This window comes from Canis lupus, chromosome 13, assembly GCF_048164855.1.
Source record: "Canis lupus baileyi chromosome 13, mCanLup2.hap1, whole genome shotgun sequence".
Lineage (NCBI taxonomy): Eukaryota > Metazoa > Chordata > Mammalia > Carnivora > Canidae > Canis > Canis lupus.
Genome location: NC_132850.1, coordinates 13,998,368 through 14,282,373, shown reverse-complemented (window position 1 = coordinate 14,282,373; position 284,006 = coordinate 13,998,368). Strand labels below are relative to the sequence as shown.

Below are 284,006 nucleotides of genomic sequence, written 5' to 3'. Positions count from 1 at the left end.
CTCCAGAGCGGCACGCAGAGAAAATAAACCGTTCCTCCCATCCGTGGCAGGCCTGCCATCCTCAGGGGCTCCCCGTCATGCACGCGGAAACCCTGTAAAAGGACCCAGTGTTTCCTTTTCCACTCCCCGAAAGGATGCGTGCTGAGCCCTGGGAGCACTGCCGGGGCTGGGTGACAGTGCTCCATCCCGGCAGTGGCAGTGAGCTGCCTGCCAGCCCCCTCCCGCTGGGACGAGCCCCCCAGCTCTCTGGGTTGCGTGGGACGGCTGGGAAACAGGAGTGAGAACGCCTCCCTCGAGCTCCGTTTTGTGTGTGCCTGATGGTGGAAGGAGGCCACACGTGAACGCACCTGGCCTGCAGTAGGTGCTGCCTCAACCTTTTCCTGCCTCTATAACCTAAAGCAAGTCTCAGCTCCTCCCAGAGCCTCCGGTCCCTCCTCTGCGAAGCGGGGCTCCCGCCCCCCAGGTTCCGGGAGGCGCACAGAGGCTCTCCAGCCCTGGTTTCTTCCTTGCTCCTGTCTTCTCATCCACCCTCCTCCCCTCTGGGTCTCGGGAGCACCTCTTGGCCCATGCGACCCGGCGGTGCCCCTACAGGTGGAGATGCCGCAGCCTCGCTGGGCCACAGAACCACAGGACAGGCTAGGGCTCAAAACACTTCAGTAAACAGCAGAGAACACAAGGATCAGAGTGTCCCAGGGACATTAGAACCAACCTCACGCTCAGGCCTGGGCTCATCGGGTGTGACGGTTCGGGCAGGAATGGTAGGGGCCTTGAGAGAGGTGGGCCCTTGTCACCTCTTGGCACCCAGGAGGGCTTCCTGGAGGAGTGCTCTGTCCAGCTCTGTGGAGCTGAGTCTTTGTAGCCAGGTCTAGTTTGTTGCAAATGCTTGAGGCCCAGACTGGGCTCCCATGAAGTTGTGAGATAGCCCCAGAAGTGCTCTCCTTTTCCCATCTAGGCTTTTCAGAGCTAGGAGAAGACAGACCTAGGACCAAGAGGTGGTCAAATGTAAGAGCAGATCCCAGCTGTCTCCGGAGGGAGTGAGCTCCCTGTCACAGCACATGAGTGGCTGGAAGGCCCCCGGACGGCGCAAAAGGGGGACTGCGCCCAGGGGTGAGAGGTGGGAATATCCAAGAGGCTTTGGAGTCAGGCACACCTGGGCTTCAGTGCCGGCTTTACCACTCACCCCTGTGCGACCTTGGGTTAGTCTCCTAAACTTTGTAAAATCCCAGTTTCCTCCTATGTAAATAGGGAGTGATTCCTACTTCAAAGAGTTGTTTGTTTAAACTGGAGAGTAAATGAGGGAATGCATGTAAAGCATTTAGCACAGTCAGAAACATGTGGGTTCCCCTGTCCCAGTTGAGAGTCTAAGCTCAGACAGGATGAAGTTTGTAGGGGCTTAAGATCCTGTACTTGGAAGATTCCGAAACTGTAGGAGATGGAACACTTCGTGTCAAATACTTTCTTAGGGGCTTTACAAATACTCACTTGCTTAATTTTTTAAAAAAGATTTTATTCTATTTATTTGAAGGGGGGAAAGAGAGAGAGAATGAGTGGGGGTGGAGGGCAGAGGAAGAGGGAGAAGCAGACTCCCCGCTGAGCAGGGAGCCCAACACAGGGCTCCATCCCAGCATCAGGGGATCATGACCTGAGCTGAAGGCAGATGCTTAAAGCAACGGAGCCATCCGGGCACCCCTGACTTGCTTAATCTTTGCAAGAACCCTATACGCTCCACAATCTACAGATGAAGGAATGTAGACAGAGAGAAAGGTAAGTGGCCTGGCCGCAGTCACACATCTGAGGAAGTCGGGGAGCTGAGACTGGAGTCTGGTTCCACAGTCGGTGCACATGAGATCCTAAGATCACAAGATCCTAAAACCACTCCATGTTCCTAGGAGCCAGGGAATTCGATATTATGGAGCTTTTATTAGTAATAATGAATGTCCAGGATGAGAAGGTTCTAGAGCAGGAGTGGGCAAACTTACTCTGTGCAGGGCCAGTCAGTCGATATCTTGGGCTCTGCAACCCTGAAGTCTCTGTCAAGGCTACCCACCTCTGCTGGCTGGGCGTGGCTGTGTCTCAATAAAACTTTATTCCTAAAAACAGGTAGCAGGTGGATTTGGCCTATAGGCTGTTGTTTGCTGACTACTGTTCTCAAGATGCAGGTTGTGCATCTTCTGCTCTGCTGAGCATCCTGCTGAGGGTTCCGCTTGGGGCTGATCCTCAGGAGAGCCCCGCTCTCCCCTGTTTTGGAGAGGCAGAGGGGCCTGGGACGGCCAGGGTGGCTCCCCGGGGCGTGGGTGCCTCTGAGTGTGGCTCTCTGTCTCCGTCCTAGAGAGGCTGTTGAAAAGGCTCCTCTCTCCAGCCACGGAGCCTCATTACTCACGGGCTGGAAAACAATGTTAATTTTCCCCAAGCGGGAAGCAGCTGCACTTGTAGCCAGGGCTCATTTTGCTGTATGAATATTTATGGCATGTCCCCTAATTAAGCCCAGAAATAAAATTTACCCTGCTCACAGGGGCAGTGGAAGAGTGGGAGGCCATGTCAGGAACCAGCCTCTTGTGCCTGGAAAGTTGGGTTGTCAACGAAAAATTTGTGTCCAGAGCCACTTGGCCTGGGCCAGTGTCCATGGGGGGCGGGGGGTTGCTTTCCCAGAGAGGGCAAGCACCCTTGGTCTGGTCACAGGCTGGCGTAGGGGGACATTCGGGCCACCTCGCTGAGCCCTGGTGGGTGACTACTCTCCCAGATGTGCATGGGGGGACACAGAGGTGCCTCGAGGCGAGGGCCCTAGCAATATTATTTTTCTTTGGTCAGGATGACTCAGATATTTTGTGAACGGACTTCAAAGGTCATGCTAGTGGCAGCAGCTCAGGGAGGAAAGCCCCGGCTAGGAGCTGGGTCTGAGCGCCTCCTCTGACATAGATTCTGTAGGACCTGGGCTGATCCAGCAGCAACCCCAGCCTCAGGTCCCCCATCATCTCAGTGCAGGAGGAAGCCCCCAGGACTAGGCAGCTTGGAGCTCCTGCTGGGAACCATGGGGGGGTGTCATTGTGGGGAACGGTTCCCACCGCAGTTCTGGGGTTTCCTTTACCTCTAGGCTCTCCTCTCAAACCTGGAAGCGGAGGACAGCTGGCTCGGCCTGGCCTTGAGTAACCTTGAGGGTTTCCGGAAACCATAAATCTTAGATTTCCTCTAGGGGTCCTATCTCCAGAGAACTGCTTGGGCCTCATATCCGCTTCCGAGGAGCCAATAAACCAAGCAAATACCATAAAGCTTCTCACTGCGGCCCGAGCTCCGAAGGTTGGAGTCAGACCTGGAGCGCAGAAGCCAGAGTTTCAGCATACGGCCATCAGGTTGACCAGGAGTCCTGCCCCTTTCCTTCCCAGAATGCAGCTTGCCTTTGAGGTCTCCCTTCGGTCACCTTTTCAATTATTTCCCCCTTACAATTGTTCGGAGCACCGGAGAGATCCCGTCGTGTGTGTGCCCGCCTCCACCCCAGGCCTCCGGTGAGCGTGGAGCAAGGAGGATGCTTTCCTAAGGTGGGTCCCGGTGTGTAACCGTCCCGGGGCCTTGACAATTGGCACACCTTGTAAATCCCAAAGTCAACAAGACAGGGAAGCAGGGGAGACCGCCAGGCCGGGGACGTGGCAGGTTAGTGCCCTCCACCTCCCACACGAGGAGCTCTCACTCTCCACCATCCTGAGCGCTGCTCTGGTTGCAACAGCCCAGACCTGAAAGGGACCTGAGAGGCCTCTTATCTCACACCTTCTCACCACAGGTGGGGAGGCTGCCAGTGTAGAGGGGGCCTTGCCCAGGTCAGCATCAGGGCAGGTCAGGCGGCAAGGACGCTGGGCTGGGGTCAGGATGACTGGACTCAGGTTCTTGTCTAGGCTGCACCCCAATCCTAGTCACACGCTGAGCCCGGATCCTCACACTGCTGAGCCCCGACCCAGCTGCAGAATGTTGCCTCAGCCTGTGACCCACGGTCACAAGAAAGTAGGAGGAAAGATCACAGCTTCCTATGGCCCCGGGCAACTGCAGGAACCTCTTACTGCATTTCACAGCCAGGACGCTGACCTCAGGTGCCCTCTTACTGGTGCGGAGGTTTAAGCAGAACCCTTAAACAGAGGCGTGGCTTCGGGAAAAATCACTCTACTTCTCTGGGCTTCAGTTCTCTCATCTTTAAAATGGGAATGATAATTCTCATCCCACCTCTCCCCTCAGCTTCAAATGAGACAATGATTATGAAGGCGCTTCGTTAGCCAAATGCATGTGAAGAATAAGCATTAAAGTTATCCTGATTGTCGTTCTTGCGCGTTTACTCTCCTTCCTGCCTATCCTGGGGGTCTCCCCTGTAAACCTAAGCCCGGCGAACAAATTCCCTTGGTCGGGGGCCAAGAGGAGGCCCGGGTGCCCAGAAGACTTGAGAAGCTGCAGAGTTAGAGGCTGAGCACCCTCTGTCCTGTGGCCCCCACGTGGTTGACACCCCTTCATTTAGTGCTAATACAGGCTCCCTCGGGAGCTCAAGCACCCTGGGTGCCCAGGCTTGGGCTCTGCCTCCTCCTCACTTCCATGGAGCCCCCACTCCTCCGGGGAGGACCCAGGAGGTTCTGGTGAGTCTGGACCCCCAGCTCTCCTTCCCTCTCCCGATTTTCACCAGCTCTTGTATTGGGGGAGGGGAATGTGGTCCACACACCTTGGTTCATTTGCGTTAAGGCTATCCCAGAGCTTTCTTCTTTTAAGATTGTATTTATTTATTCATGAGAGACACACACACATACAGAGGCAGAGACACAGGCAGAGGGAGAGGCAGGCTCCCTGCAGGGAGCCCCATGTGGGACTTGATCCGGGGACTCTGGGATCACACCCTGGGCCCAAGGCAGATGCTCAACCGCTGAGCCACCCAGGTGGCCCTATCCCAGAGCTTTTTTTTTTTTTTTAATAATAAATTTATTTTTTTATTGGTGTTCCATTTGCCAACATACAGAATAACACCCAGTGCTCATCCAGTCAAGTGCCCCCCTCGGTGCCTGTCACCCATTCACCCCCACCCTATCCTATCCCTCCTCCTATCCCAGACCTTTGTAAGAGCCGGACGTGCTGGTGTGTCCTGTTGGAGAGTCATAAGCATCTTTTGAAGGCTTTTGTCTCCTCTTCGGGGGTGGTGGTGGGGGACAGGGAACCTATTGCACGAGGAGCAACCAACTTGAAACCTCCGGTGCTTCCTTGCCCATCCTCTGCCCTGGAAAAGGCCCAAGTCAGTCTCCCCTGGAGCCCAGCAAGCCCTTAGGCCTGGCGGTCAAAGCCTCCGTGATTTGCCCTAAGCGGACTGGACAGCAAGAGCCCCTGGCTTCCTACCATGCAGGACCCTTTGCAGTCAGGACCCACCGGGCTGCGAAGTTTCTCGCAGCTTCTGTTGACGCCGTTCCCTCCTCTCCCGGACTACATTTCCTTCCCGCCAGTCCTGGAGTCTTACCCGTTCTTCGAGATTCAGCTCCAGTCCAACCTCAGCCTGCCCTTGATCATCGCCAACGAAGGCATTTCTAGCCACGGATTTGGTCCTGAGCGCGATCAGTACGTGTTTCCTGAAGGATGAACAGAAGAAGGGATGCGGGCCGGGCTCAGGCCCACTCTTGGCTCTCTATGTTCCTTTATCTTCTCTGTCTCCTCACATGTGCCAGGCTGAGGTTGTGGCCCACGCAGAGGTTCGACCGCACACCAAGGCATGAAGGGGTGTGCGGCGAAGGAGGGGGTACGGGCATGCGGGCACGGGGCGCGTGCCGTGGGCCAGGCGCCGATGTCAGCCCTGCCCGCGATGCGCTTTCTGCCCCCTGCCCTGTCCTTGTGGCTGAGAAGCCAGCCTAACAGACAGTGGCACCCCCAGTACTTACTTCGTTACTCTGGTGATAAAATGCCACGAGAGAGGGAAATTAATAAGTGAGTAAGTGAGTGTGTGAGGAGTGAGTGAAGACAGGGGTAAGCAAATAGAATAAGAGGGAATGAACGTGCAAATGAATGCGGAGGCGCATGGATGAGGGAGCGGAGGAATGATGGAGGCAGCTTAGTCCCAGGGCTGAGGCCTGGAGGCCAGGAGGCCCGGGTGGGCCTCGTCAGCCACCGTCAGCCGGTGCAGCCTCCCTGGGGCAGGGCAGCAGGTGGTGAGGGAGGGAGCCAGGCCCTCCGTGCGGAGCTCAGCGCACCTCCGGAATGGAAAGTCCGCCTGGGAAAGGGCTGCAGACTCTGCCTCGGACAATCTCAGCGCCTTCAGGGCCTGACCCTGGCTGAGCCCCAGGAACAAGGCTCAGACCAGGCGGGGCTGCCCTAGGCACACCCTCCGGGTGCCCACTCCAGGCACACCTCTGACCTTGCCTCACCCCCTCTCCAGGGCCCCCTCCAGCCCCCCTCCCTGCTCCTGGTGCCTGTGGGAAGCCTCAGCTCTGAGCTTTTGGGCTCCGCGTCTCTCTGCAGGGGGTGCGTCTCTCTGCAGGGGGTGCGTGGCCACACACCTGTAGGCTGGACTCGCACTTCCTCAGGCCTCGAAACCTGTAATTCTATCCCTGGCTGTTTCCTTCCCTTGCTGGGGTTTTTCTTTACACACTCATCCTCATCTAACACACTGTACGGTTTTCTTATTTATTTTGTTTAGTATCCATTTCTCCACCAGGAGGGCAAAGATTTTCATTGCTTTGCTCACCCCTGGATCCCAGCGGCAGGAGTAGGGCTGCCACTATTTAGTGGGTAAACCAAGCAGAGGCTCGCATCCAGCCTCGCCTCTCCTTCCAAAGGCCGTAGGCACTGTCTTTTCTTGCCTGGACACTGCAGCGGCCTCCTCCCTGACCCTTAGCTCCCTCTTTGGCCCAGAGTGATCTTTCCTCTGTGATAAACATGAACATATGAATCCCCTTCTGGAAATTCTTTACTGTTCCCCTCTTGTCTTTCTCTTGACTCTGTCTTTCCTGACCTTATAAACTAAAGATCTAACATAATACAGGAGGAGCATCTGACACAGAGCGCATAGTAAGTGGTGGTTACCGTTACCTCCGAAGACAGGGGCATCCAGGTGGAAGGTGCGATGAGGTGGGAGTGGGCTGTTGCAAGGTGTAGCGGTGTGTCGAACAGCATGGACCAGCTCATGGGAATGGCAGCAGCGTGTTGCAGGAAACGGGGGGTAGGCTAGGGTTGTGGGCACACTGATTTCAGTGGGAGAATTGGTTGGGTCAGATCCCAGAAGGTATTGACTGAAAAACTCAGGAGCTCTGCTTTATCCTGCAGGCTGTAGGAAGCCTCTGTGACCTCCTTCAGCAAAATTCAACTCGTAGTCCAGCACTGAGTAGGGGTCAAGTGCTACAGTGGGCACTTTCACATGCAGGCTTCAGTGGATTCCTTTTAACTATACTGTGAAATCTGTATCATTGTCCCCATTGTACATATGGGAAAACCAAAACATGGAAAGGTTGAATAACTTTCCCAAGGTAACCTGCGGCAGAGATTTGAACCCAGGCCTAGGTGACCCGAAATCCTCGAAATCCTTTTTTTTTTTTTTTTTAAGATTTATTTATTTATTTATGAGACACACACAGAGAGGCAGAGACATAGGCAGAGGGAAAAGCAGGGTCCATGCAGGGAGCCCAATGTGGGACTCGATCCCGGATCCTGGGATCACGCCCTGAGCCAAAGGCAGACGCTCAACTGCTGAGCCACCCTGGTGTCCTGATCTGAAATCTTAGTATCTGTTTATCACCCAGAGGCCTATTGTTTGTTGGTTGAGTGCAAGCCTTGCCACAGAGAGACCCCAATAACCTGGGGGCTGATGATACTTAAACCCACCAGCCTTCCTCGTTCCCAGAACACTCTCCATAGCTCCACACGCTGCGAACCGGGCCTTCACACAGCCTTTTGTGGACTTGGAAGTCAAGAAGAGAATTCACAGTACTTTGGAAAACACAGTTTCTTTTAAAGAAGAATTTTTTGTTTTCATTTCAAACAGCCCTGGCTGGTGATGAGTGGTGAGGAGAGGTGCCCTGTTTTCCATCCTAACACCTATTTCCAGGTGGGGGCAGGGAGGGCTCCAGCCCGAAATGTTATTTCAAAACCTTTCCGGGCCTTGCAGCTCCATTTCCAGGCCACATGCTGCAAAGAAAAGCACGATTTCCCATTACGTCGTGTTGCCCTTTCTGGTTTGAGCACCTTTCAAAGTGGGAAGACCCAGTCTGCTCCAGCACAGCCCCTCCTGTCCCCATAAATAAAGTCTCACCACTTGATGTGGGGCTGAAATAAATAGCCTTGCCAGGTACCCGATGGCCACACTCCTGATAGGCACGCTTGCCAAGAGCAGCAAACTCGGCCTGCAGCTCCCAGCCCTTCGAGAGATAGAGAGAAGCCGAGGCCGGCGTGACATGTCGCTCCCTGCCCGCTTTCTGCCATCGGAGGCACATTCCGAAGGAAGCAGGCCAGCGACGTCTTGTCTTCTGACGGGGTGCCGACAGAGATGGATGTCGCACTCCTGCCAGGGGAGGCCACGTTCAGACGCCCCCCGATAGCCAGCTGCCACTTTATTAACAGCAAATATCCCCATCTGAACCAGGCTGGGAAAGAAAATATTTATGCTTGCCTGTCAGGAAGACCTTCATTTTTCTTCCGAGGGAGCCAGCCAGGGTGCTGGTCCAGAGCTGAAAGAATGTGACATGTCTGTGGGCCCTTCTGCCACACAGGCTCGGGGAAGGTTCCAGGACACCCTCAGGACAGCTCCGGACAGGCCCGAGGGGCTTGAGGAGAGAGGGACGGGGAGCCCAGCAGAGGAGGGGCCCCACCGACCTGGGCATATGGGAACCTGGGTGACAGTAGGGGGGGGCTGCCGTTAGTGATCACGTCCCCACGCACCCTTAAATGATCTCATTATTAATTCAAAACACGTAGCTGTATCAATATGAAAAGTGACTTTGTACTGAGCATAAAATAATCTTGTATTTCAAAAAATGCCAACACTGAAACTAAGCCTTGTCCTTTAGCGGGGCATATATTGAAGTCAGTTAATGTTATTACTGTACGATGGTCATTTTTTTTAAAGATTTTATTTATTTATTAATGAGAGATACAGAGACACAGGCAGAGGGAGAAGCAGGCCCCATGCAGGGAACCTGACGTGGGACTTGATCCCAGGTCTCCAGGATCACGTCCTGGGCTGAAGGCGGCGCCAAACCGCTGAGCCACCCAGGCGTCCCAGGATGGTCATTATTTTGAACAAAAGTCACAAGCCAGTTCTTCACTGGCTTCAGGGACGCCTGTCCCTCCGCTCCGGGAGCCAGCTGTACCCAATTATGGTAATTGGGTTACAAGGTGCAAGGCTGAACAAGTCAGGTGGCCCCGGGGAATGGAAGCTTTGGTCTCATGGGCACCACAGGACTGTTCTCCCAGGACCTTGGAGAGACTTCCCTTCCCCAGCTTTGGGTCTGGGTCTCTATTATCCCTACAGAGCCTGCACAGTGCAGCCGGGAGACCTGGGTTCAAATCCTGACCCAAGTTGCAGTTGTGCAACCCTGAGCATGTTATTCGAGATGTAATCTTTTAGAGAAAATGGAGCCAATCCATGTGTCCCTCTCGGGACCATCTTGACAATAAGGTAAGGTAAGGTCTGTAAAAACACTCAGCACAGCGATAAGCAGCAGGAATGGTGGGAATGGTGGGAATGGCACACATGACTTTACTCTCTCTCTAGGAGTATGTCAATAATTTGTATTCACATGTGAGTCAATATTTGCAAATGTGTGCAAGTATAACTCCTGTATTAGCCTGCTTGGCCACCGTAACAAAATACCACAGACTGGATGGCTTAAACAACAGACTTTATTTTCTCATAGTTCTGGAGGCTGAGCAATCCAAGATCAAAGTGCTGGCAGATTTGGTTCCTGGTGAGGGCCCTTTTCCTAGTTTGCGTGTGACCACCTTCCCACCATGTCCTCATGTGGCAGAGAAAGGGGAGGAGCTCTGTTCTCTCTTCCTTTTCTTATAAGGACACTAATTCCATTCAGAGGACCTAAACCTAATTATTTCCCAAAGGTCCCACCTCCTAATACCAACACGTGGGAGGTTAGGGCTTCAACGTATATGTAGGAGTACTGACAATACTGACTCCATCTTTGGCTCTCCATCTTGTTCATATTTGCTCAATAGCCTCTCTTGCAGCTATGTGTTCCAGCCCCCCTAAGAGATTAACATACATGCCTTAGATGTGCCCATCAAGGCCAGGATTGGGGAGACTTGCTTTGGCCTTCCTGATGCACAGGTGGTTCCACAAGATCTAACTAAAGGCTGGCTGTCAATTTGGTGTATACAAATCTTTTGAGATGCACGTCAGACCTGACGTGTACAAGAGAGCCTAGCACGGGTTAAAGTCATGGGCTTAGGCTGCAAGCGTGAGTGTATCCATGTGTAGCATGTGCATACATATGTGTGTACAAGTGTGGGCAGGGCATGACTCCAACCACAGTAGGCAGCTGTCCCTCGGCCCAGCCTGGCGGGGCTCCTGTTCCCACCAGCCCACAGCAGCTGCTGGAGGGACCTGGGGAGAGGGGCTCTGAGGCTCTCTGGGATGGGGGATCTGGTGAGCCTGGATCCTCAGCTGCATGTACTGGAGGTTGTGTTCTATGTTGCAGAGGAGCCCCAGCTTCTGAGAGCAGTTTTCCTGGCGAGGGGATATGGAACCTGTCCTTGATGTTGTGGGGAACTTTATTAGCTCATCTTCATCCAGCCTGGGACCCATCTTCATCTATTCAAATGGATCATTTATCTCATTTATAGCCTTCCGAGCTTCAGCCCAAATGACATTTGCTTAGCAATTGGCCTGTTTGAAAAAGCCGATGTATTAGAGCAAAACACTGCACCATCTTTCTGAGCTGGGAGTGCAGGGACACAGCCCCAGGGGAGAGGGTAGGAGGGAGGTGGGGGGCATTCAGGTGGTCAAGGATCCCACGGAAACAGGCAAACACATTATCCACTCCAACACAGGCAATTTTTTCCCCAGGGTGGCTAATTAGCAGGTGGCTGCCCAGGCTTTCTACTTGACTTACTGAATTAAAATGCTCAGCACAGAGATGTGTGTTGATGCTCAAAATCTGTTGTTCCTCTTCTCCAACCAGGAGAGGAGCTCTGGCTGTTAGCTCTGGAGCCTGGAGACTGCTCAACTGGCATTTCGGGGGCCTGGATGGAAGGCCTTCTCCATAGAAACTTCTGCCCTGTTGCAGGCCTCAGAAAATAGCAGGCTCATCAGTGCAGGCACCCAGGACATGTCTGCAAACGGACATGAATATCTCCCCTCTTACATAAACATGACCAAGGTCACAGGCACACAAATTCGCCCAGTGGTACAGGCACCCACCCTCGGAGACCCACACATGTGAACAGAGTTGCAGGTCCTCACCCAGCACAACCACTCACACAAATACCCTGAGACCCCCAGAGACACGTAGAGATCGTACATGCCTACAGTAGCCCACACAGCCTCCACAGCCTCCCTGGAACGGGCGTGTAAGAGCACACATGGCGAGTGAAGGCATCTGGCAAGATGGAGCCAGAGAAACTCTCAAACGAATCTAGAGAAACAAAAATTCTCAGAACCCAGCCTCGGTGATTCCCAGTCACAGTCTCCCATCAGAATCGGATGTGAGAATGATATATCAGATATCTGCTATCAGATTCAGAAATCATATGCAAATCAGAATTCTCGGGTTAGAATCATCAGTGTAAACCCTCATACTGGGTTCCCCCAGAATCTGATAAGCCATCGGTAAGGCCTGTAGTAGAGTGGCTGCCGGGAGAGTTGGGAAAGCCTCCCTTGTATAATGAACACAGGACCATTTCATGAACAAAAATAAAAGTAAAAATAAATGGCTTATGGCTGATTATTAGGAGGAAGAATAATTTGATTGGGTGAGAACTCTTAGGACTTTTTAAAATGGCTTTTTTTTGTTTTGTTGTTTCAAGAACACAGAATAACTGGGAGCCAGCTTTTTCCCGGTTGGCTTTCTTGTATCTTCATTAAACAGATAGGAACAATGACAACACACACACCATGTCCAGATTTTCATTCAATCACAGATGTTTCAGACTATCTAAACTGGAAGGTCCCACCCCTTCTTGCCATGGAGAGGGAAACTGAGGCCCAGGGAGGGCATCCTATTGCTGAAAGTCATATAGCTGTTAGTGATTTCTTTGGGCACACAGCAAGAGCTCCATAAGTGCTCTCTGCCATATTATTATGATTATTGTTCTATCATTAGTCATTCTCATTAGCCGAGCAAGGCTAAGAATCCAGGTCTTCCTCCCATCTGGTTTCTGGTCAGGGTTGCCTTCCCAGTTGAGAAGACACTGAGGCAGTAGAAATCTGGGCACCCCGCCCAGTCCCATCTTCTCTAATTATGTCCTGATTCCAATTCTTCCACTTTCCAGGGAAGGGAGCAAAGGGAGATTTCTGAGAGTGGACAGGGTGGTGGTAGGATGGACTTGGAGGGGGAGGGGAGTGCCCCCTCTTATGAGGCGCTTCAGAGGACAGCATCCTCCTTCTACCTCTGGGGGGTGGGGGCCTTCAAAGGCACAACTTTGATTAGCCTCTGGCAGGATAGAGCAGTTGCAGGTACTGGGACTGGGAGCGCCCTTTCTGCGGCAGCTCCCAGGAGAGTCTCTGCAGGCCAAGGGAAGCTTTGTTTTAACCACTTCTACTGAGCCAGGGTTGCTGGGTGGTCTCGGGCAGGAGGGCAGAGTGGGGGTGGGGCAGGGCAAGGCCAGGAGTATGGGGTCGAAGGCTGGGTGTGTGTGTGGGGGGGGGGTGAAGAGGGCAGAATCTGCCCTAGGGTTGGGGTGGGCTGGTGCAGAGGGAGAGTTGGGGTCAGCATAGGGAGGTTTAGGGGCACTGAAGGAATAGGAGGGACCAGCAGATGCCAGAACCACTGGGAGGGTCCTTGAGAGTGAGGGCATCGACAAAACCCCTTCCCCAGACCCTGCGCCCCAGGTGGCTAGTGGGAGGGGTCCACCGCGGGCCCTGAGCCCCCTACACTTTGTGTCTGGGGACCCAGAACATGTGGCCGCACGCCCCCCACCCCCTTCCACCCCCGCCGAAGGACTGCCATTTGGAACGCATTTGCAGACACATGGATTGTTTTTAAGTTAATGCTTTTTAATTCACTCTGTTTCCCAGTTGTCGTTTTTTATTGAAAAGGCGGATTCTGCTGGTGTGTGTTCCTTTGCGGGGGCGGCGGAGGGGGGGTGGGTTGTGTGCTTCGCAGGCCGATATCCGAGGAGAGGCAGAGACAGGGGCAAAGGCTCAGCCAGACCCGGGGACTGAGTAAACTGAGTCAGAGAGCGAGTGAGGGATGCCCCAAAGGCGGGGACTGAGAGACACCCAGAACTCTGGAGGGGGAGGGGAGCGACACAGGCCCTAGAGGCAGGGCGTGGGTGCTGGGGGGCCCCGGAGGACACCCCACTCCAACTAAGGCCCCTGGGGTGCGCGCTGAGTCGCATCGGCGCGGACAAGGCTCAACTGGCCACAGGGAGCGGGACGGAGGGACGCGGCGGCGGCGGCGGCCGGTGCGCAGGAGCGGGGAGGCCGAGGGCTAGGGGTGCGAGATCCCAGAGAGGGGGCCCGGGGGCAGGGGCGCCCCCCTCCCCGTCCCCGCAGGCCTCGGGGTTCCCAGCGCAGCGAGTGGGGGCCTGCCGCCGCCTGCAGCCGGCGTTAACCTCTCTGGGCCCCGTAGCCACCTGTGGGAGGGGCGCGGGGGGCGGCGGGGGGGGGGACCTGGCGGCGGGGAACCGAGCTCCGTGACGCCTCGGCCCGCGGTCGCCGCGAGTCCCGGGGGTTTTTCGGCCGCGCCGCTCCCCGGGGGGCTCCTGTCCACGCGGAACACGGCGCCCAGGCGAGCGGAGGAGCGCTCCGGCTCCTGAGCACCGCCACGAGCACCCCCGCAGCCCCTCCCCCGCAGCCCCCCAAAGTCCCTCCACCGCCCCTCCCTCGCAGCCCCCCTCCGCCCCGCAACCCCTCCCCGCAGCTTCCCCGCAGCCACCGCCGCCCCACCCCGCCCCCTCCGCGCCGGCTCCTGCGCTCCCTCCCCTGGCCCCCCGACGCGCCCCGCGGAAGCAGAGCCGCCCATGTGCCCGCACGTGGTGGCGGTGAGCGGGGATGGGGGGCGCCCACCGACCCACGATGCGAGGTGCTGGGGGCGCGGGCGGGCGCGGCGCTGGCGCGGAGGGGCAGTGGCCACACGGCCGAGGTCCCGGCGGCTCTCCCGCGACCTGGGTGCCGCTGGTGACGGGGTGCGCACCGCCGGCCGCCGGGGGCGCGGGTGCGGGTGCGGGTGCGGGTGCGGGGGGGGGCACCTCGCGGCCTGAGCCCGCCCCCCGCCCCAGGGGAGGGGCTTCGCCGCGCGGCGCGGCCTGGGGCGCACAGGGGCGCACGGAGGGGCCTCGGCCTCCGGCGCGGTTGGTCCCGGGGGCCCGGGGCTGTGGGGGCGCCGCCGGCTCAGAAGCCGGGCCCAGAACTGGGTCCGAGCACCCGTGACCTCGGCTGGGGGGCCCGGGGGATGGGTCCGAGCATCTGGGCCCTTGGGCTTCTCTGGTGGCGGCGCCTCCGTGGCGTCCCTGTCTCCGTGGCAGATTCGGGGCGGCTCTCGGCACTCCGTCCCCGGGCTCGGAGCCCCCGGTGCCTGCGGGGCGGGAAAGCCGTGGGGCCGGTGCTGGCCTCGGGGACCCGCCGGCCCTCCCCGGAGGAGCCACCGGCCCGGCAAGAGCGGCCTCCCTGAGCCCTCCTGTGCGCGCCCGCAGCCGGGAGGGGCCTCGGATGGATGCGCAGGCCGGGGGGACGGAGAAGGGGTCCCTCCTGGGTGACCGGGCCACTCCCCGCGGGCTCCCGTTGTAGCTTTGGGTTGGGTGGCCGACTGGGGTGGAGTGGCGAAGGGGAGGGAATTTTATTTCTAGATTCATAGGTGAAGCTCAGAGAGGCCGAATGTTTCATGAGCGGTCACGCAGCGGGGCGACGCAGCCGGTTTTCCGGACGTGGGCTGGCGGGTTCAGCCTCTGCGCGCCCGCGGCACCGCGCCCGGCGCCCCTGGGGCCCGGGCACCTCCGGCGCTGCGCGGAGCCGGCCGCGGAGCCGCGTGCAGATCGCCGACAGCTGTCGCCGGCTGCGGTGGCGCGGCCCGGCTCGCGTGGGCCCCTGGCGCCTCCTTGCGCTCGAGGCCGGAGGCGCACCTGCCGGGGCCTGGCCGGGCCCCGCCGTCCTGCGCGACCGCTGCTGAGGCGTCGGATTCCTCTGCTTCGGTTGCCTCGCGGGAGAGGGTGACGGGAGGGCGGGAGGGATGCGCTGCGGAGCCGTGAAGCACGGTGCGCGCCAGGCCCCAGGGGCGGGACTCCACGGTTCCCCTGCACTTCCCGTCCTTTCTAGGAGTCCCGGGAGCCTGGCAGGCGGGAATCCTTATTCCCCGCACACAGATGGGGCAGCCGAGCCACACCCGGGGCCACTCACTGGCCAGAACGGGAGTCCGCACCCGGACACGACCTGCCCTCCGTCCCCGCGGGGACCCTCTCCGAGGCCAAGGGATAGGGCTTTGGAGTCACGCATGTACTCAGATACTCCGTCTCGTGCTGGCTGTGGGACCTCAAGCAAACCACAGAACCTCTCTGGGCCTCAGTTGTGAATCTGGAAAACCGGAGCGATGGCACCCTTCAAGATTGTTGGGGGAGGGGTGGGTTAATGGGGCTCAGGGGGTGTATGTACAGAGAATGGAGGACGGTGACCCGTGCTGGCGCGGTTGGTGCCTTCATCAGGGGGGTGGCAATTGCTGCGACTGGGAGGGTCAGGGCTTGGAGGATTGTACCTTTCCTGGGGCCACCATAAGCCTAGCATCTCAGGGGGCTGGCAGCTGCTGGCACTTGAGCAGCAGCTTGTTGCCTATGCCCACAGCCCTGAAATCCAGTGACAGTGTCCAGGACCCCAGGGAGGCCTCCTCCTCCTTATGGGGGGGGACATACAGCCCTGAGACAGCAGCCACTTCCCCAGGGCCACAGGAAAGATTTGGGCCTTGCTCTAGAGACCTGGGGTGCAGGGAGGGCTGAGGCTATGAGGGGCTAGGTCTTGGGGGTGAAAGGAGGAGGTACCAGGTAGGATCCTTGCTTTAAAGAGATAAGACTCGAGAACCTTGCAGGGAGGCAGGGTCCCAAGGGCACTTAGAGGGGACCCTGTGGAAGGGCCAAGGACAGGAGGCCTATCTGCGGCAGAGTGATGAGAACAGGAAAGAAAGCTGTAACCCCTCCGCCTCTGCACGACTGCGATCAGGGGCAGGAGCCCTACTCAGGGTGAACCAAAACCTGTTTGGTGCAGGTAGGGCTTCCTGAGACCTGGCTGGGGAGACAGGGCCCTGGGTGCAAGTGCAAGGAGATAGTGCAGTTTGAGCCCAGTGGTTCTGGAGCATCAGAGTCACCTGGAGGGCTTGCTGAAGCGTGGGTTGGTGCCTCCCCTCCCCCCGGGGTTTCTGAGGCCTGTTTGGGGTTAGAAGTAGCATTTCTAACAAGTTCCCAGGTGGTGCTGACGTTGCAGGTCTGAGGACCAAACTTTGAGAATCACTGCTCTAATGCTTCAGAGAACTCCCTGGAAGTTCTCACCAGCTCCACATCTTAATAGCACAGCTGTCCGGGTCACTCTTACTCTGGTCAAGTTCAGGGAGCACGTCCTGGCCTTGCCCTCAACAGCAGAGGTGCAACGTGATGGGCCCTCCAAGCCCTTCTCTGGGTCCCTTCACTCCAATGGCTCAAAGAAGAGTAAGTTCTCTGTCTGCCGGTTGGGGCAGTCAGGCAGGCTCCCTGGAAGAGGCAGACTGAACTTGAAGGACTGCTGGAGGGGAGTTTGGCAACAGCTGGCCAGAGGCTAAAGGGTGGGGATGGAGATAGAGTACGACCCTTCAATGGCTGTGTGTGACATGGGAGGGACTCGGGGGCCTCCTCTGAGTACCCGCTCCCCCCACCCCACCCCGCCCCACGACAGAGAGGGGGGCCGCAGGAAGCACTCAGATGAACGAAAACCAATGTCCCGTCGCCAGGTGGTCTGGCCGTGGCAGCCCGGGTGGCCGCAGAGTCCTTCGGATGGTGGTGCCACCAGGGGCGGGCCGCAATGCGCTCAGCGGCTGCCCTGCCTGCCTTGGTTTCTCCATCTGAGGAACGCGTCACGTGTTTGCCGGTTCCCTGACCTTCCCAAGCTGCCGGCAGGATAATATATGGAAATTGCTTTGACCTCCTGAGAAAAGAGGGTCTCCAGGAATAGAAAGTTCAGCCACTAATCCCGTCCCTCCAGACTTCCCACTAATTCCTGCTTCCGATGTCAGCCTGGCAGGTTGAATTTAGCAAAAGAAAGAACAACTTAGAGGGATGATGGTTTTTCTAATGGCCCCAGTTCTCCAAACACATCCACACACAATACACATGCACACACAGCCTGGTCACAGGCCCACCCTCACGCACAGCCCTTCTCTCCTCTGGCGCACACACACGCCTCCCACAGAGCAGTCATAATTGTGGGGAATAATTAGAACTAACATTTGCGCAGTGCCTTGCCACTGACAGAGCAGTTCCACCATGCCCTGACGCTGAGTCCTCACGACAACCCGAGAGGCAGAGATGATTGCTATTATTAAGAGAGGCTCGGAGGGGTTAAGTGACTTGCCCAAGGTCACTCAGCTAGTAAGTGAGGCATGCTCCAGTTTGGGTCTCCTGACTCTAAATGCTGTCCTCCCTCTGCCGCCCCATGCTCCTTCCTCCATGCAGTTACGTGCATTCCTTTGTTCACTCATTCATTCATTCGTTTTTTTAAAAGATTTTATTTATTTATTCATGAGAGACAGAGAGAGAGAGGCAGAGACACAGGCAGAGGGAGAAGCAGGCTCCACGCAGGGAGCCTGATGTGGGACTTGATCCCTAGTCTCCAGGATCACACCCTTGGCTGAAGGAGGCGCTAAACCGCTGAGCCACCTGGGCTGCCCTCATTCATTCATTCATGTATTCACTCCACAGATATCTATTGGGCATCAGTCACAGGCCAGACCTGTGCTAGGTGCTACCTGCTGACTGCACCTTCCTGCCTCACTCTCCTGACAGACTGATGAGCTGGGCACTTTTCCCATCCCCATTTTACAGTAGAGGAGATGAGGACAGACCAAGTGACAGAGTTGAGATCTGAGTCCACAGTATGACTCGAGAGCTCCAGCCCCATGCTATCCTGCTCCGGTGCGCGCACGCCCGGATTCACACACACCTCTGTGTGCTGCGGGCGTGCACTCCTCCAGCCCCTACTCTCCTCGGCAGGGGCCCAAGCAGTGAGCGACCTACCCAGGCCCCACATATCAGAGCCCCCAGCCTGTCCCTGTCACCCAGACATTTCAGCTGAACAGGCCCAGAAAATCAAGGATAGGATTTTCTCCAAAATGCCATTGGCATCTCTTGGGACTGAGTCACATTTTCCTACTGATTACACAACACCGTAGCATTTACAATAGTCACTCCGTCCGTCAATACTGGTTGGAGGTGGTAAGAAACGTCTCCCCCACCCCCAACCCTCTGCCGACCCAGGCTGAGAGCAAAGGCAGGATGCGGGGAAGAGGGGACATGGCCCCTGCCCTTCTCAGAACCCAGGGATAAAGGAGAGATGTACCCCCCTCGGGGATGGCCTGGGGGTTACTGTTACTAATACCCGTGGACCTTAGAGTCGCACAGACTTAGATTCTGATCCAGGCTTTGTGCTCTCTAGCCACGTGACTGGCGAAATTTAATTACTTCTTTTTTATGAGCCTCAGTTTCCTTGAGTGCAAAATGGGGACAATGACACTGCCATCACAGAGCTACCTGTGCAAACTGAAGGGGGTGCAGTTTGAGCACTGAGGGAGTGGGAAGATGTAGGCTGGTGGACCTGAGCAGAGACACAGTCTCAGACTCCGTCCTGTCCTCTCTTGGAAGGACAAGCCCCATTTCCCAATGGGATTGCCTGGTGTCTCCTCTGCTCTGTACTCCAAAAGAGGGTCTAAGTGAAGGCCAGTGATGACGTGGTTGACGTCTGCGGTGTGCCTCTCATGCCAGTACGAGGCCAGGTGTGCTTGGAAGTCTGAGTCCAGAGGCCTTTCTTCTCCTGACACTGAATCTGTGGGTCAGAAGGTGCATGAATCCATGACCTCATCCAGGCAACCCCAGGGAGCAGAGATGGGATAAGACTTCAAAAAACAAGTGGCCTATGGCACAGGAGCCATGCGTGCGTGCACATGCACCAGTGTGTGGGTATGTGTATCATTGTGGAAAGAACGTGGTTTCTGAGGCTTGGGTTTCTCTCCTCATTTATTTAGTACACGTATATTGAGCACCTACTACGTGCTAGGGTTGTTCTAGATGCTGGGGTTGAAACCATGAACAAGATGGGCAAAATAGCAAACCTCATGGAGGCTGGATTCTAGTTAGGGAGACAGACAACGTTCACGTGAACAAAAAAATCATGAATCCTAGCTCTGCTGTGGGTCTCTGAGCAAGCTACTTGGCCTCTCTGAGCATGAGCATCTCCATTTGGGATATTACATAAGGACTCCTGCCTCACAGTACATTTCTGAGAGAATATATATAGACTGAAAATGTGTAGCAAACTCGAAAGCCCAGTGCTCATGTGCATTACTCTGGGTGTGTGTAAACATTTGTGCTTGCCAGCACCTGTTTTCCTTGGCTCGGTGAATATAGCACCTGTGGGACTCCGGAACTGGTCCCGAATTCCATAAAACCCACAACTCCTCCCACCAGAAACGAAGGGAGGAAACCACATGGCTCTGACACACTGACTTTGGGTTTGGTTTTGCCTAGAGACAACACACCCTGCAAGTTTCTCTGCTGAGAGTGTGTTTCTCAAGCCCCTTGTGCTAACAGGTCTCATTTTAAGGAGGGCAGAGTACGGGGAGCTGAACTCTGGGAGTGCCCTGTGCCTGGGGAGAGGGGATGCGAGGCCGGTCCCAGGCGGTGGAGAGAGAGCCCAGCGAGGGGCATGGAAAGAGCAAACTGACCTCCTCCAAGCGTTCCTTCCCTATCACTGGCTTTGAAAAACCTCGCACTCCACTGGACACAAAGGGCTTGGCACTGGCATCTGAGCATCGGCGTCATAGTGGCTCCCAGTGCAAATCACCCAGCTCCGTCCAACCCCTGCCCACACCGCCCAGCCCAGCTCAGTGTGGCTCCACCACACATTCCAAACCTTCCAACTCAACCCAGTCCAACCCCTCTCCCCAATGCCGGCCAACCTCGCCCATCCCACTCATTCCAGCCCCTCCCGGCCTAGCCCAGTGGTGGCAGATACTGCAGACTGGCTCCTTCAGCCTGGGGTCCCCTCTCCGTCCAGTGTGCCTTCTTGTCCCACAGCAGCTGAGGAGCTAAAATGTACATTTCCCAGACTTCCCTGCGGCTAGAGGACTGGACGTGAAGCAGGTTTCACCAAATGCCACGCACTCAGGAATGAAGCAAATGGACAGAAAGTCAGGAAATGAGATATCCACTCAAAACGGTATTTGCCAAAACAGCATATGCAAAACCAGAGAGGACAGCGTGGTGAACCCTACGTCCCTGTCACCCGGCTTCAACAATTGTGAACGTTTTCTCACTTTCGTTGTTATCTTCCTGAAGAATTTTCCCAATCACATTTTTTTTTTTTTTTCTGAAGACAGAACCTGTCTATGCTTTCATACTGAGGTGTGCATTTAGCTGGTCTGGACATACAGAGGAGCGTGTTTCTGGAGCCAGAAGCTCAACGGGCGGCTTCCTGGCTTGGCAGATGGCTTCCTGATGGTTGTAAAAGGAGCGGCTGCCTTGGTGGTCCGGTTCTGCAGCATTGCTTTGGGAGTTGGTCCTGAAGATGCAGCCTAGAATCTGTTTCTCCAGCTCTTCAAGCAGTTCTGTAAGCCATTAAAAACCCATTCATACATTTATTTCTGCTGAAACTATGCAGAGCGGAGTCTGTCTCTGCAACTAATCACCAAGCAATCCCCGACCTACCCTACCCTACCCTACCCTACCCTACCCTAACCTAGTCCATCCCCAAACCATTCCAACCCACCCAAGACTCTTCAATCCGCCTGACCCTGATCTGTGTGGCCCAGCTGAACTCAGCCTTTACCCATGTGCACCCCCCTCACTTCCTTCCACCTCGGCCCATCTAGATACCATGCAACCTGTCCCGGTCAGTCTATGCTAACTCGCTTCAGTCATTTATTTCCAACTCGGTCAGTATGGTCCCAAATTCATCCCAACTGAGTCCTTCTGAGTCCTAATCCAACCTATCCAGTGACTCTCAACCCATTCCATGTGAATTGGGCAGCACAGCCCTTTACCTTCACACATGTTTACTGAGTCTCCTCTGGGAGCCACCACAAGGGAACAGAGTGAACCTGAACTTCCCTACAGATATAAGGCTGCATTCTCTAGCATTTCTGTTCTGTCTCCCTCTTCCCTATTTCTCCCCCATTCACACTCCCCACCACAGACCCTGCCTCCTTGTCTGTCCATCCACTTTGGCCACCCAGTGGTCCCACAGTACTTTCTGGGTGTTCTAGGCCTCCCAGGGAAGCCTCTCCATCCCAGTCTCACCCTCCTGGAGAGGGCCCTTAGGACCTCTACTTCTACAAAGCCTACGCTCTGGAGTAGGCAGGATTTCTACAATGGCTTTCCAGAGATGTCCTGTCCTAATCCTAGAACTTGGGAATATGATGAGATGTGACTCCTGTGATCGTACTATGTCGTATAGGTCAGTCAGCCTTGGATTGGGGAAGTTATCCTGGATTAGCTGGGTGGCCCCACTGAAATCACACGAACCCTTAAAAGCAGTGATTTTTTTTCCACCAGAGAGTAGAAGAGTGGAAGTTAGAGGTGATGGGAGCATGAGAATTGCCTTGCAGCTGCTGGCCTCACAAATGGGGGAGGCCATGTGAAAATGATGCATTTGACCTTTAGGGAGATGAAGTCAGCAAGGAGACAGGTCATACTTTCAAGAACCTGGATTTTGCCCACAATCTGGAGGTACATTTTTTCCAGAGCCTCCCTGTAAGACCCCAGCCAGCTGACACCTTGGTTTTGGCCTTGTGAGGTCCTGCCCAGAGGACCCAGATGAGCCCATTAGGATTTCTGGTCTACAGAGTGCGAGGTAATGAAAGCTTGTTGCTTTAAGTTGCTAGGTGTGTGGTAATGTGTTACATAGCAACAGAAAACAAGTGTGCTCATCTTACTTCCAAGCTCTCAGAATTTTCATGACTTTTTTCCTAGTCAAGCTGAAGAATAAATTCCTGTAGATTTGGAGAATAGAATATTGGACACAAATACACCTGCGTTCCAGTTCTGGCTCAGGCCCCTGCAAGCCACATGACTTCAGCTAAGTGATGAAACTCTTCTCAGGAGAACTTGACTTATCAGCAAAACGTAAAGATGATGACTTTCCCAGTCAGTTTGCTTGGAACGCTAAGTATAATACACATTACATGCATAGCACATAGTAGGGTTTAACTTTTGGTTTGGGATAGCAATAAGCTAATATGAAGAATTGGTTCATAGGTTTTAGAATAAGTGAAGTTATTTATTATTTATTTATTTAGTGTGTGTGTATGAAGCTGGTTTTTTTGTTTTGTTTTGTTTTGTTTTTCCCCCACCATCACTAAGAGTAGGACAATTTTACTACAAGACCATCTGCTTAACACAGTGGAAGAGCCAATGGTGGAGTTTAGGGCACTCTGATGGGGAGGGTACTCCGCAAAGATCACCAGCTCTGCCTGTGTTTGAATCTGGGCCTCGGAGTAGTTGCCTGGAAAGCACTGGAAGACCAGGCCACAGGAGGAAGGAAATGCAGAGAAAAGGACCAGCGTGAAACAGAAATAAATCCGTGCAGTACTCACCAAGTCCCCACCTGGTCCCCCTGTCTGGTCGGGGGCGCAGCTGAGCCTAGCCCTGGTTCTCTTCCCTCAGGGACTGCGAAGCAAGCAGAATCAAGCTCACAGCAGAGTCTTGTAATAATCAGGGAGGTTACTAGGGACCATTTCCCTCCCCGCCCCACCACGTCTGAACTCTCGGAGTCATCGCTAGTACGCAGACTGCACACCGAGCAACCCTTGCTCTGGAGAAGGATGGGTAGGCTAAGGCCAAAGGCCATCTGTGCTTCAAAAGGAGCATGAGAAGAATCCTGCGGAGTCTCCAGGGGACATCGCCGGGGGTTCCGCCTTTGGGCCCCACCCTTCGTGGGACCCCTGCCCACCCCACGGTCCACCCCACGGTCCACCCCACGATCCACCCCACCACCACCGAGTGCAGAGCTGCTTGGCGCCCGCGCCCCTGTGCCCAGAGGACTCGCAGTCCAGCCCCACTATTCGGTGGCCTCACTTTGGGAGCTGGAAGTCGGCCACGGCCGGTCTCTACTCCACAGGAATGGGCAGAGGCTGCGCCTGGGGCTTTATCCTGCCTGGAGCTGGTGTAAAACATTCACCAACACTGACGCTTCTAGCTTTGGTGGCCTGGGGGCTTGGGGTGCCCACCCCTTTCTTGCCCTTACTTCCCTCCTTAGTCAAGTTTGGGCTGCCTTAGCTACCTTCTACCGGACTCCTTCCTTCCTCCCTCCCTCCCTCCCTCCCTTCCTACCTTCCCTCTCTCCTCCTTCCTTCCTCATTCTCTCTCTCCTTCCCTCTCTCCTTCCTTCTTTCCCTCTCTCTCTCCTTCCTTCCTTTCTCTTTCTCCCTCTCTTTCTTTCTTTCTTTCTTTCTTTCTTTCTTTCTTTCTTTCTTTCTTTCTTTCTTCTTTCTTTCTTTCTTTCTCTCTCTCTCTCTCTCTCTCTCTCTCTCTCTCTCTCTCTCCCTCTCTCTCTTTTTCTTTTTCATTAGACACCAAGGGAAAGAGAGGAAGTGCCGATAACAAAATTACTGTTTTTGTGGTTAACGCTTCAACAACAAAATTCATGCTCATAGTAATCACATCCAGGAAGCACTTTGTCTGTGCGAGACTCCATGCTCCATACTTTATCTCAGTCCTCTGTCTCATTTCAGCCACACACGTATCTTATTCAATTAGCCAGGAAGCTACTTGGGGCAGAGAACATTTTTCCCCCTTGGCTCTGAAATTTGAGTATCCAGATATAAATCTGGTCTATACCTCTTCCTAAGTGACTTTGACTAAGGCACTTAATTTCTCTGTTTCCTGATTTGTAAAATGGGAATAATAATAACAGTTTCTACTTCTTAGGGTTGTTATGGTGAGAAAATCTATGTAAAATGCTCGGGCCGGTGCTAGTCACATGGTAGCACTAAATTAGTGTTAAATATCACCATCCTTGTACCTGTAGGGCCCACACAGGCCCGGGCCATGGCAGGTGGCCCATCGGTGTGGGAATAGGAAAAGATAGCAGATGACAGAGAGGAATCCTTTACCTGTACTTCCCTCCATCTTCTGTTTATTTTTACTTACTTATCTCAGTCTCTAGCTCTCATACGGACTCTAGAAAGAGTTCGAAATTCATTCATTGAGTCACTCATTGAACCTTCCGGTGCCAGGCCCTGGTTTGATGCTCAGGAATGAGCTCCGGGTTTCACCCATGAGTCGGGGAGGCCTCCAGACTTCCAGTGGGGGTGCAGTGAGCCCCCAGACCTGCCAGAGGGCACGAGCTTGGCACTTCCTGGGAACGGGGTGGCAGCAAGTTGAGAGGGTGGGATGCCCACCTCCGGGAACCGCTGTGTTCCTGCTGCCACCTGCCGCCGTGGGCCCGAGAGTCAGGTGGCCCTTGGTTTGAACCTTGGCTCTGCTGCCAGAGGTGCTTGTGCTCCTGGACCACGTTCTAAGCCACGGTTCCTTCGTTGGTCAGAAGGAGCAAACCACCTGCCGTGCGAGTCTCTGTGTCCATCCTCTGGGCCTCCTGTGAACTGTGCACTTGAGTGAGGTAAGGATTTAATCCCTCCACGATCTACTTGGTCGGTCCCCCATTTTGCAGATAAACTGAGGCCCAGAGAGGGGAGGAAACACCCCAGGTTCTCAGGTTGGCCTACTGTGAGTCGTGGGGAGCAGGATTCCAGCCCGGCTCTGGAGTCCAGGCTCTGCCCCGGGGAGCGGCACCCCCACCCCCAACCACCCAGGATGGAGGAGGGGCCACAGGGGACCTCTGGTTGGAGGAGGCCACCTGTCTGCTCGGCCCAGGCAGGCCCCAGGCAGGGAAGCCTCAGCTGTGAGATTCAGCTGACCCCACACAAATAAACCCTGGTGTGGGGCCGGCCTGGGGCTCGTGGGGATGGCTCTAGGGCAGCGCTTGAGTTTCACTTTGTGCCGGGCTCAGATGGAGAGTGACAGGGCTGGGGGCCTCCAAAGGTCCAAAAGGTTATATGGCTGGAGGTCGTGGCTCGCCTAAGATGTGGTTCCCTGTGCCCTTAGCTGGGAAAACGTGTGCAGGCTGCTCCCCGCTCCGGGTATCCTGCTCCCCTCCTCTTGTGGCTCGCCTGCAGTGCTGCGGGAGGGGACCCTGGGGACCCCCTGAACCTGCCTCCAGGCCCTCCTCCTGCAGGAAGTCCACCTGGCACTCTCCTGCCCCCACCAAGCCCCTCCTGCCCCTTCACTGACTTCAGTGAGCACTTACTGTATGCGGGGCCCTGGGCCGGGCACCGCTGATGCTGGGTCCAGGGTCATACTCTGTCGGGTAAGATCACTCATGGGCTGGGCAGGAGCAACAGACAAAGTCAGATAAAGTCAGGACAACACGGCCCAAGCTAAGATGGCAACTTCTATTTCATGAGTCCTTATTACAAGCCACAGGTTTTATTTTTATTTATTTTTATTCTTTTTAAGAGATTTTATTTATCTATTCATGAGAGAGACAGAGAGAGGGAGAGACATATGCAGAGGGAGAAGCAGGCTCCCTGCGGGGAGCCCGATGGGAGACTTGATCCCAGAACCCTGGGATCATGCCCTGAGCCAAAGGCAGAGAGATGCTCAACCACTGAGCCACTCAGGGGCCTCAAGCCACGGGTTTTCTTTTTTTTCTTTTTTAGATTTTATTTATTTGTTCATGAGAGACACAGAGAGGCAGAGACACAGGCAGAGAGAGAAGCAGGCTCCATGCATACAGCCTGATGTGGGACTTGATCCCGGGACCCCAGGATCACACCCTGGGCCGGAGGCAGGCGCTCCACCGCTGAGCCACCCAGGCATCCCTTCCAGGCCTTTACCCCTATCCTGCTTCTTATTCCACTCAACCCCCTTTCCCTACAAGGCCTCACCATGCCCCCAGCTTCAGCTGCCATTTCTCTGACAAAGACATGTCTCTCCACTCAGCCAAGAGCCATGCACCTTACTGCCCACTTGACCTCTTCATTTAAGGGTCATGAAGGGACTTGAAATGCAAATGGGCCCCAAACACAAGGCCCGTTCCAGGGCTCCATCTCAGTGCCCAGCCCCAGCAGCCAGCCAGCGGCCCATCCCCAGGACGGTCAGCCTGACACGTTCCCCGTCACCTCCCAGCCTCGCTGTCACCAAAGCCTGTGTATCCTCTCTGCACCCGCGTTGCCGTCTGCAGCCCTCCACCTTGTGTACCATCGTGGTATCCCATTGGAACACCAGCCGCCTCGCTGGGTGCCCTCTCCGCTCCTGCTCACGGTACACCCCCTCCCAGCACAGTCACCAACGGGCTTCTTTAAAACCACAGGCCATGCTGTTGCTTAATCCGTGGCTTGCTATTGCTTTCAGGATAAGATTCCAGTTCTTTCTCGTGGCTCTCAGGATCTGCTGACTTCTCCAGGTTTACCTTTCACCCTGGGACCCCTGGGACCACCACACGGACCATCAGATGGATGGGGTGCTTTCTAGTTCTGTGAATGGCCCGCCTGCCTCCCACCCAAGAGCCCCCGAGTGCACAGATTCTTCTGTTGGGAAGGCCACTCCGAGTCACAGCTGGTCCCCGTGGAGGGAGTGCCTGGTTTCGCCAGGTTCCATCCCAGACGGTACCACCTCAGGAAGCGTCCCCAACCCTCAGAGTCCATCGCCGTGGCCTGTTAGATGCGCTCATTGTCCCCTGGACTTCCCTTGGTAGCACTTATCCGTTTGTGATTACATATTCAATTCAAAATGACATTGTTTCTCCAGGAGACAGACCCTTGCCTGTTGCTGGCCACCGGCCTGTCCCCAGTGCCTGCACAGTAACTCTTTTTTCAGTCGAGTCCGTCTTCTTTCTGGTCATGTTCTCTCCCCTGTTAGACTGCTGGCTCCTCGGGCAGGGCCATGTGGGGTTCGTCTCTGTCCTGCTCGCAGTGTCCAGCCCAGCCCAGGCCGGGGGCCAGCAGCTGCCAGGGCAGACCCCCGGGATCTGGTATGGTTTGGAGGTGTGACTGTGGGTGCAGGCTGAGGCTGAGATTAGCGGGAGGTGCTAAACCCACCTGAGAACAGCCCTGCATCTGTCACTGACCCTTATATCTCAGAGTAGACACACTCAGGCCTCCCCACTGGCTTTCCTGTGTCAAGAGCTCTCTGTGCCTTAAATCACTCAGGGGATTGGACTCATGACCGTGTTCTTCAGCCTATGACTCCAAACTGAAAAGCTGCATGGTGCTGGTGGCAAAGGGGTTGGGTTAGAAGCCTCTGGAGAGGCTAGAATGATTTTGAGGTTGTGGGAGACGTGGGCGCTCAGGGCCCAAGGGGCTCCTGCTTCTGCTCCCACTGCACATGGGAAGGCAGCCAGCAGTCGACCTTCCCTTCCACCCTCTTCTCCACGACTGCTAGCACTCACCCACACACCTCCAAGGTCACGTTAGGACAGAGGATGTTACATCTTGTGTTAAAAGGTTCACAGTGGTGACAGATGGGGACCTTGGTCCCCCAGAGAGGTGAGCACTGCTACTAACGTGCCTGTATTTTTATCTCAGGTAGCTGGTTTATCGTCTTTGTTTTACAGTTGGGTAAACTGAGGCCTAGAGAGGGTAATTGTTACTCTAGGGTCACACAGCCAGGCGAAGATGAGAGAGCTGGGACTGGCCATCTGATGGCAATGTTCAGGAAGCTGCTGGTTGGTAAGTCAGGCCCGTTGGTGCCTGGGGGCAGGTACTCTGGACAGAGACCCGGGCAGAGAGTCAGGATCCCTGGTTCTAGATCCATGGACTCAGGTTTGTGACTTGGCAAGTCAACCTGCTTCTCTGGGCCCTGATGGGAAGAAAGCAAAGGGTCAGGACCAGATGGCAGAGCAGGTGAGAGTGTTGGTGGTGAACTCTCAGCTCCCAGAGTTCTGACTCTGGGTGTGGTGGGCCTTCTGCGTGGCACGGCCTTGCCATGGTGACCGATGGGGCTCATGGCCAAGCCCCTTTCCTGCATGCTCAGACATTTGTCACTCATTTACCAGGGCGGAGGTATCATGGGAACAGGCCTGGGCCTCTTAGATCTTATCTAATCAAGATAGCAGAGGCTAGGGGTAGAGGGAGGAGTGGAAGGAAGGAGGCCACCCCCTTCTTTGAAGGCCACCCACTTCCCTGACTCCTCAGAACCTCTGGTCAACTCCTTCTGGACAAGGCTGGCATTTGGTGTAGGCAGGTCTCTCATGCAGGACATTAGCATCCCAGGGTCATCCACATGTGGCAAAATGTCCCCATACATTCCCCTAATGCCCCCGAGGGTGGAATGCAAACACTTCTGGCCCACCCCATCACCTCTTCTGCTCAGCACCCAGGAGTCCGTGTGCTTGGTGTACTGCTTAGGGATTGGGCCACAAAGGAGCCAGGGTCTTGTGCAAGGGAGAGCAAGGCACACATTTCCCAGTGGGGAGACTGGTCTCTTTCCCCTCCAGTCCCCTCCCCTGTCACACCCACTCTAATGGTGTCCCGTAGGACACAGGCCATAGGCAGCCAGGCAGTGGGCAAGAAGCACACCGCTGGGGCCCAGCCGCTCACGTGTTTATTTATTTATTTAATTTATTTTTATTCTTATTTTTTTTGCTCAAGTGTTTAATTCCTACTCTGATGCTAATTTGCTGAAGGAGCCCAGGCCTTTCCCTCTCGGAGCCTCTGTGCTCCGCTGCCAGGTGGGAGATAAACAGGAGCTCAAAAGGGGTCAGCCGACTTTACCGGAGGGGGGTTCACACAGCATTCCCATCACCCCCTACCTGCTGTGGATGTGGCATTTTAGGCTACCTGTTTCCAGAGGGCCGGCAGCAGCCGCAGGGCGTGGTGGGGGGAGCATGGTTTGAACCCCAGTCCTCCACTTCCTGACTTTGAGATTCTGGTCAAGGGACTTGCTTCCCCTCTCTGTGCCTCAGTTTCCTCATTTGTAAAAAGCGGAGAAAAGGATAGATGTGGGGATGAATGTGATCTCTGCAGCACTGGACACTTCCAGGCAGTCATTAAATGTGCTCTCTGGCAAGTGTCCTCATGGTGCAGGTGGAGTGGACAGGTGGGAATAGGCCGAGGAGCCAGGCGGGCGGCAGGACGAGCTGCAGAGCCCCCGCCCCGGGGATTCCCAGCCGGGAACTGCCCCGATTTACTCGGACCTGCGCTGGGCACGTGTGGCAGGCACGCCTGGGGCACTGGGTCCAGGCGCGCAGCCCTGAGCAGTGAGAACGCAGCCCCGCGGGCCCGAACCGGCTCCCCGGGGCCACTGCTCCCGAGATGAGGCTGAGGCTCGGCCGGCACAGGGCAGGGACACAACCGGAGCTGCAGGGAGCTCCCGCGGCCCGGGGGCGAGGGGGCACCCCGGGCACCCCGCAGGCAGACCTCGCATTCAGGGGGGGGGCCCTGGGGCGCAGAGGCCTGGCGCCGTGGCCCTGCGTCCCGGGGCCGCGCAGGGGGCCCCAGCACCCCGCCCCCGCCCCCTCGGGCCGCAGCGGCCTCGGCCTCCCTGAGCCGGGGCGCGCGGGGCGGGCGGGGACGCGCATTATGCGGGCGCATGGCCGGCCGCGCCGGGGCGCAGAGCAAACTTAACCTTCATTTGGGAGCGGCGGCGGCCGGAGCGCGCGCAGCCATCGATCGCGGCTAATGGCCTCGTCTAAATGCGGAGCCGCTGCCTCCGCCCCGCGGGTCAGGCCGCCCCCGCCCCGGCCCGCGCTCCCTGCAAAATGGTGTTTACCAAAGTCAATATTGGCCGCGGCGCCCGGCCGGGGCGCGGGGGACCCCTGGCCTCCCCGAGCCCGGGGCGCGAACGGGCTGCCACGGCCTCGTCCTTGCGGTCCCAGCTGCCCCGGCCCGCGCGGGCCTCGCCCAAGGGCGCCCAGGGTCGCGGAGGAGCAGGGGCTCTGGCCTGGGATCCCCGGGGTGACGCCTGGCTCCGTCTCTGTACCTGCGCGCGCATCCCTTCACCTTTCTGAGCCCCCGGAGTTGGCACCTTTATTTTATTTTAAAGGTTTTATTTATTTATTCATGACACACGCGCACGCACAGAGGCAGAGACCCAGGCCGAGGGAGAAGCAGGCTCCATGCAGGGAGCCCGACGCGGGACTCGATCCCGGGTCTCCAGGACCAGGCCCTGGGCTGCAGGCGGCGCTAAGCCTCTGGGCCACCCTGGCTGCCCGAGTTGGCACCCTTAAACGCCTCCCCAAAGGGCTGTTGAAAGGGTGGCAGTAGAGACGGTGTGAGGCAGGGCCCAGCACACAGCGACTGGCAGGGGCGGTTGCCCGGTGGCTGGGCCGGCCCGGGTGGTGAGGTGTCTGCTTCCCCCGCAGCCCTCCCCCCCCAGCCTGTTTCTGCTTATGGACCAGCACGCTCTGGAAGGTTCTGCAACTGAGTCCTGGCCTCGCCACAGAAGAAGCTGAGACAAATCCTTGACCCCTTAGATCCTCTGCTCTGTGTCCTATAAATGTGGCAATGATCATTCTTGCCCTCCCAAGCCGAGGGATGTCCGAACTGGGGTGGGGGGGCGGGCAGTGAAGACCGCACAGCTTCCAGACAGCCCAGAAGCTGGGAACATGTGGCCTCGGCGGGGTACGGCTCCCTGGCTGCAGTTACACCTTTCCAGCCTGTGCCATTAGGTGTTTATATGGCATTGTATTAAGCTCATTTGACAATAAAACCACCTCCCTGCTCAGGTCCCCTTTCATTCTTGCGCTGTGGATCTTTGGATTGATAAGAAGCACGTAGTAATCGCAATTTCTCCTCCCTCGCCTTTCACTCTGTTCCCATCAGAGAAAGACATTTTTTTAAAGGGAGAGATTCCCCAGAAGACGGGTTCTGGTCCCACCGCTGAGCTTGGGCCTGGCGGGTTTCCGCGGGGACCTGTAACCCGAGCCCGCCATCTGGTGGCCGCAGCTAGGCTCACAGCCCTGCGCCCGAAAGGATGGAGGAGCCCCAGTCCCTGGGAATTAGACTCCGGCTCAACCTCTGAAGAGTCACAGATTTAAAATCACAAGACAGTATTAGGATTGGGGAATTCTAGATGCCTGGGTATTGCATGCATGGGGTTTTAGAACGGCAATAATAACTGCCAGGCAGGTTGCTCTGTGCCAGAAATTACAGTAAATTGTCTTTCTTTCCATCCTCTCCACAGCATCATCCCATGGCAACAGTCATGTCCTCATTACGTGGGTGAGAAAAATGAGATCTTCCTTAAGCAGTTTGTCCAAAATCACACTATGGTCAGCAGTGGGTTAAAATGTGAACCCCGGGTCTCTAGGCTCCACGCCCAGGCCGTTAACCACCATATCTTACCATTGAGCCTTAAGATAGTCTAGTCTAAGATTTCACAGTCTTAGTGTCAGAGAATCAGAGGGTATTAGGATCTTGGGGAATCTTACGATTTTGGAATCATGAAATCCTGGGAAGAGGGCAGCGTAGACTTGTGGCCTGAGGAACTGTGCGTGGGTAGGAACAGGGGAGGGTCCTTGGTCCATGGGGGTCCCTCTGGTAGGGCAGGCTGCTGGCTGGCTGTGCAGGACAGAGTGGGAAGTGTGGGCTTCCTACCTCCTGACCCAGCATTCTTTCCACCTTGGGTTTCTCAATCAAGGCTTTTCCAATCATGTTCTTTTATAGCCACTGCAATAAAGCTGTGGACTTTTGCTCCAGAAAGCACATAAAATATCCCATTATTTGCCTCTTAACCCAGGCTTCTGTTTTACATCTTAAGTCTAAAGTGTAAGCCTCATAAAAGGTAATCATCTAAGGCCCGTTCAAAGAGAAGCCATAAATTGGCCATTTAGCCTGATGGGTCATGATTGCGTTCCTCCGGGCACCCAACCAGTACGAGCCTGTGCCCCGCTGAGAGGACAGGGGAGCACAAATGTCCATCCCTGATAATGTGCTGCTTAGCTTTCCTTTGGGGAAGAGCGCGCAGATGCTGAGTCAGTGCAAGACACATAAGTGGCCCTGGGGATGCCATTCCACGCTGGATGCAGCGACGGGAGGGGCCGGCGTGGGCCGCGAGGGAGTGAAAGCAGAAGGGGGGCTTGTGCGTGTGCGCACGTGTGTGTGCCCGCGCAGGTGTGTGCTGCTGATCGTTAAGTAATTAGTACACACTGGACACTGCGCTGTGTATGGGAGGCATGTTCTCACACGGAACCTCACGTAATTTTATGGGGCGGACGTATGAGCAAAGCAAGGCTCAGAGGGGTGAGTTTGGCCAAAGTCGCAGAGCTGCTCCATTCTGGAGGTGATTTGGACTGAGGTCTCTCTGACTCCAAAGCCATTGCTTTTAATCTCTATGTGCCACTGCTTTGGGGTTGGGCCTTAGGTAACCGCAGTGTAGACCTTTGAGGAACGGAGGCCGCGTGGATTCTGTGGATGTGCAAGGCCGGGCGGCCCGAGGAAGATGGGCCGTACTGGAAAACGCCTCCCCTCTGCGGGCTCACCCGGCTCTTTCCAGGCTCGTTCTTAGCTTCGGAGGCTGATCAAGGCAACTGGTCTTCTTCTAGGCCCGGTGACTCAGAATTCAGCTCTATCCTTAGGCTGTCTTGGCCTGGGCAGCCCAGACTCCTGTGAGCCGCCTCTCTGTTCCAAATCTCATCACTAGAGGCTCCTCTGGTGCTGCCTCCCCTCTCTCCCACCCACCACCCACCCCCAACTCTCTCCACAGCCCACATGCGTGTAGGAGAGCCCAGGGTAGGGGTCCTGCTGCCTCTCTAACAGGGGTTGTCACCATCTTCCTGAAGGCATGTCCGGCATAGGCATGGGCTTTGCCTGTGACCGGGGGACCCCTGGCTCGGAGGCTCTTCCTGGCTTCACTCTCTCCCTCATACTTAAAGGTCACCTGCTTCCTTCCTCCTTAATCACTCCCCCCAACCACAATTCTCACCCTAACGCCATTTCCCATTCAGCCCTTACCCAGGCCTCATTATTTCATACCTAGAAGAGGGCACAGGTCTCCTCACTGGTGTCCTGTCTCCTTTACCTTCTCTCTACACACAAATGCGGGCAGTGTGTAACTGAGAACCCTTCCTTTGCTCTCAGGACAGCTTCCAGTCCCTTTTGGGGGTGAGAAGGCCCCTCTTACCCACATCTATTGGCCTCTTAGGTTTCCCTCTCTTCTGGTTCCTTTGCAGATAGAGTAAGCCTGGACTAGAATCTTAACCTCACTGCTATGAGCAGAATGGTCTTGGTCAAGTTACTCAACCTGTAAATCTACAAATTGGAGACAATAACAGAAGCATCTTTGTAGGATTGCTGCAAAGATTCAATAACCAGCCCTCCAAACATGCACAAGTAAAATGCTTTTAATGCTGCCTGGCACAGAGTGAGCGCTCAGTAAATACTACTTTACCATCACCATCATCACCTGACACCGTAATCCTTCTCTATGAAGCTACATGCCATTCTCTTAACTCACTCGGCAGTTTCACAGTCTCCTGAATATTTAATGGTCAAGGTAGATTCAAAATGGCTATAGGTTCTTTGGTCCTACTTCTTTGAAGAGATGGAGTCTGTATTCCCTCTTCTTCAGGGTGGTGTGGACTGTGACTACTTTGATCAAGAGGCAGAAGTGATGCTTTTCTGGTGTCCCGCCTGCCTTTAAAGAATCACTTTTGTCTTAGGGAGCCTTGGCCCACGCTGTGGCAAGTTCGACTATCTTGTTGGAGAGATCATGTAGAGAGACCCCGAGACCTCATGAAGGGGGTCCAGATCTCCAGCCGTGCCCACCAAGACACTAGGCATCTGAGTGAGTGTGCCTAGGCATCAGCCAAAAACTACTAAGTGGCCCAGTTGACACTGTGTGGAGCAGAAAACATGTCCTGCTAAGCCCTGCCTGAATTCCTGACCCATGAAATCAAAGAGATATAATAATAAAATAATTGTCGGTTGAAGCCACTAAAAGTTTGGGGACCATTTGTATGTAGCATTAGATAACTGAATTAAAAAAAAAAAAGATAACTGAATTAATGACCAAGGGGTGTTTGGGTTTGCAGAGAAAGACCTCTACTACTGGTATTTTAAAAATATTTGATAATATTTTTAATAATATTTGATTTTAGTAATTACATCTAATAGTAAGATGTCAAAGTTTTCTCAAATATTTAAATGTTATATGTAAACTTAAATATATTGCTTTATGTAGTTTAAACTACAAGTACAAATTTTATTTTATTTTATTTTATTTTTTTACAAGTACACATTTTATAATGTGCTTTTGAATCCTCCAAATTCATGAAACAAATAGGCAAAACATACAAAACAGAATTATTAAAACTCAAGACTATGTTGACATTTATACTTATCCTAAGCATCTTGTCTTTGGGTTATTTCTTCATTATTTTTATACCTTCTTTGTTTCTTGGATTTTTTTAAAGATTTTATTTATTTATTCATGAGACACAGAGAGAGAGGCAGAGACACAGGCAGAGAGAGAAGCAGGCTCCATGCAGGGAGCCCGACGTGGGACTCGATCCTGGGACTCCAGGATCAGGCCCTGGGCTGAAGGCGGCACTAAATCGCTGAGCCACCAGGGTTGCCCTTGATTTTTTTTTTTAATACTCAGCTAGGGTTGCAATAACTTTCCAAATTGAAAAGAAAAGTGAGTGACTCACACCAAGATCTGGGTTACAGTCATTTGGTTCTTGGTTGGACATGGAACGTGATTGTCTCTCCCAAGGGCTTCCAACAAGAGCTGTTGGTCAACAGACTGAACTACCTTTCTTTTCTTTTTCTTTTTTTTTCTTTTTTGGCTTAATCTTCACATGTTACATCACTAAAATTTGTAAGTCCAGGCCTTTCACACAATTATTAGTTTTATAGCAGCCTCGGTGTCTCTCCCCCAAACTTTATGCATTGCCAATTTTACTTGATCACTGTCATGTAACCCATTGTCCTGCCATTGTGACATATGGATCTGGTCCAGGAGCATTATTTAAGACTTCTAGATACCTAATTGTCTTATAATTAGTGAGGTCATCTAGAGGTTTGATAGGAGCTGAAGGATTGGGGCTGTGTCAGTTTTCTCCTCCTTGAGACATTCAGCTGATCCATCACCGTGGGACCCCTGGTGAAATGCCCTCTCTACCTTTACCTTTTACACTTACCTTTTAATGACAACCACCTTTTTGCATGCTTCATATTGACTTAAAAAAAGATTTTATTTATTTATTCATGATATATATATATATATATATATATATATATATATAGAGAGAGAGAGAGAGAGAGAGAGAGAGAGACTCAAGCAGAGGGAGAAGCAGGCTCCATGCAAGGAGCCTGATGTGGGACTCGATCCTGGGACTCCAGGATCACGCCCTGGGCTGAAGGCAGGTGCTAAACCACTGAGCCACCCAGGGATCCCCAACTTTTTTTTTAAGTGTTACAAAGTGGCAGTCTTTCATTAATTTACTTTGTCTAATAAACCATCATTTTTCCTGTCCTCCTCCTTGTCTTCCTTCTTTTTTTTTATTTTTTTATTTTTTATTTTTATTTTTTTGTCTTCCTTCTTTTTGATGTTCAGATGATCACAACTTTGCCAGTAGAAGGTGCTTTAAACTGCCCTCTCCACCTTTTAATACACTGATATCCTAAAGGTACTGTTGTTTTCTGGGAACAGCAGGATGCCCCATATCCATCTGTAATTTTCCTCTATGTCCTCCGGGACGTAGAACCACCTGTCCTCTAAAACATACTGATTCGTTTCCATGGAGAATGGTATCAGAGACCCTGGTGTGGGCTCTAGGCGGGCAGACATAGTCTTGATGCTGTGGCTCTAGCTTTTCCTTTTGGGTCTCATGTGATGCTCCCACGAAAGGACCAGAAGTGGTCATGCTTCAGACCCACAGGGCTCTGTTAGGATGTGCCGTTGGCCTTGGGAAGTGGTGGACACTGCTCTCCCCTCCACCGTGCTGTCCTAGCCTCCCCTTAATTTCTCCAGAAGAGCAGACCCAGTCTACTTCCTTTGATTGGAAGGCTCAGAGACAAGGGAGTGGCATTTAGTAGAGAATAAACCATCACTACTATTTGTGGCTTCCTTAAGAGCCCTAACATCTAAATCCACTCTAAGATCTCTTTCAGAGCATTCTCTGCCTCCCTCCCAGCCTGTCCCTGCAGGGGACACCCACCCCTGTCCCAGCCAGGAATCCACGGAGGATGTCTCCATCAGAATTTCAGACCAACTGCCAGCAGGACTAATGAGAAGGAATTTCCTCTCATTCCCAGGGAAGGTCCACTTTTCCCAGGATCTGGATTGACAGCTGCCTGGAGGGTGGGCAATAGGAATGTGACGTCCTGATCCTTACTCACAAGAATGAGACTTTGTCCTAAGTGCCCCAATGACTACCATGCTGGAAAGCAACAACTGAACATCCAGTGGCATCTCTCCAGAGTCCAGGTCACATAGCTGAAGTGGCCTGTGCAGGACTGTAGGACATCCAGGACTGACCTCAGTTGAGCTCTGTCCAGTCCGGCCCAGCCGGTTGTTACCAGTGGTCCTTCAAGGATCATGCTTGGACCTCGTTCTAGGTTCTTAGCTCAGACCACGCGGTGGACTAGTTATAAATAAAAATCATGTGCGCACATACAAGTACAAGGAAGTCTAACTCCTACAGAGCAAAGAAGTATTTATTACTTTTCCTTTGTAAAAAATTTATTTTATTTTTTGTTTTAAATTTTTTTTTAGAGGGGGCCAGGAGAAAGGGAGAGGCAAGAGGAGGGGCAGAGGGAGAGGGAAAGAATCCATAGCAGGCTCTGTGATAGCGTGGAGCCCAGCGCCGGGCTCAACATCATGACCCTGAGATCATGATCTGAGATGAAATCACGACCTGGGTGCTTAACTGACTGAGCCACCCAGGCATCCCCCTTTCTGTTTTAAAAAAGGACAAAATCTACAGAAACACAGCACTCACCACAACTACATGTGCCAATTTACGTGGCCAAATATCTGCTTCAAGCTATTCAGACATTCCCCCCACGAGGAATTGGATGGGACTTGCTTTATAAGATGTGACTAAAGGGCCGGGTCTAGTGCTTTTCCAAAATAAATGGTATCCTTTCCCCAAAATATCATATGTAGATTTAAAAAATGTAATGCATTCTCACAACTCCAACTTCAGAAATTACAAAGGATACACAATGAAAAGTCTCCAACCTGCCACCCCACCTCCTGCTGCCCCAGGATCCAATGCCACCAATTTCTTATACCCCTTCCCTCTTTCAAAAAATGCATGTTTTATGCATTTGCAAATAAATGTGCTACATGGTCTTCTTCCACTCCTTTAAAAAAAACATGAATGAGAGCACACTACACACTGTGTTCTGCATCTCATTTTTTTTCACCTAAAAATGTATCTTGCAGATCATTCCACAGCACCTCATAAAGATGTTCTTATTCTTTTCTGAGCCAGAGAACCACGGTGAACATACCTCAGTATGTTTAACCACGTCCCCTGTTGATGAACACTTCGTTTCTAATTCTTTGTTAGAAATTATGCTACATTTACCAATTTCTGTACATACATCATGTAGCTCGGGTATTGTTGTATTATTGCATCTGCAGCATAAACTCCTAGAGGTGGAGACCCAGGGTACGTGCAGGGGACTTTGACATTGCCAACTGCCATCCAAGGGACTCAAGCCAGTTTGCGATGTGGGCTGTTGCCTTCCGTGTGTGTATCCTTGCCAACAGAGTATAATGTCATGATCAGTCTGGTCGATGAAAAAAAGGATCTTAGAAAGTCTTAATTTGCATTTCTTTTATTACAATTCTGAGCATCTTTTCGCGTGTTTAAGAGCTATTTGTATCTCCTTTTCTCTGAATTATTTGTTTTATATCCTTCGCTAATTTTGGAGGGTGGAGTGGAGTGTTAATCTCTTTAGTTGGTTTTCCACCCTTATATATATATTTTTAAAGGTCTTATTTATTTATTCATGAGAGATACGTAGAGAGAAGCAGAGACATAGAGGGAGAGAGAAGCAGGCTCCCCACAGGGGAAGCCTGGTGTGGGACTCGATCCCAGGACTCCACTGGGATCATGACCTGAGCCAAAGGCAGACACTCAACCACTGAGCCCCCCAGGGCACCCCCATGCTTATATTTTAAAGGAAATTTACTTTTGCCTGTGATATAAGTTGAAAGTATTTTTCGCAGCCCATGATTTATCCTTCATTATATTATGAATATTTTTTGTTTATTTACTTTTCAATGTGAACTCTAGAGTTTGTATAGTTCTGCACCCCGCCATTCTATAGATATTTCTATTGAGTGTTTCTTGCCATGAGTAAAATTTGTATTTTTTATAGTCAAATTATTCAGTTTCCTTCATTTGTGGCTTCTTAGCGTTATCGTTATCGTATTTAGACAGGCCATCCCCGTCATGAGACTATAACATTATTTTCTTTCCATGTTTCTTATAGTACTTTAAGTTTTTATATTCAGACCTTTGATCCATTTAGACGCTATCTCGGGTGTTGCCTCCTGTGTCTGCCTTGCTCCTCTCAGTAGACTGTGGTGCCATGTGGCAGGCACAGTGGCTAAGATACAGTCCCCGCCACAAAGATTGAACCACCCAGAATATGTGCACAGCTGCTAAACACCTGGAGATGCAATGGACAGACTGGCTTGTGTTTCTTGACTTTAAATCAGGTGGGTCTCAGAAGACCCCAGAACTCTGTGGGAAAGAAATAGTCTAGAGATTTCCCAGCCTCTGGTGAGGAGTCTTGTAGACTATTTGAGAACAATTTTTATCCAGGTTTTCCTATTTTTAATTTTTTCTCAGATTATTCTGGTAATTTGGGGGCTAATTCTAATATTTCATTGTAAAATAAAAATCAAGGTCTTTACAAATATTTTAGGAAATAGAGAAAAGGAAAAAAGTAATCTCCTGGAACAACCACAAAAGATCTTTGGGTCTTCTCTTGTAATCTCTCCCCACTTGTATTTGTATTTTATGTGATTGAGATCACTCCTATACAAGCTATAACCTGTTTTCTACCCCACAATAGCTTACAAGTATGTCCTCACGTTACGAGAAAGCATTGGTGTGCACTATTTTTGGTGGCTGCATACTATGCAAACAAGAGGATGTGCCATACTTAGCCGGTTTTCTATTGTTGGGCAGGTGGGTTGTTTCTGCATATTTGCCATTACGTACAGTGTTGCACCCAGAATCCTGGACATAAAGCTCTGTACACATGATAGAATAACTGGAACAATTTTAAAGGCAGTTGGTCCAAACTTCCAGAGTGAAGCCCATGTCTTTAGAGACAAAGAAATGATAGCTAAGACTAAGTGTAAGACTTGCTTCCATTCACATGGTTACCTCAGTAGCTCTGCAAATTCCTATTGTTGTTACTCATAGACTCCTTTTTTTTTTTTTTTGGACTCATGGACTGTTTGATGCATTGTTATACCGATTGGAATCACAGCTAATGTTCGATAATGAGCCACAGAGCTGGGAAGAGGAGGGGAAAGGCAGGGAGACCAAGGGATAGAGGAAGCTCCCACCTTGACCCACATTGACGGCCCTTGCTGTCTGCTGTAGTTGTCTCTCTTAAAGTCTCCACTAGACACTTAGAGGGTTGTAGAAATGGTGAGGTCTCGAGGCCAGGAAAGCCAGGTGTGAGGACCCAGAGATGTGCCCAGAACACACGGTAGCGCTGGGCTGGGCCGGGCTGGGCAGGGCTGGACAGCGGCCCACTGCTCTAGGTTGGCCCATCTCAGAGGTGGACTCTAGGTGGCGCCGTGGCTGCAAAAGTTTTGGGCTGAGAAATTTTGGCCAAGCTGTCAGGACTCCAGGAGGGAGAAAGGAAGCCAGAGGAGCAAAGAGGGAGCAAGAGTGTGCCGGAGGGAAGGGGAGTAGGGGGGAGTGGAAGGAGTTGGGGGGATCAGGAGAGAGAGAGAGAGAGAGAGAGAGAGAGAGAGAGAGAGAACAGTTAGAGAAGGACAGAAAGGGGGAAAGAGATGCTCCAGGTGTGCTTGGTCCCCAAGAGATGAAATAAGCCGAGGACCCATTCATTCCCGCCACGAGCCCTGACCCTCGCCCAGCCTGTGCCTGGCACTGGGGTAGGAAATGGGGATGGACGTGGGCTGAACAGCTTCATTCCCAAGTCCTGTTGCATATGAAAAGTGAGAGCCACCAACATTAATCAAACCACCGTGAGTAAATAGTGGCACACGTGCGTGGGCCCCGAGGAAGGGAACCAGGACCTAGGAAGGCCTGTGATGGCCTGCGTTGTGGGCGCCCCGGGAGGAGGTACGGAGGCAGTACTGCAGGTGGCCCGGAGTGAAGGAGGGGAGAGAGGAGAAGGAGGGAACTTCTGGGCAGAGAAGACAACATGTGCACAAGCTTGTGGCCGGAGGACATAGTGTGTCTGAGGCACTGGGAGGAGAATCAAGGCCAAACCAGGCCGAGGGAGACAGGCTGTGAGGGGCGCTGGAGGGGGGACGGCGGTCCGGGCCATCCAGCACCTTCTTCCCCGTGGAGATTCGGGTTTGGGCAGGGGTGCGTGTGAGTGAGTGTGAGTGGGTGGGGGTGTGTGCAATCTTCAAGATTTTCTACATGGAGGGACACGTGTGTGGCTCAGTGGTTGAGCGTCTACTTTCGGCCCGGGGCGTGATCCTGGGGCCCTGGGGTCGAGTCCTGCATCGGGCTCCCTCTGCCTGCCTCTGCCTCTCTCTCTGTGTCTCTCATGAATAAATAAATAAAATACATATTTTTAAAAAGATGGTAGATCATGTTGTCCATAATCAGAGATAATTTTACTTTTTCCTTTCCAGTTTGGATGCTTTTTTATTTTGCTTATTTTATTTTACTGCTTTGCTTAATTGCTGTGGCTCCGACTTCTAGGACTATGTTGAATACAAGTGGCCAGACTGGACACCCTGATCTTGTTCCTGATCTTAGGGGAAACGAGTTCAGTCCTTCGCCATCGAGTATGGTGTTAGCTGCGGGTGTCCCATATATGGCCTTTGCTTTGATGAGGCACTTTGCTTCTATCCCTAGTTTGTCCGAGTAGTTTTGTTTTGTTTTTTCTTCTTTTCCATTTTGCTTGCCCCCTGCTCCCTACTCTGGCAACACTGATCTGTTCTCTGTACCATGACTTCAGTTTGTTTTTCTTTTTTTAAAGATTTCATATATAAGTGAGATCATACAGTGTTTTTCTTTGTCTGTCTGAGTTACTTCACTTAGCATCGTGCCCTCGAGGTCCACCCATATTGTTGCAAATGGCAGGATTTCCTTCTTTTTAATGGTTGAAATATACATACACACACCATATTTTCTGTATCCGTTCATCCGCCGGTAGACACTTGGGTTGTTCTCACGCCTTGGCTATTGTAAATAATGCTGCAACAAACCTGGGGGGTGCAGGTATCTTTTAAAAATAGTGATTTCATTTCCCTCGGATAAATACCCAGAAATAAAATTGCTGGATCACGAGGTGGTTCTATTTTTAATTTTTTTGAAGAAACTCCAGACCGTTCTCTGCAGTGGCCCACTTTACACTCCCACCAACAGTGCACGAGGGTTCCTTTTCTCCACATCCTTGCCAATACTTGTTATTTCTTGTCTTTTTGATAATAACCATTATCAGATGTGAGGGGATATCTCATTGTAGTACACATTTTCCTGACGATGAATGATGTTGAGTACTTTTCATGTACCTCTTGGCTATTTGTGAGTTTTTTGGAAATATGTCTGTTTGGATTCTCTGCCCATTTCTAAATGGGATTGCTTTTGTTGTTCTTGTTTTTGCCAATATTGAATTGAATTGTATGAGTTCTTTATAAACATTTTTCCTTTCTTTTTAAGTTAACGCTTTTTTTAATTAAATTTTTTTCCTTCGTTCTGTGAATGTGGTATATTATACTAATTAATTTTCATATGTTGAATCACCTTGCATTTTAAAAATAAATCCCGTTTGGTTATAGTTTCCATTTGCTGGTATTTTGTTGAGGGTTTTTGCATTAATATTCATCAGGGATATTGGTCTGTAGTTTTCTTTTCTTGCAGTATCTTTGGCTTTGGTATCAGAGCAATGATGGTCTCATAGAATAAGGTTGGAAGTGTTCTTTCCTATTTTATTTTTTGGGAAGAGTTTGAGGGATATTGGTGTTATTTTTTATGCTATATCCTTTTGCAGTGAGGGGAACATACTTTCTTCACACTGACATTGGATTTGTTTATGTGACTTGATTTGGCCTGTGGCAAGTTGGTGACTATGACAGCAGAGTACTTACAGGAGCTGGGCTTCTGGTGATTGCCATGAGAAGAACAGGCCTAGAGAGCCACCTTCAGACTGCCCCAAAGTGAACACACATGGACTAGACCTGAACCTAACCTTGTAGCCTGATGCTCACCTGGATGGCCGTCAGCCTGAGCAAATCTACACAGCTGAACCTAGACTAGAAAAGCAAAGCTGAAGCTGACCTGCAGTCTCACAGGCAGGGTAATAAATATCTATTACTCTAAGCCATTATGTTTCGGGCAGTTTGGTATATAGAATATTTGTAGCAGTTACTGACTGATATAGGACCGGATCTTGTGCTAAGTGCTGACTTGAATTAAAGAGATGAATCAGACACCATCTCAGTTCCCTGAAGCTCACAGTTTAGTGGGGGTGGGGGTGGTATAACTTGAGATAATTTTTAAATTAAATTCTAATTCCTAAAATTCCTATCTCAATCAAAGAGGCAAATACAAATTTTCTAAATGTGTTTTTTACGGACAGCCTTAGACTATTCTTGAAAGGCAAAGTCAACAGGTTAAAAAAAAAATGCTGCCGAATCCATACAGCGTACCAATGGCAGGATCTAATTCATGATTGCAAGAGGCATCCAAGCTGGGAAGGCGCCTTTATTGAATGACACCATCCAACAACACATTTAATGGACTCAAACAACTGATTTAATGAATGAGGTTAACTTGACTCTTTACCCTTGAGTTGTATGAAAACATGGATGTTAATGATTTGGCCATTTTTCTTTTTTATTTGTTTTGTTTTGCTCAGTGTATAATGATGATGTCTATGAAAACATGTTAAAACGTGCTTGGAGCACTTTTCAGCCAAATATGAGGTTTTGGGAGGGTTGAGTCCACTGGACAAATACAGAGCTGTGTGAGTGGGGCAGTCGGGGAGCGAGAGCCTGTATCCAGGCCACTGCATGTGCTCACTCACTGAGAACACCTCACCTCAGTGAGTGCCTCCCAATGTTGATGGTGCCTTCCACAGGGGAGCCCAAAAGACAAATTTTATTAAGATATATGAGTAGTGACTTTAATACTCAATGCCAAAAGTAAATTTTTTTTATGAAGTCAGAATTGGCTATGAAAGCACAGATGCGCTTTGGAGGACTCAGAAGATGCTTGATAAAGTTTTCAACATCTTAGGGTCAAGTTGTTTTATTTATTATCCTTGATGGCTTGAAGGGGGTGGTGTTATGGGGTGGAAGGCATTTCACCTTTGTTTTATTCTGAAGGAAAGAGCCAAAGAAGAGGTAGAGTCTGAAGATGAAGGAAAGAGGGTCAACTGAAGTGTCGAGGCCCTGGAGGAGGTGAGGGAGAAGGTAGGGTGTTGTGTATGAGAGGAGGGGCCAGCCTTGCAAAGGAAGAGGGATCTAGCTGAGACTGGGGGTGATGACGTGGAAACAGTTTGGCTGGCATATTGGGGTTGGCAGGGCAGAAGGTTGAGGAATTTCCAACCAAACGTCTTAGTGAAGTAGGAGGCAAAGGTCTGCCCTTGTGAGTGGAGGCCACAGCAGTGGGAGAGAATGGTGAGGGGAAGGGCAGCAGAACGAGAAGACTGTCCAGGGACCAGGGCTGACAGAGGCTCAGGGGTAGGAGGTGGGGTGGATGGGCGGTGGGGGTGGGTGTCCTGTGTCCTGATGCTGCTGACTGAATTTGTACCTTCCTGTCTGCTCAACTGTGTGACTTTGTCTTTCACAAATGCTCTTCTGGGGGCACCTGGTGGCTCAGTCAGTTAAACATCTGCCTTCAGCTCAGGTCATGATCCCAGGGTCCTGGGATGGAGCCCCACGTCAAGCTATCTGCTCAGGGGGAGCCTGTGACTCCCTTTCTCTGCCACTCCCCCTGCTTGTGCTCTCTTTCTGTCAAATAAATAAATATCTTTTTTTTTTTTTTTTTTTTTATGAAATGCTCTTCTTCATGATTTTACTCATATAGTACTTCTTCAGGAAGCCTTTCTTAATTCTACTCTGTTTGCCCAGGCTAAGTGGGGCCCCTCTTGGGTGCTCTGGAAGCCCTGAGGGGTTCTCTCTGCTGGGAGCCTTCCCTGAGTTTGCAGCCTTCCTTCTTTGTATCCTCAGACCATGTAGGACATACCATACATGTGGGGTCTGTCCGGGGCTCTTGATAATTAAGATGAGGAGGCTGAGGTCATAAGCTTCCCCTTCCCCCAGTCAGACTCAGGCTAAATGACTGACCCAGGGCCAGTCCTCCTTTCCTGCCTGTCACCCCCTCTCTGCCCTAACTCCCGGTGGCCCTGTCTCTTCCTTCTCTTCTTACCTTGAATCTCTCCTGGGCCTTCTGAGGAAGTGAGTTCCGTCACTCCTGAGAGGAGCCCATGGGCTTCCTCTACCCTCCCTCTGGGATTTAATTTTCCCATCTGTAACACAGGATAGTAACACATCCTATTTAGGATTATGGGGAGATTAGAGGCCTTCCAAGTGGAGCACAAAACCCAGAGCCCGGCACAAATAAATGGAGGTCCCCCTCTGCCAACTTTGGCCTTCTCTCATTCCCCTTACCAAGGTGTGGTTCTCTGACGCTGTCACTGATTTGCACGAAGTTTCCCTCTCTGGCCCTCAGTCTTCCCATGTGGAAATCACCAATACTGAGCACAGAGCTGAGCCTAGAGGTGAACTCCATCGATGTCAGTTTTCATGGCTGCTATTACTGTTTCTGTGGTGGCTCCTGTCACTATAACCCAGAGCTGTGCCCTTAATAGTGCAAAGGTGGGGTGGTAGTCCCTGGTTAAGAAGCCCTCCTATGGGGGCGCCAGGGTGGCTCAGTCAGTTGGACATCTGGCTCTTGGTTTTGGTTCAGGTCATGATCTCGGGTTCTGAGACTAAGCCCCATGTGGGACTCAGTCCCTTATCCCCTCAGCATGGAGCCTGTTCCAGATTCTCTTTTTCTCTCTCCCTCTGCCCTCCCTCTGCTCCCCCTCAAATAAATAAATAAATCTTAAAAAAAAAAAAAAGAAAAGAAAAGAAAAGAGGGAGTCCAAAATGGTGGAGGAGTAGGAGACCTTAGTTTCATCTGGTCTCAGGAATTCAGCTAGATAGCTATTAAATCACTCTAAACACCTGCACACTCAACCTGAGATCTAAGAAAAGAGTAGCTGTAACCCTACAAATAGAAAAGTGACCACTTTCTGCAAGGTAGGCAGATCGGAGATATCACGAGCACCGGGTGTTATACAAGACTGATGAATCACTGACCTCTACCTCTGAAACCAATAATACATTATATGTTAATTAATTGAATAAAAAAAAAAAAAAGAACACACACCCCAGGACTGGCACCGTGCCAGAGGTTGGCTAAGATAGAAACATCTGCTTTCTAAATATCAGGAAATGTAAGTTTCCTAATTAATGTTATGAATTTCAAAAAAAAATGGGATTTCATTGATAAATGTTGAGGTTTAGCATTCACCTAATGGATGTTAAAAATGTGTACTCAATGTGGAAAATTAGAAATATTGATTGACAGAAACCTTCTAGATGCCGTCCTTACTCTTCCCCTCCACAAAAAAAAACATGGTAAATCTTCTTATAGTCTGTATACTCAGCACAGAACCTGAGACTTGATTCCCAAAGAGTCAGTGGCTAACCAGTGATTCAGAAGAGTCTTGTGTAAGTATGCAGACCCTGAGTCCTACATCCCACCCCAAGAACGCTGTCTTGATGCCTTGAGCGAAACTTTTGTAAAGAAAGTCAGATCACCTAAGTGGACAGAGATTTGGGACTTCTGTAAGCTCAGCAAACACCATGTAGGAACTTACTACTACTGCTTGTAAATATGTGCTAGATTTTGATCTAAAAGCTGCTTTTGTTAAAACTTACTAGTGAGTTAGGGACGCCCGGATGGCTCAGTGATTGATCATCTGCTTTTGGTTCAGGTCATGAGCCTGTGGTCCCGGGATCGAGTCCCACGTCGGGCTCCCCGCAGGGAGCCTGCTTCTCCCTCTGCCTGTGTCTCTGCCTCTCTGTGTGTGTCTGTCATCAATCAATAAATAAAATCTTAAAAAAACCTTACGAGTGAGTTTATCAGGGGCTAGCTTATGCATCCAAAAGCACATAAGATGTGCCTGATGTAACTGATCAAATTCACTTTGCTTGTGTCACCACAGGTACCTTATTTAAAATTTAATAACTGCTGTGTCTTGGAGCAGTTTTGTATATTATTATGTACACTGTGTATCCAATTTAAAGCATGAATAAACTATTCACTAAAAGTGAAAAAAAGAAAGGAAACCCTATTGTTAACGGATGGGCCCTCACAAGGGGCCAGAGAGAAAGTTGTTTGCCTCAGACTCTAGTCCTATCCCAAGGAGTATGTGGGTCCCTGGGGTCCACCAGGAACAGACGGGAGCATGCATCTGAGATCCGGCCAATGGATCAGTCCCTGAGTTGAGGTCTGGAGTGAGACCTCCAATTTGCCTGTAATTATATGCCTCTCGTTAAAATATGTAACTCTAATTTCACCACAAACAGAACTTTTCAACATTCACTCCACAAATATTTTTTGAGCACGAGCTCTGAGTCAACCAGTGGAGACGGGGTAGGGAGTGCACAGAGAAGGTGTGAGCTGTGGGGGCTCTAGTTCTGGGTCTCGAGGAGCCAGTCAGTGGGCCCATCAAGCACATACGGAAACCTGAACTAGAATGACAGGCGGTAGGCAGTGGTATGAGGAAAATGAGTACTCCAGGATGGTGGGTAGAGAGCCGTAGGGAAATACTTCATACAGATGACCAGGGGGGCTTCTCTGGGAAGGTGGCATGTAAGCTGAGAGGTGAAGGGGGCGAGGGGAAGTCAACAAAGATATGGGGGAAGAACATTCTGGGCCAGAAGAACAGCAAGCACTAAGTCCTAACACTTAAAGGTGTTACCAGTCTTCAAGGAGCAGTATGGTTAGCTTGGAGCAAGCAAGAAGAGGGTGGGGGGTGGTGCGGGGCCCAGGCCGGGAGGCCCGGTTGGCTGGGGTAAGCAACTGTGATTTCACAGAAGAGTCTGATGAGAGAGCTTGGGGATTCAGGGCTGGGGACTGCCATGATCTCGTTTACATTGAAAAGGATCGTATGACCTTGTGGAGTGTAGACGAGGGTCGGCAGCAACAGGGAAGCTGGTTGGGAGGCTAGAGAGATGAGGGAGGCACAGCCCAGGGTAGTAGTGGGGGTGAGAGTCTTTTTCTGCATATATTCTGATGGTAACAGGATGGAAAGCATATAGGGGATGAGGGGAAGAGCAATCATGGTCACCTCCGCAGTGTGTGCTCTGAGGGACCATGGGAACCGTGGCACCGTACACTGAGTGGGACGTGGAGGGAGGAATGGGATTAGGGGCCGAAATCACAAGTTTTGCTTTGAATGTTGAGACGTGGAGATGCTTTCTGACATCCAAGAGCAGAGGTTTCGGTATTAGCTGGATGTCAGGGCGGAGGACAGGCTGGTGTGTAGCTTTGGGACCCATCACAGATTATTTCGAGCCGTGGCACTGGCTGAGGTCACCAAGGGAGTGAGCGGAGACAGAGAAGAGGTCTGGAGCAGAGGGAGCCATTTAAAAAAATAGCTGGCTACCTACGAATGTGATTACATACGTCAGAGTGACGTGGGCCGTAGGGGCAAGCGGCGTAGTGTGATGGGGGTCACAGGGGCAGGACGCTTCTGCCTGGAAATCCAGGGACAGTTCTCTGAAAGATGGGGTCAGGCCAGGGGCCAGGAGTGAGTAAGACGAGGGCATGACCGAGCTGGAGTCTCCAAAAGGCAGGGGCTGAGGCTGCACCAGACTGACGTAGGGTGTTGGAAAAGCTCAGACTTAGAGTCTTATGGGCCTTAATTCTTATTCTTGCCGCCACTTCCCAGCTGTGAGGTCCCAGAAGAGTTCCCTCATCTTTCCAAACCTCAGGGTCCACGCCTATAGAACAGGGCTGGCCGCACTGACTTCTCAGAGCCCCAGCAGGCCGAGCGCGGGAGACGGTCACGTCCAGCGCCCGTGTGGGAACGCCCAGAAAACGAGGCCCCGACGTAATGGTTGGATGGTTGATACTGGCCTTTTGCAGGAGAGACAGGAGCTTGAGCACCACGGTTGTGAGTCCAGATCCCGTTTCAGGCCAGAGGAGACATTGTCAAGGGTCTCAGGCGAAGGGTCCTTTGAGCCGATGCTTCACCACGAGGTGGTGCCTCTGGGTGATGCCTTGGTTCTCTCAGGGGGGCTCCAGAACCTGGACTCTAACCCTGTTTGGATGTGTCCACACAGTCAAATCTCTAGGAGTTCAAAAAAAATCTATAGCGTGGACTCTCATTTTGAGAAAGTTTGAACCTATCCTGAGATGAAGATGATACACGGCCCGTTGACACAATCATAGTTGGATCTACTGGCTCTGAAGCCCACGGGAGTGGCTTCTGATATGGGGCCCCCATGCCCTTTGACAAATGAACATGTGAGCCGGTTACCAGGGCGGCCGGGAGCCGACTCCGCGATGGTCTGGTTTGGATTCTTGTTCACCTTGTGCTGCCTGATGCTGCGCACTCGGCCAACTCCACTGGCCTGGTTTCCAAATATAACCTGCTTGATCTGCTTGGGCTCTGTGGGGTTCAGAGAGAGAACAACTTTAATTTCTTTTCCCCAACCACTCCCTTCAGCTGGCTGTGTGGCCCCCCACCGCCCCTGGATCACATCCTGCGGGGATCCAATAGCGCTCCCAACACCCATTAGATGGGTCTCCTTTTCTGGTATTAAAAACTCTCATCTGATCAAAACCAGTCTAAAGTTCTCACAAATTCAAAGTGTGTGCCTCCCTCCTCCTTCCAATCTTGGCCGCAGCGCCGCTCAGAGTAAGCCCAGTCACCCGCTTGCATCATGGGAGGCTGCCCACGGCTGCTGCCAGGCCGGGCAGGATGGTGAGATGAAGAAAAAGAGGGAGCAGTGCCCTCCGGGAGGCAGATGTCCAAATGCTGGCCGTTCCTGGGGTTGGGGACGTATGTGTGGGCGTCTTCAGGGACACCGGGCCCTTCCCTGCTGCGGGCGAAGGCCTCCCTGGCTGGTGTATCCACTGCCTCCGCAGCTCCCACCCTGTTGATCTGCTCCTCCGGCCTCACCCCTCCTGTGTGCTGGGTGACTGGTGTGCGGGTGTTTCCCACCCTTGGTGCATCCTGCAGGGCTGCTCTGGTTTCCTTCTTCCGAGCGGGGCCACGCTGTGTTTATCCTTGGGACCTGGCCTGTGGCTTGGAGACGCCAGGAAAAGTCCGAGCAACACTGGGTCAGACTCCAGCTCTGTCCCCTCCACTGCGCAACTTGGGTCTCAAACACAGTGCGGGTTCTGGGGTTCAGCATTGGCTAGCTGACCACGGCCAAATAACCTGACCTCTTGGAAACCCCGTTCCCTGGTTTGTCTCGCAGGGACGATGGTCTTTACTCTCAGGGACACTGTGGAGACTGGACTGTTGCCCCTGCGTCAGGTGGCCTGGAGCGAGCCGCGTGGACAGGAGGGATCATCCGGGGAGTTTGGAACCGTCCTTGGGTCCTGCCCGGGTGCGGGGCCCGCGGGGCTCTCTCGGTGAGTGCCGAGCCCACCTGGAGCCCACCTGGAGCCCCAGCACCCTAGTCACACCTCAAGGGCCCTGCAGGACCCTGATGTTGTCATCGTCACTCCCATGCACAAGGAACACAACAGACTCAACCCAGGCTTGTCTGGTCCCTCACTTCACCTCCCTGGCCTTCTTGCTCGTGCCCCTGTGTCAACGGCTCTTCTTCACTCTGGACCTAACGGGGCATCACTTTGAGTGAAGTCACTTCCGGCCCGGAGTGACCCCGGAAATGGTCCCCCCCCCCCCCCCCCCCCCGCTCCACCAAATGACGCTTCCCAAGTTGCAGCTGTCACAGGCAGGGTCGTCTCCATCCACAGTCTGCCTGCCAGTACGTAAGCTTGCATTTTCATGAAAAGTGTCCGGTTAGCACTGACTCAGCATCAACCTCGGATCCAACGTTGGATGAGTCATGAAGGGTCATTTGTTTTCTGATTTTATGCCTCAAATCCATTTAGAGAGATAAGAGATATATGTGTGTGTAAAATTGCCAGCGAGGCTAAGATGCGTGTAGCGGGTGAAGGCACACAAGGGCTGCCCCCCTAGGAGCTCAAAGGCAAGAGCAGGCCGGGGGCTGGCGGCTGGAGAGGTTAGAGGTCGTAAGAGGTTGCCCGGGAGAACCTGGGCGGGTGCTGAGCCCTGAAAACCAGGTGCGATTTGGACAGGTGCGGGGGAAGACAGCATGCTTGGTGTGTTGGCGGCCAAGGGGATGTGGGTGCCTGGAGCGGCAGGCACCCAGCAAGGGTGCAGGGACTCGTTCTTCCAAAGGAGCCTCTCTTTTACGACCATGAGCCTCTTTGCTCCCTGCTTGGGGGATTTTTATGACCCCATCCATCTGTTTGCAGTCAGGTTTGCTTTGAAATTCAAAAGCTGAAAGGGAAGTGCTATATTGGAGCCAGAGCGGGGCTGGGCAGCTGTCTCTAGAAGGAGGGAGCGGCTTCGTGGAGCATAACCCACAGCAGGCAGGGCACCTCTTCTCGTTGGCCTGCGTCCCCGGGAAGCTTGGGACGCGGGGTGCTCGAAGAGGTGGCGGGCGATGAGCTCCCTGGAGGCTCTTCTTGTGGGTCTGAGCTGGCAACCCCTTGCCCAGCAGCGGCCCCCCGAAGGCGGAGGCCAACAGTGCACACTCGGGGTTCCTTCAGTGGGGGCTTCGTGCCTGCTCCAGATCCGGCGGCCTGTGTTTGTTCCTCCTTCCCGCTCCTTCCTGCTCCGGCTGACGGGCCCAGGCCCGCTGTGAGCGTCGCTCAGCCCTCCAAGCCTCCTGAATTCCCTGGCCCAGCTACCCCCGCTGCATTCCTCACGAGCCTCCGTATCCCAGAGAGACAAGATTTTTTCCATCTTCTTGGATAAAAGACTTTTAGTGACAGTTGTTGATCATACCCAAAATCCACAGCAGGGACTTCCAAATAGTGCTCCAGGCCCCTGTCGTCCCTCAGCCCCATGTCCCCTAAGACCGCCCCTTAGCTGATGGCCTTTACTGGGGCCAGATCCATCCCCTAGCACATTCCCCATGCCCTCCTTCCCTGCCATGTACACAGCCAGCAGAGGTCTGGACCCATCTCTCTGGGAAAATCCTTCCTACCGGCTCCTTCTTGCCCACCCTATCCACGTCTCATGCTCCCATGGCTGCTCTCCCTGCCCCCATTTCAACACCCCTCGAGGCCTTTCTCCAGGCCACCACCGACCACATACCTGGGTGTGTCTTTGGATCTCTGTTTAAAGATGGGTGCTGCTCAAATGTGTTTGGAGTGGCAGCTGAGGCTTCTGTGGGAGGGCAAAGACTACTAGCTAGGAGGTGTTTTATTTTTTATTTTTAAAGATTTTATGTTTTTATTTGAGAGAGAGGGACAGTGAGAGAGCGAGGATGAGTGAGGGGGAGGGGCAAAGGAAAAGGGAGAAGCAGACTCCCCATTGAGCAGGGAGCTCAACAGGGGGCTCGATCCCAGGACCCTGAGATCATGACCTGAGCCAAAGGCAGATGCTTAACTGACTGAGCCACCCAGGCACCCCGAGGAGGTGGTCTTAAGGACGTGGGGCTGAGGGAGGTCAGGGGGCTGTAGCACAACCTGGAATTCCTTCCTGTGCATTTTGGATTTGATCGACATGGAGCTCGAGCTCCTGCTGCCCTGGAGAGGCCAATGGCCCTTTTACAAGACAGTCAGGCTGCTGCACTATAAGCCGCAAGGCTCTGAGTTTTAGCATGTGGCGCAAACCGACATTTTTGAGCGGGTGTTTCAAAGCCTCGAAGCTGAGTTAAGAGCTTGGAGGGTGGAGAAAGATTTCGACATCCCAGCCTGTAAAAGCTAGGAGATTCTTTAAAGATCATCTGCTCCAAGTCCTGCTTTTTTCAAATGGGGAAACGGAACTTCAGAAAGGAGGTGTCATTGGCCTAGTGTTATGATGGAGTCAGTGGCAAAGCAGGCCTGGAACCCACTTTGGGGCTTGAATTAGCCATAATCTTCTACTCATACCACTTGAAGGCCCCAGGAGAAGACTGGGGGGTTGGGGAAATTCAGGGCACAAGCCCTTTTCCTCAACAACCGTAATAATGTGCGTTGATGTTGACTTTGCAGAAACGAAGCACTTCTGGCCCACGGTCTCAGTCACCATTACAGACTATAAAGTAAGTTATCCTGGTGCCCATTCCCCAGATGAGGAAAGAGGGGACGAGGGTTAAGTGACATGCACAACCAAAGGTGACCAGTAAGGAGCCAAAGAGAATGTTGTGCCCAGGCCTGTTGCTCTTGGCAATAATACATCCCTCAGCACCCCCATTCCTTGGAAGGTGCTATTCTCTTTTGGAAAATCAGGCATTAAAGGCTGGAGGAGAAAATAAGCTACAAGGACTGTAGCTACAGATCCTGGGATCTCATGTAGTATCTTTTTTCAAGGTTGAAAGATACATGTAGAGCAGGGTCTCTTAACCCTTCCAGGTCCAAAGTCTCACTTTATTATAAATATATATTTTTTTATTTTTATTTTATTTTTTAAAGATTTTATTTATTCATGGGAGACACACAGGGAGAGAGAGAGAGAGAGAGAGAGAGGTAGAGACACAGGTGGAGGGAGAAGCAGGCTCATGTAGGGAGCCCGATGCGGGACTCGCTCTTGGGACCCCAGGATCATGCCCCGGGCCGAACGCAGGTGCTAAACCACTGAGCCACCCAGAGATCCCCCAATTAAAAATATTTTATAACGTCCCTTTCTAGACTGATATGCCCTGAGTCTTCACAGTAACTCTGTGGGTTCAGGGCTGTCCCCTCCCATCAGGGCTGTGCTGAAGGGGAAACTGAGAGTCGGTGGGAAGAAGAAATTGGGCCCAGGGCACCAAGCTTTTGTGCTACTTCACCCCACTTTGTAGTCAGCTGTCTGGGGCTCCCCGCTACCCGCAGGGCAAGTCCGGTGTCTCAACCGGTAGGCGACAGCCCGTCACACCTGAGCCCAGCCTCCTGCTGGAAACCTCCCTGCATGCTCTAGGCCTGAAGTCAGTCGGGGTTCAGATCCCTGTGACAAAGGGCACGTCTCCTCCACCCCCACCTCTCCCGAGAACTCAGACTCAGAATGAGTATTGGGCCCAGCCAGCCGCCTGAAAATCATCTCCGGAGAGCCCACCACCTTGGCCTGCTCCCCTCCAGGCTGAGGCATCTTCAGGCTCCCAGCTGCCACCTCCAGGGTGCCAATGACAGTTCCCTGGGTGCTGGGACTTGTTTGCAAAGCTTTTTTTTTTTTTTTTTTTTTTTAGATTTTATTATTTATTTATTCATGAGAGACACAGAGATAACGAGAGAGAGAGAGAGAGAGAGAGAGAGGCACAGGCAGAGGGAGAAGCAGGCTCCATGCAGGGAGCCCGACATGGGACTCCATCCCGGGACCCCAGGATCACGCCCTGGGCCGAAGGCAGTGCTAAACCGCTGAGCCACCCGGGCTGCCCATGCAAAGCGTTTTTAACTGCGTATCTCATGAGACCTCCATTACCAGCTGTGCCAGAAATATTTTTATTAACCCCACTAAAGAGAAGAGGAAAAAGACTCAGGGAAGAAGAGAGCAGTACCTGGTGCCCAGCCCGTGACCCTGGCAGAGCCTGCACCACTTCTGTGCAGGGAGTGGCGGGGGCGGGGGGTGACCTGTCCCTAGAGGCCCGCACATCCTCCCCCCACCCCGCACCCCAGCCTCTGTCTCAGCGCCAGGCTCCTCGGAGACCCTGCTGTCTTCCATCTCGGGGACCCCACCTGACCGTCTGCCTCTACCTTCTCTCTCACCGCTTGCTCATTCTCCTTGCTGTGTGTCTCTGGCACCGTCTGTCTGTCCGTCTCCCCGTGGCCCCTGGCTCCGTCCTTCTGCATATTGCTGTCTTTCCAGCTCCTCCTGCACCCGCCACCCCTCGTGGCCACCCCGCTCAGCCCCTTCCACCCTTCCAGGGTCTCGGGGGCGGGGGGACGGGGGGTGGGAGCCGAGCAGGTGCTTGCCTGGCAGCTTGTGTCTCCAGGTCGGAGATGTCATTGTCCTTTTCTTGTGACTGGTCAGGGAGGAAGAAATGGAAAGGAGGATAAAAGAAACCATGGGAGCTGTTTGGTCAGCCCAGAGCCGCCAGGTTAACAGGGTTTTATGACCATTTTCTGCAAAGAATCTCTTTTTATGGTGCTGTAACTGGCGGCCCAGCTTGCCCGGCCCTGGTCAGCGGGTCAGGGTGGCCTCCCGCCGTGGCAGCCCTGGAGGGCTGGTGTGGGCCCGGCTGGCCCGGCCGGCTCGTGAGCCCGGAGCTCCCATACCCTGAAGGTCTGCGGCCGCGTGTGCCTCAGTGACCTGCTCCGGCACAGCAGGTTCGGAGGGCCTGGCCAGCCAGCCATGGGGCAGAGGCCCAAGCCCTCCCGGAGTCGTGAAGTCCCCGGGGCCCCTCACTCCCTCGTGTGTGTGTGTGTGTGTGTGTGTGTGTGTGTGTGAGATGGTGTGTGTGTGTGTGTGTGTGTGATGGTGCGTGTGTGTGTGACTGTGGGCGAGGGTGCACACCATCATCTTGGCCTCCAGCTCCCTGCCATTGACCTTGCCACGTCTGCTTCCCACCATGCTGACCTGGCCACGCAGACCAGCCCCGTCGTGCCCCTTGACCCCGCACCTCACACCCCGCATCCCAGACTTTCCTAAGCACTGGGGCCAGGCCTGGGGCCAGGCAGGGCCATCGGGGGCAGGTCCCCACCGCAGCCGGCAAGCGCCCACTGTCTGCAGGGTTTCTCCCCACCGAGGAGTACCCCACCTGTCCTAGGGCCTCCCCATCTTCCCAGCTCCTCACCTTCCTTCCTTCCTTCTCATGAGTCCTTCCTTCTCTTGCCCTCCTTTTCAGGAACAAAGTGACAAAAGGCCTCCATTGGTCAGGAGTATCTTCCCTCGGGCCCCCAGGAGGAGGGAGAGGGTGGTGGCCCCTGCTACTCCAAGCCCCCACGGAGGCCGTCTTCCAAAGACACTGCTCTTCCTCACAGGGAATCAGCGAATGCAGCTTGCTCCTCCTTTTGTGCAAATAAGGAGCCTGAGGTCCAGAGGGGAGAGCTTGGCCCAGGCCACACCACGGTCCAGGGCAGGGCCGGCTGGAGCTCAAGGCTGTGGTCCTCTTGCGGCGGAGGATGGGGTGGGCATGTGCCCAGCACGCTGTCTGATGCTGCTCTGTGGGGTTGGGCGGTAAGGGTTCGGGGTGAGAAGGAGGGCATCAAGGAGCATAGAAAGAGGGAGAAGGAGGAGGGGCGCCGAGGTATGAGAGAGCAACAGAGACAGAGGGCGATAGATGGCCAGTTGGCCAGCCCCTACCATGTGGCGGGGATCTCTTGTCCCCTGGGCTACCCCGTCACACAGCTCCCCTGTCAGGGAACCTACTACCTCCTCAGCAGTGTGACCTGCTGGGGGTGGGGGTTGGGGTGGGGCAGGGTGTACAGGCCACTCGGGCCACTCCCGGGAGCTGGAAACTTCCTCACTCCCCTGTGGCTGTCCCTGTGGGCTCAGCTCTGAGCTTTTTTTTTTTTTTTTTTTTTTTTTTCAGCTCTGAGCTTTGTATCCGTGCAGAGAAGCCTCCGGTCCGGGGCAGCCCTACAGAGATTTGGGATCCCCTGGAATCTAATGACCGACCATCAGGCAGGGCTCCAGTGTCTCTCGGTAGAGCACCACAGTGGGAGCCCGCTCAGAGCAAGGGACCGGATCTGCCCGGGCAGGAGGGGGCAGGGCTCCCAGTTAGGAGCTGCAGGCACTCCAGTGTACCAGGTACAAACACCTGAGTGTTCCCTCTTGCCCTCATCCATTCCATCACGTCTCAGACCCTGTTCCTGGCCGTAGCTTCTCTCCAGGGACCACTTGAACTGAGGACTGCATCTCCCAAGGAAGGGCCAGGGCTCACTCTCACTGAGCTTCTAGAAAGGGAGATGACAAGAGCCTTTTTTCTTGAAAACAGCTGGTGCGTGAGGGGCAGAGAACACCGGGGTCACAGGCCACAACAGGACTTCCCAGACCATTGGAGTCAGCCGTCTAAGACCAATGTGGCGGTGCGGGGCGGGGGACAGGCACCTCCATGCAGTGTCGAGTGGGTGGGACAGAGGTCTGGGCAGGCTCCTTGACATGGAAGAGGCTCATTTCCCTGGGCCATGGCTGGGTACTGACCTAGCCTACCTGGCCTGTGACATGGGGATGGGATGGGGACACCTCCTTGCCCTCCTCACAGGCCACAGCCCACGCACGGCCGCATAGCCAAGTAAAGGTTAAGAGAGTCATCCTGGAGTGTAGCTACTTGGCTTTCCGTCCTGGCTCTAGCATCTACAAGCTATGGTTGTGGTCAAGTCAACCTGTGCGCATGTCAGTTGCTTCATCTGGAAAATAGAGATGGGGAAGAGGAGCCTTGAGGGTGACATCGGTCAGGCTCGCAAAGGCTCAGAACGTTGTGTGTGCATCCTTAGTGCTCACTCTGCGCACGCTTGTCTGGAGGCAGGCCCGCCACGGGCAGCCCACGTCAGTCTGGATGGGAGCCACCAAGAACCCGTCAACCATGGCCAACAAATCGCCTCTGGTGAAGGCTTTGTGGCCTCAGAACCAGGGAGGCCTCGCCTACTCCCAACCCCTCAGCGACCTGCCCCCTCCCCCAAGTCCTAGGAGCCTGGGCTTCATGGAGCAGATGCCATGGGGGCTGGGTCACGGGGGCTGGGTCACGGGGGTGTAGGGGCCCCACAGAGCGGGAAGCAAGGAGGGGAGAGACGGGAAGACGGTCAGTGCTGGGAGCAGCAGGTGCAGAGACGGCGGGTGAAGGGTGGGAGGCCTAAGGAAGCATCGAGGCAGGCGGTAATGGGAGTGCTGGGTATGAGAAGAGGAGCTGGAAAACCGGGAACCTCATGCTGGAGATCCTTCTTGCTGGGAAGGAGCCGGGCTGCAGAGAGCTTTGTGTGACCTTGACCTTTGCCCTGGGAATAGTGGGGACGCGCTGATGGAATTTCAAAGCAGAGGAGATACAGGGCCATTTGGTGGTTTACAGAACTCGCTTTGGCCGCGGGGGTGGGACAGGGAGGGAAGTGGGGGGCACAGCTGCAGGTGGCCGTGGTTCAGACGAGGAGGCCTCGACCGGGGCAGGAGCAATGGCGATGGAGAGAAGTGGAAGGTGGGTAAAGAAGAATTAGTTGGTCCTGGTGAGGAAGGAGGCTCTGACGGTGACCCCAGATGCCAGCTCATTCTGGCTGGCCAGGCCTGTCTGGATCCCCACTGGCATGACGCCTCTCCAGTCGCTGGACCCCTGCCTAAGCCACTCCCCACCCCCCCAATCCACCCACACTTTCGCATGGAAAATGGGCCCCGTCCAGTTCCTCCAAACCACTGCGTCGGTCGTGGACCTCCCAGCAAAGGCGATTTCCCCAAATGTTCCCTGGCAGGGGAGGGGGAGCCATCAGGACACAGAGCCACCGTCCCATGGAATTCATAATGTCTTTTATTAATATATTATGCTACAAAAATATTTTTGGCAAAATAACATTAATAGCATCTTTCTTTGTCTTCTATATTCTTAAAGGACTCTTCCTGATAATTCACAGAGGTGAAGGGAGGAGGTGGTTAAACGAACAACGTCACCAATATCTTTCAAATACATTAAGATCTGAAGCTTGTGTCACATAATGAGAGTCAACTGGGGACCTTCTGCAATCTCTTTGAGGCCCAGGAATGGGGCAGGAGCTCCAGCTGCCCCTGCTCTGGCCTAGAACCTCCCCTGGCCAAGGGTCAGCCCCCGCTGCCTGGGCCACTGGGGCCCAAGATGCCACAGGGCCTCACCGATGTCCTAGACTCGGGCTCTGCCAAAGCCCACTTTCCCTGCAGCAGGTCTGGGATGGAGCAACCTTGAAGGCTTGCCCGTCTGTCACCTTCCCTGTCTGCCACATGCTCCGAACCCCGGGGAAGTCTCCCGGCCTGGGAGGAAAGCCGAGCACTGAGCCCGAAGAGGGGTGGTGCCTCACCTCTACAGAGCCCTGCGATTGCACATGCCATTCCTCCAGCCCCCAGCTCAGCTCACGCAGGAAACAAGGTCTCCATTTAACAGATGAGGAAGTGGAGGCTCAGGAAGGAGCAGGGGCTTGCCCAAGGTCACCCAGCAAAGTGAAGGAGTATCCAGAGCGCCTCTGGAGAGGAGGAGCCAACAGCTGGAAACAGCATGAGGAGATCGGAGGGTATGCTGATACTCCCGGAAAGGGCCAGGAGGGGGGCTGATCAGTCCTCGTGACCCCTCCCTACCGGCCCCCAAGGTCAGGGGCACGGGGGAAGGAGTCCTGGGCTGGGGCCGGGGGCCCTGGGTTCTATTCCAGCCCTCCCCCAGCACCCAGAGGCCCCCTTGCCTCAGGGTAGCAGGCAAGCCTGCCAACTGACGTCAGGCCTGGCTGGGCCGTTGAAGAACGGGGGTGTGAGGCTGGAGAGATTCCTGAACCCTACTGTTGAGACAGCCAGCCCGGGTGATGTTTTTGGCTGCATAGATGAATTTTTGTTAAAATAACAATGTTCAAAGAACCTGAGCATTACGGAGCCAGGAGGGACCCTCGATGTCATCTACACCAGTCCCCTGCCAAGACTTCAGCTCTCATACCACATCTCCAGCCAGCGGGCCTACTGCCCTGCTCACACCTCCTGCGACAGGAAACTCACCACCTGCAGGGGACAGCTTTGGCTTTGCAGGGAGTATTCCACTAGCAGAGCTAAGGTCTTGGTCTCTCCTTTCCGCTCTCCAGTTCTTTCTTCTTCCTTCCCTCTCTACACGTCTATTGAGTGTATCAAATGAGGATACGAAGACGAATTTACATGACCCCTGCCACCCAGGACCTCACGGTCCGATAGGAGGGAAGATATGCTATTACAGTCCCAACACTGGTCAGTGGGTGCTGTGATAGATGTTAAAGAAGCAAAAAAAAAAAAAAAAAAAAAAAAAGAATCACAGGGGCCTCCCTGGAGGAAGTGCTATATGAGTTAATCTTCAAAAAATGAGGACTTGGGGAAAGAGAAGGGAGTTTCCAAGTCCAGGGAGTAGAAACATCCTATCTATTCTAGAAATGACAGGATTTAGTCTGGTCAGGCACAGAGTGGGAGATGGGAGATGGGCTGGCAAAGTCAGCAGGGCCCGATCACGGAGGGTCTGAGGACTTCTGTTCTTATCCCACAGGCACTGGAACACTATCAGCAGCCCCAGCTCTGCTCTCTCCACCCAGGATGCCATCAGGGCTGCAGTTCCAGGCAGAACTGCCCTTGTCCTACATGGTGGTGTGCATAGACTTTCCTTTCGATGGAGGACCATTCTTTGGGATCCACTGTGATGAGGGCACCAGGCTGGAGACTGGGCAGGTGGAATCAGGGTCCCGAGCCCTGGGGCTTGCCCAGGCCTAGCTGAGGCGAGGCAGTAGACAGCAGAGCATTTCGTATGAGAAAAACCAGCTCATGGTTATTTGGCGTCGAGGCAAATTTGCCAGTCAGTGCAAGTTTCCACGCGTCATTGGCTCTGGACCTTGGCATCTCAGCTGGAGGGGACCTTGTTCTGCTGCTGCAGAACAGCCTGGAGGAAGACTAGAAGGACGTGACCATATTGGCAGCTTCTAGAATGTCCCTGGGTCATTGGGTCAGTGTTCCTGAGACAGGAGACCTAGGGCCACCACTAACATGAGGCCTAACCTCAGGCAGGTCACTCAGCCTGCTGGGTCTCATCCTTCTATCTTGTCTGCCACCTGAAGGTCTAACATGAAAGCCCTAAGAAAAGTACACGATGCTCTCAGAGCCACAGGGGCGTTTTATGAGGCCAGGCATATAGAACATGCTGGAAAATATGTCAGCAGTGGTGGAGAGATCATCCAAAGGGTGTAAGTGGGAATGGATGGTGTGGTGGTTCCCTGGCTCAGGATGAGAGGATTCAGCGCCCCGGCCCTGCAGGTTTCCACTGACGTGCCGCTGGTCTTCTGGGACGTGAACCAGCAAGCTCCGTTGTTTCCGGCCCCGGCCAGTGAGGGGGCCGTAGGGGTCACCGAACCCAGGCTGCCGATGTCTGATCCACATGGCTCAGGCCGTCCCCTCGGACATGCCTACCTGATGAACCGGCCCAGCCACCTGCAGCCTTCCATCTTTCTTTAAACACTTGAGCGCTTGCTGGAGGGGAACTTTGGAATCTCTCAGTCTATCCAGAGGAGGGATCTGGGGAAGACGAGGGCTGAATCTGTGGTCAGGGGCCTGGGTAGGAGAACCTCTAAGGTTCCTTCCAGGAACCTGCGATTGGGCTGCTTGTTCCACCTCGATGACGAGGAGTTCCTCCCGGCCAGCAATGGTGCGTGGATGAGGCCTCAACACAGAGCCTGGCACCGCGGGTGCTCAAGAGGCACACACCATGTTGCTTTACCTCTCTGGCCCCGTGCCTGGCACAGATCTGGGCATGCAGTCAGGTACCTGGGCTGTTCACCCAAATGCTTCAATTTTAATTAACCTCAGCTTGGTCTGAGTGCATCTCATGCCACACTCTGCCCCGAACAGAGAGAAATCTGGCCTGTGCGCTTCTAATTCCTCGACACTTATCTCATCCGCAGAGTGCTCCACACGATCTGTTTGATGTCCAACAGGCCTTCTGAGCCTGCTTTATAAGTCAGCTAAGCCCCTTCCCACTCAGAAATAGGAAGTCACATCTCTGCCAAAGATAAACGGACTCCAGCCCTGGTGGGGGTCAAGTTCAGTTTACAACGTGATGCCCATGGGGCTGGCTGGACCCTCTGAACAGATCTCAGGGCTCCTGCCAGGTCTCAAGCTCAAACATGTCCGTCCAGGGCTGTGATGAAAAGAATTTAGCTGCCGGCCAAGATGCTCACAGGACCTCTGACCATCCAGAGCCGCTCAGAGTTCTGTCTCAGAAGGGAGACAGCTGCTGGGCTGGGCACAGTGGCATTGGGTCCAATCAGCCAGTGCCAGGCCTGCCAGGGAAACCCACGGCGTGCTGATGCTGTGGAGCACTGGGCTGGGAGTCAGCAGACCTGCCCAGCTGTGTGGCCTTGGGGAGGTGCCTCCCCTTTCTGGGCCTCATTATTTCTCTTACTGTCATTATCTGTCAAATGAGGGGCCCTTTTGACTGTTGGGTTCCAAAACTCTGTGACTGATGAGCTGCCAGCTAGTGAGGATTTAGGGCCAGGAGGCAGCCAGCCGGGACTCTCTGCTTTCTCAGCTATGGCCTTGGAGGCGGAGGAGTAGGGTCAGTCTCTCTGAGTCTCAGTTGCCTGCCTGCCTCCGTTTGGCTGCTCTGCCTCCCCAGCTGCCCCAGCTGCCAGCCACTGATTTGATAAGAAAGCCTCTCATCGGCTCCGAGATAGACAAGTTGGGGCGTGGGACTATGTGGCACAGGCTGCTGGCTGAGCCCTTCGTTCATAGGGACCAACATGAGGGACTGTGGCCCAGTGGCCTCTTGGGCTGGAGCAAGGAGGCTGTGCTGGTCCATTCGGGTGAGATCTGCCTCCCTGGAGCTTCCCAGGTGGAGAGAACATGGGAAAACATGGTCCAGGGGACGAGCATCGCTTCTGAATCACACTGACCTGGGGCCGCGTCCCAGCTAGGTAACCTTGAACAAGTCCATTTATCTATTTGGGGTGGGGGGCTCAGTTCCTCATCTGTGAAATGGGGACACATCTCACAGAACGTCATGAGGATCAGTGATAAAGTGAGTGTGCAAAGTGCCTGCCACGCTGCAGGCTTTGGACTAGCGGTGGCTTACATTAAGATTATTACCATGCGACTCCTAGAGCCCCTGTCCCTAAAATTGTCCTTCTGTGCCCACTCCTGTCCTTTGGCCCAGCTCACTCTGTTTGGCCGTGACTTCAACAAGCTCTTTGATAAGCCATGCTTATAGAAGATTAATGAAGCCAGAACAGAGGGGTCTGGATTCACACCCGGGGTCTCCCACTTGCTGCATGACCTTGGGCAACCACATTCCTCTCTTTGGATCTCAACTTAACCATCTGTCACCGAGGGCTGGGGGATGACCTCCCTCAGTACCAGCCGCGCCCCCTACCCCCATACTTTGGTCCAAACACTTACCAAGAGCTCTGGAGGGCCAGTTCACAGACACTCCGGGTTTTCGAAATAGCAGCATTCTTTCCTAAAGTATCTTCCCGCCCTCAGATGCACCCAGGGGAAGGAAGGATCGTCCGTTCACATCTCTGGCTCCCAGATCCAGCTTCACAAAAGCTAAGCCTGTCTGCCTGCCCCTGTCTCTGAGGTCCCGTGGTGGGAGAAGCCAAACCCAGACACGGAGGCTTCTGCTGGTCTAGGAGCAAGCCAGCTCCAAGCCACAGTCTGCCTGAGGCTGCAGGCGTCCTGGCAGCCTGGGTTCACTCCCTGGGTTGGCGTTGGGGCTAATTAAAGGGTTAACATAGGCCACATAAAAATAGTTTTATCGGTAGAATAAATACATTTTTCTTTTTTAATATGGACACGTATTTTACAAAAGAGCCCCATAGCACTATGGGAAATTAAGATCCTTCTACAAAAAAGAAGATGTAACCTGGGTACAGTAAAGCTCTACCGTTCTAAGGATCCCGCCTGGACCGCCCGCGAGGGCCGGGCACCCGGCGGTGGCAGCGGGGCCAGTGGGGGCGGCTGCGGTCCCCTGCGGTCCCCTGCGGCTCCTGCGGCTCCTGGGCTCCTGGGCTCCTCGGCGGCGGGTCAGGAAGGCCCGAGGCTGTGCAGCAGGAGGGGGGCGGCGACGCCGGCCAGGACGGCGCGGAGGAGGCCCGGGGCTCGCTGCAGGCGGCCGGGCGCTGAGCGGCTGGTGGGCGCCGGCTCCTCCCGCGGCTGGAGCGGCTCCGAGGGCTGCGGGGGCCCGGCCGGGCGGGCGCTGGGCGTGGGCGGCGGGGGCGGCGGGGGCGGCGACGCGGCGGTGCTGCGGGGACACAGAGGGCGGCCGGTGACGGGGGGACAGAGGGCGGCCGGGTGACCGAGAGACAGAGGGCAGCCGGTGACGGGGGGGACAGAGGGTGGCCGGTGACGGGGGACAGAGGGCAGCCGGGTGACCGAGAGACAGAGGGTGGCCAGGTGACGGGGGGCCAGAGGGTGGATGGGTGACGGGGGGACAGAGGGCGGCCGGTGACGGGGGGACAGAGGGCAGCCGGGTGACGGGGGGACAGAGGGCAGCCAGGTGACCGAGAGACAGAGGGCGGCCAGGTGACGGGGGGACAGAGGGCGGCCGGGTGACGGGGGACAGAGGGCGGCCGGGTGACGGGGGGACAGAGGGCGGCCGGTGACGGGGGGACAGAGGGCGGCCAGGTGACGGGGGGACAGAGGGCGGCCGGGTGACAGGGGGCTAGAGGGTGGATGGGTGAGGGGAGACAGAGGGCGGCCGGTGACGGGGGGACAGAGGGCGGCCGGGTGACGCCCACAGCCTGGCCCTGGGCTCGGGCCTGAGGCTCAAGGAGGCCTTAGGGGATCTGTGTGCCTATAAACCGGGGTGGAGACAGGGAGCTGGGCACGGAAGCCAGCGGCCCCCAGCCTCGCAGCCGCCCACTGTGCCCCCGAGGCCAGGCGCCCGTGTTACCGCGCACACAGGCCCCAGGGGCAGGAATACCTAGGGCGCCGTGGAGGAGCTGGCCCGGTCACCCCCGGGCAGTCAGGGCCGTGGAAGAACTGGACCTGGGTCACCCCTGTGGCAGTCGGCTGCACCTGTGTGCGCAGGTGCTCCCCTGCCATCCCTCATCCCCGCCCCGCCCCAGCCCGAATCCACAGGAAACAAACTACACAGCCACCTCCACTGTCCCCTCCCTCCTGATCACGGCTCCCAGGTACCGTCGTCTCTCTGACCTCAAAACAAACCTTCACAGTGGGTCTCATCACCCCCTTCCCCAGACGAGAGAGCCGGGGCTCAGGGAGGCTAAATGCCCCAGGTCCCGGGAGGCCCGGGACAGCCACCCTTTACGTGAGCACAGGGAGGCTGAGAGAAAGCCACGATGAACTTATAATAGAAGAGTCCGGTTTTGGAGGGAATGGATGGTTGGCTCAAGAGAACCTATGAAAGAGAGAAAGAGGGAGGGAGAGACAGAGAAGTAGGGAGATTGAGTGCAGGAGAGCCTGCTGGCTGAGCACAGCACCCAGCGCCATGGAGAGCTGCAGAGGGTGGGGCCAGGTGGGGTGCAGGACCCAGTGACCGGCTCAAGTCCTGGAAAGAGAGAAGGGCATGATCAACAAAGAGAGGGTCAGGGACTGAAGAAGAGGGGGTAAGGACAGACAAGGACAGAGGAATAACCCAAAGAGGCCTCGGGGGTAGAAGGCTCCAGGAGGGTGCTGGGCCCCACGGGCTCTCATAGAGCCCTGGGCGGGGGAGGCAGATGGAGATGCAGACAGAGCACCTGACAAGTCCCATCAGAGCAGAGGGGCAAAGGTGGGAGGGGAAGTCGGGCAGGGGGCACACAGAGGGGCCCCTGTTCAGGGCAGGGCCGGGAAGGCCTCCTGGAAGAGGTGACAAAGCAGTCAGCCTGAAGACAGAGTGTACCTTGCACGTGCTGAGAGTGCTCCTGGTGGCCAGAGAAGTAGCAGACCCAGCCTGCGGCAGCTCTGCACCAACACGTAGTAGATGTTAACCCCTCGTCCTCATGGCAACACTATGAGGCAGGTCTGCCTCTTATGCCCATTTTACTGATGAGGAAACCAAGGCAGGAAGAGGTGGAGTAACTTGCTCTAGGACTCAGGAAGGCTGGGATCTGAACCAGGCACACAGAGGTGTTGGCTAGCAGCTGCTGCACGGGCACGAACTCGTCCCTCCCTGGGTGCTGTGCTTGGGCAGCCTCTTCCATGTGGGACACAGCCCTCCCCAGTAGGTGGCTCCCTCGCTGGGTTCCTGGAGGCCCCCCTCTACCTTGGGCCACACTTGCATGTGCTAGGCACAGGGTCTCAACAATGGCCACAACCCGTGGGAGCTCTGTACTCATCACCACCAAGGTCCAGCCCCTTGACATCGTGGCCAGACACCTCGCACACAGCCCGGCTCAGCCTCAGGCTGGGAGGGTATACGGGGGAGCCTGGGGTCTCCATGCACACCCCTGCCTCCAAGCAGGCTGGGACCTCTGCTCTGCGAGTGGGTGTCCAAACGCCCCAGTCAGGGAGAAGCTCCTTGCTCCTTGGCCTGTCCCTCGTTCTCTACTCCTGGTCATGCTCCAGCCACAAGAACCTGCCACACGCGAGGTTCTTCTCAACCTGGCACCTACACTTGCCATGTACTGGGTTCCTCTATCTTTAGAAGCAGCGATCAGGAGAGGGAGCATGTCACGCGCCATGGACAGAGGGAGGATGCTCCTGGGGGGGACACTGTGCCTGCGGAACAGAAGCCACCAGGTGGCTGGTACTGCGCCCGATGAGCCACAGCGCCCGGCAGATGACGCCCCACCCTGTACCAGCCTGTGGAGCACCGGGACCCCCCACAGCCTGGGGCCGGCCGGCCTCACCTCTCCTGGCTCTGCCCGCACACACCACCCTGTCCAGTCACACTGCCGGTCCTGCTGCCATTTCCAATCCGCCTTTGAAGGCCTGGCTCAGCGTCTCCTCGCTTGGAGGCCTCTTTGCTGGGTCCCCCTCCCCCAGGGCCTCCAGGGAGAATTAAGGTTCCCACAAACCCTGTACGTGTGTCCCTGATGGAGCTGCATCATACCTATTTCTGCATCCGAGGCTTGAATGGGCTCCTGCGTGGGAAGTGCTGAGAGCAGTGCCCGGCCCGGCAGCAAGCCCTGCAGGCTTTGGCTCTCTCCAGCATCACTGTTTGTCCGTGTCTCTCCCACTAACCGCCTCCTGGGAGCCAGCAGACATTGCTCCTGTACCTGTCACCTCATTCTCCCCATTTCTGGGATGAAGGGACAGGTGCAGGGGCTCAGGCTACAGATGTATACCCGTCAGAGGGCACCGGGGTGCAGCCTGGCGCTTCCTGCTGAGACCTGGAAAACCTGTGTGTGGAGGCTCCCCAGGGTGGGAGGCGAGGCCCACTTGGCTGCAGGGGCGGGGGGGGGGGGGCGTTCCTGTGCCCATGCCTCTGCCTGAGCCCCTTCCCTGCCTTTCTCTTCTAACGATGAGAGACATTCCAAACTCTACACAAAGAGTCCATGACGGACCCTTCCCAGCGGCTGCCCTGTCCTTCCAGCCTGAGAGTCCAGGAGGCTGGGGGCCCCGGCCTCAAGAGAGAGGCAACGGCCGCCTGGGGTGCCCGGAGCGGGGACCCAGGCTGGCTCAGCCAGCCCCGCCATCAGAGGGACCATCAAGTTGGACTTATGAAAATTATGTCTCGCACAGAGCCCCAAGGCTTTTGCTTTCACACTTTGAAAACCAAAGATGCTCACCAACCCCCCCTTGGAGCCTGAGCGGGGGTTTTATTGCTTGGAAGGGGTCCCAGGGAAATGGGGTGGGGTGGGAAGAAAGCCCTCCCAAGTGGCCCCCCTCCCGGCCCCCTCTGCTCACAAAGCTCAGTCCCCGGGTCCAGATTGCCCGCTCGCCCCCAGGCGCATACGGGGGAAACCGTCTCCTGGCGAAGCGGCCTCAAAGCCAAAGCAAACACTGAGTGTTCCCAGGCTCCGCGGGCGGCTGGCACCTCGGGCCGAGTCTGCGCCCAGCCCGCCGGGCCCCTCGCACGGGGACGAGCCTCGCCGCCTGGGTGGAAGGCTGGAGCCCCGTTCTAGCATGCCCTGTGTCCCTGTTTGCCGTGCCTTTGGGGCGAGTCCTGCCTTCTCGGCCTCGGTTTCCCCGCCTGTACGAGGAAGGAGCAGAAGCAGACCCCTGCATTTTAAAATGTTTTCTGGCAGCCGAAGCCAGAGGGAGATCTCAGGCAGAGGCCCAAGGTGTACGGCCTGGGGAAGGCAGGCTGGGGCTTGACACAGTGTCGGCCGTCAGCCCACTGAGGCCCTCCAGGGGCTTCCTGGAGCCCGCAGGCCGCTCTGCACCTAGAAGGTCTCCAGCAGCTGGGTGCCCGGGGTCGCGGAGGATGGAGTGGAGAGGGGGCTTTGGCGTGCAGGGCCCGGCTGGCGGGTGGTCCTGCTGCCCGGGGTGCAGCTCTCGGTGCGGTCGGCTGGAGGAGACCCGCTGTGGGTCTGGTCTGGCCTCGGCCTCTCTGAGCCAAGCGGGCCAGAGGCCGCAGAGATCTGAGGCGACAGGCCCGCCTGCAGCCCGATGTCCCCATGTCCGAGGCCCACGCCTGCCTCTGCCTTTGGCCTCACGGCCTTCTCTGCCGGAGAGGCCCTCCCGATCCCCGCAGCCCTGGCTGACCGATTCCTTCGAAGGCACGGGAACGCTGGCTGGGGCTCCAGGGCTCCTCCAGCCACACCGGGCCGGGGAGCTGTCTCTGCCTGGCCATGATCTAGGCCTCTCAGGCTCTGTCCCCCCGGCTCTCACCGTGGGACCCAGAAGCCCTCCCTCCCCAGTGGCTCATTCAAGGCTCGAAGCCTAAGACAGGCTAAGGGCCCATGAGCAGCACCAGCAAGGCGGGGGCAGGGGCGGGGGCGGGGGCAGGGGGACAGCATCTCAGACCAGAGCAAGACTCCCCAGCAACTCTGGAGACCACGGCCACCGAGGGTCACCAGGGCCACCTACCAGTGCAGCACTGTGTGTGCACCCTCGTTTACTCTCCAGGCATCAGAGTGAGCACCAGGGAGGGCTGGGGTCTGAGGCCCACTCTGCCTGCATGCTGTGCTTTCATTCTCGGAGCAGTCCTGTTTCCCATGTCTCACGGGGTATCGTCTAGCTCTGTCTCAGGGCATTCTGGCCTCACACAGAGATGCTGAGCACGCCGGGCCCTTCTAGAAGGTCTGGCTCTGCCAGGAGAAACGAGCTGGGGAGCCTCAGGCAGGATGAACAGGCCAGCGAGAGGTGTGCAGAGCTCACACGGGGGCCCAGGGGGTGGAACGTGGTGTTTCTTCCCCTTCGAGGGGGCCCCGGACATCTGCTCAAACCTCGGGGAACGGGAGGTCTGGAGGACAACGACACACTGTGTGTGTGCCGCCCTCCCTCCTCTGCACGGAGCACCCACAAGGCCCGGGGTCTGTCTAGACTGACGCCAACCTATGCCTTGCTGCCGGCCACGCCCAGCCCTCGGAAGGAGCTCACTTCCTGCACCTGCCTCCTCGAGACTGTTTCTGTCCTGCTGGCCCAGCACGCTGCTCCCCCGTCTCTCCAGCCCTCCGCCCCCATCACATGCTCACACACCCCAGCTGTGCTCTGAGAGAGCAGCAGGGCTGGCGTGACCTTCAGAGACCGGGCAAGGCCCTAACTGCACAAAAAGAGAGACAGAGGATGGTCATAAGTCCCACATCTCGTGACCTGGGAAGGAACCCTGTCCTGCCACCCCCGCTCCTGGCCCTCAGATGTGGGGCTCCCTGAGAGCTCTGTGCCGTTGCTACACAGCCGTCTGCGGACACACGCTTGGCCCTTTCCACGGGTCCTCATAAATCACCCTGCCAACGGGCTGCTGCTTCTCTAAGCTTCCTCTGTGTTTCTGTCTTGGGTAATGAGGGGCAAAGGGAGGCCGGCTTGTTCCAGGCGGTGTCCTGGCCAGGCGCTTGTGGCCTCCACCCCAGTGCTCTCCTGCCTTGTCTCACTCATGCATGCGGTCAGCAAACCCTCAGCGAGGCCCCTGGCAGCCAGAGAAGCCCAACCCAGATCTGGTGCCCAGAGCCTCCAGGCTTTGGAACACAAGTGAGGAACTGTGCTAAGACAGGAGCACTGGCTGGGGGCTGGGGGGTGTAGGAGAGAGAGAAGGGGCACAGCCAGTGAGGATGCAGGGGACCCTTGGAGGCAGGGGCGGGAGGGGCATCTGTGTGGCCACGGGTGACTGTGACCCTCAGCATTAGTCAGACCTGGGTGGGGGCTCTGACTCCAGAGCTCACTTGCTGTGTGGTCTTGGACAAGTTACCTGACCTTGCTGGGCCTCAGTTTCCTTGTTTGTCAAACAAAGCTTACTTCTGAGACTATTGACAGGCCCTGGGGCATGAGGGACGTAAGAGCCTGCTGCGGTGCCTGGCACAGAGTGGGGGCTCAGCCATGTGCTCTCATGCCCACCCTCGGCAGAGGGAAAAGCAAGAATGAAAGTGGGAGGTGGGCCAGGCATGGCCGGTGGAGGCGCAGCACACAGCCTGGCGAGGACCGGGCCTGCAGGAGGGGCAGCCTCAGGCAGGAGGAGAGGCCGCGGCTCTGCATCCAGGCTGAGCAGCGGGACGCTCACTGGCGGGGGCAGGGAGCAGTGAAGAGTCTCAAGCTGCTAGGGGCAGGTGCGCTTGGGGCTGCGCCGGCTGCAGGGTCACAGGGGGAGGATGAGCCGGAGAGGTGATGGATGGCTGCGGCAGGATTTGGGGGCAAGGAAACGAGAAAACTTGGAGTGGAATCATGGCTCCAAGGCTAGAGGGGCCACAAATGGGCCTTGGGTTGCTCCTCGGAGAGCTCTCCTCTGCTCCCTCTCAGAGAACCAAAACTTGGGAAACCCCAGGGGGGCAGGTGAGTCCCCCCAGAATGACAGAAGCTGTGCCCTCCCTAGGCCTCTCGAGGAGCTCAGGGCCTGCTTCCCTGAGAAACATCGAGAACTCAGACAGGGTGCCCATCCGTGGAAGCTTCCTTCTCCAACCCAACCAGATGGAAGAAAGCCATCCAACCACAATTTACCTGTTAGGTTGGAGAAAGAGCTCCCTCTTGTCAAAGAAAAGCTATTTTCTTCTCCTGAAGCCAGGCTCTGTTTCAGAGCTACGTGTTCTGAAAAGGAAACTGCTTGGAGTCGTTTGACAAAATTTATCTTTCAGAAGTGGTTAGGGCTGGGAGTCCGCTGCTGGAGTCCACAGCCAGCCTCCCGTCACCTCATGGGCCAGGCCCACCGCTGGCTGAGGCTCATGGTTGTCCCATCAGGTTGACGAGGGTCCTGAGTGACCCTCCTGGGGCTCTTCACGGGCTGCCAGTGCCTCCATGTGCCCCGCTCCCCCCGCAGCCCGCAGGCCCTCCCCAGCGCTGAAGTGGCTCTCTGACGTGACTGCATGCCTCTGCTCCCGGCTTGGAGGGGGCGGCCCGTGCTGGGCATGGGACCCAAATATGTCACAGCTCAGGTAGCTACGGCGGTGCCTCTGCCTTGGGCCGGCCAGGCTGGCCTGGGCTCCACAGAAGTCCATTTCCCGGGAACCCAAGTCAGATGCTTTGAAACCAAAGCCCAAAGGAGCAATGGGCTCTACTCCTACTTGCTGGAAGTCTTTTTAGAATAGCACACATCCCAAACCTTAGGAGAGTGGACTGCACTATGTCAGCTTTTTGTCATTGACTCAGAGACCTGGCTGCAGGAGGACCATGAAATCCATGGGGCAGGAGGCAGCCCCTGGTGGCTTGAGTGACCCTGGACAGACACTCCCACCCCCCCAGCCCGTAAACGCAGAACTGGCTTCACATCTCCCAAAGCCACTGAGACGACTCTCCAGTGCACATTCAACCCAAGGGCGGACTCAACACACGGCTTCCCAGGCCCGTGCAGGGCAGGGTCACATTTACAAGGTCTGCAGTGGGGCCTGGCCGCTCGTTTACAAGTACCCCAGATGATTCTTTCTGGGGATGCTGACGAAAACCCAGATGATAATATTCAGGGTTCTGACTCTGAGTTTCCACAGGCCTACTGCTGGGACACGAGGTCACTCCCTGGGACACCCTGGCTGTTCTGGTGACACTGTTCACTAAGCGCGGGGATTCCTACCCTGAAGTGGAATTGAGGGAGACTGTTCTGTATGATGGCCCTGCCGGCGGAAGCTGGGAGATGGCATCCTGGTTACAGCAGGAGCTTTGGTGACAGACAGGTTGAGAGGGTGGCACAAGGGGTGGCAGGTGCACATAGAAAGGGGACGGACAGGTATTGGCACAGTAGGATGATCTCTGCACATGCCCACTCTCAACATCGCTCACCGTAGATCCCCCACGCGCTGCTGAGGTGAGGCCCAAGCATGAAGGTCATCACCGGCCTTCTTTCTGCACCCTCCCTGCCCGGGTGTCAGCCACTCAGACCTCTGGAGACAGGGAGCTCACACCCTTCCGATGCAGCCAGCCTGCTCTGTGCTCTCCTAGTGCCACCTTCTGGCCCCGGGGCGGGGGGGCAGACACAGGCTGCTTTGCCCCCCAGGTGCATCCAGGGAAGCTAAAGGCAAAGTAGACTTTTGTCTAGTGCACCTGAGCGAACTTTCTATTCTCTTACCTTTCGAAATGGAAAAAAATGTACTTGCTCTCATTTTGAGAAAAAAAATGAAAAATCAGACGCGAGCATGCTCTGCAAACCCTGCAGGAGGAACGGGAGGGGCCTTTGTGAAGGGATGCGGTCAAGCTATGCTGGAAGTTTCTGCTCAAGTACCCAGCTGGCCCACTTCCCCTGGAGCTAGGCCCACGGAGGGCAGGGGGCCCGGGCCCGGCGGGGGGCGGCTGGGAGAGGCCTCCAGCCCTGACAGGCAGCGCCGTGCCCGCTCACCTGTCCTCGAGGCGGACCCACAGGTCATTGAACTGCCGCGGCCGCTGCTGCTTGTTCTGCCTCTTGTGCCACTTCTTCTGCCGCCCAAACTCCTCCAGCTGGCTGAGGCTGTCAGGGAGCAGGAGGTGTGGGGACAGGGCCGGGTCCTCCTCCTCGGGCGGGACAGTGGGGGTCGTTGATGGCGCGGTGGGGACGGCGGCGGCGGCGGGGGTGGCTGGGGCCGGGCTGGCCGAGGTCCCCTCGGGTGGGGGTGCAGGGCTCCGGGTGGCGGGGCTGGGGAGGAACAAGAGCACGTGAGGTGGACTGTGGGCTGGGCACTCACGCGTGACATGGATGCCACCCAGTGGGAAGGCTGTCGCCGCAGGAGAGGGTGCCGGGAGCCCCAGGAAAATCAAGTCGGGTGTCGAGAGATGGAGGTCTGAGTCCTCCCACTGAGGGACTCCAGGCGCCGGGCACTCTTCTAGCAATTGGGCAAAAGCAGTAACCAAACCAGGTCCCTGTCCTCAGAAGTGGAAGATGGACAGTAAGAGTGGCAGATGCTGAGAGCCCCTGCGGAGGGCAGGAGAGGCAGGAGAGGGAGTGTGGGGGTGCAGGGTGCCAGGCAGGGGGGGGTCTGGTCACTACCGGGTGACATTCGTGCCCAGACTCTGGGAGGGGAGGGAGCGAGCCGCAGGCAGGTCTCTGGGGGGACATATCTGACCTCCGTCAGGGTCTTTCACCCCACACACTGGCTGAGCAACTTGGGGCAAGTGACCTAACTGTGTGTGCCTCCCTCCTGCTCTGCAAAATGGGGATGCCACAGCCTGCACTTCCGGGGGGCATCAGGAGCGTTTCCTGAGTTACCACACGCAAAGCCCTTGACACAGTGACCGGAGAACAGTCAGCAGCCGAAATGTTTTAGGAACTTACATCACTCATTCAATATCATTAAGTATGGATGTGGTCGCGTGTATCATTCATCCAACCACCACCCATCCATGCGTTCAACATCAACTTCCTGAACACCTCTCTGGGGAGGCCAGGCAGCGTGAAGCCCGTGAGAGCTCCGGGGGGATGTAGATGGACGTGGGTTCGCATCCTGGCTCCGCAGCTTGCAGGCTGCATGGCCCAGGGCAGGTGCCATGGTCGCCCCGAGTAACAGGAAGCTCGACGCCGGCGGTAGTCATACCACCACCTACTTCATAAGCTTGTCACGAGGATGAAGGACACGAGGTCTTAACACAGTGCCTGGCACATAGTGAGCATTTCTTTAACGTCAGCCGGCAAATAAAGGGACTTGGCTGGGTGGGCACGGAAGCACTGATTAGGTGTGTGTTTGTGCAATTCACGTTCCATACAGCGCCATGTACACAGGTCTCCTGGCCTGGGGACATCCTCTGCTCCTGTCCCTCTTCTTCTTTCCTCTCTGTGGCCCGGACACACTTTCCCTGGAGGACATGAGACCCCGAGGAAGGCTGGACGTGGTGCGGGGAACCACACAGGTGCGGTGGCACCCGAGGCGGCATGCAGCCAGTCCTCCTCCTCCTCCACTCCCGTGTGCACATGGGGTGAGGGGCTTCTCTCTCCTTGAAGGAGGGAAGGCCATCAGCTGAGCCTGCCCGTCCCCAGCCCCCACAGCAACCCCAGATTCCCAGGGTCCAGGAGATGTTGCAGCTGCTAGGGAGATAATTCAAAACAGGCAGACAAAAAGATGGATCCAGGAAGCACCTGTGGCCGATGATGGCTTTTATTGTTGGGGCCTCCTCAGCATCCCTGCCCCTGGCCCCACCCGCAGGATTTCAGCGTGTGCTGGAGGCTCGGGCTGAGAGCTCTCAGAGCAGGGCCGGGCAGGGGGGCGGCCTTCCTCTGAGATGAATAGGAGCCCAGGCAGCCTCACCTGCCCGTCTGCCCACCCCGCCTGGCCTGGACAGACACAATGGGCTTCGAGATGAAGTCCTTGGGGCCGTGAAGGGGAGCGTGAGGAATGCCCTTGTCCCCGATGCTGCCTTGGGTCCCTCACTCCTCCAACACACCCCTGCTCTGGCCCAGGGTGGACTGCTTTGTGCTGCACTCCAATATTCAGGAAGAATGGTCTCATCAGGTTGACTCAGAAGAGGAAAGAGTCCAATGTGAGGGAGCTTTAAGTTCCTCTAGAAGCGCCACGGAGACAGCGGAGAGCAATGGCCCAGGGCTAGGAGACCAGAGGCTCCAAGCTCCTGGCAGGCATGGGGGGCAAGCCTCATCTCTGCAGAGCAAGGAGCAAAGCCTCAGTGTTCCTGAGCACGCACGCCCCCAGCCCACCTCCAGTCCCCAGAGAGGGGGCGGGGACTGGTTAGGGCTTAAGGACGCTCTAGGGCCAGACCGCCATATACGTGAGCTGTGTGTCCTTCTGCAAGTGACTTTACCTCTCTGGGCCTCAAGTTCGTCAATTTTCAGATGGGGACACTCATAGTTCCCACCTCATGGAGCTGTTGTGAGGATCTAACGAGCTAAAAATGCTTAGAGCCTGGAGTACGGTGAACCATCAGTGAATATTCGCTGTGATTGTTCAAGCTTCTTTCTGACTCTGGCTCATTTTAATGTCAGAGACAAGGGCTGAAACTGCACTGTGGTCACCTCTGTGGGCTAGTGAAGGAGAGTCTTGCCTTACGGTTGGAGCGCGGGCTGCATGGAACCCCCACATTCGAGGACCCTGCCATTACCCCCCTCCCGGAGCTGCCCAGCATGTGCTGACACCCTGTCATGCCTGCCCTGGCACTGTGGACCCAGCTGGGCCCTGCCCTCAGGGCACCCCCAGCCCAGGTGGGTCCACAGTGGGAAAGCAGGGTAGGAGGGCCCAGCCAGGAGGTGTGGTCAGAGAAAGGTGAGGACCAGGTATGGGAGGGGCTGGGCGTCCTCCCCCCCCCCCCCCCCCCCCCCCCGTTCTCTGGGCACTGGGCAGCACCCCAGGTGTCCTGCAGAGCCCTCCCACCCCACCCGCTCACTAGGCTCTACATCCTGAGCATCTCTCAGAATCTGACGACCCTCCCATTCCCACGGCCCCAACCCCCAACCAAGAACGCAGGGCAGCTTCCTTCCTGGGCCCCTTACCTCCAGCCCAGCCCCTCCACTCCCAGCCGCCTGGGCAAAGCCGGTCCCTACAGGGCTTCTTCATAACGCACCCTGCAGGCCCGAGCAGGAAGACAGGGTGCAGCCCAGCCATGCAGCACGGGGTCAGGTGTGGTTCGTGGATGGTGGCAGCAGGTGAGCCAGGCCCGTGGCCCCAGCTGCCCAGCTGCTTACCTGTGGATGGTCTGCCCCGCAGGTGTGTGCTCCACCTCCAGCCCTGCCTGCCGAAGGACGTCGATGACTGTGTTGTTTCCCAGAAAATGACCTGGAACACAAGAGACGGAGAGGGCTCAGCCACATGCCAAGCCACCAGTGGCTGGGGACAGCTTTGGTGACCCATACCGAAGGCAGTGCAAAATGTATCTGGAAGCCATCCTGCTGCTCCCTGCGTAGGCTCTGCTGCCTACCCATCATCCCTCCCCTGGCCCCAGTTTGTGCGTCCCCTTCCCCTCTGTGAAGTGGGAATGATGGTAGTGGCAGCCTATGGGGCTGTGAGGACCGCGGGGACGGCGGCTGGCCTTGTGGCAAAGGTTCACAAGTGTTTCAGGTGGCATCACTGTGGCTTGTACCGTTAGGCTGACCCAGCCCCAGACTGTGATGACCCGCAGCACAGTCTCTCCGGCTGGGCCACACGCAGTTTTATACCAGAAAAATGAAGTGAATTAAGACAAACAAACAACAAAAAGAAACAGTCAACAGGGGTCATGCAAGGCCCAGCTCTGAGAAAACCTCCTCCAAGAAGCCCTCCAGCCCTCAAGAGCTTTGTGGCTCATCTCGCCACAGCTCGAGGCTCCCTTCCTTAGCACGGGGCTGGGTTCTGGTGTCCACGTCTGTCTCCCCACTAGGCCCCACAAGGCAGAGACCACTACCCTGTACACGCCGGCTGGACCTGGGCCTTCATGGATTCATTTGTTCACCTTCTATCCAATGTGTATGGACCACACATAACAACCCAGGCCCCTGGGTGGCTCGGGAAGATCCGTGAGCTGTACGATTCCGGGGAAGGAGAGAGCAGCGCATGGTTGTGCCGGCTGCAGGGTCCAGCAGACAGCAGCAGTGACCCAGAGGAGATGTGAAGCCAGAGCTGCACAGACAGGGGTGGCCCCTGCTGGGGGGCCGGTCTTCATCTCACCCCGAGCCATCAATCATTCATTCAACACATGTTTATGATGCACTCGCTCTGTGGCCGCCCTGTGCTGGTGGCTCAGACTGCAGAGAGGCACAGCCCCAGACGATCCCAGAAATCACCGTCCTTCAGCAGGACGTAGGCCTGAGGTCTGGGAACACAGCGGAGGCCCTCCAGGGCTCTGGGCAGGAGGAGTCTCCGGAGGCAGGACCTGCTGGGGGGCCGCAGCCTGGCAAGCCCTCGCTAGGCCTCGGTCTCCCCACCTGTAGGCTGCAGGCAGAGTGGCAGGGGCCGCTGGTGGCCTCCTAGCCGCCTGCCACCCTGCGACCCCCCCTTGCTCAGACGGCCGTTCCCCTCGGCGCCCCATCCATCCCAGAACCTGGGGGAAAATCCCGTCCTGTTACTCTAATCGCCTATGACAGGTGGTGACAGGTGGGGGGCCACAAGGTCAGCACGCTGACAGCCCCAGGGAGGTCTGAGGAGAACGGAGGGTGGACAAGCTGTGTGGGAACTAGAGGTTCCAGCCTGGGCGGGGGTGAGGCTGGGAGGCAGGGGGAGCCCGGGGTCGGAGGGCGGGGCCTGCAGCACCCCTGGGCCCCCTGCATACCTCTGGGCTGGCTTGGGCTCCCTTACACTGCCTGGCCACGGCCTGACTCCACCTGGGGATCACTGTGGAAGGCCGTGGGCCTGGGAATGAGAGACCCGGGTTCTAGTCCAAGGCCCACCCGGCAAGCCCATGAGGTTCAAATGCTCTTGATGTCTCTGTACAAGGAAGGGATCCATGGCTTTTGTTTGACTCCAAAGACCCCTTCGAAGATGTACTCTCCGCCCTGCTTCCCTTTCTCCCTTTCTGTACCTATTCAGTTCAGTCATCTGACAGAGGCCAAACGAGTGCCCATCCCGCGCGAGCCAGTGGTGAAGCGACAGGGGCAGGTTCCAGGCACTCAGTCTCAGAATCAAGGTCTTGATCTGGGCTAAGTAAGGACGTTGCCAAGGGAAACATAACCTCAAGTAGGGAAGACTTCCTGGAGGAGGCAGTGATAGCTGAAGGGTGGGGTGAGAATCAGCCCCGTGACAATGAGAGTTGGGTACATGGTGGGTGGTGTTGCGACACGGGAGCGCCAGGGGGAGGGCTAGGGGATACGCGAGGCTCATTTGGGAAGCTGACTGCAGGAGACACCCACGCCCTCCCAGGGCTCTGGCCTCCACCGGGTCCTGGTGGGGATAGAGGCCCAAGCTCCTGCCATGGCTGTGATCCTGCTGAGCGAGTGGCTTCCCTGCCCCCAGCCCCAGTTTTCCTGAGTGTCACATGGGCATCCATCCCTTTGGAGGGCCGTAGGGTCCTAACAAGGCAGGGGGAGTGGCTGTCCTTTGGAAAAGCCCAGTGTGCACTCGGGTGACGAGCTAAGCCAGTCTTCGGCCAGGAGGGACCGCAGAGCCCTGCCTGGAGTGTGACGAGCTGGGGGGGACCCGGGCACACAGGTGGCAGGAGCGCCCTGCTGGCCGTTCTTGGAACTCAGTCCTGGCAGCCAAGGCAGTTCCTTCCCTGCCTCCCTGGAGACCCTGCACAGGCAGCGGCATCTGCCTGCAGATCTCAGGAGCCCCCGGGGGGATGGAGGGGGCAGCGCACGAGCCGCAGTGTCTGTTTGCTGAGGCTGTGCGACTACTCTGCAAGGAAGGTTCCCGATGCTCTGGAGGCACTGTGTGGAAGGGCCCAGCCGCCAGAGCTCCAGCTGGGTCCCAGCGCTGCTGGACAGCCATCCGGAGGCCCCTCGGCGCCCATCGTGTCCTCAGCCTCAGCAGCTCCGGGTTCTAACTGTGCAGCTCAGGACCCCGAACAGAAGACTTGAGATGCTTCGAGAAGTTGGAAGGGATCAGAAGGGTTTTCTCAGGCCCCAGCTGTCCTGGTCTTCACCCACCTTCACTGCCTTGCCTGTGGGCAGGGAGAGGCCATCGGGGCAGACGGGGCTCCTGCCTGGCTGGGGGGCGCCCTCCCCTGCAGCCCATGCCCCAGGACGGCCTGAGCGCATGTCCCCGCCCAGCCCCCCTCCTGCACAGGCCCCCACGACCCTGTGCTGTCCCGCTTCTCTTTGTAGCCCTCTCACTGGCCCAAGGCCCCTTCTTGGTGGGTTCCTCCTTCTGCCCTGTGAACGTGGGGCCCCCAGAACCCTGTCCATAGCCTTCTGTTCCCTCACAAGCTGTGGACAAACTGTCTATCCATGTGGCTTCAATTACCATACAGCACGGACCACTCTGGAGCTACTGCCCCGGCCCAGACCTTTTGTCGGGCAGCCCATTGGACGTCTCCACCTGACATCCTCCAGAGCCTACAGAATCCAGCTCACCCTCCCCTCCTAGCATGTGTCTCAACTGGCTTGGTTATCCAAGTCAGATGGGCCCTGTCTTGTCTCTCCCCTCCTCCTCGCCCAATCAGTGACCGAAGGCCCCGATTTCTCCCCCTAACCATGCTTGACCAGCCCAGGGCACCATCAGCTTCTGAGTCACTGCACACACGCTCTTCCCTGTTTTCTCTCTGCAGCGAGAATGATCTTCCTACCCCCGAGATGCCCGTCAGGATGTTCCCAACAAGCCATTCGAGGGGAGGAGCCCCGTCTGATTCATCCTTGGCCCCATGTCTGGCACACAGCGGTGGCTTAGTATGTTTGTTGAATGAATGAGTGACAAGACCTGTTACTCCACATCCTTGCCGTGATCTCATCCTATCCCCAGAAGGCTTGTGCTAGCAGATCCGCTTCCCTTGTAGCCCCCACCCCGCCTCCTGGTGATGCTCCTGCAGATTCCACTGATCCCGGAGCTTGGGCCTCGCACCAGCCCGAGTCAGGGCCCGGTGCATGCTGTCCCCAGGGGCTGGCAGACAGGGCCTAGGCTTGCCTCCAAGGTCACAAATCCTGAAAAAGTCACCACGCCCATCCTGGAGCCTGGAGGAAAGGGATGGAAAGTTTCCAGAGGGGCCCCACAGTGTTGGGGCTTAGCCTGCAGGCTTGCCCAGGCTCCTGGGGTCTCCTGGCCACTGCGCAGCACCTCCTTTCCAGTACTGACGGCTGTTTTCTGGCCAGCTCTCTGCAGGAAGGCACGTTCCATTTCATCTGCTGAGGCTACATGCATGGGGAGAGGAGGGCGGAGAGGGAGGAGAGCGAGGGGCAGGGCGCACAGAGCCACAGGGACAGAGAGTAGAGGAGACGGGACAACAGAGGGCCCAAGAGAGAAGAGGGACACTCCCAGGGAGAGCCAGGCAGAGGAAGAGAACGCCAGGACACAGAGAAACAGAGAGAAGACAGACAGAGGTGAGGGGGGGAGAAGGGCTGGGAGACACAGAGATGGCAGGAGGGAGAGAGGGGAGGGGAGAGACACTGAAACACAAAGCGAGAAATAGGAAAAGACAAAAACAGAGCAGAGATACGAAGCGACAGAGATAGAGAGGGAAGGAGAGAGAAAGAAAGAGGAGAGAAGAGACAAAGAACCCAGAAATGAAAACTGGGGCACAGCAGCAGAAAGACCAGTCTACCGAGGATATCATGGAAGGCTTCCTAGAGGAGGGCCTCGTGTAGCCAGGACTCCCAGGACGGGTGGGGTCGGGCAGGCCGGGAGGAGGGGGATTATTGGTCTTACAAATGGTGGGACTGGTTTGCTGGTTGTCTCCCGCCCCACAAGCCAGGGTACCACTTAAGGACATTCCTATGCAAACGGGAGGTGTCCTGTGCTGAGTGGGCACAGCCTCCTGATGTCCCGGTGCAGAGACAAGGCTCCCCTTCTTCCAGGTGTAAGCAGCCGTGCGCCAGGGCAACGGGCCCACAGAAGAGCAGAGGCTGGAGCTAGCCTCTACCCATCAGCTGGCCATAGCACCCTCCCCGTGGAGGCAGGGGAGGGCGGAGCGCGGAACCCTATTCTGGGTTCAGGACCGAGAACCTGGCTCAACAGCCACCTGGCTGTGTGACCTCCGGCAGTTTCCTTCACCTCTCTGTGCCTCAGTTGGTCTCATGGGCCTTCCCACCTCTAGGAGTCCATCACCGGATCACCTCAACACAAGCTCTGGGAATCTCCTGGGTACGCGGTGCTCCTCACATGTCATCCCACTTCATCCTCGTGGCACCACACTTTACAGACCAGGCACTAGAGCTCAGAGGGCGGAAAGGCCGTGGGTGGGTGGCACTGCTGGCAGGAAGCTCCGAGTCCTCTCCAGCAATGTCCTAGGTCACCGCTCGCTCTGGTACATTTGCTCTGAAGTCTTAGCGTCTGCGAAGGATCCTGAGTTCACACTCGGGGGGCAGGGAACTGTCAGCAACGTGTGTCCTTTCAGCCTTCACCAGATTGGAGAGAGGGGCGCGTGAGTGCTCAACAAGGAGAATGCGACAATTAACAGGGTAACATCAAGGTAGTGTTGGGGGGCCGGGCGGAGGGGGAACCAGATGTTCCCACAAAGGCTCCAAAGTCCCACGGGCTCCCCTCGGCCAGCGCACGTGTTTTCTCTCCAGTGGGCCCGCTGGGTTTCCAGTGTTCTCTCCTGGAAGGGGAATCCCAAGCTCATATTTATGTTCTGTCTGAAATTAATGCACAGGGAAACTTTCAAATGCTAATCTAGCTGCCAGGATTAGCCGGCCGGATGTGAAGGGACAGAGGTGTTTGTTTTCCTGAGGAAGTGACAGGAGAAGGCTGCGTGGGGGGGATCTGGGGGTGCAGGGGCACCTGGGGGCACCAGGCGGCTTCTGGTGGCCCAAGGAAGGTCCGCCTGGGAAACTGGCAGGGCTGGGCTTCCTCCCTTCTGTCTTGCCAGCCAGGCCGGGGCAGGGCGGGGGCATTTTTAGGTCAGTGAGGACTGAGAGGACGCCTCCCCTGCACCCGGACTTGTGCCAGGAGCTGAGACACCTGGCCCGCGCCCCAGAGGAGATGGCCGAGGGGTGGGCTGGGGGCGGCAGGCACGCAAACCCTTCCAGGGCGGCGAGGGCCCTGCAGGGAGGGAGGGCCGCCAGGGGCTGTGCGGCTAAAGGAAGGCCTTTCCCGAAGGAGGACTTAGCGCTTGCGGGGGGCATGATGGAAAAGAGGGTGTGGGTGTGGTTCCGGGTGGTTGGAATATGAAGTGAAAGGGGAGGTGGGCTGTGGTGAGGGTCAGGGCAGTGGGACAAGCCAGGGAACTCTGAACCGTGGCAGGACGAGTCTAAGGGGGCAGGTCTCAGCTGGGCCAAAGAACACTGTCCCGGGCTACTGTCCAGCTCTGTAAGGGGGTGGGGGCCCCGTCCCTGGAGGAGTGCAGGCAGAGAGTCAAGGAGTGCTTGTCAGGCCCACGCATCCGAGATTCAGATACCCTCCAGGGAGCTGGGCATATCTGGCTGGAACCTGATTCTCCCCCTTAGCCATCTGCTCTGCTCCGGACGCTGCCAGAACCCAGGACGTCAGAAGCTAAGAGCCCTGAGCCTTCAGCTCAGCTCTGCTGTTAAATAACAGGAGGATGGATACAAATACCAAGAAAAGCAACCCCACCCTCCATTTCTCCAGAACTCAGCCTGAAGTGGACACTGATTCCTAGTGTCACTTGATGCCACTATGATGCTTCCGAGGCCAGAACTCCCCAGTGTCACACAGGTGGAAGGCAGCAGAACTGGGGCTCGCCTGAGCCCCTTCAGGGCTTGGAGTGTGTGTGTTTAAAGGGCATTTCATGGGGGCAGCTGCTGAGGTGGGGGCTCCCTGGACACCGGGCAGCCCTCCCCCTCTGGGGCTGGAGCTGCTTCTGGGCCTCTGACACCTGTCCGAGGGTTGCCCAGCTTGGGGGCCCGCTCGGGACCTCCCCCAGTTGTGCACTTCCTCTTAGAAGCATGCCCCTACCTCCTCGCTCCAGGCCCATCCCTCTACACCAATCCTGTTGGTTCTTCTAAAATCCCCAGGGTTTGAGCCTTTTCATTCTCTTTGGACCAGATCCTCTTTCAATTATTACCGGTTAGAGGTGAGGAGGCCTCCCCCTTGCACCCCACCCTATCGGTGGGACAGAAGCCCTGGGGTTTGGGCCAGTCTGCACCCTGAGGGCTGGAGCCAGGAGAGGCTCCTCCGCGAACTGTTAGGGACCTCCTACCCGGCAGGCACGTGCCAGGCCCTGGGGACGCTGAGACTGGCCAGACACAGTGGCCTTTCCTCCTGGGGCCTGACACTACTCGGGACCCACGCGATCATCAGGCAGAGTGGTTCAAGGTCATGGCAAGGCGCCGGGGGGGAGCCCCAGAGACAGAGCCTGTGATGGGTTCTGTGACCCAGGGGGTGGTGCCCAGCCCAGGGCTCACCGCTCTACAACATCCAGATGCTCCTTTCCTAGATTTATAGCACCCGGGACCCCAGGAGAGCTCCCTGCTGGCCAACATGCTCCTGAGCCTCACTGTCACTTGGAGCTGAGGCCAGCTCTGGGGTCTCCGTGTAGTGACCTTGCCGTCCTTGGGGGACTGTGGGCTCTGAGGGGCCAGGACTCGGAAGTATTTAGGACACCAAGAGCTCACATTTATCCAGGGACGGCGCTGCCCTGGGGCCTGAGCGAGGCCAGTGCCAGCCCCCCCGACTCTCAGGCTCCTTGTCCAGAGGAGGAACCTGATGGCAGAGAAGCCAAGTACCTGGTCTGCCCAGGCCATTTCCTCTAAGGAGAAGCACCAGGTTTCCAACTCAGGCGGTCTGGCTCCAAAGCCCATGCTCGGAATCTAGACTACTCTCTTCTCCGGCCTTTGTTCACGGCCCAGCAAGAGTGCCGAGCCCATGGCCGATGGTCCATAAATCCTGGCTCACAGATGCAGCCTAGAACATGGCCCTCCATCCTCCACTGTCCCCCACCCACAGGGCAGGGTTGGCTCCAGTGGGGGACAAGCCAGCAGATGGGATGTTCCTCTGGCTGGCTGGCTGCTCTGGGCTGAAAAAGGAAGGGTGACTCTGGCCAGGGATCACAGCCCGGAGCAGCGTGCCAGCTGCCAGATGTGAACATGGTGGGAAGCAGGGCCCTTTGAAGCTCCGTTGGAAATTCTGAAGCACTTCCGGACGCTGTGGCCTCATGTTCCAGCGTGGGGAGTGTGGCAGGCCATGGGCGTTCCCCCGGGAGAGGAGAAGGCAGCTGGGTGTGGGCTGCCTGCTTGCTGGGTCCCTCATTTCTAAGGTTCAAAGGCCCCACGTGGGACATGGCTGCTCTTCTGTGCTCAGCTGTGAGCTCTGCCCCTGAGGCTACCGAGTGGAGAAGCCAGGTGGGAGGGAGGTGGGTGTGAGTATTGTCCTGAGGACCATGGGCATGGTGAGGAACCAGAAGGCAGCTGGACCAGCATCAGGAAAAAATGTAACTGGTTTCCACCTCCTCCAGGAAGCCTTCTCTGACTTACCTTCCCTCCTAGAATGGGGACGACAAATGTGCTCGGCACAAGCAGGGCTGTGATAGGGAAATCCTGCAGGGCTGTGGGAGCGTAGAGAGGAGGTGATGGAAAGCCCAGGCAGGAGAGGAAAAGGGTACCATCAGCAGAACAGAGGGCCCAAGTGGCAGCTGGATTTTTTTGGGGGGAGGGAACTGGCCACCAGTAAGAAGGGCCTATCAACGTGACCATCGTTCCACTCCAGTTCCATTTCTCTCACTTGCCATCTGCCTCTTGATGTCCCCGTCTGCCAAATGGAATAATAAATACCACCCCGCCTCCTCCAAGAGGACTCGAGGACACAAGGGTCATATGGACGTCCTTCAGGCAGGAGATGCCACTGGCAGGGAGCTGTGGCCGCTGCTATTAACATGAAAGATGTTACGGTGGTCGGTAGGCTGGGCTTCTAGCCCTTCTCTCAAGCAGAGGTCTTCAGCTCAATCGGCCTGTGTCCCGGCCCCCGGCGTGCTTCTGAGTGTGAGCCTGTGGCCCTGGGTGATGCTGGGTGAGCTGGATGTGCGGGCACTTGGTGGCAGTTGGGGCACCTCTCTCTGCTGCCCACACAGCCCGCCTGAGGGCTCTTCGAATCCCACTCCCCATCTGGACCTCTGTTCCTGGTGGGGCAGGTGGCAGCAGCCCCGCAGGGAGGGATCTTAGCTCCCACACCCTCCCACGAATCTAAGGGTGACTGAAGCAAACTACACTAGAACGGGAGAAGCCCAGATGATAGGCTGCTGGGGTGTTAGCGCCACCCCACCCGAGAAAAACAGGATCAAAGGGCTTTGGAAGGTCAGAAGGTAGAACCATATTCAGATTGTAGCACTTCAGGGTTCTGGAAAGTACGGTAACTATCGGCTCTAGCGTTTGAAGTGAATGGGGCAATGGGGCCTAGTGATTACATGGTCCACCTTCGGGTCTGGTTTGCATCTCCAGCCCAGCTCTGCCAACTTCTACATCACTTAGTCCATTCCAGATTCTGGGATAGCTGACAAGTAAACACATCTCAAGAAGGCCCAGTTCCCTGGAGCTAGGGACAAAATTACAATTTTCTTTTAGTGCCCGGGACACAGACTTCCTTCCCCGCTTCTGCGGGGCCCAGGCGATACCGTGTGACTACACCTAATGAACTTGATTCGGATTCTGGGCCATTTGGTCTTTGTAGAACGTCTCCTGGGTGTTGGCGATTCTGCGAAGGCGTGGGCCCTGCCGTGGGGTAGCTCACACACAGTGGGATGCTCACTGAGCAGGGGGTGCTGGCCAAAATCAGGAGAAGGCCCGGGGCACAGCATTCACATTTACAACCTGGCCGTTCGGTGTTGCTGTGACTGGAGCCCCCACAGGTTGGCGGGCCCTCGCTGCCGGTCAGCGTCTGTGCTCCTAGCGGTCGGAGCAGATCTCGGGGCCCAGGGCCGACATCACTAGTCAATCAAGACCTTTTCTGTGCTGAGCCCGGATGTGGCTTTATTATCCTCTATGCCACCAGGCTCCAGGCAGCCACCACGCATCGATCGCAGTCGGCCCAGAGACCTGTTTAACTTCCTGTCCATGCCAGTTCTTACGGCCGGTCTCGCTTGCATTTACGCCAATGTTCTCTTTTTAAACCGAGAACCCTCCTCCACTTGCTTCCTCATTCTCTGCAGATGACTCCCCCTCCGCCCCCCCTAGAAAGTGGAGCTCTGATTAGAGAGCCATCGGGTGACTTTCCCACTAGCAAGTACCAGTCTGCCGGCCTCCTTCCTGCTTCGATTGCAGGTAAGGAGGTGGCCTTTACCCGTGGCCAGACCCTCTACTTGAGCTCTGGCCCCACTCTTCCTGCCTCCTTGGAAGCCTGGGTGAGTATTTTTCCCCGCTGAGCAGCCTCACCCCTCCTATGGCATTCTTTCCATCACATTTCAGGCATGCTCAGTTCTGTCCCATGGTAAGAAAAGGGGGTAGGCAGGGGGGACAGTACAGTTACCAACTTTTTCTTTGGTCAAGTAAGGCCTCTGAAAGCTCCCTTTGCTTTATATTACCATGTTTTGTTTTGTTTTTAAAGCAAAAGATGTTTAACTTCAAACATGGTAGAAAGGAGATAATTTCAGAATATTAGATGAGCTTGTAAATTGAAGACATTTAGCTAATAAAAACTCATTATCTCATACCTATTTTTCTGCTACTTACAGAGGAACAGAAATCCAAGAACCTGCACAAGATCTCTGGGGGCCCGGCAGGCTCAGCTTGTCCTTGAGCCTGAGAGTGGAGAATCAGGCCTTCCCTCCCCCGGGGCGTGCACTCCTTTCCATGGCCGTGGTCTAGGTCGCTCCAGAACATCTGGGTTTGCACACTGGCCGCAGCCACCTCCTGGAGTGGCAGGGCTTCCGTCTGGGTCCCTAGATGTCACCCAGGACTGCTGAGAACTATCACCCATGTTCACACCCCAGGTGCCCCTGAACCCACTGAATAACCTTCAATAGGGGTCATATAGAGCCTTGCTACAGAAACATCACTGACACCACCGACACTGACATCACTGACACTACTCTTCTGTGGGATGTGCCAGATAAAAAGATGCCCTTCCCACAATTGTGACCATTTCTGGAATTCTAGAGCAAGGGCCCCATGCATGGAGGAAACCGCGAGGACTGGGACCCTAAAACCAGGGCTCAGGTTGAAAGTCCGCCTGCGTGGCCTTGAGGAAGCCGTTCTTCCTCTCTGGGACTTAAGCTTCCATCTGCAAAGGGAGTATCATAAACCTCACCTCATGGAGTCATTGCGGGGATCCAAGGTAAGATACCCCATGAGCGTGGAGTGGTGGCTGGCTTGCAGGAGGAGTTTTTATTTATAAAGATCCCTCCACCGTGGCTGAGAATTTTAACCTGTGATCTATAATGAACATATTGAGCACAATCTGATGAGGCAGGTATCTTCATTTTGCAGATGAAGACACTGAGGCCCTCGGAGGCGAAATGGCTTTCCCGGGGTCTCTTAGCTGACAGTGGTGGAGGCACACTTTACACCCAGGCATCCTGACACCAAACCTCCTACTCTTTGTCCCAAATGTCTCCATAGAGCAGAACAGAGAAGGAGTGGCCGACTGCCATCAGCACTGGAAACCCCAGTCTGTGCCCCTGGGCATTCAGGAAGGATTCTGGAGCAGCGGTGGGCTGGGGAAGGGTCTGGACGGGCACTGTGGGAGGGGAGGGCAGACAGGGGAGGCTCTCCAGAGCCGCAGAGCCCGAGGCTGGCCTCTAAGGCTGGTCTGTCAGAGAATAGCAGAAGCTCAGCAGGGGCCTGGTTCAGCATCACGTTTCTGTTTTCTGACATTTTTCCTAGAGACACCATGAACCTGGATCTGAGAGGCCTTTGCACGAGCAGCCACGTCCGGGGGATGGGTAGGCCTGTTTCCAGGGGCAGAGGCCCTCCCCTGCTTCTCATAGCCTTGGGGGATCCGGGCCTTGTTTGAGGACCAGACAGAGAATGTGGAGTAAGGGTCAGTGCCCGATGGTCTAGGGGTGCCGGGGATGGGACTGATGGGACTCCCAGACAGGAGCGTGTAGAGGACTGGAGTACCTGCAGCTTGTCTGCAGGCTGCATGCTGTCCAAGATGCTCATCCTGGCGGGGCACGTAAATCTTCGGCTGGGCATAGGATGTGGGATGTGGGAGCCACATGGCCGTAAGAACGCCATGAGGCAGGTGTGGGCTTTTCTGGCTGCAGGCCGTGTGAACGTGTCCCATGCCAATACAGTGGCTGTCACACGTCTGCACAGCTGGCTCCCTGACGACACCTAAGCTGGCTCCCTGACGACAGAACCCCCTGGATCAGAGCTCCTGGGCCTGGGCTCCAGTCTGGCCTCTGACCCTGACTTGCCAGGAGCTTCCCCCATATCTTGGCCTGTAGGGACCTCAGCGTGTCCCGGGCTTGGAAGAGGTGGGCAGGCTTGAGTTTGGAGGCTGCATCCAGCTTTGAAATTCTCAGGTTGAGGGTAGATGTGCAGCGCAGTGTAAACCATTGTTTCTGGGGCGGCTGGGCCTCCAGTGGCAGCTGCCGGCAAGATCTGTGCAGGGATCTGGGCTTATTATTGGACAGCAGGCCTCTGAGAGCCGAGGCAGGGCTCACATTGCCCTGACCTGTGCACCAGGCCCAGCTGAGACCAGGAGGAGAGGATCTGGTCCATATTCATTCACTTGTTCGTCCTTCCACTCATTCATTCTTTCATACACTCATCAAGCTTGAAACCTATTACATGCTACTAGAGACACAGGGTGAGTACGTGGCATGTGCCCTCCCAGAGCTCAAGGCGGGGTGGGAGACGGAGCCAGCAGGGGTCACCGGCTATGTTGTGGGGAGCAGCCTACAGGCAACGAAGGCTGGGCTGGGGCTGATGGAGGCTTGGATGGGGACAGTGGCCCTGGGGATGGACAGAGTAGATGGATATGAGCCTTTTCAGGGGTCTGTCAACTGGACCAGCCAGGGACCAGCTGGATTTCAAAGATGGGGAAGAAAGTGGAGGTGGGCATGGTCCCTGAGTGGACATTTGTGTCTCCACGGATGTGAGTTTCAGGAGAAGCAGGCCGGTGCCCAGAGCCCACACTGCTGTGATTTTCATCTCCAGGCTCTCCTGTTTCCTCACCCGCAGGGAAGAGCTAGCCTCGGACCCTGGTGGCTCTGGTCTCGGGCCCTGGGACAGGTGGGGCATGTGCAATGCTGGATCTCTTGCTGGCCTCCCTCAAGGACAAGGTTCACCAGGGGCCCCTCTTACACTTGGAGAGAAGCCTGGCGGCTGGCTTGGCTCAGAATGCCTCCCTTTTTATAGTCAGTGAGGGGCCATTCGGAGCAGGAGCACTGCCCAGATGCCCATGGAGGGAGGCAGCTGGATGCTGACCGGGTGTGTTGGGGAGCACTTACTCTCCTCACCATCCACAAAGCTGTCCTAACTCACGCCTTGTCCCCAGGATGTGTCCTGCACCTGGAGAGTAGCCTTGCCCTCTCCATCAGCCAAGGTCCTGCTCCTGCTGGCTTCTCCGGACACCCATACGGGAACCCCTCTCTTCTCTGAAAACTGTTTAAATAGCTGCTGGAATCACTAATGGCCCAAGTGCTTTCTGAATCCTTCTGTTCAGATGAGGAAACTGAGGCTGCCAGAGGGGACAGGAGGCCATGGCAGTGCTCTCACACAATCTGGGAGTCTTCTGGTCCAGCTGCAGATGTGGCTTCACAGAGGCTGTCCCACGAGCCTCTCCTGTGCTGAGGGCCCCCCAGGAGGGAAGACAGGCACAGGCTCTGGCTCTCCCCTCGAAAGTGTATGAGGTTGAATGCAGAGCGGGGGAGGCAGGCCTCACTCAGTGGACATGCCCACTGCAGAATTAGCACGGTCCTGGGCTACAGAGACGCGCGGCCTGAGTGGGCAGGCAGGGGAGGGAGGGCGGAGAGGCAGCGGCCGTGAGGGCTCAGCCCCAGCACCCCAGGCACGGCCCCTCTCCCTTCATTGTCAGGCAGCAGGAGGTGGATGGCGCCCACGTGAGCAAGAGATCCATTTCTATGCTGTGGCTCTGCAGCCAAAGCTGACCGACAGAGGAGGCAAATGCGATCCCCTGGTCCCATGGTAGACATCGCTGTCATCACGGGAGACAGCACAGGGAAAGGAAGGAGTGAGGGAGGAGAGGGAGGAAGAGACCGGAGGGCCAACAAGCCTTGCACCTGGACATCGCGCTTCCCTTTGCACAAAGAAGCCAGAGGAGAAGCACCAGGCTCATGGCCCGCGGCGGGGTGATCAAGCTTGTAGTGACTCAGGGTGCTGACGATGACGGTGAGGGAGCCCCAGCCTGAGTCCCTACCATTAGGTAATTGAAATGTTGCCGCTAATCTAACGCTTCCCCAGATAGCGGTTTTCAATTCGTCAGATGATCATTGCTATCACCGCCCACGCACGGAAGAGGGGCCTGAGCCCTCGCATGTACCGGGCAAGGTCACGCGGCCCGAGCGGGCCGGGCCGGGCCACAGGTCGGGGTGTGGGGCATCGGAGCTCGCAGGCGTGGCCCGGCTCCACCGGGTGGGCTCGAGGCTGGGCTGCCAGGGGCCCCGGCTCCCGTCTGAGCCCTCCGCACGGCCTCCTGGGGCGTGAGGGGCTCCCGAAGGCGCCCGGCCCTGGCTCGGCCCCTCCTCCGGCCCGCGGGGCCTAATGCGGCAGAAGCCTTGGCTGGAAACCGCGGAGTGGGCCGCGTGGCTTGCCCTGCTCCGTCCGGCCTGCGCCTCCTCCTGCATGAAGGACAGACCAGGACAGGGTCTACGAACCTCCCAGCCCCCCAGGATTCTGCAAGCAGGCCCTTCCCCACGCCGGCCCAAACCTGCTCCGAAGGCGAAGAAGCAGATCTTGTCCTCGTTCTCCTGCAGAAGCGCCATGACCCTCTTCCCCATCCGCTCGTTCCTCTTGTAGATGAGCTCGTGGCGGAAGTAGCTGTCGATCTCCTGGGCCGTCACCTGCTCGTGCGGCGGGAGGGTGGTGTTGATGAAGCTGGGCAGCTGCAAAGGCAAGACAGAGGCGCCCTCAGTGCTGCCGGGCCAGGGTGGCCGGGGCTTTACGCAAACGCGCCCCGGCAGCGGAGCCTAAGTGCCCCTGCGGCGGGCTACACGTTTGGTCTGGGTTTTTCATCAATTCCAAAAACGCTTTGAGAGGAGTGTGGTCATTCCAGTTTTACAGATGAAGAAAGCAAGAGTGGAAAGATCCAGAGACTGAGCAAGGTCACACAGCCACTGAGGTAGCAGCGCGGGGAGGAGAGCCCGGCTGCCGCCTCGCACGTACGGCTCCCGCGTCTCTGCCCTGTGGACTCTCAGCTTCCCGACGCCAGGGTCCGCAAGGCAGGACGGCTCTCAGCTCCTTCGCTGTCCTCCCGTCAGCCGCCAGCCTGGAGTGCAAGGAATTCGGGTCAGCAAGCGGGTGTGGAGGGTCAGCGGAGCTGCCTGGCGGGGCAGAAAGGCCGCAGGTGACAGGGGCAGGCCCACCTGGACTCAGGCCCGGTTCTGACGCTCTGCGACTTCGGCCAAGTTACTTAACTTTCCTGGGCTCTAGTTTCCTCGTGTGTGAGACGGGGATTATGTGAGAGCTACGCCCAGGGCACCCTACAGAGATGACAGGAGAGGTCACAGGCTAGTCCCCCAGTGCCGGAGCCCCGGCAGCCACCACCTCCCCTCCCCAGGCCCTTGGCTCCCAGGGGAACCCTTCCATCCCTCCTTAAACACTGCAGCTCCGGGCCCACGGCCGCCTCCCGTTATGATGGTTGAGTCTACAACCTGGCTAGAACTTTCCCCATTTCTCAGCTCCAGGCCCACTGTCCACGCCCAGTTCTGTGGCCGGGGGCAGGTGTGGGGGCAGCATCACTGACACGTTGTTGAATTAGGCAGAGAGCTCCCTGAGTCCAGGGACAGAGCTCTTGCCCTTCCTGGCCCCCGGGCCCCACACAGGGCAGCTGCCCAGCAAGGCTTCTGGAACCATGAACATAAAGTCGTGCTGTCCTTCCCCACTGCACTGCCTCCTCCTGGGCTCTTCCATTCCCAACATTTTGTCTTCCTGGCCTGGATGTCAGGCCCAGTGGTTCTGGCACCCTGGCCTCCAATGGTGGATGGGGCCTGAGAAGAAGCCACGGGGCCACAGGGGAGACTGAGGCATGAGTCAGAACATACTCTTTATTTCCCGCAACCCCTCACTGTCATTCCACCTTCCGAGCTCTTGTCCACAGGATGTCTTGCATCTGGAGTCTCTTCTTCCATCTCTCTCTCTGTCAACTCAGGCCAATGCACAGAACGGGAGGCCTCTCTGACGGATGGGCTAGCTAGGTGGAGCATCTGGCAAGAGACAAGGTCCTGCAGGGCTTAGCTCCCAAGGGTCATGTGACCCAGCCACATGGCTTTTAGAGCCACTGACAAGTTGTCAACACTCTTTCTGAGGAAAATGGAGACGTCAGCAGAGGCTGAACCTTCAAGGATTTGGACGGGGCCAGGACATCTGTCTCTGATATCTGTTGGGACATCTGTCTCTGATATCTACTGGCCAGGCACCAGGGTGCTCCCCAGAGTGGGAGGGGAGGGGCTTTTCCACCACAAACTCCTGATTCACTGTTCTGGGATGACAAGGCAATGATATGACTGATGAAACCTAAACTTGTTCAGTGCACAACCCGAGTGGCTGTGTGCAGCAGCCCTGCCAGTGCCCAATCAGAGATTGGTGCCCAATCAAAGTTGGGGTTTGTTTGGTAAACAGATAATGGAGGAATAGAGCTTCCACCAGTGACGGGGAGGGATGATTGGCAGCCCCGACAAAGCAGGCCACATTTGGGCTTGATGCAGCTCCAGGAGAGGCTCCTGAATGGGGGAAGAGTTGTGGCTTAGAGGGTTATTTCTAGAAATGTGGTCCTCTCTGTTCCTCAGGCCTCAGGCAGGGGAGAGAATGTGGATGATGGTGTACCGAGAAATAGACATTTATTCAATCGGTGAACAAGTGCGTGAGGGAATGAGCTGAGAGGCAGTCGGTGGTTATGGACGCGGGTTCTGGAGTCAGACAGCCAGCGTAACCTGGGACGGGGTCCCTCCTTTCCCAGTTACCAGTTGGGTTGCCTGTCTGTAACTAGCAAGTTCCTTGTGCTGTCTGAGACTCCGTGTCCAAATTGGTGACATGGGAGTAATATATGTTGTTGTAGGAATTAAATACAGTCAGTTTTGGAAAGTGCTTATTAGCACAGCACACAGCACAAAGAAGGTCTTGACTACACGGCAGCTTTCTACACCTCGCCTGGGGGACGGAGCGGGCTTCGTCACCTTTCCCCCACGATGGCAGAGGCTACAGTGAAGGGTGGCCTTGGGCAGAGGGTAGAGGCAGGTCCAACAAGTAGAAGCCTTCAGAATCATCAGAGAGCCATGAAGGAAGCATCCTGCTTTCCTTCCCTCCCACCAAGTGTCCCGGCAGAGGCTCTTCCTCCTCTGATTCTTGACCATGAATGTGCATTTGTGGAAAGACAAATCTCCATTTGTTCCTTAGGGAGCTAAAGACATTTAACGAGGACAAGAACCAGAAAGGTCGATGTCAAAGCCACGACGGAGTTAGGCTAGCCACCAGGGTTTCCGGGGCTGCCCGGCAGCTGGTGGCCATTCTCTGCACGTTTCAGGCTGACGGGCCCTGGCTCCATGCCAAGGATGGAACTTGGGTTTGGGCCCAGGCTGGGATGGAAACAAATTAGTGATGTCATTAGACTTGTCAGGAGCCTTAAATCTCCTGCGACAAGTTTTAAGTGCAGGATGTACCATAAAGGACATGTCAGGTCCCTGGGGTGCTAGAGCCGTGAGCTGGAGGTGGTGTGATGAGATAGGGCAGGGCGGGGGGTGGGGAGTGACTGCAGTGTAGGCTCCCCGGGCACACAACCAGGACAGGGTCAGGCCTGGTGGTCAAGTGCTCCGGTCTACTGATGTCATTGACCTCGATGGTCTCACCCCTGCTCTTTGGCCCATCCACCCAAAGCCACTTTCCATGAACTTCCATGGGTCTAGCTAGGCCCGTGTCAGGCCAGGGGTCACAGAGCACCCTCAGCCTGGGTCTGCTGCCCTGGATGAGGCTCACAGCCCAGAGAGGAGTCCGAGCACTGTGGGATCCGTGCTTTGAGAGGGATGTGGGAGCTTGGAGCCTGGCCCCTGACAGACAACCATGTGTCTGCTTTGTTCAGGACGGTCCAGTTTCATGGCTAGGCTAGACTGCCCCATGCCTGTTACTTATTCTGACCCCTAATTATATTTGACCTTTCACTCTCCAAAGTGTCTGGGTATGGATGGCAAGTATATGGCTACTGTACACCTAACACAGGCTGAGGGCTCAGACAGGGCCTCCTGGGGAAGCGGCCTTCGGGTCCCTGCTGATGATGGGCCATTGATGGTGCAAGGGACCTGGGAGCTTTGGAAGGCTGGGGCACGAGCCATTTCTGAAGGTGAGATGGAGGGGTGGGGAGGCAAGAGAGATCGTGGCTGAGGTGCACCCAGCCCCTGCCCCCATCCTGGACCCTGCACCTGTACCTTTGTCCTGCTTCAAGTCTGGACACCGCCAGGGGACCCAGTGCAGTTCACCTGCCAGGGGCAAATCAGGCTCAAAGGAAACCTGAGCTTGCTATCTGCTGAGGTCATCCCATTCCTCCGCCTCTCAGCTCAGTGTCAGCCCCGGCCCCGGCAGGGCCCTGTCCTGCACACTCCTGCCCCCAGCCCGGTTACTTCATGCCCAGGCTACCCTGAGTGTTGACCGGGTCCCCTCGGCCACAGAGCTCACCAGCCTCTCCCCCGGCGAATGACACAGGGCGGGGCTCTGGCCCAGAGCTCTCAGACAGGTACATCAGAGTCAGAGCTCTCAGAGTCCTGGGCCTCCTCTGCAGGGTCTCCAGATCCTTCCTTCACTGTCTACACTGCATGGAGCATGGAGCACACCCACATGGCATCCTGGATAGCCGTTCCCTGATCCTCCCTCTGTCCCAGCAGGAGGGAGCAGCAGGGCAGCAGGACAGAGAAAGGTGCAGGGTGTACAGGGCAGCATGCACGCTCAGCCTGGTCCCCGGTTACACCTCCAGCCCAAACCCACCTCCTCCCCTGTTCCCTCTTGCCTCTGCTGGAACATGCCTCCTCCTCCTGTCCGTGGCCAAGTGGGGTTCTTCCCTGACCTCTCACCTTGCAGGCATCCTTCCTTTTTGTCCCAAGTCCATATAAACTCTTGCTCCTGCCACAGGCCCCAGCTGCACCCCGTACTCTCTCTCGGAGCAAAGGTCACACTTGGGTGCCTTTGCTTGGGGAATGTCCCGTTCTCTCCTAGGAGACTGGGAGCCCCACAAGGGCCGCTTTCTCCGGCTGCCTTGCCCCTCACGGCCCCAGATCCCTTCTCACAGCACTGTGCCTGGTATTTACCAACAGTTTCATTCATTCCTTCAGCACCTATTTACCGAGTCCTGCTCTGAGCCAGGCACTGGCCCAGCCAGTCAGATTACAGATGAATAAAACAGACCAAATCCCTGTCCCTAGGGAGCTTATGCTCTAGTGGGGAGGACAAACAATAAATAATCACTTATCGATGAATCAAAATACGAAAGTATGTGAGAAGATGATAGAGACCTCAGCAGGGAAGCAGAGCCTAATAAAGAAGTTGAGGGTGTGGGAGCAGGGGCCAGGCTGCAATTCTCCATCAGAGAGTTGGGGCCCACCTCCCTTGGATGACGGTGTCTGGGTTAAGATGGGGGTGAGCCCTGCTGATACCTGGGAAAGGGCAAAAGTGAAGCACCCCCAGGAGGCCCATGGAACAGCTCGGAGGCCCACACCCTCGAGTGGTGCATGTGAGGGGAGGGCAGAGGACATGGGGCTGGGGGTGGGGGAACACCCAGGGCCCACACAGGTCATTACATAGACTGGCTTTTACCCTGAGAAACGTGGGGAGCCACTGAACTGTCCTGAGCAAGGAAGTGATCTATTCTATCTCAACTGCTTCTTAAATAAGTGGTTAACCAAGCATCATGACGGAAGGCACAGGGACCTGGAGAGGCCTGGGGGGAGCATCTAACTCCATCCAGGGTATCTGGGGGGGCTTCTCGGAGGAAGTAACAATGGGCCATGGCCAAGCAGGAGGAAAAGAGGAGGGAGGAGCCTGAACAGAGGCACAGCGGCATCAACGTGTGAATGGCGTGGGGGAGGCTACAGGTGGCACAGGTCAGCAGAGCAAGGTGCACGCGGCAGGGCACCTGGGCCAGGACATGGTCAGCAGAGGGCGAGGTGGATGCCTGGCAGAGTCATGCTCAGCTCTTCGGGGTGCTCCTCACTCTCTGCCCCACCTGTGGGTGGCTTGACTCAAGGCAGAACACCTTCAGCTGGACTCCAGCCCAAGCTCTAACCACGAGCGTCTCCTCAAGGCCTCTAATTTCCCCAGAGGCTGACCTGAATCAGAGGCCTCCCTGCTCTTACAAGGCTAAGCTCCTTAAGCCCACACACGCCAGACTCAAGTGCTGCTCTGGATAACTTGGGAACTCAACAATTAAGTGGTGTGGGCTTGCACAAGTCTCTTTGTGTCTTTGAGCCTCAGTTTCCCCGACTGTAAAATGGAATACCTGCGGAGAGAAGATTGCCTGCACCTGGCACAACATCGTAGGTGTCTAATAAATGCCATGTGGGTTCATACGGGCCGGGCCTGTGGAGCTGGGGACCTAAAGGCTCTCTGGGTGGGAGGAGGGGAGTCTCACCTGGGCTGTGTCGTGGTTGAAGATGACAGCGTTGAGATCCCCACAGTTGTAGTGCTTGATGAGGTCCTCCGTGGTGTAGGGCGCCTGCAGGCTCCCCGCCCGCACGCTCTCGTGCTGCAGCAGGGTCTGGTTCAGGGCAAACAGCACCTGCGCAGAGGAAAGAGCGAGGAACGAGGGCTGTGATTCTAGATCAGCCGAGGGCCCTGACACCTCCAGGCCCGGCTGGCCTCACTCTGCACTTTGGGGCAGCGGACCCTGAAACGGAGACGGTGCGTGGGGCCTAGGCCTGAGTGGTGCAGCCCGAAAGCCTCCGCTGGCCTCTGTTCTCATCTGCAGCCCTTTGCCCACGCAGGCCTCCACATCCGATCTCATAATGTGGCAAAATGAGAACCTAGCTGTGTCTGGGTTTTGGAATGATGGGTGAGTTGGTCTTTTGACTAAATTTGTCTTATTCCTGTGCTAGGGAAGCTCTCGAGTGAGCACAGACTAATTCTGTATTCAGGAGCATGGCAAACAAAGCAAGACAAACGAACAAAACAGAGAACCACTTAGATGTCAAGGCCCCCACCAAGACCACTTTTCGCAGGGTCCCCCTCACCCCCAGGCGAGGCCTGAGGAGCCAGGCCTCTCTGAACCATCCCCATGCTGGCGCCTGGCACGTTCCCTCAAGCTCCTCCACTCTGGGCCGCTCTGCGGGGCCCTGGGAACACAGCTGCACCCTCTCCAAGCCTGCCTGGCATGGGGATCACGTAGAGCACCGGACACAGTATCAGATGCCCTGTCCCCACGCCCGGGACCGGAATCTCCGAGGGGGAGCCCAGGATGTGTACTTTTAACAGGCTCCCTGGGAACAATGTTAGTGGTCTGATTGCTTCTGGAATGAGGACCACCGCTCTAATGGAACACGGCCTGCCCCAGGTATGAGGGCCCTGAGAGATGATCCCAAATGTCCCATTTTAGATGGGGAAACTGAGGCTCCTGAGAGGAAGGGACTTGTTCAATTCTGCACACCTGGGGCTGGAACTATCCCAGACCCCTCTGGCCGACCAATGGGAGGAGTCTGACCATGATGTCGATTCTTCAGCACAGGTGCAGGAAAGGCTGCTGCGGGTCTGGGCAGAAGGTCGGAGGCAGTCTCAAGCCACCTGTCCTTGTCATCGCCTGGCCACCAGCGTGCCAGTCCTCAGGCCTTGCTCGTGCTGTTTGCACGTCATCATCTGTTTGCCATCTTGGACCACAGTCCCGGGCGGGCCTCTCACCGCCAGTTCAGTCCTGAGCATCTCCCACTGGGCCCAGTGCAACCTGTCCCACTTGCCCCGTCCCATAGTCATCTGCCACAGTCACCTTTCGAAAGCACAAATCTGATCGTCTTCCTTCCTTCTTTTTTTTTACCCCCTCAAAACTTTCCCAGGTGCCTCCTGCCCTCCAAATAAAGGCCTAGCTGTTCAGTAGAGCCTGCAAGGCGGTGACCTGGCCCCTGCTGTGGTGATGACCTCACTTCCTACCCAGCCCTCCGTGCCTCCAAATACCCAACTACTCAGCACTCTTCCGTCTCTGGGCTGCTTCTACGGTGTTCTCTGTGCACGAGAACCTCCCGCCTCTGCGCTCCACTTGCAAATTCAGACTTGGCCTTCCAGGCTCTGCTCAAATGTCTTCTCTGGGAAGCAGCTTCTCTGAGCACCTGGGGGCTGAGTCAGGCCTCTCCCTGGGGTCCCCCACAGTCTCCTTGTGTGGCAGACTGACCTAGTAGTGGCTCCAAACTTTAACCTGTCCACGTATCCATGCCCTTGGCCGTGGAACTCTGGCTCCCTCTCATTCTGACTCTGGGTATAAGTAACCATGACGCACAAGCACAGAGGCCAGGGCTGCTGCTGTCTCTTGTACCTCTGGGGCCCTGACAGCAGCCTGTGCTAGCCCACCAGGAGTGGGCAGAGCCGAATTGCCTCAGTTGTCCCACCAAGGCCATCCCAGTCCAGCCAGCAGTGGACTCCCAGACTATGTGAGTCAGGACAGCTGAGCCCAGCGGGGGCCCCCTGCCACCGGGTTCAGATACCTGAGCACATGCTCAGTGCTGGTGCTGCCCAGCACAGCTGAGGTGATGGACGAGTGACCCGCCATGCTTTTGTCCGCCCCGTGTGAACATGACATTGTGCCTGCTATTTAGCCGCCTGGCTCTTCCGTTAGGCTCTGAGCTTCTTGAAGATCAGACTGGCATCTCACTCATTTTTTATCTGCAGCTCTCTGCACAGGGAAGAGAGGAGGCACTCTATCCTTTCCCTAGCACCTTAGTGCCACCTAGTGCCACCTGCTGTGGTCAGTCACTTCAGGTTTCAAGGCTCCTCATTAAGCCCCTCAGACTAGACCCCAGAACTTTGGCACTCTGCATTTGGGGCATGCTGCTTCCACGTGGCATAAGTTTCCACCAGTGGCATCAGCCACATGATTCCAGAACACACGATCTGAACAGAAAAGCTCAGGTAATAAGGGGCGTACTGAGGTGGGCAACGGGGCCCTTGGGAGGTCCCCTCTGCCCATCCTCCCCACACTTTTGTTTCTGGTAGGCAGAGAGCTGGATAGGGCTGGGGTGCAGCAGCCCAGGCTGCACCCTGTAATGAGCTGGCTGGAGATAGGTCAGACCCCACCTCTGAGCCTTCTCCTAGCTCTGGCGAGCACCCTGAAATTCAATCCATGACCACCTGGTGCAGGGTGTCAATGGCAGCTTGGTGGCTGGGATGAATCACAGTAGGCTGTGGCCCGTTGCTGTGCACATCACTAAGGCAACAGGCACTTCCTCCCACACAGAACACGCCTCGCATGAAAGCATCCACGTCAAGCTGGGGTGCTCCACTTCTCCTGGGGGCGGGGGCCGGGATGCACAGGTTTCCTGTGACCACACCCTGCCACTGCATACACCTGCTGCTCTTCAGTGTCAGCACCACCTGGCCTTGGTGAGGTCATCTGTTCAAGTGCCCAGAAGACCCCACTGGAGGGGAAATGGCTCCCCTGGGCCTTTCTAGACACACAGAGTCACTTCTGCAGTCATGTGGCTTTCGTGGAGCTAGGAGGTGTTCCCAGGAGTTGGGTTACAATCTGTAGGGTGCTAGGAACGGCCCTGGCGTGTAGTCAGAGAATGCTTGGTCAATAATAAGACTTGAACTTTCCCAGATTGGACCTGGAAGGACCCCTGTAGGTCATCTGGTCCAGTGTTTTTTTTTTTTTTTCTTTTTAATGTTTCTTGGCCACAGAATCCTTTTTTACTGTTACTGTTTTCCAAAGGACTTAGAACTCCATATGTGGAGCAGATTAAAAAAAAAAAAAAAGTGGAACTTTTTGTGACTGATGGGAGGAGACCTGCAGCAGAGACCCCAAGCCTCCTTTGTGGAACCCATGGGTCTCCTGGAGCCCAGTCTGAGAACCACTGATCTCATCCTGTGCCCCCATCATGTAAAAGAGACAGGAGACAGAAGCCCAAAGTGGGCAAGAGAGAACTCATCCAGGCCCACGCAGCAAAGCTGGGGGCAGAGCAGACTCAAAGCCAAGTCTGACGCCCAGCCCAGCACCCTTTGTGGAGCTACAGATTGGGGCTGGATGTCTGGATATTCACTGGCACAGCCCAGGTTCATCCCACACACGTCTTTCCTCTGGAGCCTTATGATACAGCCAGAAATAGCCACAGAGTATTTATTATTAGCGTGTTGCATATAGAAAACTGAGACCAGATCATTTAAGAGGCATTCCCAGTGTGGCACAGGCAGTGTGGTGGGGCGTGGGTGGAAACCCACGCCTATCATTCTGGACTCTCGTGACCCCTGGGTGAGGTCTATGCCTCCCACCCCTGGTCTTGGCACTTACCCCTTTAAGTGTCCATCTCAAGTGATTCCCTGTTCCCTGCCTGTATAGACCAAAAGCTTGGTAAGGGCAGGAAGCCTGCCTCTCTGTTCATGGGTCACTGCTGGAGCAAAACAGATTTTTCGGGAACCGTTCTGGAAGGCAGACTGTGGACTCCGAGTCACATGCCCTTTCCCTACAGCTCTCACCTCCTAGCCATCCTTTGGAACTCATAAAGAGGTCCTCAGCGGTTCATTATAGGGTTGTCATGTTTTTTGAGCACTTACTCTATGTCAGGCATCTTCTAAGCTCATGTTATTTAATCTTTACAGCAACTCTGAGGTAAGTCTAGTATTAGCTTCAATTTATAGATTTAGAAAACCCAACCCTACAGCAAAGAGACAGTAAGCAACTCACCAAAGGTGACACCGCTGGACAGGGATGGGACGCACGCTTGGGCTTGGGCAGGCCAGCCCTGGAGCCCATCCTCCTAACTGCCCACTGCCCACTGGGGCCTCCCTCTGCTCTCCCTGGGAGAAGGCCAGCAGAGGTGGTGTCCTGATTCATAGATGGGAAACCAAAAAAGCAGAGAGTGCCCAAGGCCACATGGCTTGTAAAGGGCAGAGCTGGGCTTTGGAAGGATGTCTGTCTGGCTCCAGACCAGGTTCCCATGACTGGAACTTCAAAATAATATGTGCTTCTTCATAAGCACTCTTGGTGCTTCCAACAGATATAGGGAAGCTACACTTATTCATTCAATCAACAAACATTTACTTTCTGTTGATTCTCTGACCTCCCAAGGGCCCCATTGCCCACGTCAGTACGCTGCTTGTTACGTCTGCAGAGATCTGGGGTCGGTGGATTAATTGGGCTTAGTTTCCACCTCTGTGGGGGCTCATCTCAGAGGCAGACATCCCAACTGACCATGACGGTAGAGGGTGGTAAGTGGGGCCTCTGAGGCCCCGTGCACAGGCACAGAAGAGCCTCGCCCTGATTTCTGCCTCCCCCTTACTCAACCCTGAATTCCCAAGCCTGGCGCTGGTCACAGACTCCCGGGCCTTCACGTCTTCTGCTCCCGGCCACTTTAGAATAACAAACCCTCCTCGCCCAGAGCCTCCGTGGCCCACTCTGGGATAATGTTTATGATAAAGCTTTGACATGGAATAACAAACGCTGGGTGGAGGCTAGAGTCCCCTTGTTCCCCCTGGATAACCACGTGAGGAGGCCCAGCCACCAGGAGGACCTGAGCCTCCCGGCGCAGCCCCCCTTGCCAGCGCTTGCCCGCCAGGAGCTGGCCCGCGGTGTCTGCTGAGTGTAGGCCCAGAATTTAAACACAGCTTCAAAGCAGGCTGAGGATGGAGTGAGGCAGGCGCCAGGAGGGTGGGGGCAGGTTTATTGTTCCAGATTAGTCTAGTAAACAGTCCTGAATGGGCTGGGGTGGTGAACACCAAGGCCTTGTGCTCACTTGCTGGCCCAGCACTGTCAGTGAGGAGAGGCAGCAGGACCCCTCTGTCAGAGAACATGCTGCAACCCAGGGCTCCGTGGGCCATGCCTGGCTCTCGGGCTGGGGTTCTGAGGTGGATGATGAGCCCTTCTCACCCACCCCGAAACACAGGGAAATCACAGCAAGGGCCCCAACCCACTCAGCCCTGCTTACTGAGTACCTGCCATGTGCCAGGCACTGTTCTAGATGCTGGCAGTTTGGTTAGGGACAGAACAGACCCAGATCCTGCTCTCATGGAGCTTACGTGCTGGGGGCAGAGGATAAACAAATGATTAGTGAAGCATTGGTATCTAGCATGTTAAACACACACAACAATGATTCCATTGAAGAGGGGATTAAGACGGCCTCCGGCCACTTAGAGCTCCTCATGCCTCTGAGTCAACAGGTAAAGAAGGGAGTCACTGTGCTAGCTGGCATGACTGGTCCTGATGGGCAGGGAAAATGGACTGCTGCCCCACAGGGAGGGGGAGCACAGGACGTCTGCAGCACACGAGATCCCTCAGGGTGCCTCCTCAGATCACCACGCCCGGCGATTAGCCAACGTCAATGGAAAACCACAACAACTCAATCCAGGCAGGACTACAAGTAGCCCAGATCCTTCAGGAATGAAGCTGTGGGTCATCCCACCAGGTGGGACCCGCAACCAGCCGAGGTGCTTGCAAAAGATAAAGGGATTACAGTAGTGATAGTGGAAGGAGAGGAAGGTAGTTCTAAACAGCAGCCGTGAGCACATGACGGGCAGGCAGAAACAGAAGACTCGTTGTCAAGAGTATTTCTCCCTTAGTTTAAGAATATTTGTGTGTGTATAAAATGTTTTCTTCACTCTCCTCTTTCTTTTTTCTCCCCCGGTATGTAGCATAAGACAAACTGACTTTATGTCATAGCATTTAAGTATTATTAACGCTACATCATAGCATTCAAACTGTGGTATATCAAGGAGAAGAGTACACGTTACCCAAAGGCTTTGCCTCATCTGGGGAAGGCGCTGACATATTCTGGTCGCGCGCAGGATCATTGTATCACGTTGGGTGGAAGTATGAACTTGTTATTGTCTTTATTTGGAGATGAAGAATGGTTTAAGGAGATACTTGTGGGTGCCAAGTTAACAAGGGATGCACTTATGATGGCTGATTTCATTTGTCCACTTGGCTAGGCCAAGCTACCCAGAGATTTGGTCAACCATTATTCTAGATGTTCCTGTGAAGACACTTTTTAGAGGCGATTGACATTTAAATCAGCAGACTTTGAGTAAAGCAGATTATGCTCCAGAATAACTAGTTGAGGGTGGCCTCATCCAGTAAGTTGAGGCCTTCGTAGAAAAAGACCAACTTCCTTTCTCAAAGAGAATTCTGGTGGCACATTGTCTTTAGGCTGAAACTGTAGCATCAGTTCTTCCCTGGGTCTCCAGCCTGAGCCTACCCTGCAGACTTGGACTTGCCAGCCTTCACCATGTGTAAGCTAATTCCTTAAAAAAAAAAAAATCCATCCATCCTTCCATCCATCCATCCATCCTATTGATTCTGTTTCTCTGGAAAACCCTAACAAATACAGTATGTATTACAGAGAGAAAATAAAGCAGGAAAGGGGGCAGGGAGTGATGAGGTAAGGGGGGGTGGCAGGTGCAAAGGCCCTGTGCGTACATGAGGAGCAGCAGAGGCCAGGATGGCAGGAGCTGAGTAAACAAGGAGGACAGAGATGGGAGATGAGGTCAGTATTGGTTAGTATGCCAGACTCCATGGGCCATTGTAGGGATATTGAGAAACTGTCCTCTACCATAATTCTTCCAGAGAATGGATTGTTCTTTCATGTGACATATGAGGAAATAGGCCTTGAGGACGGTGAAGTCATCTGCGCAGGGTCTTGAGTTGATGAGCTGGAACTGGCATTCCAATTCAGGTCCAGCTGACAGGTACTGGGGTGTTTCTGCGACCCCTGGGCCTGACCTGCCAGGCTATCTCCACCCAGTCGTTGGCAGGAAGAACAGACATAAGGAGACAAACAGGGACTGTGTGGGAGGCCCCACGTCTGAGTGGTCAGCTGGCAAGGAGGGATGCTAGAACCATAGCCACAGGCCTGGTCAGAGCTGACATGAGCAGAGGAGAGAGGTCACGCTTGCCAAGGTAGCCCGCCGGGGGAGGCCTTCCTGCACTATGGCTCTCTGCCCTGGCCTGTGCAAGTCTCTTTCGTGCCACATTCTTCCCGGCCTCGGGACCGTCCCCCTTGCTCCTGCACTGCCTGAAACCACCTTTTCACCTATTAGTTCCCGCCCGCCTCTCACTCGGCTGCCTGGGCTCCTTCCTCAGGACATGGGACATCCCTGGGCCAGGGGCCGGCCAGGTTCCTTGGGGGAACCAGCGCTTCTTGGACGCTTATGCTACCCCAGCTTCATGACTGTTCCATGCTGGGTCTGCGTGCTCCGGGGTGACGCGCCAAGGGCAGGCCCATCGTCTGACTTGGTCGCGACTGTTTCTCCAGCAGAGAGCGCAGTGCCTGACCCCCAGTAAGTGCTTCAGAAATACTTGGAGGATGAATAGAAAGCTGAGTGAGTTAGCCAGCCCGGAACCCCCTGTCCCGAAACCCCCCGTGGAGCAGCTCCCTGCCTTGACGGCTACCCCCCAGGGCACAGAGCTGGGGTAGCCGAGCCCCCCATGCCCGCCGGGTTGGGGTGGAGGGGAGCTCCGCCTCATGGGAAGGTTTCTCCAGCCTGGGGAAGATTTCCTCAAAGGTTAGAGCCCAGCGGGGTCTGCTGAGGTTTATTTGTGTTATGCTCCCGGCCCCATCGACAGCACCAGAGCCGACGACGTCCCTGCTTCCTGCTCAGTGTTCTGAGTCCCCTGGGCCGCCCGCACAGAATCCTGTCTCCGGACACTGGGCTACTGAGAAGCCGGCATCCAAATAAACACGGGGCTTCCTGGAGCCAGGGCCTGGCTCTGGGCTGGCAGGTAGGACCAGAGGTGCAGGCTCCGTCTGAGTCTGTACTATGGAGACCCCGGTAAATCACTTTCCTTCCCTGGGCCTTGGCTTACCCACTCTTGTAAAGGACCAACTCACACATTCATTGAGGGAGCATGTGTGGAGAAGTTCTGTATCAGATGCTGTTCTGGGCCAGACGTACAGCCGTGAACACAAGTAAAGATCCCTGCCCCAACAGGGCTCTCACAGGGAGGAGGGACAATGAGCAAAACCAAAACCAGCAAAACATCCATGTTAGAGAGTGACAGTAGCTAAGGAGAAAACGAGGCAAGGAATATAAGAAGTGTGTGTGGGGGGCACTGGGGGTTGACATTTTTGGGATGATGTCCAGTAAAGGCACAAAGAGAAGTGAGGTTGAAGAAGAGATCTGACGGAGAAGGAGCTGAGGGAGGTGGTCCCGTGGACACCGAGAGGAGACTGGTGTGGGGCAGAGGCAGCACGTGTAAAGGCCCTGAGGCAGAGGCAGGCCTGCTGGGTGTGAGAGGCAGGCAGGAGGCCAGTGTGGCTGGAGAGGAGTGAGCCAGGGGGAACAGGTAGCTGAGCTCAGGACCAAACAGAAAACAAGATGGCGCATGGTCAACCATGTGAGCTTTGGTGAGGTAAGTGCAACTGCAAGGGTAACTGATGGGAACATAGACTAAGAGGTGCAGACAGGGGCTGGGGAGCACTGGAGAGAAGCAGGTGGAAGGCTTCCTGCCCCTGGGTCTTAAAGGCAAAGGAGGGGTGAGAGGCCTGGATGTTGGAGGACAGCACGGCTACCCCTTCATGGCCTGGGCCATCAGGGCGGCAGGGAGGAGGGGCGGGCAGGGGCGAACTATCCCAACTCTCTTCCCCTCCCGCCTACCTCTCCTGCCAGCCCTTCCCACTGACGTCAGGATGAGGGAGGCAGGTGATGTCCCATGGGCCCTGGGCTCAGCGTGGGGCGAAGAGAGGGTCCCTCTGGAGAGGAAGGCGGTTTGCAGGACAGAGTCAGAGTAGGCGGCGTGGGCAGGGGGGCACATCCAGAAGGTCTGTGGGCTTTGGCGGCCTTGGCTCCGGGGAGTGAGCTGGGAAGGCCTGCAGCCTGAGCGGGGGAGTGCTGGGGGGGCTGGGGGGAAGCCAGGAGGGAAGCTGAAGGCAGCTCTGCCGTCCTCCTGAAGGGGGAGCAACGGAGCCCACTCGGCCCTTCCCCTCACCATCCCCATCCCAAATCCCGTGACCCGAGGAGAAGAAAGGGGACTTGGCCTCCAGCAGGTCCCAGCCACATCCGCCCTCGGCACTGCGGCGTGGGCCAGCCGAGCCCTCTGCCTCCCGGGGCGGGCAGCGGAGGCTGACTCACCCTTGCTTTCTTTCCTTCTTTTCTCTGAACGCCTAGTTTCTCCACCCAAAGACCACCCTTCAAGATCCCTGCGTTCCTCTTCTGTCCTTCAAGTCATGCCAGGAAATGCTCATAAATCCGGAGCCACCCACATGAGGAGATTAGCATTCTGCTGGGTAGGGAGGCTGATACCAGGCTGGGTATGGGGGAAAGGCAGGCCCGGATGCTTGGGTCTCCAGGAAGGGAGCTGATAGGGGGTCTGTTCCACTGGAGGGCAAAGGGGTCCCCTGGCTTTGGGTTTTAGGTGCAGGTGGGCCTGAGGCAGACCAGAGACCCAGATTCTGGGGGTGCCAGCTCTGACCCAGATCAATCGTGGGACCCACTCTCCGGGTCACAGGGTCCCCCTCTGAAACACGAGAGTGTGAGCCTGCAGCTCTGGAAGTCGTGTTCTGTGAGCATAGCGTTTCAGAACAGTGCTACCCGACCCCCACCACAGGATTTCAACAACAGTCTATGATTCTAGGCACTTTGCATACGGAAGCTCATTTCTTCTCTGCAAGAGCCGTGTGAGGCCACCATTAGTGATCCCATTTCACTGACGGGGAAACCAAGCTCAGAAAAGGAAGTGACATCCATGTGTCCCTGCTGTCAGGTCCATGCGGACCAGGGCCTCAGCTCGGCCAGGCGTGAGGCGCTGAAGTCTCCCTCCCCAGTGTCAGTTTTCTGCCATGAATCTTTTTTGGTCCCCAGTCACCCCCTCTGATGTCCTAAGTCGAAGGCATACTGCACGTGGAGGAAAAAGAGAGCAAAATGTATCAGAAAGACCCACAGAGTCACCTAGGCCAACCTATTCTCACGCATAAAGCTCTGAGGAGCGTCAAGGTGGTGGAGGAGATGGACAGAGAAACAGATAATTATAAAGCCAAGTGGTAAATTCATGATCAAAGGGAAAGACTGGGGCCTTTGGGGCCTCAGAGGGTTTCTGACGCAGCCTGGGCATGGGTGAAGGATCAGCTTCAGGCTGGGCTGTGCAGGACGGGTGGGGTGGGGAGGGAAACGTGTTCAAGGTCAGGCGGCCCAGAAGCGCTCGGTGTCCTTAAAGATGTGTCAGGAGCTGAGCCCGCAGAGGGTCCAGGGTGGAGGGCCTTCCATCTCAGGCCGCGGGCTCCGCGCTCCACCCAGCTGGCGGACTCGGCCCTTCCCCGCTGGATCTTCAGACGCGGCCCGGCAGCCGACAGGGGTGGGGACCGCCGAGGAGCACACGACACCCACCGGGGACAATGGTGTGCCGGGCGGGCGGGCGGTCAGCGGTGGCCACGGTGGCCACCACCACCACGAGGCCTGTGAAGTGGCCAATCCACGGGCTGGAAGCCGGAGCTTGCTTTTCCCTGCTGTCTCAGACCTGCCTGCTGACACAGCTGCCTAGACTTCAAAAGGCAAGTCTCCATTTTCATTTGCAAAATCAGTATGAAATTCCTCGAGGGCTTGTCTAATTCCTTCTGGCCTGACCACACGGCAATTACCAATGTGCAGGGAGGAGGGGGCAGTCTCGCAGGCCCTCCAGCAGCGTGGGCACCTCCGCTCGGGGGCCCGGGCAGCCGCCAGGGAGGATGGCGCGAGAGCAGGCCCTCGGGTGGGCCCGGGGCCGAGGGCTGGCCCTGGGGGCGCTCAGCGCTGACCAGTGAAATCCTGTGTCGGCTACGCCGCAGGCTACCAACAGCTTCAGAGACCGAGGGTGGGAGCAGCGGGAAGGGCAGGGCTCTGGCCCAGGTTCAAATGTGGGGCCTGCTAGGTGCAGGCTGCATGAAGCTCCTTTCTGGCTTGTCTGGTGGGGGGCCGCTACGAGAACGGGGGACAGGCCCTCCTCGCTCTGAGCCTCAGTTTACGCATCTGCCAAGTGGGGAGAATAAATAAGATCTGTCCCCCCTGGCTAGTGAGCTAGCCGCCTAAAAACCTCATAAACATTACTGTGCTTCCTTAGGGCATTTTCAGAAACTTCTGTTCCCTAAGCAGCAGCAGGGCAGCTCTGAGGAGGGGCAGGAGCCAGCACGTGTGGCCTGGATTTTCATTCACTCCCCAGTGTCCGATATGGGTCAGTGCAGGCTCCGTGTTGGGCACTGATTCTATCCTCAAGGCCCTCAAGGTCAGGGGTGGGGAGGAGCAAGCAAGGAGGGGCCCCAGGAAGCCCTGCAACAAGATGCTAACACACCCTGTGAAAACTGGGCATTGGGATAAACCCAGGGCAGCAGGAGGGACTCATCCTGCCGGGGAGGCCTGCATCCGGGATTCAGGGGAGGCAATCGGATCCGGATCCGCAGTGGTGTCTGTGGGCGCAGACCCTTGTCATGTAGAAGAGAAATAAAAAGGGCTTCCGGGTGCTGTCAATGTCCATGCAGAGGCCCGGAGGAGAAGCATGGATGATGGGGGTGGAGGGCAGAGCGCGGGGTGCGGCTGTCAGGGGCACAGGGCGGCACAGGGCGGGAGGGAGCAGGTGCAGGGAGGAATCTGGAGCTCAGCCAGGCAGGACGCCACCAAAGTGACGAAACAGGGACGGGCCAGGCTGGCCTTCCACTGGGAAGCTAGGCTCTGGCTGTTTCGTGGAGAAGGTAGGAGAGGCAGGGACTGCAGACGGAGGCAGTCGGCCCTCTGTGGGCCTGGACAGGTGAGGAGGACAGGTGAGGAGTCCCACCTGGACCTGGGGCCGGGGGATGCCCAGAGGAAGGAAATGCAGGCTATAGAATTCCAGTTCTTTACTGGTTTAGATGTTCCAGAACCCTCCGGCTCAGGGCTCTGAGCCTCTTTCTTCACCTACCACTGCCCCTTTTCCCTTGCTCTGAATTTTGGGCACTGGCCTTCCCCAACAGCCCTCCTCCACTTGAGGAAGCCTGGAGCCCCACTCAGGGGAGCAGCTGGGCAGAGGAGGGGCAGCTAAGAATGGCGAGAAAGAAAGAAGACGGCGTGAGGCTGGCAAGGGGCCGTGGCCTTCAGAGCCAGGGATGGACCCTCTTGCTAGAGCACATCAAAGGAGACAGCCGCACAGAACTGGCCTTGTAGACGAAACTAAGATGCAGTCCCAACGGCTCCCGCTTTTCACCTGTTTAAAGTCACAGGCGCCACTTCCTGGCAGCAGGAAGGGAAAGTTGAGGGCAGGCGAGGGAAGGTTCTTCGATCCTGCAGGGGGTCCTCACCCTGTGGAGAGGATGCTGAGGCCCAGAGAGGGCCACAGGGCGCCCAGGGCCACCCGGCAAGAAGGGGATGCAGACTATGGCCGGAGCCAGCCATCCGACTGTTTCACTTGGGCAGCTCGGGTCTCCTCTGCCCCCTTGTCCCCTCTTTCCCCCACCGCAGAAAAGAAAAATGTTTTTAGACCCGAGGCAAAAGAATTCGAAACTGAAACCTGAGCCTTGGGTCTTGGGAAAAGAATACAGAAAAGTCCGACACATTCTGGAGGAGCAAGGAGCTGCTTACTCCGCTGACGGGAAGTGCTCAGGGTTACCCAAGGCTTCACTCTGTGCCCCTCGGAGCAGCCGGGGCAGGCCCGTGGGAACAGAGAAGGACCCCACAGGTGCTGGGTGAGGGGCAGAGGGAGGGCTTCTCCCGCCTCTTAGCTCCCCGCCTGCAACCTTCCGGGGGATTCCTGGACTCTGCAGAGCAGGCCAGAGCTGCTTTCTGCCTTGGGGTGTCAGAGACTCTACGTGAGCAGGAGTTGTGGAAGAGTGAGTGTGTGCACATGGGTGTGAGGAGAGCGTGGCCGATGGGGATAAAAATAGATATGTAGACGATGGAGAGACGACAGATGACACGTGGATTCGGGAGCGGCGTAGCCCACCCCGTGCTGGCCCACACCATGAGGACGCCGGACCCCAGACTGCCATCTGCACACGTCACAAAGATCTCCCTGGGTGCGGAGCTGGGCAGCAGCCCCGGGAAGACTGCCATCAGCGCCACCGCGGTTCCCCTTCCCTGGTGCCACACAGTCCCATCGATCCTTCTCCACGGCCCAGGCTTAGACCCGGCCCCGCTAGGTGTATGTCTCTGCCTCCCCACTTCACGACTATTTCTATTTGCTGCACAGGGACATCCTCCAGACTCTGCCTTGAGCACCGCTGACCCGACACGGGGCCTGTTGGTTCTGGGCCAACCAGGGACAAGGGATGGTGTGTGTATGTGTGAGCTTAAAAAAAAACCCACCTTAAATGAGAACGGCACTCCTAGGCTTATGTCCTTCATGGCTCTGCTCTGCTGTAGGGACAATGATTGACTCCTTTGAGCAGGTCCCACTCGGCTCTGCCTGCAGGGGTCCTGCCTGCTCCCGGGAGTCCTCTCACTCCCTGACCTCCTCGCTTTGCGTTGTCCATGTGGCCTTCACAGAGTGGGAACATGCTATCACTTTCCCACCGCAGGGCCTTTGCACATACTGGTCCATAATAGTCAGTCTTCATGTATCTATGTATATGACCATTTGTTTGACGTCTGCTTGTCCCAACAGGAGTTTTAACTATCACCGACGGATCATTTGTTCTGCGCCACACCCTGCCCAAAACTCTTCTCAAATATTATTTCTTTGAAGCCCCCAACACCCCTGTGAAGTACTTATAATTTTTATCCCGCTTTATAGATGAGGTGAAGGAGCACAGAGTGGCTAAGTGACTTGTCTGAGGTCACACAGCAAGTGAGCACTAGAGGAATCAAGATAGTTTGGTCATTTTAGTCACATACCAAACGGTCTTCAGCTGTGTAGACTACTACTGCTGTGTAGACACAATGAAGCAGGTGTGTCTACATCCCTAGTACCTACTCCAGGACTTGCCACTGTCAGTTCCCCACAGAAGGGAAGGAGGGACAGGGAGGCTGGGGTGCCAGCTATTGGAAGCAGTCCTTGGGCAGCCAGCTCTCCAGGAGCAGCATCCAGAGGCCACGTCTTCCTTCCCCCTGGTTCCCAAATTAGGAGAAACTGTTCAAAGCCAGCGAGAATGCCTTTTCAAAATAGGATGGAGGGAGCTTGGGGAACCCAGACGTGGAGCCAGAGCTGGACAAAAGCCCAAACGTGTACCTGAGCCTCAGGATGAGGTGCAGCCTCATAAGTGGTGCAGTCTGGAGGCTTCAGCCCCAGGATTTCTTTTTCTTTTCTTTTTTTTTTTTTTAAAGATTTTATTTATTTATTCATGAGAGACACAGAGAGAAGAGATATAGGCAGAGGGAGGAGCAGGCTCCCCACAGGAGGCCATTGTGGGACTCAATCCCAGGACCCCGGGATCACACCCTGAGCAGAAGGCAGACGCTCAACCGCGGAGCCACCCAGGCGTCCCCAGCCCCAGGATTTCTGTTCCAAGCCCACCCCACTCCAGGTGCCACATCTCTGTGGGGGACAAGCCACAGGTACAGAGAGAGGGCGTTGCTGGTTAGTGGCCGGGAGCTCCTCTGCCACCGCAGGCCCGCGCCATCTCAGGGCACGAATGTGGCCTGTGGAGAGGGCCTTCCTAACAGAGCCCTAATGTCTGCCTCCTGGAAGCTTCCTCTGCCACGGGTGCCGCTGAGCTGCTCCTGAGACTGGCCTCCGCGCCGGAGGTGAGGACCGGTCCCTTCACAGAGCACCAGGGGCGCCCCGGCCCCCCTCCCCGCACGCTGCACCCAGGCCCGAGCAGCCCGCCGCTGGCCCTGGGGGTCCGGGCCCGGGAGCAGGCCTGGGAGGTCAGCAAGCCTGGGAGGCTTCCCCCCGCTCCCCGGCCCCCCTTTGAAGGGGATCAGGTTCCCCCACAAACATAATTGAACGAAAATATGAGAGAGAAAAGGCCTTTGTTCTCCCATTTACAGCGTCAGAAAATATGTAACAAATTAGCCGTTTATGAGGTAAGAGAACAGGGCTGCGCGCCGCGGCGGGAGGCACGGCGGCCGCACAAGGGGGCCTTTCAGCGCCGGGTGTGGGGGGCCGCGTGGCCCCCGACGGACGGGCCCGGCCCCGGGCCTGCAAGCACGGCCTGGCACCGGCGGGCGCACGCGGGCCCCTCTGACCCCCGGCTTGGACCGGGGGAGGCCTGGCGAATGGAAACAGGGCGCCAGGCGGGCAGGGATGAGTACGGCCCTTGGCAGGGTCAGGCGGCGGGGTGGGCCAGTGGGGCCGGAGGCCGCTGCCCTGGGGCGGCCCTGCGTGACCCCTCTCCTGCTGGGGACCGCTGCTCCCTCTCTCACCGTGATCTCCGAGGTCGCACACGTCTCACAGCAGGAAGGAGCACAGAGTGCTCAGTGGCTTGCTTCTCTACTGACTTCCCTGAACCCGGGGGGTGGGGACGTGGTTCGTGGCACTGCACGGGACTTTTCTCTCAAAGAACTTCGAGTTTTCTTCTAGGGTTTCAGCAACAGTCCCAGCCAAAGCATGGAACGGAGGGTGTCGTCAAGGCCAGGGGCGGGGGCGTACCTGGCCCCAGGGAGGGGGCTGGTGTCAGGAGCAGCCCCTCGGGGGGTAGAGCCCCCTGGTGCTCTGATCTGCTTCCCGGTATGTCCAGAAGAGCGAGGGGGTGGGCTGCGAGCCTCCTGGGGAGGTGCCTTGGGCTGCCCCGCGTGGGGATTCTCAGAGCTGGGACTTAGCGACCCTGCTTTGTCCCTCGGGGGTTCGGACGCCAGGCCACGGTGTCACTTCTGTGCTGGAGTTTCTGATTCCGTGTTTCCGCCACATGATTCTGGGCTGCTGCTTCCCCGATTTTTAGGGGCCCGCGGGCCAGCGAGTGCCCCGCAGGCAGGCGTCCAGGGCCACAGTGCCCCACGCTGCAAGCCAGGGCCGCGGGACCCTCCTCCGGGGCACACTGTCGGTGCTCAAGCCTTGCACTCCCCGCTCCGGGCGCACAGGGGCAGGAGGCTCACAAGGGCCCCAAGCCTCTGAGAGCACGTGTGGCTGAGATCATGGGGCCGTGCCAGTCTAGTGTAAGGAATCCCTGCGAAAAGCGGGGTGCTGGGCTTCAGCATGAATATCCTGAGTGTTTCGTCTGCAGTCACAAACACATCGCTTTCCTGGATCTGATTTTATTTATTTTGATTGGATCTTAACGGTTCTTTACAAGGCTGAAACCGAAGCCGCCTGGGGTCCCCGGGAGACTTGCTAAAACTTCAACTGCACCCAGTTTAGCAGAGCAACTTGAAAGTCAATCAGCGGTGAGGGACAATTTGCCTCATTATTTCCAGCCCTGGAATTTGGCAGCAGATGGAATTCTGGGCCTGGTGTGGACGTGGTGCCGGGCAATCAACACAGCGGGGTCTGTCGCCCCTGGGCACGTCGCGCAGGCCGGGGCTGGAGGGGCCGGTATTCCCTCTGAGGCCGGTGCCCGCAAGGATTTCCCGTTCCGGGGAGCGAGGGTGACACGGCTCCTGGACCCCAGACTCAAGGCTGCGGCTCCAGACCCTGGATCAATCCTCCTGATAAAGGATTCCGGGACCCCCTGTGTGGGCCGAACCCTGGCTGGGTTGCGAGGAAGTGGAAGTGACACAAGACAGAGGTGCCGTCCTCCAGGAGACACAGCAGAGACACCGGGGTTCATTCTCCCAGGAGAGAGCCCAGGGAGGGTGGGCGGGGGCGGGGCGGGGGCGACACCTGCGTCTACACAGTCGGCAGGAAGGCTCACTTCCTCAAGGAGGTCTACTCGGACCCCCAAGTTAAAGCGCTAAGGCCCCTCCCCAGCGCCCCCTTGCCCTCCACCCTGCTGGACGCGTCCGCTCACCTCCTAACACACGATGCCAGGTGCTCGTTGATCACGTCTCCTCCCGCTAGAGGGGAAGGCACTCCCGAGGGCCCGGACGTTTGTCCCGTGCACGAACACCTCTCCAGCCCCGGCATCTGAAATATACTCCGTAAGTCTTTCACGCGTACGACTGAATGTAGCTGGCGGCAGTGCGTGGCCGGGAGCGTGTCCAAGTCGTCCCGCGCCAGTCCGGGACCTGAGCCTCCGCCCTCTCTGCAGCCCAGGCGCTGGCGCGTGGGGAGAAGGGCTTACGTGCCGCCAGGTGGCACCCCCTTGGCAGACAAATTCAGAGAGGGGTAGAGGCCTGCCCGAGAGCACACGGTGCTGGAGCATGGTGCCCACTCCAAGCTCACGGGGGTCTCCAGCCAGAGCCCCCCCGGGAAGGAGGACCGGGAGCCCTCGGCCAGGCCTCGGCTGCCGGGCTGTCTTGCCCACCCTGCTTCGTGCCCGGCCTGCCCCCTCCCTATGCAGGAAGGACCGTAAGTCCACGGATAATGCGTCTGTTCAAGCTGTGAACTCTATACACGTGCCCACGTAGAAAATCTCACTTACTTCTCCCCCGATCCTGTAATTATGAATATTTCACTTTTAAAAACCACAAGACTAGGGCGCAGGGAGGTCAAACAACCTGCCTGGGTCACAGATGTCATGGCGGGAAGTGTTCTTTCTTTGCTGGGGGTTTGTGCCCCCCCCCCAAGAGTCAGATGTCTCAGGGCTAGCAGGGGTTCTAGATGCGCCAAGCCTGGTCACGCCCTAGGAATACCCTTCAGGCTGCCGTCAGCCCCCCTCAACAGCAGATGCGGCACCAGAGGAAGAAAACCTACAGGGTCGGATCCACGAGGCCCGCTCACGAACTGTGAGCCACCAGGACAGGGGGCTGACCGCCCTGCCCGATCCCAGGCTCTTGTGCTCTCTCTCGTACACCTTCACACGAGCAATCACGCGCACACGAGCCCAGACACTTTCCTGCTCACAGTCTACTCCAAGTCACAGCCCCGAGATTCTGTGCAGTCCCCTGGACACGGAATGGACACAGAGTGCGTGTGTGCACACACACAGCCACACACGTAGTTATAGTCACACACACACAGCCACACACGTGGTTACAGTCACACACACACACAGCCCCACACACGTAGTTACAGTCACACACACACAGCCACACACAGACTTACACACATTCACACACAGAGTTCCACACACACATACCAGGCCTTTTCCGTCACACACAGAGTCACACCCAATCACACTGTCACACACACGGACATACGCAGTCACACACAGTCACACACAGACACCCTCTCCTCCAGTGGAGATCCTCTCTCCCGAAGCACAACCAGCTACTTCGAGCTCCTCTGGGCTCCCTTCCTCCCCCATGCAGCAGGCTCACCGTGGGAAGAGCCCCCCCCACCCCAGTCCTCCTCCTAGCATCTGGGAAACCCAGAAACCAGGCCCTGGCTCTCCCGAGGTTGTGGCAGGAAGTGCAGAGCCCACGACAGCAGGCAGGTTTTGGTACACCCCCACTGTCCCCGGGCACAGGCGGCGGGTGGGGTGGCCGGAGCACAGACCAGAACCAGAACCTGGCTGTGGACTCGAAGCCCACGCACACAGTCTCGCCAGGGCACCTCCTTACCTGGAAGACAGGGTCTGCATTCCTGCAGGGCTGCTGGGGAGGCTGGAGATAACCTACACACGATGCTTTCACTTTTTAAACTCTTTTGATTCCTTTAACATCCTAAGGTAGCTGCTGGTGTTGTCACCACTTTGAGGAAGCTGAGGCCTAGAGGCGTTATGGGCACACAGCGCTGTGATCCCTGTTTGTGGCACCACCCGTTCCCAAGATGACTTCATGGTTCTGTTCTGGCCCCGGAGGGTCAGGAAGCCAACAGTAAGAACACGCTCGTGAGCAAGGCGGTCTTGCTGGAGAAGTCCATGGCCCCATCGAAAGCATCACATAGAGAAAGCGGCACCCTACCCGCCACCCTTGGGTCCTGGAGCCAATGCCAGCCCGGGCCCTGGTTGCCCTGGAGTGGGCCTCAGTTCCCTGAGCCAGCGTGAGGGCGTGTGAGGAATCACGAGTGTCTGGCAGCCGACAAGCCCTGATGATGTCCCTGGGCTGTACAGTCAGCATCTCAGCAGAGACAGTGAAGCGCCCCTCCAGCGCTGGGCCTGGGGACACCTGGGAATTTGGAGCCGGGGGCTCGGGCCTCTGCCTTGAAGGCCCCTCACCCCAGGTGGACTCCTCCTCCCCGAGGGAGCAGGGACTGGGGAAGCCATCGCTGTGATGGAAGTCTCGCTGTTGCCCGTGCATCCCCTGGGACACTGCGGTCTTGCCCAGGGACACTGTGGTCTCCCCCGGGGACTGCTCTCTGGACACTGGGTGGCAGCCGGGAAGCCCAAAGCACGGGACACAGAGCTGCACAGAGGCAGCCCACGGCAGAAAGCCCGCCACGCTGCTGTGGCGTCAGCACATTCTGGGAGCAAACGCACCGAGAAGCCCATCCTCGTCGTCAGACCCAAGTGAGAACGAGAGCCTCGGGGCCTTGTTGTCCGGCAGGTCATGCCGGGGTCACTGCCTGGGCCTGGAGGCGCTGGCATGGCGGGGAGAGGCCTGGCAGGCAGGCCCCTCCTGGTGTCCCTGACCCGGAACACCTGCCCCTGCTTGCACGGCCCTGGTGGCCTGGTGATGGGGAGCTCACAAGGCCCAGGGTTTCAGGGTGGCCCACGGTCCACGCTCCGGGAGGCAGGCCTGGCTCTGGGGTGCAGCCGCGTGTGGTTGCAGATACAGGGGGAGTAGGGGGCTGCTGGCCTGGGAGGAGGGTGGTGATGGAGAGGCCTCGGCCCTGCCGTCAGGACAGCGGAGGCCCGGCTTCAGAGCCACAGTGTCAAGGCCACAGGGGCCTGTGCAGGTCTGCCCTCTGGGTTTTCGCAAGGCAGGACCCAGGCCAGGACCCAAAGCCTGCGAGTTCAGGTTCAGAACTCCTATTGGGAAGCCATGTGTGGATGGGATTGGAGCGGTTCCAGCAACCACCTTCGCCCTCGGGAGGGCACCCCGGGGCTCGGCTGAAAAGGCACAGCACCCCTCTCTCGGGGGGGGTGCAGGCCCAGTGGTGCAGACGGCTGTCTGGGCTCCCGACCGCCGGCCCTGGAGCCATGCTGGCCATTCTGGCATTCGTCCCGGGCCTGGATCTCCTCACGGGTAAGCGGAGGCTGCTAGTACCTGTCTCACCTGGAGACTCAGCCCCACTCAAGGTAACTACCTGGCCCAGGGCTGGTGTGCCGGGCGCTCAGGCTGGGACTCCCCATCTGGGTGTGGCGTCAAGGCCTGTGAGTGAGGGGAGCGGCCACCCACGGTTGCACTCACTGATGGGAGGCCCAGGCCCCACCAGCATTTCCTTGTGTTCCCCTTCCCTCACTCCCGTGTTTTCACCTGTTGGGGCGGCTGGCCTCCTTACAGGCCACACAGACCCGTAAGCCCAATCCCTGCACAGGCTGCGGAGGCAGGGCCAGGGGGAGGCCTCCACCTGGAGGGTTATCAGCTCCGCCTCAACGTGTGGGAGATTCAATGCCGGGCTCTGGTGACCACCCATGCTATGCTCTCACTGGTCCTCACATGATCCTATGGGTGATGGGCTGCCCTCCCTATCTCACAGATGGGGACACTAAGGCCCGGAGAAGTGCAGTGACATGCCCGGGCACACGGCTCACCTTGTAGGTGGAGGAAGTGGCACTAGAACTCAGTCTGCCTAACTCCAAAGTCCATGCCCTCCTCACTCTGCTCCTTAAACAAGCTGGGTGCAGAGGACACAGGTGGGGAAGGCTGTGGGAGAGGGCCCTGAGACCAACAGGTACAGCACAGGTGCAAGGCACCAGATAAATTACTGAGGGTCACAGTCAAGGCTCCTGGACCTTCCCTCATTGTTCTGGGCCCGGTTACCACCACCGTGCCCACAGTGGCACATCATCAATAGTCTGTAAAAGCCCTGGTGGGGGCTCAGCTCACACCCACAGAGCTAGACAGTGCCCCCAGCACACACAGGCACGTGCACACGGCTACCCACAGCAGAGGCCAGGCTGGCCAGCGTGGGCCCTGGCCATGCTACGTCTTCACCTGGGTCACAGGCTCCCATGAGGAAGGTGGATGGCCAGCCCAGTGCTTCCCCTGGGGATCTCAGGCCCAGGGACAGAGGGTGACTTCTTCAGGGTCACAGAGTGGAAGGCGGATGGGGCAGGCACATCAGCGGGAATAAAGGCTGACCCCACTGGTGGTTTCCCAAGCACTTCCTTTTTTTTTTTTTTTTTTTTTTAAGATTTTATTTCTTTATTCATGAGAGACACAGAGAGAGAGGCAGAGACACAGGCAGAGAGAGAAGCAGCCTGATGTGGGACTTGATCCCGGGTCTCCAGGATCACGCCCTGGGCTAAAGGCGGCGCTAAACCGCTGAGCCACCCGGGCTGCCCTCCCGAGCACTTCTTACCCTGGGTTCTCATCAGTCGTCACACTAGCCATCTCAGAAATGCAGAAGAAAGCCATAGTCTCTCCCAAAGCCGACCTTGGGAATGACCTTCCCACAGCAACCACACGGTCTTGCTCCAAAGCCTACTGTGGCTCCCCACTGCCTCCTTACCCTCTTCTTTAGATCTCTCTCCTACTCACCCATATCCTGGTTCGGAAAAGTCACCTAACTACTCCTGAGTCCCCGCAGACAACATTCTCTTTCATACCTCCACTCTTTTGCTTGGGCTATGCCCTTGGCCTGGAAGATCCTTCTGCTGCTCCTCCACCTGGATTGAGCATCCAGTCTCTCATTTCAGGGACCACGGTCTATCCTCGCTGGCCAGCTATCCTCATTGGAGGCGCCCACCCCCTCAACCTCTGTAAGAAGGGTTCCTGTGAGCTCAGGGGACCCTCCAGACCCTCCAGGTGGGCACTAAGTGGCAAGACACGGCCGAGTTCCCACCCCTTCAAGGCAAGCCAACTCTCTGAGGCTATGACAGCATGTGGGGTCTGGAGCTGGGAGTCAGGAGCCTGGTTCATGTTCCGCCTTCACCACTGACTTTCTGGGTGGCACGAGGCACGTCTCCACCCCTGCTAGGTCTTGGATTCCTTGTCTGTCCGATGGGGAGAGGTAGAGGACTCCAGCAGGATAGAGTACTGGTCTGTGTGCTCATCAATGTACGCTCTGTGCCTTGCAGATGCTGGACGTTCAGTAAATGCTTGGTGACCCACCAGCAGTGATTCTCGGTGGGCTGGGTGGGTGTCAGACTGGCTGGGGGTTGGGTGGAAGGGACATTGGTAATTTTATCACGGCTTTTGGTTCTGGTTTAACTCATGATATGTAACTTATTTAATGTAAAATACATTGAATTCGTATCTCATGTGTTTTACATATATAACTTATTTCAAAATATATATTTATTCTGAAAAGGTAAAAGAGGGTCTGAGATGTGCATGTTGAGTTAGAAAGAGCCATGGTGTTCGGAGTTGGGAGGCACTGTCCTGGGTGATAAGATACTTCTAGGAAGACATTCTAGAGAAGACAGCATTCAGCAAGTACTTGGGCAGGGCTCCCGAGTCCCTTCTGTAGTGACCTGACATGCTGGGAGTGCCCGGGCAAGGATGGGGAAAGTCTGGGGCCTCAGCATCCCGCTGTGTCAACGGGTCCAAGCTCCACGCCAGACCAGGCAGGATGGGGGTGTGACTGCAGGCTGGGAGGATGAGGGCACTTCAGGGGCCCTCGCCAGGGCTACTCAGGGTGTCACCCAGGCTCCCCAGCCCCCTTTAGCAGCTCCCATCCCAGCAGGCTCCCCAAAGCCAGCCTCAGGCCCCTGAGAATCGGGAGGCACGTGATGGAGGAGGCACCAGGGAACTCTCTAGTGCACTAGCTCAGGACTCCAGAAACGTGAACAGCACCAGTGGGCTGTTTGATTTCTCCAATCAAGGGGCTGGTCCCTCGATGACAGCAGGCTGCCTCTATCTTGTGCGTGCATCCTGTGTGACCTGTTAGGCAACATGTTACTGACAGGACAACAGTGCTGATGGGGACTGTGGGCAGAAAACAGTGCTCTCATCTGATGCCTAACGGGGACAGGGAGGGTGGTCTCTGAGGCCTGGCGAGGAGTGACCAGTCCAAGGTGACCCACAGAAAGCCTGTGCCAGCCTTGTCCCTTATGCTTGGACATTAGGAAGGGCCTGGCCTTGGCTTTTCAAATTCTTATAAGAAGCTATTTTTAAATATCCCAGAGGGCAAGCCCCAAGGAATGTGTTGGTTTCTCAGACCTTGGAGGCTGCCCACAGGCCCCTATTTGGCCTGGAGAAGGCTCTGGGTTGTTTCCGTAGGAGCCCTGAAGTCGCACTCACGCCCTCCCTGGGGAAGGGTCCAGCTGGGCTCAGGGAGGAGGGTGCTGGAGGAACTCAGGAGCTGCTGCCTGAGGGATGGGGAGCTGAGGCTCTGCTCGGTGCCACGGTGACTCAGGGGAGCTAGCATGTCACTCCACTGGGGCTCGGTTTCCTCAGCAGTCACAGAGGGCTCCTAACCCCAATCCGCCTGCAGGAGCAGCTGCCCTGGTCCCGGGGTCAGCCTGGAATCCATGTCCTGGCCACCACCCTGCACTGGATCCCTGAGCCTACCTCCCAACTCCTCAACCTACCACGCCTCTTTGCCCCCACTCCCCTGTTCAGGCCATCTCTCTGCGCCCCCCCCCCCTTGTCCCCATCCCCTTCACTTCATTCTCCATCAACACTGAGATCCCAAGCAGAACACAAGTACCCATGGGTATTCGGTGACTATCCCATGGATGAATTCACACGCGACCCTGGAGACACACCTGGAGACACACCCTGGAGACACGCGACCCTGAAGACCCCATTGTTCTTAGGGACAAAGCCAAGCCGTTACTGAGCATCAGGGCCTCTGGCCTCTCCCTGTTCATCTTTCATCACTGCTGGTTATATCTCTGTTCTTCTAAAACATCTCTGGCCTCTGGGTCTCAAACTTGCTTCTCTCTTCCATCTCCTTTGCTTAACTTCTGTCCATCCTCAGAAATCACAGCTGAGCATCACTCCTGGGGCCGTTGCCTACCTGGCCAAGTGTCCTCTTGTGCTCTGGGCACTCTGACTGGTCTTCCTGGGGTCTCACCGCCCTGCCCTTGGATGGGACCTCCCCGAGAGCAGCAGCATGGCACCCTCATTCACTCCTGGCCTTGCTCTCAGCCTAGCCGGGGGTGCCCTCAATGTGTCTCAGATAAACACAAGACAGCCAGCTCACCTACAGGGACATCAAGTACTAGATCCTTGGTAGGCAGTCAGGCCAGAGGAAGCTCAGGGGTTTCCTACACATGGGAAGTGGGCTTTGCTACTGAGGAATGAAGCAGGTTAATACACTCACTGGAATGAGAAAGCCCTCCAGGCTGGGAACCAGAAGAAGCTGGGTTCTAGGCCCAGCTCTGCCTCAACACTAAATCTCTTCTCCTCCCTAGGGCCTCAGTTTCTCCCCCTAACATAAAGGACATGACCCCACTTTGTGTGTCTTTGAGGATCAGACAAGATAACGGTGGTGAAAGGGGCTTTGATGAGTACAAAGCTCTAGCTAGACGTATAGGATGACGGATATTATTCAGGCACAAAGAGAGGTTTCTCCAAGGCCTTATCTCTTCTTTATTTTCTTTCAAGGAAATGGCTCAGACCAGCCCGCCTGCATTATTGTTGGCACCGTGCGCCAGGGGGAGAGGGAGGCAGAGAGGGAGAAGGAATCTTTAAGAGAGACTCTCTGGGGGACACTAATATTTTTAATAGTTTGTGGGTTATGAAGCAAATCTCTGTTCTCCGTATTATATATCTCGGTCGGGCCTGAAGAATGTTTCCAGAGTCTTTAATGAAATTGAAGCAGTAACCCAGCAGAGAGAGAGAAAGGCAGAAAGAGGAGATTTATTTGCAGAGATGTTTGCTCAGAGAGAGGAGAGAGCGGCTGGAGGCAGGGGGCCGACTCAGCCACATTCCCCCCGCCATCCAGTGCCCCGATGCTGGCCTTGGTGGGGCCAGACCACCTGTCCTCACCTTGGAAGAGCACAGGCGGCGGCCGTGCGCATGACCTCCTCTCCCCACGGCTGGGGGTGGGCGCTGTGTTTCCCCCTCTAGTGTCTGGAGAGGAGGGCGAACTCGCCAGCAGTTGGGCGGGGGGGCGGCTTTTACAGCACAGGAGAGAGAAGGCTGTAGCCCAGGGCCTTGGTGGGAGAGCGGAATTATTAATAGGTCCTACCGAGGCCCCGGGAAAAATGCAGGACTGCGTGGAGTTTAAAAGGTCAGCGTGAATAACAAAAACAGACTTTCTGGGGAGTCAGAATGGATTTAAAATACACTCAGAGGAGCCCGGGGCTCCTTGGCTGTGGCGGGCGCAGCATGACCGTCTTTGTGTGTTCGTGGGTGTGTGTGCGCACACCTCTGGGTTCTGGAGACGTTTGTCAGCTCCCAGGAGCTTGCCGTGGGTTTCAGCTGCACAGGGTGTGTGCTCTGGGCAACTTTTGAGTGCCAGGAACGGCAGCTTGGGGGCTGGATTGCCGTGGCGGGGCAATCACTCACCTCTCTCTATAAATCCAGGAGACTGGATTAGCCGGCCCTCAGAATATTTCCAACTTCAACAGTCAGGGTGGTGGAGGATGGGAAGAACCTGGCCCCCGCACTGCACAGGCCTGAGCTCCAGGCCTTAGCTGATCGCATCCCTGGTTAGGGGACCGGACAGGTCGGTTCCTTCCCTGGGGCCCCCGCGACAGTTCCCACCCCACGGAGCTGCTAGCAGGATAGAGTCCTCACTAGCCTGCACCACGCCTGGCTCACTGAGGTACTGAAGACCCGTGGCTCTTTCTCCTCATGCCAGGCCTCTTTGGGGGCTGTCATCACTCATCCTTTACCCGCGTTTTAGAAGACTCCTTCGTTCATTCAATTAGACCAATATTGATGGAACATCTACTATGTGCCAGGTGCTGCTCTAGGCACTGGGCTACAGTGAAACACTTCTGCCCTCTGAAGCTCATGTTTTATTATTTTATTTTTTTAAAGATTTTATTTATTTATTCATGTGTGTGTGTGTGTGAGAGAGAGAGAGAGAGAGAGAGGCAGAGACACAGGCAGAGAGAAGCAGGCTCCATGTAGGGAGCCTGACGTGGGACTCGATCCTGGGACCCCAGGATCACGCCCTGGGCCAAAGGCATGCATTAAACCACTGAGCCACCCAAGGATCCCCTCATGTTTTATTATCATTTGTGTTTGCCTGTCCTGGGGTGGAGTGAGTCAGACTCACTGGAGGAGGAAGGTGGAAGCACTGATGGGGAGCCCCAGGTCTTAGGACCAGTCAGACTGACATTTACTGTGACCACAGAGGAGGCACAACATCATTCTGAGCCTTGGTTTCCCAACTTGCAAAATGGGGATACCAAGAGTGATCCTCTTTGGGGGGATGATTTTATAGGCACAGCGTTTAAGAAATATTTGTTGGTTAAAAAAAAAAAAAGAAAAAAAAAAGAAATATTTGTTGGTGAATGATGAAGAGGTGAAAACATTTGTAAACTTTAAAGGGCCATAAAGCCTTCCTTCTCTTTCTCCCTTTCAACGTCTTCTGCACTTACATTAAGCCTGCGTGTTAACAGGTTGTGGTGAGACTATCAGGAAACTGTAGCAAGTCCCAAGAACTTTATAGTGGAGACCAACATTGCTAGAGCACCTGCTATATATAGGTCCTGGGTCTGACTGCTGGGGACGTAGAGATGAATCTGGGAGGTTCTTGCTCTTGTTATATCCAACGTGGCTGGGGAGACCCAGCTTCAGACAGGCACCTTGTGTGGATATTTGTAGGTAGGGGACAGAGGGAGGCACTAGAGCTCCTGGGAGCCCAGGGGGCCATCTAACTCTGCTCTGAATTGCTGGGAAGACTTTGTGACTCCTTGAAGGAACCACCCCACCCAGCTGTCACAGTCCTGGACTCCCAAGTTTCAAAGCCTTCTTACAGACCTTCCCCCTTATTTTACAGGTCTAAAAATTAGGACCATATAACTCATATTCTTAGGGCATACATATGGTAAGTGGCAAATCCACCAGGTGTGACTTCCAGGCTAGTAACCCCTTGGAACTTGTATTTCAGGAAATCAGAATTTATTAAATACAGATGACTGGACAAGGCAACAATTTAGTGATGATGGTGGAATTCCAGGTGCTGTGGGAGATGGTGGCAGAGAGGTTCTGACATGGGGAGTCCTGATATGAGACTAGATTTACCTGGTCCTAAGCTCTGATCAGCAGGGGAAAGGACACATCACCAATGAGGAGAAGATGGTGCTAGGTTTCAAGATAAAGGCTCAGGTCCTACCTGGCTGAGTAAGTCAAAAGGTACAGCCTGGGAAAGAGGCTGAAATTTTAAAACTAAAAACAAATCTCCCAGATGGAGCAGTGGCATTTGGTTAGTTCAGATTAAAAAAAGATCCTAGTCAGAGGCCTGGCCAGTGAATGACTGAGTACTCGCATAAGAGACTGTCAAGCGGCAGAAGGTGCCAGGTTGAGTGAATGTACCTTCCCTCTTGCCAGTCCTGGCAATCCAGGGTTTCACCTTCTCCGGTAACATTTACCTATAACTCCATGTACCTTGATTGTCTCTCCTGGGGATTCTATGACCCTTATTATCATAACCAGGCCTCTGGCACGTAGTAAACCATCAGCAAATTGCCTTCTGTGTTGTGTCCTACACCCAACTTTGCCCTTCGTGCCTATGTATCCTGCCTCCAGGCAAAAGTGCAAGGACATGGATATCATTAAACCATTTGGTGAAGTAAGGACCTCCCAAAAATTCTCTTTTCCATAAAAGCAATAAGGACACTGGAAAAACTAGTTAGAATAAACTTTCTTCAGAACTCTGGAAGTTAATCAAAGGCATGCAGCAATCCAGGGAGCATTTATTCAATAAAAACAACTGAATTTCAGTAAAAGTAGAAAATTTTGTGGCATCTTAACTTGTCCTATTCCCATACTCTACACTTCACCATAGCAGCTATGAAAAACAACGCCTGTAATCACAGTGAAAATCAGTAGCCCAGCAGCCCCTGGAGGGTACAAAACCATGTCAGAGCTCCATTAGAGCCTTATTTCTAGAGAACAGTTACCCTATGACCTGCCTGGTGATTCCCTGGAAAATCCCACTGTCAGTGTTATCTGTCTATATTTGATCTGTCTTTGGTACTCACCTAGTGCTAAGAGACTTGTCCTTGGTGTGTTTGTTGAAAACAGTCAGAGGCAATAGTTTACTATCAAAGCAGTCTGGGATAGTGTATACAAGTTGAGGCAAACAAGATCTTGCTCATTAGCTGAACATTAAGCTAACTGAGCAGAATTTTCAGTGGCCACACATGACAAAGAATATGTACTTTACAGAGTTGGTGTAGAAAAGTCACTAAGCAAATAGTAATATCAACAAATAGCAACAACTTAACCTGAAGAGGCAGGAGAATCAATTTCCAGAGTTGTCATATTATATTATTTTAAATGCCTAGTTTCCAACAAAAAATTATAAGACATGCATAGAAACAAACTATGACCTACAAACAGGGAAAAAAGCAATCAGTAGAAAGTGTCTCTGAGGAAGTCTGGAAGTTGTACTTACTAGACAAAGACTTTAAATCAGATATTTTAAATATGTTGAAAGAATTAAAAAGATGAGGACCAAAGAACTAAAGTGTGGGAGTGACGTCTCATTAAATACAGACTATCAATAAAGAGACTGAAATTATTTAAAAAAAGAAACAATCACATCTTGTATAGTTGAAAAATACAATAAATAAAGTGAAAAATTCACCAGAAATGCTCAAGAATAGATCTGAGCAGGAAGAAAGCATTTGCAAACTTGGGGATAGGTGAACTGACATTAGATGGTATTAGGAACAGAAAGAAGAAAGAATAAAGACATATGAACAGAGACCTGTGGACACCATCAAGTATATCAACATATTCACAATGGGAGTTCCAGATGGAGAGGAGACAGAGAAAGAGGCAGAAAAGATATTAACAATGGAATAGCTGAAAACTCCTCAAATTTGATGAAAAGCATTAATCTACACATCCAAGAAGCTCAATGAATTCTAAGTAGGATCAACTCAAAACGATTCTCACAGAGACATATCCTAATCAAACTGCTGAAAGCCAAAGATAAAGAGAGAGCCTTAAAGGCAGTGAGAAATGACTCATATTTCTGAATAAGATTAATAGCTGATTTCTCATCAGCCTGCACCATGGAAGCCAGAAGGCAGTTGGCTGACATATCACTATACTGAAAGAAAAGAATGTCAATGAAGAATTCTATATCCAGCAAAACTATCCCACAAGAAATGAAGAAATTAAGCCATTCTCATATAAACAAAAACTAAGAGTATTTGTTGCCAGCAGACCTTCCCACAAGAATCACTAAGGCAGTCTTTCAGGCTGACCTGAAAGGATACTGGACAGTGACTTGAATCCACATGAAGAAATCAAGAGGAACAGTAAAGGTAACTTTATAGGTAAATATAAAAGACAGTATAAATGTTTTTTGTTTGCAGCTCTTTTTTTCAAGTACCTGATTTAATTTTTTTTAAAGATTTTATTTATTTATTCATGAGAGACACACACACACACAAAGAGAGAAAGAGAGAGGCAGAGACACAGTCAGAGGGAGAAGCAGGCTCCATGCAGGGAACCTGATGTGGGACTTGATCCTGGGACTCCAGGACCATGCCCTGGGCCAAAGGCAGGCGCTAAACCACTGAGCCACCCAGGGATCCCTCAAGTACCTGATTTAAAAGGCAACTTTATAAGGCAACAATTATAATTCTTGGTTGGTGGGTTTTGTAATACCTAAGGGTATAATTTGTAAGACCACAGCAGCACAGAGGGAGAGGAGGGAAAGAAGTTATATAGGAACAAAGTTTTATACGCTATTGTAATTAAGTTGATATTAAACCAATGTTCTACAGATTAAGATGTTAATTATACTCCCCAGGGAAATCACAGAGATAAATAACTCAAAATGCAAGTACTGTCAGACCTGGGTTCACATGACAGAGCTATCATTTCATTCCTAGATGACCTTGGGCAAGCTACTTCCCCTCTGTGTCTTAGTGTCCCCATCAGTCAAATGGCTGTAATTAGCCCACAGGTTTATCCATATCCCCGATAAGGACATTTATGTACTGTGCATGTTGAAGGAAACAGGGGCCACACTGGAAGCCTGGTTGTGAATCTTGCTCCTCAGCCTTTTTATGTGTGTGACTTTGGACAAGTTATCCAACTTCTCAGAGCTTCAGTTTCTCCTTCTGTACAGTGGGAAAAGAAACAGTCTGTATGGAATTAAATGGGGCCATATATATTGTCCCTATCCAGCAGAGGGCCTGGCATATAGTAAGTATCCAATAAATGTTGGTGATTATTCTGAACTGGGAGCAACGCAAGGGTAGGGATGCCCCGTTAATCATCTCTGGGTCCCTGGGGCCTAGTATAGAGTAGCTGTCCACTAGATGGAGTGTTTGTTAAACTGAAGTCCGCTATCTCTTTTATCATCCACGTGGAAGTCTAAGATCTTGTGAAAGTTCACACCACAGGGGAGAGGCCTGGGGCTCAGAAGGCCAGGGCTGGAATTAGAAAGTCGCTGGTGGGATCCATCTCTGTCCCCTGCTGTGCTCTGGGAGTCCATGGTCAGGCCTAACAGTACAGTAGACTCCTTAGCAGGAAATGTCATAACCTCAGCACCAAGACGGGGCTGGTTTGCGTTTTTCCCACATTAGGACATCTTGCTAAGAATGGGTTCTTGGCCATGAAAGATGTTTGGGATGCAAGGGTGACTAGGCTCATTTAAAATCTCTTAAAGGGACCACCGCAGCCTCCTTCAGCCCTGCACCACCCACTTCTCCTTCACAGCCAACCTTCCTGACAGTCTCCACTCCCAACGTCCCCTGTGCTGCCTGGGCCATGGTGTCTTCCTCCTCTGTCACTGCTCTTGCACAAATTGACCCCCACAAGGCCTCCTTGCAACTGAAGCCAAGCCCAGAGCCTTGGACTCACCTCCTGGTGGACTGTATCACCTGGACCCTCAGGCCTCTGCAGGGCCTGGAGAGAAGCTAACTGGGCTTCTGGGGAACACACCTCCCATGGCTTGAGAGTCCTTCTGAAAAGTCTGAGTGATGAGTGAAAACAATCCAGAGGATGTTTACTGCCTAAGACTCATACTTTCAGCCAGTGAGCAGGGAAGTAGGAATCACATTGCTTACTGTGAATCAGATACTATTATGGCCCCTACTTGATCCCATGAGGAAACTGAGGCACGGAGAGATTAAGTAAAGTGCTCAAGTCACAGAATGAGAGAGTAGGGCCAGGACTGGCATCTAAGCAGTCTAAGGGGAGATGTCACGCCCTTAACTAGAACCCACTTGGGCTCTCAAGGTGGGACATATGCCCACGAGGACAGCAGAGCCCCAGCCCTTGTTTAACTTAGGGCTAATTCACAATTTGGGGCTGGATTTCAGGAAAACAATCAGCTTCAATGAAAGCAATACCAGGAGAAAGCAGCGTGAGAGAGGAGGGGGTGCAATTTGTTTGCCATCAGACTTGGCATCATCCTCCCTTTCCTGCCTAGGACACCCTGCCGAGGACACCGGCTTCACTTAGCAGACGTCCTTGGCTGGCTCTGGAGCCAGGGTAACCTTCCTAGAAGTCATTCACCCAGGGCCCTGGAGACGTTCTAGCAAGAGAGAGTGTCAATTGTCTTCCTTGGATGATAGGGCATGTGTGAGGAAGGCTGAGACCTCTGTGGGAAGCATCCAGCATGGGGATGGGCTCTCCAAGAAGAGGTTGAGCATCCTATCTCTGGAGGGGTCTAAGCAATGGGCTGCAAGTCATCTCTGGGGTTCTTGCTGGCTCTCTGAGTTGCTGAGTGCCTGTCGCTCACCGGGCGTCCTTGGGGATTTCATTCACATCTCTGGATCTCCCGTGTCCTGCTCACTAACACAGGGCTGTGGAGCAAAGCTTTAGAAATTCAGGGGTAGTTATAGCTGACAGGTTTAGACAGTCACCCCCAAGCCATACCCTGGGGAAGAAGAAGTACCCTTGGTGGCACTATTAAAGAGGTGCAGGGTAGACGGGGAGCCACTGGCGCTGGCAGGAACATGGCTGTCAGCTGGAGCGACCGGGTGGGAACAGGGCCTGGGAGGACAAGTGCCTAATGGACGGCCATGCAGCAGATCCAGTGTGACAGGGCCCCAACCCCGGGAGTGGGCAGGAGACAGGGGAATAGGTGCCTCCAGCAGAGGGTCAAGACCAACCCCTAAGGGGCACCTGGGGGACTCAGTGGTTGAGCATCTGTTTTCGGCTCAGGTTGTGATCCCAGGATTGAGTCCTATGTCAGGCTCTCAGCAGGGATCCTGCTTCTCCCTCTGCCTGTGTCTCTGCCTATCTCTCTGTGTCTCTCATGAATAAATAAAATCTTCTTTTTTTTTTTTAAAGACTGAACCCCAAGTACTCCCAAAAGGAAACAGGGTAGCAGACCAGGGGCTAGAGCTGCACTTGGATTGGGCTTGGCAGGTTCCATCAGCCCCCAGTACTGTCTCCTGTGGGGGGTGGAGGATGCTGGCCAGCATTTGCCCTCCACGGTGAGTAGGCCATTCTGAGCTTCGGGCCCAAAGAGTGGAGTTAAGTCAGATCATGAATACAAAGCATTCTCATGACAGGACATGCTACACAAGGTAATTGGTGCTGCCCAAGAGGCCACGACCCCAGCACAGACCGCATTCTCTAAGAAGAGCTCTCTGCCTCAAGGGTGGGCTCTGTGTCACAGCCATGACTGAGGGCCATGTCACAGAATGAGAGAGTAGGGCCAGGACTGGCATCTAAGGGGTGGAGCAGTAGGGGACACACGGGGTCAGCTTCCTCTGGACCATCCCCGACTTCGTGTGCAGGGAGTCCAGCTTCCCCTTTGGTTCTGCCACCTTGTTGCCCACCACACGCTCACGCATGCACACATGCACACACACTCATGTGTGAGCATACCAACATATTCACATATATACATGCACACATGTGCACACACTCAACCTCACCAGTCTCCCCGAGCAGGCCTCTCATACAGCACCAGGTGCCATGGCCCTCTCTGCCCCGAGCTCACACCACCTGCCTCGGGGCCTCACTGCTCTCTACCTGGCCTGGCCTATCACCTGCTCTCCAGATCCTTACCATCCAGCCTGCAGCTGGGGGAATTTGATCAAATGCAAACACACCTCAGAGGGGAAGGGAAGAGAGAAGAACTAAGGAGTTCAGACCCAACAGCTCTGGAGCAGGCCCAGCGCCCAGGTGGAGTGTGTGGTGACCCGGCAACGCTGGCAGTGGCCCCACCCCAAGGACCATGATGGCCGGCGGTGCAACACGGTATGGACCAGAGGCGGAGGACCGTGTGTTCACCACCTGCTGCACCACTGACCTCTCTGAGACTGCGAGCTGCAAGGGCGAGGCCCTGTCCACCTGGTCGAGGTGAGGGAGCTGAGCCGACCGTGGGCAGCGGGCAGCTCCGCGTCTGGCCCAGCTTGTGGCGTCACTGCCACCCCTGTTCCTACAAATCCTGGTGGGTGCAGGCATCCAACCCACCCCTTGGACTGTGAGTTCCTGGAGGGATTTACCTCCTTAAATTCAGTTCTGGGCCCTGGGGTACAACTGAGGACCAGGCCAGAGCCCAAGGCTGCTGAGAATCTTGTTTGAATCTCTGTCAGCTGGTAAGAGCTCAAAGGACCAGAGAGGGACCAGAGGGCAGGGTGGCAAGTCCACTTCACAGAGGCGTAAAGTGAGGCTCAGAAATGTTTAGGATGGGCATGCGCTTTCCATAGCAGTTATTCCTTGCGAGGAGTGGCTGCTTTGTCCGTCCATCTATGGGAACAACAAGGTCGGGAATGAGAAGGTGAAGCACGCTGCCCACACCAGGGCTTTTCGGAAGCAGAGGCCAGGCTCTGAGAGCTTCAATAACACGTTTGAGGTCACACCAGTCAAGCCAGTAAGTGGTAGAGCCGTGATTCAAACCCAGATCCCCCAAGTCTCTGTTCAGACAGACCTTATAGCCCGGCTTCTCGGCCCTCCCTGAAGCAAAGCAGGGTCTAAAGCAGGCCCCAGACTTGGTCCCCAATATCCCCCGGAGCACTCATGTTTGAAACAGAATTTGGCAGGCCCACTGGGATTAATTAATTACAGGCCTATCTCCAGGGTGGCCTGGTCGGCCATCGAGGCTGCTTGCATACCTGTTGATTGCATAATCCATAAATACATTTGACATCTTTAATTGGAATCAGGCCCCCCAGGCCCTGCCCACAGTTGAGTTACGAGCTCCAAACTCCCTGTTGGCAGTCCTGTGCTTCTGCCTGAATCGGGGCCCAGCGAGGAGGAAGCCACTTGGGGCCTGATGACATTTCTCCACGATTAGGAAGCAGAGAAAAAAACCAGTGTTCCACTGTAGGGATGGGGATCTTCCCCTGGCTCTGTGGTTATGGACCACCTCCCAGTCGCATCTTCCCAAGTCCAGAAAGCCTTCCGAGGCCTAACCCTGGGCTGCCAGAGCCGCGTGACAGCAGAAGGACTGCACTGGTTTTGACAGGCGGGCTCAGAGGGCTCTCCTGCTGGTGCCCACAGCGGTCCGCTGTACGCGTCTCATCTCCTAAGGCAGGCTCAGCACGACATGTGCAAGCCAGATGCTGGAGCAACGGGACAGGACCCCTGGGTGACAGGACGCTACGGGAGTGCGCAGGTCAGAGGCCGAGTCCCGGTACGGTCACCCACGGGCGGGCAACGCTGCACGAGCCACACCAACCACTGAGTCCCCACGCACTCATTCATTCCCCCTCACTCAGTAGCACGGATTGCCTCCTGCTTGCCAGGCTCCCTGAGACGTGCCACGTGGGGATGGAGGGCGGCTGCGCCTGTCTCAGGGAGTCCGCAGCCCAGAGGGACGGGGGGCACCCACCTCAGCCTGGGGAGGGCTGAGCAGATGGAAAGGTTCCTCAGAGCCACAGCCCCGACCTGAGCTGGGCTTCCTGGACGGATCCTGCAGGGCCTACCCCACTTTCTTTTCTGCCCTGTGATCTTGATAACAAAGTGGGTTGTCGTGAAAATGTAAACAAAAAGTTTGTAGAAAGTGCCTGGCGCAATGCAGCTTTCTGATCTGGGTTCCCTTCCCAAGCCTCTTCCCTTCCAGCCTCATATGGGAAATGAAAGCTTTGGGCACACTGGGATGAAAAGCAGGAGTTGGTTACTCCGACCGGCGGGCTCGGGGTCATAGTCTGGCTCACCTGTCAGAAGCTCTGTCTCAGGTATCACACATCCCCGGGCTGTAGGACCCACCCTCCCAGGGCATCTCCCGGCCTCCTGCTTCGGTTTCTCACTCTGGCTGGCCCCCCACTGGGGCTGTGACCCCCCGGAGAGAGAGGACTGCCCCTACCGATGTCCTCCCTTCCTCCCTCAGCACCAGGCCTTGGTAAAGCTGCCAAGTGACATGGTTTGGAAGACCCAACTCCAGGAAAGGAAAAGCACATTCTGTGACAGGACATGGCAACCAGAGTTGGCTTGAGCCCCGACCATGGCCAGACGCTAGCCGCGCAAACCTGGGCAACTGGTTTGCTCCTCTGAGCTTCATTTTCTTCCTCTGCAGCCCTTCCTAAATGGTTAACTGGATGATTCACTCATCTGAACGTGTCTACTACATTCAGAAATTGTTTTAGATTCCACGGATACAGCAGTGAACAAAACAAACCCTCTGACATGTTGAGATGATGTTCCAGCGGAAGAGACAGGACTTGACAAGTAAACATATTTGCATGCTGGGTGGTGATACTGCTATGGAGAGACACGAGGCAGGGTAAGGGAGATCCGAGGGTGTGTGGGGGGGTGTGTGTTATTTTACTTGGGGAAGGCTTCACTGAGAAGGGGACGTTTGAGTGTAGATCTGAAGGTGGCTGGAGAGCAGCCATGGGGGATTCCTGGAGAGCACTGGAGACGCAGTCTCCAACCTGAGGGAGGAGCATGGTGGCATGGCTGAGGAACAGCACGGAGGCCGGTGTGGCTGCTGGCAGCCAGGGGTAACAGGGTGGGGATGCAGAACGATCCACGGACAATCTCAGGCCATCATGAGGACATTGGCTTTTCCTCAGAGTGAGGGCTGTTGGGAAGCTGAATGATTGCTGCGTGGAGAACAGCTCGCAAAGGGACAGAGGCAGGGGGAGGGAGCCCGGGAGTGAGGCGCCTGCGGGGATGGTGGGGCATGGCCGTGGCTTTGGGGCCAGGGAGGTGGAGGAGAGATGGTGATGCTCTGGATCCACTGTGGAGGTAGAGCCAGTAGGATGTGCTGACCAGCGGATGTGGGGTATGAGGGGAAAAAGGAGCCGGGAACGAGGAGAGTTGCTAGGGCCTGAGCACCTGTCAGATACAGGCTCCATCTCCTGAGTCTGAGAAGAACGTGGGAGGAGCAAGTTCAGGGGTAGGGAAGACTCGGGTCTGGCTTTGAGTTTGCTAACATTGAGGCGCCTGCTAGACAAGCAGATGGAGATGTCAGGAGGGAAGTCCAGCGTGGACACAGACATCGGGACATGACTGAAAATGGGCTGTGAGGAGGGAGGCGGGAGAGCTTTGAGGATGGAGTCCCCACGGCTCTTGGTGCTTGGGCGTCAGGGACACGAGGGGGAGCCAGCAGGGCTGCAGCGACGGAGTGGCCAGAGCGGGGCCTGCAATTCTAGTAAACATTTTCTCGAGGAGAAGAAATGACCAGCTCCATCAGAAGCTGCTGAAAATGAGATGAGGCCTCACAGGAGAAGAGAGATTAGGTGCGTGCAGGACCTGAAAAGCAGAGGGAACCCAGCACAGGATCGCTTACCGCCCTGCCCTCCCCAAGGTGCTAACTCAGAATGGGTCTTTCTGGAAATGGAATGGCCAGAGTCGTTGACTCTCCCTGATGGGCTCCCAGCCCCAGGCCCATAGGCTGTGGAAGAAAGCCCTGAGAGGGGCCGACCTCAGCCCTCACTCCTGGAATGCCTTTGAACCCCTCGAGGAAAAGCGGGAGCTCGGAAGCAGGTAATTTTAGCCAAGTGCACTGTGTTTGCTTAGAGTTTGGGTGCAGCGAGCAGTTAATGACGCAGGTAAATCATGTCCCCGTCCCCTGCAGCTGCAGAGCAATAACACCGTGCTGACCACACTTTTAAGGGTGATCTAAGCCTCTGAGTGCGAGCTAAGAGGTTTTATAGGCCGCCCTTTGAATGGGCCTCTTTCTCCCGAGCCCACAGGAGTTGTGCGGGCCCACGGCCGCCCAGTGCTGGGGCGGGAGGGTGGCTCTTTCCCTAGACAAGGGCCACAGGACTTGGGACCAGTCCAGGGCTGGCGGTGGCTGGGCAGGAGGTGGGAGAAATCCATCTTTTGTGTCCTCTGCGCACATCATCGCTATGTGTCTCTCCCACGCCCAAGCTTCCAACTCAAATCTGCATCACAAACATCCGCGGGGCCTGGCCGGGTGCTGAGCGCCTAGAACCCAGGTGAGCCGAGGTTTGTCCCCGTCCTCCAGGCGGACAGAGAAGATGGAAAAGACGGGCCGAAAGTCTGCCCCGACGCCGCGGCAGGATGAACTGAGTACCTCCCGAGAGGCTGAACCCCAATGCAGTGTGAACCTCGAGGAGGGCATGACGGATTCTGGAACATCTGTGCCTGCAAGGCCTACAAGGATAAGATTTCAACAGGCAGGCCCCGGGGACCAAGGAATTCCAGGTGGTGGAAGCAGCATGAGCAAAGGCCCAGGGGCTTGAATGTGTTCTGAGCTGGGGCCCTCGCAGAAGCGTAGACCCCTTGCCTCGAACACAGAATGGAAGACCCCCAGGTGGCTGAGACTATAGAATGCAAGAATTCCAGCTCTTTGAGCAAGCTGGAGGAGCACTTGGTCCAATCTCTCCCCCACCTCCGCCCCGGGGGGCAGGAGACCCTTGCACTAGTCACCAACAGCTGGCACCCTATGGGATGGCCAGAGGCACCTGCTCCGCAGCTTTGTCCCCATGCATCCATCTCCAGACACTGACCAGGTGCGTGCTGGTGACCAGCTCTGGCCCTGTGTTCCAGAGCCCCGGCCGCCCCTTCCTCCCTCCTGAAGGCTCCCCTTCCCACCGCGATGGCGTTTCTGCTGCGGGTCAGAGACCGGGCCCAGTCCGCCGGCGCACCAGTGACGGATGGCAGTCCGGCATCTCCGTTAAGATTTTGGTCTCTGGCATAGCCTTACCCTCACTTATTTTACTTCCCTAAGCCACAACTTCGTCTTCTTTAATATTAGTATCCCAATAGCAACAGTGACCAATTGTTCTGTTCTTACCGAGCGTCTGGCACTGGGTTAAGCGCTTTATAGGCATGATCTCTGCTAAGCGATTTACAATATAGGCACTATTCTTCTCCTCTTTCCTGTTGGGAGGCTAAGGCGCAGAGAGGTAAAGCAATTTGCCCAGGATCACCCAGCTAGTAAATGGTGGAGCTGGGACAGGACCAAGGCAGTCTGACTCCAGCGCCTGCTACTAACAGCATTGGGAATTAGTAATAATAATAATAATACGAATAACAAGGTACCAGCCTTCTCCAGGAGGACACGCAGCAAATTCACTGTCTGAGTGAGTGTTTAAAGTCTGTCTTTAGGGGTTTAGGATATAAAGTATGAGTAGATGGCCTGAGGTGGTGTGGCTGCTGAGAAATTGTTTCTTTTTTTTTTGTAGCGAAGAATATATTTTTATAATCTGAATAATTTCCTCCCAGTGTATTTAGCCTTCATTAAACCAGGGAAATGAACATGTTTTATTGAACATGAAGTCCCCAGAATAATGCTCGACACATAGCAGGTGCTTATGGAGGCTGATCATCCTCCCAGACTCACACAGTGGGCCTCCTTTCTCCGAGGCCGACCTGCATACTGGGCACGTCAGGGATGGAGGGGGTGCACCGTCTTCACGCATTTGCAAAGGGGGTCTGGGTGACTGACCAGGCACTGCGAACGTTCCCATGTCTGGTTTTCTGGCAATACTTTAACAGCTGTTGTGCAAAGACTCCTAAAGCCTCTTGATGCAGGGGCTTAAAAAAAAAAAAAAAAAAGAACCAACATACAGCTAAGATGTGGTTCATACATCCAACGTGCTTCCCCCTCCAGTTAATTAGAAAACTTTATTACAGGAAAGTTGAAGTGGCTTTTCTTTCCAAGGCAAACGTACCAACTTCTGAGAAGTGGGAGAGAGGCATGCCAAGGGCTGACACATCATCATTTCCATCCTGCTCTCCCCTGGGTTTGCTGACACTTGCCCGACTGCCGGGAGTCCAGTTTGTACGGGAGGGGGCCTCGGCCTGCACCTGGGCCATGAGAAGGCACTGCCCTGGCAGAAAGGACCTGCGCCCGCATAGGAATCACAAAGCCCGAGCTCCCCATCCTGCTTCGCAATCTGCTGCATGCCCACAGCAGGGCATGCAAATGCTCTGGCCTCGGTCTCCGCTCCTGGGAAAAGAACTGGTAACGGCCCCTCCCTCTGAAGTGGTGGGGGGGGCGGGGATGAGCGAGGCAGGGAGTGGGGCCCCTGGCTTAGGGAGGCCGGGTCTCAGGGGCACCTGTACATCTGGTCAATTCAGGGAACAAACGAGAAGAATCCTAGTGGGGGTGCACCCAGTCATCCAGGCTGGGCGTCTGCGGGACTCACCGGGTTTTCAGCAGTTTGAACCATTGCCGAGCAGCTCCATGGAGCATGGTTGGCCATGCGGGCCTGCCGTGCCTGCCTAGACCAGGAGTGAGGCACATCTTGTAAGACATTCCGGCTTAACATAATGCAGGCCAGGTGAGGTTAAAGCACACGCTCACTCAAAAATGAGGGCTGGGTGCCCTCTGACCCTCGGTTCAATAGCTACCTCCTGGGCAGTGATCCTCGGAAGATAGGAGTGTCCACATCAAAGGATGCAGAGGGGCAGATTTATGGGCGTGCAGGGGCCCCTCCCAGGTGTTGCTGCTCCCACCCCCGCCCCACTGGAGCATCTGGAGAGGAGGCGTTGGCCTTGGAAGGGAGAAAGGAAAGGGCTTTTCCTGGAGCCAGCTTGTCCGGAATGTCTTAGGGGAACTTGAAGGTGGTCTTGCACTCGGGGAAGCTGGGCCCACTGCCAAGGCCCCAGATGGGGTTGAGGGGGACAGCACCTCAACTGACAAACTCTGCAATGGGTCCTTCCTGGCCAGGCAAAATGGTTTCTCCTTCACAGTAAGCACCTCCCCCTTGAAGCCTTCCCTGCAACCCTCCAAAAGGACCAGTCGCTTCTGTATTCTCAAAACATGCAAACTCTTTCATCCAGCTCCTCTTAGATAATTCAGCCTCATGCCTGCAACACCCGGCACAGCACCCAAAACAAGTGTGGGGTTGCAGTGAACAGAACCATTCTTTTTTTGTTGTTATTTAAGATGTTATTTATTCATTCATGAGAGACACAGAGAGAGAGGCAGAGACACAGGCAGAGGGAGAAGCAGGCTCCATGCAGGGAGCCCGACGTGGGACTCGATCCCAGGTCTCCAGGATCACGCCCTGGGCCGAAGGTGGTGCTAAACCCCCGAGCCACTCAGGGATCCCCCAGAACGGAACCATTCTTGACATTATCCTGTAGATTGATCTATACAGTGCTCTCTCACTGGAAAGGTAGGGAAATGAAGGCCCAGAAGGAGGAAATCACTTGCCTGAAGTGGCTGCTGGGAGTCAGCACCCAATGTGGAACAGAATTCAGAGTTCCCTCCCTCCCACTGAGGCGCTAGGTGGGCCCATGCACACTGGCCCGGGCTCCAGAAGAAAGTTCTCCCTCCCTGCCTTGCCCTAATCTACTCGACCACGCTGTGCACAGCCCAGCCAGGAGGGGGAAATGTCTACATTACAAAAATCATACGAAAGAAATTATGGATGGAAAAATCATTACCTTATAAATCGGCCGAGCTGTTCAGAACTTGTAGGAAACAGGGCATATAAAATTCATACGGCACGTTGGGGCTTTGATAGCGCCTCATTACAGCCCTCAGACTCCAGTGAAAAATGTCCTCACCCAGAGAGGGCTAATTTTCCTTTATTAATGACATGGGGTGGGGCTGACACCATAAATTCCAGCTACCTGAGGGCTCTGGAGCTTGGGACAAACTCTTTGGAGCGGAGCGACAGATCTCTCGATGCTTCTATGCTCCTACCCTGCCTTGCCCCTGCGGTGCCCAAAGGAAGCAAGGCAGGGGACGATGGGCTCCCCTTGCCCCCCGGCCCCCCAGCCTTCAGACAAAACACAGTGGGGCGGGGAGGGTGGGGGTTAACTTTTTTTCTGATGAGGGCCCAACCTGAAATGCTAAATAAATCAGCTCCTTTAATGGGAGACGAAGTGCTGAGGAGAAGAGGATCCACATAGCACTCCAAATTTTAGGTGTGATTCCTGTCATGGAAGCGGCATGCACTATGCCATCTGTCCTCCAGTCTGTGACCAGGGCCAGGGCGCAGCCTACGACCGGGGTCAGGATTCAGCCTATAACCAGGGTCTGTACTCAGGCCGTGACCAGGGTCAGGGCTCAGGCTGTTCCAAGTAGGCAGGACTAGACCTTGGTCACAGGCCCTTAGAGGATCCAAGAATCTAGAGTCACGGTCATAACACCAGAGAGCAGCCAGCCAGGCCTGGCCCCTGAAAGCGAAGCTGGCTCCTGGCCCGCGGTTTTGCCTTTGTTACAGGCTGCGGTCAGCACCAGGCTTGCACAACTCAGAAATCCTCTAGGTTAAATCCTGTCCTTGCCCACGACACAAATGAGGAAACTGAGGGCTGGCAAGTAGTCCTGGAACGCAGGCAGGGTGACCTGGACGGGCAGGGAAAGTGAGTCCAGGCCACCTGTCCCCCCAGCCCCCACCCTGGTGTGGTCCCGGCCGCCCACACCTCCTCTACAGCAGGGAATGATGATAAATCACAGCAGTCAAGCCAGGCCCCCAGTCCTATGTCCTGGCTCTTCTTGACCATCCGCCCCAGGACAGAAGGGAAAGGGGAGCTCATCTGTCTTCTGAGATAGTCACGTGCCCCCAAACACCTCCTCTACTGCCACAGCTTCCTGAGATGCCCCAGTAGCCCTCTGCCTGGGGGCCCCCTGTTAGCAACCCTTCACACCGGTGTGGCCGTTCTGGGCTTTGTGCACGTTGCCTGATCTGAGCTCCACAGCAGCCTTCCGGCCGGGTGACAGATGAGAAATTTGGGGGGCAGAGCGGTTGGGTGGTTGTTACAGGCTGTCGTGTGACCAAGCCCCTCAACTTCATATGCTGAAGCTCTAACCCCGTCCTCAGAACGTGACTATATTTGGAGATAGGACTTTAAAGGAGTAATGAAGCTAAAACGAGGCCTTCGGGGAGGGCCCTAATCCAATCCGACCCGTGTCCTCACACAAAGAGATTAGGAGACACAGACAGGCCCCGGGCCTTCAACACAGAGAGAGCAAGAGGGCAGCCATCTGCAAGCCACCAGTGAGGCAGTGGAGGAGGCCAGCCCTGCTGGCACCCTGACCTCAGGCTCCCAGCCTCCAGAACTGCAGAATGAACGTGCGTGGTGGAAGCGCCCAGTGATATTTGTTACGGCGGCCTGAACTGACTGAGACAGTGGTCTGCCCAAGATTGACCAAGAGAGGGGCACCTGGGTGGCTTGGTGGGCTTAGCGTCTGCCTTCAGCTCAGGCCACCATCTCAGGGTCCTGGGATGGAGCCCTGCATCGGGGAGTCTCCCTCTCCCTTTGCCTCTGCCCCCACCCCAACTTATGCACCCATGCACATCCTCTCTCTCTCTCTCTCTCTCTCTCTCAAATAAAAAAAAAAATCTACCAAGATGAGACTTTAACCCAAGTGTCTGGTTCCTAGTTCTGATTCTTCCCCACCAACAAGTGGGCACGTCCCAAAGCTCCGGAGAGCTAGAATCCCGAGGTGATAGAAACTGCATCTGGGCCTCCATGTGTCCATCGCCTGGCCAGCGGTGGGGGTGCTGTGAGTCTCTGCTGTTTCATGGAACCATGAGTGAGCTTCTGAGGTTGGTTTGCTGGGTGAGGGGATGGATGGGGCTGCTCTGGGAGCAGGAGGAGGGGAGGGGGCACAGGGCACGTGGGCCTCTGAAGGCAAACTTGGCCTCCACCAAGTGCTTTTGCCTTTGTTACAGCTGCGGTCAGCACCCGGGGTTACACAACCACTTTTTTGCTTGGTCCCCACCCCTTATAGCCAAAAGAAGAATCCCCTGATAGGACGTTTGGCACAACCCAGGATTTCACAGGCCTGTTCCTTCCAGAAGAAGCTGCAGACCCAGCCAGCGCTGGCCCACAGATTCATAGGAGAATTGCAAAACTAAGGCATTCACCCCAGATCAAATTCCCTCTCCTTGGGTCTTTGAGCTACTTGTTTATGCAGAAAAAAATCTATTTCCCACCCTCAGCAAGGAGGCAGCTGGACACAGATCATTGTGTCATTCGGGTACAGCACAAGAGGTGTGGCTTCCGAGGGAGTCTTCCACAAGCCACGAGTCCCTGGAGGATGCTGAGGACTTGTCCCAAGAGCTGGCCTAGGTTCTGTCACCCGGCGTAGGGACAAAGCCTGGACACGGAATCAGTGGACACAGTGATGGTGATGAAGTCCCTTCTCACAATCAGAACTGTCACGTGATGGGACAGGCTGTGCCCAGCAGTGCTGAGCCTACCCGGAGGGGTGGTAGAAAGGCTGCCGCTGGAAGGTGAGGAAAGGACTCTCACATCATATGGAAGGTGGACCAAACTGACCCAAAGGCCTCTCTCTGCCCTCAGAGGGTAGTAGTCTGAGAATCTAGATTCATCCATTCCGTGTATCTATGCACCCTGTGTTGTGACAAAGGAGACCTGCCCTGAGGAGCTGGAGGGGAGAGCAGGAAACAGATGACCACAGTCCAGAATCATGTGTGAAGTGACAGATGGATGCCCGGGATACTTCCTCGACACCGCCCCTGCTCCACCCATGTCCCCTCCCCTTAAACACTCCAGCCAACTTTCAACTGCCACCACCTGCGTTTCTTTGCCTGAGGCCTCCTCTAACCATGAGATCCCACTCTGCCTGAGCAGGCCAGTCCTGGGGGTGAACACTGCCCTCTGGATGGACGACGACAACAGATAAGAACAGGAGTATCAATACCGCAGCTCCCCTGACTCACAGGTGGATGATTCTGAGGCACATGGCCTGTACCATTCCCAGCTATCCCAGCAGACTGTCCTCCCCCTGCCCCCTGCCCAGCTCTGATCTATGACTCAGCTCTGCAGACCTGGAGGGATTTGAGTATCATTATATGTTTTTTGGAGACCTAAACCAAGGAGTTGGGGAAGTAAATTTGGCAGAGGGAGGGGGAGAGAGAGAGTTTTGATATTATGCTCAGTAAGAAATCTAGATCTTCTTTTGAGTTATACTCGAGCTGAAGAAATATCAAATAGTTTTCTAGAGTTGGAGGCTTCTGTTCACCTGCCAGGTGAGTGAGCTCAGGTGATGGAACTCAGTATCCCCAACTATTATGGGAGTGATAATCCCAACTTCACAAGGTCATGGTGAAAATTAAATGAGACGAGTGTGTGTGTGTGTGTGTGCGTTTGTGTGTGCATCTCACAGTTGTTGACTTACTAAGTACTAGACATGAGCAAATTACTCCACATGCATCACTTTCCTAAATTCTCCCACTGACCCTGCTATTAGCATTTTCATTTTATTGATGAGGAGGCTAAGGCTCAGAAAAGTCGAGTGAATGTCCCAAGATCACTCAGCTAGTATGAGCCAGACAGAGGTGGGATTTGAACCCACGCCATTTGGCTCCAGAATCTGTGCTTTGAATCAATGTGATTCACATAGTAGGTCCTTGAAACGACAGAGGAGAAGCCAGCAGCCGGTACAAGCCAAAGCCGGGGAAGATGTCAAGAGCCATGTCAGAGCTCTTTGCTGAAGGCTGAGGCTGAGAAAGCAAAACAGGAAGACAGACACTGTCCAAAAAATAACCCCAAACGCAAACACCCACAAGCCACAATGATGGCCCCTGGCATGGCTGAGCTCCCAAGAAACCTCAGGGGCTCTGGAACCAGGGCCCATGCTGTGGCCCAGGACAGAGGAGGGAGGGCGGGGATGAGGGCAGAGCTGCTTGGGGAGGCCTGGGGGCTCCCTGCCCCTAAAAGCCCCACTCATAAGGACTCTCAGGCCACCTTTGTAGTCGTAGAAGCCCAGAATTCCAGGTCAAAGTAATCAGATGGACCATGAATGGAATGGAGTCTCGGGCTCCCTACCTCCCCGACCTCCCCACCCACTACAGGATCCATTTTCACGATCCCCTTTGAATGGTGTGAGCTGGAGAGAGCTGGAAACAGGCCCGGTGTGTCCACTCAGCGCCAAGGATATGAACCACCCCTGCAGCTCCCGGGGCCACCACTGTGGACAGGTGAGCCACAACTCTCGGGAACGTCGGCTCAGGGCGGAATCGGCAAATTCCCCAGCTCGCCGCCGTGACTGCCCCTACTCCCGCTGCGTCAACCCGCCTCTCCTTAGGGCGCACCAGCTGTGTTCCAGGCGCTCATTAGACCTCAGGTCTCTCCATCCCGGAGGAGGCGGCCCTGCTGTTGCCTCTACCCTGCCGATGGGGAGGCCGGGCGGCTGGGGGGTGAGGTTGAGTAATTTGTCCAACTTCACTTTCCCGAGTCTGACTCAGAAGCTCTTAACAAACAGCTTGCCCCCAAACTGAGTGACTCCAAGTGTATTTTTCTTGGTCGTCACTACAATGAGGGTGATGGCGACTAATACCTCTCCAGAGGCCCCGCTGGATTCTCATATTCCCTTTGACGTTTAAGAGCCCCACTGCTATGGGTTCCCAAAGGCAGCCGGAACTGGGTGGGGCAGGTAAAGGGGGGTGGGCAGGAAGGCCGCCTCTCACACCCTGGAGACAAGCCTCGCAGAGAAAAGCCTTTTCTAATGAGTGTTGGCTAAGCAGAGCAGCCCCTGCACAAACACCCGGAATGGGGGGCCTGGCTGGTACTGGGGCCCGGGGCCGCTCAGCCGGGGAATGTCAGGCTCTGGGGGATGAGCAAACAGATTGCTGTGGAGTCCACATTCCTCGGCCTGCAGCCTAGGGCCCAGAGCCACCGATGTGCCTTGGTATTGTCTGGAGGGGTCTGGTCTGGGCAAAGGGGCAGGATCAATATTTGCTGGTACATATTGTGCCCCACCTCCAGCGGCATCTGTGTTTGGACAGCCCTGACTCCCATTCCCCAGCATCCCCTTCAAATGTGCTCTGGGCCCCCCAGGTCCCCACAGGAGGGTGGTCCCTAGACTCAAGCCCCAGAACTGGGGATAACTCCAGTGGGATTTCCTATAGTCTGACCTCTAACTCTTCCCCGTAAATCAAAACTAGGGAAATCATGTAAGAAAGAGTCTGAAAAAAATGTCAGGGCGCCTAGCTTCAGGCCTGTGTGCAGACCATGCTAATTAATATGGGTTATTTTGTGGTCATCCTTGATTCCTTTTCTCTCCTTCCAGATCCCACCACCCTCCTGTCTGTCCGCCGGTCCATCCATCCATCCATCCATCCATCCATCCATCCAATATTTATTGAGCTCCAAACAGCCTGAAAGCCTATCTTCTCAACTGTATTGACCCTAAGTACACCCTAGCTCCTCCTGCCTGGACACTATAGCAACTTCCAGCCAGGCTGCACTGGAGCCCACTTCCTAAACCACAAAGAGGATCATGCCTCTCCCCTGCCATGGCTTCCATACCTGCAGAACCACACCTAGCAACTCAGAGAGCTCACAGAGACTTTAATGATCTCATTGCTGCTTCCTTCTCCCTTGGCCTCGCTTGGAACACCACCCCCCCACCCCCTGCTCCCCACAAGAATATGATGTAACATTTATGAGCAGGGCTTTTGGAGTCAGAAAGACATGGCTTTCGACCCTGCCACTTACGAGCTATGTCATTTTGGGCAAGGCCCTTAAATTTTCAAGCCTCTGTAAAATGCAGGTGGGCTCTTGAGCATGAAACCAGGAAAATGTATTTCAAATTCTCAGCACAATGTCTACCACCCCCAATGTCTACCATCCCTGTTGGCAGGGATGAGTCACGCTACAACCCAGAGAATCAGGAGGGGCTACAGGAAGGTGTCTGGATGCCTCACCTGCTCTCAGTATCCCCGCCTCCCCCCCAGGGCTTTCATTGCCCCTGTCCCCTTCCTTCCTCTGATCTCTCCACTCCAGAGCGTCTAGTTCCATTTTGATCAGGGAAGGAAAAGACTGGGGATGAGGCCTGGGGAGTCTAAGATTTCCTTCCTCTGAGGACATACACATATCCAGATGCAAGCGGAGCAGAAATGCTCACTCCAGCAATGAAACTGAATCACTCTGCTAATGGCCTGGAAGAAGCCACCGCCCTCTACAATGTGACAGTGAGGGTCTGAGCTGGGTGCTAGGTGCCACGATCACGTTAGCAAGGATGACATGGACAAGGCCCGTGAGGCCCTGCTGGGAAGCCACACCACAGTTTGCATTCTGCAATGAGGACGAGTGAAGCTCAGGGAGGGAAAGGAACTCACCAAAGCCCACAGCCAGTTGGTTGCAGATGCAGGATTCAACGTCAGCCTCTAACCTCTCACCCTTGAGCTGGTGGTTTTCAATTGGTTTCGTGTTTGAGTCGATACCACTTCATGAAGAGTGGCAGCTCGTGTAGGTGGTGAGACATAGAGGAGAGAGCTTGGCTTTAACGTTACAGGCACCGGAGTTTAAAACTCAGATTTTCCACCAAATACCTCTGTGACATTGGGTGAGTTGCTTGCCACCCCTGGGCCTATTTCCTCATTTGTGAAATGAGGGTAGTCGGCCTTGTTCTTGGAATCACAGGAAGATTCCATGTAAAAAAAGGTTCAACAAGGGCACCTTGCACAGGGCTGGAACTTCAGAGGCCCTCACACATGTGGTTCATGTGGGTTTTCTAGTCAGACTGTCTGGGTTTTGTTTAAACTTCTTTATTTAGAATGAAATATTTCAAACCAACAGAAAAGAACAGGGCGCTCTAACAAATACCTATGTGCGTACCACTGAAATCTAACACACATTTGTCTTCTATCATATTCGCATTACATATTTTTTAAAAGAAATAAAATTGTAGCAGCAGAAGTCCCCTTGCCCCCTCCTTGATCCCATTCACCTCTCTTCCCCTCCAGAGGCAACCACTTCTGAGGCTGTGGTGTATCTTTTGTCTGCATTTCCCTTTCTTTTATTACATGCATATGTGCATATACCCAACATGGAATATTATTCTGGTTTTCAATTTGCATAAGTGGTAGAAGACGATTTGCCTTTTTAACCTGACATTACGTGAGATTTACCTGTGTTGACACAGGTAGGTCATTCATTCTGGGTGAGCTTCATGTTCCGTCGCAGGGCTATCGTATGCTTTAACTCCCTCCTCTGACGGACGTGTCCCCAGCCCCTGCCCATGCTGTTCCACTAAACCACGGTGAAGAAGAGTGAGGGGGGAAGAGAAGCCACTTTCCTTGCAGGATGGGCCAGCAGTTCCCTGAGCACGAGGCTGGACAAACAGAGGAAGGCCCTGAGATGCGGCCCCGCCTGGGTGAGCACACAGGTGTGTCTCTTCCTCTGGTTAGTAGGGGCGCAGGCTTCCTCTGTGGGGATACGGAGGGGATCTCTACCACGCCTGCCCCTGTTGCACGAGGACCCGGGAGTTCCCCCGTGTGCACTGTGCAGTGCTCCCCGCCCCTGCTCCTCCGTTCTTTCTGCCCCCGGTGCTCCCCGTGGACCCAGGCTCCCCACTCTGCCACCCATGCAGGCTGGGTGCCTGGCACCCAGTAGGTGCTGGGGAAATACTAGTGATGATTGCACAAGAGAGCGAAGTGACCATGAATGTGTGTGAATGATGAGGGGCTAAGTGGATGAGTGCAACTGATTCTTGAGTTTAGGGTCACTTTGGGCTTCCGGAGCCAACTCCCTCGACCTCGGGAAGGCAGTTCGGAGCGGGCTGAGAGCCCCGTCCTTGGTTGTTAGCCCAGCCCCGCCGCCGGCCACGTGCGCTCCCCGGCACAGCCCGGAGAGGCTCCCGAGGTCTTCCTGGCTGGACCAAGCCATGATGTGCTGGTTCCGGGCGATGCCGGGGCCGCCTCCCTGCCCCGCGCCCCCACCCGCAGGCCTGGGTGTGCACTGTCCGCACGCACCCTCTCATTTCTCAGGAGCACAGTCTGGGATGAATGCCTTGCTCACCACCTATGGTAAAGGAGATTTATTACCCCACGAACTCATTTTATCCTCCTCCTTCCCAGAGACTTTGATGGATTTTATCTTGATAAATGATGAGGCCTGAGCCCTGCAGGCACAGAGAGAGGGGGGCGGAGCTGGGAGCCTGGAAAGGAGAAGGAAAAGTAGAAAGAACCAGAGGCTCTCGGCTCTTGAAGTTCAGGAGGGACTGTCACTCGGAGCTCTGAGGCTGGGACATGGCGCCTGAATTGGAGAGTTTGGACATTTTGGCAAAGTTTCAACAGCTTGCTGTGAGCACGGCGGCGGTACTGCTTCTTCTCTGCGGACTTTGGGCTCGGACAGGACTGCTGAAAAGGCACCTTCTGCATCTCGGCGCGAGGCAGGCGAAGTGGCCTCTCCCTCTCTCAGACCTGGGCCCTTAGCAGGTGCTCCGTAATCTGCGGCCTGTGGTGTCCTGAGCCTGCCTCCTTCCCGAAGCTACTTCCACGGGCTGTTGACCGAGTGCTCACCTCCCCAGGCTGCGGCCTCCTCAGGTGCCCCGGCCCGGGCACACGCTCGGCACCAGAGCACCCGTTGCAGCTTTGGCCCTGCCCTACGGCACGTATCCATCTGGAACCCTCCAACTCATCTTCCTAGGTGTGGGCCATATGCCCCTCATCGGGGAGGCTCAAGGGCCCCTTCTCAGTACCTACTGTGTGTATCTCCCCAGAGTCCTCCTGGCACTCTGCCTGCAGCCTGTTGCTCACCGGCTGTCCCTTCAGGTGACCTCCAGCGACTCCGGGTCTGATCCACGTCGGGGTCCCAGGGCCCGCCCGGCACAGGCCGTGTGCAGGGACGGCCTCCAGGCATGAAGGGACAGAACTCTTCTGGGACCCCACCCCTGCCCCGAGTGGCCGGCCTCCTGGACAGGGGACGGTCCTTAAGTTCTCTTAGCATTGCTTCTGCCACACAGCGAAAGCTCAGGAACTTGTAACTGCCGCTAATGGTTTCTGTGTGTGAGGCACTGCGCCAGCCACTTTATATCTCATTTAATACTCTTAACAGCCTGCAAAGTAAGATTTATTATCCCCGGTGTCAGACAATGGAGGCCAGCCTGAGCAGAGGAAGGAGACTGCCAAAGTCGCATGGCTTGTGCGCATCCAGATTCAAACGTGACCGCCCTGCCCCCTAAGCCCCTGGTGTCTTCCCTCTGCCTCAGATGGCAGGTGCCTCAGCCTCTTCTGGAAGCTGGCCAGGCAGGAGGGGCTTGCCCTGGCCCTGGGGTGGGACTCAGGCTGGTGGCCTGGAGGGGGACCAGAGAGGTGGACGGGCTCAGCAGCGGGGGGAGCTCCTGCCTGGGCGTGGGCACCGTGGTGGCTTGCTCAGGGGGCAGCCTGGTCTGTTCTCTGAACCAAACGCAGCCACAGCTACCCTCCCTGCAATGCGCACCCACTCATACATCCTTCCTGGGCCCCGGGAGGAGGCCCTCTTTGCAGTCCAGCAGCCCGTGGCCTCTGCTCCACTTGGTGAGGAACACGGGGGCTCCTGCTGGGGGGTCCCCACTTTCTGGAGACGTGGGGCTGCCTGTCGCGAGGCTGGCATCGCACTGCCTTTCGGCTGACCCCAGCTTTGCAGGCCCATGCTTTCTCTTGCCCCCTCCCGCCCTCTCTTCCCTGCCAGGGAAGCCCCTCCCCCCCCACGGCCAATGCTGTGGTCTGGCGGTTACCCAGAGCCGACACGCGCCTGGGAAACGCATATGGCTAACCAGGGGCCCAGCTGACCCGGTGAGCTCTGGCCAGACCCTGGCCCCTACACCCAGAATCAGCCCAGAGCTCGTTCCACCTGCTACCCTCCGTCTACACCTCTTCCCAACAACCGGGGCTGAGAGCAGGCTCATGTGCCCCTAGGCGTTCCCTGTCTTGGTTTCGACTTGTAGAGCTTGGGTCAAGGAATTCAGAAGTGTCCCTGCAGTGGCCCCTTCCTGGCCTGGCCCTGGGGTCAGGGGAGCTTCTGCGTGCACCAGCAGGCATGCAGGCCCAGCCCCAGGGGGCCGACCACGGCTGCTGCCCGTGCCGGTGGGGGAGGCAGGGGTCACAGCACCCTGCCCCGAGTGGCACATTCCCTGTCACCTCCACCTGCCTGAATAGGCAAGGCTCGCCCAGCCGCGCCCCAGGCTGAAGTCCTCCGCACCTTCCCGCCTTAACACCTCCCTCTGGGTGCCGACCCCACCTCGCTTGGGATGGCAACACCCACTCCTGACGCCGGGCAGCACCTTGAGATGACCCAACCCAAAGGTGCCCAGGAGCTCACTCAGCCCTCACACGACCTGGGGGGACAGCCCACAGGGGGACCTGCAGCTCGGGGAGAGGCAACCCAGCTGGGGGCTTGGGGGATGGAGATGGGAGTCTGCTCTGTGGGATGGCACCCCCTGAGCACCAGCCCGAGCCGGGGCGTGACGCTGAGCAGGATGCTGACCCTCGGGCAGCCCGGGTGGCTCAGCGGTTTAGCACCCCTTTCAGCCCAGGGTGTGATCCTGGAGACCCGGGATCGAGTCCCATGTCGGCTCACTGCATGGAGCCTGCTGCTCCCTCCACCTCTGTCTCTGTCTCTCTCTGTGTGTCTCTAATAAATAAATAAAATATTTAAAAAAAAAAAAAGGATGCTGGCCCTCGGGCCTTGCGCTGCCTCCGAGCTGAACGCAGGTGCGCTCAGATCGCTGCCTCGTGCCTTCACTCCCGCTTTTTCCCTCTCCTTAAACTCCCCTCCTATTTCCCAATGGCTCAGCTAAGTCGCCTTTCGCAGAGAGTTCTTTTCTACTGAGACCCACACCTCCCTCCAGATGAGCACAGCTACGCAAGTCCCTCCCACCCCCCCGCCCCGCCGCGCATGGCAGCCGTGAGACCCCGGTGAGTGGAACCTGCTGGAACAGCCCTGTCTCCTCCTCCTCCTTGTCTCCTAACTAGCGCCTCCTGGCACAGCGCTGAGCACCCAGACACAATGCCGTACACACCAGCGGAGGGGGGGGTGAGTCTGCATGGGAAACAGTGCCAACTGCTGGACCTTGGTGACTGACACGGAGAACAGATGAGCCCTGGACCCCAAGGAACAGCAGGCACCTTCTCGCCTTGGGGCCCCAGCCTGGGTTAGTCAAATGAGGCTGTCATCGGTCATCGGTCATCGATCATCGATCAGTGGAACATTAGCCCTGTGAGCATCTCTTTCTACCCTCCTGCGCTACAGGGAGAAGACCGGGCCTGGAGAGGTTTGCTGCTTCCGGCAGAACCAGGACTCTAGTCGCTCCGGCCTCGGTGACCTCAACACTCCCTTCTAGGCTGAAATTCTTTGATTATCCACAGCAGTGGTTCTCAACCTGGGGGCAATGTGGTGTCCATCCTCCTGCTCCCAGGAGACATTCAGCAATGTCTGGGGTGTTTTTAGTTGTCGCAAATGGAGGAGGGTACACTACTGGCATCAAGTTGGTAGAGGCCAGGGGTTTAAAACAGTCTACAGTGCATAAGACTCAGCGAATAAGTGAGACTCAGTTACCCCAGCAGCCTCCAGGCCTCCCCTTTCCTATCAAATAGCCCCTCCTGAACCCCACCCCAGATGTGCAGGAGGACCCTGACTGCCCTTTGCCCCAGGCATCCCATCTCAGGCTGACCCCTGGCTGTGGCCTCCACTGCTCATAGATCTTGGGGTGCAGGCTGGGTCTAGAGGAAGGCCTGGCTGCTGGTGGGAGGGAGGGGCGTGCAGGGCAGCCTGGGTGTATGGTCTAGCAATCTGCTCCCTTCTCAGAAGCACCTCTAGTGAGCGACACTCTTGCCCTCAGCATCACCCTCCAGCCCAGGTCCCCTCCCCAAGTGGGGGTCCCCTTGGCTTGCAGCTGGGACCAGGAAGCAGGAGTGGGGCAAGAGGCCCAGAGTCCCCCTCGGGGTGGCCCTCCCTCCGGTGCCTGGCCTGTCATTGCTCATGGTCTCTCCTTCCTGCAATGCTGCTTGACAGCTACTGACCTTCCACCCCACGCTGGTAGATGGCCTGCTGGTGGGCTCTTGGTTGACTCAGCTCATCAGTGCTCATGACAAAGTTTCACCGGAGCTTTCACAGTTTGGGGGGATTTTGTTACACACATCATGGTTCACCTTGATGGAAAAGAAGAAAACTTCATGACACGGGCTGTGCCCCAGAGGGTCCAGGAAATGCAGCTGTGGAAATTGAGGAGACACTGGTCCTCTGCCCGGCTCCAGTTCTCAGCCTCTCTCTGAGCCTCCTTTTCTCATTTATAATGAGTCTGGACCAGTTGTTTCCAGCCCTGCTTCCCGGGCTCCTGTCACTGCCTGTGAATGGCAGTGGCACCTCTGGCCAGCAGAGGTGAGTTTTTAAACTCACGCTGTGAGTTTAAAATGCAGACCAGAGAGAGAGACAGGCTTTGGCCGGGGCACTGGGGGGCTGGGGGACTCTGCTGTGCATGCGGCAGATTCGGAACCCCAGGGGCTTGGGCTAAGTCTCAACTTTCCACTTGCTACCCGTCACCTAGCAGCTTTCCTCCTTCTCCTATCCTTCAGTCTCCTCATTTGTAAGGGCCTAGCACAGTACATATTATTACTACGGCTGCTGTTAGTTGTCATCACAGGTCAAGGAAATCATTCGCACTGACCCTGTCCTCAGCCCTGTGTGCAAACAGGACGGTGAGCCTCGTCCACATGCTTGGGAGCCTCCAGGGTGGCAGGAGGTCAGCCCTGACATTAAAAAAAAAACCCTCAGGAAATGAACTGCGCCACACAGAACTAGTTCCTGACATCGGTGCTCCGTCACTCAGAAGACACTGTCCCGGGAGGTGGGTGCAGGGGCCAGTGTCTCAGCTCAGGGCTGGCTAGGATCGTCAGCAGCAGAGAGAACACATTTCAGTGAAAGTCCCCAAAGCGGGCCTTGAATCCCTAGGAAATCAGAGAAGGCTCAAGAGATATAATTTGACTTTGGAAGCCTTGACTGTTTCTCTACACCCAACCTCCTTCAGGGCCACTGTGGGGGCAAAGAGGGAGCCCCCCCCCCCCGCCGCCCCCTCCCCGCCCGCTTCCCAAGGACGAGGCTGTGCTCTGGAAGAGGGATGTCGGCTCAGTTTCTCTGAAGCTTGCAAAATGGTGAGTGGCCCAGCTGGGACAGGGCTCCCTGTTTGCCAACCCCACTATCACCAGCACAGACCTCCCAAACCCTTCCCAGTCCAGGAGAGTCCTGGAAAATTTCCAAGGCACGTGCTGGGACGAGGGTGAAGGATAAGCCAGGAGGCCCCTTGGCTGTGTTCCTCCTTTGCTTTAGAACTTGGCTGTGTCTGTGATGCAATTCAGTGGACCCCTCTCCACCCCACCCTTCCCGTCCAGGCCTGTTATTCCCTGACTTTCTAACAAGCGCCCAAATGAAGGCAGGCTGAAAGGCCCCGGGGGCCTCTACGTCCAGGCACAGGCTATTAGAGGATTTCAAAGACCCAGATCTGACTGCAAAGCTGCAGCCAGCTAGACCCTCCTTCTCAGGCCCTGTCACAGCCAATCTGCCCCTCGCCAGCTGGTAGGAGCTTTCCCTACACTCAGCCATAGAGTCAGACTTCAGAGCCACCTGCCTATCTCCTGCAGGGAAGTAAAATGTGTAATGACAACTGCATTTACAGAGCTGCCCTGGAGTGTGGACCCAGATGCTCTGAAATCATTCTTGGCTGTAATGTTTGCAGTGGCACATCCGCTTACAAATGAGAAAACACGGTCTTTTGCCGAGAGGGAAGGCAAGAATGTCAGTCCCTTTCTGGCTTGCACCAACGTCCAGGCTCCTGCATCCACATCTTTCCCTACAGGGGAGGGGGTACCCAGTGTGGCATCAGGGTGTGACTCTGGGAGTGGCACGGAGGGAGGAGCAGGCGGCTAAAGGTGCAATAAGAGGAAGGCTGCCTCTGGCGCTTCCTAGCTGGGCGACCCGGGTCAAGTTCGTCAGCTTGTCTAAGCTTCAGAAGGGGCTGTTCGGGGGGATTAAATAAGATAATGTTTGTAAAGTACTTAGCATGACATACATTGGCTCCCTTCCATTTTTCTGGAAGGAAGGAGGGACGGACAGAGGGAGTGAAGAAAGAAATTGGTGATCCTTTCCAAGGACAGGCAAACATGCTCAATGGACATCTGAAGTGTAAAATTGCATTTCTGCAGGCTGCAGAATAACTTTCCTGTGACATGTTGGATTTTAATGGATTCCAGAAACCTTAACGTTTCTCTGCAGTCAGAACAGGATGTTTAACTTTTGTCCTTCACGAAAACAAAACAAAACAAAACAAAAACAAAAACGATGCACTAACTAATCTCTTCATTCACTGGAAATATGTGGGAAACAATGAGAAATGGGCTAAAAAAAAAAAGCCAACGTGAAATGTCCTGTTTTTGAATACAAGCAACCAACAAGAGTATTGCAAAATGTGGCTGGAATCAATAACAAAACTTTTGGAGATGAACCACTGAAAGTGATGCTTTATCAGGGGCAAAACACTTGGGAGGCTCCAATTTTGGAGGCCCTCAATGGGGTTTGGACTTCCTTTAGTACCTCAAGGGCAGGAAGAGGAAATGCTTTTATCGGAAGGGGATAGGAGGCGAACTGGCAAAAACAACCCACCATTTCCTTGTCCCTTTCTCTTGAATTCCTTCCTAATATGAAATGGGGACCAGAACCATTTTACAGAAAATGTTAATGTGGAGAAACCCAGCAGTCCCCAAACCCCATGGCATTTGGTATCTAGAGGGATTGTATCATTCTTTCCTTAAAATAACATGAATTCCTGAACAAGATGCTTTAGGAAGCCAAGGCCTGTTGACCTTGCACATCGCTATTCCCAGAGTTGCACAGCACCTGTCATGTGGCTGGTGCTCCGTACACATTTCTGAATGCTGGCAGGAACAAGAACTGAGATCATGGAATGTAAACTTGAATGCGTGGCCCAGATCGGGGGACGTCACTCCGCTCAGCTGTGATCAGCCTAGAAGCAGATGGGGATTTTGAACTGTGAGGCCTCACCTTCCCCAGCTGGGCAGACATCCTTGGTCATTTTTGTAAAAATCAAGATGTCCTTCATACTTGTTGGTGACCAGAGAACTCTTAATCCCAACCATCCTTACTTCCTGGGGCCTCACTCTAGAAGCTGCCCATGAGCCTCACCCAGTAGGCAGGGGAAGTTCAATGCCTCTTGCAAGATTCCCCAACTGATTCCCCTTCGTCTTCCCTCCTTCTATCTTTCCCCCAAGTGAGCTCGGTTCATCTTCTATCCATGTTCATCCCCAAGAGCCCCTCGTCATGGGATTGTCTCAAGTGTCCATTCCTCCACCTGAAGGATGGGAGCTGTTTTTACACATATTCACATTTCCATCGCCTACCATGTAGTTGGGTCTCAGGACTAGTTTATTAAATGAATGGGCCGATATCACTATGATAAGCAGGGGAAATAAAAGGAAAAATCTCAAGACTTGTCTAACATAAAACACAACAAAATATTTTCTGATTTTGAGCAATAGGCCCATCACGCACTGGAGAGTGAACCTGTCGCAACTATTAGGACAGGCAGGTATGCGCCACTAGAGTCTGTGAGTGGAAGTGGTGCTGTGTTGGTTCACATTCTGGTCTTCGTCTTGGATGCCCACAGCCTCCCAGGGGTAGCGACCCAGCAAGGTGCAGCAAGAACTGGTCTGCAAGGTCTCCCGGGGTTGTTGAGTTGACCAATTCTTGGCTGGGGCTGCTTCCTCTTTCTCAAAGAGAAGGCAGAGAGGGCAGGAAAAGAAGGCTTGAAGAACATATTTTTGAGGTTCAAAGGCCATCAGATATCACTCAGAATCACACTGCCTTTGAACACAAGGGAGCTGAATCAGAAACACATGGCATCTATTCCCTCCCCGTCACATACGGTTTGAGAAATCAAGGCAAACCAAAGAGCACTTGAAGGCCACAGAGGTAACCAGAGCTGGGTCCCCATGGCTGTTCTAGGGAAGGAGAGCAGGGTTGTGGAGGGGGCAGTTTTCTCTAGATCCAGCCCATCACACCAATAGGATCCTGGAGGCCCTAGTCTATCAGTGGGTGTCCGATGGGGGGACAGAAGCTGTAGTAGACTGAGTGCACCCCTCCCCCCAAGTTCAAATGTTAAAAGCTCATCCCCCATGTGATGGTATTTGGAGGTGATGAGGTCATGAGGAGGCGCTCTCATGATTGGCATTGGCATCTTGCCACTCCCACCACCGGAGGACACAGCCAGGAGGCAGCCTTCTAGGAACCAGAAAGTAGGCCCTCACCGGACGTGGAATCAGCCAGTGCCTCGATCTTAGCCTGCCAGCCCCCAGAGCTGTGAGAGATCATTTCCGTTGCCTGTAAGCCCCCCGAGTCTGCAGTAGCCTGGAACAGCAGCCGGACTGACCAAGACAGAGGCCACAGTGCCTGGGGCAGGTGATGACTGGCACACGGAGGGGAGTTCTGCCCCGGCATCTCGTTTAGACCTCCGAACCACTTTCATAAGGAACTGAATGCCACAGCCTCATCCTGCCGTCTTCCTCAGTTTCCTACCTCCACCCTCCTCACGCTCAATCCACACAACTCCCTCTCTCCAGTACCCGCCCCTGTCTGTCCCTTCACCATGGTCATGGGCACCGTGCACGGGTATCACCTGTGTGCACAGCATCACCTGTATGCATGGGTGTCACCTGCATGCACCTTCCCCTCTTGTCCTCCAGCACACATGGGAGGAAAGGAGTGAATATCGCCTGCCTCCCCTGCCCTAGGCCTTGTGCTTATATGGGAGACACGCGACAGGTGTCCTGTCCCTCATGGGCCCTGTCCTGGAGCAGCTCGGAGTCTAGTGGGGGAGACGGACACGTGAAGAGACACTGGACAGCATGACAGACACCATGCGAGCTCCAAAAGAGCAGGAGACACCCTCCATGCGCTGCTCATGTCCAAGAGGATGGAGCCGCCTGAATGGAGTCTTGACGGATGGGTAGGGATTTCCGGGCAGATGACACAAGGAAGGGCGTAGAGGCAGGGAGGGCACATGTGGAAGCCGAGGAGGCACTGACCTGACCTGCTTGGGCCAGGCCAGCGGGGGGACGCTCCCAGGGTTGGAGCAGCACCACACCCAGAGCCGCGGCGCCCAGAGCCGCACTCACATTCTGCACGTCGTTCTTCACAGGCTGGACAAGATCATCAGTGCTTAGGTGGGTTAGCTCTTAATCCTCACAAACAAGGCTATGAAGTAGGTCCCATTATTCCCATGGGATGGTTGAGTGACATCAGGCCCAGGTGCCTTGCCCAAGGCCACCCATAGTAAGGGCAGAGGGTGACCAGAGCTGAAGCCAGATAGGGAGCAGGAGCTGGGGGGGAGGGGCGTGAAATCCTAGAGGCCCAGGAAGCCCCTGCACACCTGCCAATCAGAAGGGCCCCTCCCAGACCCTCTCCTGTACACTCTCCCTCCCTAAGCAGGACCCGACCTGGATGGGGTCTGAAATCTGCTGAGCGGCAAGATGGCTTAGAGGCAGCAAGGAAATACACTCACTTTCCAAAAAATTATATTGTTGTTTAAAAGAAAGAAAGGAAAAGAACCCCCCCTCCACCCTGATGGGCCGGAAGAGAATAAGGTTGCTGGCCTCCTTGGGGTGAGGCCCTTGCACCCTGGTGGGCTGGTCACCCAAGACGCACAGAGGCGGCTCAGACGCTGGGAGGGGAGGTCAGGGCAGGTTGGGAAGATGCGTCAGGGGGAGCTGGTCCTGCCCCTTTGCTTGCTGCTCCACAGATGAGGAGAATGAGGCCCACAGAAGGTGGTGGTGCCCAAGGGCCCAGGCAGGTTAGCACCAGGGCCTGCGCAAGGGTCCTGGCCTCTAGCCTCCACCCCTGCTTTCTCTTTCCTTGTTCACTCCCTTCCTCCCAGGCCTCTGGACGTCATTAGCTCCCTGCACCAGCAAGGCCTGGATCTCGGTTCACAGGCAAAATGGTCTCTGTAGTAATCAGGGGCCTCTCTGAGGTGGGGGAAGAGCCCAAGAGGGCCCCTGGGTGCCTCTGCCTCTGTGCACTGCACTGCCTCTAGGGATATCTGGGATACGGGGCATTCCACGTCTGTCCCTGGGGGGAGCAAGTGTCTACGTGGGACCCCTGGGACTATGGGCTCCTGGAAAGCACGGCAGCTCTATGTCCAGGTGCATGTCAACCTGTGACACCCAGATGTGTAAGCCCAATGCACCCCAATGGTATTACCAACACCCTAATGCCGTCCCGGCACCCCGATGCCAACTCCATCACCTGATGCTGTCCCCAACATCCTGATACCGTGCTCAATGCCCGATGCCGTCCCCATCACCTAATGCCATCTCCAGCACCCCGATGCTGTCTCCACCACCATGATGCCATCCCCACCACCACGATGCCATTCCCACCACCCGATGCCATCCCCAGCGCCCCGATACCGTTCCCACCACCCCAATGTCATTCCCATCACCCCAATACCGTCCCCAGTGCCCCAATGCCATCCCCACTGCCACGACGCCGTCCCCACCACCTGATGCTGTCCCCAGTGCCCCAATGCTGTCCCCACCACCCGATGCTATCCCCACCACCTGATGCCATCCCCAACACTAGATGTCATCCCTAGTACCCAATGCCACCCCAGCACCCGATGCCGTCCCCACCACCCAATGCTGTTACCAAAGCCCTGATGCCATCCCTAGTACCCTATACCGCCCCACTGCTCGATGCCGTCCCCAGCGCCCAATGCCGTCTCCACCACCTGATGCCATCCCCACCACCTGATGCCATCCCTACCACCTGATGCTGTCCCCAGCACCCTATGCTGTCCCCACCATACAATGCTGTCACCAAAGCCCTGATGCCATTCCTGGCACCAGATGCCATTCCCAGTACCCGTTGCCATCCCCAGCACCAGATGACGTCCCCACCACCTGATGCCATCCCACCACAAGGAGGAGCGTAACCCCCAGGAGTCACAGCAGTGCTGTTCCCACCCTCTCCGGGGAGCCCTGACTCCGTCGGCTCCTATTTTGCTGTGCGCTATCTAGCTTGAGTCCCTTGGCCCCGCGTCCGGCCTCCTGGATGACTTTCCGCTCCACCTCCAGGCCGACTCAGGTTGTTATAGTTTCAGATGACCTCGACCAGGTGGCTGCATCCCTTGGCCTCATGGAGCCCACTGTCTGCCACTGTCCCTGCCACCCAGGGATTTCGGAAAGAATCATGTCTGGAGGAACGAGTGGCTGGATGAAGAGATAAACGCTAGGCTCAAGGCCCCACTAGAAGCAGGGCCAGAAAGAGCTAGACCCCAAGGATCCTGACTCCCCGCCCAGGTACTTGCTTCTGCTCCCCAGGAGGCAGCTGCGCAGAGGTGGAAGGGGAGGCAATCTGGCTGGGGTGAGGTGCAGGGTGGGGTAAAAGAGGGTAAGGCTAAGGGACAAGCAAAGGGAGAGAGTCAAAGGACTGACGTGTCCGCTAAGAATATTCTTAAAGCCGCTTGTCCTGGTGTTAACATCTGACTCAGCCAGGCTGCCTGCGCAGATTCACTTACTAGTCGGTGGTTAGCAAGTGCCTTGACCTGTTTGTGCCTCCGCATCTTCATTTGTAAATTGGGGACAATGTCGAGGCCTCCCTTATGGGGTTTTGATGAGGTTAAATGTGGCGATACATTTTAAAGGAGTAAGACAGAGCCTGGCCTACTGGGCCATATTAGCGTTTGCTCTCATGATTAACTATGGGGAGCTGAGCATCCAGTGGTGTGTCTCCTTGAGGCAGCGAACGCGGCGAGTGCATACGATGTTGGCCCACAGCAGTTATCCTGGTGCTGACCAGGTCCCGGCCAGCACCGCAGCCCTGCCTCTCTGAGGACCCTCTCCCATGGACTGCTCTGGGAAGGGATCGTACCTGCCGTGTGCTCCAGCCCTAGTGGGCATCCCGGGAGCCCTGGACGTGTTCCTGACGACTGGCTGTGCTGGTGGCCGGGCTGCCCGCACCTGCCTCCTCTCTGACAAGCACCTGGTGAGACTGCAGGCATTTCTGCCCTTTGCCCCACGGGCTTCTCAGCAGCCCCACGAAGTGTCATTTTACACAAGAAGAAATTGAGGCTTTGCAAGGTAAGAGAACTGTTTGAGGGCAGCAGAGCCATAAAAGGCAGAGGGTGAAGGTGCATTTGCAAAGGTCCCAGAAAGGTGTCACAGAGGTCCTTGCCAATGGGTCCTTAGAAGCCACTTTTTTTTTTTAAGATTGATTGATTGATTGATTGATTTATGAGAGAGAGAGAAAGAGAGAGAGAGAGAGGCAGAGACACAGGCAGAGGGAGAAGCAGGCTCCATGCAGGGAGCCTGAGCCTGACATGGGACTCTATCCCAGGTCTCCAGGATCAGGCCCTGGGCTGAAGGCGGTGCTAAACTGCTGAGCCACCCAGGCTGCCCTAGAAGCCACTGTCTTTATCTCAAAAGAAAAGATGTGTCTTGAGGAGAGCCTGGATCCCTCAGGGATTAGAGAAACCCTTGAGAAGCTTGAAGACTGGAGAAGGAAGGTCTAAGGAAGGCGGTACAGGGTTGCGGGTCTGAGACATCCAGCCTGGGAGTGGGGCTGAAGGCTCCTGCACCTGGCACACCATGATGCCTCCCATGTTTGAGCCCAGGATCCAGAATGGAGAAGAGGGAAGCACAAGGTTTACCTAAATGCCACAAAAGGGTTTACCCAACATGCCTGCTACGTTGATACCAGGCATAGCCTTTGTTGGCTTCTCTTCACCAGAATTACTGGGTGGATGCATCCATTTCTGGCTCAGTATCCAAAGAGCTCCAAACACACACTCTTTACAACCAAAAGGAGAAGGGGCAGCAGTTAGTGCATGGCTGGGGAGAAGGGACTGTGCTACAAGCAGCAAACCCACGGGGCTAGGGCGAAGGAAGCAGGGTGCTGGCTGGGATTCAGAACACAGCATCATCTTCCAGACGTGTCTACACCACCACATTCCCCTGTCTAGACCATGCAACTGATCTCCCACTAGAAGTGGAAAACTATTAAGGTCCGAACACATTTCAAATAATGCAGGACCTCCATGGCCCTGCAGAGCCTGGGAAAGCGCCACACCAACCAGCTACGGTGTGCCAGGCCCTGGGGACCAGAAAGCTGCCTGGATGCTATTTCACTACGTCAGGCCTGCAAGAGTGAACGCGAGGGGGGAATGCCAGCAGCGAGCCTGGGACCCGTTGTGATCCTAAATCAAGTTGGTCTTTGCATTTTTTCCTTCTGAAGATAAAGCCCTGGGTTTCTACATAAGGACACGGGCTACAAGAGGATGCTGATGCCAGGGGGAAAGTGACAGGAAAGCTTTCTGTCACACGCCTCAGAGCAGGGCATGGCCAGGCTATGATCTTTCATAGAGAAAGAAGACTGCCAGCCCAAGAGGTCAGGGGAGGGTGCACAGCTTGTAAAACCGGAAAGTTGCAGAAAGAGCCTTGTCTAGCACTGCGGCAGGCGGTACGGGGCTAAATTTCCAACTTGCAACGTGGAAGATGAGGGAGCAACTCATGGGCCAAAGGAGGTCAGAAGAGGTGGACTTGTGGGTTGGACTTTAAAAGACAAGAGGGGGATCCCTGGGTGGCGCAGCGGTTTGGTGCCTGCCTTTGGCCCAGGGCGTGATCCTGGAGACCCAAGATCGAATCCCACGTCGGGCTCCCGGTGCATGGAGCCTGCTTCTCCCTCTGCCTATGTCTCTGCCTCTCTCTCTCTCTCACTGTGTGACTATCATAAATAAATAAAAATTTTAAAAAAATAAAAGACAAGAGGGATGTACCAGCGGGGCACGAGGTGGAGGGGGACGGTCCGCTCACAAAGTGGCCCGCCCTTGAATGAGAAACCTCGTGTAGGCTTAATGCTGGGCTGGGTTGAGACAAACCCACAAATTCTCTCGGCTGGCCCTTGCCTCCTGGATGCTTCAGATTGGCACCCGGGTAGCTCGGCAGAGCGTGGAGTGCAGGGATGGGTGGGAGGCCCTGCTCGAGCCCAGCAGCTATTCAAGGAGCTGCGTGGTCCAGGGAGAACCTCAATTTTCCCAACCACAGAATGGGAATAGCCCCTCTGTCCCCAGCCCTGCATCTCCCCGACATAGCAAACGCCGCTCATGAGAACAGAAGACTGTTCGCAGAAAGAACAGAAGACTGGTTACACACGTGGGATAATGGGAGACCGTGGCAACACGTCCCCGCCTGGGTATTCGGGGTCTACGAGACACAGGGTAACTGAAAACCAGAAGGGACCCCAGGGAGAAAACAGTTCAATCCTCCGTGCCCTCCTGTTTGAGAGCTAAGACGGAGGTCCAGAGGGAGCCGCGGTTCTCGACTCCTCGCTCACTGCTTCTGAGCCCAGGAGCTGCGCCACCCACACCTGTGCACCTGGCTCTCAGGACCTGGGGGCTCAGGCGCCTGAGTTAGTGCCGTCACCCAGGGCTCTGCGCGCCGAGGGAGGTCACACCGTGGACGCGTGGGTGCAGACTGGGAGTTGGGAATGTGTCTCTGGGGGGACCGAACCTTACATGTTAAAGGGAGGTCAGCACCCCCATAGGAAACACTCTGTTCCAGGCTGTTAAAGGCTCGATAGTGCTCCACTGAGACATCTCCCTGAGTCTCCTGCAAGCCTTGTGTCTGCTATTCTGGTGAGGGCAGGGAGCGTCCAGTACGCCCCCGCTCCCCGCCCCTCACACACACACACACACGGCTCTGAAAACGCTGCCCATAAGGCCTAAAGCTTACAGCTTAGACGCCACCAGGCTTGCTCTTCAGCTAAGAACAGCGTGACTGATACGGTCCATGAGGAGGTCACTACACTCAGTGCCCCGAGGACCCAAGAATTCTGGGCTTGAAGCCTGGCTGGCATCTGAACCCAGTCACAGCCCAGAAGCAACTCTGGCCGCAGGCCTGGCCTCTCTGTACGTGCACACCCATTCACGTTTGTGCCGCCCACCGACCTTCTACTGTGCTTGGCACCACGTGGGCACTCAGTCAATACATATTTATGAAATACGAATACGTGAACGAATAATGTCACAAATCAAATCCAAGAGAGATGGGTATACTTTTCCACAATGGAAAAGCAGGACTGATGGCACGCAGAAGGCCACGGTGTCCCCCCAGCCCCGTAGGGGCCCCCACCCCCGAGAGGTCAGCAGGTCAGCAGGCACTGAGTCCATCCACTGCACTACTCCTGCTATAACAGGAATGAAGAGAAGAGTCTGTGTTCGGACAAGCCTGATTTTGTCACTGAGTAGCTGCGTAACCTTGAAGTCAGCTGCCCTCTCTAAGCCTCAACCCGGTGAATAGCCCTGAGATCTTAGAGCTGCTGGAAGAAGCAAATAAAATGACTCACGAGGAGCCTTGTGAACCCCAACTCCGAACCACGTGACATCACAATTGCCATGAGCCTGAGAGCACAGAGTGGAGATCCCAAGAGGGGGACCCCCACCCAGGCCACCCAGGAACTGTACCTATTCCCGACTTTCGGCCCAGGGCAGACTCTCTTTGGCCAGCCCATCCCATCCCCGGAGCACTCAGTCATGATGTCAGCAGGTCAAGTGGTCTGTGCGTGGGTGACAGGCTAAGTGCACAGAAGCCGTGTGGGTGGTGGGACGAGACAGGAGAAACCACTGCTTCCCCAGCATTGGGACCTTCTGGAGACAGTCACCGGTTCATGTAGCGGATGCTGCAGGCCTGCTCCCCGGAAATCACCCCAGCGCAGCGCTGGCCCGTGGTGCCTAGCGGGCTGGGGGGGCTCAAAGGGCAGGCAGTGTTGCCTCCTACCCCAAGAGCTCTGGGGGTGGTGCTCAGTCCTTTTTTCTGCTTTCTCATTAAATAGGTACATACGACCCCAACTGCGCACTACGCACTGTGCTACATGCTAGGTTATTCGTCCATTCATTCGTTCGTCGATCATTCCTCCAGTAACGAGCCTGTGTGGAGCCCTGACTCTGTGCCAGGAGCTAAGTGGGTGTGGTAGTGGATGAATCACACACGGCCTCCGTTCACATTAAGATTACAGGCAGGTGGGGGAGGGAGACAAATAAATATAGGTTACAAGTTGTGCTCAGTGTCACAAAGGGATCTAATCAGAGACAGCAATAATCCTGGTGCAGGCAAGACACACTGAACAGACCTCCCCAAAGGACTCTTGGATGGTAGAGTTCAAGGAAAGGCACAAAGGACCAGAACTCAGCTCCCCATCATCGGTGTGGGCGAGGCGGGGCGGGGCTTCTGGTGGAGGAGACCCTCTGGGAAGGCCTGGGGGGTGGGGGTGGGGTGGAGACGGAGCTCAGCGTGCTGCAAGAGCTCACAGAAGGCCAGTCTGGCCCCGGGAGGGTGAAGGTGGCAGAGAGGGGGCAGTGGTGTCTGGGTGCACGCTCCACTCTCAGGGCACATCCAGCTTCGAGTGACAACGGCTGTGGGCCCTCTGAAAACGACAGAGACACGTGTCACCCGCCCCCTTGCCCATTTCTAATAAATGACAATGCTCCGGAGTTGGCTGGCATTGGGAAATCAGGGATTAGCAGAAACCTTCTGGGCATGATTTTGCCATTCCTATTAAAACCCTTTAAAACATGCATAGTTTCTGAACCAGCAGTTGTGCAGCTCAAAAGGAAAGGCTTCTTCCATTAAAAGAAAGGCCTGGGAGGCATGCAGAAATTACCAGAAGGGATGTTGTGGGAGCATCATAGATAAAAATTATATGTAATCCAAAAGTCAGTAAGAGGGAAGTGATAACAGGATAGTCTTCCATAAATAAAATAATGACACAGCTGCTAGGAACATGTTTGTGAAATGTGTGAAGTGAGTAGGCTAGCAGGAGGCAATCATGACCACACGGCACATCACGCAGCATCCCCACGGCGGGAGGAAGGCCGGCCGCGGGCGCAGGCAAGGACACGGGGCAGCTCTCAGGGCTGGGACACTGAATGACAAAGCTAGTCCGAGAAACATATGCACGGCGCCCGTCATTCCCTTTGTGATGGAGTTTATTTTATTTTATTTTATTTTATTTTATTTTATTTTATTTTATTTTTTGTGATGGAGTTTAAAGACACAGGTAGACTCCTACAACGCACAGCATCTATATGACACTGTATTTTTTTAATTAAAGGAATAATAAATAACAAAATATAACACAGAGTTGTCTCTGGGATGACAGGGACCAGGAGAGAAGGAACACATAGGTAGACGCGAGTCACTCGTAATATCTTAGCTCTTGGGTTGAGTGGCAGGTTCATAGTTGCTTATTACGTTATTTGCAAAGAAAACAAACACAAAAGAAAGTCTAACCAACACAGACCGGTGGTGACAACGTGGTGAAGAGCGAGATTCCTGCAAGTGGTGAAGAGGCCTCCGGACTGGACCTGGTCAGTATAATATAAAAGATATACTGGAAATTTATATTTGTACTTTTCTAATTCTACAATAAATTTATATTTTGTAATTGGATTTAAAGAGAGATGGCCAAGAGGCACCCAGGTGGCTCAGTGGTTGAGCCTACCACCTTCGGCCCAGGGGGTAGGTCCCAGAGTCCCAGGATCGAGTCCCACATTGGGCTTCCTGCAGGGAGCCTGCTTCTCCCTCTGCCTCTGTTTCTCATGAATAAATAAATAAACTCTTAAACAAAACAAAACAAAGAGAGATGGCCAATTCAAATGTTATCTATAACTCCTCGGGGAGCCCAAAAAGGGGCAGGTGTCAGATGGTGAAGGACCCTGAGGTCCACATGGCATGGGGCTGTGCTCCTGTGACCCCGATGTGGGCAGAGAACCATGGGGAGGCAACCCCCACGTCAGACTAAGGGCTGGTTGCACCTTTTAGCTCCCATTTCAGAAATCAGCATCTATTCCTCATCTGCCCTCTCTCCCCATTCCCTTCCCCAAACACCTAGAGAGGAGGAGCCCCTTGAAGAAATGAATAAATCTATCAACTAATCAATAACTACAAAATTCCTTTTGGGGGAAGGTTTTTATTCATTGGTTTGTTTATTTCTATTTATTTTTTTAAGATTTTATTTTCAGGTAATCTCTACAGCCAACATGGTGTTCACATTTATAATCCCAAGATCAAGAGTCCTATGCTTCTAGGACTGAGCCTGCCAGGCGCCCTGGACCTGAAGGCCTTTATTTTTATTTTTTAAATTGGAAAACAATAATCACATGGGGGCTAGGAAATAATCAGTGTTGTCTTAAGCCTCAAGTTGAGGCCACATTGCTACTCAGCAGAAGCCACTGACTGATGCGCGGTCAGAATTGGGGCCATGGGAGGGCAGGGCAGGGCAGGGCGCAGCAGCTGTTCTGACTTCGGGGAAGGCTGGAAGGTGGTGGTGCATGGGGAAGGTCACGGGGGCCAGCATGTGCGCATGTTCTGTGCCTTCCAGGCCCCAAGACTTACCTGGCCAGACCTTCAGGGTGGGGTGCCTGTTGTCTGCGGCACTGTCTGGAACTATGTGGTTAATCTCTCCCATTCTGGAATCATCAGGAGGTCTCACATCTTGCAGGAAGTTATAAGCCTCAATCTGAACTTTCTCAGCAAAAAGGTTATATTGGGCCCCCATGGGCCATCATTTCATTTCTCAATCATTTAGAACTCAAGTGGCACTGTGTGGGGGACCCCCTGGAGCAGTGTGGGGGTACGATGAGGGGGAGAAGGGGGCAGAGGCAGAGCACGGAAGGTCGTTAACTTTAGGCTGAGGAGGCTGGTTCTTGGCTTGTAGGCCCATGACCTACAGAAGAGTCTGTGTGTTTAGGTGGCTAGAAACCACGCCGCACAGTAGTGCCTCCTTGGCCGAGAACGTCTCTGGTTCCCCTCAGCTCCGCATGGTTCGGTCATGTGCCTGCATGCGTGTGAGAAGGGGGCATGCGTGTGAGGTACACACAGGTCTGTTTGCAAGCCCCTGTGCTTAGGGATCTGTGGTCCCTGCGTGTTCCCCTGCGCCGTTTGGTCCTTGTGTGTCTCTGTGTGTCCGGATATATTTGAATGTCCCATTTTTCCAGAAGAGCTTTGGAAAGTCCATAAAGGACTTTATGACTGCTTTCTCACTTGTGTCTTCACAAGGACACCACAAGATTCGGACGGCTGTCATCCCACTTTACAGCTGAGGCAACGATGGCAAAAAGGTTCAGACACGAAGCCAAGAGAGAGAAGTCAGACAGAGAAAGACAAATCCCATACGATATTCCTTATATGTAGAATCTAAAAGGCCGAATTCATAAAAAACAGAAAGTAGAATGGTGATTGTTGGGGGGTGATGGGGGAGGAAGGGGACGGGGATTGGGGAGATGTTGTTTAAGGGTACAAGCTGGAACTCGTCGATAAAGAAGCCCACAGCATGGCAATGAGAGTTCAAAGTCGCAGGGAGACTAGATCTGAATTGTTCACTAGCTAAGGTAATAATCGTATTGCAATACATAAATACATCAACATGTTACACCTTGAACTGACACAAGTTTGTATGTCCATTATACTTCAGTTAAAAAGAAAGAAAGAGGGATCCCTGGGTGGCTCAGCAGTTTAGCCCCTGCCTTTCGCCCAGGGCCTGATCCTGGAGTCCTGGGATCGAGCCCCACATCGGGCTCCCTGCATGGAGCCTGCTTCTCCCTCTGCCTGTGTCTCTGCCTCTCTCTGTGTCTCTCATGAATAAATAAATAAAATCTTAAAAAAAAAAAAAAAAAGAAAGAGTGGGGGGCCCGGGTGGTGCAGCTGGTTAAGTGTCCAACTCTTTGTTTTAGGTCAAGTCTTGATCTCAGGGTTGTGAGTTCAAGCCCCACACTGGTCTCCACATTGGGCGTGGAGCCTACTTAAAAAAGAAGAAAAAGGAACAAAGAAAGACAGAAACCAATGTGGGGTTGAACAAGTCTGTGGATCCTATCTCCCACCTCGCCCCACCCCCATCAGGATATAAGAAGGGAAGGGTCGGTGGGGGTGGGTGAAGGGGTGGACAGGGCAAATGGGAAAGGATGGAAGGAAAAGAAATCTGAGGTCACGCTTCCAGCAAAGGTCGGTCCAGGAGCAGACAGAGGCAGTTCCCGAAAGCCCATCGGAGCAGGTCCCTGTGAGTCTGGGTGTGTGACCAGGTGCTTGGGGCCTGAGCGCAGCGGGGCCAGCAAGCCGCGTGCTCCCCAGGGCTCCCCCCCGCCACCCGATCGCAGGCTCCGGGGCCTGGGTGGGCTGTGTGCGGGCGGAGGACACCTGGCTCCGTCCAAGCCGCTGCCCGTGGGGAGCGAGTGGCGGCCGCACGAATCCCGGGCCGCGGCGGGCAGGGACAGGCCGCGCTGCTGGGGGCCTGGCTGGGTTATTTTCAGCCACGGAGGAGGCCCGCGGCGCTTAATTAATTCCACTCCCTGTGCGAACACCAGCTCACACGCGGTTCCAAAGGCACCAGCGCCCGCCTCGCACCCCCTGCGGCTGCCACCGCACGGGGACGTCCCAGGCTCGCGCCTCACCCGCTCTCCCCGCGCCCCTACAGAAGTCCTGCGGGGCTGGGGCGGGGGGGGGGGGGGCGTCTGTCCTCGGCTACCCCACCCCCCAGCACAGGGACCCAGCTTGGACCATGCAGGCCTGTCCCATGTTTGGTTCAGACTGAACAGCCTGTTGGCCTTGCTGTGCACATGGGGCGTCTGCGTGCGTGTGACACAGGGACGCCTACATGGGGGCCCACGCAGGTCTCACCAGCGACAGCTCCGCAAAAGCTAATGTGCTGAGCAACCTGCTGGGGGGGGGCAGCGGTGTGCAGACCCCCCATCAGGTTGTGGCCAAATAGCCATAAGGGGGTAGTTGTGGGAAAATTTTTCTTTCCAGGAGTGAGGCAGGTGGGAGTGCAGAAAGAGGCACCTGGGGGCGGGGTGCAAAGCAGAGGCAGCTCTCAGGAGGTCCCCAGAGGGAGGTAGGGGCCCAGGGATGGGGGGGGGTCTCAGAGAAGAAGCTGTTTCTGCAGCTGCTCTAGTTGGTGGTCACAGAGCAGCCAAAGGCAAGTCACCTGGTAGCCCGGCCTCCCTCCCGAGGCGTGAGTGTGCCTTTACACACCGACACACACTAACTGGCGCTGGCGCAGCTCCCACTGCGTCGTAGGCCACAGTGCCTCCTGCACCTCACCTGGCTCACGTTCACGTCTCGGTGCCCAGGCCGTGCGGGACAGAACGGAGGGTCAGGGAGTCATCTACCTGCTGCAAGGCCAGGCCCCAGGTGGGATGCAGCCCCTGCTGCGGCTTCTCCCAGAGCCCGAATCCCACACGGCCTCGGTTCTCCGGCTCCAACCGGGAGACTTCTGGGCTCCGTGTCCCTGCTCATTTTAAGTCATCTAGGAATTTTAATTCCACTGACACTCAGACCTGTTGGCAATAAGACGGAGACGTAACCAGGGGCCAGGAAGGAGAAGAGGGAAACTGAGAGAAGATGGAGGGGAGGAGACTCGGTGCCGAGAAGGGAGCGTGGCCCCGGGCCTGGGGGCCTCATGGGGAGGTGGCTCGGGCTGTCTGTGTCTGCAAACCTGGAGGGACCAGGAGCTTGAAGTCCTCAGCTGTGTCACAAGATCAGGACATCTGGCTGGTTAACCAGACCCCGAAAAAATAAAATGCCCCAGGATACTTGTAGCATCTGCACCAGAGCCAAACGCATTTACAGTCATCTTGTTCCAACTACAGGGAGGTGGATGCTTCAACCACTCCGACAGGGGGTGGCAAATGCAAACCCCCTGTTTGGACTCCACGGGGTCTCACTTCTATGTGTAAACGCCATCAACTTTCTCTTTATTTAGCAAGTTGCTTTTATTGCTCATTTTAGGGAAAGTAACAAATATGCACAAAGCATTTGGGAGGTCCACACCCAGCCCATCTTTCCCAGAAGCTCTGATGTTTCTGAAACGGAATTCTTGCTCCGTGGGGATTTTAGGACAGTGAGCCTGGTGGCTTGGAAAGGACGACTGTGCCTGCTTCTCTGGGCTGGTGGGAGGATGGAACGTGACCAGGTACACGGAAATAAATTCTAAAAGCAGCAGAGTGATGCTTGTGGTGGTTACGTAATGAGAAAGCTGCATGGTGCTGCTCATTAGGGCCGTCCACGAATAGTCTGGTTCTCCAGGCTCCCCGAGCATGGCAGCACTTTCCCGCCCCCTTTGAAAACAGACTTGGCCATGGCTTTGGACAATGAAATGTGATGGAGATAATGGTGTCACTTCCCGGTGAAGCTTTAAAATCAGCATGACATTTGCCTGTCCTCATTCCTTCCCCTTGGTCTACACAGCAGCTCTCTGAGGCCCACGGCTGATTTGTGAGTCACATGGTATGGGCGAGAAGTCAGCTCTCATGGTTTGAAGCCGCCCGGAGTTCCAGAAGCAAACCCTAGCTACCCTGACTCTCAGCTCCCACACCCACGCACCTGCCGGTGGTCCCCAGGGGCATGGTGTGACAGGCATCTGGCTCATCCCAGGCGCTCGGATGGCGGCCGGGCCAGTCCTTACTGCCGTCCCACACGGCGGCCAGGGGCGTCTTCTGCAGTCCCAAACCTAATCACAGCAGGGCCGTCGACCCTCCCGGCCAGTCCACACTCCCAAACAGGATAAGGTTCCAGGACTTCATGGAAGTAGCCCTAGCTCATCTCTCCAGTCTTGGCTCCTGCTTTAAACTTAATACTTCTGAATTATTTTAGCCATTCAAAGGCACCATGCTTCCCCTCAACTCCAGAGAGGTCACATGCTATTCTGTGAAACACTCTTCTCTGTCCCCATCGCTTAACCAACTCCCGTACATCCTTTGGGCCTCGGCTTAGTGCCCACCTCCTCCAGGAAGCCCTCCCTGATTCCCGTGCCAGGCGTGGTGCCATCGTGGTGCCTTCGCTCTTACATGTTGCAGCACTGTGTACTGTCTACCTACTCGCAGACCCCCTTTTGGGCAGTGGGTCTGTTGAAGGCAAGGGCTGTGCTTCTTTTGTTGCATGTGTCCCCAGTGCCCACCACAGCGCTGGCCACTTGATAGCTGTGAAGTACTGTTGACTGAACGGACGACATGTCCGTCTGAGAACAGGTCCTCTGATGGCAGGAGGGGACAGGGTTTAATGAAGCTGGGGAAGCTTCCATACGCACCCTACCCCCAAATCACCCTCGAAGGGGGAAGGCTGGGAGCCCGTGGTGACGAATGGGAGCCTTCCATGTGGCTGAGTGGCCGGAACACCTGGAGGGTGACAGCCTGGGGGCTCCTAGGGAGCACACGGTTTCAGGAGCAGTTGGACAGGAGCCCCACAAACAGCCCAAACAAAACATAACCTCTCCAGGACCCCTCTGTCCCGAGTGCTCCGCTCAGAGAGAGCTCAAAGGGGCCTAATGAATTATTATGTCCACATTTCTTGCTGATAAATGACAGTCTCATGCTCCATTACCAAATGCTGGTTGTAATATTTAATCAAAGTCTAGTTTCATGCACCAGTTGGTTTTGGAAATAATATTTATGGGTCTGGAATGCCTTCAACCTTCAGGCATACAGCCGAAGAGAATCATTGTTTTGCTGCTACTGGTCAAGAGTATAGAACTGAATTAAAGAAACTTTGAAGTGCATTATTGCCTGCTCAATGCCACGTGCCCTCCTGGATGTCAGAGATGCTGCGATGAATACAAAGCACTTCTTTCTTGCCCAGGACCCATCCTCAGGTCCAAACCTTTGCCCTCAAGTGCTCCATCTCCTCCCAAGTCCAGTTCGTCATTCCACCCAGCAGTTCAAGTCCTGCCTCCTCCAGGGAGCCCTCTGTGACCAACCCACCTCCAGGGAGCTCCTCTCCCCTAAGCTCCGGGGGCTGTGCTGTCCGTCCACCACCACAGGCCCACCTAACCCCCGAAGTCCTGGCCATCCACCCAGACGAGACACTCTGCTGCTTGGCCCTCCAAGTGCTCATGCTGGACACCTGGTGGTGTTAGTCCAAGTCCGCTTGATTGGACAGAATTGAATTTATAGCCTCTGGACCCTGCACACAAAGGGGGTTTAAAAGTTATCTGATTCTATTATAAATCACTCTCCAAATTTTGTTCTTTTCCCTGTGCTCCCTATTTCAGTGACTACGCCAAGCCAGACACCTGGAAGTCATCTGTGAGTCCTCCCTCTGCCTCTTTGAATTACCCATCCATTCATTCATTCACCCATTCATTCATTCTTCCATTTCTTCAACAATCAAAAAAAAATGTATTATTTGCTTACTCACTGCCAGGCCATGTGCTCGGGGCCAGAGACAAATTGTGGTGAATTAGCCAGAAATGGCTGAGTGGGGATTTTTACCTTCTAAATAGTTGTTCAAATTGGTTTTTCTCCTCTGCACTCCCCAAGGCCACCGCCTTGGTCTGGGTCTCTACCTACCTATTAGACCTCTAATTGGTCCCCTGCTGCAGCCTTCTGCACCTCCAAGCCATCATCCATCTCACCTGGTCAAGTTTTGAGACCACAGAAGCAGGAGTGGGGGAGGGAGGAGATGCCCCGAGTGGGGGTTCGGGGGGCTGGCTTCTGGCTCCCTGTGTGAATGTGGATACGTTTTTCCCTTGTCTGAGCTTCGGTTCCATAAAAGTAGTGTGCTAATGATCCACACTTCAGTGTGGGTCTACCTTGGGGGCAGATTTGGAAGAAATAATAGGAATGATTTACTCAACAGGCCGAGCACATCATTACACACAGGAACTCCCAGGATTAGGGTGGGCAGCCATTCCTCTTGCCCCTGTTCCCATTTTGCAATATGACAACTGAGGCCCAGGGAAGTTAAGTGGCTCCTCCCAGGTCACACAGCTCCAAGCCGTACACCTGGGACTCCACACACAAGGCTGATTGACCCCAGAGCCCAAGTCTTAACCCTTGACATTTTGTCAGCTGTCTGCGAGGATGTGCTTACTATGACTAGAGCCTTCACCTGTGGCTCTGAGTGGGGTGCGGCTTGAGCGTCATGCCTCAGTTTCCCCTCAACAGAGACAAGAGATACCCTGTCTTAGGAGGTAATCACACTTAAACCTATGACTTGTCACAGTGTCTTCAGATTCTTCACCGTAAGTAAAGATGTGGAAGCCCTGGGGGCGGGGGGAAGTGATTACACGATAAAGCCAATAAAACAGCCTTAATCTGAGCATAGCACGTGGCTCCTGCCAAGGGCACCGAGGGCCAGTGGTAGTCCCGCAGGCGGGGGCACCCTGGGGAAACACGTCTGCTTCTTCTCAGGCTGGAGAAGGGCGCTGAGAGGATCAATCAGGAGGGAAGGGGCCAGGTTCCTGTCTCCCAGAATTGCCTTTAGGCCCTTCCCCTCAAGCCAGTCCTGGGTGCTCCCCACCACCCCCGGCAGCTTCCTCTCTCATTAGGATTTCTCTGACAACCCCAAGGATTTACAACGTGAAATGTTTCCATTTCCCTGACATGATGTCTCCGCTTCAAAGCACCCGCGCCTGCCCTCCGGAGCCCGGGACGGAGGTGATTTTGAGAGGGAGACAAATGAATCAAGGGGCTGACACCCATCCCTTTCTTTTCCCCCCATAATACATCTGTTTATTATTGAATGGGGGCTTGCGGGGTTCCGTGATGAATTGTCTTCTCCTCCACAACCACGTCCCCAGACGGCCAGGCAGGCCCAAGTGTCTTCCAGGAGCATCTGCTTTTGATCTCTGGTCCTTTTAAATCTCGGGTTAAAATCTTTAGCCTGACGGGTATGAAAGGCAGCTTCTAGTGGCAAAGGAGCCTTAAAACCCTTGGGGAGGATCATCTGGATTCTGGGTTCTCTCCAGAGAGAGCTCCGGAGGATTTCCTCCTCGGACACGTTGAAAGTAGAGCAAGGGGCCCTTCCACCTGCAGGAGGCCCCCACTTTGGGCTTGAAGGTCCAGTTGTCAGCCACAGGCACTGTGCCCCTTGGGACCTTGGGAGGAGCAGGGGGCTGGGGCTGCTCGCCCATCAGGGCCGGGTGCTGCCCGGAGAGAGGCTGGACCTGATCCCCTAGTCTCCCCTTTAAAGCAATCGCTCCTGACCACCTCCAAACTGGGTGCAGCAGAGACTGCCACCTGCCCGCCAGACGCCCGTCCTCTTCTTTCTGGCACCCGGCTGGACTGCCTTCCCAGCCTCCCTGGCAGGTGGGCAAGGCCACGTGACTGATTCTGGTCAGAGGAACATGAGGCTACTTGCAAACCTGGCCCTAAGACCATCCCCTGTGTGATCTCCACCGCCCCTTCCCACAGAGGCTGCCCAGGTGTCCCCGCCCAGGGCAGAGACTCTGTCCACTTGAGTGCCCTGAGTTTTCCCCGGGGCAGCCAGAAATATCCATGTGGGAGCCGTGAAGCCACCCAAATGTGGGGGCTGTTGTCACACTGTTTGGCTTCCCCTAGGTTTGGTCCCTCCTGTTCCTGGGTGTGCTCAGCACTCTTCACACCATTTCGTTCTCTGGAGTGACTTGTGTGCTGTCTCTCCCACGAGACAGCGTCCTACCTGAGGGCGGAGACTGTCACAGCAAGAGGCCAGTGCACAGCGTAGGATGACCGCCAGGTGATGGTGATCCTTCTGAGAGCCACCATGCTGCTTAGTATCGATCAGAGTGGAAGTATGGATGGAGGCTGCCCAGGATGTGAAACCGGGAGCCTGCCTGAGACCGCAGCCCTGGCCTGCAGGAGCGGGGTGTCCTCCTTCACTTCACAGTACCTCTCTGAGGCTCGGGTCTCCTTATCTGTTAACTGGGACCAGCTAATACTCTCACATCCTGGGCTTGGCGGTGAATAAAGGCCGGAGAGCGTGTGGGGTTGCCCAGTGTGGTGCGTGCCGTGTCAACACTCAGCCACATCGGCGGTGGGTACTGATACTTCAGAATGCCAGGGGTGGATGGAACCCTACAGTGTTAACACTGACCCGGGCCACTGTCGGTTCCCCCTGAGCAAACGTGCAGGAGGCGAGGCAGACGGTCCAGCAGATGGTCCAAATAAAACCCAGAGAGGTTTACTGTGAGGTCAGAGATCCGTAGCTGCTGAGAATCGGAGACCAAGGTTAGGTGGGAGCATGACTATGGAGGTCTCCAGAATCCTGGACTAGAAATGCTTCCACCTTGACGCATCTTCCCTGACCCCTGACGCATGGGCTCTGGAGCCAGACGGTGCCCTGCCAATGTCCCGCTGGGCAACCTCAGGAACAACCTTTACCCTCTGAGCCTCAAATCTGGGGGAGACAACATTCACGTCTTATTAAATGGGCGAATTTGCACACGCAGCAGGTGCAGAATCTGACCTGGAGGAGGCCCTTTGTAAATTCGACAATTGGCTCTTCCTGTCCTCTGAGTGTTTTACTCCTGGGTGGCACCGTCTAAGGTGCCGAATGGCTCTGCCTCACGGGATGTGAGTCTCCTTTTCATCAGCAGTACAAGACTCCCTGCCCACCTCGCCAACCCGCTGCGGCCTTCACAGCAAGCACAGCGCCAGTCTGTCTGTAAGCCGCGTGACATGCCACCTGTGTTCATGAGCCACAGCTCGTAGCAGGTGGTCACCAGAACATCAGAGGCTGTGGCTGCAAATGGGAGACATAAGTGCGGCGGAGCTGGGTGACAGAGTCAGGAGTCAGGGCGCTGTGCTCACGACGGATGGACTGGCAGGAGTGACAGAAAGGGGTCAGGGCAGCGAGAGCCCCGGAAGTAGCGGCGGTCACTGTGCTGTGGGTGACACTGCTGGCCAGCATGGCATGAGGGTGATGGCAGGGGTCACGGGGGTGGCAGTTACAGTAGCAGTGGAACCACGGATAGGCTGGTGGCAGATGAGGTGACGCCAGCGTCCACTGTGCACCAGCCCTGCTGACCTCCTTTCTGCTACCGGGCCCCTCGCAGCCTGCTGTCCCAGGACCTGCCGTGTGGCTGTGGTCCTCCCTGAGGTCAACGTTCCACAGTGTGAGCAGACAGCGGGGAGGCCCTCCCTCAGGCTCCTGCGGCTCAGGGAGCCCAGGCGTGTGGTGACCGAGCACCCACAGTGCTGCCAGAGGATCGATGGGCCTGACTTCCAGGCCAACCACCTCCTCCAACCCTCACCCCACACGGACCCCCAGAGGAGCCTTTGGGAATCCCCTAAGCAAATCTAGACGTCCTCGCCTCCCACTGTCTCTTTTAACACTTGTGGATTCCTTCAGTCAACATTCACTGGGGACCTACTGTGGGCCCTGGAGAACAAAATGCTTGTGGCCAGCTTTAGAAGGCTACGGTCCGGCGAGGAATCTCAAGTACATCTTTGTTCCAAGAAGCGGGTTGCTATGTTAGGGACGCTTACATGGCTGCCCTCAATATTCTTAGAGCCTGGTATACAGCAGATGCTCACTGGCTGGATTTCTTTCATCCAACAGATTATTTTTGGGTCAGCCACCATGAAGAGGCAGAGGGTGCAGTGGTTAGGAGTCCCAGGCCCGGCTCTGTGGGACGAGAGGGCAAATTCCTCAGTCTCTGCCTCAGCTTCTTCAACTGCAAAGTTGAAAGTGGGGGAAACACTAGTACCTATTTTAGAGGTTCGTTGAGAAGGCTAAAGTAATCATGCTCACAGTTAAAGCATTTAGAATAGTTCTCAGTGCACACAGTCATGCTACAGAAGTGCCAGCTAGGAACACGGCCAGGGACCATGCCCGGGCACTGGTCACCTAGGGATGCACAGAACCAAGTCCCAGCTCTCCTGGAGTTTACATTTTAGTGGGGGAACAGATGATAAACTCATAAATATGTAAGTCAGGTAGTAAAAGGCACTAGGGGCCATAGGCAAGGTGCAGAGATAAGACCATCATGGGGCCTGCGATGCCGGCAGGGAGGGCTTCCCTGAGAAAGTGAGGTTTGAACAGAAGCTTGGGTTGAAGGTGTGGGTCACGTGACCAGCTGGGGCCCACGGGATCTGGGGGAGGGAAAGGCTAGTGCAACCACCGAGGCAGGACTGTGCTCTGTGTGTCTGAGCAGGAGCAGCGACCAGTGTGGCCGGAGATGGAGGGAAGGGGTCAGGACCAGGAGATGATCCTGGGATCGGATTAGGCAGGAGCTCTCAGGCCACAGGGAGCCTAGGGCTTCGGTGAGGAGTAAAATCAGGAGGCCACGGGGAGCTCTGGACAGAGAAGCTGAATGGATCAGACGTAAAGTTCTGATGGATTATTCTGATTATTATTCTGTGGGGAGCGCCGACTCAGGCTGGGTGAAGAGGGACAGGAGGGGACGTTTAGGAGACTGGTTACTGCCTGGTGAGCGTGGCTGCGTCACAGCGCAGAGAGGCGGTGAGCTGCGGTGGAGTCTGGACATATTCAGAACGTGACCGTGAGAGAATCTGCTGGTCGACTGTGCACACGGGATATGGGAGGAAGGAGCATTCGAGATGACCCTAAGTCTTCCAGCCGGAAGGAGCAGCAGGATGGAGCTGCCACCTGCTGAGGCGAGGAGCCCCGAGGATGCAGTGGCGGGGGCACCACCCATCTGGGTTCAGGTTAAGCTTGAGACGTGCACTTGCCCCCAGGGGAGATTCTAGCCCACAGGCGGGGCTGAGAGTGAGGCAGCCCGTACAAATGGGCATTGGAGCTCAGGTCGGGAAGTGTAGACACCCTGGGTGCAGAACAAGAATGGGGACAACAGTGGGAAGGGCCGAGGACTGGGCCCTAGGACCCTGCAAAGTTTAGAGTCAGGAGGATGAACAGGAACCAGCATGAGTGTCTGGCAAGGTAGGAGGAGAGCGGGGAGGAGGTGATGCTCAGGAGAGGACGTGCTTTGGGGAAGGCTGCTGATAGGTTGAGGGGGGTAAGGACCCCCGCAGTCCTCATGTGAATGGAGGACGAGGAGGTGATAACAGCTGGAGGAGGCCCAGAATCTGGAGGAAACAAGTGCTCCTCCAGCAGCTCCTGGAGGGCCAGTGCAGGGAAACAGTGGGTAGGAACCCGGTCTGTAGTTTTAGGGCCCTGGGAAGTGCAGTCTGACATGCAGAGCTTTTAAACTTTTATGAGGGCATCTAGAGGAATAAGAAAGGGAAAAGAGGTGAGCTGGTGGGGACTGATTTATGCTCGCTGTGGAATTACATGAAAGGTGCCGGTGGCTCCAGGCACCCTGTGAAAGGCATGGGGAGGTCAGCGGAGGAAGTCCCATGGAGTCCACGTGGGATGGTGTGGGTGGCGTGGGAGGCACTGGGGCCAGATGGCTGGCCCCTCAGCCGGTGGGCCTCACCTCCCTGGGGGTTACCAAGTGGAGTGGACACAGTTACTGACCTCTTGTTATTATTTTGTTTCACAATTTGATTCAATTGATCATATATATACAATTTTCAAATACCTTAAAAAAAAAAAAAAGGATTTGTTTTCTAGGGATTGTGCTCCTCATGCCCACTCCTGGCTTTGCCTGGGACGGAGGCTTTTGCCCAGGCCCTTCCCCTCCCAGCACGTTGAAGTCAGGCTCCAGGGTACATCCTCACTCCACCGCTTCCTGGCCGCGTGATGTGGGACGAGGAATAGCCTCGCGGAGGTGACTCCCCAGGTTGTTGCCTATTCAGGAAGCCCGGCTCGTGTGCACCGGCCCCAGGCTGGCTTAGGCTCCCTTTGCTCCCTGGCTCCTACCACGTTCCACCTGTATTTTAATTACCCAATAGCATGTCGATAGCTCGACTGTAAGCTCCTTGAGGGGAGCACCCGGGTTTAGTGTGTCACGGCACGTGCCTTGCAGAGAAGCCACCAGATACATAGGTGCTCAATAGGTGCTCAAGGCCTGTCGCTACCTGCCTAGGGTTGTTTCAGGGACTACAGGAGAAAAGCTATGAGAAAGTCCCCAGGGGCTCAGCAGTTCGTGAACTGCCGGGATCCATCAGAAGGGGGACCTCCTGGGTTCTGGGAGGGCTGCTCCGGGGTCCTGGCTTGGGTGACAGGTTCCGATAGTGGTTGGGGAGACAATGATCCTCCAGGCATGGCAGTGTCTTCACAGTTGAGGACAGGTCTCTCATACCCCAGCCGTCCCCAGTAGCATGCCATGGATCCACTCTCAGAGAATTAATTATGCCCTTCCTGTATGCTCAGCCTATATTCATTAATCATCCACTCATTCATATTCTTTCTTTGCTTTGATAATTCAAATAATATTAGTGAGTCCTTAGTATATGCGGGGCCCTGTTCTACGTGGCAGGGATGCGGCAACAGGCAATATGGGGTGAAGGTACTGTGGACACACATAGCAAGAAGAGCAAAGATTCTAGAACTGAGAGCCAAACTGCTTGCTTCACATCCTGGCTCTCAACTTAGTCCCGAGATCTAGGGCAAGTTACTTAACTTCTCTGTGCCTCAGTTTCCATATCTGTGCAATGGAGATCTAATGATACATACCCCACTGGTTTAAGGGGATTCAGTGAATCAATCAGATGGAGTTCTATGGACAGTAGTAGGTGCTCAACAAGCGCTGGCCGTTCTCATAGCACAGAACATGACAGACCTTTTCTGTCCTCACAGCACAACGTTCCAGGGCAGACAGCTACCAGCACATCGTCCCTGAGCTACATAATACCCACTAGCAACAAGAGCCACAAGGACTAGGGCAGGACAAGGGAACAGACTGTGACCAGCGTGAGCCCCTGGACACATGGTGGTCAGGAAGGCTGTCAGGGGAGCGAGGCTTCCAGGGGGAGGGGACCGCCAGGCCCACGGGCCCATCCACAGCAGGACGCATACCTTTCTTGCATTTCCTCTATAGTCCCCTTCTCCTCCTCGACAGAGTGCCACTGTGGACGGGTGGGACCGGGGAAAAGCCTGCTACTCCAGCCCACCTTGTCGTCCCACGCTGCTATCCTCTGGCTCCCACTCCTGCCGTCATTCTTCCCCGAGCCTGGGGAGGTCCTGTGTTGGTCATGGCACAGCACAATGGTGGAGGGCCCGCAGCCTGGCCCCTGGGCTTCTGCTCAGCCTTATTTTTCCCATGTGTGAATGGAGGGGGCTGCGTCCTGGCAGCATGAGGACTCATGGCTCTGTGATCTCTGGGGTGGTCCTGGCAGCAGGCACAGAATGGATCTCAAGCACAATTAGTGGATTCCAGGAAGAGCATGTCACTTGCAGTCGTCCTCCACACAGACCCCGGGACTGGAGGAAGCCACATCACCTGGCAAGCTTCACATGGAGGGGAAAGGCTCTGGGGACAATCGGCACCAGGAAAAGCCTCCAGCGCAAGGGATGGGCTGGCTGGTCCTTATGGTGTTGCTACGGGTATTTTCTGAGCATCTGGACTGTGCCTAAGATGCCAGGCCTTGTGGGACCTCAGAGAGGCCCCTGTCACATCTCCAGCAGGAGAAGCAGGACTCCGGCCGGGGTCTTGACCTTTAATCCCAGCTCCACCAGATATTTGGTGTGAGCCACTGGGATCCTCAATGTGCCCACCTGAAAAATGGGAGCAATGGTGATCCCTGCTCCTCCTGCCCCAGGGAGAGGAAGACTAGCCAATAACTGATAAGAACGACACTGCCCATTCCCATCTGCCACAAACGTGACGGGCGGCGTACACTTCAAAGGCCATCTGGACCAGAGGCATATTACTGCATAAAAGGACCCTGGGGTCAAAGGCTCCGGTTCCGGATCCAGCCCTACCATCTGCTAGCTGTGTGTTCCTCCCTGGTCACTTCTCACCTCTGAGTCTGAACCTTAGCATCTGTAACGCAGGCCCTTGGAGCTGCTGTAAAGATGAACTGAAATGCGTGGGAAGTGCTTCTTCATGAGCTACAAAGAGCCTCGCGCGTGTTAGCAGCTCTTATTATTAGTAGCATTTGACATAATTGGCAACATCAGGACAACGGGTGGCTCCCTTTGTCATGGGATGCTGGGAACCCCAGCCTCTACCAACACGACCCCATGCCTGTGGGACGTGGGAAGTTCCCTCCCCTGGGACTTGGGCTCAGGGGGTGGGACGCTGGGAATATCTGAAGTCCTGTGTCATGCTGCCCTTGCACGAGATGGGGGACCGAGGAGCTCTGCGGGTGTGCAGAAGGAGCACGGAGGCACGCTGGCCATCGTCTCAGCCCGCTTCTCCAGGAAGGGCAGGTGGGATGTGGTGAATTAGAAAAAGGAGCACGTCTTTCTAGTCAGTGAGCAGATTTTTCTTGAGATCCACTAAGAGGAGACCATATAAGCAATGAAGACAGAGGTCTAGTCTGTCTTCCTTTGGCTTCCCCCAAAACAGACCCCGAGATGAGGACTTGAGCAGCCAATCTGGGACGTGATCCCAGGAATGGTGGCAGAAAAGTGAAGAACCACGACAGGGCAAGGGAAGAGCCAACAGAAGTGCATCTTCAAGGGCTGACAGGTATTCAGAGGTCCCTTGGGACACAATCAGCTCCCGTAGGCCATGTCCCACCCCGAGGATGTGGATTTGATTAACATTCTCCAGGGACTTCCCAGGAGAGGAACACTGGGGTTTCAGGGGACAGTCCTTCTTGCAGCTTGAGGTGCAGAGGACGAGCTCAGGGACAGCGGATGGCCTTGTGTGGCCCGCTCCCCCACCCCCAGCTGGCGGGCCCAGCCCAGCACCCGCTTCTCACTGAAGGTACCACAAAGCACGGCCTGTATCTGGTCACCCTGTGTGAGTGCTGCAGAGAGCTGTGGACTGGCCTGTTGAGCAGAAGGAAGCACTCACATTTCCAAGTTCAACAACCCCGCTACCTGGCAGAGGGTGCCTTGGGACTGCCCGGGCCTGGACCCCACTGCCCCCTCCCACCACAGTCGGAGAAAGGCTCCTTGTTGAGGAGAGGAGCTGGTGAGGCTCCCTCTATGTCTCCCGCCCTCAAGGACCAGGTGTTTTGCTCGGCAGCAAACCAGAGGTGTCCTGGAACCAACCTCGTTCAGACTATGTCACCCTGTCCATCACCCTGGCGTGGCTGTGGGGCCTGCAGTGGCAGGAGGTGGCGTTCACTCCTCATTTGTTTTCAGCACTCCTCCCTGGGAAGGCTGGAGTGAGTCTCTGGGAATGGCAGTAGCCCTAGGGTCATCCTCCTTCCTGCTGGGGGCCCACGGCAGAGGCATGCTCAGGGTGCACCGTGGGGAGGCGGGCTGGGAGAGAGCCCGCTCCCCCACCTTGCAGCCCGGCCTCATCGTACCAGTGTTTGCTTTCCCTCAGGCCTGCCCTTATTCCCTGGCACTAGGACGTGCCCCACCGGGGGAGGGGAAAGCTACCTGGTACTTGGGCCCCAGGCGTCGGGATCCACTCCAGCAATGGTTGTTGGAGCACAGCACCCAGCACAAGGCTACAGAGGCGCACGTGGTGATCCCCAGCCCCTGACCACAGGCTGTCCCCTGCATGTCAAGTGCAACCTCTCCCGGGCCACCGCCAAGCCCCTCTGAACAAGTTATCTTTATGAAATAAAATGACTGCCCTTAATATATTAAAATAACACCTCCCCAGGAAGGACCTTGCGTCAGGGCTGCTGCACAAAGGGACATTCACAGGCTGGCAGAGGGGAGCCAGGGGAGGCTTGGCCTAGGGCCCAGAGGAAAGCGAGGATGGGGAGCTCAGGGCTCTGGCCTTACAGACAGGAGGGCGGGTTCGGGAGGCACAGAATGGGCTGCGAGCCTCCAGCAGGCAGGATGGCCCAGGCCCGCTGACGGGGCAGGCCAGGGCTCCCTCTGGCCAGTGCTAATCTCGCCCTCTTCCTGTTGCCATGGTCTACACGGCCTCAAGCAAGCAGGGGTCCTGGTGTGGAGGTGAGGGTAGAAGAGGTGTCGGATGCCAACACCTGCTTCCCAGAGATGCTGTAGCAAGAGTGGGCACTGCAGCCCACACTGGGGCTTGGGTGCCTGGGTTAGCCGGCCTGTCTGCATCCTAGGCACGGGCTGGGCTTGCCCTCTCCGAGGTGCTCTCCCTTTCAGCCCTGTACTGCCTCTTCTTGGGTAAGAAATTCCCCCTTCCTTAGCATCAATATCCCCATCTGAAAAGTGGGGACCACGGCAATGAACTAAAAAGATTTTTCATGATGGTTAAACAAGAGAGTGCCAGTAAAAGTAGTGTCCTCAGGAGGCACTCCACACTGGTTTTCTTTCCTTACGCTCCACCACGTAGCAGGATTTTTAAATAAACTGAGCTCCCTCCCAGAGCTCCCAGCCTGGAGCTGAAAGGCTGAAAGGAACATTTAAAAGATATGTAAAATATTTATTCATGTTTATAATAAATATGTATTATAAATTTCATAAATACAAATATTTATAAATAGTTATGTGATTTAATTTATGTACTATATTTAATATTGTGTTAGAAATATAATAAATTAAAAAATAAAAATAAAATAAAAATAAAAAATATAATAAATTATGTAATACACAATATATGATATATAATATATAAAAACATAAATTTTATAAAGATGAATTTTATAAATGTTTATAAACATAAATATTTTATATATACACACATATATAAAATCATCACAGACAGAGGAGGAAGGCACTAAGTAAAGTTTCTCAGGCATCAAGGAAGGTATCGCATATTAATTCAACAAATGTATCCTGAACCCCTGAATGCTGTTCTAGGTATTGGAATAGTGCACCACAGGCCCAAATCCCTGCTCTCCTGGATCTTACAGTCTATTGTGTGTCAGGGGGTGAGACACACAGTAAACAGAGGACGTGACACATCAATCATATGTACCCCGTTTGGGTGGGGGTAGGGGAGGTACCAGGGAGAAGGGGGCAAGGTGGGGCAGGAACAGTGCATTGAGGCCTGGGGAACAGCCGGTGCGAAGCCCCAAGGCCAGACAGGGCAAGGAAGCCAGCGCAGCTGGAGGGTGGGGTGGGCGTGGGGGGAAGATCAGAGAGCTGGGGCAGCTGTGCATTTGGGGCCTTTAGGCAGCTGTACGGCTATTTCTGCTATTTCTTACACCATCATTGAGCAGTAACCTGCAGGATGGCCCCTGGCGGATGAGGAGGTGCTCACGGAGCCAGGAAGCAGGGAGGGAGCCAGGAAGCAGGGAGGCTCAGAGGTGTGTCCTGAGAATAGACTCTTCCACAGGTGGACGGCCCCCAGAGGGAGGCTGTCGGGACAGAAGGGTTTTGATGTAAGTTTTGGTAAACAGCACATTGCATCCGAGGAAGAGATAGCTCTTCTTTTAGGCAAGGTGGGCCCACCCTATCACAACCTGCATCCACTGCTTCTCTTCCCATGTACCCTCCTGCCCCCATCTCCTTCACCAGTTGTTGGTAAGAATTAAATAACACTTGAAAAAATGCCTTGCAAACCACAGCATCCTATACAAATACAAGAATTAGATATTGATTCGATGCGAGAAAAAAATAACTGCAATTTACTTTGATCCTTAAAGGGTTTTCCTTCAGTATCCATACCGCCCAAGTCACTGAATAATCATACCACCACCACCCAGTCCCGTGGACACATAGTACATGCGCAGAATGGTGTTGGTTGAGTGAACGAATGAGCCAATGAGGGAAAGGAAGGGCCCATGCACAACAGCCTGCAGCCCCTGGCTTGGGCACGTGGTTCTGGAGAGTGGTGCGGAAGGGCCGTTTGTCAGTGTGGACGGCAGTCCTGGAGCCCTGAGCCTGGACAGACTGGGAAGACAGGCTCAACCTCCCCATCCCAGGAGGTGGCCACCCCAATTCCTGTGTCCAGGCTGGCTCTGCCTGTACTGTGAGTCACTACCCTCTCACTTAGCAGGTGCCTTTAGAATGCTAAGGACATGTGATTAGACCTGATGGGAGACTCCCATCTCAGTGATCTCAGTTGTCCTGGAGGCAGAGGAGGAGAGACCCAGGGAGCTGGGGCCCAGCTCAGGGGCTGCAGGGAGCCAGGGAGGCATGCGCAGCGCAGTCAGGGTCTGGTAGGTGCTCTACATCCTCAAGGGGACTTAGGAAGCCAGAAACAACCCTGGCCCTCACTCCCTTATTGGCAGTTCCAGCAGCCAAGAAGCTCTGAAGAACCACTGGTCATTGGTAACCTGACCTGAATCTACAAAAGACTATATGGGGTCTTGATCTATCCTACTTTTTCTGGATATGCATGTTTTGCTGCACAACCATTAATGTGTTTGATTATGGGTGCTGTTCCCAGGCCAAAGGGGGTGCTAAAAGATAGATGGATATGCATATCTAAAACCCAAAGAATGGGGCACCTGGGTGGCTCGGTGGTTGAGCGTCTGCCTTTGGCTCAGGTCATAATCCTGGGGTCCTGGGATCGAGTCCCGCATCAGGCTCCCTGCAGGGAGCCTGTTTTTCCTTTTGCCTGTGTCTCTGCCTTTCTCTCTCTATCTCTCATGAATAAATAAATAAAATCTTTAAAATTAAATTAAATTAAAATAAGATAAAACCAAACCCAAAGAATACTGCATTCTGAGACAAAGGATTGGGGATCCATTCTACCCAGTTGCAGATTTCTTTAATTGTTTGTTCATTCACTCGCTCATTCACTCATTCATTCATTAATTTACTCATTCACTCACTATTCTTTTGCTCATTCACTGAGCAAGTCTTCCTTCACTGCCTTCATCACCTACATTTCTCCTTTTGCTGCTGGAGAAGAAAGCTCCGATCATCTGCTTTCCCCTTGGCAAGCCCCCACTTACTTGATGTGACTGCGTGATGTAACTAACCATGCTGGATGTGAGACCCGGAGCTGGGCACAGAGGGGCTCACCTTGTACATCTGCCTGTTGCTGAACTTGTCCCGCTGGGCTACAGGCCTCTGTTTCCATCTGGCCTCCACTCCAGGCTGGGGTTCCTATGAGTACAGGGCTGCATCTCCCACGTTGCCCGACGAAGTTGGGCAAGCACACAGGCCTCAGCAAATCAAGTGTCCCCAGGGACCTCCTAAGACACAGAGAAGGCCTGGGCCGTGCTCCGTAACGTGCTCGTGCACACCTAGAGAAGCAGGTCACCCAGAGTGGGACCCGCAGGGGTCACAGAACAGCAGGGCAAGAAGAACTTGCCTTTGCTTCTAGCCCAGCTCCTTCCAGTGCTTTGGTCTCCTCAACCAAGGCTATGCCGAGGTCACCTGAACATCCCGGAGAACCACTCCATAACCCACTCCTGGGAAAAGGAAATCTGTGTTCCTGGCATTGTTCCCAGATATCTCTGGAGAAGTGAGAGACGGATTTTGTCTTTCCTAACCGAGGTAGGCTGTCTAGAGAAGGAAATACTGCAGCATTTTGAAGAGAGAAAGGATTTGGATAAGCCTTGTGTGTTTGTGCAGTGGAAGGAAGAGTGTTTCATGTATGCATGTATGTGCAGATCCTCCAGAGAACTGCCCAGACACGGTGTGGTGGGTAGATAGTGTTCCAAGGGAAGCACTTGGGAATAATCATGGGTCCTGGCTGTGGAAGTCAAGGGAGATGCAGACCCCAGATGCCTCTTTGATGAAAGACTTGCCCCAGCTGCGGGCAGTGCTGTCAGAAGGCAGGCTTTGGGGCTTGCCTCAGCCACAGGGCCCGCTCGCCCAGGTCCTGGCCTTCCCAGAGCACACCCCGCAGCCAAGGACGGACCGAGGCGGGTATGCAAAGGCACCACCAGCTATCTCAGATCCAAGCTTCCCCGTGGAAGGCAATTTAGACCTGCAACTCCTCCACCCGATTTGCTTCCTCTCCGACCCTTTTTCCAGACAGAGGTGTTGATCCCAAGGGCCTCGCTAATAAACACTAGGCACACGAACCTCTCTCAGGGGCTGCTTGCCAGCGATGGCAACCTGTGACACTGAGAAGCTCCCAAGAGGGTGCCTGAGGGCACTGCTGGAGCCTGAGAGCTGGGAGGCAGGAAGAGGCACCCTGCCCTTCATGTCATAGGAGCCGGCCAGTCCACTGGCCCCCCTCACAGCAGGCGTGGGGTTCTTAGCAAAGGGCCAGCCTGCTCTTGTGGGAACTCGAGGGGCTGGTGAGAGTGTTGCGAAGTGGCATTGGCTGAACACATGCTCTCTGCCAGGAGCTGCACACCTGTTAGGGAGTGGGGTCCCCACGGTGACTCTACTGGTAGGTAGTATAACTCCTTGTTCTTTATAGATCAACAAACTGAACATTGCAGAGGCTCAGCCACTGCCCAGATCATGAGGCTAGAGCCTGGCATTGAAGGCAGGTCTGACCCCAAAGCCTGTGAGTGTCCCCGTCAGAGGCCCCACCCCTCTGCAGAGCAAAAGCCCCCATGTCTCTGAGGTCCAAACCTGTTCTGAAAACCTAGTTTCCTTCTCCTGATGCTCAGAACACGGCGAGGGTCAAGGCCGAGGCTGGGGTCAGGGCTCAGTGCCTGACCTGGGGGCTGGGCCCAGGTGTAGGGGGGAGTTTGGGTTCAGTCTGAGACCACAGGACCTGATTTTTGTCTCTGTAAAATTAACTAACCATGACCCTGCTGGAGCCGTCCTGCTCTCTCATCCCAAACAGCATCTTTTAAGAGCAAAAGAAAGCAGAAAGTGGTGGGAGTGAGCACCGAAGAGTAAGGAGACAGACTGAAGGGGTTCTATTCAACCTTTTAACCATCATCAAAACCCTCCATCATTAAGATAGCTGTGCCCGTCTGTCCCATAACATTTACAGTCGATCATAAAAGGGAGGGTAATGACAGCAATTACAACTGAAGGGCTGGTTTAATGAATATTAAACAGCTTTGAACATCAAAGTATTGACTGAAGTGGAAACCTAATATCTCTCCTTCCAGCCCCTTCCGCCCTGCGAAAGGGCAAGGCAGATGGCCTGGCCTTCTGTGGGGCTGTCAGGAACAATTTGCACGAGTCACCAAGTGGCACTTGGAGCAGACCCTTCTGCCTAGAAGCCAGCCCGACAAATAAAGGGATCTGCTGATATCCTCTCGGCAACAGTCGATCAGCAGGCGGGGCCGGGGCCCAACAGAAGCAGGCAGGGGACCACGCAGGTCACATGCAGGGGAGAAGACCTCGCGGCTCGGCAGTGGGGAGCCGGGGCCAGGCACCTGTCTGGCCTTCCTTCACATCCCTGAAGCCCTCCTGGTCCCCTCCCGGTTCTGTCCCCCCGCAAATCCTCTGCCTCTAGGCGGGGGGTCACAGAACTGCCTCCACCCTTCCCACCGCTGCTCGTTCGTTCGCTCCGGGACGTGGGAACGGAACAGCAGAGCTTCACCGTCTAACAGTGGACACGGAGATGTAAACAGGTAGTTGGACGCAGAGGGGTGACAACAGGGGTACACTCACGGGGAAGAGAGGAGGAGCATGGCTGGGGCCAGGGAGCGCAAGGGTGACAGGCAGGTCTGGCCCCACCCGGACCCAAGTCTGGCTAAGGCGCTGGAGACGTCTGCGGGACCAGTTCCCGCTGAAACCCGGAAGGCTCCTCAGCCCATCAGGGAAGGTTTCATTGAGGAGGTGACGCTGGAGCTAAGCACGGCACGGGGAGAAACCGATCTCGGGGGCGAGGAGGCGGAGGGCACCCCAGGACCAGGCGGCCGCTCCCACCACCCAGCACGCCCTTCAGTGGGCCATTGCCCACGGCTCCCCTGGCCCGGCAGGCTGCACCCTCCTGTGCCCTGCCCAGCCTTCTCTGAGAGCTGGTGGCCGGCGTGGGGAGGCTGCTGCGGTCCCACGGGCCCTTGACATACATCACTGGGGAAGCTTCTGACCCCTCTGCAGGGGCCAGGTCCTCGGTATCCACCTGGTAACCAGGGACCCGGGGCACAGACCAGTTCATAAAGCCGCTGGGGCACCAGTGAGCAGCCTCCCTGTTTGTGTAAACGGAGGGGGAGCGAAGAGCCGCTGCCCTCCCTCCCCCGGAGGGCCCGAGTCCTTCACGCCACTCAAGACCCTCCACAGCCCGGGCCGCTGCAGGCCCCTCCCGCTGACCCGCAGCTACTCCGATCCCAGGCCGGCGCCGGACACTCCAGCTGCCTCGCGGCTGGAAAGCCTGTAATGCAGCTCTGCCTCTGGCCCCACGAGGCCGGCAAGCACTTGACATGTGGCTAGTGTGACTGTGACTGTGACACTGAATCTTAATTCTAACTTAACCAATTAAACTGTAACCAATTTAAATTTAAATAGTGCATGCGGCTCGTGGCCACCACAGAGGAAGGCACAGATCTCGTCACAAATTCATCATGGTCTTTCACATGACCGATTTTTTTTCCATGTCTCTGGGCCTTGGTATGCATCATACCCTCCGCCTAAAATGTCACTTCCCTCTTTTCCGGCTGGTTTCACAATTCAGCTCGAGACGCTGTCCCCAGGCGGAGGGAGATGTCCCCCTGTTTCCCACAGCCCCCAGGCTTCCTCTGGTCCAGCCCCCAGTCGAGTGCTGCCTATCTCAGCTTCTAGCCCTGTGCCGTGTATTGGAGAGTACACTCTGATGGTGTACATCATATCACCTGGGGGTCTGCACACCCCGACACCTGGGTCGCTGCACTTCTGCACCTGGTTGTACACCTCTACCTGGGACCTCTGCACACCTGCACCTGGGGCCTCTGCACACCTGCACCTGGGGCCTCTGCACACCTCCACCTGGGGCCTCTACATACCTGCACCTGGGCTACTGCACACCTCCACCTGGGGCCTCTGCACACCTGCATCTGGGCCGCTGCACACCTCCACCTGGGCCGCTGCACACCTACACCTGGGGACTCTGTACACCTGCTTCTGGAGGCTCTGCAACCCTACACCCATGGCTTCTGCATACCTCCACCTGGGCTGCTGCACACCTCCACCTAGGCTGCTGCACACCTGTACCTGGGCTGCTGTACACCTCTACTGGGGCCTCTGCACACCTCCACCTGGGGCCTCTGCACACCTACATCTGGGCTGCTGCACACCTCCACCTGGCTGCACACCTCCACCTGGGGGCTCTGTATACCTGCATCTAGGGGCTCTGCAATCCTACACCCACGGCTTCACACCTCCACCTGGGCTGCTGTACACTTTCACCTGAGCTGCTGCACACCTCCACCTGGGCTACTGCACATCTCCACCTGGGCTTCTGCACACCTGTACCTGGGCTGCTGTACACCTCTACCTGGGGCCTCTGCACACCTCCACCTGGGGCCTCTGCACACCTACATCTAGACCACTGCACACCTCCACCTGGGCCGCTGCACACCTACACCTGGGGGCTCTGTACACCTGCATCTGGGGGCTCTGCAACCCTACACCCATGGCTTCTGCACACCTCCACCTGGGCCTCTGCACACCTTCACCAGGGTTGCTGTACACCTCTACCTGGGCCTCTGCATACCTCCACCTGGGCTGTTGCACATCTCCACCTAGGCTGCTACACACCCGTACCTGGGCTGCTGTACAGCTCTACTTGGGGCCTCTGCACACCTCTACCTGGGGCCTCTGCACACCTACATCTGGGCCTCTGCACACCTCCACTTGGGCCTCTGGACACCTTCACCTGGGCTGCTGTACACCTCCACCTGGGGCCTCTGGACACCTTTACCTGGGCTGCTGTACACCTCCACCTGGGGCCTCTGGACACCTTCACCTGGGCTGCTGTACACCTCTACCTGGGGCCTCTGCACAACTACATCTGGGCCTCTACATACCTGCACCTGGGGCCTCTGCACACCTCCACCTAGGCTGCTGCACACCTACACCTGGGGGCTCTCTACACCTGCACCTGGGGGCTCTGCAACCCTACACCCACGGCTTCTGCACATATGCACCAAGGGCTGCTGCACACCCCTATGCCCTGTTCTTCCCTGGAGATCCAGCTTTGCTGATCCTCCTCCCTGGCTGAGCCCGAAGTCTTCTGACTCAGCTGTGAACTGCAGTGCAAGAGAAAGGGCTAGCAATCATTTCTCGGGGCAGAGGTGAGAAATAAGGGGCTCCCTGGGGGAGGGAGCTGTGTCTGCCTCTCCTCTGTGTCCCCAGTGCCCAGTACAGAGCCAAGCACAGGCCAGGGGTGAGGATCCCATGAGGACGGAGCCATGAGGCACTGGGAGCTGCCCGGGGTGTGTAGTCAGGGCTTGAGAACCCAAGAAAAGAATTAGAAGCTGAAACTCCACCTCCAGAGGGCAGTTGGAGTCTGGGGTGGGGGTAGGGGTTTCTGAAACTGGTCTGAAGGCAGGTGGAAGGAGCTCCCTCCCCAAATCCCCCAGGTTGCACATGCCTCCCATTACCATAAATGAAAATGGCTGTTAAATCCTGCATTAGGCTAAACACTTAACACCCAGTAAATATTTATTGATCACATGTACCCCTGGTTAACCCCTGCTGTGCCAGAGGCTGTTAGGCTATGGGATCTGTCTGCCTCCTTGAGTTAGTGGCTCTCCCTTACCCACAGTCACTGAGCATGCCCTACGGGCCTTGGAGCTCCTTCAAGAGTTCACTCTGGGGAAAAGAAAATGATGAGCACCTTCCCCCTAAACCTAACTTGAGTAACAAATAACGTGAGGCATGCAGAAGAAGCTATAACAGGGTACTGAAGGGAGGCTGCTGTTTGCAGCAAGGAAATGAGGGAAGGCATCCTGGAAGAGAAGCCATCTGAGCCTGACCTTAAGGATGGATGGGAAGGATGTGGTAATGGGTCAGGATCAGGGAGGCCATTAAAAGAGATGAGAGCAGGGTGACCGAAGGCTAGGATGGGAGAGCACAGAGTATAGGGGAAGCAGCAAGGCGGGCACAGGGGGAGGGAAGGAGGCACAGGAAGTGATGGTAGGACGGTCAGCAGGGTCCACATCTGGGAACACCAGGCAGAGAAGTTTAGATTTTATTCTGTGGGTGAAGATGTCTATACTGTGAGTCCTTTCCCTTTTCAGGCAAACTCTGATTGGAGCAAATCCCCAGTCCTTGCAAGAAAGCATGCTACTGTGGTTACAGCAGTGGAGACAGAAGGTCCTCTAACCAAGTGCCTAGGATCCCAGGACCCTTACTCTTCAGCCGAGTCTCACTTTCACAGTGTGACCAGGTGCTCTAGGAGACTGTGTCGTCAACCTCTCTCCTCCAGCGCAGCGGCACAGGATGGAGGAGCGCCCCAGAAAGCCAAACCCACCACCACCCAGTGAACAGTGAAGGGCTCTCTCCCAACACGCATCCCCGCCCTCCCCTCTGCCAGAATGCCCCCATCACTCCTCACTGCACTTGCCCCCGTGTCAGAAATCCCACCGTGAGTGCCGTTCTGCCACCTGAGTCAGGCATCGTCCTCCATATACCATGTACTCTGCCTCAAAACATGATCTCCTCCACCCCCTCTCCCAATATAGCTGACTCCTAACGCTGCAAATCATATAAACTGAATTCAGGAAGCCTGCAGATTAATTAGATTTAATTAATTTTTTTAGTTTTTATTCATTTATTTAAGAGAGAGAGAACATGTGCATGGGACCGGGGTTGGGGGCTGCAGAGGGGAAGAGGACAAGGGGGACGAAGAGGGAGGGAGAGGGAGGGGAAAGAATCTCCAGCCGACTCCGAGCCTAGAGCAGAGCCCAACACCGGGCTCGATCTCACAACCCTGAGATGATGATCTGAGCTGAAACCAAGAGTAGGACGCTTATCTGACTGAGCCTCCCACGCGCCCCTGGATTTAATTCAACAGAAGCGAGTCAACACGCTGAAGCTAGAGCCCAGGTCTTGAAGGACTCACAGGTAGGCCAAAGGCCGAGCCTGCCCTGGAAGAGCTCACAGTCAAGGTGGAGGGGACACAAGTATGGACCTAGAGAGAAAGAGAAAGTGCCAGATCAGACATTCACAGGCAAGAGGAGCTTGAAAGATCAAATTAAGTGAGGCAACACATGTGTAAGTGCTCAGCTCATGCCTGGAGGGCGGTAGGTTCTCCGTAAATGGTTGCTAAGTTCAAAGGCCACTCCTTGGTTTTCTCAAACGCTCCAAGTCTTGGGGAAAACATTGGTGGGAGGAGCAATGAGAACCAGCTTCCCAGAGGAGCAGGCCCGGCCAGACCCGTGGTGGCTGGGGACAGGGAAGGAGGTGCTAGCCACATGTCTGGGTGGGAAGATCTCTGCTCTCCTTGGTGCTCTTTGGGGTGCTTCAGTCCGAGTTCTCTAGGGAGTAAGCCCACACCTCCCCCTCCCACACATCAGCAGCGAATTAGCACCCTGCATCCATACGGTTCCCCAGCCACCCACTGCCCCCGCCTGCACTTCCATTTCAGATGGGAAATGTGTCCCTCTACCTTCTTTAGGGCTGTCTCCGGCTCTATGCTATATGAGTTCTCTCACCTTTCTCCTTCCCTCTCTGCCTGTCTGCCTCTCCATCCCCCCTCTGCTCCCCGCCCTCCCCTGTATCCTTCCCCTTGCCAGCAGCCGCCCAGCCCCTGGTCTCTTTGGCATATACGTTGGGAGCACATGGCACACACATTTGGGAGGAGTCACCTCACATGTTTGCAACTTCCTAAACCAGTCTCAGGGGGAAAGAGAAGAGGGACAAAAGGAGAGGCTTTAATTCTGGGCAAGGCCGGCCTACTGATCCTGCCTGGGATCTTACCAGCCCCCACCCCCTGCCCCTGCCTCTCAGACCCGGGCACCATGCCCCTGGGCTTAGAGGCCTTCACGGCACTACTCCCATCCTCCATCTCTGGGCCGAGAAACGAGTCAATAACCGCTCAGAGAGGGGCACGGAGCTGCCTGAAGTTATACCACAGGCCCGCAGCGGAGCAGGGACCAAAAGCCAGGCTTGCTGACTCCCAGCCGTGAGCACCCCCATTCCAATGCAGCTCGGGGGGGCCTTGTGAGACGCACAGGAACAGCATCCCCAGTGCAGCGCTTGCCATTGACTGGGCACGGTGCTCAGTGCCTTCAGGACTCATCGAGGAGACTCCTAACTCGTTTCATCTTGATGGCAAACCCTAAGAGGGCACCATTATTTCCCCCACTGTGTGGGGGAGAAAACGGAAGCTCAATGGAATGAAGGAACATGCTGAAGGTGAGCGGCGAGTACCTGGAGAGCTGATGCAGGGAGGCCACCTAGCACCCAGCTCCACGCCCGCTCCCAGGGGTGCTGAGACCTTTCCGAGAACTCAGGAGTTCTGATCGCAGTCTTACTTGTGCCTTTCGTCCCCTGCTCTCAGCTCTCTTTGCCCCTAATAGCGTCTGAAGGTAGCAAGGCTCCATGGGCCTCCCCGTGGGGACAAGACCGATTCCCCAAGTCTGGACCTGCACGGCTGCAACCCCTCTCGGTAGCAGCCTGGCTGGGGGCTGTCAGCCGGCTGTCAACTGCCCCGCAGGGAAAGCGGGATTTCTCCAAGCCGTCCCTGTAGTTCAAAGGAACAGGGGCCCGGAATCTTGGCTAGGATGGCCAGCATTATGACAGGTCCAGGAACCTTCAAAGCAAAAGACAGCTTAATAATGCAGCAAAAAGAAACACAGGTCCCTTGGCCCGGCTCTTGAGGGTAGCCAAGAGCTTGGCAGGGGCACCAATCCCTTGTGCTGCTGGTCCCCTCTGGCAACAGGCGCGATGTGCCCTAGGAACACTCAGTTCTTGCCCAGTTTCAGCCCTCTCTGCAGACAACTGGGGCCTGTCCACTGCAGGACGCTTGGAGGCTTCCCGCCTGCACATGGCAGGCGGCAATGTGCGTACTGGCCAGCGCTGACTCCAATAACACATCAGTTCCCAGGGCAAGAGCGTGGCCGTTCAGGCAAGGACACCATAACGTCCAGCTGCTGGGGCGCCAGGCCCCAGCCACCTTGGCAAATACGCTTCCTGCTTATTGGAAACGCTTTCATGATGGGGAACTTGTCCATTAGTTGGGCTGTGCCACGAACACGGCTTTTTACAAGGGAGTCTACGGTCACTGGATTCTGATTTCCAAGCTCTCTTTAGCCACTGAATAAAGAGAATATTTAACCAAGAACAGGTGGGCCCACCTCTCTTAAAGAACATTCTCTGAGTATGGAAACTAACAAGAGTTTCAAAAGCTATTTGTTGAGCACCATTCTGTTCCCTGCCCTACACCCCCACCAACCATCCTTCACGTTCCCTGTATCTCTTCCACTTAATAAATAGGAAACTGAGGCTCAGACATGAACCAGGGCTTGAGGTTATCTTGGAAATATGGGGAGAAGCCAGAATTTGGACTTGACTTGTCTCACTGTTGGGTCTGGTGCTTTTTCCAGCACACCACATCAAGGAGGGAGAAGCTAGTGCCCCAGGGTGCACCCATGCTCACTCTCGTTCTCGGTCCACCTGAAGGAGGAGGATCCCAGGCACCTGGAGACCACGAGAAATGCAGAGGGAGTCCTTGTTCCAGAAAGCAAGTTGGCAGGAAAACCCTCATGATGTTTTGTTTGACCTTTTTCCCCTCTGTGTAATAGCTGACTTAAAGAAATGTGCTTTGGGGATCCTTTTAGCCGTAAGTTAGGTGATTGAAAAGATTCAGCGGAGGCGGAATGGCTTAGAGCCACCCCTGCTCCCCACCGCCCTGCAGAGGAGATCCAGGTGAATGGTACTGGCACGGGAGAAGGAAAAGAAGGCTGCTTAGTTTTTGCCTTTTTGCGCCAAAGTTTCTGGATTTCTTTTCCTTTCTCATTAAAAAGTCATGTTGATCAGTGTTCTCTCCATGTGCCTATGGAGATCTGGAAGTGCTCTCAGCGTGCTCTGTGCCCACTAGGAACGATAGCATGGGCATGGGTACGTTTTTAGTGCGGTGGGAAAATGTTCAGGATGTACAGTGAACTGAATGAAGGACGGCGTGTACAGCGATGATCCCATTTTCACAAATACCTATTCATCTACATGCACATATATCGGGAGAGACATAGATGTGCATGGGGGAAATGTCAGGACGGATCTTCATCAAATGTTAACAGTGGTTATCCCACCAGATGGTGGAATTTTATAATTCTTTGTTTATGCCTTTTATAAAGATTACATACTCTATAATAATACAGACCCATCCGCGTGAGGTTTTTTTTTTTTTTAAGAGAAGAAAATGAGAAAGAGAAAGCTTCGGAATCACATCACGAACTGGGTGAACTAAGCCACAAAGTCCTCAGAGCCCCAGCTTCCTCATCCCAAATGGGGCAGTGGGGCGGTCGCTGTCCTGGCTCCTACTCTCTGTCCCCCCACCTCTTCCTCTCTCCTGTTTCCAGTCTCCCCCCACCATCTCTATCCCTGGCCCCCTCCATCCTATGTGGAGAGCTCACCTCCAAGCCTCTCTGGCTTTTGCCCCAGCCCATGCTCACGAGGAGCCAGTTCCTCCACACATAAGCCCGTTCTCCATCCAGACTGGAGGAGCAAGCCTGCTTAGCAGAGCCCCGGGACATTGATAGAGGCCTGCAGAAGGGCTGACGTGGGGGCAGATCTTCCTAAACCCTCTGTCTCCTCCGCTGCCCCAACCCCCATCTCCCTGTCTAGCCTCCTGAGTGGCCTGTGCATCTCTCACCATTCTGCTTTTGCTCCTGCCAGAGCTTCTGCTGGGTGTGCTCGTACCAATAACTGGCATCTATTAAATACCTACAGAGACGTTAGAATGCTCACGTTAGCTGCATGAAGTAGGGACACCTACTATGCCCATTTTACAGATGAAGAAAGTGAGGTTTACAGAGGTTAAATAACCTGCTCAAGGTCAAAGGGCTAGGAAATAACTCCAATTCATTCACCAAGGCTGACTTCCCCAAAGTGTGATGTCCTCAGAAGGCCCTTCCTGACTCCCCAGCCCGGGTCAGGGACCCCACCAATCAGCCGCTATGGCTCTGTTTGCCCAGGACCACCCTGTCATTATCCCCTGAACTGGAAGAGTAATAATTAATAGCTGACAAGGTTCTAGGATGGCCCGGGGAAGTAGTGAGAACACCGTCCCTCGGGGAGTACAAGAATGTACCGCCTGGCGGTGGCCCTGCCCGGGGGGGCGGGGGGTGATGCGCTGTCTCCCCTGCTCCCCTGGCGTCCACGAGGCTCCTTCCTGAGGCTCACACTGCCAGAGCAGTAAAGCAGTGTGGGTACTCGAGAACGCCCAGCCCCATGTGCTACACCACCCGGACCAAGTCATTTCTCTCCTGAGCCTGCGGTCTCATTCCAAAAACTGAGACACACGTATCCACACCGCACGTGGCACACGGTCGCCCGGGAGAGACCCCCCTGCCATCTCCCCTGCGGCGTGGCGTGGACAAGTTTCCAGTTGTGGCTGATAAGATGTGACAGTATGATGGGTCTAATTCCCCGCCTGGCCCTCTCCTTGCCCCGGCCTGGAACGCCAGTGCAGCAGCGTGCAGCCCCCGGCGTGGAAGACCGTGCTCCTGCGGCGGAGAAGTAGAAGGAGGCCGCGTCCTTCCTGGGGCAGCCACCACCCAGCTAGGACTCGTACCCAGGAGAAGACAGGGCTGCATCACCTAAAGCCACTCTACTCTTAGGTTGAGTCCATATTCCTCCCAATGGCCTTATAAGCTCATTGAGACAACCCAGTGAGAGATGCGTGGTGGGGGACACCTCAGTGAGGCACATAGCCTGCATCCTGATGGTTAAAAGGAACTTTCTTCACTGGAGCGCCCCTTGCAGAACCACTCTGGACCGGCCTGGGAGAGACACCCACCAAGACAAGTCTCCTTAGAAACTGCTGGTGCCCAGGCATCTTAGGATAGAAAGACACAGACATTTGGGAGCAATGTGTCTTTTGCCCTTGCAGGGGAAAAAGGGCCAAAGACCCCTCAGGTCATTGCAGCTTCTGGAATCACTTAAGACAATGCACTGTCAATTCCCTACAGGCAAATACCCCCTCCTCCACACTAACCACACATGGCCTGTCCCCTACAAGGCTACTCACTCCTGGGAGGGCAGGTCCTAGTCTCTTCTCTCCCTTGTCTCCCCTCCAGGACCTGCTGCACAATTTGCAGGGCCGAGTGAAAGCACAGAGCCCCATGTTCCTAAATTATTAAGAACTGCAGGATGGTGACAGCGGAGCATCAGAACGAGCCCTCTGCGGCTACGTGGGTTTCATGCCCACCTGCCCACTGTCCTGCCCCTCGGTGCCCAGCCTTCTGTCCTGCATAGGGTAGGCAGCCAGCAAGCCCATGTTCATTGGCCTAACTGCAGTCTGTGCGGGTGGGCCGACGCTAGAACCGTCTGGCCTCCTCATCACCACGACTGGGCTGGAGGTAGTTTTGTTTTCTTTTGCCCGGCCTCAATTCTTTAGGCGTCTTGGAGGAGGGGGCTGAGGCAGGCACAGGGTTCAGGGGCCAGAGGTCACGCAGAAAACACGCTTCTTTGGATGAGTGAGTGGGCAGGAGCAAGCGACAGGCATTTCTGAGCCGTTCTCCTTCTTGTTCCTTGCCACAAGATATAAACTAATCTATTTAGTTAGAAAAACATGGTTTATTGCAATCTAAGTAATTTGTATTTCTTTTTCTACCACAAGATGTAAACTAATCTAGTTAGCTAGAGCAAGTTGGTTTAACTGAATTCAGAGTAATTACCCTCCAAAGCAAAGCGATGTGTGTGTTTTTTTGGTTTGCTGGGCTTTTTTTTTTTTTTCCTTTCCTTTCCAGTATTCAAAGGTTGAGACGTATATGCACTTATGATTAAATAAAACCCAGCCGTCTTTCTGGTTTGCCGGGACCTTGGCCTTTCTGGAGGGTCTCAGCCCCCATCCCCACCACCTGGGATTTCCCGAAAATGTGCTGGGGGTGCCATGGAAAATCCAGTATGTGCTCTGGTGGAAAAACAATTTGTAACAACATTTCCTGGAGCAGCAGAGCTCCAGCTCATGGGGAGGGTATTTACCAGAGGCAGGGAGGGCTGACGGGGCCACCGAAGGTTGGGGAGATGGGACACTGGGTCTCATCCGGTCATTCGGCTGACTGCCTCCAAGGTGGCCTTTCTGCACCCGGGCCTGTGCCACAGGGGAAGTCCCTCCTCCCAGGCACGGGTGTCTGTGTTTGTCGGGGCGGGGAGTGCTGCATCTCACACACCCTAGCCGTTACCCTCCCCGAGGGGCAGCGTGGAGGTCCAGAGCTCAGAGGCAGATGACCTGTCCGGGCCACAAGCCTGGGCAGCATTCCTAAGTCCAGCAGCCCCTGCAGAGGCCAGGCCCCTGCCCACTGCGCCCGTTGCTGACTAACCCCCAAGGGCCCGGCAGCTCTCAGCTGCAAGAAAGCCAGATCTCACTTCAGTTCTTCCCCAGCAGGCCCAGCTCCCTCGGAGAGAGCCAGCCAATCTTACCCTCCGCTCCAGGCCCCTGTAGGTATTTGGGGAAAGCGGTTTGTTCCTCCGTGAGCCCTGGAGGCTCCTCTGCTCCATTCCCACCTCCTCCGCCAGACACAGGCCCACTCACCCCTTAGCACCCACAAGCAATGGGGAGGGCACAGCCTTGTCTCCAACTGCCCTGCCAGCTGGAAAGAGGATTCGGCTGGAATAAACCCACTTGGCTGGATAAGCCGGTATGGCTTCCAGTGATTATCCCACCAGAAGAGGGATGCTTGGGAGTGGCCTAAATGATACCATTTTCAATGGTAGAGGGATGCCCAGTAGGAAGCTCTGTCTCTGGCAGATCCAGCTGGTGGCTTAGGTGGCATCTAGTCTGTCCTTCATCCTTAGGTCAGGTGTCTACCGTTCCTCACTGGACTTTCATTGATGACGCTCTACGTGGCTGCTTTTTTTTTTGGGGGGGGGGTCTCTTGAGGCCCCGGCACAGACGCAACACGGGAACACATGGAGTGGCGGGCACACTAGGACCATGAACTCCTATCAAGCTGTCTGGCATAGAGCAGTTCCCGCGTCCCTGCTCCCTTCCCATCCCACCTGACCTCAGGAGAGGAAGCAGATCTGTCCTTTCTGATTGAAACTTCAGGAAGAGCAATAAGCAGGTAAATAAAGGAATTTGGGGAGGTAGAGAAAGAACCTCCTGTGCGCTCACACGGGCAAGCACTCCCTGGTTTCATCTTCACAGCCAGGCCGACAGCCACAAACGCCTCTCACTGTCACTTGGGTTCTGAAAACCAGAACCAGCCCGGAGAGTGCAAGCGTGCCACACACTCCACAGTGTCAGGAGGAGGGAAGGGTCCAACCTGAAAGCTCTCCCCATCACCAATGTTTTCCTTGGGACATTTCCTCCCCTCGGCTCCTTCTCTCAGGTTCCCGTCCCGGTGACCTGGGGAGGAGAGCGGGCCTCCTTGGGCACAGCATGATGGACTGTTGGAATTAATGAAGGAAGGGGCCTGGAGCCAGCTCCTTTGCCCACGGGCAATTTTAGCAGCAGTGTGCAATTGGATAATTGAAATCAGGGGCGAGCACTGGCGTGCAAGGAGTCTGCTTCCAATACAAATACAGAAGACCACTCCAGCACCCACTGGCCTCGCTCCCTCCACGGCCGAACCTTCCAGAGTGTCTGGACTGGGCGGCCCCCTTCGCAGAGAGAAAGTGCCCATGTGAGGTTGAGCCAGCAGATCTGAAACTGGCCTCGGTGGGGGCATGTGGATGGAGTTACCCTTTTGGTATGAGCCACAGGGGGGCCGAGCTTGCCAGGACCCTTCACTTGCTCAGCCCATGGGCACTGGCTGGGCCCTGAGCCTCCCTGGCTCCCAGCTGGATGCTGGGGTGCTGTGGGGAATCAGACGCGGCCCTACGTGCCCGCTGCTGTGGGTGGAGTCCCAGGAAGACATGCTCCCTGCCCTCCGGGAGCTCAGTCACTGGGAGGACAGATGTGCACACAGCCCACCCCGTACCATGACATGTCCCAGGCAGACGTGGCAGGGGGCAAGGGGCAGGGGTGCTGGGAGCAAAAGGCAGGGCCGGTTCACCTCTGTACTCCAAGTGCTCAGATCGGTGCCTGGCCCTTAGGAGGGCTCAGGACTCAGGTCTTGTGACTGAAAGGAGTGAGACCACTGGGGCAAGGCATTCCAGGCAGAGGGACGGTCACACACAGAAGCCTGGAGGTGCAGCTGATGGGCTGACCTGCGTGCAGATGAGAAGCAGCTCCCTAGGCCTGGGCCTCAAGGGGTCAGGGGAGAAGAGGCAACTACAGACTCTCCCTCAAGGCCTGGACAGGTGAGAACGCCCGGCCTAAGTTCAGACACACTTCCTTAGTGATGGAGCCAGAGGGATGGGGGCTGGCTTTTAGCAAACATGTGTTACAGCCCAGGCCCTGCACTGAGGTCATCTGCACGCATGCGTGTGTAAGCTACCTCTCCTAGTTCCCGCCCACAACCGGTTGAGAAAGTCTTTACTGACCCATTTTACAGGTGAGTAGAGTAAGATGCCCAGAGGAAAAATAAGCTGCCTGGGTTCACGTAGCTTCTAAGGGGCGAAGTAGGGATTGAGGCCAGGGGACTAGGACACCCGTGCTCTTTCTCTCCCTGGAGCGAGGCAGAGGTCTGAGACTGTGGAAGGAGCCTGCGGGCCAGGCCTCTGTCCATGCCCAGCTGTCCCCCACGAGCTGTCCCCAGTGAGGACCCAGCTGGACCCAGAGCACCATGGGTCTCCTGGCCTGGGAGGGGAGGTCCCTGTCAGTCAGTCTCCCGTGACAAGGGTGTGAGGTGGCCGTTGCACCCGGTGCTGGGCCTTGGGAGCCGAACATTCCGGGTGACTACTGCCATGCCCACAACCCTGTGCCCCCAGGCGGTGACCCCCAGCGGCCGCACCGCCTGCCTCGTAGGTCTCTGGGAGACACCTGTTTCTCATTGCCAGCCCTTGTGGCTCTCTGGCAGTGGCTGTGTTTGTTTTGGGGGTAGGGGGTGGAGTGGGGGGGGGGGTTGTTTCTGCAGGTCTGCAAGGCCCTGGGGTCGCAGAGGAGGCCGCAGATAGCCCTGAAGGGAAACGCGAGTGGGATGGCATCCCCAGCACAGCCAAGACCCAGCCCCTCACCAGCAGAGGGGCTACAGGCTTTGGGGGAGCACAGGAAGCAACAGAGGAGATGAAAGTGCTGAGGACAAGCCCTGATCGAAGCCTCCCCTGCTCCCCTGTCCCCCTCGCAGTTGTTCATTCATTTGTGCATTCATTCATTCAACATTCAAACACCCACCGAGCATTTATAAGGAGCTCACCACTGCTGGGAGCCAGGGAGACACAAAGATGAGCCCCACAGGCTCTCAGCCTCAAGGGGCTCACAGTCTGGTGAAGGGGAAGCTAAGCAAATAGACCAAAGGTGGTTGCTCACCCGTGTGAAAGGAGTGAAGAGGGGGCATGTAGGAAGGGAAGGGCTCGCTACTAGGGACAGGGTCCATCAAAGAGGGCTTTTAGGAGTAGGGGGCCCCTTCAGAGCCAGGAAGGTCAAAGCTGAGGTGGAAAGGGAGACTATAACCATCCCATACAGCGTGAGGAGCAACAGCTGAAGGAAGAGAAGTGGAACAAAATTTGGTGCAAATGGCAAGAAATTATATCCAGCTAGAGGAGGGGGTGCTTGGGAGACTGCAGGACTCTAGGCTGCAAGAGCCAGGGCAGGAGGGCAGGCTTCTCCTCCAGCCTTTAATGCCCTGCCTTTAACGCCCTCCCTCGGCCCTCTTCCCTTCCCCTAGTCAAGCCCACTTCCCATTTGCCTTCTCTCCATCCCCTTTGAAAGCTTCCCCTCCCCCCCCCCTCCACTTGCAGCCGTGATGATAAGCGTCACATCCTGAAGCTCCTACTATGTCTCAGGCACTGGCTGAAACACTTTACCCACTTTAAGGTCTACACTTATAACCATTTTATGAAGTGGGTATTATTTTCCCAACTCACAGAGGTTGAAACGGGCTCCAAAGGCCCAGTAATCTGACCACGTCTACCCTGGAGCTCCTGCAGAGCAGAGCCAGGAGCTGCATCCAGAAGCCACACAGCCAAGTGTCAGACTCTGTCCGGCACACAGAGGACCAATCCCAAACACTCCCCTGGAAGTGTGGACTCAAGGAAAACCCTTTTTATTCAGCTTTCAAGGCCTGGTTAGGATGTCGCCTTGTCTCCAGAGCCTTCCATGGCTACTCAGAGTGCCTCGAGTGGGCCCCAGACCCAGGCTCTTCGGGCTGCCTAAAAAGAGCAGGCTCGCCTGCCAATCTCATGGCTGGGCCGTGAGTGCTTTATGTGGACACCCACACCTCGAGGGCTTCTAACACCCTGGACGGGCTAGACAACCAGGCAGCAAGTGGATGCATAATAAAACATTTCCCACCGTGCTTCGGGACCCTATGGTGTGTCTGAATGGGCGTGTCAATAATGCAATCCAGCTTCCAGTTAGATGCTATTCGTCACCTTTACAGAGAAGGAAACAAGTTCATAGGGACCCATCCAAGGTCACAGAGCCAGTGAGCAGCAGAGCAGAATCTGGATCCAGGCCTGTCTGATTCCAAACACAGTGGCCTTCACGGCTACCTTACCAGATAAAGACATTGTTGGTGACTTTACTCCTCCTCCTTCCCACTCTCCTTCCCTTCCTTTTCCTCCGAGGCAGACAAGCAGTAGTAGAGGAGGCCACATGGACGTATGCACCCCAGATAATCATCTGGAAGACTGGCCATAAGCCAAGATATGGCTGGAGAGGAAGATCAAGCTCTTCGCACCCAAGTAGGCTCATCACCTCCTGCACCCCCACACAGCCTGGGGAAAACCAGCGACCACAGCTGCGGAGCCAAGGCCAGAGGTGGACAGCTCAGGAGTTGCGGCCGGGCGGCAGCCTGCACCTTGCTTCCTGCTTCCCCGGGCTGATGGGGGCTGAGGGGTTGGGGCAGTGCAGGCCCAGGGGCTCCAGAGAACCTCATTAGGAGCTAAGGGACAGTCCTTCCTCCTCTCCTACCAGAAGGACTCCGGCTCAGCCTTGGAAGCCAGCTTGGATGCCACCTCTGCTGGGAGGCTCCTCTAAGTCCTCCCCACCTGGGAGTGTGCCCGCCTCCAGGCTGCCCCCCACCCCACCCCCAACCCTGTCTGAAAGGATCATTCTGTTTGATTATCAGTCTCCCCAGGGAGCATGCGCTTGGTGCTCTGCATTTGCTTGTTAAATGAATGGATCAATCGACAATTAAGTGGGCCCGTGAATAAATGATTAAAGGAGCAAGTGAAAAACTTAGGTAAATAAACAAAGAGATGGACCAGAGAATGAAAGGGTGAATAAAGGAGTGAGTGGCTGGCTGGCTGGGCGAATAAATGAGGGGCATGCACCTGGCCCTTCCCGCAGCAAGCTCTCCAAAGAGACAGCAATCTCTCGCCATAGGGAGCTCCAGCAATCTCTCGTGAGCCAAACAGTGAAGTTTCCTGGGGGCTGCCTGAGGCTGCAGTCCTCTGGCAGGTAGCAGGAGGCAGGTAGGAGTGTCCTTAAATCCCTCCCAGGGAAGCTAGAGAAAGCAACTGGGGTGCTAGTCAGCTCAGCCATTACCTGCCAGGTGACCTGGGGGAAATCAGTGCTCTCCATGGGCCTCAGTCTCCCTATCTGAAAAACGAGAGGACTGGGCCAGATCAGACAGTTCCAGACTTTCTCCTGGAACAATGCACAGTCAGAGCACTAGGGAGGATGACCCAAGGGAAAGGAACTCCATGTTGGGCCCCCCTCAAGCTAGGCCACATCTCCATGCCAGCCCCTGTGCCTGAGCTGTGGAGCTCGGAGTGTGGGGTCACTCCTCCCATCCCCTTCTGTAAACGGTCCCTCCACATGGCACACCGAGTGCACGGTATGAGTTAGTGTGTGCAGCTGCTTCTCAAGAATCGTGGGAGCTCAGGAGGGAGGATAGGTATCCCTGGGGGTGGGGAGAGTGCTGGTGCTGGGCCAGGAAGGATGGAGGATTTACATGGCTGAAGAGGTGCGGGGAAGGCTTCAAGCAGTGCCTGCGGAGAGAATGCTTCCCCAGCTAATGGGGGACAGGGGATGGAAAGGGATCCAGGAACAAAGCTGATAGGCCCTCACTCCCTACACAGCCCTTTGACAGAAAGCCCAATGCCTTTGAGACACGGTCAGCCACTTTCTAGTTGTGTGTGAGGCTTCGGTGTTTTTATAGTCAAATGGGAATAACCATGGTATCTGTATTATAGGGTTTCCTGAGGACAGTGGCTTAATGCATGTCTAGGACTTGGCGCATACTAAGAACTCAGCATCCGGAGGGGCAGGGAGAGGCAAGTGTTATTATCATTCTAGTACAGTGAAGGCAGTGAGATTCAGAGAGGGGAAGTGATGCACCCAAGGTCACAGCAAGCCAACCCTAGTTCTCTGGGGGCCCACAGGCCTAGTCGCCAGAAGACCAGAGGTCAAGAGTGCCCTAGGTTAAGATAAGTGTCCCCTCTCCCCCCGCAAAAGGATGCGTGATCTAGACCATGTGTTTCTGAGTCAGAGCATTTCCATCCAAAAAGGGTGCTGCCTGTGGAAGGTGGCCTATGGGAAGGTGGGGGGCAGTCTAGGAGCTTCCCCACCCACCCTGCCCTGGGGGCCACCGCCTCTTTGGAAGCTATTTCGGAAGCTGAAAATCATCCCTCAGGATGGCTCTGGAGAAGGTAAACTCTGGTCTTCTGAGTCTGGTTTCTGGAAGTAAGTCTCATAGTCAAAGCAAAGAGAAACAGAATTTAGCCACACCGTGCCCTGGGCTCAGCTTCCCGGCAGTGCTTGTCCCCAGCTTGGGCTGTAAGGTGAAGGACAGGGACACTATGTTCTGTGACACCGAGCCCAGGGCTGTGTGTCACAGGTGCTTCAGAATGAAAGAAAGAATGAACAAATGAATGACACGGTGGGAGGCCTGGGGGACCTCTTAGGCATCACTTGGTCTGATTTTATGATGGCCCAGCTGGGTGGGGGGTGGGGGCCTTTTCCAAGTTCACACAGAGTCCGAGATGCATCCAGAACCTCCATCCACCCTCTTGTACTCCAGGTACAGTGCTCCTTCCACTGCACAGCCCGCCCTGACGATGGAGACTACTAGAGGAATGAGCTCTGCCCTTGAGGTGGACATCCTTGGCATGCTGCACCCCGCATGGCCAGCCTCACTCACCCAGCGTCTTTCAAACTGGACCTTGGCATTTCTTCTGTGCTCGGAGCTCGGGGAAACTTCTCCCCAGGGGGTGTCTCACCCCATCTCCAGACTCCCCAGGTATGCCGGGTCGGGGTGGACCGATGGCTGGGTCAGGCTGACCTATGAATTCCCAGAAGTGGAGGCATATCTGGGCTACAGATGATCTCTGAAGATGCAGAAGTGCACGGGCTGGCAGGGTAAGAAAGCAAGTCCTTGGGGTGGCCAGTGGGCCAAACGGAAGCTTCCTACGACCTTCCTGACTCTTCCCAGCGCCCCCCAGGCTTCCAAGGAGTCTCTGGACTGTGGCGTGCACGGCATTCATCACAGGAGAGGAAACACAGAGCCACTGTCCCCCTCCAGGGGCCCAGACCAACGCCTCTCCCGCCCACTCTGCAGCAGTATCTCCACTCCATTTTAAAACAAATTGGATTTTTGTTGTATGCTGGAAAGATGCTCCCGAAAAATTGATAGTCTGGGGCTCAGTGAAGCCAACTGCCTCTGAAACCGTCTTGGGCCCTTTTCATTTGCAAAGCATATACTACGTGCAGCGGAGTGTGCTAGAAATTCTGACGATGCCAGGAGGCTCCGGTTGTCACCTCCTAGCATCCAGTAAAGGACCCCACATCCATATACACAGTGGCTGTTCAATAAATGAGCACAAAGAAACCTCGAAGGAGCTGATGTTTATGGAGAACCTAATATATGCTAGGTTCTGCACAAACAATATCTCTGAGCTATACTTCAGCTATAGATAGGTCCTGGGATCCACAGCCGACAGTAAGCAAACATGCTCAGAGAGGCCAGGGAAGCTGCCCGGGGCTGTACCGCTAGCAGGTGGCAGGGCCGGGGTTCAGACTAGGGCTGCCCACTGCCCTTTCTGCTGCCCGCGCTGCTGCAGGCCCCCAGAGCTCCGTGCTGCTGGCCAATGAGCAGCTTCTACACCCCGTCCTCTGGCCCCCCGGGTGACCAGCAGTGCGAGCCAGCTAGAGAGCTGGGGTGCAGAGCCCAGCCTAGCACCGGGCACAGAGCGGCCACGAGCTATCTATGGAGTCCAGACGAATCAGGAAGCCTTGAGTGGGAGGTCACCAGAGGTCAAGAGCAGGGCTGAATGGGTGACAGGGTCCAGGCCTGGTTTGGGGTCAGGTGGGCATTGCCTGGTCCTCGGCTGCAGCCGCAGCTTACTCCCGGAGTTGGGGCTGAAGGTCAAGGACTCCCAGCTGGCGGTCAAGGACTCAGAATGGACACGATGGGTCACCACGTGGAATCTAAGCTTTAGCCATATTAGCACCATGGTGGACCAGCTGGATTGAAGACAGCCGGCCAGAAACGTGCCAGAGGAGCAGCACAGTGGGCCCGGCTGCACCCAGCTTCGCACATCACTGGCTGGGTAAGCTTGGGCGAAATGCCAGGTCTCTGTCCGTGCCCCACTTTATAAACGGGGGGTAACTGCATGCAGCTTTGATGCCTCCCTTTGCCTCATCTTCCGGGTCCAAACATGGGGTCCTATTGATTCTGCTCCAAGACACTCCTCAAATGTCTTCTCTGCTCCTCATTCCCACGGCGCTTCCGCGGCTCAAGTCACCGTGGTCTCCCTGCTGGAGGTCTGCAATTACCACCTAAGGTTCCCTCATCTACTCTGACTCCTTCCAGTCCACCCTCCTCAGTCCACTGAGCGCAACTTGCCCAAAAAGACAAATCTGCTCATGTGACTCTATTGCCTCAAACCTTTCAGGGGCTTCTTGGGTCTTCAGACCACAGTTAGGGATTCCAAATGGGCCCACAAAGCTTGGAGGCCAGGCTCTGCCTTCCTCTCTGGCCTCAAACAGGTTCTCCTTCATTTGCACAGCGCACAACCTGTGGAACCCTCCAGCTTCCCACCAAGTCTCAGATGTGTTAAACCCTTCCCCACCTCATGGCCTTCACCTGCATGGCTCCTTGGCCCCAAACCCTCTCTTCCTCCCCCTCCCCCTGCCCCCCTTGCTTGTCCTTCAGGGCTCAGCTTGAACGTCACCACCTCATAGAAGCCCCCTTCAACCCTGACCCCAGTCCAGGTCCCATGCCAGTCATCCTCACACACCCTGTCCTACTTGTGCTCTGTGGGACTCACCACTCTGGACACTACATAGGACAGATTTGGGTAATTACTCATTCCGTGTCTGTCTTTACCACTGGATTTTCAAAAGGAAAAGGACCAGGGTGACTTGCTGGGCCTAACCCAGTGCCTGGTGCAAAGTCAAGACTCAGTGTGGTATATTTACTGGATGAACTGATTAATCCTGTTCCACAAGGTTGTCAGAGGATTGGGGGAAGGAGGTTGAGAAAAGGTATTTTCCATTATCATTGGCTCTCCAGATGTAAAATGATGTGATGTTAAATTTTGTGTATTGATTTTGGCTGAGTACCTAGATACCTGGTCAAACATTATTTTATTTCTGTGAAAGTATTTTCTTAGAAGAGATCAACCTTTAAATTAGCAGGCTTTGAATAAAGCAGATCACCCTCCGTAATATGGGTGGGCCTCATCCGATCAGCTGAAGGCCTTAAACGAAAAAAGACTGATTTCCCTGGATGGACAAGGAACTCTGCCGGCCGGCTGCCTTCAGACCCAAACGGCAACTCTTCCCGGGGCCCCTGCCACCAGCCTAAGCTACAAATTTTGGATTGGCACCTGCACAATCAGGTGAGCCAACTCCTTAAAACAGACCTCTCTTCCTCACTCTCCGCAGACACACAGGCGTGTGTGTGCTTCTCCAGGGAAAAGGAGACCTATCAGTTCTGTTTCTAGAGAAACACCATCAGAGTTCTGTTTCTCTAGAAAAACCTGACTAATGCACATGGTGCCTGGGATTTATGGTCTGGAACTTCCCAAACCTTCTTCAGTCCTCAGACTCCCACTCAGAGGGGCAGCTGCAGAGCCCGGGGTCCGAGGACTCGAGGTGGGGTTACGGACGTGCTGTGGAATACACGGTGGCCTCCCCTGCACCAGCGCTCTGGCTGGGCTCCCATGGGCGGAAGGGGTGACACTTGCCCTGTTTACTCTCTCCCCACAGTGACCGTGACAGGGGATCAAAGCACAAGACAACATAGCAGTGCTTTGTGAGCCGGGAAGCTCTTCGCTCCAGCTGACGTCCGTGTTCAGAACGCAGACTCCTACCCTGGAACACGCTCGGCTAAGGAGCGCAAGCCCAGCCAGCTTTCCCTGAGAACAAGAGAGGCAGCCCTGGGGGAGCAGGCCCCCAGCCCGTCCGTCCTCTCTCTAGTCCTCGCCTTTTCTCCTGTGGCCCCCCGCTGAGGTGGGTGCTCTGGGGCCCCGAGCTGGGCTGCCAGACAAACGGCATGGCATTTTCAGAGTGCAATCCTGCCTGCACCTAGCCGGAAAGAGGAACAGGGGTAACCAAGGACAGGATATATAAACTACTCAGGGCCTCCTCCCCCAGTTCCGCTTGCACAGCTCCTCCTTTCAACAAAAGGGGGGGGGTCCTGTGGGTGGTGGCAAGGACCGGATCAGTGCTCTCCTGCCTGGCGGCGGGAAGGGTGCAGGGAGCCAGCCTCACCCTTCTTCAGCCGTGGTCCCGTAGTTGTGAAAATGGCAAAGCTCTGCCTGTGACCAGAGGCTCATTTTGGGGCCAGGGTCACATGTCAGCTTGTGACCTCAGGTGGCTTTGAGTCTGTGGTTCCCGAGAAGTCATCCAGCCCAGCAAGTAACCGCACCTCTTCCTGATGTTTCCAGAACACTGACCACACCTCCCTGAAACCCCGTCCAGACATCTCAGCCTCTCTACAACATAAAACAGGCCAGAAACCCCTCATGATCGCAGTTGTGACTGGTCCTACCTCCAACTGCTTCTTGTTCCTTTCCCTCAAAACACCTGTACCCCATGCCCTGGCCTGCTCACAGCTCGTGAGAACGGCACCGGCACAGGCTCTGGAGATGGCGCAGCACGTCAAGGAGCCTTCGCTCCTGTTCAAACTGAGCAGAACTAAAAAAGCCACAGGAAATTAAATTGAAAAGGGGGTGAGAAAGAACAGGGAAAGAACAGAGAAAGAAGAGTTGTTATATTTTATATTGAGAACAATCCTGGTTAATAGTTCCCCTCGTGAGAGGCGAGAACCGGGCGCTGAGAGCAGGTGAAACGACGGCTGAGCACGCACCGGCTCTGGTTCGGACGGACCCTGATCCCCCACTGTGTGCTGCACGGTACGGGGCGCAAGGAGGCCGGGGCCTCGTGGCCTGCTTTGGTTTCGATGCGATCTCGGGGCCACAGACAGTCTTGGAGCCACTCAGTTGCTTCTATGACGTCTCTTCTTGGGGGAGCGAGAGATGGCGTTACCACTTCCTTGAGCATTTGCTACATCACGCACACGCTAAGCCATTGGCGTTATGTTGTTTAGGGCGTGGATCAGGTCATGTGATGAGCGTTATCTTTTTTTAGAGCGAGGAGAAGCAAGAGTCCCCCGAGTCGGAGCCCGCCGTGGTGCAGCAGAAGGGGGCCCGAAGAGGAAGACGGGTCTCCGCACTATGGGCTGCTCACCACGTTCGGAGGAAAAGGCACCCAGGCCCAGGATGACGCTGGGGAAGTGCCACTTGACATCACACGGCAGCACGGCATCTACGGCGCCTCAGTCTTGGGGCCTCCAGGCTGCTGGAGCCTCCAGAGGGGGCAAGGGCTCCCCGAAGGAGTCCTCATGCCTCTGCCCTCCCCGACCTGCCAGGGCGCTCCTGCCTACGGGGCTGCTGGCCCTGGCAGCCGGAGGGGCCAGCCTGTCCCTTCTCTGAGCTGTCCCCTGGCAGACCGCCCAGACCGCCCCAGGCCCCATCGTGGTGCGAAGAAGCTACAGGCTGTGCTAAGAGCTGGGTGGCGGGTCCCTTCCCGGCTGGGAGGCGAAGCCACTGCTGCCCAGTGGCCGTGTGCACAGAGGGCTCGGGGAGAGGGAGAGGACGGTGGGTGTGGCACAGCCTCCGAACATTTTTATAAAGGAAGGAAGCCAAGGTAACTTCTTTGGGGAGTGCAGTCCTGCAGGCTGGTGCAAAGTTTTGGGCCCCATCGCCTCCCTCCTCCGGCCCCCCTGCTTCAGAGAGCCCATGAGGACAGCCTCTTCTAAGCGCTGCCTGCATACGGAGCCTCGAGATGCACACGCTCTGTAAGTGCTAGCTCCTAGGTTCAAGAAGTGGATGAAAACCAAAATCTACCCACAAACAAGGCCCTGCCATCCGTGTATATGCACAAGGTGCGATGTCAGGCAAGGGCTAGATCGGATGCTGCAGGCCAAGTCACGGGAAGGAAAGATGGAGGTGGGTACAAAGCATGGTGGGGAGGCCCCGAGGGCATTCCTGGCAGGGGAACCAGCGGGGGCAGATGCTCAACTGCCGCCAGGAGGCCTGGTGCAAGCTCACAGCGGCCCCGAGGGCTGGGTGGGCTCAGACCACCAGAGGTGCCAGGTGTAGTCTTCCTGCCCAGGGTGACTCAGCCCTGCAGCCCCGTTTCCCTGACAATGCGGGTAAATACGAGGCCTGTAAAGCCATATGCAAACATTCCCTCTTCCAGTGCTTTCTCCCTTCCAAGTCAACAAGCCTGAAGCTATGCCAGAGAGCAGGAGCATGGCAGTGCTTCATGGAGCGGCTGCGGGCATGAGGACGGGCCTCCCAGGGGTGAGCCACCCCTCCAGGGAGCCTCCAGGGAGCCCATACCCTCCTCGGCCACACGGGCTGCAGGGAAGCCCGTCCTCATGCTCGCAGCCGCCCCCTGAGGGCCGACTGCCCAGCAGCCACAGGGGGTGCTGCTTTCTTGTCACAATGAACCCCCCACTAGGGAAATGGGGGACCACCCGTAACAGAAGACGCCTGTTGAACACTTTACCCCAATAACATCTGCACACTCACTGGACTGAGAAGAGGGGACAAGGTAGGCAGGGAGGCAGCCAGGCTCTAAACGTTAAAGATCATCTTCAGTTTAAAGTTTAGACCACCCTGGATCACCCTGGATCACTCTGCACACCGCCACCAGTGCCTCCCCTCCGGCGTCCCCCCCTCCAGCCGGAGGCCTCCCCCTCCCCCTCCACGCATACCTACGCCACTGGCTTGCCAACCGAAATGGCCCGCCTTTTCTGTCCTTGCCCCACTCGGCTCCCCGTCCTCACCTACACACACACACACACACACACACACACACACACACACCTGTGGTGGTTCACACACCTGTGCCCTTGCCCACTTTGATCCTTCTGGCTGGAACACCTTCTCCCCGGGCCCCCCTTCAGACTCGGCCTGGGCGCCTTCCTTTCCCGGGCGCCTGCCCCCGCATGCCTCTCTGCCTCTGCGATTTTGCATGTGCTGTTGCCTCTACCTGTATGCTCTTCCTGCTGCTTTTTGCCTGTGTATTTATTTTCTGTCTTCCTCGAGCCAACGGCCCTCTCCCAGGATCCCTGGCACTGACGCCATACGAAAGCAGCTGCTTATTGTGTGGACTTCACTCCCACCGCCCCCAGCTCCAACCACCCAGATACACGTACCCCGCAATGCTCAGGGGAACGACCGTCCCTCATCTCCAGTCCCCTAGCACCCGGCCAGGGAGGTGCTCAGGTGTGGAGCAGAGGCTGAGCTGCAGACTCTTCCAGTTCCCTGCAAACCCCACCGAGACCTTCTCTGCCTCCCTCCCAGAGATGGCCCCTGAGCCACGGTCTGCTGACGTTTAGGGTTCAATTTTCTGAATGCCTTTCGGCATCTGACAGGAGACACCAAAGAAGAGAAAGGCCAGGAGGCTAGGTGACTTATGAGGGAAGTGTTGGCTCTGACAAAATTTGAGCCCCAGAGATTAGGGCAGGCAGGAGCACAGTGCGCAGCCCTTCCTGAGGGGCGGTGGCATTTTTCTGGGTATCTGCACCTTGATCCCTTTGGATCAGGGCCTGGCTCCTGGCTGACTCCAGCGGCTCCCCGGCTCCACACCCTGAGACAGAAAGAAAAGAAAGAAAGAGAAAAGAAGGGACGCCTAAAAAAAAAAAAAAAAAAAAAAAAAAAAAGAAGGGACGCCTGAGTGGCTCAGCAGTTGAGCGCCTGCCTTTGACTCAGAGCATGATCATGGGGTCCTGGAATCGAGTCCCACATCAGACTCCCTGCATGGAGTCTGCTTCTCCCTCTGCCTGTGTCTCTGCCTCTCTCTCTCTCTGTCTCTCATGAATAAATAAATAAAATCTTAAAAAAAAAAAAAAAAGGAACGCCACTTGCCGTTTCTGGGGTGGGGGAGAGAAGAGAGCCATGGTAACTGGGCCTACTTTGTCCACCCTCCTGGCCCTGCTCTGCCCCTCAGGGCTGCTGGTGGACGCAGGAGACTCGAAACCAGCTGTGTGAGCATACACATGGAGCATATACATGAGCCTAATGTCCGTTCATCCCCTGGCCCTCCTCCCAGAATCACTTAACCCCCCAAAACACCTTCAGGCTTCTAGTTCACCAAGTCTTGTCTCTCCCCCACTCAGGGGCCTGTGTCTTCAGGGTCACTTCAAGTCCTTCACTTTGTAGAGAGGAAAAGTGCAGCCCAGAGAGGGAAAGGGACAGACCCAGGATCCCACAGCAGCTTGTGAGCAGAGCTGGGACCAGATTCTGCACCTGTGGACTCACGTGCTCCCCAAGGCCACACCCCATGGGTCTTGTCAGCATACCTGTCCAACTGGAACAAACAGAAGGTAGGTGTGTCTGGGCAGGAGGCGTGGGGGAAGAGAAGGGTCTGGTCATACCTTCATGGGGCTCAGTTGGAGGCTCTCTAATGTTCCCCTGTTCTAGAACACTCTACACAAAAAAGCCAAGGAAGAAAAATCATCTAGATATTTTTAAATAATGAATCAAAACCTACACGAGATAAGTGGCTTATTCTACACAAAACCATGCATTCATTCATTTGTTCACTCTTCAGTTGTTGTGATCCCTCCTACACACCAGGGGCTGCTTTAAGTGCTAGGGGTAAAGCAGAAAATAAAAGACAAAGGTCACGATAGCCAAACTGTGGAAGGAGCCTCGGTGTCCAACGAAAGATGAATGGATAAAGAAGATGTGGTTTATGTATACAATGGAATATTACTCAGCTATTAGAAATGACAAATACCCACCATTTGCTTCAACGTGGATGGAACTGGAGGGTATTATGCTGAGTGAAGTAAGTCAGTCGGAGAAGGACAAACATTATATGTTCTCATTCATTTGGGGAATATAAATAATAGTGAAAGGGAATAGAAGGGAAGGGAGAAGAAATGTGTGGGAAATATCAGAAAGGGAGACAGAACATAAAGACTCCTAACTCTGGGAAACGAACTAGGGGTGGTAGAACGGGAGGAGGGCAGGGGGTGGGAGTGAATGGGTGACGGGCACTGGGGTTATTCTGTATGTTAGTAAATTGAACACCAATAAAAAATAAATTAAAATAAATAAATAAATAAATAAATAAATAAATAAATAAATATTAAAAAAAAAAAAAAAGACAAAGGTCTCAGCCCTCTCGAAGCCTGCATCCTGATGAATTCCATGGGACATCTAAGAGTAAACAGATGCAGCAAACTGAGGGTGGCCACCAAGGCTTCGACATTCCTCCCCCCAAACAGGTGAGGTCTACAGCCCCACTCCTGGAACCTTGGCGGGTTCCGTGACTTCTCTGAGACACTGGTGGAAGTTTTCTGGCCCGGGACTCAGGCACACTGGCACTTCCACCTCCTGTGTCTGAGAATGCTCACTCCTGGAGTCTGGAGCCACCGCGTGCGAAGTGCAGCTGTGAATCTGGACACACCACGTGGAGAGTGCCTGAGACTACGTGGGGAGAACCCAGCCTTCCACTGTACCTGCCTTCTAGAGTGGGCCTTTGTGAATTCTCCACACCAGCCCCGCTGCCAGCTGAACACCCCTGGGTGACCTCAAAGGATGGTATCTGGAGTAGCTGCTTCCTGTCCAAATCCCAAACCTACCGATCATGAGCATAATAGAAGGACTGTTGAGCCACTAAGTCTAGGACGGTTTGTTATATGGCAATAGGTAACCCGATGGCCAAGTAGTGACAAGCATCAGGGGAGAAAATAAAGCAGAATAAAGGCACATAGAGTGAAAGAGGTATTACCTTCCAAGGGTGTGCCTCTCTGGAAAGTTGATATTTGATTAGAGAGGCCTTAACAAAGGAGGGAGCCAGCCATGGAATGATCCAGGGAAAGAAAATGCCAGGCAGGGGACAGTAAGCACAAGGGCCCTGGACTGGGAAGGAGATCAGCTGGCTCTTAACTTTCCAGGAGCAGCAAAGCAGCCAGCAAGACTGGAGTAGGCGAACAGAGGGGCTGGGCGGGGGGGGGGGGGGGGGGGGGGGTAGGGATGTGGTGAGATCCAGCAGGGTCAGATCACAGGAGGCCCTTGGAGATGGCTTTGCACGTATTCTAAGTGTGAATTAAAAAGTCACAGAAGGGGATCCCTGGGTGGCGCAGCGGTTTGGCGCCTGCCTTTGGCCCAGGGCGCGATCCTGGAGACCCAGGATCGAATCCCACATCAGGCTCCCGGTGCATGGAGCCTGCTTCTCCCTCTGCCTGTGTCTCTGCCTCTCTCTCTCTCCGTGACTATCATAAATAAATAAAAATTAAGAAAAAAAAAAAGTCACAGAAGGCTTATAAGGCAGGAGAGCACTGTGACCGGGATGAATGAGGATCCCTATAGTTTCCATAGGAGAAGAAACGGTAGGGAGACCAGCACAAAGCAAGCACCCATCGGGGGGCTACTGCAACTAAGATGCCAGGTGGCCAGGGTAGAGGGTGGCAACGGGGCGTGGTGGTGAGAGACAGGAGTCAGAATTTAGGGAGAAGCAGTGCTGCCTGGACTTGCTGATGGTTTGGATCCAGGAGTGGAGAGGAAAAGAGAGGGATCAAAGATGGCTCTGGGTTTTTGGTCTGAGCCATTCACCTAGATGAAGTCTTGGGGGGCCCTGGAAGGTGCAGGAGGGGTGCCTGACATCAAGAATTCTTTTACTAGCATGTGAAATCCCAGATACCTGAGAGGCATCTGGGGAGAGTTGCCGTGTCAACAGCTGAACACACTAGTCTAGAGCTCAGGGCTAAAGGCATTAACTCAAAAAATAAAAATAAAAATAAAAATAAAGACATTAACTCAGGAGTGATCAGCATGGCGCCAGCTCGTTCCACCACTTACTGGTCCTTACCAGTCCTGGCCCCATCAGCCCTAAGACCTCTGCCTGTGTCGGTGACAGAAAGAGACGGCGGCATAACTGGGAGTACAAACACGGTGTTCAGGACCGTGGAATGCAGAAAAGAAGGGCCACCAAGGACAGGACTAAAATGATGCATGCTTCAATGTGGCAAAACGGAGGTCCTCTAGTGGCTTTAACCCAAGTGGTGTCAGAGCAGCAGTGAAGATGGACTAGGGGTGCAACTGGCTGGGAAGGGGTGGGGAGTGGGAAGTAAGCCAGGGGCAGTGAGGGCAGGTGTGTCACTAGAGGAGCTTAGCTAGAGAGGGAAGCTGAGAGGCGGGCCAGGGCCTGGCAGGGGTGGGGGTGGGGGTGGGGTTGAATCTAGAGGGTTGTTTCTAGATGGGAGACACTGTGACACCCATGCATGCCGAATGACCCTTAGAGGGGGATTGATACAGGGGAGACCAGGGATATGCGCAGGAGAAAAATCCACAGGGCAAGGGAAGGTGTGTGTGAGCAAGGGACCAGGTGACCAAACAGGTGCGCAGCTGTAACGTGGCGGGTTCTGGTGTTCGGAGAGGAGAGGTCCCAGGCGGCCAGCCCGCCGGATGGCAGGCCGACACTGGGCAACTCACTGCTTCCTCATCTTCACGTGGGGATTAACTACCCCTGTCCAACAGGGTTGTTGGAAGGATACACAAGCTGTCAGCTGCCAAGTGACTGTCCCAGAGGATGGATGCTTCTAGCAGTTTAGGCCTGGGTCACACCACAAACTTCTATGGGTCTCAGCTTAGTGGTTCGGTACAAGCAGGGGCGGGGAGGGGGGCAGCTACAGCAGGGCCCTTGGGCTCCGCCTGCAACCTCGTCCGCAGGCAGGACCCTCCTGATGCGGCCTGTCTCCTGTCCGTCCCCACCTGGCACTCCAGGCTTTCCTAGGAATAAGTGACTGCAGGGCTCGTACGCGCTACGTGTTCAGCTTTCTGTCTGGAAATGCCCTCGGCCGCTCTACCTGGAATGTCACTCTCCACCTTCCATCCTTTATAGACCAGCTTAGGTATTGTCCCTCCAGAGAACCGTCCCCACCTCCCTCTAGGCTTTTCTAGGCGCCCTTCCTCTGGGCCCAGCATCCTGGCATTGCTCGCGCTGTCTGCACATCTCAGTTGGTAGACCGTGTGTGCTCCTTGAGGGACAGGACGGTTTCAATAATCTACATATAATAACCCCAAGGTCTGCTCCAATGAGTATGTGCTAGGGCTAGCTTTTCCCAAGTAGCAGATGGACGTGGAGGCAGCACCGTCCAATAGAACATTCTGCGATGATGTGAATGGTCTGCCCCCGAGCTGTCTAATACGGTGACCACGCAACATTTGTGCGTGGTATGGAGCATTTGACATGTGTTGGAGCAACTGAGAAACCGATTCAGCTAGGTTTAAATTTAAATCGTGACCCGCAGCACAGCACAGATAGAGGGTGGAAGGAAGGGGCGGCAGGGAACTGACATGACGAAGCACTTGGCATGTGCCAGGCCTTGGGCTCGGTGTAACAGGTTCATCTTCACAGTGATCCCGGAAGATGGGGCAAGTATCATTTGTACTTTACAGACGAGGGAAGCAGGTCTTGGAGAGAGGCAGTGTCTTGCTGCCGTCCCCCCATTTTTGTACCTGCCCAGCAGGTCTGATTCCCATGTCTCCGGCTCTCCCCAGCACACGGGGCTGACCGCCCGCCTCCCCGGGGCCCGGCCCTGAAGGAGCTCTAGTGGACGAGCCCTCCCCATTCCCATGTGTCCCCCCGCCCCGGGGGCCTGCAGTGCAAGGGGACGTGGTCTGAGTGCGGCGGGGCGGGAGGGCCCCTGGCCGCCTGCTAGCATCCTGCTCCCCGGATTCCCACTCGCGTGAGTGGCTTTGGGGAGTTCTCTGGTGCTGTTGTAATTTATTGTTTCTGCTCTAATGATTGCTCCATGTCTGATTATAAATGCCTTCTGGCTCAGGGCCCAGATTCAGAAAATTCCCATGATCTGCTTCCAACGTGGATGGAGCCACAAGCGGGACTGATGTCTCGGTTTCGTCATCGGCCACATTTCCAAGGTGGGTGGGGGTGGGGGGACGTTCAGAGCCAGACGCAGGACTCAGAGTTGGGTTGCCAGAGGAGCATCCTGGTGGCCCGAGGTTCCAGTAAGAGTCCCACACGGGCATCGCCTGCATCCTGAAGAGCCTTCAAGGTGCCACTCGCAGGAGCCTGCTCCCCTCCTCTCAAAATAGAAGGCAGAGTCTGCGTTGGGAGCAGTAGAAGATGCGGCTCCTAGTGAAACCTGGAGACGGCAGCCCAACCCCGCCCATGCCCTTCTCTCCTGGCAGACTCCCACTCAGCCTGCAGGAGGCAGCTTTCCCGTCATCTCCTGTGACAGGCCCCCTTGGGCCCCCAGCAGGTGGTTAGTGACTCTGCTCCCTAAGCCCTCTCCAGCACAGCTCCCCATGATCACACCTGCTCCTGACCGAGGCTCCGCTCTTTGCCAGAGCCCGCGCTGAGTGCAACATGTACCTTATCTTGCCTACTCCTCACCCCCATCCCTGTGCGGCTGGAGAAACTGTCTTTATCCACATTTTATAGAGGAGGGAGCAAAAGCTCAGAGAGGTGAAGTGACTCATGGAAGGTCAAACAACTGTCAAGCAGCGGAGTTAGACTTGAATTCTGATGATTCCTGCACCGGGGCACTTGGGTGGCTCAGTGGTTAGGCGTCTGCCTTCAGTCCAGGGCGTGATCCTGGGGACCCGGGATCGAGTCCCGCGTTGGGCTCCCTGCATGCAGCCTGCTTCTCCTTCTGCCTGTGTCTCTGCCTCCCTCTCTGTGTGTCTCTCATGAATAAATAAATAAAATCTTAGAGGAGAAGAAGAAGAAGAAGAAGATCCATGCACCAAACGTTAAGCTCATGGCATGAGCTTCCACACCTCTGCCCCATACCGCACTTCTCTGGAATCGAGCTTCTGCGGGTGGCAGGCAGGGGCAGGTCCCACCCCACACAAGGTGGGTGCTCAGGACCTGGCTGCTGAGTGCAGTTCACATGAAGAAAGTCGTGCTGTAGGCAATACAATGAGGGCAGACACCTATTACTGGCAGGATTTTTCCTTTTACTGGCAGCATATTTGGGTGCCCTGAAAAAAGCAGGGAGCACACGCTTAACGAGCAAGCAGGATGTGACTGCAGAGAAAAACGCCACATCTCTAAGGGGACTGAGAGACCAGAGTTTTCTGGGTTAGTCCTAATTTCAAATATCATCTCCCACGAGCCACTGATGTCACCGGAATGGCCTAAAAATCCCAATATTTCATATCTAAACCATTATCTCCCGAATGATTTCTCAGGCCCAGAAGAGGCATCCCAAAGTTCCCACCATGTCTTGTAATTTTGGATTTGGGGACTAAAGCCACGGAAGAAAAGAACATCAGCGTCAAGCCTCAAATGCAAACATGGGACTGCGAGCCGCTGCTCCCCAGGATGGGGAGGAGCAAAGAAGAGAACACAGGGAAAGCACCCAGGATGGCGCTGGCACCCGGAGGGCTCAGAAATCATGAGCTCTCTCTCCTTCTCCCTTAGGTGACATCAGGGGAGAGAGAGCCCTTCCCAGCAATAGACCAGCTGTACGCAGAGGGTGCGACGCTCCTGCAGCCCAAGGGTCAGGGAGAAAAGATGGGCTTCCCCGGAACTGAGATCACCGATTGGCTGCTTCATCACTTACAAACTCACAAAGAGTGTGGATCGAGCAACTGTCCACCCTAAGGCCAGCCCGACACTAGGGTGGAGGGAGCCAGAGGGACGGCCATGGTCCGGCCCCCTTCCAGCTCCGAGCTCACCGGGAGCTGCAGTGGGAAAGTAAGAGGAAAGGAGAACAGGGAGCTGGCCAGTGTGAGCGGAGAGACAGACGGACACACAGGGACCCGCTGCCAACCAGGATCTTCACTGGGGCTGGGAACGTCCGTGGGGACTCGTGGAAGAGCCGCGTCCTAAAGAACAAGCAGAACTGGCAGGAAGGGTGACTCCAGGGGCCGCAGGATGGCACACGGACAAAGGAGGAGGCGTGAGAAAAGATCATTTACAAATTAGACAGTCGCTGTATTTTAGATTCAGAAGGAGCTTAAAGAAAATCCACCGCACTCCCTCGTTGTCAAAGGTATTCTGTGTCTCCCGTTTACGAGCCGTGCGATCCTGCCAAGTTAACTACTCAACGCCTCAGTTTTCTCATCTGTGGAATGGGGATGATAGGAGCACCCACTACACTGGAAGGCTGTAAGGAATAAGTGCACAGAGACCACTCACGACACCTTCATCAGTGGGCAGGGATTGTTACAGACGAGGAAACGGGCCCAGAGGAGGGAGGGGGGTTAGAGGGAGTTAGAGACCAGCCCCAGCACTTTTATTTTTCTAACGAAGACAGGATTTTTAAAAACAAGCTTCCTGCAGCCGGTGGGAGCACGGAGCTCCCCAGCGAGGGAGACTGGGCCAGGGTCTACCCAGAGGCATCTCCTCGCACGGCCCATCTTCCTGCCTCCCGCCTTTATGGTGCCAACTGTCCTTGAGCGAAGCTCTCACCATCTGCAGCTGACGGAGGGCAACATCTCAAACCTAGACACCAGGGAGAGGAAACGAACAGCCCAGACGTGGAGAAGGCTTGTTGACGGGGGCACACATCTGTCACGACGTCCCCTTCCAAGAGGAAACGGGGAACCCCCCCCCAGCGCCCACCCCAACCCCACAGCGGTCTCCAACAAGATTACCATTCTCTGACTCGACCACTCATTATGTCTTTTGCCAGCCGCAAACGAGACCTAAATTACATATCGTAGCCACTAAACCCCGGGCACGGGCCCACAGAGCAGAGCTTGAGGGAAATTAGGTGAGGCGAAAGGGAACCCGGGCCTGGAAAAGACCAGAAGCCACACAGAGAGGGCCACATGGCCCCGCTCACAGGCTCACTCTTTCTTCGGGGTGCTATGTCTACACCGAGGGTTCACCACAGGTGTAGGGAGGGCAGGGCAGGTGGAGGTCAGAGCGGAGGGGTGAGTGAGAAAGAAGAGAGCTCAGCATGAAAGAGCCACAAAAGCTCTGGGCTCTTCTAGGCCCAGCGCCATCCCTCTCTGGAACAGTCCATAAACCTTTTCGCCTTCTCCTCTGTTTGTCTGAAAACTACAGTCCCTTCTGTCTTGAACCCTGGGTTAAGCACAAACGGCAGGCAGACGGGGGTGCACGAAGATGCGTGCCTCGGTCTGTCTTCTTTCTGGAGCCACTAGGAAAAGACACTTTCCTGCCTCAAGAAATAGTGTTTTCTGTGACTTTATGTTCCTGACAGCCCAGGGGAATCCCACACGAACCCTGCTCTCTGGGACTGGGGTTGGGGAAGGAATCAGAGGGTCTCCCACCCTCCTTAGGGTCCCTATCTGTAAAGGAACGGAGTTGGGCTGGATTCAATTCAACTCATGCATGAAGCAAATGGCACTGGGGGGGGGTGGGGGGGTGGGGGGGGTGGGCGTGCACACAGCAGGAGAGAAGGCTTCTTGGAAGAAGTGGGATGAGAGGCTGGCTTTGACAGGTTCTGATCCCACAGATGGAAAAGTCAGAGTGTGTGCATTTGTGCATGTGAGAGAGAAAGAGGCAGACAGACAGACGTAGCATGTCAGGAGGAAGAAACAGCTTAGGGAAAGATCGAGAGGCGGAAAAGAGCTCTGCAGGCTCCGTGCCTGGGGTAGTTGCATTGAGGAGGAAGATAGGGAGCAAGACCTGGACATCACGCTGTAAGAGCCTCCGAATCCTAATGCCCCCCAAGATTCTCTCATTACCGTTTACCAGTCAACTCCACTTTAGACAGGATTTGGAGTGGGGAGATGGGATTGGTGGCAGACAGTTTAGAAGTCTTGGGAGTCGAAACCCAAGAGAAGCCAATGTGACACAGAGGCACTGGGGGAGCAGCCTGGGGCATGGGAGACGAGGAGGTAAGGATGGACAGGTGAGCTCCTGCGGGAGCGCAGCATGAACACTGCGCTAATCATGGAATGGCAAGAAAAGGTTTTATATTTTTTTAATTTTTGAAAGGATTATTTGCAAGAGAGAGAACAGGGGCGGGGAGGAGCAGAGGGAGAAGCAGACCCCTGCTGAGCAGGGATCCCGACGCGGGGCTCAATCCCACGCCGCCAGGATCAGGACCTGAGTTGAAGGCAGATGCTTCACCCACTGAGCCACCCAGGTGCCCCCTAAGAGAAGATTTTAAAGGATAGTAATAATAACAATAAATAGGCTTGCAGTAAACCACAGCAACGAGGGGGAGCAGGCGTGAGGGCTTGCTACCGCCAGGCGCTGCGCTGTCGGGATCTCTTCCTCGGCCCCTCACAGGCCCCTCACACAGGTACCACTGTCCTGCCCTTTCAAGGACCAAAATCACAGCGGCACTGAGGGTGACGTTCTCACCCCAGTCGTCCAAGGAGTGAGAAGTGGGCCGGGAGTCTAGCTCTGATGTTCATCACGAGACTATTTCAATGTCACTGTTACAGATGGAAAACCTGAAGCCCCCGAGGACCGCTCCTGACTCAGCCGGTCTCCTCCTTCCCACGGCTTTCCCTCCAACTTGTATGCAGAGCATCTTATGTATCAGGGCCTGCTCTAGCCCAGGACTTCAGGGCCCCTCTTCTGGGCCCTTCCACAGCCTCCTCCCTGACTTTCCTGCCTCCAGCATCTCCTCTCAAGTCCACCGTCCACATGGCACCCAGATTGGTCCCTCTGAGATCCGAGCAAAGTTAAAAACCTTGTGCCTGGCCTCAGGAAGAGCCCTGTCACTGAAAGGCCACTGTGGCCCAACTCCTCTTCCAGCCAGAGCGCCCACACCACCCCAGATGGCCCCTTACCCCAGCTGCACCAGGCTCCCGCTCACCCCGGGCACCACCTCTCCAGGGGGACTCTGCTCACACTCTCTGCTGCTCTGTTCACAACACCCCGAGGCATCTTCCCTGTCCTGCCGACTCTGACTCTTCAAGGAACGGGCTTGGCAATCCTCTCCTGGTCCCCAGATGGAATGAAAGATGTTGGCACTGAGGCACCCAGACTCCAGTGCAGCAAGATCCCGCTCCCCTCCTCTCACAGGCACCAGGTGGTTACGCGTCCACCCCCCCCCCCCCAGCCGACTATGAGCATCTCGAAAGGATGATGGCATAGGTTGGGGAAACTAGGGACTAGTATTATCTCAATTTCCATTCATGGGGAGACTGAGGCACAGAATGATAGAGGAGCCCACCCAGGTTTGTGCACCTTGGAAAGGACTGAGCTCAAGCACGTCTACCTGATGCAGAGGCCACATGTCTCCACTGTCACCCACAGGGACGGTCACCACACATCCCTCCAGTGACCTGAAGAGCAGTGGTGCCAGCTCCGGAAGCCTCCAACGCCCCGCTTCTGGGCCCCCTTCCCATCGGCCAGCCCGGCCTCCTGGGCAGGACCTTGCTGCCCGGTCACGAACCAAGTCACATGTCCCCAATCACGTGCTCCTGACACGGACAGCAATGAGACCCGAGCCGGCTCTCGTGTGTGCAATCAAGGGACACCGTGGCGGCAAGCAGGGCGGCAAGCATGAATATAAATAGACAGGCTTCAGTCAGAGCAAAGAGAGTGAGCAGTGTGGGAGGGGAGCTTGGGGGGCATGCAGTCCAGGAATTTGGAGGGGAAGAATGCCCATAATGGCATATTTTCCAGCAGTGAAAAACATTAAGACCCACTTTAAAAATGTAGTTCTCACCACAGCTATTCCTGGACTCCGGCCCAGAAGAGCAGTCGGGGCGTATGAATGACACTCCCTGCCCACACTTACCCACTGCCGGCCGTCTGATTCAGTCCCAAACATCTTGTTCCTGGGGCACCTCCCCGTCCCCCCCCCAGCCCCTGGGCGGCAGACCGTGCCAGAGACCCTCCCTGCCCATCCCTCACCCTAACGCAGAGACGGCGGCGGAGAGCACAAGGGACCGGGTCAGGGTCCCAGAACCTCGGGGGGAGAGCCAGGATGCTCGCCCAGGTCTGCAGGTAGGAATCTATGAGCTTCCGCCTGCCTCCACTGTGTCTCGTTACCCTCCCAACTGGCCCGCCTCCCCTCTAACGCACGCACCGGCCTGCACACTCAGACACACGCATGCTTGTGAGCACACAGAAACCTGCGCGGGCACATCTGTGGACACACACACACACACACACACACACAGAGCCGGGTGCAGGAAAAACTCAGCTAAGAGCCAGCAAACCCGAGTCCAATTTAATCTGAGTACAGACTAGCTGTGCGAACCCGGCCACGTCATTTCACAGCTCTGGTCCCCCCTTTATCCACCGGCTAATAGTCCCTGCCTGCCTGCCAGGGCTGCCTGGGGGAGGAAAGCAAGCCCGAGAAGGGCTCATGAGCCTGCCCTGCTCTCTTGAGGGCCCCACGGCGCAGCAGCATGAAGCCCGGCCTTGCGCTGCAGTCCCCTCTGCCGCTCACTGGCTGTGTGCCCCCGGGAATCTGCTCCACCTCTGTGCTCCTGCTTCCTCATCTACAAACTCGGATACAGAACGTCCCCCTGGGTTTTAGGGTGAGGATTAAAGGAATGTGCAGTTGTGAAGTTCTTAGAACAATGCCTAGAATATCTAAGCGTTTGACAAATATTAGTCCATGGGATGCCACTGTCTTCATCGGCAACGTCATTTTGCCTGGTGCAACGTGGGAGCTCAGTGAATGTCGGCATGAACACTCTGGGGGGCAGGCGGGAGGTAAGGCCGCCAGATTCCCTGGCTCCTGGGAGTGGAGAACTGGTCTGAAACGACCCTTCCCAGCCCCTTTTGCCCCCGGACTCCCTGACTCACTGGGGAGGCCAAGGGGCCCGGGGAGGCCATTCCTGGTCGTGTTTTCCACCGTCCGCTCTCCTGGGGAAGCAGGGCGGTTCCTGGGCTCACAGCCTGAGCACTTGCGCGCTCCAGCCAGAGCAAGGCCAGGGCTGGAAGGGGCAGGCAGGGCGACGGGGCCGGAGCAGAGGAGGCAGTGTCTCCACAGCTGGGGTGTTTATACATTTGCAGGGTCCTGCTCCAGGAATCATCCAGCGGTATTCCAGGAAGCTCGGGCCTCCCTGGCCAAGCAGGGCTGAGGCGCCGCACCGTCCCTCTCCATGAGCCAAACGGGCTGGACCGCGGCCTGACAGCTGCAATGACGGACCCCAGAAGGACATCCCTTGCCACCCACCTAGCGCCCTCCAGAACGGAAGAGCCAGCACATATCGGCCAAGTCCCAGGTTTGGATCAAAATAACGATGGCCACGCCCACAATGATGATAACGTTCCTGATGATAATTCCCAACGCTTCTGGCACACTTTCTAGGTACCGGGCAGGCACTGCTATAAGCTCTCTACGCATCCTAACTTGGTTAATACTTACAGCAACTAGGCAGTAGTTCCTAGTATTGTACCCATTTCCCAGATGAAGAGATGAGAGCAGAGGACGTTGAGGAACTTGCCCAACAGCAGGTGGCCAGTAAGGGCACAGCTGGGATCGGAACCAGGCCGGCTCCTTGAGGGCACGTGCTTCTTTCTTACTCGTGATGCCCAAGCACTCACTAAGTTGTCATTTCTAATTAGTTTAGAGTTACCTATTGGGTTTTTGTTTTCTTTCTTTGAAAGCCTGAAGGCAAAAGCCCTTGACCTCAAAAGAAGAGCATGGGCTTTGGAGCAAGGGAGCAGTGGGTTCAAAATTCAATCACTGGGTCATTCCAAGCCATTAGGAAAGTTCCTTTCCCTCTCTGAGTCTTGGTTTTCCAGTCAAAAACACGAGGATAACATTGGCTTCCCTGGAACGGGGTTCCGAAGGTTCAGTGAGAGCATGTACACAAAATCTCTACACAAGGACATCGGCACACAGCTAATATTTAATCAACATTGATTTGCTTTCCCCACTTTTAACAAGAAATCTCAAATGCAGGTGAAAGCCTCTGTTCCCCCCACAGGTAAATTATAAAATGCAACTAATGCCAAATTATAAAGTGTTTATTGAGATGAACTCTCAGCCTTCTTGGAGAAAGCAGGTGGAATGGAAAAAGCACAAATAATCTCAATGCAGAAAGTAAATCCAAGTTCATTTCTATTGGTTCTGGACTTTATTGTGGAACCTGAGCTCCGGGAGAGTAATGAACATCAGTCTGATTCCCTATTACAGATGGTGAGTGATACTGAGGCCCAGAGAAGGATAAGCTCCTGGCAGAGCCAGCACTTAGGTCTCCAGCCTACAGAATGCTGCACTGGCCCTGCCTGAGGCATGCACATTTGTGTCCTGTGTCTCAGGAAAGAAACGGCATAGAAGGTTTCATCGACTGTCTTTTCCAACCCTACGAGATGAACAAAACAAAATACAGAACACAATAGAAGGAAACATCAGGGCAGCCCGGGTGGCTCAGCGGTTTAGTGCCGCCTTCAGCCCAGGTCGTGATCCTGGAGACCCGGGATCGAGTCCCACATCGGGCTCTCTGCATGGAACCTACTTCTCTCTCTGCCTCTCTCTCTCTCTCTCAATGTGTCTCTCGTGAATAAATAAATAAAATCTTAAAAAAAAAAAAGAAGGAAACATCAGCTCCAATTTGTGAGATATGATATAAAGTGGAATTTACTGGAAATCGACCATAAGCCTTTACCATGAACCTGCTGCCTGCCAGGCCACATGCCTATTGTTTTACCTGTATTATCTCTTCTGATCAATCTGGACAACAGTCATATGAGAGTCACTCAGACACCCAACTAGTACTTTCTGCACCCTAACATATGCTGTGCACTGTCATGAGCAGTCACCAGGGCCTGGTGCCACCACCTGGAACTCATTCACAGAAGGCCCAGAAGGAGGAAGCTACCTAGGGCGTAAGACAGGGCAGGGGTACATGAGCCCAGGACTGGAGGGGCCACAGGGCACGGAGTTCCTGTGTGTGTTTGGGCTGCGGGAGGCAAAGGCAGATAAGCAGGACCCGGCTGGGTGCTCTGGCAAGAGAGCTGTGGAAGGTGGGCCCTGGGAACGCTGGGCCTTGAGAAGTGTTTGTTGAACAAATGCATGAGTTAAGAGCCAGTGAAAGAAGAAGTCAAGACCCACGGGAGAAGGAATAACCATGAGAAGTCCTTCAGGAAGCAGAAGCCAAGACAGAGGTAGATGCATGAGCGACTTACTGCAGGTGATGCTTGCACACAGCCAAGGGAGGGGGCGCCGAGCAGCCGGGGACAGCTTTGAGTGTGGGTTGTTCACGGTGAAGAGAGAGGGTGGAGGAGCCACGGAGGATTGAGAGAAGGAGCAACAGACCAAAGCCCTTTAGAGGAAGGCTCAGCTGGCCCAACAAAACGGCACACAGAGCAGGTTGGGCAGGCACGGCGAGGTCCCCGCACACGCTGTGCTCCATTGGCTGGGGCTGCCGGGACGAGCACAGACTCGGCTCAAAGGGGCGCAGTGGCTGGAGGCCTGAGGGCCTGGAGGCCTGGAGGCTGGCAGTTGTCCGCTTTCCCTAGCAGAGGGCTTTCCCCTGAAGGGCGATGTGAGCAGCACGTGGCCATGGCCACCCATCAGAGCTGTGACAAGTAGAGCAATTTGGGAACAGCAAGGAGGAAGTATGCAGCTATGAACCAGGAGGACTCCCCAGGAGGAAGCATCTCAGGGAGACCCCGGGTTGAAAAGATAGAAATAAGAGGTTTGGGGCCCCAAAGGCACCGATGTGGGAGCCAGTCTGACCTGGGCAGAAAATACAAAGCACTTGAGTGTTCTGGAGCTTAGGCAGGACTGGGAAGCCAGGTGGGCAGGGAACAGATGGCAGAGGGCCTAGTGAGCCATGGGATGGACTCGCATCTCACAGCACAGGTAGTGGGGGGCCTCTGAAAGGAGGGGCTCCACCTGCATTTCTGTTTTAGCTCTCTGGGGGTTGAAGGCGGGGAGCAGGAGCCAGGGGTAGAAGGCAACAACGTTCCAGGGAGAGGAAGGAACCTCCGGAGTAAACCATTTGCCTACCCTGAGGACCTTAGAGTGTGACTAACCTGCTCCTGGATCATTTTTTTCTCCCCTTTTCACCATTAAGACATATTCTTAGTGTACAGTTCTCTGAATTTTGATAAACACCTACAGTCCCATAACCACCCAAATTGAGATCTAAAACAGTTCCCACACCCCAGAGAATTTGCCTGTGTCCCTCTGCAGTGAGCCCATCCCCACCCCCCACCAGCTTTACCATTTTCTATCTCTCCAGTTGCTTCTTTCCCCAGGATGTCACATAAGTGAATCACAGAGTGTACAGCTTTCTGCGTCTGACTTCTCTCACTTTGCATAGTGCATCTGAGATTCATCCGCAGTGCTCAGTGGCTTTTTCCTTTTCATTGCTGAGCAGTATCCCATCGTACAGATGCACCACAGTCAGCGTATCAATGTCCCAGGTTAGGGACACCTGTGTTGTTTCCAGTTTGGGGTCATTACAGATAAGACCACTACAAACATTTGCATACAGTTTCCGTGGGAACACAGCTTTCGGTTCCACTTGGGTAAATACCTGAAAGTAGGACTTCCAAGTATGGCAAGCATAAGAAACTGCAAGGCTGTTTTGACAGAGTGGTCGTACCACTTTGCATTCCCAACGGCAACGTATGAGAATTATAGTTGGTCCATAAACTCGCCGACACTTGGTATTGTCAGCTTGAACTGTAGCCACTCTAATAAGTATGCAGTGATATCTTGCTGCAGTTTTTTTTTAAGGTTTTATTTATTTATTCATGAGAGATAGAGAGAGAGAGAGAGAGGCAGAGACACAGACAGAGGGAGAAGCAGGCTGGGACTCCAGGATCACGCCCTGGGCCAAAGGCAGGCACCAAACTGCTGAGCCACCCAGGGATCCTCCTGCATTTTTTTTTATTGGAGTTTAATTTGCCAACATCTTGCTGCAGTTTTAATTTGTATTTGCCCACTGACTAAAGATGTTAAGTATTTTTTCAGGTGCTTATTTGCCATTTTTGTGTCTTCTTTTGAGAAGTGTTAGACTATTTGGCTCATTTTTTATCATATTTTTTCCTTATCATTGAGTTTTGAGAGTTCTTTATATATTCCGCATATAAGTCCTTCATCAGATACGTGATTTGCCTTATTCCTGATCATAGGGAAAATACTCAATCTTCACCATGATGTTTGATGTTAGTTGTCGGTTTTTTTGTAGACATCCTTTATCAGATCAAGAAAGTGCCTTCTTACCTTGGTTTATAGAGAGTTTTTATCATGAATGGTGCTTAGTTTCATCAAAGGCTTTTGCTGCATCTACTGAGATCATCATAGGGGTTTCCTCTCCTTTAGTCAAGTTAATTTAAACAAATTAAAACTGTTTGACTTTTGAACATTATAGCAGCCTTACATTCCCAGGAAAACCCCGTTTCATTCTGATAAGAGTAACCTTTTCTATATCACTGGATCTGGTCAGCTAATATTTAGAAGAGAATTTTTGATTCACCCACATTAATGAGGAATACTAGTCTATGGTTCTCTTGTAATGTTTTTGTCTAATTTTGGTGCCAGGATGATGCTGGTCTCATAAAGTCGAGAAGTGAGCTGGGACGAGTTCCCTCCTCCGTTCTCATGCAGCGTTATATTGTCCCTTTCTTCCCTCTTTGCAGTCTCTTACCTGAGTTATTAGTTTTGTTAATTAATCCATTTCGGAGACTAAGCTGTGCCGTCCAAACAGCCCAACGGGTGCACAAAGATAAATAAGACCAGCTTTCTTCCACAAGGAGGTAAAGCGAGACAGCGACAGGTTCCATTTACTAATTGTCTGCTCTTTTCCACACATTTTACTCACTCTCGTACTAACGCTTGCTGCAGTCCTGTTACGCCACTTTTAAGGATTTTAAGGATGAGACAGTTGAGGTCCAGGAGAGTTAAGTAGCCTGCCTAATGTCACACAACTCGCCTGGGCACAGCTGCGGCTTGAACTCCGCTTCAAAGCTTGCGTTCCTCCCACTTTATTTTGTCATTTCTCCTAATATTTACGAGTGCCTACTAAGTGCCGCCAGCTTCTCAAATGCTTGAAGGCTGGTTTTCTGTTCCTTGCTAATCGCCACAACTGTATGAGGTATGTGTTACTTTCCCCAGGTTAGCAGTCAGGAAATTGAGATTCAGAAAGACCAGGGACCTGGCCCAAGGTCAGTCAACGCTATTAGACACCAAAGACCCACAAGTGATGGAGGCAGGAGGTAATTAGCATAATAACATAATTAACACATACGTGTATAAACTGTATACAAAGCAGCTTTGTAGCGGGCGCTAACAGAGGCATGAACGGAGGAGGTGAAAGCAGAGAAGGGATTAATCCTGACTTGGGCACTCCTGGAACATGCACAGGAAAGCCGGCAAACAGTGAAACCAGACAAGAGGGCTGGAGGAGCCGAGGAGTGGATTGAGTTAAAAATCTGGGTAAACAGCAAAGGGTGGACACGGCCCATGGAGCAAATGAAAGCCAAGACAAGCAGGGCACGTAGCTGGATTTTCCAGTGTCACGATGTTGACGCTGAGCAGGGCTGACAGGCACTAAAACAGGAATAGCTCACATCTGCAAAGCACTTTCCTCCCCAGCACTCTATCTTCCCCATCCTCCCAGGCACCCTCTGAGGTCCTCTGCCATCCGTATTTTATAGGTGAGGACACCGAGGCCCAGCCAGGTGAATGACTTGGTGGAGATTCATCTCAAGCCACCAGAAAGCAGTCCCAGGGTCAGCCCTGCTTCCTAGTCCAGGACTCCTCGGGCAGAGAGGCAAGGGACAGAGGAGACCTGATAGGTCTTCGGTGACACGGGCTCTATCTTAATCTGATAATCTTAACCATGGGCTCTGCAATCTTGAGGCAGCAAGTCCTGAAATGCTGATGACACAGGCTCTGCAATTTGGGGGTCAAACACATGAAATAGTAGAGATGGGCTCTGGCATTGTGGGGACAGGAACTCTTGGCATCTTGGGGACAAAGGCGCTGTTATCCTCAGGGCATCCTCTGGATGATGCTGTGCTAGGATGTCCTTTAGGGGGAGCAGATAGGAGCTAAAGACCCCTAAGCAAAACGGCCTCATAAAAGGTAAGCTGGAGTCCAAATCAAACTTCTAAACCTGTCGCCCCAGCCAACCTGTAGCACCTGGAGCACCTGGAGGTAAACATACCTTTCCGGCCATTAATGTTTCACTTCCTGATGCTCTTGACCAAAGGGCAGGGGGACATGGTGTACAGGAAGGCCTTCGGGTTTAGACCTCGAGTGCGTAGACCTCCCTGCCTCTCTCCACTCCTTGGATTGAAAAACCAGAACCACATTTGGATTTTCAGGAGGGTGACAGAGTGGAAGCCCAGCTCAAAGGACTCACCCCTAATCCTTTTCTCGGCATTGGGCTTGTTGGGAAGGGAAATACAAACTCCTTGCTCCTCCATAAGGTTCCAAGACCCTCCCAAGTGGCAAAATCAGATACTCTGTCTCCCTCCCCTCCTTTTTGGTGCCTTAATCTCTGTATTCCTCCCTGGAAATTCTAAGATGTTTCCTTTCTCTTGGCTAGGTACACACTCCCCATTTCCCTGGCTGCGAATCACCTCCCCTCGCTGGTCCCAGCCCACCCCCAGCCAAGCCTCCTCACTCCTCTCTCCCACCCCAGACTCCCTTCTGTCCATCAGTCTTCAGCTCCCATGACCTCACAGAGCACATGACGAGTATTTTTTCAATACATCCCCATGACTAACATAAGGGTACATGGGCTATAAATATCAGAGCTGACTAGGAATAATAACTGTACTGCCACTACTAATACTACTAATAATAAAATGAGCTAATGAATGATAATATTAATAACAGTGATTATAGATAACACTAATATTGTCAGGGGCCAAGCATTTTTCTAAGTACTTTTTATACATCAAGTCACTTAGTTCTCAAAACCATCTTTGGGGGGGGGGTACCATTATTATTTCCATTTTACAGATGAGAAAATGGAAGCATGGAGAGCTAAGTAAATTGTTCAAGGTCCCACAGTCTGTTGGTTTGACTCTGAAGCGTGGTCACATAACTTCTCTGCACAACTCTGTTGGCCTCCCCTGGTGAGCCTACACTATCACTAGACCTTTCTAGGCCCTGGCTCTTCAGATCTATGTCCTCGAGGTCCCAGAAACTTACCAAAGGAAACAGTAAATATTCTGAGAAAAAGTCCCTGAAAATTAAGACACATTTCGGATGTCATTCATTCATTCATTCTAAAAATATACATATTTACCAAGATCCTAGAACGGACTGGGCAAGCTTACATCCTGGTTGGGGGTGGGGGGTTAGAAATACAAGTATACAAGTACTGTGATTTCACAAAGTGACAAATGATATAAAGATAGGGACAGAAAGGTAAGGAGTTAAGGAGTGTGGGTGGGAGGAGACTATTTAATTTGAGCAATGCACTCCCCCTACCTGTCAAGGACCAGCCCCCCCAACATTAGAGAAGAAAGTTTCAGGCAGATGAGACAAGTGCAAAGGCCCTGAGACAGAAACGAGTTTGTGGAGCTAAAGGAGAAACTGCAAAACTGAAAGGAGACCAAAGAGGGGAAAGCAAAGTAGAAGCATTTGTGAAGCTGAGGAGGCCACCAGGGAGCACGTGGAGGCCAGGCTAGACTCTGATCCTGTTCTGCGTGAGGTGAGTGGCTTGGGCCAGTGGGTTGGAAGAGAGACCGCGGACAAGCAGACGGGGCACGCCGAGGTCACCCTCAGCTTCTGCTGACCCACCGATTCTTTACCCAAGTGGTGAAAAGACGCAGCCCCACATCTCGGCCACTGACCCCCCGGCCGTGTGGGCTTGGCGAGTCACCCGCCGGCGCCGCACCTCATTTCTCCGTGTGCACGAGGGCCAGGAAGGCGCAGGGGCGGCGGCGGGCAGCGGCGCAGAACGTGAGCCTCGCTGCGGGGGCGCCTTCACCTCCTGGGGCCCAGTGCCTGGCACGGGGCACGCGCTGCACACACGCCCGGGGACCCGGCTCCCAAGCGAGCGGCCTGCGGGCCCCCGGGCGCGGCAGCCCCAGGAGGCGGGCGCGGTTGGCCTGACCGGTCGGGGCCTCGGCGTGTCCCTGCGGCAGCCAAGCCGAGCGGGCAGCGCGGGCCCACCGGACCGACCGAGGGCCGCCGGGCGCGCACGGGAGAAAGGAGGGCATTGTCTGCAGCCAACCGAGGGGCCCGGCACAATGCAGGGGATTCTTTCGGGAGAAACAGACATGCCTTTCTTCTCGCCAAGTGCGGCTAAAACAGCCCACTGGATTCGATTCTCTCCCATTTCACTCCAAACAAATGATAAATAAATAAACCTCGGCGAGCACGGAGCGCGGAGCCAGGACCCCGGGCCCAGGGCGGACGGGACGCCGTGGCCCCGCGTGGGCAGCCCCGGGCCGGGCACCCGGGGGTAGCGGGCCTGGGCCTCGGGAAGTCCTGCAGGTGGGCCTGCTGTCCCCAGATCAAAGGGACACGCGGTGGGGGGCCAGGGCAGCCCCCGGGGAGCACCACGCTAGAGAAGGCGCAGCTCTGGGGCCCCTGTTGCCTGGGGCTCTGCCCCGAGCCACTTCACGGCCGTCCGCACTCCCAGGTGCCCACTGAGCTCGCGGCGCCCCACCTCCCCGCGGGAGCAGCGGGCACGTTCCGAGGTGGGGTGATCACAGGGTGCCAGAGGTCCCCCAGTATCCTTGTTTTCCAGCTTGAGCTGGGGCACGGAGCGGGGAGGCCACTGCCCGGTGCCACAGGAGCCGGGTCTTCGGACACTGGCTCAGACACTCCGCGTCCTCAGTGGCCCGCCCAGAGAGCCTCCTGCAGGAGCTTACTGTTGACCCAGGAAGGAATGCCCGGCATTCACGGCCCCCCTTAGGAGTGAGCTACGGCCTCATGGAAGGTGCCAGACGTTGTGCCACATGGCACCGTGAAGTGCCCCTCAGTCGGCCCCTGCCCACCCTCCACGTCACATTCTCATCTGGCCCCTGGTTCTGTGCTCTTATGGGGCTCCTGCCCTGCTTTCCTTCCCTACTTCGTCCAAACCATCTACTTCCCTGAGGCTCCACATAGGTATACCTCCTCCTCCAGGAAGCCACCCAGCTCACCCCTGCCTCTGCAGATCTAGCCATCCTCACACCCGCCACCACCCAGCCTAACAGCTGGGTTCCACGGACACCCTGGATGAAGGCACCTGGCGACCTTTAGGAGGGTGCAGAAGGCAGCCGAGCCCATACTCGCCCCCTACCAGGAATAGACCAGCTGCCTCACACTGGTCCCACCCACCAGCTGGTACTCCCTCTGTCTAGAACACTCTTTCTCCTCTTCTCCATGAGTCAAACTCCTCCTCCTCTAGACTCCATCCCCAACACTAAAGGCCCTCGACCACACCCATCACCCACTCTCAGACTCATGCACATGCCCATCAAGCCTGTCAAGGGCAGGATGCACACTGCAGAGAGCAGAGCCATCCCCAGGGCTCCTGGAGCTGTGCCTTCACCCACTCTTCATAGTTGCTGAGCTCCTAGTGAGTAAGACCAATTACCTCCATGCTTCCAGAACTGCTCTCCCACACGACCTGTCTCCTGTCTGGGGACACAGTGACCTCCCTGAGGCAGGTGTCATCTTTCTCTGCTGGCCCTTTCCTGCTATTAGTTCCCATGAGGAAAGCCGGGGTCTCCTCTTACAACCTCCTTCTGCTGGAGAGACTGCCTGGTTCATACCCCACCCCAGCTTCCAGCTCAGTCCGCAGGCACCCCAGCAACCCCCTGCTATCACTCAGGGTTGGGGGATGTTTGCTGTGTTTTCATTGTCTTAGCTCCTAACAGCGCGTGATTGAAAAATGCCATTGAGGCCGGCGCCAACAGCCCGGAAAAATGGGACGAGAGGAGTCAGGCGTGCAGGCTTGTCCCAGTGCAGATGAAACACAGAGGGACCTGGACCAACTCCGAGGAATAACCAGCGGCTTTTTGAGAGAAATCAGGACAGCTGAAAATTGAACACATACGTACGTGCAAAAGCCTAATTCCTTCCTTGGAGCTTTGGAGAGACACTTTCATAGCAATTCATGACATCACGTCAAATGTTTCCAGGCATCGAAGACAGAGTTTGGGCCTAAACACTGCGTATTCAAGTCACACGGTCCCGGCTCTTAGGATCACAGGGCTCCACAGGACCGGGACTCCCTCCCACTCCATACCTCCCAGAAGGTGCACTCTTGCTTCTTCTCTGACACAAGAAGACCTCGTCTAGGTCCAGCAGCTCGCGGGGCCACGGATGGCCAGGCATCAGAGAGCAATGCAGCTCCGCACTGAGGTGAGAATCAGACTTGCTGGCAAATAGGAAACACACGACCAGGCGACCTGTAACCTGCCGGCTCTGTGACCTTGACCTAGTCACCTCACCTCTTGGAACTTTACCCAATGCTCCTAAGTAAGATGAAGACCATGAACCAGTGTCTGAATGAGGCTGCTCTGTGGATTAATGAAATACACTGCAGCCTGTTGGAAGTGGCAGGTTTCATGCTCAACTTGAGAAGATCCTCAGGAAATGTGAGTTTCTTCTCTTACCTCACCTGGGGTTGGTGGCTGAGTAGGGGCGAAGCTCCCACCCAGGGCTCCTGCCTCTCACTCCCGTGTGCTTTCCACCCAATGGCTCGGCCTCCCTTCCGTGTGTTGACTTCAGAGAACCAGACACCCTGAGCTCCGCTCTTCCTCAGTTTCCCCTCTGTCCACACCTCTCATTTTACAGGATGCCACAATGCAGTCGGAGAGCATTTTCCGAGAGCCTACCATGCGCCCAGCTACAGGAGTTCAGGTTACAGCTTCAAGAGGCTGCAAACCCCTTTTACAGACACCTTTGCAGACACCAAGAGACACCAAGGAAAAGGCAGGCAAGGGGACAGGTGGACAGTCGGTGTAGGGCAGCTGGAGATGAAGGTGTGGTTCTAGAAGCTGGAACCACGGGGTGTGTCCCCCCACCTTCCATGAAGGTAGGGGTCTCGAGGCCATGGCTGAGCACCCCCACTGGGCTTTTCAGGCCTGTATGTGCCCCAGCTCCCTGCTTGGGGTCACTCTCTGCAACCAGCTGAGTGCCGTGCTGTGTGCCTGCCTGCACCGTGGGCTCTGTGGTGTTGCACACGTGTGCACATGTCTGTCGGTGAACAGGGATTTCAGCAGAGGGGCCAGCTGGGACAAAGCTGCAGAAGGTCTCCAGGCAGGGCACAGCAGGAGCTGCATGGCCACTACCACCCGGCCTCCCGGGCTACAGCACCCCCTCCCCTCTGCTTGGCCCCGAGAATGGCCACTGCTGTCATTGTCTCCTCTCCTTCTCTCCATCTTCTCCTTCCCGCCCATGGCCTCGCAGCTCTGCCGCGGGGTTTCCCAAGTCCTCATCTCCAGCCCAGACCCCACTCCCAGGGGCCGCACTCCCGGGCAGCCTGTCCGTGGGGCCCTCCACACCTGCCTCGAGTCCTGCAGGAGGGAAGGGGAATTCATTTCTTCCCACAGAGGCCTCGCCTCCTAACAGCCCCCACCCATGTGTCTCAAGTAGCTTATGAGCCCCTGGAGGGGGCTTCTCCTTTCACTCATCTCTCCTTTCCTCATTGTTCCTCGGCCTCTACCTCTGCTTTGCAGGTGTTGGTTACAAAGATGAAGCTCATAACTGCCCCAACTGCCTCTAGTCATCTCCTGCCCCACGCTCTTGCTCCGCCCTTCCAGGGCCCTGCCTCTCTTTCCTGATCCAAGTGTCTCCAGTAGAGACACAGAGAATAGCAGAGACTCCGGGCCACCACTTGACTCATAGAAGTCTGCTCACATCATGCCCACTGGCTCTTCATCACTAGCTTGGCTTCCAAGGCTCCCTCGCCCCAGCCTTGATCCTCAATCTAATCTCAGGCTTCTTCCCCAGGTTCTCAGGCCATCACTCTGCTCCAGGCACATGACTTTATCATATTTCTGGATCTCGTCACACACAACGCCCTTTCAGTCTTCACTGGACTGGCTACCTCTGCCCTGAATGCTTCGGCTCTAGTCCTCCAAGTCCCAATGGCCCCAGGAGCCATCTCAACTCACACCCTCCACGGAGCCCCTTCTACCTTGACTAGCTAGCCTCGGATGTCTCCAGGCCTCCTCTCCCCCTGCCTCCTATTCGGATGTGGGTCACTGGGAGCTCTGCTCCCATGATCCTCAGGCCAGGCCTGGAGTCCACCGATCGGCCGTGCCATGGGCAGGGTGCGTGGTCGGCTGCCACACACCTGATTTCAGCTGTGCTTGCCAGAAACACTAGGCAACCTCTACCAGGCCTCTGCCTCTGCTTCCCAGCGGGCACTCAGACAAATCACTGGATCCCGGCCTACCTGGTTGGCTCTAGACTGCCCAGCCTGATCTTGCCAGTTTGCCAGATGCCAGTTGTTACACTCCCTGCAATTCAGTGCATGCACGTGCATGTGCATGTGTGTGGGTGGGTGGGTGGGGGGAAGTAGGTACTTGCTGCTCAGAACCAGGAGGAGGCTGCTGGCCACCTGACTTCACCTATGACCCCCTGCCTCCACCACTGTAGAAACCCACCCACCAGATAAGACCCGAGGGCCACAGAAAGCTACAGCCTTAGAGACTCAACTCAAACTGACGACAGCCCACAGAACAATCTCTGACTGCAGCTCTCCCTCTTCCCACCCTTTCACTCTTCCAGAAACTGAGCTGCTCAACAGCTTCCCTGGACCCTCAGGTCCTGACACCCGTCCCTCTCCTCATAATAAAAACATGAAAAAGAGCTAATAGGTAATTAGTATTTACTATGTACCAGACCCTGTTCTAAACACTCTACACATACTGAATCATTTCGGCTACGTAGCAAATCTCTGAAGTAGTTACTCACACAGCTCCGTTTTACAGATGAGGGGACAGGAACACTGGTACCTCGTGGTGACATTAGCACATGAACCCAAGCACTCTGGCTTCAGTGTGTGCTCCTCACCCCTGTGTGTCCCCATATGCCATGCCCCCACCCCGCCCCAAGCGTGGCCACTGCACACAGCGATGCAGTTTGGCTCCTGCTCAAGGGCTCCCGCCAGGAGGGCTGCACACCCTCAGGAGCAGGTATCTATTCCTGCCACACAAGACACACCATGCAGGTGGGCCTACTGTCCAGCTATAACAGGTAAGCCTGGCCACTGTCTTACCTCCTAGTTGGAACCAAATTTCTGTAATTTCAATATCAATTCCATCATTCAATAAATACTGACCATATGCCTGCCACTGCGTCCATCCCAGGACAGTAAGCGTGAACGGATCAAAACACAGGTCTGCATTTATCTAATGGGCTCTCTCCCAGGCGGGGATTAACAGGTTCCTTAGAGCAAGGACCACCTTGCAGACAGGTGCCCGGCTCTGCGCACCTGTTAAGTGTTCGAAACGTGCTTGTTGAAAATAGTGACAGACAGCAGGCAACATCTGGACAAGGCTTGGACAACTTTTACTACCCCTGCCCCAGGTGACAAGTGACAAATCGACCAGAATGCTGAGGGGTGCCAGGACCCATCTCTGCTGCCTCCCCACTGCCTAGAGGTGCCTCCTGGGGGAAAAGGAAAATTATCTCCCCACCAAAGCACTTCGGAGAAGAAGAGTGGGCCGCTCCTTTAAGCAAGGGCAGGAAGACCCAAAGCAACTCCAATTTGCCCGAAAGTGGGAAGAATTCTGAAGGTCAGAGGACTGGAAGAGGTAAGTTGGGGGAAAAAAGAGTTGGCATTCAGCGGTGGAGATAAACTGCGCTGATAAACGGCCTTTGAACACTTGGGTTATTTATTTATTTGCTTCCAGGTCTCGCGCGGTTGTGAATTCCAGCTAAAGCCCCCGGTGCCCTGCTCACATGTGCGGCGCATTACGTGCCCATCTGGCAGCAAGACGGTCACCTCTCCAGGCCACTGCTCTGAGGCTCCAGACACACTTTCACGTCTGTGTCCCGACAGCAACTGCGTGGAAGGAAACACCGGGAGTGGCCTGCGTGGAGTCCCCCGGCGGGGCTGCGTGGACACGAGCTTAAGGACCACGGAGGTAGGGCGCTGGGGCTGGGCCCAGGGCTGGGGGCCCGAGCCCCCGCGGGAAGCCGAAGGGACAAGAGAGAGCCCGAGAGACGCGGGCCCTGGTAATGACGCTGCCATCCGAGGTTCCCTCTGCGAGAGGAAGAGCGTTTGTTCGGAGAATTTTTTTTTTTTTCACATTCCCTCTGCTTAAACAAATCCTGCTGAAAAGAACTCCTGCTCTGAGTGTCCGTGGAAAGGTTCCCTGGAATGTTGGCCCAAGTCTCTGGAATGTATAGATTTAACAAGCCAATTTGGAAATTAACAGATGAAAAACGAGTGCTCTGGTTACATTACACGCGGAGTCACTACCTGCGGCCGCGCGGAGGGCACCCAGGGCACCTTGGCGCTTCCTGGGGCAGGCTGAGCGCTTTCCAGACCCGAAGCCTTGGACGCTCTGCAATTCCAGGGCTGGAGGCTTTGGCAGAGATGACCCTTAGTGTTGCTGAGGGACGGACGCAGGCTTCATTAAGAGTTCCGAAATGCTGGCCACACGCTTTCTAAACTTTGTACTGAGCAAAGATCTTCCCACCCAGACCCGGTAGAGTGTCATGTTTTGAAAAACCTCCCTGCTAAGCTGCATCCCTGTCCCCAGTGATTTTGTTGAGATGCCAGTCCAGGCTTCTGATCAGGAAAGAGGTTGTTACCTCAGGTGGAGCCATGAATATCAATATATTTGAGGGGTAAAAACGTGCCATTTGAGTTCTCTCTGCAGTTTTGCTTCTGATAAATATAATATTCCTTTACTTGTTCATTTAGTACTGAACAGCCTTGGGATTTCTTTTTTTTTTTTTTTAAAGAATTTATTTATTCATGAGAGACAGAGAGAGAGAGAGAGAGAGAGAGAGAGAGGCAGAGACACAGGCAGAGGGAGAAGCAGGCTCCAAGCAGGGAGCCCGATGTGGGACTCGATCCCGGGACTCCAGGATCCCGCCCTGGGCTGAAGGCAGGCGCTAAACCACTGAGCCACCCAGGGTTCCCCTAGCCTTAGGATTTCAACTAGAATCCTCTACCAAGCTGGGGAGCCTGGGGCCCGGGCCAGGGCTGCTCACAGCTCACAGCCTCTGACCTGCGGCCACGCACAGGGGACCACAACACCCCACCCGGTACTGCATGGGCCAGGGGCCCCGGAGGCTGCTGCCCCTTGCACAAGCAGACACCATATCCCTCATCCCAGGGCTCTACTGGACTCTTTAGCACCGTTCCTGCCATTCAGGGTGCTGAGCCAGCCTGGTCTTCAAAGAATAAGTCTTTTTGTTTAGACGTGGATTCGGGGACTTTATACACCGCACGTGATTCCTCCTCAACGGCCTTTGATTTAACTTCCAGGACTTGATCAAATAGGTTCAACTCAAGCATCAAGTCCATGTTGTAGGTTTTTAAGTCGCTGGGGTGGGGAGATGCCCCTGTCGGAGGGGAGGGTGTAAGGGGTTCCAACGAGGGCGGAAGTCTGGCTTTCCCAGAAACTGGAGGCTGCATCTCCACATGACAAAGTGATGGACATGTCTGGCAGGGTCCAGGACCAGATTAGAGACCCATGCTTTCAATTAAGCATCCCCCTCCTCACAAAAAAATCCCCTTTGGGGCCAGACAGTCTTGTAAACTCCTGTGGAGAATGTTAGGCCAGAGAGAAGGCCAGCCAGATGCCCCCTGGGCTCACCTCCAGACAGCTGACACTGACTGTCCCCTCCCTCCCATGTCCCTAGGTTGGCTACCCTGGCCTCCCCCACCCCTCCCCAACCCTGGAAAAAAATTGACCTTGGGTGGGGGGGCAGTCTGTTTGGGCGGGGTCTGACAAAGGCCCCCAATCTCTACTTGTGACTCCACACCCTCCCCCCATGTCAGTACATGGGGAGGTGGGATCCACCTGCCTTCCTGACAGTGTGGTCCAGGGTGGCTGGAGTCAGCGGGAGTCCCCCACACCTCTCACTGCCAAGCCTGGGCACGGGAGGTCAGGGAGTGCTGCGGTGCTCCAAAACAGATCTGGAAACTTGGGAGAGTCCTCGAGCCCTGAAGAACAGAGCAGGGAAGGAAGCCTTCTCTGCTCTCCACCCTCCCCAATCCACCAAGAAGATGGTTTTACAGGCAGACACTCCTCAGTGTTTACAGAGCGGGGAGTCAACCAAACAACAAGCCCAAGCCACACTCAGCATCACAGCCACATGAAGCAATACGTGTCACTTGAACAACTGTTTGGCATGGCTTACAAAGAGGCCTATTAAATCCTTTTGAACATCAGCATAGGGTCTGAGGGTTTGAGTCAGCCACAAACACAGGGAGGTGGCAGGGCTGTGCCTTGTGACATCTGGAAGCTCCAGCCAGGCCAGGGGAACCCAGGCGCTGCTCCACAGCACCGACACGTACAGTCCAGAGCCTTCTGGAAGGCAGCGGCCCATGCTTGTCAGTATTTATGGCCTTACAGCTGGGCACTTGACTTGCTCAGCTGTCATCTGACAGCAAATGAGACGTTATCCATTTTTTTTCATTGTTTAAGATGAAGATCTCACCTTAGGAGCCAGGGGAAGCACACCTACACTCAGCTTTCAGTGAAAATGGTAGACGGAGGAGCCTCCTAGACTGCAGGGTGGACGCCCCACATGAAGCTCAGTAACTGGGCCACACCCGGGGAAGAGGGTCACCGTCTTCGCTCAGGCTGCCAGAAAGAAGATCACAGAGGAGGTGGCCAAAACAACAAAGTATGTCTTCTCATAGTTCTAGAGGCTGGAGGTGCGAGATCAGTGTGCCGGCAGGGCTGGGTTCTGGTGAGGCTTGCAGATGGCCACCTCTGGCTGCGGCCTCCCGTCTCAGAGAGAGAGAGGGAGAGAGGGAGACAGGGGGAGAGAGTGAGGGAGGGAGGGAGGGAGAGAGAGAGAGAGGGAAGGAGGGAAAGAGAGGGAGAGAGATGGGGAGAGAAGGAGAGAGAGAGGGAGGGATGGAGAGAGAGAGGGATAGAGAGAGAGGATGGGAGACTGGGGAGAGAAGGAGAGAGAGGGAAGGAAGGGGGGAGAAGGAGAGAGAGAGGGAGGGAGGAAGACAGGGGGAGAAGGGGAGAGAGGGAGGGAGAGAGAGAGGGAAGGAGAGAAAGAGAGGGAGGGAGACAGGGAGAGAGAAGGAGAGAGAGGAAGGGAGGGAGGGAGAGGGAGGGAGGGAAAGAGAGGGAGGTGGAGGGAGAGAGAAGGGGAGAGAGAGCCTATCTGCTGTCTCTACTTATAAGGGCACTGATCCCATCATGAGGGCTCTACTGTCAGGACCTCATCTAAACCTTGTTATGGTCCAAAGGCGGCTTCTCCAAATACCATCACATTGGGGATTAAGAATTCAACATATGAATTTTGGAAGGACACACTCTGTCCACAACCATCGCTAACCTGAACTGTAGCAGGCAGCAGACACGAAGACTTACGTCTGGAGAACATAGCCTTGCCCATCTAAAGTACAGACTTTCTTTTTTGCTTATCTATTTTTTTTTAAGGAGGGGAGGAGAGGCAGAGGGAAAGAGAGAATTTTCAGCAGGCTGCATGCCCAGCATGGAGCCCAACAGGGGGCTCGATCTCACAACCCTGAGATCATGACCTGAGCCAAAATCAAGAGTTGGATGGTCAACCAACTGAGCCACCCAGGTGCCCCTTAAAAACAGATTTTAAAAAACCAATCAGGCCAACCCTTCAAATATATACAGTTTAGCACACACTGATTAGACTTTAACAAAGTTAACAAAATTTTAAAGATTTGAAAACCAGTCAGTCATTCAACAGATGTTTAAAACTCCTCCCCCCGCCCCCCCCCCCCCCCCCCCGCCTCATCCCCATGTGCTTGGATAAGTAACCTGGCCTTTGTGAGAACACCTCTGGTGATAGGAACCCATGGTCCCCCCAAGGCAACCATTCTATGACCAGACTTCTCTATTAGCAAATTCCTCCTTTCTGGAGCTGAAATCAGCCTTCTGGAAGCTTTGACCTACTAATCAGGCCATGAAGAAACACACTGGACCCTTGTGCCAAGAGAGGGCCCTATAGAAACCAAATTAACTCATTACCAACACCATCCTCCCCGATACACACACACACACACACACACACACACACACACACACACGATGATAATTTGTGTATCCAGAAGTCGCATATCTAGTAACTCCCCACGTTCAGAATGCATATTCAAACAACAAAATTGACAGCATGCTGCATTCATGCACTTGACTCTTAGAAGAATGCTTCTGTAGTCTCATCTGAAATGATTTGGTTTAGCTTTGGACTCACTTTTCGTAAACCTGATTCTCCAGCTTCCTAGTTCACAAAAGATTAAAAGCAGCCAGTAAGTTGAAAGGCTGCTGAATCCAGTAAGAAGTCAAAACATTCAGCCTGCCTCTGATGGGGGAGTAGAGAAATGGTCAGCAGGACTCGGAGACTCTAGGGAATGAGAGTGGCCTGGGGTCACCTTCTACAGGCACCCCTTCATGTGATGGCCGAGCCACCAGAGGTGACCCTGCCTCTCCAACTGAGGAATCTGCTGTTGAATGAGACAAACATACTTTTGAAATCTTCTCATCCAAAGTGAGTATGTCAGCTAACATCATGATACCTAAGTGTCATGATTTCATTATCTAAGAGAAGTCACTTCGGGTGGGAGAGCTCAGTTTAAACTGGTGTTGCCTAAGTGAGGTGTCACTGTGTTATCTCAGTGTGCAATGTGGTGTTCAAGGACCAGTGATGCTGATGACTCTATGCACAGTCACCGCGCCGGCTGGCTGATTCCCATGGTAACTGGAACTAGGAGGGAAAGTACTTGACTAAAAGACACTTACATGACCTGCTCTCAGAGAGATAAGAACTGTTGAAATTAGCATGTTAATATTTGATTCAAAACAAATAACATCCCTGCCTTATGATAAATCCACGTTCACGACCCAGATGCACATTTCCTCATGCATATTTATTTTAATTTCTAATTTGCTCAGTAAACCCTTTTCCTAGAGAGCCCAAGGAGGTAAGCTGCAGGCTGCTCCTAGGACAGTAATTGTGGCTTTAATCCCTCCATCGCTGGAGTCCCCAGACCCCCAAGCCAGCTGCCAGGGGCCAGGACTTGGGCACGACTGCCCACGAAGGAACAAGAACTTAGTGATCTGGGCAGCCAGGGAAGTACAATCAATGCCAAACAATGTTTAGCCCAAAGTCATTCATCTTGGGCTCAAGAACACAGACTCTCACTCTGGTGTGCACACACTCGTGCACACACACGCTCCAAGACAACAACAACATCCCTTGGAATCACCTCCGTGGCTCAGCATGTATGAGCCCCAGAGGCAGAAACACCTGCCACAGTTAGGGGAAATATGCTGCTCTGGGGGTCAGAATAGGGGTGCTTCAAGGGTACTTCCATTTTCACAGCACATATCACCTCCCGCCCACTATTTTACTCACTTCTTATGTTTACTTGCTGCCGGTCTGTTCCTGCTAGAATGTAAGATGCACAAGGGCCCCGAACATCCTTCTGTTCCAGAGAGGAAATTGCAGCACCCAGGACGCTCCCCAACACAGAGCAGACGCATCAGTAATAATTTGTTAAGTGAATGAGAAATGAATGGGTGTCCGATCCATTTGGAGGGCCCAAAAGAAAGGTGTCAGGCCTGGCAAGCACCTGGCCCGTGTGCCCCTGGCCGTGTCTACTGTGTCTGCCATCAACACATCGCAGCCCTGTGTCCCGGGCAATGGAGCCTCAGAATCACTCTCTCTCTTTTTTTAATATATATTTTTTTAATTGAAGTTTGATTTGCCAACATGTAGTTCTCATCCCGTCAAGTGCCCCCCTCAGTGCCCAGTCACAATCATTCTCAACCCAAGATCTCAGGCAGCCTCTACTGTAGACTCCTCATTAACATAGGAAATGGGCTCTGCTTACCATTCCAAGGCCAGACTATTATCACTGAAGCCTGGAGGTTTTGTTTGCTTGTTTGTTTTTCTTGCCCCAACAGATCCACAGGTGGGGGGTTGATGTCTCTTGCTCCGGACAGGTGCAAATAAAAGGTCACTGGGTGAGTCTGTTCTCACAAGCAGGATGCAGCTGGTAGCAATGGGCTTATCTTCACCTCAACCAGCCTTGGGCACTTTCTTTCTTTTTTTTTTTTTTAAGATCTTATTTATTTATTCACGAGAGACAGAGAGAGAGAGAGAGGCAGAGACACAGGCATAGGGAGAAGCAGGCTCCATGCAGGGAGACTGACGTGGGACTCGGTCCTGTGACTCTGGGATCACGCCCTGGGCTGAAGGTGGCACTAAACCGCTGAGCCACCCAGGCTGCCCAGGCACTTTCTAACAAGCGGACACCTCTGTCACACATGCCATCCGCAAGATCTTCACACAGTGCAAGAAAGGAACCACACCACCTTTCAGAGACTCAGTCAAATCAGGACTTGCTCAAGGTCACACAGCAGGAAGGCACAGACTTGGGACTTGAACCCAGGCCTGGGGTGGCCATTCCAGATGAGAAAACAGGCTGGGAGGGGGCCACGGTTTGGTAAAGTCACACTGTAAGGACTTGTGGATGACTGGCTTATGCCCTCCTCTAAGCCAGGCACTGTCTCTGTCATGGGGCCTCCCGCACACCCAGCCTGGGGCCTGGCCCAGGCAGACGAATGAATGAAGGTGTGGGCATAAAGCCTGAAAAGATCAGACCATCTCGACCGAAATTATATATCAAATATAATCAGAATTCACAAACTAGTGGTCCCTGCAGAACCAGGCGTGGGTTTCAGCAGGACAAGCAACAAACGCTGCCAGGTGTCAAGGGGAAGCCCACAGTGGTGTCATCCACCCCCACTGTGTCCTCACCACCAATAACAGGGTGCACACCCACCCTGGAGCTACCCCTCCCCATGCCTGACTCTACTTCCCCCACTATTCCTCACTCCTGCATCCCTGCCCTTCCTCCCTGTTGGCCACACCCCTCTTGCAAACTGTACGGGGAAGGATCCTGCAGGCCTCTCCTCAGACTCGGTCCAGCCTTGACCCAGGTTCACCTGTCCTCTTGAAGACCTCAACAAACACTGGTGAACAAATGAATGGGCCAATGGTTGAATTATCAGAGGCTTCCCCCATCTTAAGTTCTCATGATCAAACCCCTGGGCAATTTCGTTACACATCTATTAACTCAACAGATATTTATTAAGTACCTACTATGGGAGGGGCACAGTCCAGGCTCTGGGTACAGCAGGCAGCAAAGAACTGCAGCTTTCCAACACGCCCTTTGACCTTGGTTTCCTTTTCTCGTCATTTTAACCCTTGTGCACTTCTTTTCAAATTATCTGTCTTTAGTTGATTTGGCTCACATCCCTCCATACTCAACAACTTTTAGCGCCTCCTACTGCCTCCTGAGAAATGATTAAGCTCCTTACACTGACATTGAAGACCTTCCAAGACTGAGATGACACCTCCACGTCTAGCCTCATCCCCGGTCCCCCACTCATCCCTCCTTCCCTCCCTCCATTACCTATGGGCCAGCCCTTGCCAGAGAGGCCCTTCTCAAGTGTACCAGCCGGCTACTGCTGTGTAACAAAACACCCAAGACTTTGCAGTTCAAAGCAACAGTCACTTCTTCTCACCGTGGGTCACCTAGGAGCTGGCTGATGGGGATTGAGTGTGGCTAGGCTCACGCTGTGCATCCACCTGGTCTTGGATCTTGGTCGTGGGTTGGGCTCAGACCTGTTGTGTTCCTTCTGGGACCCAGAGGGGCAGCAGCCACGTGGGGCCTTCTCTTCTCGTGGTGGTAGAGGCATGAGAGAGTGCTCACTTCATGTCTACTAACATCTGCCTGGCCAGGGCAAGTCTACATGATAGAACCCAAAGTCCAGGAGCCAGTAAATATTTTCCCCGACACGAAGCCAGAGCAAGTCACATGGCCAAACCCTGCATCACTGGAGCCTGGAGAGTGATTTTTTTAGTAGTAATCTAATTTAACACCCCATTTCTGCCTAATGCAGCTGGGCAGATGGTAAAAGAGATCAGGCTTTGGAAATGGAAGGCCTGAGTTTGTATCATGGCTACATACCCTAATTTCTGAGGACCTCCAGTACGGTTCCCCCCCAACACTTCACCCATTCAGTACGTGTGCACTGAGAACACATACGTGTAGGAATACCATGCAGACCCTGGGCCAGACCGGTGAATAACTCGGTTACATCCCTGCTCTCCTGGTGGTATGCATGAAGCTCTTCACCCCCTGCATGCCAGCTCTCTCATCCACAAGGTAGGGAGAAGCAACAGTGGGAGGCAGGTGGCCTTGGAGCAAGCCCTATTTGGAGCACCATTTTGTCCATGATGCCCCAGGTAGTGAATCCTGTAGGACGGAATCGCTCACCAGTCTGAATCCTTAAAACAGCTAATTACCATGTGGTTCAAGGCTCATCCAATCAATGAGAATTTATTGAGGTTCACCTTGGGCCAGGTAGGCCTACCTGGCCCCAACCCCCTGCCCTCATAGCCACTACCTCCTAGCGGGAAGACAGGTGGCGTTCTTGCATTCCTACAGCACTCAGCCCAGCACCAGGCCCAGAACAGGTGGTCAGCGCCTACCGGTGCCCAAGACACCGCAACCCCCTCGGTCTCTCTCTCACGATTTCCTGGAGACAGCCTCCAAGACCGAGGTTTCCACCAAAGCCCCCACCCCACCCCAGAAAGAAAAATGCAGTTAATGAAAGCAATCTGGACTTTTCTTTCCATTCCCACCCCCCACCCCTGCCCCAGAGTGAGACCTCCCCAAGTGATTAAGTGTTACAGCGAGGATTTGGCATATCCACCTCGTCAGAGCATGCGCCTTGTGGTGTCTCAGGGAACACACACAGATGAAAGAGCCAGCAGTGTGACAGACTCAGCAGAGGCCCAGAGGAAAGCAAACAACGAAACCTCAAGATAAAAAAGCCCCTCGTCGTCTCCGTCAATAACCCCTAATCACACACAGACGGGGCCAAGCATGGAACCAACCGTGCCTTCCTGGCAAAAATAACGCTAATTAAGTAGTTATAAAAATTATTGTTATTATGAGCAGTATCATTATTATTATAATAAATTAAATACTGGCTAGAAATTCAAAAGTCTGTCTTCAGGGTCTGATTCCTTCCACTTTTCTTCGACACTGGTTACAGCCGGCATTGGCTCCCCACGGCCCCCCAGGGACAGCTCCTGAGCCCAGGCCGGAGGCCTCCAGGCAGCGCCGTGACCTACCTTCCACACACTCCCTCATCCAACAGTCTTCGAGCACCTGTTCTGCCCTCAGCTCCTGGTACATGGGCCATAATTTGACCTTTCCAACCCTTTCTCCCTCCAATTCCCTAACAGAAGCCTTGATTGCACAGCCTAGAGGTGCCCTCAGCTCTCCTTCCATCTCTTCCAGGGAGCCCTCCCTGATGCCTCCGGGTGTCCTGGGGACATGTGCACTCTCTCCGGCGGCCAGCTGTGCGTGTTGTGTACTTTTCACCCACATTCTGTCACCTTACTACGTTAATGTCTTCCCTGCTCACCCACACCGGGACCACAGCCCACGCCTAAGAGAGCGTCACACAGTGGCTGGAGTTGAACAAATACTTCCTGACTGCTTCACTGCAGACGTCCTTCAACTCCAACCAGTACCTGCTTACCCAGGGGCAGCTGGGACAGGAAAAGATGGGCTGCCCCGGGCTGGGCGCTGGGAGAGGCGCGAGGGCCCCGCACACCGTGCCAGGCCCATGCCCAGCAGGCAGCAGCGGGCAGCCAGGCCCCTCGGGAACCGGTACACTTTCCACACCCAGACACCTGCCATCTGCTTCTCATGCTTCGCCAGTGTTAACTGCTGCAGAGAAAGGCAACGTCGGCAGTAACAGAACACTCTTCGTTCCTCGCAGGTCCGCGATGAGCCCAGGGTGCAGCCAGCACTGGTCCCCAGGAACAGCATCCCAGTGGGGCTTCTCTGGCGAACCCGCAGTGTCTGTACTTCTACCATCTACACTCGCTCCTTCCCCAGCCTCCCCCACCTGCAGTTTCCAGCACTACCACGAACCCAAAGGTGCAAGCATGCACCAGTTGTGCAGATCTCTCCCCCAGCAGCTCATCAGACACAGTCAGTTCCACCTCCAAACGTGAGCCCCGCCCGCCGTCACCTGCTCCAGGCAGGTCCAGGCCACCACTTTGCCTCGGCTCCACCCACATGGCCCCCCAACTTCCTCGGCTCTTGCCCCCGGGGAGAGCCCCTTCTGCACACCATGGCCAAAGCTGTCTTCTATGTACGAAAGCAAAGAGGTTCGCCCCGGCTTCAAAACCAATGGCTTCAAGTGTTGGAAGAAAATCCAAACACCTTCCTGGAATCGGAAAGTCCAGCAAGATCTCACCCCACCTCCTCTCTCCTCCACCTCCTGACAGGCCTGTGCACACAGGGCTCTGGTCACCACATTCCATCTGTTCCTTCAACAAAGCCCGAGGGCCTTGGCATCTGCTGTCCCCTCTGCCCAGAATGGGCTTTCCCCAGGCGTTCATGGCTGCTCCTCCTCATCCCCCAAGATTCAGCGAGAAAGGCACCTTCTTCCCAGAGCCCGAGAAAACAGGGCAGCTATTTCTCTCTTGCTTCCTCCCTCTGCCCCTGCACCCTGGTCTCTCTCTAACTTACTGCCTTTTTTCCCTTTATACTCCTATCACACTCTGAAATTATTTACTTATTTATTCCTTATTAAATCCTCACTCATGGGATCCCTGGGTGGCGCGGCGGTTTGGCACCTGCCTTTGGCCCAGGGCGCGATCCTGGAGACCCGGGATCGAATCCCACGTCGGGCTCCCGGTGCATGGAGCCTGCTTCTCCCTCTGCCTGTGTCTCTGCCTCTCTCTCTCTCTCTATGTGACTATCATAAATAATAAAAAAAAAAATCCTCACTCAAATAAAAGTTCCCGTGTAGGACAAAAATCTTTTCTGTTTCATTCGCTGTTATGTTTTCAGCATCTCTAACAGCGCTCAAGGCTCAAGACATAGCAACTATTCAAAACGCATCAGTTGAAGGAGAGCAAAACTTCCCACTCCTTAGGCACAGGATGCCCATAGTGACTGCTTTCCAGTGTGTACAGCGCGGAAGGATGGGTGGAAAGAGTAACTTCACGGTGGAGAAACCGGACAAACATTGCCTCCGCTGGGTGGTCAAGATCAATGTTAACAATGATAAGCCACGTTGATGGTATGTGCTCTTGATATGATAGGACGAAAAGGGCCCTTATTCATCTCCAGTCCTCCTCCCTTGAATGCATACCATCCAATAATAAGAAAAACACCAAAACAAGTCCCAACTGAGGGACACGTCTGATTAATACCCAGTGTCAAGGTCACTGAAAACAAGGGAAGTCTGAGAAACTGTCATAGCCAAGAGAAGTCAAAGGCAGGATGACAGACAGTAAACCATACGGTATCCTGGTTGGGATCCTGGAACAGAAAACGGACATTAGGGGAACACGGAGGAAAAGAGAACGAAGTCCGGACTTTGGTTCACAATAGCGCATGGTACTGGTGCACTCACCATGAGGAAGGTACCATATTAACGTCAGATCTCCATAACAGGGCCACCTGGGTACCTTCTTCTCAACAATTCTGCAAATCAAAAACTGCTCTAAAATTTAAAAATTTTATTTAACAAGCACATGTCAGGTGACTGTAACTAAGATACTTGCATGGAAAGGTATTTCCTGTCTTTTTGTAAGAATTCACTGACACAGACGCCAGTAGTAACGTCAGAAGAGAGGATTTCCTGCAGTCTGTTTCACGGTCCGGGGCTACCGTGTGTACAGTGTTGCTTTGCCAACCGCACACCCTGAAAGGCTGTGACGGCAGACGTCAGCCCTCCCCTAACTGAACTTCCAGTGGTTCAAAATGAGGAAAGTTAGGGTCAATGAAAAAAATAACAAATCCTGCCCTCTCTGAGGATGAATCACATTTTCCCACTGCTCTTAAGTCAATCCAGCCGCAAGTACTACTTGGGCTCAGAGGCGAGCTCCTCTCCTAGATGGGGGTTCAAAGTGCCACCCACAGTGAAGCTGGCCCAACACAAAACTCTCTCCCCGGGGGTCAAATGGTATGGTACGGACTACAAATGGCACAGATGTCCAGAGAGGACCAAGCGTGGGAGCTGGGGCAATCAAGGAAGCCTTCCTGCAGGAAGGGCCAGGCTAGATTTGGAAGAAGAAATAGGATTTAGAGAGACAGGAGGAAGGAGAGAGGGCGCTCTGGGCAGAGATCAGGACACAAGCAGAGCCAGGGTGTCCAGGTCCACCTGCAGGGAGCAGTCTGATGAGGGCTGCAGCTTCCCCCAGCAGAGACAAGGAAGAGGACTCGGCAAGCTGAGCCCAGCTGGACCAGAACAAACTTTGAAATCCTCCCAGACTCTTAAGGCCGGGAATCAACACCTCCTCCTTCCCGAAGGGCCTGGGCTACAGTAAGCCTTCCCCCGGAGTGGAAGTCCTCCCCTAGCTCTCGCACTTGCCTTCCGTCCTCCTTTTCACACGCGGTTTGCCTTTCTGTCTGTCTCTCCCACCCACCGCAAGCCTCCCGGGGCAGGGTCCTTCCCTACCTGCTCTAGAGGGTCCGGCACTTAGGGCTCAAAGAAACATCTGGAGCGTGACTAAAAGGAAGACAGCCTTAATGATGGGTTACAGTCTGAGACATCAGGACCCTCCCCCTCACACGGCGGGGAGGCCTGCGAGGTCTGCAGAAGGTCCACGCTAGACAGAAATGGAGATGCTTCTTCCATCATCTCGCCCACCCTTAGCCCTGCTTTGCCTTCCCTCAGCTCTCACCCCACCCTGACCCCCTGACCCTGCTTCTTGTCTGTCACCCTCAGTCAATAAACATTAGCTGACCGCCTGCCACCTGCCACGCGTGTTCCAGGTGCTAAGGATACAGGTAATACAGACAAGAGATTTCGATTCTCAAGGGGTTGATATTCCAAGGATTGGGTGAAGAGCAAAAAATAACTAAGTAAGTAAAATACACCGAATGCCAATTGGTGACAGGTGCCATCGCAGGATTTAAAAGGCAGGGAAGAAGGATGGGGAGTTCGAGGGAGTGATTTGAAATTTTGAATAGGGTGGTCATGGGGAGACCTCATTTGAGCAAAGGCCTGAGGGAGGTGGGGGCAGGAATTCTTTCCTTCTGTGTTCACTGACCCACACCTAGTACCTGGAGCGGTACCTGGCAGGCAGCGGGCACGGACGAATGAGTGAGGGAACGAGTGTGTGGGAAGGTTAATTAATTTTTTTAATTAAACTTATTTATATCTTGACATAATTATAGATTGACATGCAGTTGTAAGAGCTAATAGCCTTCACCCAGTTTCCCCCAACAGCTTACATGACCATAGTACGATATCAAAATCAGGAAAGTGGCCTTGAGACAATCCACCGACCTGACTCAGACTTCACCCGTATGACATACACTCCTTGTGTAGGGGTGCCTGACGTAGGTTGTTTCACGCAATTTTAAGGATGGATTCATTTTTAATGCACAATGAGGAGGACACTTGGAAGTGTCCCGAGGTGAAGGAAAGTGGGATGAAGTGAATCACCGGTCACTGCGAAGGCTGGGCATCCTCACATATGAGAGCTCCATTCAATCCTCACGGCCGTCCTAAGAGGGCAGGTATTCCCATCCCCATTGTACATACATGAAAACTGAGGTGCTCAGAGAAGGTATGTATGGGAAGCCACGCAGGTGACAGGCAGAGACCAGAACCTCAAACCCATGACTGTCTGGTCCCGTCCCTGGGCTCTCTCCTGAACACATGAATGGCCTGAATAGAAAAGCTGAGGAAGCAAGGGCCCAGCAGAAGGCCAGCCTCCAGCAGACCCTGGGAAACAGAGGAAATGAGGGAGGGGTTGATGAGAGGTCTCTGGGACGCTAAGTTAGAGAGAACAGAAGTATCACTCACGGAAAGAGGACTGGAGGGCTAGAGGGTTCTGGCGGAGGGGAGAAGGCAGGTGTCCTGGCTCAGCTTGGATCTGCTGTGTGGTCTTGGGCAAGTCGATGTCTACCTCTGGGCTCACGGCCCTCACGAGTGCAGGAGTGAGAATGGCCCCCCATCTCATCTGCTCTAAGGCCAAAGAGAGATGAAAAGGTGGCCCTTTGCAAAGCAAAAGTGCTAGACCAACTGCCAAAACCAGAAAGAAGAACTCAACCCGACAGTCCAGACCGCCTGTGGTCTCCCAATCAGAATGACTGGCTCACTTTCCCAAAGATAAAAATGCAGAATTTAGGTCAGCACACACAGAGACTCTCACTTTGTTTATAAGAGGCAGAGAGTGTGTGTTCCTATTAAATGCCTTCAAATTGCAGCGATGATGAGAGACCCAAGGCTGTTTACCACTCTGGATATTTACTTTTCCCATATACAAATCAGCTCGGGTGCCGTCAGAGCTGACGGCACCTCACACGGCAGGCCTCTGACATCCCCACTCTCCCCGGTGCCTACACATGGTTTGAATTTATTGGTGTTAGTAGCTTTCATTTATATTGTGTGAGGATCACGGAATGACCAGCAAACAGAAGCTCTGTTCTGTGCCCTGGAAAAAGCACGGAAGTGTGAGGAAGGGGGGGTGGGAAGATCCATCCAACCCAGGGAGAAGCGGCTCTCACCCACGGGGTGGCCCAGTGGGAGCCCCGAGGGCCGCTGTGGGAATGAAGGACCAGCGGGAAACCACAGCCCGGCCAGAGGTGGCCCTAACACGAGGGCCAGAGGCCCAACCACTGAGTGCCAAACGCCAGGGTGCCGCAGTGGGAAATGCAGGCCACTGCCTAGATGCTTAGCCTCTTGGAACCAAACATCTGGAAATCTGGGAACAATGTGGGGTGCGGTTAGGGACTTTCTGTTTTCCACCCGGATACTCAGGCGATGATGTGTAGATGTAGCTGGTAATTTTACAGCTACACACAGCATCCCTGAGTGCACACTTGCAGTCCGGCCCTAGGCAAAGCCAGACTCATTAGATGAGGCTCCTGCCCTCAAAGAACTTCAGTCTATGGGGGAGACAGACATATAAACATATAAAAGACAATAAAATTAAAAATGCCCTTTCCCAGTGAGATCAGAGCTAGTTTAGAAAGTGGCTTTGCAGCAGCAGGGGTGCGGTTTATGGTCTACCAAGCGCTCACACCCGCTAACAGCTGTCTGTGAGGGGAGGGAGCTGCCCGGGTCATGCTGCTGGACTCCTAACCCAGTGCTCTCACTATTTAAGGACCATTTGTAGACTGCAGATCCCCCTGACACCCCACTTTTGCTTGGGGAGCATTCAGGAACCACTTGCCTCACTCCATCCCTATTTTGAACACGTGGAATCCCGAAAGTCAGCCATCAAAAGGGTCACATGGAATGCAGGGACATGTTGTCCTAGAAATGCTGGTCACGGTCTCAGGCTCCCCCACAAAAGACCCTGTAATATGTAACTACAGATGGTCTCATTCAGCTGCCAGGTACTTTTAGGATCTAGTTCTAAGAGAAAACACTCCCAAGTTCCTTCCTATTCCAGAAGCTGAGAGTCTTCCTCTGGCTCAGTAGTGAGAACATCCTGGATCTGATGAGAGCAAAGACCCTCATACGGCAGCTCCTTCCTCCAGCCAAGGGGCCTGAGAATTTCCAGGCAGGCCTGGCTCCTGTCTGATGAATGATTGAATTGCAAAGTTGGGAGTGGGGGTCACTGCCCCCCCCAACACACTCTGGATTAAGCCCAAGCTTCTTAACTGGTTTGTGAAGTCACCATGATGTGGCCCATGAGCCTCCAGCCAATTCCCTAGTCTTCCATGCCCCCTGCAAACATGCTCTGCATGTGAGTAAGGGTAGTCCCTCCGGTGGGATCAACATCACCACCAGCGCCAGCCCTGGACGTGCTGTTCCTCCTGAACCCGGGGATACCACTGGTCCTTCACTACCGAGCTCAGGCGGCATTATACTAAAGCTGAGCCAGGTACCGATAAGGATGGGGTCACCTACTGTCTACAAATGGAACATCTTCACCAGCAAAGACAGTTCCTGGACAGCAAGGCTGCAGTCCCTCCACCCTGGTAGCATCTGCAGATGCTTCCAGAGTAGCGGAGCCCCCACAAGGCCCAGCTGCCACGCAGGTGGAGGCTCACAGTCAGTGCTTAACAAGGACACACAGGTAGGAGCTGATTCAGTCCAGCTCCTGTCGCATATTGAACGGGGACTCACAGCGCAGTTCCCAGTAGTACTTGCCCAACAAACAAATGAAGGCATGGATGAATGGATGAACAGCTTCATAATAACGAAATCAATTCGCTAAGCATTTACAGGGTAGGGCATCCCTTTGCTATTTGAAAATTCATTTTATACCACCTTTCTTTTACAGAAGACCGACATTAGTACCTGTTTCCAAAACCGCCCCCCCCCCCCCCCGCAAAACAAAAAATTCCGGAGAGGATTTCTTTATAAAAAGGGGCAAGAAGTGAAAATAGCATGAGAGGCGGTGAGCATTCAAAGCAGCAGCCAGAGAGGCCCCATCGTGCTCCTTCCCTGCACCCACACTCAGCATCTCAGCACCAAGCCACCATAGCTTCGGACTGTGCCTGTGAGCATCTAACTGCTTTATCTCAGTTTATGTTGGGAATCCACTAGCAAGGTGGGTCCTTAGGTATCAGAAAAGGTTTGAGAGGTTATTCTCTGCTTCTAGGAGGGCTCACTAATGTTTCCATGTAAATTAATGATAGTTGCTTCCTTGCTTACACCGCAGGAACTCTCCCCCGTTGGATCGCAGGAGAAACCTGTAGTTCTCTCTGGGAGAAAGAGAGGAGGTAAAACACTTGTACACCAAGGACCACAGAGGGCACAGAGCTCTTGGAGGTTAAGATAGTCCTTCCCAGGCTTTATCCCTTGATTCTCCCCACAACTCTGACTTGCTGCTATAAACATTCAACCGCTGAGGGAAAGGACACTGAGATAGGGGATCTCCCCAGGTCATGATCAAACCCGAGACAGAGCTGGGCCCTGAGCCTGGGTCTCCAGCCTAAACTTCTCGATCCCTCCTTTTGATGTGTCCTCACTCCGGGAAGCAGTGGGAGGTCACAGGAAAGCCAAACCAGAAGGGATACAGTCAGACATGACACACCACAGATGGTCAGCAAAAAATGATCACACTCTGGGTGGTCGGGCCACACGCTTCCAATCAGGTCAGCCAAGCACACCCATCCCTGTTCTGGATGACCCTCAGTGGCTCAGTGCATGAGAGCCTAAGGGACCAAGGGCCATCTTCTCCACGGGCTGGGTCTCCCCTCAAGACAGTGTGAAAATGAGCCAATCACAACAACGAAAATGACCACGACTTCAACCAGCACAGTTAACATTCATCACCTCGTACCTTGTGCCAGGCGCACAGCGAGGCGGTTTATATGCATTACCTCATTTACTCTTCACAACACACGGCGGGGGTGCGGGGGGGGGGCGGTGTGGAATACTATGTGAACCCCTTTCTTCAGGTGTGAAAACATACCCCAGTTCTGCAGCCAAAGCGGTAGAGCAGGAATTCCAACTCCAGTCCAGTCTCTCCCTTAAAGTATCGGAAGATCTAAGAACAGATCCTGGTTCCACCATTTTGCACAAAGCACTTAGACTCAATTTCCTCAAAATAATGAAAATAATACCTGCCTTTCAGGACCGTTTTAGGAATTTTCTGTGATACACCAGAGGCCCAGCACATAATGGGCACTGAATAACAACGGCTGTCTCAGGAGCGGGATAGGAAAGGGAAGAATGCAGTTAACGAAGGGAGGGGTAGAAACACTGTTCTTTGCATGCCCTCTGTGATGTAGGAAAGAATGTTAGGGTTCGAAGCCGATGGCCAAGAAAGAATTCTTGAGACGTCTTGGGTGCAAAAAGGTGATTTTATTAAAGCACACGGACAGGACCCATGGGCAGAAAGAGCCTCAATGGGGTCGCGAGGGGTGGGGATTATACACCTACAAGTTGGGAGGGGGTTAAGGATGGCTTAAGTCTCTAAGGAATTTTGGAAACAAGGTTTCCAGGACCTTGAGGGGGCTAGCTATTGTTAGGAAAAGGTCATTTATTACCATCTAATAAAACCTTAGTCATGAGACCCTTCGGATGTATATTGATGGGTCATAGGCTTGGGTGATGATCGCCAACACATATCTTGGGGGGGAGTGTTTAGAAATTAAGGACAATTTAAAGGAATTTTTATATGTTAAAACAGGCTTACAGGATGGGGGCTAAGTGTGCCTTTTGCCCTCAGCAAGGTGTCCACATGGAGGCAGCTGAGTCCGTAGAGGAAGGTCACTCTGCCTGTTTCAAGGACTCGTCAGTGGGCTGTGAGTAGTAAGGAAATTTAATAATTTTTTTCAACTGTCTCTGTTTCCCACTCAGCATTTTCCCATCCTGGCACTTCTGTTTAACAATCCTCCTTCTTCCCCGTATGGCTTTTTTCCACTCCCATCTCCATGGCTCTGATCCGCTTCAACACGCAAGATCTCCATCAAGAATCTTGCATTCCTTTCTCACCACCCTCCCCACAAAACTACACGGACGGAAGCAGAGTCATATAAAATCACCTGCTAGAGTACCAGCAGCCTAGGCATGGGGGTTATGTGACTCTGGGTCAACTGAACATCCCAGTCAAGGGCAAGCACAAGGACCAAGTATTATTACCACTGAGGTCATAAGTGTCTCAGTTTACCCTTCCCAAGAGCAAGCCACAGCTCTTCAAGACACACATCTCAGCCGAAAAAGCAAGCAGGTCTGGTGCTCAAAAACGTCTCATAATCCAAAGGATGCTCCAGGCCCTCAGAGGCGTCCTCGTGGGGGAGGGGAGGAAGAGAGGTAAAGCAGGTCAAAGACTGGGAACTGCAAAGTGCAAGCAAATGGTTCGAATTATGGGTTTGTCTTCTCTCAAACCCAAGGCTGAGCAGTTCATGACCTGGAAACCCTGCGACCCAAGGCTGAGGGCTGAGCCAGAGAGATTTCCAAAAGGCTTTCTCTGCCCATCTTCCTTTTCAACACGGGCTTTAAGATGGGACTGAGACTTGAATTACGATCGGCCCAGAAGGTGCATTAAGGCTCCAGGAGATGACACTGGCCGGGAAACTTCCAATAACCTTAACAGGGAGGAAGCAGGTAAGTCCTTTAAGCAGAAGCAGCAGCAGCAGTGGAAGAGGAATAAAAAAGGCCTCTCCTTTTATCTTTGCCCTGCGCTTCTGGGCAGGGCTGGCCTGCGGGGGGCGGTCCGCCCCGGGGTACCGCGGGGGCCGACCCCCCAGGTGGCGGGGCAGGTGCAGGGGGGCAGCGCCCACCGCACCGAGGACACCTGCACTGGGAGATCCGGATCGGGAGAAGGGGCGGGGGCGGGGTGGGGGAGGGAGGCTCGCCCCGGGGTACCGCAGGTGCCGACCCCCAAGGCGGCCGGGCAGGTGCAGGGGGGCAGCGCCCGGACCTCGCCCCCGCACCGAGGACACCTGCACCGGGACTCCCGGGATCCGGATGGGGACCGGGGGCGGGGGGGGGGGTGCGCAGGACCCAGCCCGGGGCACCGGCTCCCCGACGGCCGGGCTCCACCCTGCGCTCGCGGCGGTTCCCCTGGGCCCGCGGAGGGGCGGCCCCGCAGACGGTGGGACGCGCGGCTGCAGCTCCGGCTCCGGCTCCGGCTCCGGCTCCGGCTCCCGCTCCGCTCCCGGGGGGCACCGCCGGCCCCCGGGCGCTCACCCTGCAGCCTGGCCGCACACTGGCTGGTTCAGAGCTGCACTCCGGAGAGACCGCCCTCGGGAAGCCTTCCCAGGTCCTCAGGGCTGAGAAGGGTGCGTCTGCTGCGCCCCCACCCAGCGCCTTACCCGGCGACCTCCCCAGACCTCCCTCACCCTGCTCCCCCCAAGCCTCCTCCCCGCCAGGAAGCAGCTGCCCGCCCGGAATGGCATCATCGTCCTTGCTTCCATTTCCATCTCCAGCACAGATCCCAACTTCTGGCACAAAGTGGGAGCTACAAAACATTTCTCATGCTAATTTAAAAATCCAATAATAAGTATGAGCTAGTGTTTACCGAGTGCAGAGTTCTGTGTCTGGCACTGCACTACAGTGCTTCACACTCATCAATAAATCCTCACAGCACTTGGATGGAGTTGACTGATGAGGAGACTGAGGCACGGAAAGGTCCTGTAACGAGGCCCAGGTTACCGACACTCCCAAGAAGTGCATGATCCTGGACGCTGAAGGAGCCCTGGGCTGTCCCCGGCCAGTGCCTGGAGGCTTGCAGTGGTGGGGGTTCCCGAGCCCAGTCTGTGCCACTGCTGTGTAAATAAAGACTAATTCTTATTTCTAAAGGTAGAATCAGACCAGAATGTTCCTCGGAGTGACGGAGGCAGGGAGGAAGCTTTATACAAAAAACAGAGGCTTACAATTTAGCAGCAAATGAGAAGTAGATTTTAACACTTCACACTGCCCTTCCCGACCCAATGGGAAGAAAAGAGTGAACCCCACAAATAAAAGGTGACAAGATCTCAGCACTCAGGGCAGGGGAGTGTTTGCCCTGCCTGCAGGGGAGGGAGGAGGTGGTCAGGTACTGATCTGAAAGCTGCCAGGTTCCCCCACCTTGCCTAGTCAGGGGAGGAATAGACTCCTGCAGCAGGTGCCACTAGTCCCAGGCTGTGGCCCAGGGCTCTGACTTGCACAAGCCTGGGCTGATGACCTGCAGGCTCTTTTCAAGGGCACTCAGGCATTCAGGGGGGCCCCAGGTGCAACTCACCCACTGTTACAGACCAAATGTGTCTCCCTCACCCTGATTCATATGTTGAAGCCCTAACCCCCACAATGACAGCATTTGGAGAAAGAGTATTCATGAGATAATTAGGTTTAGAAGAGGTTGTGAAGGTGAGGTCTTCCTCCTGAGGGCTTAGCTCCCTCCATCGAATGCTACCTCTCTCCCACTTTCAACTCAACTCATCTCTCTCTCTCTCTCTCTCTCTCTCTCTCTCTTGCTCTCTCCACCTCTCCTAACCGGATCTCAGACTTCCAGCTTCCAGAACTGCTGGGAAGTAAATTTCTGTTGTTTGAGCGGCTCAGTCTACGGTATTTTGTAATTCCGGCAGTCAGCAGACTAAGACACCCACTGATCCTTTTAAGACACGAAACTATTTGCAATATATACAAATACTGAATCAGTATGCTGTATACCTGAATGTTACGTTAATTATACCTCAATTTAGAAAATACATAAATAAGTAAATGAAAAAGACCCACAATGCTGAAAGCCAATCACATCATTGCACCTCAACTCAAACTGCTGAGTTAGGATGAGACGGTATCCACCCTCGAGGTACAATCTGGTGACCACGAGTAAAAGTCTGGCTATGAAGGGGCATCTGAAGAGTCCAGGCTTTTAAAATGACTGCCCTCAGGAATCCACACCACTCCTCAGGAGTCAGAGACGGCCAAACAATACAAACTGGGAAGGGTTCTCGGGTAGAGGGAACAGCAGCAGCACACGGGTGGAGGCATGCCCAGGGATGGGGGGGGAGGGGAGCAAGGACTAGAAGAAGTCCGCATCACGGGGGCCCAGAGCCAGAGGAGCTAGTAAGGGGTAAAATTAAACATTTTAAAATGACAATAAAGTGGGAGGGTGGTGAGCCTGGAGAGGCTCATGTGTGCTCTGGGTAGTAAAGGGGAGGGAAAAAGAGGCCTTTGTTTGCAAGTACCAGATGAGGAAGAGAAAACAAAGTGTTCCAGGATGGAGAGAGAGAAATCCAATAGGGCCCACGGATGTCACAAAATCCTGACCAAATGGGCCAGCAGCAGGACTGAACTCAGGTAGGAGGTCTGAGGGCTTTCTGTGAATACAGAGGCCAAGAGCAGCCTCTTGTCAGCCTCCAGAGCTGCCCACACCCCAGCCACAGAACACCCCACAAAGCCACAACTTCAGAACTGGAGCACATTCTGTCTGGTTTTATAGTCAATTGTGAGCCTTATGTGGAGCTGGATTTTGAATCGGGCTCTATTAGGAAAGAAAAGATTGTTTCAGTAATATTTACAGCATGAAGTAAAATACATAAATATTGAGAGAGTATCATAAAATGTCATAAAAAAATCCATGGAGGAAAAGAACATACGAGGCTGGGTTATCAGGGAAAGCTCTGGACTGACTCTTCCCAGGCCGATTTAGATGGAGGAGCATTCTGGGAAGACTTCCTGGAGGAGGCACAGCTTTGAGCGGAGCCTTGGAAATCTCACAGGATTCGGAATTAGAAGAGAAAGGGAGGAAATTCCTGGAGAGGGAGGGGGCTCAGCAAAGCAACAGCGTTTCCAAGCTTGGGGCAACAGTTTTGTGTTCCAGCGGATATACTGCGCAGATTTAAAAGCCTGTGATCCTGGAGGAGCTGCTCGGCGAGACGGCTTGGCAGCCGCTGAGCACGACTGAAGGCCGGGCCACCAGCTGCCTGTGGATTAAGTAGGCGGACAGAGAGCCAGTGATGGGGGATAAAAGAGAGTGAAGTGGATACTACTTAGAAGCAAACTCGAGGGGGGAAGAGCGTCGGCAGCCCGGCTGGCAGGCCGTGGCTCTCCTCGCATTCTTCGGTTTCCTCCCTCGGAAAGCTGCATTACCAGGCGACCTCTTCCTGGCTCCGAGAGAGGTCCAAATGGGAACTATTAACAAAGGCACACTCCCATTTTTATCTCCGTCCCAAAGTGCTTCCCCGCTCAGGCTTTCTTCTCCCTTTGGCCTGGGATCGGGCTGGCGGGTTGTGGGAAGATCAATGTGTTTGCCGATGGGGCTTCTTGGAATTCTGGAAGACTGGTCCCGTCCAGCTCGAAGATTTTAGAAGTCTGTGTCTATGAGCTGAAAATTCTTCAAAGCTCAGAGGCTAGGATTTCATGATGTGAAGATTCTTCGAGTCAAAAAATGCCTCTGAGCCGAATGTTCTAAGATTTCACCATTCTTAGATTCCCTGAGCCTCGGAGTCCTGGCGTATGATTCAGAGAGTGTGTCTAAGTGTGGAAGGCTTCACGCTGTGAGCTTCTGATTCTGAGACTAGAATATTTCATGACATCTTGGTCACCTCTGGCTTTACAGCCTGACTCTCCTTTGATGGTGGTACCTAAACCATCCTGTGTGTCTGCTTCTGGGCTTGTTTTCCTCCCCCTGAACGTTAGGAAAATATATTCAGCGGTTACAGTCGGAGTTACCCAGGTCAGAGAGAGCGGACAGGCCTGCCGAGCCAGCGGGGGCTCTTTGCAAACAGCTCTCTCCCTGCGCACAAAGAATCTGAGACTACGCACGCCTAGGGGTCAACGCTAGGGGGTCCCCAGAGGGACTTCCATACCATGCGACAGACATTTGCTGAACAGCTCCCAACCACAGGGCTCCAGTGGGAGCCACAGCGGGTGTGGCAGGCTGCGGCAGCGCAGGGTGGAGACGAGGCCCGAAGAACCATGTTTCTCAGTCTGGGATCTGGGTTACTCGGTGCAGACTGGGCCAGCTTGATCCAACACGGACTGAGAGGCTCGTGCTCTCTGGGTGACCTCTGGAGAGAAGAGGGCTCAGCATGGCCCCTGTGAGTCTCCCTGTGAGGTGTGGATGAACCAGGGCACTGGAGACACCAACGCACAGGCCTCTGTTGCTAGGGCTGTAACATGGGGCTAAGAATACTCACTCTCCCTGGCTGGGCAGTGAACCCTCCGCAGCTAAATACTAGGGCCATTCCCGGGTGTGCCCCCAGCATTGCACTGGCCCAGCACAGGGAGGTGCTCTGGCTGAACCTGAAGAAGTGAGGAAGCGAGGGAGGGAGGGGAGCCCCAGTGAAGGAGAGGCTCCGAGGCTGGGCAGGTGTCCAGGGGCTGTGCCACAGCAGGCTGGGCTCCCCGCTCCGCAGACTGGCAGTGGGAGGCAGCAGGATCACCCACCGGAACCAACAGGCTTCCAGATAATTAGGTATCAGCAGCGGCCTGCCGAAGATTAGACTGTCAGCCCCGCCCAGGCTCAAGAAAACCCGGGCGGCCCCAGGCCTTCAGGATATGGGGCCCATAGATGAGCACCAGAGCGGTCAGAACTGGGCCGATCCTGGAAATCATCCGGCCTACGGTCAAGGGACAGAGGGAGCCACCAAGGCCCAGAGAGGGAAAGGACTAGCCCACAGTCACAGGCGAGGTAGGAATGAGGTCAGGACTAGAGCCTGCTTTGTATGGGAACTCTCCACTTGATGATTTCAACATTGTTTTAAAGATTTTATTCATTTATTTGACGGAGTGAAAAAGAGAGAGAGAGAGAGCGTGCACAAGTAGGGCGAGCAGCAGGGAGAGGGAGAGGGAGAAGCAGACTCTCCGACCAAGCTGGGAGTCCAACATGGGACTCGATCCCAGGATCCCAGAATCATGATGTCAGTCAAATGCAGATGCTTAACTGACTGAGCCACCCAGGCACCCCTGATCCAACATTTTGTGTCCCTGTAGGAATGCATGGAGCTATTAAAGTTCAAAGAGGAGACTCTTCACGGTGGCTGCATTCATTCATTCATTCCACAGTGCTGGATGGAGGAAGGGAGGGAGTGGGCATATCATGGTTTCTGACCATTCAGCCATTCATTCATTCATTCTTTCATTCCCCAAATATTGATCAAGCACCTAATAACATGTGCTAGCCCCTCAGGATATAAATACAGGCACTCTGACTATAAGGAGACCCTTCCTTATTCAACTGGCAGTGTTAAGGACACGTCTTCACAATGGTGCCTTGGAAAGCTCGGGACTCCTTCCAAGGAAACAACTCATGCCCAGAATGTCTTTGGGAACTCCTATTTTAGAATCAACTTTAGATCCAATTTGTAAGTCAAAAAGAAAATCCATTCCGGCACTTCTCAATAATCTCTACCGTATTTTATTCTATCTCATTTTTTAGCAAAAAAAAAAAAAAAAGATCTCCCCAACTCCAACACACACACACATCACCAGATAATGCCATCTGACTATGAAAAACAAAAATAAACTCATCTTTCAGAAGCCTGAAAAGCCTGGGCTTTAGCATCAGACACACCTGAGCTGGATTCCTGAGTCCACTGGCCTGGTTGTGCAAGCACAGCCACATGACAACGTTCTTACTTATTGTCTGTGAAAGAGACATGATGATATGACTTGATCACAGAGGATGTACTTCTACCAGGTTTAATGCAATGCCCATGTGGAGACAGAGCTCAACCAATGATGGTTTTGTGGTTTCTAACTCCCTAGTGAGGGCCCTGAAGAATGTTACACACATTTTGGATGCCCTTGGCAGCTGTGCCCCAGTGCTCCGGCTTTACACACATGGGATGGGTAATGTTGCCATGTCTGTTTAAACCACAGCAAAGTACAGCATGGCAGGGCCCTTGCTATCTCAGGCCGGGGAGAAGTATGGGACTCAGCCATATTCTCATCCAGGGCCTCCACTGTGGGGTGGGGGGGACTGAGGCCCCCTAGAGGGAGACAGACAGCTCCTGCGCAGCCCTGCTCCATCAGCCCTGCTCCATCAGCCCTGCTTGTTAGTGGCAGCCAGTGCCAGTCTCAGGCGGGAGGCAGCCAGCACAGCCGATTGAAATCTGCAGATCCCAAGATTGTCACAAGATCTGGACTCAAGGCCCAGGCATCCCCAGGTCCCTGAGGGCAGGGGCCGCTGCCACCCCACTCCAGCTTTGCTTTGTTCTACAAAGGATGGGCAGGGGCCATGGCTGGTGGAGAAGGTGCGAACAGGGCACACATGAGGCTTCCCCTGCGGCCCTCCTCTTTCCCTGTCCTGGAGCCGGCCCAAACGGTTTTCCACGCCCAGGACCTACGTCGAGGTAGCATTTTACACGTTCTATCACCTCCCACAAATAGTGTCTGCTCAGAGCTTTACAAACCCAGCTCAATAGTGAAAGGCTGGTCACCGCTGCCCCATTTTATAGATGGCAACATGAAGTTCTGCATGAGTCATTGGCTTTAGAGCCAGAGCAGGGACTGAAACCTAGAAGCAAGTCGGCTATCTCTCAGCCACTGTGTAAGCTGTCTCATACATCAAGGCCTCTGCCATTCTCGCTCCAGCTCCAGTATGAGACAAACAACATACTTGCTCCACAAGTATAAACTCTCCAAGAACTAAAAATCTAAGCCCTCTGGCTCTAACGGAGAGAAAGAAACAGCAGAAAGGACTGAAGCAAGAATCGCAGAAGGACATGAAAAAACGAAGTCAGCATGGGGCGGCAGGAAGCATGAAGGCCTCGCTTAAGGCCAGGGGGACTGGCTCTGGTCCTCATTAGCCACGTGACCTTGGGCGAGTCACCCAGCCTTTCTGAGTGCTCACCTGAGAGAGCATCCGACCAAATGGAAAAGCATGCCTCCTGAGTGCAGGGTGCCCGGCAGGTGGAATTGATTATAACTGTCCCGTGGAATGTTGGAACTGGAAGGGGCTTGAATAATGACCTAATCCTGGCATCTCAGCTCACAGGCAGGAAAAACCAGGCCAAGAGAGGAGAACTGACTTGCCCAAGGTCACACTGCAAACCCACGTTGATGTTGGCTCCAGCACTCTGAGTTTATGCTGAAATCAGAGACCAGAGACTTTTTCAGTGGCTCCTCGCTACCCGTGGAATCCTAAAATATACACTTTCTTTCTCCATTTAGCAAGGAAAAATGTGGTATTTCTGCCTAGAAGAAAATATAAAAATTCGAGAAATACTAAAATTAAAACTAAAATTCCAGCTCCTCACAAAAACGGCTTTCTAAAACTTTTAAGGTTTCTTTTTCCCGCCTTCCTCTCTCATTGTTTCCCTGCACCAAATATTTTGCAATAACAGTAATGCTGAGAGGAAAGAAAAAATAAAAATCTGATGCACTTAACAGATATTTCGGTACAATAATGCATCACAGATGTTCCTATCAGACTGTGCACGCGCACATACAATTTTCCTGAGAAGGCTGCTCATTTCTGACTTTGGGGTTGAGGACCCTTAACACCCCCATCCGCCCAAGCTCCGGGATCCTTCCCTTCCCAGTTAGCCCACAGCTGCCCACGGGGATGGAGGAGAGATTTCAGCACCTCGCTCCAAAATGATAACAGGACAAATTGGCGGGGTCGGACACTCTGGCAGGTGGTGAAGGGTGTGCAGATTAGGGAACCGAGAGGAGTCCTGTTTTCTTTTGTTCTGGACTTGCTTCCTGCAGCCCTCTTGAGGAGCTAGACCCAAGAACAATTTTAAAAGCGGGCCCAGGCTGGTGATGGGGTGGGCGCGTTTTTGAAACCAGAGATTTGAGTCCGTTTGATCTTCAAACATGGGCTTTGGAGACTGTCAGCGGGCTCCTTGCTGGCCGATAAATGGCTCTCAGGAACTTTTCCTAAAACATAACTTCACACACTTTCCAGCAAATGTTTTCAACCTACCGAAGCCGTCATTTGGTTGAACAGCAGTGCTTCCAGACACCGAGGAAAGATAGTTTTGTTGTTTTAAGAGAGACAGATTAAAGCCAGGGGCTCTTTAACCAGAGGGTTTCTATGCTCCCTCCAGCTCTCCTCGGATTCCTCTGTGGTTGGTACAAAGAGGGTGTGGACAGTGATGTTGGATGCCCCACCTCCCCGACCTAAAGAAGATATCCAGGCCAGACGTGAGGTCTCTGAGCAGAGAGGCCTCCCACAAACCTGCCTCCAAAATGAGATGGGCGGTGAGCGCTGGGGAGCCTGACACAGATAATATCAGCTCCCGAGGCTGGCAAGGGAAAAGTCACTTCAGAAGGGGAAAGCCGGTATGTTCAGAGGCTTCAGCGCCCGGGCCAGAGAATGCACAGGATTTTCCCCCGTGGAGAAGGAGTCAGGCGTAGTCAGAACCCTGCGGGGCGTGACTAACTGCCCCAATATTCCTGCCACCGGGGCCCTCTGGGTAAGGACTCCACAATTATGGGAGAGCCAGCAGGAGAACCAACAAACTCGCCTTTCATTTGGCCGGCAAATCAATCTGGCTTCTTACCTCCCCGGGGACAATATTGCATTTCCCCTGGAAACACAAAGGCCAGAAGATCTCCAAAGGGGGATCGGTTTCTGCCGCTGTTTCCCTGGGGAAGAGGTGCAACATCACGGGAGCAGCAAGCAAGTCTGGTCCCGGTGGTAGAGCTTCTAGCCTGGCCAACTTATGAGGCTGTCTCCTGAACGGAGAAGCCCGCCTCGGGGACCGCACCTCACCCAGGGCATCGGCCCAAGCCCCGTTTTGAGGCCTCCTTGCAGGAGCCACCAGCCCTGACACGGAGCCCCCCCCATCGCGGGATTGACAGCCTGTTCTCGAGGCACAGATGTGAACTCATTGTTCCCAGGGTCTCAGGGTGGAGTTTGGGGCCAGTGAGTTGCAAGTGACCTCTGCCCATGGAGATAGGGCTTTTAATGACATTTTGCTGGATCAGGTCTCTGGCAGCCAGAGACTTTCAACCTCCGAAGCTCTTCCCTTCTCCCTGGCCCCATTCTTGAGGCTCGGAAATCAGAACTGTCAACCTTTAAGTGAACACATTTCTCTGAAATTATTAACCCCAAAACTATCCTTGTTGACTTTCCCTAGGCCTAGGGAGGCAGTCCGAGGGTCGCCTAGAGCCACTCCAGGCCCCGGGGCCATTCAGCAGTGCTTAACCTTATGCAGCAAGTCAGAGCCACCGGACGCCAGGTCCACTGGCCCTGCCCTGCCCTCCCTGTATGCATCCCCCGTACGTATATGCTGCTGCCCAGGTGTGACCCACATAGCAGCTTCAGGACAGCCTCCTGCCCTTGAGACCCCAGGGCCTCGGCATGGCTGGACGCGAACTTGCAACTCACTCTTGTTGTTCTCCTCACTCTGATGCTCCCGGGAAAATTCTTTCTGCTCAGGCAAGCACGGCAAGTGGGGATTGGATATCCCAACAGGTAGCACCGCTGAGACAGAAGCCATCACCCCAACTCTAACCCCCAGGTTCTAGCGCATACCAGCTTGCCCTCCGCCCACCACTAAAGCAGCCCAAGAGCTGCCTCGTTGCCCGAAAGAGCCTCTCCCATTGGGAGAAGGCCAGGGCTCTGGCCACGGAAGGAGGAAGGCAATCAGAAGAGAGGACACAGGGGCTGCCCGGGCCCCGGGACGCCGAGGGCCTACCTGGGAGAAGTTGAGCCCATTCAGCGGGTGGCACTGCTCCTCCACGCGCTCCACGGCCCCGGTGCTCTTCCTCATCTTCTCGGCCTGCTGGGCCAGGTAGAGATCCAGCACGGGCACCCCCCGGGAGCGCACATCAGTCTCCGTGAGGGAGTTCACCATGAGCATCACCCACACGGGCCTCTTGCGCTCCCAGTTGCCCGCGATGGCGTTGAACAGGTAGTCGGCGTAGAGCCCCTTGCCCCGCTGCGCTGGCGTCATCCACGAGGGCATCATCAGCTTCACGTAGTCCAGGTGGCGCTTCAGGCGCCAGTAGAGGTCCCGCGGCAGCACGTCCTGCAGGTTTTCCCCGTGCGGCAGCAGCTGGCAGCTGGCCAGCGCCGAGATGGTGTACGGGTCGGTCAGGTCCAGCTCGAAGTAGACGCGAGCGCTGGCCTGGAAGGCCGCCTTGGAGTTGTCGGGGATAAAGTCCCAGACACGGGTGTAGGGGACGTGGATGGTGCCAAACAGGTAGGCCGGGGGGTCGCGCCGAATAGTCCACAGGAAGGAGTTCAGCTCCCTCTGCTGCAGTGGGAGAGAAGGCAGGCGGTGAGGCTGAAGGCGGCAGGGGAAACCGGGTTAGCAGCCAGAGAAGCAGCTGGGGACAGGGTGGGAGGCAGGGGCCCACGTGGGGCAGGGAAAGAGCAAGGACTCTGGAAGCCGAAAGATCCAGATTCAAATTCCGTCTCGGCGCACTGTTCCACTTCCCACAGACTCAGTTTCCCTGCCTGTGAAATGGGGGTGAGAGCAGCCACCTGAGGGGAGGCTGAAAAGACACTACGCATACAAGCGAGCCCTAAGAGCAGCGCCAGGCACAGAGGAAGCAGGCAACGAAGGAGTCAGGATTAGCTTTCCCCGCGAGGGCCAAGGACCTCAGCACCTGAGAACATTCGCCCTCGGCCAAGCCAAACCTTCACTGGTGGTGTTTCATGCGGAGGGTGGGGAGAGGGGGACCGAGAGTCCTGCTCTGGCAAGAAGGGAGGAAGTCATATAACTTTTAAATCCAACCATTAGAAGATACATGCCAAGAGCACTTTGAAAGCAGAACACCTATTAAAAATAGCACACCTATTTAAACAGCTACTTCCCATTCATCGGGGGGATGCGGTGTTCCCGTTTGGAGGGCAGGTCTGGGTGTCGGCTACCCTGCCCCAGCACAGATGAGAAAGCGCCTTAAAAGCGGCAGGCGAACTACAGCCTCGAGGCCCTGCTCTGGGAGGCGAAGATTCCCCAGAATTGGTCCCAGGGACCCTACATACTCTGGGGCTTCCGGCTGCTCCCCTGAAATGCTCCACCTGGCCTCCAACCCCAACTCTGTCACCTTCTGTGACTGAAGCTCCGATGAGGGGCGTTTGGAGGGGTCCTGGACACGGGGGGCCTTTCTCCAGATCTAGCATAGGACCAGGGCTTCCCGGGCATGAGAAAGAGGCTATCATTTCTCTCAGGCAAACTCCGTTTCCAACCAGAAAAGCCCCTGCACTGTGCACTGACCACCTGCAAGCCCGAGGTCAACTCATAACATTTCTCTGCCGGATTCGGATTCCGGCGCAAATGAAAAGTGTGTGGCCGGGTGGGTGGGGACGGTACCTTATTTTACTAACAGCCCCAACTCGTGAGTCCCAGCTCCTTGGAGAGAGACTAAGTCCGAGCTCCCAGCTGGCCCTCGCCTCCCTGTTCCGCACGGAGGAGGAGGAGAAGGAGGAGGAGGAGGAGGAGGAGGAGGAGGAGGGGGACGCGGAGGTGCACCTTGCCCAAGGTCCACTAACTCTCGGCTTGCCGGGCAGCGGGTGAGCACCCTACACAACCTTCTCGGGCTCCCTGGCCTCCGACTCAGTGTCATTTTCAATGCATTCATTGGCACTTTGAGGGAGGGAGACTGGGAGAAGGCAAGGAATTCCGCAGTTGGAGGAAAATTAAGAGAACCAGTAATTATTCAACCCCGAAGGAGATATTAGGCCAGCGTGCCCCGGCGCTTCCCTTTCCTCTCCTCTGGAATCTTCCCCCCTTTTGGTGAAATGGGGGCAGTTGGGGGATTGGGTGCGGGGGCCTGGGCTGGAGAGGGAGGAGGAGAAAGTGTGCCTTAGGTGGGAGCGCGGGCAGGGGAGAGGGCAGCGCGGGGACCGGGGCTGCTGGAGGGCGGACCGGAGCCGGGGTCGGGGTGCGCTGCGGGCGGCGGGCGGGCGGAGGGCGCAGGCGGGGCGCGGGGAGGACGCGTCCCGGGGGCCCGTCCCCGTCCCGGTCTCCGTCCCCGTCCCGGTCCCCGTTCCCGTCTTGGTCCCCGTCCCGGTCCCCGTCCCGGTCTCCGTCCCCGTCTTGGTCCCCGTCCCGGTCCCCGTCCCCGTCTTGGTCTCCGTCCCGGTCCCCGTCCTGGTCCCGTCCCGGTCCCCGTCCCCGTCCCGGTCCCCGCCTTGGTCCCCGTCCCGGTCCCCGCCTTGGTCCCCGTCCCGGTCCCCGTCCCGGTCCCCGCCTTGGTCCCCGTCCCCGTCCCGGTCCCCGTCCCGGTCCCCGTCTTGGTCCCCGTCCCGGTCCCCGTCCCCGTCCCCGCGGGCCGGCCGGGCGGGCGGGCGCGCTCACCGATCCGGGCGGCCGGCACTGTCCTGCGTCCGGGGGCTGCGGGCGGGCGCGGGCGGCGGCGAGGAGGGCGGCGAGCAGCGGCCCCGCCAGCGCGGCGAGCATCCTGCCGGGGACGGGGCGCGGAGGCTCCTCGCGGGCGCGGGGCTGCAGCGGCGGGGCGCCGGCAGCCGTGTGGGCGGGGCGGGGCGGGGGGCCCCGGGCTCCGAGCGCGCGCCGACGCCCCGCAGCCGCGCCGAGCTCCCGGGGGCGCGGGGTCCCGGGGCGGGCGGGGCGCGGGGGCGCGGGGTCCCGGGGGTCCCGGGGGTCCCGGGGGCGCGGCGCGGCGGGGGGCGCGCGGCGGGACAAGTGCGGCGGCGGCGGGCGCGGCGGGGCGGGCGGCGGGGCGGGGGCGCCCGGCTGCCCCGGGGCCGGGCTCAGAGGGGCGGCGGGCGGCCGCGCGGCCGCTGCCCGGGCTCCGCCATGCTGCTCCGCGGCCGGCAGGGAGGGAGGGAGGAGGGCGGGAGCGCGGCGCGGAGCCGGGCCGGGCGGGGGGCTGGGGCCGCCGGGGCGGGGGAGGGGAGGACCCGGCGCGGGGGGCGGGGGGCGGGGGGCCGGGCCGGGCCGGGCCGCGGGGCGTCGGGGCGCGGCGAGGCGGGGTCTGCGGGGCATGGCCGGCGCCCGCCCGCTCCCGTGGCTCCCCGCCCGCCGCCCCGCGCGGAGGGCGGCGCGGCCCGCAGCGGCCACTTCCCCACTTTCCGAACTTCCCAGCGCAACTTTTTCCTCCCCGCCCCTGCCCGCGCCTCCTCCTCCCCCGCGCTCCCCCTTCCCCGGCCCGCGCCCCGCCGCCCGCAGCTCCCGCGCGCGGCCACCAGGGGGCGCCCGGGCCGAGGCCCAGAGCCGGGGTGCAGGGGTGCGGGGCGCGGGGCGCGGGGTGCGGGGGTGCGGGGGTGCGCACCGCCCGGGGAGCTGCGGCCGGGACGGCGGAGGGGCAGGCGCCGGGGGAGGGAGGCCGCGCAGGGGCCGCTACCGCCGTGCGTCTCACCGCCCCGGGCTGACCCTGGCTCGCGCTTAGTAGGTGCTCGGCCAACACTAGCTGCATTAAAACACCGGGCAATCTTCCTCGCGATTCCTTGGCCTCTTGCATTTCAACAGTCTTCTCCGCGGGACTTCCTCGGACCCGCCCGGGGCGCCTGCGAATGGCCTGGGAACAGGGAAGAGTCATACCCCAAATCCTTACACCGTAGGAACTGAAAGAGCCCTTAAAAGCAACCTTCTGTTCCCGAGAGTCAAATGAAGCTTAGAAGAAACCAAAGAACAGGGCCCAGGCTTCTGGGCCATTTGCAGAAAGTGGGGAAGCGGAGTCCCAGGCACCCTCCCCTAGTTCCGGTTGATGAAGTTCACTGATGCGCCCCATGCTGGCAGCAGAGACTGGAGTCCGAGTTAGGGAGAATCGTCAGGAGCCCACCCGGCAATGGAGTGCCAGGAGGCACTGTGCAACGGGAACAGAGAGGAAGGTCTGCTAACCTCAGGGGCTCAGAGGCTCAGGCAAGACTCCTGGGAGCCGTCTTGAATGCCCAGTCCTGGGCAACTGAGTGGAGGAGCTGCACAAAGTCGGCAGGGTGAAGGGAGAGCAGGTGATAAGGTGCAGAGGAGGGGACATAGGTGCCCGCAGGGGACTGCAAGCAGGTGGACGGGCCTGGAACAAAAGGCCGGTGGCAGGAGCTGACATTGTGTGTCCTCTGGCCACAGCGGAGTGTCGGTACTTCACATGTCCTACGTGACAGGGAGTCTGGCGGGAGCCAAAGTGCTCCCTTAAGAGACATGACTGTAGGTCGTGAGTTGGGGGCAGAGAGCTCAGAGAGGAGTCAGGCAGGCGGTGCAGAGGTGGCCTGACTCCCGGCCCAGTGCCTCCCCACCGCTCTGGAGCTCTCCTGTCTTCAGGCACCAGATTAGACAGCTGGACAACGGAGAAGGTTGGGCAAGGAAGACTGGGCTGGGCCGGCCTGGAGGAGCAGAAAGACTTCCAGAGCGTGAAATTTGGGCCTTTGGGCAAAACACGGAAGGAAAGGAGGGGAACGCCAAAGACTTGCAGGTTGGACCACACAAGATTGCCATTTCGTAGGTCAGAAATAACTGATGTTGGCAATCTCGGAGGGTTCAACCAAGGAGGTATCCAGAGCAACCTCAGTCTCAGCCAAGCATACATCTGGCGACAGATGCGGAGCAGGCCAGAGCACCCGGGTGCTGTGAGAGAACGGTGCACTCCATGCTTCCCACCCACAGAGCCTGAGAACTCACTGTGACCAGAGAAGCCTGCTAAAGAGCCTGGCTCCTCGGTGCTCCACAGCTCCCTACGGAGCCACCACTGTGCTTCCTAAGGTTGGGGTGAACCAGCTGGGAGGTGGGAGGAGGAGTCCACTGCACAGAGAGGGAGAGTGATGGTCTTCAAGGGGAATTAGGAGACACAGGCAGACAGAAGATAAGGAAGGACCTGGTCAGGTTCGAAATGGATCCATATAATTAGAATGATGGTGCATGTGAATATGTGGGTGTGTGACTCTTAAAATGTTCCAAGGCTTGTTTTCTAAAATTATCAAAGTTTCATTGGCTATTTGTCATGAGTGCCAGCTATGACTTCTTCCTTCATGGCTGTGTGACCAGGGTCAAAACAGTTAACCTCTCAGTGCCTCTCTTTCTCCATTCTTGTCTTTTTTTTTTTAGAGAGAGAGAGAGAGAGAATCTTAAGCAAGTTCCACCCTCAATGTGGAATGTGGAGCCCAACTTAGGGCTCGATCTCATGACTCCGAGATCCCGAGATCGTGACTGAACCACTCAGGCATTCCTCCTATCCGATTTTTCTGAGTCAATGTGTGCAATAATACTTTGGATCTCCATCAGCGTTATTACTGATATTGTTAATAAGATGCAAGAACAAACAGGTTTTTCCACTCCTAGGTGGAAAAGAAATTGGAAACATGCATCCTCACAAAGTAGCAGTGTTATTTAAAATAACTAAAAGAGACAAACAACTCAAAAGTCCATCTATAGATGAATGGACATACAAAATGTGATATGTTCATATGCTGGAATGTTATTTGTCCAGAAAGAGGAATGAAGTACAGAGACATGCTACAGTGCGGATCACTCTTGAAAACATGACACTAGATAAAGGCAGCCAGTCACAAAAGGGCATATATGATATGATTTATTCCTATAAAGTGTCAGAGGCAGCAATAATAGAAGCAGAGAGTAGATTAGTAGTAGATTAGGGTTAGGAGGAATGGGGAGCTTGAGGGACCTTGGTTGAATGCTACTGGGTTGCTTTGGGACATAATGAAAATACTCTAGAATTAATTGTGGTAAAGTTTGCACAGTGCAGTGAACATACTACAAACCATTGAATTATATACTGTAAATGGATGACTTGTATGGTATGTGAATTATGTTTCCATAAAGCTGTTACCAAAAAGAAAGAACAAACAAGTTTGGGGCCCCAGGAGAGGGTGCTCCTCAAGAAAAACGGTCTTGGGATCCCTGGGTGGCTCAGCAGTTTAGCGTCTGCCTTCAGCCCAGGGCGTGATCCCAGAGACCAGGGATCCTTCCCTCGTCGGGCTCCCTATATGGAGCCTGCTTCTCCCTCTGCCTGTGTCTCTGCCTCTGTGTGTGTGTGTCTCTCATGAATAAATAAATAAATCTTTAAAAAAGATATTATAAAAAAAAAAAAGAAAAGAAAAACGGTCTTAGTGTTTTCCAACATTTTTCCCCCACCTAGTGTCATGAGAGCAGCTCTAGATGAACAGTCCTAAAATCCTGGAGATCCACCGTGCTTCTGCTAATGTCTCACTGAGCAGCTTGGGAGGGTTCCATTGGCCTTGCTGGACCCCAGTTCCCCTGTGTGGGTATGAACAAGCCCATAGAGCAGATAACCCTTAAGGGTCTTCTGTGTCCAACACTAGAATTCAGAATCCCATGGCCACTGGCTGCCAAGGGGCCTGTAGGCAGGATGAGAAAGGCACAGGGCTCAGGAAGCAGGCCATGGTCAGCCACCTGCCTCCTCTCCCAGTGCACATCCGGCCCACTTTCTTTTTATTGCAATTTAATTAAGTTGTTCAATCAGATGGGTACCAGGAATCTGTAGGTTGTAACAGCCCAGGCAGACACAGAAGCCTTGTAGCGTAACTAAACCAACAAGATCTGCCTCTTGAGCTGATCCAGGAGCCCCGGGTTCTGTCAAAGGGCGTCTCTCAGGGAAGGGGATGAGGGGCTCCCCTGCTCAGCTGAGCAGGAGAGCAAAGGAGGCCCTTTGCTCTGGGCCTGAGGGCTGCCCCCGTGGCCGGCCAGGGCCTGGGTCGCTAGCCCTGCTGGTGTTTTCAAATAGGCCCAGCCTGGCCTGACTTCCAGTTCAACTCCTGTCCCAGGTGTGCCCATCTCTCACTCACCCAGAGCTCTGCGTTCTCCATCCCAGCCTTCCTTGTCTGGAAGTTAATCCTTGAAGACTGAAAGACAGGACTGCTTAAGAGGTGAGGTGGGGGGAGGAGGAAAGCAGATTCCAGGACCATGCAGCGTCAGCAGTGCTTAAGACAGTCTGGAGTGATGAAAAGAAGTAGATACCAGATACCGAGATGATTCAGAAAAGGGCTTTCCTGGGGTGCCTGGGTGGCTCAGTCGGTTGGGTGTCTGCCTTTGGCTCAGGTCATGATCCCAGGGTCTTGGGATGGAGCCCTGCATCAGGTTCCTTGCTCAGCAGGGGGCCTGCTTCTCCCTCTCCCTCTGCCTGCCGTTTCTCCTACTTGTGCTCTCTCTATCAAATAAATAAATAAAATCTTAAAAAAAAAAAAGAAAGAAAGAAAGAAAAGGGCATTCCCTCACGGAAGTGTGAAAATAGAGGCAGGGTCGTAGAATATGGATCGAAGTTGCTGTACAAGATGGCATTTGTAAAAAAAAAAAAAAAAAAAAAAAAAAAATTAAAACACACTTAAAAAAATAAAAATAATGAACAGCCTACCTGTGGTCCAGTTCAGTGGAGGTATGGAGAGCACAGAGGAATCAGCTCAGATGGTGCCCTCAAAGAGCTTGCAATCCAGTAAGGGAGAGAGAGAGAGGCAAATCGTGTGATTTGGGAGACATATGGGGTGTGTGTGTGTTTGGGGAGCAACTTGAGAGAAAGCCAGCCTTAGGAGAGAGGAAATCAGCAAAGGACTTTGCAAGAAGGTAATATTTGAGTTGACCTTTAAAGATGAGCAGGATTTGGGCAGAAAGGATGAGAAGAGGAAGGTCATTTCAGGCAGTGGGAACAAGTGAGCGCGGAGGCATGAAAAAGTACAAGTGTCTGAAGTAGTTGGGGAGCTGTGAATGATGATGGGGGAGAGCTAGCATTTGAGAACCGTTGGGAAGGATTGGAAATAAGACTACAGCAGGAAAAGCCATACATGATTGCGGAAAGCCCTTCGTTTTGCCATTCAGAGGTTATAACCTTCTTAGCTTGCTCTGCATAAATTGCAGGTGCTGGCTGAGAGCGACTACATGTCAGCTTCTAGAGGAGATGTGTGTGCAGGCCTCAGTGACACAACAACAATGCTATGCATTGATTGTTAATTCACAAATGCTTATGGGGTCCCCACGTGTACTATATAGAGTGTTAGGCATGAAGGAATACAGTCCTGACCTCTGGCTACTTGCAATTTTGGAATAAGATGGAAATACTCAGGTGACTAGTTACAATGCATTTAAGTGCCAGGTGAGTGATGTAGTATTTTAAGAGTCCAGGAGAAGCCAGTGAGAACCGGAGTGTCAAGGACATCTTCCAGGAGCAGTGGGGATTTGAATGAGGTGGTGAAGGAAAGATAGCATTTAAATAGTTGGAAAGAGAAAGCAAAGGGGACAGAGGTGGGCCTGGGAATAGAACATCCTGGCTGGAGAAGAGGGCTGGCGCTGAGAGCGGGCTGGAGTGGGGGCTTGGGTGGCATGCTCGGGGGTATTAGCAAGTGCAGAAGGAAAAGCAGCTAGGGGTTGCTGTAGACCAGTTCTGTGCAGGGCCCTTTATTTAAAGCATCAGCAACACTGTGGGACAGATATTTTTACTCCCATTTTAAAGATGAGGAAACAGAGTCTCAGGGGGGACACATGGCATATTCCAGTCACACAGTTTGAGGAAAGCACTTGCTTCTTTTCAGACACAGATGGGAAGGTGGTATAGGTGGCATGGGCTGACTGTGTGTGCCTTTTGAACACACACGCACGCACACACACAATCACTGGAGGACGCTTTCACATGGCATTTGGTACATCCTGGACTGTCTCTCCCAACCTAATTAGGGCTTGGGATGATTGTCCCTTAGGAGGCTTTTGCCTTTCACTCTAGCCCGGGCTGTGCCAGTCTGTATTCCTCCTTTTAGGATTCAATAGGAGTATGGAAAGGGGAAAAAGAAATGTGATGCCTGAAACAAAATACCCCATCGAGCTGACCACTAAGTAGCACTTAGACCCCATGTATACACACAGCTGCTTTATGTAATGAAGGCTGTAGCCCATGTTCCTGGATATAAAATAACAAACCACATATAACGTTTTACATTGCTATGTAATTAGCACGGATCTGTGAGTGTGGGAGCCGACCAGGGAGAGGGAAGGGGGGCTTGGGCCAGGAGCACAGGGAGCCGTGGAGAAAAGAGCATGTGCTGTGGGGCCAGAAAGACAGGAGTTGGAATCCCTGCTCCCTCTCCTTGTATCCCTTGGGACCCTCGGGCAGTGCTTTGGGTGAGGATGGTGGTGGCTCCGTCCTCAAAATGTTTGAGCCATTTATATAAGCTCTGAGGACTTCCAATTTCATATCTGTCAGTAGAAGTTGAAGTGTATGCCTTATAGAAAATGGTTTTGCCTTTTCTGCCCCCACGGGAACGTTTGGCAATACCCAAGGACACTTTTGATTATCATAACTGGGAAGGTGCTACTGGCATCTAGTGGGTAGAGGCTGAATGCTGTGAGGCATCCTCCCATGAGTAGGGCAGTTGCCACAACAAAGAATGATCCCACCCAAAATACCAATCATACTGAGATTGAGATTCTCCGTCTTACAGAGTTGCTGTTTCGAGGTTACAGATGAGGAAACTGAGGCCCAAAACCCTGCCCAAAGTCACACAGCCAGTCATCAGCGGAGCCAAGGTTTGAAACAAGGCAGTATGGCTCCAGAGCCTGCCCCGTGCTAGACGGAGCTCATGCTTAGCAGATGCCTGCTTCGGTGCCTGGCATCTGGTAGAGTGATGGTGGCTCCTGAAAGAGCATGAGAGGATTCATTCATTCATGCATGCAACGCGTGTGTTGTGAGTCTCATCAAGCTCGGTGCTAAAGAATTAGTGAGCAGGAGAGATGGAGTCTTTGCTCACACAGACCTTACTTTCTACTTAATGAAGACAAATAATATAGCAGTAACCATTACCAGTGGTCACAATGAAGTGATAGAGGGTCTGGTGAACTAGGAGGAGTTTGCCAGGAAAAGTCTGGGGAAAGAGCATTCCTGAAAGAGAAAGCCAGCTTGGTGTGTTCAGCGAAACAGACAGAAGTCCAGCAAAGCCAGACATGTAGGGCCCAGGGGAGAAAATTCTCAGAGATCCCAGAGAGATAGGAGAGGCCAGATGAAGTGAGATTTTGTGGTTCAAAGGAAGGTGCTGGAATTCTAGCTTTGCTGAGAAGCCAGAGGAAGGTTTTAAAGAAGAGTGAAATGACCTGATTTACATCTTTAGAAGATGGATCAGATTGTAAAGTGGAGGTTGTTCAGGTGGCAAGGGAGGTCTTCAGGAGCCTGGTCAGGGCATCAGGGCAGTACTTGGGGGGTGAGGATGGTGGTGGCTCCAACCACGGAGGTTGTGGTAAAATGAGGAAAGTGAGCAGATTTGGATCATACAGTGTTAGAACCATTTGTGGCAGATGTGAGCTGGTGGTGAGGGGGCCAGAGGAATCGAGAACACTCGGGTTTTTGTCCTGAGCAACTGGCTGCATTTACTGAGAGGGGAAGGCTGAGGGAGTAGAGGGGAGGGTAACAAGAATCCAGTTTTAGGTCACGTGAAGTATGAGCTGCCTACTGGGGTCCACGTGAGGGTGTTAGGGGAACAGCTTACACGTGAGCATGGGTTCCAGCAGAGCAGTCCGGGCTGGAGGGGTACCTCTGGGCTCCGTTGATAGCAATGCTATTTAAAGCTAAGGGCCCATCGGAAAGACAGAGACTGAGAATTGAAGGAAGCCTGTGTCTAAGCCCAGAGGACCTGATGGTTTCCAGTTTGAGAGAGGAGCCTCCACCCCAAACAACAGAAGTAGGAGAAAACCCAGGTGAGAGAAGGCAAGATAATCTGGTGAAAGAAACCAGGAAAGTGACCGTTAGCTTTGGCCACAGGGAGGTTGACAGGAGCCATTTCAGTGGGCTGCTGGGGACAGAAACTCAGGAGATTGAGAACAGAGAGGGAGGAGAGGAAGCAGAAACAGCTAGTTCAGGCAACCCCTTCTCAGGCTGTGGGAAAGGGTAAAGTAGCGGGCTGGGCAGTGGAGAGGCTTTCTAGAACAGGGGTCACATAGCGCGTTGGCTTGCTCATGTGAAGGATCTGGAGCAGCAGGGAACCTGGGATCCCGGGGAGAGAGGGCTCCACCAGAGAAGGCCTCGAGGAGTACGAGAGAGAGCAAGTCACTCTCAAGCATCGCCCAAGAACAATGGACAGGCGAATCCTGGTCAGGACGTATCCCCTGTTGTGTTCAGGAGCAAAGGCTGCAAGCATGTGAGTGATGCATATGGTCAATGAAGCCATTGTGAAGCAAGTACTTCCTCAGGAACTTTGGCACCCTCACCTGAGCCACCGTCGGCCCCTAGCCCTGGGCACCGGTCCAGGCTGAGCACGACCTCGTAGCCTGGATATCTAATCCCATTAACCATCTCTCTCTGTTCATAAGGGAGCCTCTGGGAGAGACCGTGGATGACTCCACGTAACCCACCCGAACAGCTGAAAAGCACGCTCGAGGCAGAGGTTCGGCAATAGCATCCGTCAACAGATGAGGGCTGCCTTCGAGACAGTCTCAAAGAGGGGAGCTCCCTGTGAGAGGAGGGGGCTGTTCAGAGTAGAGCCATTTGTGCAGTGTCTTCATAGAAGGGGGCCAAGAACAAAAGGCTATCATCAAAAGGGGCCAAAATTTGGGATTCATCAGAATGAGAGGCCCATGAAAGGATGTATCAAACATAACAGACGCAAAGTAGAGAATCCAACCCAAATTGGGGCAGGGGCAGGATAGAGAAATTACAGAGGTTGTCCACAGGACTCAAGCAGAGCTAAATGCAGTATAAATGGGTTAAGTGGGGTTATTGGTGGTTCAACTAAATCTAGGAGTGCCACGTACTTTTCAGCATTTTCCTTTTATTGGGGCCCTTGGACCAATGTGGTTTGTGCAAGTTAATGTATGATTTCTTTTTTATTTTTTTAAAGATTTTTAAATTTATTTATTCATGAGAGACACACAGAGAAAGGCAGAGACACAGGCAGAGGGAGAAGCAGGCTCCGTGCAGGGAGCCCGATGCAGGACCCGATCCCAGGACTCCAGGATCATGCCCTGAGCCAAAGGCAGATGCTCAACTGCTGAGCCACCCAGGCATCCCTAGTGAATGTATTTCTATACTAATTTTTGTAACTGCAAAATACATGCCATATGAGAAAAAGCTTCACCACTTCCTAGCTTAATCCCTCCAGATCTCCGTGTCCTCATCAAAACAACAGCAATGCAGAGCTCACAGGTTTGGTGTGGAGATCAAGCTGATGGATGTGAAAGCACTTAGTGTATGTAAAGGGCTGTGAATATTACTGATAGGGTTATTACTATAATAGGATAATACTAATACTAATAAGAAGATAGGATAATACTAATAAGAAGTGGACTCTAAAGTATCTCCTCTCCTAGGATAAACACTTTGATGCTCTTCTTAAAAAGTTATAAGGGGCCCTGAATGGCACAGTCAGTTGGGCAACTTTTGGTTTCAGCTCAGGTCATGATCTCAGGGTCATGAAATCAAGCCCCGTGTAGGGCTCCACAATGGGCTTGGAGTCTGCTTAAGATTGTCTCTCTTCTCCGCCCCCCGCTCCTCCTCCCGTACTCCTCTGCTCATGTTCTCTCTCTCTCTCTCCCAATAAATAAATACATGCATAAATAAGTACATGAATAGTTATAAAAGAGCACGAGTCATCTGCAACATGGACACCTTATGAAGAAGCCGTGAGTGTCTAGGGCATGGTGGCCTCTAGGCCCCGTGTATGAAGTAGTTGGACAGGTTGTGCTGTGCACAAGGGCGCTCTGCTGAGGAGGTGACCATGCGGTGATATCCAGCCAGTGGCAAGGGGCTGCGTCTGTGTTGGGTTCCACGAGGCACTAGACAAGCTGGCAGTGGCTCTGAGGGCACCCACCAGCACGCTTCTGTAAATATTTGGAATCCCTTGGCTTTACTTACCAAAACCAGTAATGGTTTGGAGTCTGCTGACTTTCTTTAGCGAGTGACATTTTCATGATGACTTTCCAAATGTATCCCTTGTCTCTCCTTGACTTGCATGCCCTACTTTCCTTTCAAACTCATCATATTCAAATTAAAAACTCCGTTTTTCTCAATTCAGAATTTGGGTTGGATTCTCTACTTTGCGTCTGTTATGTTTGATACATCCTTTCATTAATCCTACCTGGATGCTGCTTGTGACATTTGGTGACAAGAAGCTCACTACCTTCTGAGGTAATCAACTCCACTTTTAAGCAACTCTTAACGTTTAGAAACTTCCATAAATCGAGTCTGCAGCTGCCTGCCTGAGGTGTGCATCTACATATCTTATAACCACTCGGTTCTGGTTTCCACCCTTGGGATGACATGGAGCCAGTCTTCTCCAGCGTCCTCATCATAGCTGTTCATAGATTCACTGTTCTTTCTTCCATTCCTTATACAGAAGGTTGTGCCTGTTTCTACTCTCCTGATCACCATGTAAAGATTCCTTGTGTCTAGAATCAATGTTGTTTCCAGTATTCTATAGTTTTCTCATTCTTGGATTTACAAGTCATTCATCTGCCATCTATGTGCCAAGGGACCGGAAGCTAAGGGCTATGACATTTTTGGTCCGGAATCTTACAGGTGCTAAGCTGTTCTACTCCGGATCTTTTCCTTCACTCTACCACAGCTGCCTCCGTCCAGAAGCAGAGGCCCTTTGAATGCCATCAGTCTTACAAGGGGCAGAAGTGCCCCCTCTTAGTTGAATTTTCTGTCTCAGAGCTTTTTCCTTAATTTGTCCAGAGTGTTCAGCAGTCCCACTTCTTTCTTCCCCTCTCAAATCAGCAGCTCATGCTAGAGGTCTAGCCAAATCAACCAACCATTTCTTCACAGTTCTAGAGCCTTTTTCCTCCAGACTTCCAGACTTGCTGCAGCTGGAGTAATCACTGTTCCCAGCCATAGCATAAAACATTAGCTCAGGACAAGGAAAACAGCAGTTCTTAAGACACTGAATTCAAAGGATTATCCAGATAGAGGGGAGAGTATGGCTAGAAGCCTCATGAGGGTGGAGATCGTGCCTGCGTTTTTCATTTAACCTTGTGCATAGTTCATATTCCTAATGGTTGTTATGATTAATTAATTGATAACATAGTGGGGCATCTCCACTGTGTCAGGCATTTTACATGATGTGAGTGTTAGGAGAGCTCCAGTCATTCTCTCTCCTCACCAACACCTGACCTTGCCCATTTTTGTAATTATAGTCATCCTTGTGGGTGTGAAGTGGTATCTCATTGTGGTTTTAATGTGAATTTCTCCAATGACTAATCATGTTAAGCATCTTCTCATGCCCTTTTTTGACATTCTTATTTAGTGAATCCTTTGTCCAAATTTGTTGCTCACTTACACCTGGGCTATTTGACTTTCTACTGAGTTGTGATAACCTCTTCAGTATTCTGTTCACAAATCTTTTGTCAAACATAGTTTTGCAAATATATTCTCTCAGGACACGACTTGTATTTTCATTTCTTGAATAGTGCCGTTTGAAGAAATTCAATTTATCAGGTTTTTTGGTTTGTTTTATAATTTGTGCTTTTTGTGTCTTGAGAAATCTTGGCCTAACCTATGGTCACTAAGGTTTTCTTTCCGTTTTCTCCTAGAAGTTTTATAGTTTCAGGTTTTACCATTAGGTTAGTAATCCGTTTTTAGTTGAATTTTATATGAGGTGTGAGGTAAGGATCAAGGGCAGTGGCTGCTTCTTTTTCTGCTTCTCCTTATTCTTTTCTTCTTCTTCCTCCTCTTCCTCCTTTTTTTTTTCTTCTTCTTCTTTGAAATGAATATCTATTGTCCAGCACCATGTATTGAAAAAATTATCCTTTCTGCATTGAACTGCCTTTGCACTTTTATAAAAAATCATTGGTCATTCATGTGTGGACCTATATTTGGACTCTGTATTCTGTCCCATTGATAAATATATATATATATATATCATATATATATATCTATACTCACACTGCAACACCACACTGCTTTTATTATTCTAGCTTTATAATTAGTTATAAAGCTAGGCAGTGTACATCTTCCAACTTTGTTCTACATTTTCAAATTTCTTCGGCTACCTTAATCATTTGCATTTCATATACATTTTAGAATCAGCTTGTCGATTTTTGCACAAAATCCTACTGAGTTTCTGATTGAGATTGCAATGAATCTCTAGATCAATCAGGGGAGAATTTACATCTTTAATAATATTATGATTCATAAGCACGGCTTATCATTTTTTACATTTTTAACTTCCCTCAGCAATATTTTGTGATTTTCAGCATATATAACCTGTATATCTTTTATAACATTTTTTCCTAAGTATTTCATACTTTTTAATGCTCTTATAAATAGCACTTTAGAATTTTCAATTTTTGATTGTACTTTGCAAGTATATAAAAAAATTGAATTTTGCCTTTGTTTCCCACAACCTTCCCCCCCACCTTTTTTTTTTTTTTTTTTTTTAGTATCTATTGAGATGATCATATGGACCTGTAATGATATTCCCTCTTCATCCTCATTATTAGTAATTTAATGTATATTTTTCATTTGTATGTGTTCTTAAAAATATACATTGCTGTTTTGTATACATGTATTTTTAATGTATATAAATGGTATCTTTCTGTTAATCTGATTGCTTTTTTGCACCAAAGAATACACTCTACAATCAATTTCCATTCCTTCTGACTACTATATAATATGCAATGGTGGTATCCCATACATTTTACCTGTTCACTCTCTGAATGATGGTCTTCCAAGTTGCCTCTAACTCCCTGACTCCACAAATAATGCTGCAGTGAACATCCTTATACATATTCTCCTATAAACTTGGATTAATTTGGGGGAGGATGCATACTCAGGAGCTCAATAGCTGAATTATAAAATATGCATATACTTAATTTGACTATATGATAGAGAATGTTCTCCAGAATGGCTCCACCACTTCATAATCCTGCCAGCCTGAAGGAGTTAAGGAATCCTATATCTCTGCAAATCTTGCCATTATCCAGCCTTCTAATTTTTATTCGTGTAAATTATAGAAAGTGATATCTCATTATATATTTAATTTAAATCTCTCTGATTACTAATGCTTGTAAGCAGCTCTCCCTATACTTTTTATCTTTTGAAGATTTCCACTTCTGAAAATTGCATGCATATCCTTTGCTTTGAGTTTTCTCTTGTTCATTTGCAGGAATTTCTTGTATCTTCTAAATGTTAATCTTTTTAAAAAATATTTTATTTATTTATTTACTTGAGAGAGAGAGAGAGAGAGAGATGGGAATGGAGGGGGGGAGACAGCCTTTACACCGAGTAGGGAGCTGGACACAGAGCTTGATCCCAGGACCCATGAGATTATAACCCGAGGCAAAGGTAGCCACATAATGGACTGAGCCACCCAGGCACCCCTAAATGTTAATTTTTTGTCAGTTTTAAGCATTGTGAATCTTTTGTTTATTCATTCATTCATTCATTCATTCATCCATTCATCCATTTTCTCCATAGTACCTTTCATTGATAAAAAATCTCTTTTTATTTTTATTTCATTGTTTTAAAGATTTTTATTTACTTATTTGAGAGAGAGAGGAAGAGAGAGAACAAGCAGGGGGATGTGCAGAGAGAGAAAGAACAGACTCCCACTGAGCGAGGAGTCGGACGTGGGGCTCAATCCCAACACCCCGAGATCATGACCTCAGCTGAAGTCACATGCTTAACTGACTTAGCCACCCGGGTACCCCAGAAATCTTTCTTTTAATAATGAAATCCAATTCATCTTTTTCCCCCTTATTTCTTAGTTCTTTGTGTTTTCCTTTTACATTTTGTAAAATTCTTCCCCATGTATGTCACAAAAATATTCTTCAACATATTCTATTAATTTTATATTTTTGCATTCTATTAACTTTGTCATTATTCTATTAACTTTATTTTTTATCTTTCATATTTGTCCTTTTGATCCTCATAATACCACCTCTGTATGTATGTGGTATTTCATAAGGGATCCAATTTTCCTCTTCTCATCTTTAAAAGAGGCTACATGCAGCTTAGCTAGGAGAGACCTAGGACATAACTACCCGGTATCTCCTTTCCTCTCTGGTGTCCCTCCAGTGTCTCTCAATGGCCTAACTCAACGAGGAATCACAGGGCAAGGGAGTATGGTTAATGCAGAGGCCAAACTTCTGGAGCAAGAGTAGAGTAGAGCAAGAAAAACTCTAGAAGGGTAAACAGAGAATATCAAGCATGACACATGTGTGAGTGTGAGATCCCTGTTCTATACCAATGGTCTATCCATTCTTGTGCCAGTACTACAAGGTAGTAATTACCATGATTTTGTAACATGTCAATATCTAAAAAGGTGAGTTCTTCTCTCTTCATTTGTCTTTTTTAGTGCTTAAAGTTTTTTAGGTTAAATGCATTTGTATTCCTCCATATACATTTTAGAGTGAGTGTATTGATTTCTCAAAAGATCAACTGGAATTTTGATTGGCCTTGTATTAAATGTTCATATTGATTTCAAGGAAAGGACTTTTTTTTAAAGATTTTTTTAATTTATATTAGAGAGTGTGAGAATGAGTGTGAGCACGGGGAGGGGCAGAGGGAAAGACTCTCCAGCAGCCTCCCAGCTAAGCATAGAGCCCCACGCAGGGCTTGATCCCATGACCCTAAGATAATGACCTGAGCTGATACCAAGAGTCAGTCATTTAACCAACTGAGCCACCCAGATGCCCCAGGACTTGTTTTTAATACTAAGTTAGACTGCCTATGAGCATATATGTCTCTCAACTAATTCATGTCATCTTCTATGTTTTTTTTAAAGATCTTATTTATTCATTCACGAGAGACACCGAGAGAGAGGCAGAGACACAGGCAGAGGGAGAAAGAGGCTCCATGCAGGGAGCCCGATGTGGGATTCGATCCCGGGTCTCCAGGATCGCGCCCTGGGCCAAAGGCAGGCGCCAAACCGCTGTGCCACCCAGGGATCCCAATGGTACACATATTTAGTGAGTGCCTTCTGTATGCAGGTCCTGTGTTGGGTGCTAGGGATATAGTAGTGGACATGACATAGTCTCTGGTCTCATGGAGCTGACGCTGCAAAGACACATGTAAATAGACAAATATGACCACACATTGTGAAGAGTGTGCTAAAGCAAAGGCCCAGCTTTCTACCCTGGCCCTCTGCCTTCCCT

At 54.5% G+C, this 284,006-nt stretch overlaps 1 protein-coding gene and 3 long non-coding RNA genes across 17 annotated transcripts; 2 read left to right on the top strand and 2 right to left on the bottom strand.

Moving 5' to 3' along the window:
* Nucleotides 1-55,604: 55,604 nt before the first annotated feature.
* Nucleotides 55,605-268,439, bottom strand: TRABD2B (TraB domain containing 2B). Of its 14 annotated transcripts, XM_072772220.1 has the most exons (10): nucleotides 268,314-268,439; nucleotides 265,704-266,264; nucleotides 95,957-96,103; nucleotides 90,059-90,233; nucleotides 75,400-75,490; nucleotides 72,139-72,411; nucleotides 71,872-71,952; nucleotides 66,334-66,470; nucleotides 65,894-65,999; nucleotides 63,588-65,389 (listed from the first exon to the last, which is right to left on the bottom strand). In XM_072772220.1, the coding sequence occupies exons 1-9, from the start codon at nucleotides 268,413-268,415 to the stop codon at nucleotides 65,935-65,937; spliced, it is 1,632 nt and encodes a 543-aa protein (XP_072628321.1). In that variant the 5' UTR covers nucleotides 268,416-268,439; the 3' UTR covers nucleotides 63,588-65,389; nucleotides 65,894-65,934. The 14 variants fall into 14 exon arrangements, 11 of the variants coding, with proteins under 11 accessions (XP_072628326.1, XP_072628318.1, XP_072628319.1 ...); XM_072772217.1 differs by lacking the exons at nucleotides 63,588-65,389; nucleotides 65,894-65,999 and adding an exon at nucleotides 58,114-63,579; XR_012005494.1 differs by having other exon boundaries at nucleotides 63,588-64,848; nucleotides 65,182-66,470.
* Nucleotides 82,988-99,496, top strand: LOC140602566 (uncharacterized). Its single transcript, XR_012005498.1, has 3 exons — nucleotides 82,988-85,565; nucleotides 85,896-86,497; nucleotides 97,368-99,496. It is a non-coding gene; the product is annotated as an uncharacterized lncRNA (long non-coding RNA).
* On the bottom strand, nucleotides 90,251-91,705 carry LOC140602565 (uncharacterized). The gene is made up of 3 exons (XR_012005497.1): nucleotides 91,427-91,705; nucleotides 90,714-90,830; nucleotides 90,251-90,616 (listed from the first exon to the last, which is right to left on the bottom strand). It is a non-coding gene; the product is annotated as an uncharacterized lncRNA (long non-coding RNA).
* LOC140602136 (uncharacterized) lies at nucleotides 221,421-224,059 on the top strand. The gene is made up of 3 exons (XR_012005128.1): nucleotides 221,421-221,553; nucleotides 222,574-222,785; nucleotides 223,703-224,059. It is a non-coding gene; the product is annotated as an uncharacterized lncRNA (long non-coding RNA).
* Nucleotides 268,440-284,006: the final 15,567 nt, after the last annotated feature.

Excerpts from the sequence above, each read along its gene's own strand:
- TRABD2B (XM_072772217.1), bottom strand. The coding sequence starts at position 268,415 with ATGCTCGCCGCGCTGGCGGGGCCGCTGCTCGCCGCCCTCCTCGCCGCC. Across the intron at positions 90,234-95,956 it reads TCAACCACGACACAGCCCAG|CTGCCCAGCTTCATCAACAC; the intron begins GTGAGACTCCCC and ends TTGCCTTTGCAG. Across the intron at positions 75,491-90,058 it reads CTTCTTCGCCTTCGGAGCAG|GTCATTTTCTGGGAAACAAC; the intron begins GTTTGGGCCGGC and ends CTTGTGTTCCAG.